This window comes from Lemur catta, chromosome 12 (genome assembly GCF_020740605.2).
Source record: "Lemur catta isolate mLemCat1 chromosome 12, mLemCat1.pri, whole genome shotgun sequence".
NCBI classification, from domain to species: Eukaryota; Metazoa; Chordata; class Mammalia; order Primates; family Lemuridae; genus Lemur; species Lemur catta.
Genome location: NC_059139.1, coordinates 44,309,280 through 44,532,312, shown reverse-complemented (window position 1 = coordinate 44,532,312; position 223,033 = coordinate 44,309,280). Strand labels below are relative to the sequence as shown.

The following is a 223,033-nucleotide window of genomic DNA, read 5'->3' as shown; positions in this document are numbered from 1 at the left end:
TAGAGACGTGACTCTCCCATACCTTAGCTCTTAAGGCACAATTCATAATTAAGGAAGTAAAAGCATTATATAAATAGGAGGTATTTTAAATGATGACAGCTTTAATAGGTAATTAATTTAATTGGTATTTTTCATGGAAGTCATTGCTACAATTACTTTAATATGACCATGTAGTTTTTGAATGATGTAGTTTAAATTGGTATTGTTAACACTGGGGAAGTCAGGTTAATCCTCTTAATGTTCGCTGTCAGATTACTGAAATCTGCAAACATTCCACTCGGTTTATAATTAAACTAGGGAACATTTCCTAATACTCTCAGATTTGTAAACACACGTCTATTATGTTATAACGTATTTGACATGTTCTGAAGAGGAGATCTTAAGAGGTTTTTTTTTCCGCTTTATAAGAGAAATAGAGTTCACATACCATAAAATTCACCCTTTTAAAGTGTACATACCATTCAGTGATTTTTAGTATATTCACAAGTTTGTACACTATCACCACCATATAATTCCAGAACAACGCCGGGCGCAGTGGCTCACGCCTGTAATCCTAGCACTCTGGGAGGCCGAGGCAGGTGGATCGCTCGAGCTCAGGAGTTCGAGACCGGCCTGAGCAAGAGCAAGACCCTGTCTCTACTAAAAATAGAAAGAAATTATCTGGACAACTGAAAATATACATAGAAAAAATTAGCCGGGCATGGTGGCACATGCCTGTAGTCCCAGCTACTCAGGAGGCTGAGGCAGTAGGATTGCTTAAGCCCAGGAGTTTGAGGTTGCTGTGAGCTAGGCTGACGCCACGGCACTCACTCTAGCCCGGGCAACAGAGCAAGACTCTGTCTCAAAAAATAATAATAATAATAATAATAATAATTCCAGAACATTTTCATCACCCCAAAAAGAAACCCCATAGCCATTAGTAATCACTCTCCATTGTCCCTCCCCCTCAGCCCCTGGCAACCACTAATGTACTATCTGCCTCTATCATTTTGCTTATTGTGGACATTTTATATGAATGGATAATACAATATGGGGCCTTTGTGCCTGTCTTGCACTTAGCATAAGGTTTTCAAAGTTCATCCATGATGTAGCACGTACCAGTACTTCATTCCTTTTTATGGCTGAATATTCCATTATATGAATATATCACACTTGGTTTATTCATCAGGTGATAGACATTTGTGGTTTTTTTCCTTTTTGGCTATTATGCATAATGGTACTGTGTACATTCATGTACAAGTCTTTGTGTGGACAAATGTTATCAATTCTCTTGGGTAAATTAGGTTTTATAATTAAACTTTTTTTACCATCTATATCATGTTATTTTTCTAATTCTTACCCTAAACCTAAACCCAAAGGCATGTTATGTTGGGTGGAAGGTTAGTTTTCATATTTTATTTGCTTTCCTAATTCATTCCTTCAACAACTTGGGTTTTTTTGGTTTTTGAGAGGGGGTCTCCCTATGTTGCCCTGCTGGTCTGGAACTCCTGGTCTCATTTGACCCTCCCACCTCAGCCTCCCAAGTAGCTGGGATTACAAGGGAAAGTCACTGTGCCCAGTGTTTCAACAACTGTTTTTCTGAGTGTCTGCTCTGTGTACAGTGGTGAACAAAACCCAAAAATCCTTGTCTTAGTGAAACTTACTTTCTAGTTACTGCAGAATTCATCCATATAGAATAATAGAATTTATTAAGTTGAACTATACAAAATTGGCAATAGTTGATCATTTTTAATTGCAAAAATTGCAACTTCATATGGTTCAACTTAATATTAAGCTAAATTACTGTTGAAATATTATATACCATTTTTATTCAGTTCAGGTTAATTTTCCAAAGAACACTCACAACTTTGGAAGAAATGTGTTAACTATTGCCTAATATTGTGCATATTAGGTAGTAGATGAAAGTGTCTAGAAAGAAAATCCAGCCTTAAAACTTAAATACATCATTCTTCAATAGCAAAACAAAATCTGTTGGTGACAAATGATGCCATGTCTAATTTTGTCATGTTACATAATCATAAATTGTAGCAAAATTTAATTACTACATTTTTACCAAATATTCCTTCTTGGCAACTCACAGTAGTATTATTATCCACTATTGAATATTATTTGATGAAAATCTTCATGACTCAGAAACAAAGTAAATATTCTTTTCAGAGGACCCTGTGATAAGAAATTTATTGATTTTACTTGCAGTCAAATGAATGATAAGATGAAAAAACAATTTTTTCTTCCTTTTTATATGTAAAGGAGAAAGTTGAGAGCTCAGATTATGGTGTGAGAAATTTGAGTTCAAATTCCAGCATTGCCCCTTGGTAGCTGGATAGGACTAAGGGAAATTAAACTACATAAGCCTCATTTTTCTCCATTGTAAATTTGGGACGATAGTAAATATTAATAGAACTCTCTTCATAAGGTTGTTGGGAGGCACAAGGAACATTAACCAAGTTAGACTGACTATATGCTGGGCTGTAAAACAAGTTTCAATAAATTTAGCAAGTCATGGCTATATCCCATATGCATGAAATAGTCCCTGTCACACGGGTATTCCCTAACTATTTGCTGAATGAGTAAATGACTCTAACCCTGATTCCCAAGTCCAACATGCATGTAGAATCTTGTCCATCTCTTAGATAGCCTCCTGCCACTGTGAAACCTCCACATTCCTTAACAGCATTTCAAGGCTTACATCTCTTGTACGAGGGTTTAGAGGAGAAAAGAAGGGAGATTAAAATGTTTCCACTCCACCTCACCTGCTTAGTGAACGAATTCAACGACTGGTATTTGTTCAAGGGCAACTCAGCTTGGAGTTGCTGAGGGCCTGAAAGGCCTCTAAGTTTCCCCACCCAATAATGAGGAAGGAGGTTCCTAGTCCACAGAGGAGTTTCCCTGGACAGATTTATGGAAGAATTTATGGGGAAGTCACCAGGAAGGCAATGTCTAAGAGGATAATTACACTGCGTGAGGAAACATCTATCTCCTGAGTTGCTATGTATTAAGCAGGATCCTCCCCTTGGGGAATCTAAGCTTAAACCAAGAGAGTTAGCACCTGAACAGGAACTTCAGCGAGTGGAATAATGATAGTAGCCATCATCTGCTCAGGGAAAAACACACGCCAGGCACTGTGCTAAGTGTTTTATGGGCTGTTTAAATTTTTTGTCTTTACAACAACCTTATCATGTACTATTATTTTCCCTCTTTTATCTTTTTGTTTTCCATACTGATTATCAATATGTATCTCCATTTTATGCTTTGGAAAACTAAAGCTCAGAAAGGTTTGATCATTTACTCAAGTTATCTAAGTTGTAGAGTCAGGATTCAAATACAGGACATCTGATTCCTGAACTAATGTTCTCAACAATTTTACTATATTTTAGGACTACTTTTTGTCTATAGGCAATAGTCTGTTTTTTCTCCTGGGTGCAGGTTACACCACTGTTACCCTTACAACAATTTATTAAACTGTACATATATGTTTTATGCACTTTTTGTAGAAATTCTATATTTTACAATAAAAATTTTTTAAAGAATAGTGTAGAGACAGTCTTAGAAGATGGTTGGACACCTATATCCATGTGTTTTCATTTGTGAATAACATTCCTCAAATACTGACAGAAAATAACTTCATAGGATCAGAGTAAGTTGAGACCATCACAATTATATGGATAATGAAGAGAAAGCGATTTGGGGCTGATTTTTTTTTTAATTACATCAGTCATCTGTGTGATCATCTGTTGTTTAGAAAATTGGCCTTTGATTTCAAATGTTAGATATTGCTACTACAATCAAATGATTTCATATTGACCTGTTTATCATGATTCCTCCCTGTCAAGCACTAAAAAGTTAAACCATTACACTTTATATCTGTAATGATATAGCTTATGAAATTTCCCCTCAAACTCATTGCAGCAGATAATGTTTTTTTGAGTCATTGACTTCATTTCATATTTTAAAATTATGAAATATCATCTGTCATATTCTAATTAAAATTGTGTGTAATGCTTTGGGAAAAAATGGGTCTTTGTAGAAAAACTGGGATAACTAATTTCTATGGCTTTCAAAGCTAAAATATATAATATAGTAACCCATTCTAATATTGCTTCTTGTGTTTTACTGTCAGATTAAATCACAGCTTTTATGGATGATTAAATTTTAGTACATTTTCAAAAAAGAAAAAAGAAAAACAGAAAATTGGCCTATGTAGGCTTTTTCAGGAACTGGCCTTTCTGAATCTTTTAAGCTCAAAAAAGGAAAGAGGAAAAAGTAAACATTAACCAAATACTGCAAATACTGTGTTCTCATATCTAATTTTAACTTTATGGGGTTCTTTACCTCCTGTGTCCCCACACTTAAAAAGGTAGTAACAATCTTGTAACTTAGCACAAGGAGTCCTAACCCTATAAAAATCACCTGAACTGGGTGGATGTGAAGCTGATACACTTTAAGCAGATCACAAATTTCTCTTGTTATTAGGTACGGTTCTTCTTTTACTCGTTACAGGTGCTTCCACGTGGCGGCTTTTCTGATTTTATATGGCGTTTCTTTAGGAGAAACTTGAGGAGCCTACACAGGGAAACTCATGACAGCTCCTGAAATGTTGACGCTGGCTGACATAGGGTGCGGGGTAAGTGGCATATATGGAAATTGTATGAAAAGGAATATTTATTCAGTCAAAAATATTTACTCAGTACCTGCTGTGTATAGAACCCTGTTCTAAACCCTGGAGATACAGTGGACTCAAGACACACAGGGTGCCTTATGGAAGTTTATACTCTAGTTAGGAAAAGCCATACAAGATGATTAAACTGAAAATGAACAAGATAATTTCAGAGAGCATTAAGTGACTTAAAAAAACAACACCAGCTAAGAAGATAAACAGGGCTAGGAGGCAGGTAGGGGAGCAGCTAGCTACTTCCCTGGGTAGGATGGTCACAGGTGGCTGCTCTGAAGAGATGACATTTGAGCTGAGACTTTTAATGATGAGGAGCCAGCCATCCAAAGATCCAGGCCAGGAACACCCACCCTAAGGCTGCATCTAGGTCGGCTTTGGAGATTCAAAGTATAGGAGGCAAGAAGGAGGGGAGAGTGTGGGGAGTGAAGTGCCAGGAGGCAGAGGTCAGATCTTGGAGCTGTGCCTTCTAACTGCAACAGGAAGGCTTTGAAGGGTTGTAAGCATTTCATAGTGATGAATTATGTTCTGAATTTTAGGAAATTTTGAGTGTCAACCTAAGTATTTTCCTGTTTTTAAAATAATTTTTTGCAACACTTGAGCATTTTGTCTTTAAAGTTTGTAGTTTTTGAATAGAAAGGATTAAACTTGAGAAAGAGAGCCTGGGTGATCTGAAACCCAATTGATAAAATCTAGAGAAATGTAAACGACTCCTATTCATCTTCCTATGTGACTCTTAATTACAAAGATTGGCCTGTGTGCCTGAGAGGTCCAGTGACATGCAGGAGGGACTAGAAAGGAAGATGGTAGGAGAAACTCTGCCATAATCATGGGACTATTTTATTTTTATGTTTTTCTACATTTTCTAAAATTTCCCAATGAATAGGTGTGTATTATTTCTGACAATTAGGAAAAATGAACTTTTAATTTTTTTACCCAATTTACTGTGTTGAAAATTTCAAACCTATACAAAAGTTAAGAAAATAGTACAACAACTTTCACTGGGTGTTGGGCAGGTGGGAGGGGGAGAAGGGGATGGGTAAATTCACACCTAACGGGTTCGCTGAGCTCTGTCCAGGGAATGGGCACACTTGTAGCTGCGACTCAGGTGGTGCAAAGACAATTTATGTAACCAAAGCGTTTGTACCCCCATAATATTCTGAAATTTTAAAAAAAGGAAATAGTACAATGAACTATATCCCTCACCTAAAGTCACCAATTGTTAATGTTGCCCACATTTCTTTCTTTCTCTCACACACACACACACACACACACACACGTATGTGAAATGTATACATAGTACACTTTTGTTGCTCAATAATTTGTACTCTGATATTTATACTTCTTTTGTTCAACCTTTTAAAAGTGTTTTTTAGATATGATGATACTTTACCCTAAATACTTCAGCATGTATTTCTTAAGAACCAAGACATTCTTCTGCATAACAACCATACCATTAAAAAAACTTCTTTAATTTCTCTTTTCTCTAAGAAGTGTCTTCTCCCAATTCTGCACATACTCCAAAAACAATTTAAGTCATTTGACTGGACCGGGCGCGGTGGCTCACACCTGTAATCCTAGCACTCTGGGAGGCCGAGGCAGGAGGATTGCTTGAGCCCAGGAGTTTGACGTTGCTGTGAGCTGGGCTGATGCCACGGCACTCTAGCCCTGGCAACAGAACAAGACTCTGTCTCAAAAAAAAAAAAAAAAAATCATCTCACTGCCTGAAGTGAAATCACTTTCTAACTTGGATTACCTGCATATGTGTGTGTCCGTCCTCCTAGAGTATATATTTTATGAGGGTGCATTCTTTGTCTGGTTCATCTGCCACTCCCTCTGGTACTTTGCACTTCTGTTACTTTAATTAAGTAAATGAACAGTATTCAATGCTTCAATACTATTTCCAAGTACCTTGGAGTTGAATTATGATGGTAATAATATTAACGAGAAACTCTGCTCTTCCCCTCTATGTTTATTTTTTCAAATGTGTTTCTTACAGTAGTAGTTTAACAAGGAAGTTTCCTTTACTCCCTTCCCCCAGACAGAGGGAAAAAAAATAACAGGAAACCAACCCACAGAAAACAATGAAGATGAATATCAAATATTTGTTCCTTTCCATACAAGATGAATTAGGCACAAAATTAGGTCATCATAGTAGCACATCAAAGTTGCTTTGAGCTTTAAGAATGCCCAGTATAGCAATCTGGCTCCTTTTATTGAAATGGAGTTAAAATATAGCCTTTTAACAGAAATAAGTAGATAGTATACCAAATACCCACAATTATCATCTAGAAGCTACTTTCAAACTTGTGATTTCCCCTCCTCCCCATCAAAAAAAACCACTTATGATCCAGGAACTTGGTCTGATGCTGCAGACAGATAAGTTGCTTCCTTATCATGCTCCCATAGGTATTGTACATTCTAAGAAAATAAATAGAAGACACTATTTATTGAGTACCTTCTGTATGTAGCAAACACAGATGTTTCATACAGTTGTTACTAGAACATCTCAAGTGAAATATTATCTCCATTTTGTAGACAAGGAAACTGAGTCTCATAGATATTCAAAACGTGCCCCATGCCCGGCACGGTGACCCAAACCTGTAATCCTAGCACTCTGGGAGACTGAGTCAGAAGGATTGCTTGAGCTCAGGGGTTCCAGACCAGCCTGAGCAAGAGCGAGACCCCCATCTCTACGAAAAATATAGAAATTAGCCAGGATTGGTGGTGTACACCTGTAGTCCCAGCTATTTGGGAGGCTGAGGCAGGAGGATCACTTGAGCCCAGGAATTTGAGCTTGCTGTGAGCTAGGCTGATGCCACGGCACTCTACTCAGGGCAACAGAGTGAGACTCTGTCTCAAAAATAAATAAATAAAGTAAAATAAAATAAAAACATGTCCCAAATTACACAGCTAGAAAGGGATAGAGTTGGGATTCAAAAACCCCTATCTGGCCAGGTGCAGCAGCTCATGCCTGTAATCCCAGCATTTTGGGAGGCCAAGGTGGGAGGATTGCTTGAGGCCAGGAGTTCAAGACCAGCCTAAGCAATTTAGCAAGAATATGTCTCTACAAAAAATAAAATAAAAAATTAGCCTGCTGTGGTGGCGTGCACCTGTAGTCCTAGCTATTCAGGAGGCTGAGGTAGGAGGATCGCTTGAGCCCAGGTGTTTAAGGTTGCAATGAGCTATGACTGGGCCACTGCACTCCAGCCTGGGTGATAGAGTGAGACCCTGTCTCTAAAAACAACAACAAGAACAACAAAAATCCATGTCTTTCTGATCCCAAACCCATGCTATCATAGGACTGTTCTTATTTAGGTACTGCTTCCTACACCAAACTGTGAGGTCCTTATGTTCACATCACCTAGGCTAATGCTTGTCGCATAAATATTGAATGCAATTGAATACCTCCCAGGTTCCATTACCCCTTTATTCTTTCTCTACCAAATCCCAATTTTATGCTTATATTCACCTTCCCCATACAACTAGACGCTTCAGGAGTGGAGTTTATTGGCTAAAGATAATCCTAGTGCCCCAGCCCTTGATTGGTTCAGGAACTCACACCCCAACCAATCACCAGGTAGCTGGACATGTTCCCACGCTGCTGGCAGCCATCTTCCAACCAGAAGGGGAACTACCCTGAGGATCAAATCCATGTGCAGAGGAGGCAGAGTCAAGAGAACTGAAGAGACCACTCTGTACTACCAGTTATGTGGGATGATACGTTGCCTTATTATTTAAGAAACTTTTTGTTTGTTTGTTTGTTTGTTTGACACAGGGTTTTGCTCTGTCGCCCATGCTAGAGTGCAGTGGCATCATCATAGCTCACAGCAGCCTCAAACTCCTGGGCTCACGTGATCCTCCTGCCTCAGCCTCCCGCGTTCCTGGGACTACAGGTGTGGGCTGCTGTGCCCTGTAGATTTCTCTGTTTTTTGTAGAGACAGGGTCTCACTCTTGCTCAGGCCGGTCTCAAACTCCTGAGCTCAAGCATTTCTTCCACCTCAGCCTTCCAGAGTGCTAGGATTACAGGTGTGAACCTTGGCACCCGGCCTTAAGATACTTTAAACTCAGTTTTTTTTGCATTGAGCTGAAATTATACTGTTATAGATAGTATAGGCATCATTTATCTCAAGAAAAGAAGAGGGGTGAGGAAGGAAGCATAGGCATTTAGTAAATGTCCATTGAATGATATGTATTTTGTGGCAGGAATAAGGCCACTCATTTTACATACAACATTTGCACTGTGGGTATTATCATCACCTCCATTTTATAGATAAGGAAATGAGGCCTCAGAAGGTTAAGTGATTTGCTTAAGGTAACAGAGTTGGTAAATACTGAATTTGGGAATCCAAGTTAGGATGTTTTGACTCCATGGCTCCTTCACCTACCATACTAATAAAGGGATGAAAGTGCTTACTCTGTGACACTCTTTTGCTTAAGGGGGAACACACACGAAGTCATAAAACCATTACATGGCAAGATTAATTTCTTTTGCCTCTTTTACCAAACAGAATTTCCATAAACCTTCACTGACATGGACCAAAACATCCATGTCCATAACGGCCAAGCCAATCATGGTGATTTGGTTAGGATAGGCTAGGTTATGCTGAAGTAACAAAAACCCTACAAAATCTTATGTCTTAGAACAACATAGTTTTATTTCTAACTCATGCCCATGTCCAAAGAGAGTTGGCTAGGATTCTGGTTCATAATTTTCTTACAGTAGGACCCAGGTTGTCAAACAAAACATTTCCAATGTTTTTCAATCTCTCTCTCTCTCTTTCTCTGCTCCCCTCCCCATATATATATATAAAGGAGGAGAAAGCTCTGGAGGGTCTCACACTGGAAATTAAACACTTTAACTTGGAAGTGGTGCAGGTCACTTCCATTCACAACATGTTGTCAGAACTAAACATGTGGTCCACCCAGCCACAGTCTTCCATGTGTCTGCAAGGGGAAGAAAACCGGATATCTCATCTGTGAACAGCAGTAATGACCACACAATTGGCCGTACAGATAATACATTATCCCTGAATTAATGTTTGTTCTTAAAATAAGTCATAGTTATGTAAAACTTGTAGTTTGAAAAGTTCATGTAGGCCTTCAAAACACTTTATAAACATTTTGTATTTTTACAAACATGAAGAAAACCAAACTATTTCACCCTAAAATATATTTCCTAGATATAGTTCAAGATGGCTATTCAAAAGGGCTAGAAATATAAGAATAGCTGAAAAACTGTCTTTTAGGGGAGAGATTTACATCTATTAAAAAAAATCTACATTAATATAATCAGGCTTTCTCTTAGGGCCTTCATTTGTCTGACCTAAAAAGAAAAAAAAAATTACCTAAGAGTCTGACACCTTTAAAGGTCTAAAGAAACCTTTCCCATCTATTCTCTCTGAAGGCTGCTACCTGTGAGGTTTATGTACATAACAAGACCACCTTTGCTAGCCAGGCCGCCTCTTTTCCCTGCTCCTATAGACTGTTTTGCCACAATCCAAGCCCCTATTCTTCTCAAGATGATATATAAACTTCTGTACCCCATTGAGATTGGTGGTAATCACTTTATAGTACTTTCCCATGTGCATATTAATAGTTTTATATGTCTTCTCTCCAATTCATCTCCTTTGTGAGTTGATTTTTCAATAAACCTTCAGAGGACAAAGGTGAAGCTTTCCCTTGGCCCATACAATTATCTCATTTTTATCTTCACCACAATCCTGTGAAGTAAGTGTAGTAGATAGAGGTTGATATCACGCTGTTTTATAGAAGGAGACCGAGGCTCATGGAGGTTACCTGACTTGTCCAAGTTTATAAGTAATGGATCTGGGAGTCAAACACAGTTTGACTATGTATCCCATAGTACTGCAGTATACCACACTGCCTTTAGGGAACTGTCTTCATGACAGTCTTAGCACATCAAAGTATTGTCAAACACATGAGCAAATATTAACCTTAGAAACAAAATGATATTTGAGGCTTCGTTTAGTAGATTCCACAACTCAAATCAATAGTCCAAACAGCCATCGATTATATATATTTATAACTAGGCTAAAAGTTAGAGGCACTCTACTAATCATCTATCATCATCATGGGCTTCTGTGGAAAACATCATATCAAACCTTCAAAGAAGCCGTGAAAGACATAATCTAAATATTTCTCCCTTCCTCCTTCCCCTTCAATAACATTTCTGGCAGCAAGAGAGAAGAAAAGAGGAAGACATCCTACAGGAAATTGGACTAGAAGCCAGGAGATGTAATTATGAACTCAGCTGTATCAAAAACCAGCTGTGTAACTTTAGGCAAATCATTCATCTGTCTTTACCATTGACAATAAAATAATGTCTATGAAATGGGAATTTTTAAATAATTTTTTAAGAGACAGAGTCTCACTGTATTGTCCAGCCTGGAGTGCAATGGCTATTCACAGGCACAATCATAGTGCACTGAGACCTTGGAATTCTTGGCCTCAAGGGATCCTCCCATCTCAGCCTCTTGAGTAACTGGGACTACAGGTGGGTACCACCACACCTGGCTCCTGAAAATGCTTTGGAAGTATAAAGTACTATTAGTAGTTGAGTCATTCAATATTTAAGACCAAGCTGCTTCTATGTGCTTGGTCTTAGAGGGGAATACAAGAATAATTAAGGCATGATCTATGCTGTGGGCATCTGTTGCTTTTACATGTCTAGCTTCTATTAAGAGCATATATACAGCTTTTCCTTTAAAAGCTTATCCCTCCCCCACTTCATAAGGTCCTGATGGGATTGTCAGTCACAATGCTCTGCCCCCACAATTGTGGGAAGGAGATCTAGGATGGCTAATCTGATGAGGTGATTGTTTCAAAGATGGGCACGTAATCAAACAAGGCCTAACAGAGGCTTCCCACAGATGTGATAGTGAGTTGATGGAAGAGAGTTTCTTTCCTGTAATCCCTAGATATAACTATGTTGTGTACTGGAGCTGGCGACAGCCTTCTTCTTCTGTACACAGAGGAAGCCTAAATATGAGAGCATGAGACTAATCTGCTGTGAGAAGCAGAGAAGACAGGAGAGATGCCTGAGAAGGAGCCTTAAAGCTAAGTCAGCTCCTGGACTTTGCAGTTCTCTAAGTCAATAGGTACTCCTTTATGCGTAAACTGGCTTGAGATGAGGTTCTGTCATTAGCAACCAAAGGAGTTCTGACTAATACAGTCTCAGTCCTCAAATAATTCATATCTTATGAATTTCAGATATGACTCCCATGCTAGAGTGCAGTGGTGCCATCATAGCTCACTGCAACCTCAAACTCCTCGCATCTCAGCCTCCCAGGTAGCTGGGACTACAAGTACACATCACCATGCCCAGCTAATTTTTTTTATTTTTTGTAGAGATGGGGATCTGTGATGTTGCTCATGCTGGTCTTGAACTCCTGCCCTCAAGTGATCCCCCTGTCTCAGCCTCCCAAAGGGCTGGGATTACAGGCATGAGTCACCATGCCCGCCCTGTGTAAAAATTTCAAGACAACAAAACTTCAAGATAAGATTTACTAAATGATTAGATAACAGAGTACACTTAATATGAAATATTTGTTTAACCTTTATTTTTAATACCATTTTGCCTATAAGTCATATAATGTTGGTATTTTATACATCTTTGTATTTCCATGGTTGGCCGGAACACCTGGTACCTAAGAGGTGCATGCATTAGAATATTTAAAGGAATCTAGCTTAGGTAGAAGGGACATTCAAAACAAGGAACAGCATATACAAAAGCACAAGACTGGAAAATCATGACTTGTTTATGCATGTCAAGCAATTGGGATGGCTCCTTTGCTTCCTGTCACTGAATTAGAACACAGCAGCACACCTAGGGTTATTTATAGCCAGAATACATCATTTTTTAACAAACTCTCTTCTATATGACAAAATTATTTTCTGTAATAATTATGTAGTAATCGATGGTGATAATTATTTCTTGATTTATTTTTTAGTTTTGAAAAAATCAAAAAGGAATAAATTTGTATTTTAAAGATTATTCAAATTCATTAAAATATCTTATGTATCAATTAAAATTTGCATTTTATATTTACAAAGCAAAATATTACATCTCACAGTTTCCACTGTTTTGGTATTTTAAAGTTTACTCACAAATAAAAAATTCCAATGGTCCCACAAAATGACCAAATTGAAGTCACTTGTGTCTCTGTCTTTATGATCACAGTACCATACTTGTTTATTTGGAATCTACTATTTAAATATTTAAATGCAGGAATATCTATGCTCCAGGAAGCTCAACTTCCTTTGCAAGATTATTCTCCAAAAGAAGGGGAATAGCTGAGGCCACATGCATCAGGCTGAGGTCAACTCTATAATTGAGTTCTCTGAATTAACTTCCATGTAACATGCAAGACTTTGTAAGGATAAGTAATTAAAATGTGTTCATTTTAAATATTTCAGATTACTAAAATTCCTCAATAACTATGCCAATTATGTAGAACTTAGACCAACAAATCCAGAGGAGGATACTGTATCACTGATCTTGTTTGGAGATGCAGGTGCATGATGATGATAAAAGGCAGGCAGGTTTGAATCAGCTTTATTTATGTACTAAGTTTTCCAGAGGAAATGCACCTCCTTATTGCCTGCCTTAGAATTGGACGGCCTCTCATGCCGCACGACACTTACCCCGCTGAGATGTATATATTGGAATTTTAGATTTCATAATGTAGGCATGGAGAGGGAGCTTTTGAAGGAAGTTACACAAACAAAGCTGTGTAAAGACAAATGACCCCTGGTGACTACAGAAAGAATAGATTGGAGGAGATGGAGTCTTGTCATTGCTGTTTTGTTGTTACGTTGCTCAGACTGGTCTCAAACTCATGGCCTCAAGCAATCCTCCTGCCTTGGTCTCCCAAATCACTGGGATAAGAAGCTTTGTAAAACCCAGCACTTTCTTGACCACCAAAACTCTCAAGGGTTATGAGTTCTGAGTAAACTAAAGCTTAGCTTGCCATGTCCTCTTTATTTTTATATTTATTTATTTATTTGGAGACGGGGTCTCACTCTGTCACTCAGGCTGGAGTACAGTGGCATCATCATAGCTCACTGCAACCTCAAACACCTGGGCTCAAGCCATCCTCCTGCCTCAGGCTTACCTCAGCACACACCTGTAGCTGGGACTACAGCTGGCTAATTAAAAAAAACATTTTGTTTTGTAGAAATGGAGTCTTTCTATGTTGCCCAGAGTGGTCTCAAACTGTTGGCCCCAGGGAATCCTCCAGTCTCAGCCTCCCAAAGTGCTAGGATTACAGGCATGAGCCACTGTGCCTGGCCTGTATGTCCTATTTAATCTGGGTTTCTGCTGTCTTGGGGATTTACCTCCAATCCAATCAATCTAATCTATTTAGAAGTGACATACTACTAAGTGTTTTGTTTTATAAACCCAGCTCAGGGCTAGACTCCTCTTACCTCTTTATTCAAAAATGTTCTGACAATTTCATCCTATGGTAGCCTCTTTAGAACTCTCCTTGCTGCCACAGGTGTGACTTGGTGTTAAAGAAACAAACAAACAAACAAACAAACAAACAAAAAATCCCCAGAACTCTCCCTGCCCAGAATTTATGGCACTATTGAGGTCTATCAATCCTGAGATAAGCTATGTAAAAATGGTTAAGAAAGCATAGAGACTGTATACATGTAAAACTGTACTATCTCTCTTTTTTTTTTTTATTTCAGGTCATCATGGGGGTACATAAGTTCAGGTCATATACATTGTCCATGTCCCGCCCATCCCCCCGAGTCAGAGTCCCAAGCGCGTCCGTTCTCGTTCTCCAGACAGTGCGCCTGGCACTCACCATGTAGTCATACCTCCTCTTGAATTGTTATTTAAACGTAAGTATTCCCCATCTCCAACTCAACAGAAAATTCCCGAAGGGCCAAAAATACTTTTCAGGCTTCTTTGAATTCTAGAGAACATTTTATAATTCTCAGACCCTGCCCTAGTCCTCACATTCTTTCAAGCTTGGCTGAAGGTAGCTCTGCTTTTACTGGGAAAATGCAGGCCACTTTCATGTTTCTTAAAGGATCTCTGGCATCAACCTTGCTCTTTCATCCTCTACTCCCTTCCCTCCCCAAACATCAGACACTCAGATCTCAAAATCTCAGAGGAAGGGCCTCCCTCATCCTTCTCTGGGTTAGCTTTATGTTCTCTAAGTGCACCTCTAAAGGGGCTGACCACTGATCCCATATTCAAAATCCTCTCCTTAGTTCCTATGGACAAATGCAGGAGTTTTCTACTTTTTATTTTTAAGGAGTAAATTTTTATATGCCAGTAAGGATTACTAATAAGTTTCTTTCTCTTTTGTTATTAAGAGAAGTTTTCTTTGCTACCTCAAAACTAGATTATTGGCACTTGACTCATGTTTACATAGTTATTGATTCAGCATTATCCTGAAAAGTGGAGTTGCTAGCAACTCTGCAAAGCTCCCACTATGCAAATACCCAGATAGTTGGGATTCCTCAATTTTCCAGCTATTAATAGAAGGCTTTGTTATTGGTGCATTATCAATGTTGACTCAGGTTGTTCTTTAGATATTAGGTTGGCTTAATCTTTCCTTTAAAATTTAAAATGTCAATTATTAGTTCAGTTTCATTATGATCAATTTTGCTTAGCCAACAATACGGTTTTTGTGATGCTTATCTGCATTGGTAGGATTTTTAGACCATAATTTTCAAGGAACTAGACCTTAAGAATAGTTTGATATTCTAATAGGACTCCTCTATATCCCTGTTGCTAAATCAGATGTCTGTATTAAAAAAATGCTTGCAGTATGACACGTCATTGGTTGTCTGCTTCTCATGAATTTGTGCTATTTATATTACTTATGATATGGAATCCAGTTAAGTGTAATGAAATGACTGTGTTGTTTTTAAATTTATAAGGCTTTTTTTACAATATAAAACCATGTGGGGGCGGGGGGTGGGGGTGGCTCACACCTGTAATCCTACCACTCTGGGAGGCCAAGTTGGAAGGATCCCTTGAGGGCAGGAGTCCAAGGCCAGCCTGAGCAAGAGGGAGACTGCATATCTACTAAAAATAGAAAACTTAGCCAGACATGGTGGCGAGCGCCTGTAGTCCCAGCTACTCAGGAGGCTGAGGCAGGAGGATAGCTTGAGCGCAGGAGTTGGAGGTTGTAGTGAACTAAGATGATGCAACTGCACTCCAGTCAGGGCAATAGAGAAAGACTCTGTCTCAAAAAAAATAAATAAATAAAATTAAAAGCATAAAACCATGTGGTCAAGCTCATAGTCTTCTCTTATCAAATAAATACCAAGTGATTGTACAATATATCCACAACATATTTACCTCAATTTGTTTATGAGGATAAGCATATTAATTATATCCCTAGTTTACATTGTGGTATTGTATTGTGGTATGATATGGACAACGTGTTTTTTATTTTGTTAAAAATATATTGATATTTTTGGCCAGGCGCGGTGGCTCACATCTGTAATCCTAGCACTCTGGGAGGCCGAGGCGGAAGGATCACTTGAGGTCAGGAGTTTGAGACCAGCCTGAGCAAGAGCAAGACGCCATCTCTACTAAAAAAATAGAAAGAAATTAGCTGGACAACTTAAAATATATAGAAAAAATTAGTCAGGCATGGTGGCGCATGCCTGTAGTCCCAGCTACTTGGGAGGCTAAGGCAGGAGGATCGTTTGATGCTCCTTTGATGTTGCTGTGAGGTAGACTGACGCCACGGCACTCTAGCCCAGGCAACAGAGTGAGACTCTGTCTCAAAAAAAAAAAAAATATATATATATATATAGATAGATAGATAAATAGATATTTTCAACAAGGGGGCCAAGACCATTCAATGGAGAAAGGACAGTCTTTTCAACAAATGATGTTGGATCTGGGTGTAGTCCCAGCTACTCAGGAGGCTGAGGCAGGAGAATTTCTTGAGCCCAGGAGTTTGAATTTGGTGTGAGCTATGATGATGCCACAGCCCTGGCAGCAGAGTGAAACTCTGTCTCAAACAAAACAAAACAAAACGATGGCATTCACACATGCTGTTCTGCCTCTTGCTTTATGTTATTTAATACTTACACATACTAGGAATAGTTCCAGATCAGTATAGAGAGAGCTGCTTTATTCCTTTTTTAGCTGCATGGTATGCCATTAAGTAATTTATTTTTTTAATTAGCCAGGCGTAGTGGCATGTGCCAGTAACCTTAGCTACTCAGGAGGCTGACGTGGGAGGATCACTTGAGCCTCAGAGTTTGAGACTGCAGTGAGCTGGGATAGTGCCACTGCACTCCAACGTGAGTGACAAAGAGAGAGCTTATCTATTAAAAAAAAAATTTGTTGTTTTAGGCCATCCAGTTTGTGGTACTTTTTAAGGGAATTACACTCAACTTCCTCTTTTCTCTGTTCTCCTGAAAACTAGTCTGGCCCTCCTAAAGGTTTTATTCACTCTAGGAAAATGGACAGAGGTATACAATATAAGGTGGATTTACAGGGGTTGCAGAGACTTAAAAAGCAGCCTTCCCTGACCACATAGTTTTTTATTTTCTATTTTTCTTTTCTTTCTAAAATTAATTTTTACTAAAATTCTTTTTTTTTTTTTTTTAATATTCACCACTGTACTAACAAGGAAAATCATCTCTTTTTTTCCCTTAGAGAATGGTTCTTGCTCTGTTGCCCAGGCTGAAGTGCAGTGGCACCATCATAGCTCACTGAGGCTCAAGCGATCCTTCCACCTCAGCCTCCAGAATAGGGACTACAGGTGCCTGCAACCACGCCTGGCTGATTTTTTTCATTTTTTTGGAGCTAGGGTCTCGCTATGTTGCCCAGGCTGGTCTTAAACTCCGGGCTTCAAGTCATCCTCCTGCCTCAGCCTTCAAGTCACTGAGATTACAGGCGTGAGCCACTATACCTGGCTGTCACCACCTAGTTTTAGGTAGACATCCAGCTACATTCTTCGCAATCATAATTACTATCTGATATTTTCTTATCTATTATTTGTCCCCTTTCCTAGACTGTGACCTGCATGACAGCAGCAACCTTCTCTTTTCTGTTCACCATGGTATCCTGAGGACATGCCTGACAGATGGTAGGCAATGAATACTTTTTGGATGATGAATGAATAAAACTCTTACAGAATTCTACCCCATCATCAATTCTGTGTTCTTGGGCATGTTATGTAATTGTTCAGGCCCTCAGTGTCTTCATCTATAAAATGGGGAGAGGTGTATATACTGAGAGTTAGCAGGGAAAGTGAGGGGTGCTGTGGGAGTCTGGCCCAGGTGGTTTGGTTTGGTTTGATTGGGGAGGGGTCAACCAGACTATAAATTCCACTGGGGTTTCCACTAGGTTTGGTTTGTTGCTGTATCCCCAGTAGCCAGCACAGTGCCTGACACATAGTAGGTAGTCAATGCATTTGTTGAAAAAATGAATGGAAGTCCTCCTGGAGGCAAGGGTTTTGAGAGCTATGTAGGAAGTAAAAAGCTGGTAATGGATTAGATGTTGGGGAAAGTAAAGTATACGCATAGGTTTCTGACTGAGAGGAAAACAGAAGACTGTGTTTCTGCATGAATGTTTTATTCACGTGGGTGGGGCTCCCCTGACCCGGCTTTCATAATTTAAAAGCTTTTACCAGGGAGGACAATTCCAAAGTGTAGAAACAAGCTTCAGAAAGAACAATAGCTCCAACTCCATCTCAGTTTTTTTAGTTTAAGGGAAAAACTAGCTCCTCTGAGACCTCTGCACCCTCCTCTTTTGGTATTTGGATGGGATTAAGATAGAGTCATTCCTGGAATGGGGAATCTCAGAGTGGGCCAGGAAGAGCGAAGGCAGTCAGCTACCATCAGTCAGCTGAAAATAAAACTAAGGGAAGGCAGAGGACCGTGGCTGGGTTGGTAGGTCGTGTCCCTAGACATGCTGTCATAAATCAGAGCCACAGACTCTTCCCCCTTCCCGGATCAAACATAATAAACTTAATCTGGCACTTCCAATTTCTGTGGTCCTGCCCCAAAGTTACTAAGAGTGGTGACACCACATCCTGCCCTTATCCTTGGGGACTGGTCTTAGCTGTCCACAGTTTTTAAAACTTGTAAAGAAAGGAAGTAACACTCCTCTGGTCTGGGTGTTTTGAACTGGTGGGTCATCCCTGAAATGTACACCACCCCAGCCCCTTAGAAAAGAAAGGACAGATTTCTTTCAAGGTTAGAAAAATAAGTTTGGTGTTCTTTTTTTTTTTTTTTTTTTTGAGACAGGTTTTTGCTCTGTTGCCTGGGCTAGAGTACAGTGGAGTCATCATAGCTCACTGCAACCTCAAACTCCTGGGCTCAAGCAATCCTCCTGCCTCAGCTTCCAGAGTAGCTGGAACTACAGGCAGCACCACACCCAGCTACAAAGTTTGCTTTTTAAAATGGAAAAAATCCCAAACATTTATAATTTTTTTCCCACTTCTCAGCCTCTCCAGGCAAAGATTTAACAAAGAAATATGTAACTTCTGTCCTCTCCCATTTTGGGATAAGGAAAAAAATCAATTTTTCTCAATTAAATTTAATTAGGTAAAAATCATATAAATACATATACACACATACATGCATATGTATGATTTTTAAAATGTTTGATATGATTTAAATCCTTTTTTTAAAAAAGCTATTTTATAGATTGATAAAATCTAAAAATTTAAAAGTTATTTATTTGTTCATATTATAGGGCTTACTCTGGAGCTGAAATGCCTAAAAAAAACAAGAAAAAAAAAATAAAGGGCTTATTAACTGATTTTGGTAGAATTTTAGGTAGCTTTCCTTCCTCTTCTATGGAATATATGTTGAATAATTACATAAGCAAATAATTAGATAAAAATAGTTTTTTTTATAAAATTAGATATAACCTATCTTTGTGTTGCTGTTTTGAAAATGTCCATTTTTGCTAGTGTGATGCTTCAGTTATTTGTAATATTTATGTAATTATCTCAGAACTCACATGCTTGTATCCTGTCTTCAGTTTAAAGGCTCAGTTAAACTAGACTACAAACAAGGCAAAGGTTACAGCATGAAGGTAAATATTTAGGTTACCTCTTAAAATAACTGCCAGATGCAACAGTCCCATAAAATAGTGTTACTGAAATCAGCTCTGGAGATGAAAAGTGTAATTGGGTTGTTAATTTTAATACCTTAGCCCCGAATATTTACTCCTGATAATTACCTTCATATTCTCTTACTTAATATTTATATCTGAATTCCCATTCTCTCAAACCTCTGAGAGTGCTCTCTCCTAATATACTCCTAATTTCGTTCCCATGTCTCCTAATATTTTCATCTAGTACGTACTCCCTTTTCTTCCTAGAGGATCTGTGAATGATTCACTGGAGCACTCTCTCCCCCGCTGCAAGCCAGAAACACCTGTGAAACTTGTCCCTTCCTTTTTCCATCCAGTTTATGGACATGCAGGCTTGGAGTAAAGAGAGAGGCTTGGGTGCCTGGTACTCAGAAAACACAGCTGCAGGTCTGAAAGGAATCTGGCCTTTCTGCTTGACATTTTTTTTTTTTTTCTGGAGACAAAGTTTCATGCTGTTGCCAATGTTAGAGTGCAGTGGCATCATCATAGCTCACTGCAATCTCACACTTCTGGGCTGAAGCAATCCTCCTGCCTCAGCCTCCCAAGTAACTGGGTGAGCCACCACACCTGGCTAATTTTTCTATTTTTGTAGAGATGGGGTCTTGCTCTTGCTCAGGCTGGTCTCAAACTCCTGGGCTCAAGTGATCCACCTAGCTCAGCCTCCCAGAGTGCTAGGATTACAGGTGTGCACTACTGCACCTGGCCAATACATTATTTTATTTTATTTATTTTATTTGTGATCTACTGTACTTAACTAATCTGGCCAACCCAATTAGCAGTCCAGTAGTTCAACAGTAACATCTGTTGACCTAGGCAAACTCCACCACCATTAAACCCTCTATCAGATTATATTATTTTTGCATCTGAAGATAATCTAGCTGAGATTTTTTTCTAGAGTTTATTTTTGCAAGTTTTCTCATGAACAGACATGGATTTAGCCAAGTTCAAAACTAAATCAAATCCAAAATATATAATGAACTCCTGGCCAGGCAAGGTGGTTCATGCCTATAATCCTAGCACTCGAGGTGGGAGGATTGCTTGAGCTCAGGAGTTCCAGACCAGCCCGAGCAAGAGTGAGACTCTGTTACTACTAACAAAAATAGAAAACTCAGCCAGCATTGTGTTGCACACCTGTAGTCCCAGCTACTCTGGAGACTGAGGCAAGAGGATCACCTGAGCCCTGGAGTTTGAGGTTGCAGTGAACTATCATGACACCACTAGCAACTCCACCCAGGGCGACAGAGTGAGACTCTGTCTCAAAAAAAACAAAAAACAAAAAACAGGAAACTGAACACCCTCCTGACTACTTCCCTTAAAAAGAAAAAACACAAAAAACAAACAAACTCCTACAACTAAACATAAAAAGACAAACAACTCAATTTTAAAGTAGGCAATGGATTTAAATAGACATTTCTTCAAAGAAGATGTACACATGGCCAATAAGCACACGAAAAGATGTTCAACATTACTAATTAGTAGGAAAATGCAAATCGAAACCACAATGAGAAACCACTTCACACCTATGAGGATGGTTATTATTAAAAGAGAGAGAGAGAGAGAGAAAGAAAATAACAAGTGTGGGCAAGGATGTGGAGAAATTGGAAACCTCCAGCATTGCTGGTGGCAATGTCACAAAGAGAAAAAGGAATTTCTACAATACATTCAGTACCAATTCTTCATCATGAGAACAGGCAGAAATCAAGGAACAACCTACAGGGAAACAGTGACACTATGAAAGTGACTCCTGAATTACAGCAGACACACGACCTGTTGACACCAAATGCCTACAATAACGTTTTTGCGGTATATAATCTCTCCATATTTCCTAATTTCAAAGCTTAGTCCTGAGGGTTTCTAAGAAAATCTGGATATTGCTTATATGAACAGCAGCAGACCGATTCCACCACATGGGTGTATCCGGGCGGCTGTATCACATGGCAGGCACCTTCCAAATACTTGGGATGCTAGTCCTGAATAGCTTTGTCCCACGGTTTAACTAGGGTTTGCCCTTGGGCAATAAAAATCCCCAGAGTACCCTTGAATATTAACGACGCTGGCAGGCTTACTGATCACAAACAAGATTTAAATAGGGAAGGACTGCCATTTTCACACTTAGTAACAAACAGCATTTCCTCACCTGTCATGAATCCCTTCAGCCTCCCACCCTGTACACAAAAAAAGGGGATTAGTAGGCAAGATTGCAATGATGTTAGAATAAAAGCATTTAAACAGGTATAAATAATCTTCAGGTCCATTCATTTGCAGACTTTCTGTTTTAGGACTGCTCATGGGGGAAAAGGGAAGAAAATGTATAAATGTATATAATCTACCATCTCAGATGTGGGGTTTGATTCAAAGTCACACAACACACACGCGCACACACACACACACACACACACATACACACACAGAATCTTGGGTTTCAATTATGATTCAGGAAACCAACAATTGTAAGATTGTTGTGTTGCCTCAGCTATAACTTTGTAAAAGTTCTCCAAAGATCATTAGGGCACTGTAGGCAGTTCCCAATTTAGGAAAGGATTATATTCCTAAATTTACTTTGATCTTTTAAAAACCAGGAATATAATTTTCTTCAAACATATGTAGAGTACAATTGTTAAAAATTGAAGAATAACATATGCACAGTTAAAAAAGGACTAATGTAAGTGTTCAGCTTGATGAATTTTTAAATATGTATATATCCTGGTAAACGACAAACCAGATCAAGGTATAGTAACAAGAAGCTCCCTCATACCCCTTCCCAGATAACTATCACTCAGAGGTCACCACACTGAATTCTATCACCATAGACTGGATTTCTTTGTTTGTTTCTTTTTTTTTTTCCGAAGACAGAGTCTTGCTCTGTCACCCCGGCTAGAGGGCAGTGTCATCATCATAGCTCACTGCAGCCTCAAACTCCTGGGCTCAAGTGATCCTCCTGCCTCAGCCTCCTGAGTAGCTGGGACTAGCCACCATGCCTGGCTAATTTTTTTGTGTGTTATTTGTAGAGACATCCCTCATTCTTGCTCAGGCTGGCCTCAAGAGATCCTCCCACCTTGGCCTCCCAAAATGCTAGGATAATAGGTGTGAACCACTGTGCCTGGCTGACTGTATTTTTTAAACACCATTTTTATTGATAAATAACATACATAACAGACATGTAAGTGCGTAAAGTACATGCATCTTAAGGGTAGAATTCAAGAAGTGTTTCTTTTTTATTTTTTTTTAAGAAACAAAGTCTTGCTATGTCACCCAAGCTAGAGCACAGTGGTGTCATCACAGCTCACTGCAACCTCACACTCCTGGGCTTACACGATCCTCTTGCCCCAGCCTCCTGAGTAACTGGGCTATAGGCATGTGCCACTACACCCAACTATTTTTTTTTTTTTTTAGAGATAGGGTCTTGCTATATTGCCCAGGCTGGTCTCAAACTTCTGGCCTCAAGAGATCCTCCTGCCTCAGCCTTCTAAAGTGCTAGGATTACAGGCGTGAGCCACCTAGCCCAGGCTATTAATAGAATTCAATAAATTTTTCAATATGTATGCACCCAGGAAACTACCATCCAGAGTAGTATACAGGACACTTTCATACCCCGGAAACTTCCCTCATGCCTCTTCCCAGTTAATGCTTGCTCTTCTATAGCTCTTCTTACTTGCTTTGACGTAAATCACTATCGCTCAATTTTGCCTGCTTTGTGGCTTTTTATGAATGGGACTGTGCAGAATGCACTCTTGTCTGACTTTTGTTCAGACAAAATATGATGCCATATTTTGCATGTAACAGCAGTCCATACTTTTTATTGCTCTGTAGTAGTCATTATATGGTTTTACCACAATTTGTTTTTCATGTCTGCTACTCTACTGTTGATGGACATTTGGGTTATTGCCAGTTTAAGGTAATCATGAGTATAGCTCCCATGAACATTCTTGTACATGTCTCTTGGCAAACGTGTGCTCATTTCAATGAAGGGTACAGGTGTATAAGTGCATATAATAGGAGGGTTTGATTTAATCTGGAGAGGCTGGGAAATTATTGTATGGAGATGCTTTTTGGGTGATAAATGTTTTCTGAATCTCAAACCTGGAAGCCAGGAACACATCTCCGGTATCTGTGACATCAGTGGGGACCCTCCCTGCCTTTCCTCTGAGCCCTGGAAACTTTGAGGTTAAGGATGTTCTGGCAATGGCTGTCATTTTTGTATCTGGTCCATTCATAAATGAATAAGATAATTCCTGACTGCACGAACAATTAGTACAACTAGTATTCTGCAGGTGACATTTGTTATTCTTTTGGCTGTCAGCATCCAGATCCCTTGGTACTTTTGGGGATTTCCTCACTGATGCATCTCCGTGGGAGGCCCAGCCCCCGACTGACGCTACAAGGGCCTTTCTTGCAAACCAGAGCGTGGCAGTGACCTCGGTCTTGTCAACCCATGGCTCACGCTAACTCACTCCGAGTCTGGGTCCTGAGGGCTTCTGGCATCCGAGGACTGGAGAGTTGGTAGAGCATTTAGCACACTGGGTCTCAGGAGAACTGTCATCACCAAATGAGCTTTTAGTTGAGATTTTGGACATTGTTCCTGCTGGGTGATCTCCAACTCAGATCTCTAGCCCTCCTAGCAATCCTGTAAACTATATATGTTAATAAATTCCTCTTCTTAAATCAGCCAGCTTTGGTTTCTGTGGCTTAGAACTAAGAAACTTGACTGATAAATCCTCCCACCAGCATTCCCCCATAACTGATGATTACAGATATTTATTGTTTTCATGGGTAGCATAAAAGAGTGCTTTGTGTAAAAACAGCAACCTCTTATACCACTTACAATTCAAACTGTCTTGGTAAATCCCATTATGGGTGTAGCTTCAGTTCCTCCAAAGCATTTAAGTGGTAGGTTATCTATTAAACAAATTACTTTACAGGGTAAATAGAATTAAGTCTTTAAATACATTCCTGGAGGTGGAGTCCTTGATAAGCTACTTACGTCTCAGGGCCTTTTTGCCTTTTTTATAAAGAAGAAAGTAAGGTGCCAAATCTTTATCCTAATAATTGGAAAATGCCTCCCCTCTCCCCCAGCCTTCTCCTCTTTTCTCCTTTCACACTGGCACATGAAGTTGTGACTTCGGTCAAGGGAATCAGTTGAAATGGGAATGTTATTGGAATGTGTGAATGCTATTATGGAGCCAGTACATGGTACCAGTATGTACAGACCTCCAAAGAAGCCTTGATGATGTGATAAATATACTCATGCTATCAGTTATTAGTAATTTTTTTTTTTTTTTTTTTGAGACAGAGTCTCACTTTGTTGCCCAGGCTAGAGTGAGTGCCATGGCATCAACCTAGCTCACAGCAACCTCAAACTGCTGGGCTTAAGCGATCCTACTGCCTCAGCCTCCCGAGTTATTAGTAATTAATCGTACTTCTGCTAATGAAAATTTATCAGCAACATTATCAGACCAAAAATGTAAAATAAATGTAAGGATTTTAATAGAGCTTTATGGTTTACAATATGATTTCAAGTACTTTTATCTCAATTGATCCCCTTGCTCAGAGGAGTTAAGTGACTTGCCTGAGGTCAAACAGCTTGACCCTAGACTTAACTCCCTTGCTATTTCCATCATATAATATGAACATCAACTAAAACAATAATACTATGGAATTGCATTAAAATAAGTAGAAAACAAAAACTCTAAATTCAGAAAACCTATGTGATCTAGTTTTAGCCAAGCAGAATGAAAGCAGAATAATACAAATTTAGTTTTATTAATCCTTAATGAAAACACAGAACACCAGGCATGGTGGCTCGTGCCTGTAAACCTAGCACTTTGGGAGGCTGAGGTGGGAGTATCACTTGAGCCCAGGAGTTCAAGACCAGCCTGGGCAACATAATGGGACCCCATCTCTACAAAAAAATTGGAAAATTAGCCGGGCATTGTGGTGCACACCTGTAATCCTAGCTACTAGGGAGGCTGAGGCAGGAGGATCACTTGAGCCCAGGAGTTTGAGGTTGCAGTGAGCTATGATGATGCCACTCTAGTGTAGCCCAGGCAACAGAGTAAGACCCTGTTTCAAAAAAAAAAAAAAAGAGAGAGAGAGAGATTTTGAAGTCCTAACCTCCGGTATCTCAGAATGTGACCTTATTTGGAAATAGGGTCCCTGCAAATATAATTAGTTAAGATGAAGAATATTGGAGGGGGTTGGCCTCAAATCCAATCTGACTGGTGTCTTTGTAAGAAGGTGACCAAGAAGACACAGGGAGAAGGCCATGTGCAGATGGAGGATTGGATAGATGGATCTACAAGCCAAGGAATGTCATCGATTGCCAGCAAACCACCAGAAGCTAGAGGAGGTAAGGAAGGATTCCCCTGCAGGCTTTAGCCGGAGCATGGTCCTGCTGATACCTTGATTTCAGACTTTTAGCCTGCAGATCTGTGAGATAACGAGTTTCTGTTGTTTTATGCCATTCACTTTGTGGTTGTTTTGTTATGGCAGTCCTAGGAAACCAAAACACTGGCCTTGACTTTGAACTCTTGCAAATAATGGGGGAAGGGGAAACAGGGAGTCACCTGAACATCATGACCTACAGGATTTCAGTGACTTTCCAGTTTATTTTCTGATAAGCGAAAATATTTTTAAGAACATGCCTAGTGAGCACAGGAATGCCAGGAAAGCAAATAGTAAAGGCCACACACAAAACAACAGGCAATTGAAATTTTAATACAACTAGGTATTGACATAAAAATTTTTAAAAATCAGTGTACAGCATTGGTTTTCATAGATTAACATATACAACTGTAGTAAAATAAAGTTTCATAAAGTTCCCTTAATACTTCAGTTCAATATTAATCTAACTCTTTATAGTCTACCAAAAATCTTAATATCTTACTTTTTTTTTTTTAAAGAATTGGTGCTCTTCTTAGGTGAAATGTTAACATGGGGCCCAGTATATACAATAGAAAGTGAAGTTGCCAGTTGAGGGAAGCTCCCATAAAGGGCCTCACACTTCTGCAGATGCTACCTTTTCAGACACAGTGCAGTCCTGAGCACAGTCTGAGAACCATGGAATTGAAATATTAATACACACTAATAAAGGTCTCACTGACAAAGAAAAACTAGGAAGTTCATTCAGTGACCAACACTTTCTAAGCTTCAGCTTTTCCATATTGCTTTTCTTTTTGGTTTCATTGCTTTAGAAAACTCTTCGAACATTGAATGGTGGCTATAACAGGCAGAAACTGTAGTTCTATGCCTGGGAAATTATCTACAAGATAGATGCTTCTGAATCAAAATCCAACAGCGATGATTTTGTAGGCCATCTATTGTACATACTAACAAAAATAAAACACTTCTTGTGAATAATGCCTTAAAACCAAGATAATTTTTGGAAAGATGAAGCATCCCAATAATTCAAAGGGAGATTCCAAGGAAATGTTACATGATGGTATCTTAGGATGGATGTCCAAAGGGGATGGAAAAGGCAGCAACTACATTCACACAATCCTGCTATTCAATGTATGCAGGACAGGCTGGGCTGATGGAGAGATGTGCACAGTGCACTAATTAAAGATATGAGGCCGGGTGCGGTGGTTCATGCCTGTAATCCTATCACTCCGGGAGGCCGAGGCGGGTGGATCACTCGAGGTCAGGAGTTCGAGACCAGCCTGAGCAAGAGCGGGACCCCATCTCTACTAAAAAATAGAAAGAAATTAGCAGGCAAACTAAAAATATATAGAAAAAATTAGCCGGGCATGGTGGCACATGCCTGTAGTCCCAGCTACTAGGGAGGCTGAGGCAGAAGGATTGCGTGAGCCCAGGAGTTTGAGGTTGCTGTGAGCGAGGCTGATGCCACGGCACTCTAGCCCGGGCAACAGAGTGAGATTCTGCCTCCAAAAAATAAATAAATAAATAAATAAAGATATGGAGGCTATGTGGACCCCAGTGGGCCACAGAACCACAGGGAAGCATCTGCCTAATGCTACGTGTAGGAAGAGTTAAAAACAAAAAAGAAAGGCACGAGCCACACGGTCTTTTGGTTAACTGAGTTGCTCATAAAGGACCTTTTCTTGAGAGTCAATCTTTGCAGTTTATTAATTTCACAAACAGTTCTACAGATTTCACAGACATTAATATAGTTCTTATAATATGCCAGGCTCTGTTCTAGGTGCTTTACAAATATTAACTCATTTAATCCTCATAACAACCCTATGAGGTAGGTACTATTATTAGCCCCATTTTACAGAAGAGGAAACAGGCACAGAGGGATTAAGCCACTTGCCCACAATCACAGAGCTTGAAAATGTTGGTCTGGGCTTTGAAACCCTTTCAAGGGAAGAAATGATACCTTTGAAAAGGTGTCACCCATTTTCCCTTAGGAAGAATCCTTTAGGAAACCCTTTAGAAATTTGCCCTAGAAAAATCCTAGGAACCTGCCTGAGTGAAAAAGGAAAAAGCAAGGCCAGATGTTGTGGCTCACACCTGTAATCCTAGCACTTTGGGAGGCCAAGGCGGAAGGATTAATTGGGGAGTTTTAGACCAACCTTAGCAAGAGTGAGACCCTATATCTACAAAAAATAGAAAAATTAGCAAGGTGGGGTGGCATGCACCTATACTCCCAGCTACTTGGGAAGCTGAGGCAGGAGGATTGCTTGAGCCCAGGAGTTGGAGGTTGCAGTGAGTTATGATGACACCACTGCACTGCATTCTAGCCAGGGTGACAAAGCAAGACTCTGTCTCCAAAAAAAAAAAAGGACAAAGCAGCACCAGAACTGATAGTCTACTTGCTCATCACACTACAAGAAGATGATCTCTAAAATGACGACACATTTTAATGAGATAGACAAATATGATATTGTACACAAATAAAGGATTTCTTCCATTCTTGGTAAATCTGAATTTGTTTTGAAATGTTTGAGTAAAATCATATTTTTTTAATAATTTTTTTTTATATAGAACACTTCACGAATTTGCATGTCATCCTTGCACAGGGGCCATGCTAATCTTCTCTGTATCGTTCCAATTTTAGTATATGTGCTGCCGAAGCGAGCACTTTTTTTTTTTTTTTTTGAAAAACCATTGAGCTAAGGAAAAAAATCATACTTTTTAACATTGCGTACTGGTTAGACCAACTAGATGCTGATTCAGGAAGTACTTGCTTTTCTACCACAGAGACTAGCATAAAAAAGGCAGTAAATAGTCAGTTTGCGATAAAAAATGGTTTCAAATAGGTTTAAGAATAACCTTGTACATCCCAATTCATTACTTTGTCATATTCTTGAATTCTTTGCTTTATGTGAGAAAGTTTATTCTTGAGATAATCACAGCGTTCTTTTTTTTCCAGAAATGTAGGATCCTATAAAAGAAACATAAGTATTATTTCAGCTTCTGGCTTCTGCAGTGAAGAACACAGAAACATATATTATCACCCAGAAAATGACCACACACAGAATTATCTACAGATTTCAAAATCTGCCTAATCAGAATAACAGTTAAGCTCCTTACATTTTTTTTTTAATGGACTTAATTTTTCAGAACAGTTTTAGGTTCATAGCAAAATTGAGTGAGAAGTACAAACAACTGAGACACTTTTAACTTTAATATCTGAACTACATAAAAAAGTAATAATGGCCAGACCTGGTGGCTTACACCTGTAATCCTAGCACTTTGCGGGGCTGAGGTGGGAGGATCACTTGAGGGCAGGAGTTTGAGACAAGCCTGGGCAATATAGCAAGACTCCATCTCTACAAAAAATTTTAAAAATAATTAACCAGGCATGGTGGCATGCACCTGTAGTCCCAGTTACTTGGGAGACTGAGCCAGGAGGATTGATTGAGCCCGGGAATTAGAGGTTATGATTGTACCACTGCACCCTAGCCTGTGTGACAGAGTAAGACCCCACCTCTTAAAAAAAGAAAAAGGAAGGCCGGGCGCGGTGGCTCACGCCTGTAATCCTAGCTCTGGGAGGCCGAGGCGGGTGGATCGCTCGAGGTCAGGAGTTTGAGACCAGCCTGAGCAAGAGTGAGACCCCGTCTCTACTAAAAATAGAAAGAAATTATCTGGCCAACTAAAAATATATATACAAAAAAATTAGCCGGGCATGGTGGCTCATGCCTGTAGTCCCAGCTACTAGGGAGGCTGAGGCAGTAGGATCGCTTAAGCCCAGGAGTCTGAGGTTGCTGTGAGCTAGGCTGATGCCACGGCACTCACTCTAGCCCGGGCAACAAAGTGACACTCTGTCTCAAAAAAAAAAAAAAAAAAAAAAAAAAAAAAAAAGAAAAAGGATACAGAAAAAGTAAATAATAAGTATAGAAAAGATTAATAAAAGGTCTCTCCAGCCTCTATTGATTTTTTTTTTTTTTTTAGAGATGGGGGTCTCACTATATTGCCCAGGCTGGTCTCAAACTCCTGGGCTCCTCCTGTCTCAGTCTCCCAAGTAGCTTGTAATACAGGGGCGCACCACCATGCCTGGCTTTATTTTGAGACTAAGAAAGGAGTTAGAAAGATGTAAAATAAGTTAATCTTTTTGAAGGAAATGTGGGGAAAGAGTTCCAGATCAATGCTTATTTCCCTAGGTTACTAAATCCAGACATAGCAGAATGTTTTAGGACAGAGATGACAAGAAATGGTATCAGAAGTCACTCATTTTCCTTTAAAAGTAGCATCTTATGAAATAAAGAAAACTCAAAAAACTTTACCTAAGAGAATCAAAAGTTTGTCAATTATCATCCATTTACCTGGATAAGAATATACTTGGAAAAAGAAAATTGTTTTACTCACATTCTTTTTTTTCTTAAACTCTTCATGGATTCTTGAAATTCTCTCATGTTCCTAAAAATAGTATATTGTATACTTAAGTTAAAACACTTGCATTTAGTCAAACCATCTCTCAAAGAACACTGGGAATTAGGATGAAAACAATTTTTATCTATGACAAAAAATTCGATTCATTAGACAAATTTTTGAGGGCTTGCTATCTAGCAGGCACTGGGACCTAGGAGTGAACAAGAGAGAAAGGTCCCTGCCCACAAAAAAAATCAGACCCAAGTCCCAATGTCATGGCTTGCCAGTTGTGTGACCCTGGGAAAGCTATTCTCTCTAAGGCTCAGTTTTCTTATTGGTAAAATGAAAATAACAACCATAACAACCTTAAAGAGTTGCTCCTTCTTGGTAAAATGGGAGTAATAACCATAATGACTTCACAGTGTTGTGAGAAGGTTCCCTTATTTGAAATGATGTTATAAAGTGCTTGGCGCATTATAACTACAACATTAGCTATCATTATTATTATTTTCATCCCCTTTGGAAAGCTCTTTTTTTTTTTTTTTCTTTTTTGAGACAGAGTCTCACTCTATTGCCCGGGCTAGAGTGCTGTGGCATCAGCCTAGCTCACAGCAACCTCAAACTCCTGGGCTCAAGCAATCCTCCTGCCACAGCACCCGAGTAGCTGAGACTACAGGCATGCGCCACCATGCCCGGCTAATTTTTTATATATATATTTTTAGTTGTCCAGCTAATTTCTTTCCAGCTTTTTTTTTTTTTTTTTTTTAGTAGAGATGGGGTCTGGCTCTTGCTCAGGCTCATCTGGAACTCCTGAGCTCCAACGATCCGCCCACCTCAGCCTCCCAGAGTGCTAGGATTACAGGCGTGAGCCACGGCGCCCAGCCAGGGAAGTTCTTTTTCTAGTTATTAGGTGTTGGGATTAAGTGGTTGAGACTATTCAACTTTTGAAATAGCTAATATAAGGTTCCTTCTAACTTTAAGTTTTATAATAAATATGAACTTTGTAAAGAGTTGAACAATCTATCCAAAGGGAGAACAGATTACTAGAGCAATGCCCTCATTTATCCATGTAAATCTATGCCTAGAGATTGCCAAACAGTGTAAACCTAATAAATAAAAAATAAAATATAATAATTTATAATTCTAAAAGCTTTTCCAAAGAACATTTTCCATCATTTACCCATATCCTTTTCCCAGTAAATTTTAATTCTTCAATATCTCTGACATACTAAGATCATAAGTATCCTCTGTGTTTTGACTGCTTACCAGCAGGGAAGACGCACCTGGTAATTCAGTAGTAATCTATAATTACAGGTCCTGGACCAGGAATAAACTAGCTTCTGGGGCTAGGGGTGCTGTGCTGGAGACACAGGCAGAGAAAAGAGCTTTAATCCCATTTTAGAGTCTGTCACAGAAACTGAATTTATGGGATGGTAAGGGCCAGAGGAATTATTTGGGCCAATATTCCTATTTTATGGGCTAGAAAAGCCCATAAAATATGATCATGAGATCATATTTTTCAAGGGTGTACAAGCAGGTTTGTTAGAGAACCTGTGCCTCCAAACAGGCCCACTGGGCTTTGCAATGCTGGACATGCTTCCCTGGGGGCATGGTGGGAAAATGAAGAGCCTACCGCAGGCTCCTGCCCAGGGCAAAGTGCAGCCTGTGGCTATGAGAAATTAATAGCTCTACTTTAGATAAGGACTGCGGGAGACACCTGACATTTTGGTTACTTACTTGTCATGTCATGTTAATAATTAGAGGTAATGACTGTTGTTGACATTGTGTGAAAACATCATGGGAAGACTCAATCTCTCAGACCGTACTGTAATCAAGACCCTCTTGATCCCCCAGTTGCAGACCCATATGCTGCAGCCCTTGCCCACTCACACAAAGCATCCGAACCAGAGACTGCTGAGTCTAGGCCAAAAGACCACACGTCATAGTCGGGATTTTCAGCATCATTGCTCTCAGTGAGTCTGTACTTCCCAACCTGTGCTGATCCAGATTTGTCGGGGTTGCTTGTTCCTCCCTGCACTCCTTTGAGGGCCTCTAACTTTGGTCACTATTCCTGGACTTGTAAACCTTGCTTGTTTTCCAAATGGTATGACCTGACACTTGACCTTCAGTATTTGCTAGATTTCTTCTGTTTCCTGGTACTGGTTTCTCTTAGCCAATACCATTTCATGGCTCCAGGATTAGGAAAATGTCACTAGATAGCTCATAATTATAAGTGATTTAAATGTACACTTAAAAGTCTGTGGTCAAGGTCAGGCAAAGTGGCTCACACCTGTAATCCTAGCACTCTGGGAGGCCGAGGTGGGAGGATTATTTGAGCTCAGGAGGTCGAGACCAGCCTGAGCAACAGCGAGACCCCGTCTCTACTAAAAATAGAAAGAAATTAGATGGACAACTAAAAATATATACAAAAAATTAGCCGGGCGTGGTGGCACATGCCTGTAGTCCCAGCTGCTTGGGAGGCTGAGGCAGGAGGATTGCTTGAGCCCAGGAGTGTGAGGTTGCTGTGAGCTAGACTGATGCCACGGCACTCTAGCCCAGGCAACAGAGTGAGACTCTGTCTCAAAAAAAAAAAAAAAAAAAAAAGAGAATTATCCTAGATTGAGTGTGCCAGCTATCTCCTTTGGGGCCCTGACTGACTCAGTATGTGTCTTAGGCAAAATTATACTTTACTTAAATAAGGAAATAAAATACGGTTTAATAATTGAAGGCAAAAGAGATTAAGTTATGTGATTTGAATTATAATTTTGCCTAGTTCCCTCAAAGATCTCAAATGCTTTCCTAGACATAGACAGATGTAGATGGTTATGAATTTCAAACAAGGTCAGAGTTATCACTCCTCTATCAGTGCTCCTCCTCGGCAGCTGCAGACACCGACCTGGCGGGTTTCCGAATGATGAGGCAACCTGCTCATCACCGCATCCAGCTCGTCAAGCTTCCTCAAGACAGCCTGAACTTCTGCAGACAGCTCCTTGTACTCCGAAAACTGGTCTTGGAACACAGCTTTATAGCGTTCTCGTTCATCATCGGTGTGAATCACAGGGTATTTTCTAAGGGAACAACATAAACCAAAGTTACAACCTTTTCACTAAAAGAAGCTGAATGGGAAATCAGCTTAGCTTATTCCTCACTGACCACATTGTACCTTCAATTCCACATCTCGGATAACAAACAACTGTTCACGTCATGATTTTAAACAGAGAGTATTCACTTGGAGACAAACAGGAAACTGAAAGGCCTAAATGGGACCTCTCAACTTCTACGCTGGAGAAGATTTCACACTGGTACTCACGCCACATAGTCAGGCATCACGATAGGTTTAGGGATGTGGCCAGGGGGGATGTGTCCACTCAGGAGTTCGGGTTTCATTTTTGTTGTTCTCAATTCTTTGAAATTAATTTCTGGGTCCCTTTGTCTGTCACCACTGGTGGCCATTTCACACTGCAGTTAGGGAGAAGAAGAGGATTTATTTAAAAATAGAGGTAGGAAAAAAAAAAACCCTGAATTTATTCTTAGAAGAAAATGGGGAGGGAGACAGGAAGAAGAAAAGTGGAAATAGTAATTAACATTTCCCTTCAGAATTATATGTTTTATGGTCACAATGTTGTTATGAATGTTTTTGTAGTAGCTAAAGGGAATCACATTTGAGACATGGGAATACATCATAGGTGAAACACACGTCAACCCAACCGTGGATGTGTCAAGGGTGGATGATGCAATGTCAGACACAGGGTCTTAAGTACTTAGTTAGAATTTATACCCTGACTAACTATAAAAGAATAAAAAATGTAATTCAAAACAAGAAATTCAGGGATAAAAATGGAACAAGTCTATTTACATAGAAAGAGAAAAAAATGATACTGGCAACTTGAGATGAATCAATTATAAGCAGCCACTGTCGTAGGTCATAAAGAAAAGGGAAGCAAGCAAATTCATTTTCAGAGAGAAAACCTTCCTGATCATCAGTATTTTTATAGTATTTTTAAATGTAAGGAGGATGTTGCTGCAACAGCAGAGGAAAGGCAGTGGATGTCTTCAGTTGGCCCAGATGTTCTTAACCTGTGATTCCCTGAAAAGGGCTATGAGAATCCTAGATGCAGACAGTGGTTTAAGTCACCCTGGTTCCTAAACTGCAGAGTTCTTAGAGGCCTTTTCAGTAAAAAATTATGTGTTCAAAAGAGGGAAGAGGCCTGCCTGCTGCAGTGGCTCACACCCGTAATCCCAGAACTTTGGGAGGCTGAGGCAGGAGGATTGCTTGAATCTGGGAGTTGGAGGTTGCAGTAGACTGTGTTGGCATCACTGCACTTCAGTCTGGGTGACAGAGCAAGACTCAAGACCTTGTCTTTAAAAAAAAAAAAGAGAGAACCAGATGAAATGAATGGTCTAGAGAGGAAGTAGCAGGTGACAGGCTTTAAGAGCTAAAATAGGGCCAGGTGAGGTGCCTCATGCCTGCAATCCTAGTATTCTGGGAGGCTGAGGCAGAAGGATTGCTTGAGGTCATGAGTTTGAGACCAGCCTAAGCAAAAGCAAGGCCCCCATCTCTACTAAAAATAGAAAAAGTTAGGCCAGCATAGTGGCGTGGGCCTGTAGTCCCAGCTACTCAGGAGGCTGAGGCAGGAGGATCGCTTGAGCCCAGGAATGGGGGTTGCAGTGAGCTGTGATGATGCCACTGCACTGTAGCCTGGGCAACAGAGCAAGGCTCTATCTCAGGAAAAAAAAAAAAAAAGAAGAAAATAGCAGACAGAAGGGAAGATCCAGTAGAATCCACTCTAGAATAGGCAGGCAAAGATGGATGTTCAGCTTTGGGGCTGGGGAAAGACTATTCAGGGACCCCATTGGACAGTGCCCAGAACTTGGTGAAGTTGGTGGATGACAGAAGATTTCCATTTTATAAAGAAATGAGGTTCGGAGAAATCAAGTAAATTCTCCAAGGTCACATAGCTATTTAGTGGAAAAACCATGATTAGAACCCAGAACTATTTGGTTCATTGATACTTAAATGAATCACATGAGGAAATCTACTTATTTAAATGTACCCTGTTCATATCCTAAAGTTCCCTGAAGTTCTAGTGGCACACTAGAAATGAGTTTGCGATGGAGAGGACAGGCGATGCCATACTGCTAGGGGAAAGTAAGATCATGCTTGGGAACACGATTCCTCTTTGGAGCAGTAACCTCCCTCCCCTCTCCTGACCCCTTACGCCTTCAAGAAGTGCTTACTGAACTAAATTGAGAGTGGCTTGGGAGGGCCCCTACTTCACTGCCAACAAAAGGCAAAACGGGATTTTAAAACCTTATTCTTTATTTTGCCAGGCAGCTTTTACAATTCTTTTGTTTCCTGATTTCCCTTCTCTGAGACTGGCTTTGAGGTTTGTTTTAACATTAGCTCATTCTAAAAACCACTAGCTCTTAACCCAACGGCACACCCCTCAGATTGGATTAGACATGGAGGCTGCTAACCCGCTCTAGGGGAAGGTTATAAAAAGGAAAAGCTCTCCAGCCATGGCTCTAGGTGGAAGAGAAACCAGATCACCAAGACGTAGAAAGCATGCCTCACCACTACTCTGGCCCCAAAGTAGAAAAAATGCAATTAGGGGACAGGATACCCTGAGGAAATGAGATTAAGCAATGATATTTTAGGGAATGCATTCATTCATTCATTCATTCATGCATTCATTCATTCATTTATTTAGAAACAGGGTCTTGCTCCGTGCATGCGCCACCACACCCGGCTAATTTTTAATTTTTTTTATAGAGACAGAGTCTTTCTATGTTGCTGAGACTGGTCTCGAACCGCCCAAGCCATCCTCCTGTCTCAGCCTCCCAAAGTGCTGGGATTACAGGCGTGAGCCACTGCAGCTGGCTAGGAACGCATTTTAAGGTTAGTATTCATCCTGCTCTGTTCTCTGTTGGTTAAGATGTCATTTTTTCATCCTGATGAATTAATTCCTATATGGTTAATCTTGAAAATGGATAATGGTATTAAACATTAGGGGAAACTTTTTTGGCTTGAATAAATGGATTTCTATTTCATGGCCTCTCTCTTTCGCTTCTAAATATTTAACAATCTGGTTCTCACGTGGCTGGCTGAGGAAGCTGCTATGCAGCTTGTTGATCCTCCAGATCTCAGTAGCAGCACCAGGCATCGCTCTCAGATTTCCTGGCCAAAGTCATGAATTCTGCCCAGGTAGTCACTTCGGGCAAGAGAGTCCACAATTAATTTTTTTCTAGGTAAAATTTTTTCAAGCAAGAACTATTCACTTTCCTTACTTGCCCATCCCTAATTCTAAAATTTACCTTTTAATATAAAAAGGGAGTTTTAAGAAATCAGAGCATTTCCATACAGACTATTTCATTTGTTTTCAATTTTTTTTTTTATTTTTATGGTCTTAATATTTTCATGCACTTTTTTTTGGATAAACTTCCCTGATTATCAGTCTGGAAAACTCTATTGGGAAGAAATCTAAAACTAGACATGAGACAAAGAATTAAAACCTCTTCAGGCTTTTGTGGGAAGGATGCATTAGGCTCCAGCCCTGGGACAGGCCACTCTTAAGCAGTGCTCTTGATTATAAACACATCAGAGGAGGGGGAGGGATAGGGCCCAAATCTGCAGATTTAATATGACCTTTCTTTGGTTCCGGCAAAAACTAGTTTTGTCAGTAAATACCAGAAATAGTTTGCTGTGACACAAAAGAAAGTAATTAAGCAATGGGATAAGTAATTTTTTTTTTTTTTTGAGACAGAGTCTCAACCTGTTGCCTGGGCTAGAAGTGCCGTGTCAGCCTAGCTCACAGCAACCTCAAACTCCTGGGCTCAAGCGATCCTTCTGCCTCAGCCTCCCAAGTAGCTGAGACTACAGGCATCCACCACCACACCCAGCTAATTTTTTCTATTTTTAGTAGAGACAGGGTCTTGCTCTTGCTCAGGCTGGTCTCAAACTCTTGACCTCAAGCAATGCCCCTGCCTTGGCTTTCCAGAGTGTGAGCCATCGTGCCTGGCCAGGATAAGTAATGTTATGGCTATAACTGTTAAACTTTGCAAATTAAAAATGGGCTAAATGAATATCCTGTCAAAGTAGAAATAGGGAGAGCTAGATTTATTTCAGCGTGCATCTGTCCAATTCTTGATCCTCTCTCCCTTTGAGTGCATAACGTAATGACGCACTCGCCCCTGACCCCAAACTCAGACCATCACCTTCGATGTTGGATGAGAGTCTGGCTTTTCTAACTTGAAAAAGAAACTGCTCAGCACTTAGGGTTTTATCAGAATTTGTTTCTGTCTCTATGTGAACTTATGTCTGTATATTCCTTATTTTTAAAATGATTTTATTTGCTTCTTAAAAATTGTATTCATTAAAATATGAAACAAGGAGAGACAGCCTAATATACAGACCAAACAAGGAATAGGAAACTGAAGTTGAGAGCAGGAAATACTTTCCCCAGCGTCACAGAGCTAGTAAGTAGCTGACTTAGTACTCAAATTCAGATGTGTGTGATTCTAAAGTCCTCCTCCCACACTGTGTTGCCTTTCCTGTGCTAGTCTGCCAGTTCTTCCCCACTATGAACTAGGAAGGAAGCAGGTACGTATCATACCCAGTGAAAAGCTGGAGATCCCAACCTTTTCTATCAGGTTTCTCATTGGTAAATCCAGTAGAGATTCCCTAATTAAATCATGGGATTCCCTTTTATAGAGAGGTCTGCCTCCAGGATATACCTAAATATGTTGATCCACAGTGATTCATGTCTGGGAAAAGAGGGCTTTAAAAGGATACTCTTTGGTTTCAGCTTCCATATCTTGAAAAACTAGACGTTAACTGGACTGACATGATATCCATAAGAGTCCTAGCAATGGGAGTTCCCACATCCGCTTAGGTTATTCCTGACTATTCCAGGAGCTCTCAGGATCTGGGACTCTGCAACACACCCTGGACATTCTAGGCACCAACCTTCTAGGGTTGTCTGAAGTTCTAGACTGGCAGATCGTCTTAATCCTGTCCCACCTGTGGAGCCTGTTTCAAGTACATTCTTACAAACAATGACAATGACCACCCTGTCATTTGGGGCAGTTTCCTCCAATTTATCCTAGCCTTTCAGGTTGATTCTACTCTGTACTTAATCTCATTGGTAAATCCCACCACCTCAGAGGGCCCAACCAGGAAGCCCATATATTCTACAGCGGCCAGAAATGACCCGCATTGTCACATCATTGACGCATTATAGCCCAGTGAGGCAGCGCTGTCCAGCCTAGTGCTGAGCAATCAACATCTGCAAAGTGTACAGCTTTAGCCCCTCAAAGCAACAGATTCTTCTCTTCTGCCCCTGAGGATATTTGAAATACACTTTCTAATGTTAGTGTTCTGCCTGACTAACCCTGATATCAGATTTTGATATCATCTGTGAACAAGAGTGTCAGCTGGCTGAGCATGGTGGCTCATGCCTATAATCCCAGCACTTTGGGAGGCTGAGGCAGAAGGATTGCTTGAGCCCAGGAGTGTGAGACCAGCCTCAGCAATGTAGTGAGACCCTGTCTCTACAAAAAATTAGCCAGGCATGGTGGCATGTGCCTGTAGTCCCAGGTACTTGGGAGGCTGAGGCAGGAGGATCATTTGAACCCAGGAGTTTGAGGCTGCAGTGAGCTATGATGATTCTACTGCACTCCAGCCCAGGTGACAATGAGACTCTGTCTCAAAAAAAAAAGGGGAAGAGAGCAAATATATATGTGTGTGTATACATGTGTTATATATATATATGTAAAATATACATTTATGAAAGAAAACAGAAGATACTGATAACATTGGTCCCTCCAGGCAGGGGAACTGGGAAGCTGGGGTATAGAAGTGAGAAGATTTTCTATTAGAGACCTTTTTGAATTTTGAGCCAAGTGAATATACTCCATATTCAAAGAAACAAACAAATCCAAAGGTTTGATTTTCAGCTTCTCACTTAGAAATAATGTCTACTACCTTAAAAAAGAAATTTTCAATGAAGGTAAAATTATGATTATTAAAATATATTAAATTATTACATATATGTAAATAATTATAACAGCATCCCACTGAATCCTCTCAGCAACTTATGAGGTAGGAATTATTATTATTGCAGTTTTACAGATGAAGAAATGAAGGTATGGAAAGATTAAATAACTTGGCTACTGCCACAAATTAGCACAAATTAGCTACTGGGACACAGCTAGCAAATTGTGGAATAGGAATTCCCTGACACTACAAAATTTGGCATCTGAAAGCATGGTGAGAAGGATAAAAAAGAATAGCAAAGAACTTTAAAGAGAAATGAAGAAAGTTTGCATAAACTTCCATCTAACAAAATTAAAAGGAGTTATAGATAGGATTAATCAGTCCTTTTAGTATTAGAAAAAAGCTGAAAACCCTCATATGAACTCAATGTAATAGCTACACTTTCACTGATGGGTATTTCTACCATGTAGATAAATAGACATAAGAGAAAAGTATTTAGCAAATCTAGAGCTAAAGTATAATGTCAAGTAAACTTTATTCTTACCATTTTCCTTTTTGATGACAAAGATGCCTCATTTATCTGGAAAAAAAAGAGTTAAAACAATTTTTCAAAGGCATATGAAGTTACTTTGCAAATATTTTCATCCATTTGCATTCACAGATCAATCTCAATTTTACAAAGGTTGATCCTCTACTTGACGGATGTTCCTACTACTTTTTGCCTAGGTTTTGATGGGCCAGTGCTGAACCAGAGGGGTAGTGATTAACTAATTCCCTACCAATCAGGAGCATAAAGAGAAGTTGGAAATACAGGGACGGTGGAGACTATTAGGTAAGGTACTTTGAATTACCTAGAAATTTTATTTATTCCTGGCTTCCATTACCTTATATATGATTGAAGAGTGAGGACAGTTACCCTATAAAATTAATGGAAAAAAGCCATAGGCCGTTACCTCTTCTAACCTTTACGAAGTTATAGCAACACACACATAGGGACAACCTCCAATATCAGAAATGACTCGGCCGGGCATGGTGGCTCACGCGTGTAATCCTAGCACTCTGGGAGGCTGAGGCGGGTGGATCGCTCGAGGTCAGGAGTTCGAGACCAGCAAGAGCGAGACCCCGTCTCTACTAAAAATAGAAAGAAATTATCTGGCCAACTAAAATATATATAGAAAAAAATTAGCTGGGTTTGGTGGCACATGCCTGTAGTCCCAGCTACTCGGGAGGCTGAGGCAGGAGGATTGCTTGAGCCCAGGAGTTTGAGGTTGCTGTGAGCTAGGCTGACGCCACGGCACTCACTCTAGCCTGGGCAACAGAGTGAGACTCTGTCTCAAAAAAAAAAAAGAAATGACTCAAGTCCAATCAAACATTATGAAAAGTCTTATAGAAACAAGTTTTTGTTGAGAAACGAAAAAGAGATAAAAGTGTTATGTTGATAATTTTAATCACATTCATGTAGAATTTTGAAATGTTAAGATTTAATAACTGTTATAAAACTAGCATAAAATTATGAGGAAGTCTTGAGTTTCACTATCTGCATTTCATATTGATTAGAATTTAAAATTCTTTACTTTATACACACATAGATGTAAATTTAAGAAATATGCTCAAAATCCTAAGAAAAATTTTAGACATAGCTTGAATGTATGTAGAGTTCTAGTAAGATAAATGTATTTTGTGACAATAGAGTATAGATTACATTGAAACATGTTGAGGTTCTTTGTATAACACATAGGTACTTATAAAATTACTTGCTGTTATTATGCATCAGATTCATGCAAAAGATTAAAAGTAAAATATATATATATATATATCAGTGTGCTATTCTAAGGATAGAATTCAATTTTTATTTATAGTTTTGCCCAATATCTACAAGATGCACTTTGTATAGCATCTAATAAGTCCTGGAAAAATGGGAAAGGAAAAATTCATAATATGGCTAATTTCAAATTAAGAAAACATTGAAGATAAATACTGACATTTTCAGTGGTATTAAGAGATTCTGTTATATACATCTTCTTAGAAGAAAAAAGTAAAACATTAATTTAGTTTAGGATATAATGAAGCTAGCAGAACATACCTTGACCTTTTGCTACTGTTTGATGAAAATAATTTTAAATAGGGCTTTTTACATAATCCTATCTTTCAAGTATTATTATTATTATCACTTTATTCTCCTTATTTATTCTTATTATAATATTTAATTAGTTAAATCCTAGAAATATAAAAAAAAGTACAGGGCTTCCATTCTAACTTTGGAACATACACCTCTCTAAAATAAGGACAAAATAACAAAACCATTGGGCAAATTTTCACAGAGTATGTTCATTACAATACATACTCAATACTTAAAAAAAAAAATCAAACAGTTCACCATATTCTTATTTGGTTTCAGGTAACTCACTGGAAAAAAGTAAATCATAACATTTAAATGAGCATTTTCCTCCTGTAACTGAAAAATTATGGATTTTTATTGTTTTACCATATTAAAGAATCAAGATTTTCAAATTTAACTTAATGACAAAACACTTATTTTACTGAGTATTTTCTTCTTTACAGAAATTCAGTAGCTATGTTTTTTTCTTAAGCATCAGACAGGCAAGAGTGCAGCCAACAAACTTTATATTACACATCTGTTGTCTACTGGCAAGGTATAATAATATAACAATGAAACACCAGAGTGGGTTATCTCAGTTCTGGTTCAGTGAGCTAGAACTTTTGAACCTCAGATCATTAAGAAACTTAAATACTTCCACGAAAGTTTTCTGTTTCGAGGACTATACATTTTCAACAACGGAGCAAACAGCAGAAAAAAAAAAAACAAATGAAGGGTTGTGAAATCACTTACCTCCTGTTGTTCCATATATTCTCTCTGTCTCCGAGCTGCCTCGTGCCTCCATAACTTTAGGCAAACCAAAGCACTAATGAGATAAACTATCATGGTGACAAACAGGAAGATCATTGCAGCTATCTGTCCTCCTTCTACCCTGCAGAACACTGCATTTATTGGCGTATTAAATAATGGATAGTAGCAGAGCCCACCTCGGTTGGTATCATTCACATAGACTATGGCTGCAGCCATATACAAAATAAACAAGGCAACATTAATTCCAAATTCAGTTAGGGGCCACCAATTAGAGTCCAAAAGAATAGTCCGGTAATACATGGACATGCCAAGAACCAGAATAATAATGGTGGTGATCCAAGCTAAACCAGCAACCACGAGTACAAATGGGGTCTTGGGGCCACTGTAGTAATAACCCCCATATGTACTGCCCAGGCTACCAACACCTCCTATGCCATAGGGCTGTGAATATCCAAACAAGTTATACCACTCGCTGTCCTTGTGAATGTAAGCCGTGACACAAGCGAAGACACCAGCCCCCAAAAGCAGCTCTACCACGCCCAGAATTCTCAGCAGGCCTGCCCAGGACTTCATGTAGGAATATCTCAGGTTATACTCCTCCACCTTCTCACTGTACGTTCGAGCTGTTTGTGTGTGTCGGCCTAGAGATCCACAGGAGTCGTGGGGAAACATTGCATCGGTCTCTTTCTGGGAATTAAATGTTCCTTCTGATCCTCCTCCGTAGGGATCTTTGCAGGAGTTGGGGGGCGAACGGTGGTTTGGTTTTGCTGGTGAGGCTGGAGGTGAACACTCCACTCCATTGGAGATGTATTTGATATCAGACACTGGCTTATCCCATTCTGGGTCCTTTTTCTTTCCCCTGAAGAAGTTCTTCCAGGAATCAGGGACAAAGCGCCTTACTGGTTTGAGATCCGGCGCTATGGCTGGTTCCTCCGTGTCACTTGAGTAGAAGTCTGGGCCGAATGGTGGCTGTAATGGGAGAGGGGGTGGTGGTAAAGGATCAGAGCTCAGGGCCAGCTCACTGTCGTGAAGAGTCTGGAGACTTCTTATGGTGCCATCTTGATAGGGCAATTCGCCTGGAACCTCATCGTAGTGCCTGTCCCGATTCCTGGATCTTCCATCATTTGAAGACATTTGTGATTTTTGAACCTGTGGCCAAGTTTAAAGTTATCACTTATGCTTTTATCTTTTCAATGATGATGATTTTATTTACTTAGTAGCAAAAAGCATTCAGACCAATATGATCACGTCTAATTATTATGATATACAAAATAACATAAATGTGTATATATGTATATTTTTTAGATATTTGAAATATTTTATTCTGATTCTAAATGAAAAGGAATGGGAAAGATAAATAAATATGTATAAACATATTGATTTTGTATATTTTAAACAATTACCCAGGGATATAGTCATCATTCTATGACATTTTATTTTTTATTTAAAAAAATTTTTAAACTAATCCCATGGGGATTGGAGTGGAGGGGTGAAAAGAAAAAAAAAAAGTAAACCAATACCATAACATTACATGTTATTTTAAGTGCAACAAAAATTTTAAATCTTAGTTATAAATTTTACATATGAAAACATTTATAAGTCTACTTTATCTGTGAGACCTCTAAACGACAAAATGTAGAAAACAAAAATGACAAAACAAAACAATGCTAACATACTTCCAAGTAGAGTCCTTTCCTCAAACATCTAAGTCAAAATATTTAAGAGTATGAGTATACCAAAATTTGATGGGTCAGCAAATACTCTTTTTATTAACTCACATCTGCTTTGGAATGGCCTAGGAGAAGCAGTCAGTTAAAATACAGGGAATAGAGGGCCCTTTCTCTTCCTAAAACAACAAAGTCAATTTAGAGGACTTGCTTCTTCCACTCTAAAATATTAACAATTGATACTGGATTTAAAAAACTAAATTCCGAGAGATAAAAATCACTGAAGGCTAAGGTTTCCCCGAGGGACAACACCGAATTGCAGCAATGACCATATCATTCCTTCCAGAGCGATTATCTAAAAGTGATTTACTGTCGCCTTGGAGAGACAAAAGTATCTTACAAGGCATTCAATCCACCTCAAAAATAAGCCAGGCATGGTGGTACACACCTGCAGTCCCAGCTACTCAGGAGGCTTAAATGGGAGCATCCCTTGAGCCCAGGAATTTGAGGTCAGCTTGAGCAACATAGCAAGACATATCTCAAAACAAACAAACAAAAAAAAGCACTTCCACTATGCCTGTTGATTCCTTTTATGAAATCAATGACCCGGACACATATTTAAGGTACACTGAATGTCTCCCTCAAATTGTTTGTAGGTGAGTGTTTACTGAAAAGTTAAACTGGGCACATGGCATTGTACTTGACACTATGAAGTTCTCAAAATTAAAATGGATACCCCATCTTTATGGTGCCGAACAATTTGGAAATTCCTAAGGCTTTGTTTTGTTTTACCTTTGGAAAATGAAGACCTATCATTCAACAAATATTTCCCAAGCATCTGCCTTGCACCAGGCATGCTGAAAGGTATACTGGTGAACAAAGCATACTGAAATCCTTGGCTTCATGGGGCTTTGATTCTAGTTGGGGTGGGGGTCACAGATGATAGATAAGCGAAATGTGTAATAAGCTAAGGAACAAAGTTAAGAAAGTGGGTAGAGTGCATTGTGGGCACCATGCTACAGTTCTAAGTAGCGTGGCCAGGGAAGTCCCCATAGAGAACGTGACATCTGAATAGAAAACTGAAGGTGAAGGAGGAAGGCAGGCAGTTATTAGGGAGAAGAGTGTTCCTGGCAGACTGAACAGCGAGTGCAAAAGCCCTGAGGTAAGAGTACCTGGCATATCCAAGAAATATTAAGGTATGGAGGCTACTGTGGCAGCAGCAAAGTGAGTGATAAGGTGAGTAGTAGAACTGAGGTCATCTGAATCATGCAGGGCCTTAAAAACCACTGGATAGGACTTTGGCTTTTACTGGGAGATGAGAAGCCATTGGAGGATTCTGAGCAGAGGAGTGACATGATTTGACTTATTTTAGCAGGATGGATGCTGTGCTGAGAGTACACTCCAGAATGGATCCAAGGAGACTGGCTAGGAGGCCACTGAAATAATCCAAAGGACCATGGAGATCTTGAGGAGAGGTCAAATTCTAGATAGAGAGTATTTAAATTTTGTGTTATAGAAATTTTCAAACATAAAAAGTGGGTAGAACAGTATTACATAACCTTGTGTACTGATCAGCCAGCTTCTACAATTATCAATTTATGGCTATTCTTGTGATAGCCCAGCACGGTGCCCAATGCAAAGCAGGAGCTGGATACATTACAGCAATCAGTTATTTTTGTACCTTTATCTTTTTCTAAAGTTTAAGTTCTAGAAATGCATAGTACTACCATGGTTTCTGAAATACATTCCTAAGAAATGTAGAAGCAAAAGCACAAAGAATAACTTCAGCAAGTTTTACATATCTTTCAATATCTATGATATATATGCATTTACAGGATACTCCACTCTTACTTTAACTCACTGGTAAAAGTGTGATTCACTGTAATAAATTTAAGTCATCCTCACCTGTGAAAAGTGGTTTATTTGAATGAGACCACTTGATCAATCTTTAAATAAAACGAAATTATAAATTTGAAGAATTGTGGAATAGCAAAATATGTAATTTTAGAAGGGAATAGTCAGCTGTATTGTATCACATCTTAAATATCTGGATACCCCTAAATGTCTTTCAAGATGTCACCGAGAGTCCACTCAGGTCCAGCACGCTGACGCAGAGCGGCTCTCGGCTTTGTTCAAGCCTTGGACCCTGGCTCCATTCTGTCGGAACACTTATCTCGCAAAGCCATAGCGGTGGCAGAAATGGTTCCTCCCAGACAAGTGTCACAGGAATCACGTCTGGTCACCTTTACACAAACAGAATCTCCGCTTTAGCTGCCTTTAAAGTTTTGCCGGCCCCAAGAAAGAGATAGATTTCAAATACTTCTGGTCTTCCGAGGGGTCGGGAAAGCCGCCGTGGGATTTCACACACGACTGCCCGGGGACACCGAGCATCTTCGCTGGGGTCTCCCCCGCGTCAGCCTCTGGACGCCCAGTGCCACGAACTCTCGGGCTGTGCCCTGCTCTGCCCACTCCGGGGAGCGTTCCGTCTTCCCGTTTCTCACCGAAACTCCACTCCGTCTTCCGGAACTAAGTTGTAGGGGCCTCCCAGGTGAGAACCTGGATGGCCGCAAGGGCGCGCCCCCGCCCCGCGCCCGGAAGGACGGCGGCTTGGCCGCAGCTGCGTCCGCTGAATGGGACCCTTCGGGGCGAGGGCCCTCCCCGCGCCCCACGCTTGGCGCGCAGCTCCCCGCAGGCCTGCGTGGCTCCGGCCCCCGCCGCGGGTCCTGGCGGGCGGCGCGGCGGGCACTGGCCGGCCGGGGAGCTCCACGGAGCCCACGGGACCCGCGAGCGGCCGAGGGAGCGCCCCCTCCCCGCCCTGGGCACCTGCGCACACCTGGGCCGGGGGCCGCCGGGCCCTCCCGCCCGCGTCTCGTCCCCTGGCCCCACCCCTGCGGCCCCACTCACCTGCGCGGCCGCCGGGAAGAGCGCGCACACCGCCCGGGGCTCTGAAGCCGGGATCGGGCTCCCGGGGCGGGGCCGGGGCGGGCCGAGCCGAGCTCTGCCCCGCCCGGCTTTGTCCGGCCCGACTCCCGCTCGGCGCCGGGGCTGCTCGGAGCCCCCCCAACAGGCACCTCGCAGCAATGCTTACACCCTGGGCTCCTTTGGTAAGGTTCTCATAGCAAGGCTGCCATCCACTTCCTTCCCTATCTTTTGAAAACTGTCACTGGATGAGGGAGATTCGTGCACTGTGCCTAACAACACATGGCAAACAGTGCATATGAGGCAATGGTAAAAGGAGAAACAGAAAGAAATTCAACATTTTAATTTTGATATAAATTATGTAAATACTTTCCAAAAAGTATCTAAGATATGCCACTGTACAACATATAAAAATGGTATCTGAGAAGCTAGAGACGATAAACTGTAAATAAGGCACCAAGTTTATTTACACTCATAATTGCATCCTAAACTGTTTGATAATTCATATTTACAACCCCCCATAAAGTTTTTGTATTTTGGATTAGTCCTTCACATTTTCTGATATTTGGTATAATGTTCAAACACACTTCATACACTGATCTCTCCTTAAACCACTCACAAGATAAATAAATACTGTAGAAAAAAATTAGATTACTTGAAGGCTTGATCTTCTATTTACTTCAAGTTAAGAGTCAGTTCCTTGTGATGATATACTACACGAGTGAAGAATTCACAAATTGTTTGTAATTCAAAAAAGTGTATTAACTCTGTTCAAGTACTACTGAATAAAACTAAAATGAATCTGTGAAGTAGCAATCTGATTAACAGGCTGGTTATGTCCCATCACTCTCATAGTCTTCTATTATTATGTCTTCTTCTTCTGTGTCTCCTTGGGATGAAAAGGGCTGAGGCTGGCTGGCAGGCAGTTCACTCCCACTATTCTGACTCAAAGAAAGAGACCAGGTTTCGGGTTCAGAGGTTTGAGTGGGTTTACCCAGAGCTTCCTCTGCAGGCAGTCCTCCATCAAGCTGGGCTTCATCTCCACTGTCAGTGCCTAACATTCCATGTTCCCTGTCAGTCAGGGCTTCCATTTTCAATCTGGCCGATTCACAGTACATTTGATTCAAGAAGGTTAGATAAAATAGAAAGAAAAATAAAAGAATTTTTAATTAAAAAAAAAGATTCACAGTACAGAGATTAGTAACAACCAAAGGAGGGGATCCCTTTAAACTACACCACGAGGCTGGGTGCGGTGGCTCACGCCTGTAATCCTAGCACTCTGGGAGGCTGAGGCGGGTGGATCGCTCAAGGTCAGGAGTTCGAGACCAGCCTGAGCAAGAGCGAGACCCCATCTCTACTAAAAATAGAAAGAAATTATCTGGCCAACTAAAACATATATAGAAAAAATTAGCTGGGCATGGTGGCGCATGCCTGTAGTCCCAGCTACTGGGGAGGCTGAGGCAATAGGATCGCTTAAGCCCAGGAGTTTGAGGTTGCTGTGAGCTAGGCTGACGCCATGGCACTCACTCTAGCCAGGGCAACGAAGTGACACTGTGTCTCAAAAAAAAAAAAAAAAACTGGGCACAAAACAAGGACTTACAAAAGAAATATGAACGGTAACTAAATAAATTCTTCAACCTCACTTGTAATTTTAAAAATGGAAATTAAAATAATAAGCTACTGCTGTCATTTTCCAAACTGGCAAAGATACTTTTAAAATGGTAAAACTCAGTGTTAGCAAGGGTTAGGAGAAAAGAATATACTGATACATTGTAAATGGATATAAAACTGGCAAAATATTCCTGCAATAAAGAGGAAAAGCCTCAAAAAGTATATGCCTATTGATCTTGCAATTTCATTTCTAGGAATTCATCCTAAGTAAATAGTATTTGATGTGCTACAAGGCTGGAATAGTAAAAGCTGAAAAGAAGCTAAATGTACAAAAATAAGGTATAGGTTGAATTACAGGTAACCATGCAGCCATTAAATATTAAGTTAAAAATAAATATTTAATAAATACTAAATATTATCAACATGATCCAAAGATCATGTTAAATATGGCCAGGCGCAGTGGCTTACGACTGTAATCCTAGCACTTGGGAGGCCAAGGTGGGAGGATCCCTTGAGGCCCCAGGTTTGACAGCAGCCTGAGTAACATATTGAGACCCCATCTCTTTAAAAATCAGCCAGGGCATGCTGCCATATGCCTGTAGTCCCCATTACTGAGGAGGCTGAGGCAAGAGGACTAATTAAGTCCAGGAGTTTGAGGTTGCAGAGAGCTATGATGATGCCACTGCACTCCAGGTTGGGCAACAGAGTGAGACCCTGTCTCAAAACAACAACAAACATGTCAAATATGCTCAACAGTCAACATTAATCAAAGATAACAGTACTAGTCATTGTAATATATAGCACTGATAAATATGCTTCCCAAGTCAGGTCAAGTAGTTGAACCAATAATAAAACAGTGAAGACTCCCATTCATTTAATTATATCTTAGGAGGAAAAAGACAAGAGAAGATAATTGTCCTTTCTTTATTTTGATGTAATAATCTTGGAAGGGAAAGGAGCTAGCAAAGATAGCTAGTCTTGCTTTGATTCAGAGAGATGTGAGCGGAAAAGTAAAGTTTATAAAAGGTCTACAGATCACAGCCCAGTGGGATGCTGCTTCACGGTCCATCCATCATAGACTTTCTGTGCTAGGAAAGACAGCTCCACATAGCTAAGCCATGACCCAGAAAGAAAACACTAACACTACAAAGGTCTTATTGAATCTATGAGGACAGAGGGGGAAAAGGCCAGAACACACGAGTTTTCCATTTGGGACTAGGAATAGGAGAAAAGGTAGGAGGGGTAATAGGTGCCATTTCTATCATTTACTTTTGTCCATGCATCCAGTAAGCAAGCCTTTTTATAACCTTTAAAAAATGCCTGAGTGCTTAACTCAATCTCACAAATGAGCTAAGTTAAACTGAAGTATAGGCTTTGTATTAATCACTGATATTGGCCCAGAAGCTATTTTCCAATAAAATGAACAGTATAGACACAGATATCTCTATTTTTTTTTGGTCTGAATTTTCTAAAATGAGAAAATATAAAGAACACTGCTACTTTTACGGCAGTTCCTGGTTACTGCAGGTCTTCAAGCATACGCTAAGAACACCTCTTGGTAGGAAAGCTGAAAAGGTGTTTATAGATATGCAAGATTTGTTGAACTAGAGGATTTTAAAGATTCCTCTACCTGTGTGATTCCATGATTCTTGAGTCTGGTATATTCCATTGGGAGTAAGTGAAAATATGCTGTTATATTTAATAAAATGAAGAGTCTATAATACAATTATATGGGTTTTAATCACTATGTATAATACATATTTCTTGGATTTTACAAATAACATTCATTAATTTATATTAAACATATTCAGTTGACATTTCAGTGACAGCTCTTTGGAAATTAAGATGATCAGCTTACCTTCCAAAGTGTCGCTTCAGTGGAAGCCTTCCAATATCTTGGATAAAAGAAATCTGAGCTGAAAACACATTTTAAAAAAATTTTAAATAATTTTCTAAAGAAAATCTCCAAATGGCCAGTAAGCACATGAAAAGATGCTTCACTAATCTTCACATCACTAATCTTTAAGGAAATGTAAAGCTAAGCTACAGTGAGATATACACTTCACACCTGTTAGGATAACTATTATCAACAAACAGAAAACAAGTGTGGCAAAGATGTGGCGAAATTGGAACCTTTTGCATTGCTGATGGGAATATAAAGCATTGTAGCCATTGTGGAAAATAGTATGGTAGGTCTTCAAGAAATTAAAAGTAGTAGTATTAGCTGGGAGTGGTGGCTCACACCTGTATTCCCAGCTACTTGGGAGGCAGAAGCGGGAGAATCGCTTGAGTCCAGGAGTCTGTGACAAGCCTGGGCAACATAGTGAGACCCCATCTGAAAAAAAAAATTATCATATGCTCCAACAATTCCTCTTCAGGGTATATACCCAAAAGAACTGAAAGCAGGGTCTCAAAGATATTACCATGTTCATCGCAGCATTATTCATAATAGTGAAAAGGTAGAAGCAATCTAAGTGTTAATCAAGAGATGAATGGATAACTAAAATGTGGTACATATATACAATGGAATATTATTTAGCTTAAAAAAGGAAGGTAATTCTGACACATGCTACAACACAGATGAACCTTGATGACATTATGCAAAATGAAATAAACCACTCACAAAAGAACAAATATTGTATCATTTCACTTAGATGAAGTACCTAGAGTAGTCAAATTTATAGAGACAGAAAGTAGAATGGTGGAGGAGGGGGATGTAGGGAGTTAATGTTTAATGGTTACAGAGTTTCAGTTTTGCAATATGAAAAAATTGTGGAAACTGGTTGCAGAACAAGGTGAATATACTTAAAAACAACTGCACTATAGACTTAAAAATCATTAAGATAACAAATTAAACTTACCACAATTCAAACTTCAAAAAGAAAAAGAATGACATAATAGACTTAAAGGATGATAGCATGAGGTCTTGGATACCCACTCCCTCGTGAGATAATCAAAACTGCTGAAAACTATAAAAAACATGAATTGTTTAAGGTCTCTGGAAATTGTCCTAAGGGCATACAGCAAATGAGGAAACATTTATTCAAGAACATCTAAGGCATTTGAGCCACTATCTCCTCCCTCCCTTCCACACCCCTAGCTCAACTTGATGGAAACTTCATTCCAGGTGGGGGCAGCCAAGAACAAAGGGCTCCCTCCCACATGAGTGTGGCAGAATGTTCCTGGGCTCCCTTTCTCCACCAAGCCCAGGCTCATAGGACAGAGGTTCTATCCCAGGGGCACTGAATTCTCTTCCAAGTACAATCTCCCTCACCCCAGTTCATCAGTGTAGCAGAGGGTCCACAATGGGAAAGCAAGCCAAAACGAACAGCAGTTACCTCCACAGCTGGGCACCCACCCAGGATGTGGCTCAAAGATTTTGCCCAGGGAGAGGAAGTCCATAGGAAAAGAGAGCTCTAAAGGTTTCCCCAAGGGAACTGACTTTATTTGAAACATGAAGTGGGGAAGTTCAAGCCAAAGGGCACCCCTGAAACAAGCTCCTCTTAATTAAGAACAATAAGGTAAAAGTAAGCCAACTAGTTCATAAGAAAGAACCAGGCAAAGAGACAAATAAGAAGAGCCCTCTTGGGTTCAGAACAAACTTCAAAGACTGGCCTCAATGCCTATATCTGCCCAAATGTAACTGGAGCAGACTGTGGAGAAATTTTTGTTCCAGGGCACTGTTGGAAATAGAGCAGTCAGCCAGCAATTAGTGGAGCCTAATTAGGTGAGTGTGGTATGAATGAAGCAGAGAGCTATAGAGAGAGATCAGAGAAAGAGACAAAGAGAGCCCTGCTAAAATCATCATCCTCCCAACATAATGGGCACACCCAAGGCTGAGTTTTTCTGAAGAGGGACAAAGGCTTCATACTGCAGGAGAAGACAGACTTCATCAAAATAGTTTAGCCAAGTCACTAAACAAATAAACAAGCAAACAGTTAAAACAAGTCCCAGAGGAGGAAAATTAATAACCAGAGTTCCTATAATACATATTCCCTAAAATGTCTAATTTTCAACAAAAAATTATGAGACATGTGAAGAAACAGAAAGTGTAACCCACACACAGGAAAAAGGTGGCTAAAAGAAACTGGTTTTGAGAGGGCCCAAACATTAAACGTAATGGAAGAAGAATTCAAAGGAGCCATTGTAAATATTTTCAAAGTACAAAAGGAAATCATGCTTAAAGCAGTAAAGAAAGCTACAATGACAATGTCTCATCAAAAAGAGAACATCTGCCAGGCCCAGTGGCTTATGCCTGTAATCCCAGCACTTTGGGAGGACGAGAAGGGATGACTGGTTGAGGCCAGGAGTTTGAGACCATCCTGGGCAACATGGTAAGACCCTGTCTCTACAAAAAAATTAAAAAAAAAATTGGCCAGACATGGTGGCACGCACTTGTACTTCCAGCTATTTGGGAGACTTAGGCAGGAGGATCACTTGAGCCCAGGAGGTTGAGGCTGCAGTGAGCTACATTAGCACCACTACACTCTAGACTGGGCAACAGAGTAAGATCCTGTCTCAATTAAAAAAAAAAAAAAAAGAATATCAACATGAGAAAGAAATTATACAGACATAATGCAATCAAAAATAAAGAGGAAACAGAATAAAGAAATATGAATAAAGTCTCAGAAAAATGTGGGACACCTTTAAACATACCAACATACCCTGATGAAGGACAGAAGGATAGAAAGAAAGGAGCAGAAAAGATAAAAAATTTTGAAAATGACATAGTAAATAAAAGTGGAAGAAATGAGATAAAAATTGATAATGAAAAAAAGCCAAAATATCCTACTTTTGACTAAATTTAATAAAACTTTTTAAGTTTGCAAATCTAATACTATGAGAGCTCTTGGATACTTGCCTTTTTTTTTTTTTTTTTGAGATAGGGTCTCACTCTGTTGCCTGGGCTAGAGTGCAGTGGCGTCACCATAGATCACTGCAACCTCAAACTCCCAGGCTCAAGTGATCCTCCTGCCTTGGCTCTCCCTAAGTGCTAGGATTACAGGAGTAAGCCAGCACATCTAGCCTTAATATTTTTAATATTACACAAATTCTCTATTCTATCTTGAAGAACAGCACTACAGATATATGACCATTAAAAGAGAAACTGAGGGTAAAATTCGTAAAGTTCATAAAAAGGCAAATCTCAGAAGACATGTAACTTGTGCAAGTGTGCACTGCTATAGGTATACTAATGTTTGTGGAATTATTTATAATTTCAAAACTTGAAAATAAAATGTAAATACATTATTAATGGACATTTTTCTACTATTTAAATCAACCAATATGTCTATTAATACGGTTAAGTGAAATTGTAAATTTTGAAAAAAAGAGAGTTAGATTTGAATATACTTTACCACTGCTTTTTTGACCTTAACTTATAAAATAGGAAAGGCTATCCATGGTAAGTGATATAAGTAAATTAAACCTTATCTCATTCTACATGTTTCTAAATGCACAGAAGAAAGTCTGGAAGAATTTACATTAATTTGTTCAAAGCAAATCGTGATTATAGGGAGGCACTTTCAATTTTTACTATATATACCTCTGTATTGTCTGATACATGTTTTCTTTTTCTTTTTTTGAGACAAGAGTCTCACTCTGTCACTTCAGTGCAGTAAAGTCATCATAGCTTACTACAATCTCACACTCTTGGGCTCAAGCAATCCTCCTGCCTTGGCCTCCCACAGTGCTGATTACAGGCATGAGCCATCTCGCCCGGCCTGTCTGATGCTTTTTTAAAACAAAAAGCGTCTATTAATTCTGGATCAAAAAATAAAAAAGGAAAACATACAGATCAATTTATACAGCAGTAAGTTAGCCCACAAAAAGATACTGATATAAAATACTACTTCTTTGCAAAAAGAAAAACTTGTTATTACCTTGGTTTCTCATTGGAATGGTTAGCATAGCAAGGTATGGCAATAGCTGAGTTTGAAGGCATAAAGCTGGCAGGCAGAAGTCAGAAAAAAGTGCTTTTGCTGTCAAGCAATTTTCCCGATACTGTATAGAAAACAAAAAGATGAAAGGAAAAACAAAATTTAAAATGTGGTTATACATTCCTAGACAAACTAAGTTTATTGTATCACAAAGTATGTGGGTTTATATACCACAAATATACTCTTAAGAGTTTATGCAATTAGTTCTTTATAATTTTTCTACTATTACCTAATAAAGCATTTTACCTACACAATTATTTCACATTTGACATAACAAAAATTTTTTAAAAAGAGACTTAATGTATAAGATAATCTCAAAACTCAAAAGAATTCAGTTTAGGAGCATACACATCACAAATACATGAAAGACTGTAAAAATATTATTCCTCAATTAAATAATTTAGTTTCTTAAGTCAACACAATGTTAGGCTGATGAGGAGAAAAGCACGATCCCTGCCTTCAAGGCAGTTACAGTCTTAGAAAGAGGACTCATATATATAGCTATAATGTAAAGTTAATACATATGCTATAAAGGGCAAAGCAAGTCAATAAAGTATATATTAAATAAATTGCTTAAAAATCATGAAATTCTCCAAGAAATCAACTGGAAAAAAATTCTTAGGTAATAAACTATAGGCTCACATTTAGCCATATGATTTTAGATCTGCAAGGCATCTGAGAGAGATGAACCAGTTCAGGGGTGACAAATTCAGATATTACAGAAATCAGGCAGGCAATATAATAAGTGAATGGACTAGCTGGGGACAGTGGTACCTACTACTCTCTTCTCAAAGGGAAAGATGCTACTTGGCTTCAGCTGATTGCTGCCATGTAGAAATATGAGGCAGTGTTATCTCACTTTCCATTTTTTTCCAGGAAATTTCAGAAATCTGAAGCTAGAAATGCAAATCTGAGTCTTAATTATTATACTAATTTTTAAAGACTGGTAATTAATTTAAAAAATCTGTTGTATATGTTGCACTCAACTTGTAGGCCTCTCATTTTTAGCCTTTAAATAATTCCTTTACATTTATAGCTGTGGACACTAAGCACATTAGGTAAAATAACTTACTCAGAAGGTTAGAGTCAAAGCTAGGATTTATTTTTTGTTTTTTTAAAAATTAATTAGTTAATTAAAATTAACAAACATCGTATATATTTGTGGTAAAGAATGTAATGCTTTGAAACACGTTTACAAGGTGGAATGGCTAAATCAAGCCAATTAACATATGTATTACCTCACATACATATCCTTTTTGTTGTGGTGAGAACACTTAAAATCTACTCCCCTAGTGATTATCAAGTATATAGTACCTTCTTATTAACTATAGTCACCATGTTGTACGTACAATAGATCTCCAGAACTTATTCCTCCCTAACTGAAATTTTACATCCTAGGGTTTTTTTAAATCAGCTTTCCCAGGTTGAACTAGGGTCATTATTGATTAGAACTAAAATATAAGTATACTTTAATTCTAATAAAAGTCAAGTAATAAAATAGGCATGTGCTTTCAAATCTTTAGGTTTTTTCATTAAAAAAAGAACACATTTTAGAGTGTCCTTTTTATGTTTTATCATAATTCTCAGAAAATTGTGGGCCTTAGCAATTATCTTATTACAAATAAAACATTTTTCTATTTTTTTTACTTTTTAACAAATAACAGCTTTGAGATATAATTGACATACCATAAAGTTCACTTATTGAAAGAGTACAATTCTTTTTTTTTTATTTTAGCATATTATGGGGGTACAAAAGTTTAGGTTACGTATATTACCCTTGCCCACTCCCCCATTCCTTTTTTACCTTTTTATTTATTAGAAACCACTGGGGTTTGTGCAAGGGTCGAAAACTTGATCCTCTTACTTGGCAATGAGCAAATCCTCGGGCTTTGTTGGAATGTATCACACCTCTTGTAGCTATAGATGTACTATATTCCCTGAGTAAAGAGCGTGTCTAGCAAATGAGAGACAAGATGTAAAATAAATAAGAGATTTATAAAATATTATTATTGGTACTGACATACAAAAGAAGACTAACCATACTCAGTTTCTATGTGCTTAGTTTTTTCAACATCACCACAGCCCTATAAGTAATAGTGGTACAAAGTTATCTAAAGCACATTCAATTGAGACATAACAATCAAATGCAATGCATAAACCCTAATTCGATTTTCAATATGCATTGAGGGGGGCATAATTTAAAATATAGTTTTGAGGCAAATGTGGAAATCTCAATGGGGATAATATGTTACCAAATTAATGTTAACTTTCTTAGATATGATAATGCTATGGTGGTTATAATATAACAATGTCCTTATGCATGCTTAAGTATTAGGTGTCATGATATTTGCAATTATTTTCCAAATTATTTTGGAATTGCAAATAATTTTTCCAATTATTTTGGCTGCAAATTCAGCCAAAAACAGGTGTGTAAATACATAGAGAGATTAAGCATATGTGGCAAAATGTGAAAAATGGGGGAACAAAAATTAAGATATACAAGTGGGCACTGTATTATTCTTTTAACTTATCTAAAGGCAGGAGAATTTCAAAACAGAAACAATCATTTCAAAAATTAAGCAAATGCAATTGCTGAGTAAAGAAACTGTATCATAAATGGTTTTCTTTATATCTTTTCTAATTTTAGTTATTACTGTTATTTTAATATAACATAGACAAATACTAACATATCAAAACAGTGTTGTCGTCGGCCGGGCGCGGTGGCTCACGCCTGTAATCCTAGCACTCTGGGAGGCCGAGGAGGGTGGATTGCTCGAGGTCAGGAGTTCGAGACCAGCCTGAGCAAGAGCGAGACCCCGTCTCTACTAAAAAAATAGAAAGAAATTATATGGCCAACTAAAAATCTATATAGAAAAAATTAGCCGGGCATGGTGGCACATGCCTGTAGTCCCAGCTACTCGGGAGGCTGAGGCAGTAGGATCGCTTAAGCCGAGGAGTCTGAGGTTGCTGTGAGCTAGGCTGACGCCACGGCACTCACTCTAGCCTGGGCAACAAAGCGAGACTCTGTCTCAAAAAAAAAACCAAAAAAAACAGTGTTGTCCAACAGAACTTCCTGCAATGATGGAAATGTTTTTTATCTGGGCTGTTAAAAAGGTAGCTATCAGCCACATGTTAAAAAGGTCCTAGAGATGTGGCTAGTGTGACTGAGGAACTGAATTTCTAATTTAATTTAAATTAATTTAGATTTAATTAGCCACAGGTGGTTAGTGGCTCCTATACTCGTCAGGGCAGAATTAAGATGTATGCAAGAAAAAATAAAAATTTTGGCCGGGCGAGGTGGCTCACGCCTGTAATTCTAGCACTCTGGGAGGCCGAGGCGGGCGGATCATTTGAGCTCAGGAGCTAGAAACCAGCCTGAGCAAGAGTGAGACCCCATCTCTACTAAAAATAGAAAGAAATTAGCTGGAAAATTAAAAATATATAGAAAAAATTAGCCGGGCATGGTGGCAAATGCCTGTAGTCCCAGCTACTAGGGAGGCTGAGGCAGAAGGATTGCTTGAGCCCAGGAGCTTGAGGTTGCTGTGAGCTAGGCTGACGAAACGGCACTCTAGCCAGGGTGACAGAGTGGGACTCTGCCTCAAGAAAAAAAAAAAAAAAAAAAGAAAAGAAAAATTTTATAGTAAATAATTTCAAATATGTAAAAAAAGAGATACATTTTAAAAACTATCAAAGTATAGCAAGATATACAGTTCATTTGCTTCTACCTAGTTTTCAATGGTTCTCAAATTTTCTGAGGATATATAAATTTTAAAATCAGAAAATAGCTTTGGAAAAAATTAGCGCTACATTATCAACACAAAAATCAGATTAGCTACTGAAGCTTTATTATAAATACTGGGTTGGACAGATTAACTTTAGGATAGTTACGAAGAATAGTCACATAAAATGATGTCAAATGATTAGGGATAAAACTTTTTTTTTTTTTTTTGAGACAGAGTCTCACTCTCTTGCCCGGGCTAGAGTGCTATGGTGTCAGCCTTGCTCACAGCAACCTCAGACTCCTGGGCTCAAGCAATCCTTCTGCCTCAGCCTCCCTTGTAGCTGGGACTACAGGCATGCGCCACCATGCCCAGCTAATATTTTTAGTTGTCCAGCTAATTTCTTTCTATTTTTAGTAGAGACGGGGTCTCGCTCAGGCTGGTCTCGAACTCCTGACCTCGAGCGATCCACCCGCCTTGGCCTCCCAGAGTGCTAGGATTATAGGCGTGAGCCACCATGCCAAAAGTAAACTTTCTTTATTTAATTCTGAAGAAATACTCATAAACAAAAGCATTTAAATGAAATGGTCTTACATTCCAGTCACCACTGAGGATATCTGCAAAACTTAGAAATTCACTGGCTCTCACAAGATCATCTATGTCCATGAAGAAATCTACGTAGTTTTGGTGAAGATATGAATTAAATAATTCTCCTGGCACGTGAGACATTTCTACTACTTCCTACAAAAAGAAGCATATGTACATAAATTTTGTAAAAATGCAGTGGTCAGATATACATGTACACAAATAATATATCCATTGTAACTAGTACTAAGTGTGGTGAAAGGCCTTACCTCAGGTTGAACAAGTAAAGTATCCCGTTCATACTCTGATAAATGAGAAGGCAACTGAGGTGAGTCTAATTCTGTTAAAGATGCTCCTATAAAAAATTTTTGGAATTATTAAAGATAATACCATCTTTATAATTATATAGCACCTCTCATTTGAAGATTTTCAACACTTTAGACACTTTATGCCAAAATACTAAACAAGCTGTTAATAATAATAACAATCATAAAAAGCCTGAGCAAGGGTGAGACCTCATATTCACAAAAAATATGACAATTAGCCCAGCGTGGTGGTGGAACCTGTAGCTCCAGCTACTCGGGAGGCTGAGGCAGGAGGACTGCTTGAGCCCAGGAGTTTGAGGGTGTGGTGAGCTATGTTGATGCCACTGTACTCTAGCCTGAGCAGCAGAGCAAAGATCCTGCCTCAAAAACAAACAAAAACAAAATAACTGGAAGCTTATGTGACTCATCTATTTTATCAATATTAGCAAGAACTAAATTTAGAATCCTGATGCCTGGATTATGGCTTTTCTAGACTTAAAAATACATTTCTCAGCTGGGCAAGGTAGCTCACGCCTTGAGAAGCCGAGGTAGGAGGATCACTTGAGGCTAGGAGTTTGAAACCAGCCCGGACAACATAACAAGATCTTGTCTCTATAAAAAGTACAAAAAATTAGCCAGGTGTGGTAGTATGTAACTGTAGTCCCAGGGACTTGGGAGGCTGAGGCCGGAGGATTGCTTGAGCCTTGGAATTTGAGGCTGCAGTGAGCTGTGATGATGTCATTGTACTCTAGCCAGGGCAACAGAGTGAGACCCTATCCCAAAACAAAAACAAACCAAAAAACCCCCCAAAACAAAAAAACCCTCTATTTTTCAAAGCACTCCCGTATCACCTTTTCCAGGTTTGGGTTGCTTTCTTCCTTTGATTCTCATCTCAATACAGAGGTCTTTAGTCTTTTATTTACTATGTAGAAAGATGCTGCTCTTTACATGAGAGCATGGGAACCCCATTCCCTAATGCAAGAAAGTATAAATGAATGTTGGAGAGGAAAAGAAAAGGTGGAAAGAAAAGAAGTAGGTGGAATAGCCACTTAGGTTCAGAGGATCCAGGGACAGAGGTGTGTCTTCCTTGCCATCTAAGTGATGCCCATTTCATTTTCCTCAGGTGGTAGGAAGGTTCCCATTCAGAGGGCCCAATTTCCTTTCTTCATCATCATAAGACTGAAAACAGGTATTTCCTATTGAAAGCAGGGACAATCTGGGAGATGGGCAATGGGGGCAGAGAAGCTAATGGGGAGCACGCATCAAAGAAGACAGCAGGGGGCAATGAACATCTCCGGCTGAGAAAGCAGCAAGCTAGTGGAGTACAGTATAATACAAGAGGATTAAAAAAGACCTTAAGGTACTTGACAATTTGTCTAGGGTCCTGTTGGCTTGAGCCCAGTGCTAAAAGGGCTTTGGGCTACCAGCTTGCCAGTAAAGTTGGACTGATGGCTTAATTTCAGCAAACTATAATTTTAAAGATTGATAGACATGGATATGGCCTATAGTTTATTTTTACTTCTTATCTTGCTCATAATCAGAAAATACTCTATCTAAATACATTTTCCTGTAACATCTTAGGCCATGGCAAACAATATCTGACCTAGCCCTAGCCTTTTCTTATAACAGAACCATATACATGACACTTAAAAAAAATGTGGTATTTTATTTCCATTGTAAGACTATGTAATATCCAACAAATTTTAAAAACGTATAGTTTCTTACTTTTAGAATACAGAATTTTTCCCAAAGCTCTGAAGAGAAACAGAGAAACATCTTTGCCACCAATAGCTTGGACTTCTTGATGTTCTAAAACCCTATCAGGTTTTTTTCTTCGTTTTGATTTTGACAGCGTAGCCTCTGATTTTAATGATACTCCTTTTTTACTTGGCCATAAATTGTTCTCTCCTAAATAATATACACCCAAGTGACAATATTTAAAATTAGAATACAAAAATTAAAAGAACAGTTCAGATATTTTTATACTGAATATTCTAATTAAATATATTGTTCTAACAAACCATTATAAAATACGTGAACAGATTCACAGTCCTCTTTGGGTTACTAATACTAGTAAAATGGAATAAAATGTTACTGAAAAGTTTCTCAGGACATAGATTTCAAACATTCACATACACAATGACACACTATTATAGGCTGACATTCCTAATCCAAGAATCCAAAATCCAAAATGCTCCAAAATCTGAAACTTTCTGATCACCAACATGGTGCTCAAAGGAAATGCTCATTGGAGCACTTCAGATTTTGGATTTTTAGACTAGGAATGTTGAACCGGTATGATGCAAATATTCTAAAATCTGGGAAAACCTGAAACACTTCTGTTCCTAAGCAATTCAGGTAAAGGACACACAATCTGTACAGTCATATCACCTTGGTTTCTCACAGTGCTATGTGAAAGGTACTATTCTTAGTGCCTAATACATATTAATTAATTTAATCCTCCTAACAACCCTGTGAGGGGAGAATAATTATTATGCAGTTAAAGAAATGAGATATAAAGAGGTTAAGTAACTGGCTCAAGGTTAGAAAGCAAGTGATTTGAATCCAGGCAGTCTGGTTCTACAATCTATGCTTAACAACTATGCTGTATTACCTCTCTATTGACTTTGACAGTCCCCAGTTTGTAAATATGCCTGTGTTCAAATTTCACTTGTAAGTCTATTTAAAACTCAGAATACGTGACTTAAAAACATTCTCAAACAGCAGAAAGAAGGCTGGGCGCAGTGGCTCATGCCTATAATCCTAGCACTTTGGGAGGCCGAGGTGGGAGGATCACTTGAGGTCAGGAGTTCGAGACCAGCCTCAGCAAGAGGAAGACCCCATTTCTACTAAAAAATAGAAAAAAAAATTAGCCAGGCAAGTAAAAATAGAAACAAAAAATTAGTCAGGCATGGTGGCGAGCGCCTGTAGTCCCAGCTGCTCGAGAGGCTGAGGCAGGAAGATCACTTGAGCCCAGGAGTTTGAGGTTGCTGTGAGCTAGGCTGATGCCATGGCACTCTAGCCCAGGCAACAGAGTGAGACCCTGTCTCAAAAAAACAAAGAAACAAAAAAACCAGCAGAAAGAACATGGGATCTGTATTTAAATCATAGTATTGTCTATCTCATTAGGCTGATCTGAGAATTAAATGAAAAAACAGGTAATGGTAATATAGTTCTTGGCCCACTCAAAAATTATTTTCTTGCCTTTACAATTTCTGAGCCCAGAGCAATAATGTCATAAATGGTAGTTAGGATTCCAAACTGGCCCACTTCAGTCTTCCTAACCCATAATTCCAGTACTGAACCTAACTAAGCATCCTTTATATATTTGTTTCCCAGGAATAAGCAGAATTCTGGTTTTAGTTGTGTTAGGCTGCCTATCCCCCCACAATCATTTTGAAAAACAAAGATGCAAACCAAAAGAACAGGTTAAACTTCTGGGCTGGAACACTAGGATTTCGGGTGGATTTTGAGAGCTCCACAGATGGCTTTCATTCCTTTACAGTAAATTCCTTGATGTTAAGGATCAAGTAAATAGTCTGCTATATGTTTTCTGATGAGGACTGTGTAGTAAACTATGATCTCTAAAGCAAAAATGTAACTCATTGCCTTTAATGGAGCTATCTTTTTACTATTTCATGGCTATTTACATGTTTAACATATTAATAATAGGAAATGAATTCATTAGATATATCATATAAATTATTATGAGGTAAGTTGAAAAGAAAACCTATCTCAGCACAATACTATTAAACCTATTCATGGCTGACCACTTTTTGAGTACTCTAAGAAGTACTCTACAAGTATTTCCTCCCTTATTCTTCATACAACCCTGTGAGATAAATTGTTATAAAAGGTGAGAAAATGGAGGCACAAAAAGATAAAGGGACTTGCACAGGCCCATACAACTGGTAAGTGGTACAGCCAGGATTTTCACCCAGAAGTCTCATTCTGAATTAACTTTGAAAGGTAAAGTAACAACCCATATAGATGAATCAAGTTTTGGCTCAAACAGATATAAGAGTATTTACTATGACATATTCACAGGGGGGTGTACATATATAATTTTAAGTCCCTTTCTCAATAAGAAAAATTAAGTATAGATAGTTATATACCACTTAAAAGTTAAAATATGTTTAGTCTGATTTCATTTCATGAAGAATTAAGAGAAAGTTAACTACTTATATAATGTCACATAAATGTATCTTCCACAGTTACCTTTTGAAGAAGAAAACTGGAGGCTATTTATTGCACTTCTTATATCACCAGAACATCCTTGACAGAGCAACTCTAGAGAAGTTTTGTCAGGTACACTGATTTTTCCTCCATTCTAAAATGATAAATGTAAATTTAAAAAAGTATTTTCTTAAAAATAATAACAACAAAAACATCCAACCAATTTTCTAAACTTAGTGGAAGTGAATTGGATTCTTTAAAACATGAATACTAAAAAGCCTCCATGTTAAAACACCAGTCTGCCTATGAAGGTTACAATTGTCAATAACTTATCATAATTTAAGGTAAAATTTCAAGAGCATTAAATACTGTATTGTTTTACTTTGACCAGGTTATATTTTGAAGTTCTTACTCTCTTTTTCATTATATATATACACATACATATAAATATATAACTATACATACACACAGACCTCAAAACATAATATAATGTGATAAAAAATTAAATACACAAAAAAATCTGACAAATCTACGAAATTTACATGAAAATCTCTATTCTAGGATTTTCTACATATTAATAGCATTATTGAGTGTAATAAAATATTTTAATTCTAAAAATCAAAATAATAGACATCACCAACTCCTGCAGTTTACACAATATTATTTAAGTTGGGCTTTCTACATTTTCAGTGTAAGATTCAATTAATCAGAGATTTACCTTGTTAGCTTCTATAGTCACTATTCGATTAAGAAATTTCATCATAATTGTTGGTGCCACAGGGTTGAAACTGTAAAAGTTTTATAAAGAAAGATGGTGGTTAAATGATTAACTTAAAAATATAGCATGTAGGTGACCTTTACAAGCAGAAATTTCATTCTTACCTAATGTTTGAGATAGAGCACTCTTCTTGAATTTCTTTGGGAAACAATAACCTTTGATTATTATCTCCGCTGAGACTGTCAGAGATTATAAATATAAGAGGACATCGGCCAATCTGCACATACTTCCTAAAATAACAAAATATGGCAATGTTGAAATTTAAGACACTTGTCATTTAATTGGAGTTCTAGAATACCTCACTGAAACTTACCTTAGAACTTCATGTAAAATATGAGGCTCTCGATAAAACTGGTTAGGTAAATCCTATTAAAAATAAAGGATAAATATTTGTAGATTTATTCCACTGCAAATTTATTTTCAGATTTATATTTATCAAGAGAGAAAAAAATTTTATCTGTTCAAAATATTTTAACCAGACCTTTCATAGAAATTAAAGAAATTAAAGAAATAGACTGGTATCCTAAATAGTAACATGCATCAATGGGAACCTCAATTTTAAGATCAAATTTCTTAGGGTTGCTTTATGAAGTAAAGTATTTTTCTTGAGAAGTAATTTCCAAATATTTCTTTTTGTTTTCTGTGTTTAAACCATTACATTCTTAAAGTTCGTTAACCTACAGTTTTAACTCTATTCAAGTTTACTGAAAAATACTTTAGGTTTCTGCTATCACAAAGCCTTTGTGTTATATTTTACCACTATTAGTACCATGGAGAGAGTTAATATTATCACATAAGATACATCTCACAATTGTTTATTCAATAGCTACAGCAGAATTTTAAAAGTTGTCCTTACTTCAACCAGAATTATCTTCTTATCAGTTCTCAGATCATCTCCAAGCATTTGTAACTTGTTATACTTTGTTGCTCTTAGTAGAAACTCTTTGAAAACTGCTATCTGAGACTGATAGGGAAATATGTGGAAGTTTGATTCTGAAAGGAAACACATTTGCCACTTTTACTTTCAAAAAATTACATGTATCAATATTATACATAACATATAATACACAAACACACAAATAAATATATCTACATATCCATGATGCAGCTCACAATATTGTAGACTGTTTTCTAATTAGGAAAAATTATTCAAATTTAAAATAGGATATTTATTTCAAAAGACAAGAGTCAATATGGACAACAGTAATTTTTTTCTTTCTTTTTTTTTTTTTTGAGACAGAGTCTCACTCTCTTGCCTGGGCCAGAGTGCTGTGGCATCAGCCTAGCTCACAGTAGCCTCAAACTCCTGAGCTCAAGCGATCCTCCTGCCTCAGCCTCCCAGGTAGCTGGGACTTTAGGCATGTGCCACCATGCCCAGCTAATTTTTTCTATTTTTAGTTGTTTGGCTAATTTCTTTCTATTTTTAGTAGAGATGGGGTCTCGCTCTTGCTCAGGCTGGTTTCTAACTCCTGAGCTCAAATGATGCGCCCGCCTCGGCCTCCCAGAGTAGTAGGATTACAGGTGTGAGCCACCGCACCTGGCCAGTAATTTTTCTGTATCAATGAATGTAACATGGAATTAACTGAATTTGGAACAGAGCTGTCAGCATAACATTCATACAACTGATAAAAATAATTATGACTTTGGCCTACACAATGAAGACTCTCCAAATAAGTATGAGACTATAAATGAATTATCTTCAGTAATAAAGATTTAGCAACAAAAAAGAATAACTGATTAGTGAACCTGAGGATGAGGGAAGTTTCTCTGAAGGCATATTTCATATAGAAGATTGTTTAAATAAAGATTGATCAGACTGTCAAAAGTAATGTTACTATCTAGAAAGCAGTAAAAATTCCAGGAGCATGGTATATTAGTAGCATAAGGCTGTGTATACCAAAGATGTGGCATATACAGAGCATATTAAAGAAGAGCCCAGAGAAGGGATTTTGAGGAATATTCTACATTACAATAAAATTGTCCTTTTTTAAACCTCTTTCCCTCCAAAGCAGTCTAGGAGATTTGGCTACCCCTAGTTTAACCGTCTATAGAATTAATAAGAAAAAATACAAAAGATAAAAATAATAAAATATATAGGCATATTTGTGAAGTTACAATGTAATATATCTTTCAACTGGTACTATTATAATATTTTGAATGGTTATCTTAAGCCCTCCTTCCAAATTTCAAAGACAGTCTTTGCCTTTTGCTTTGCTTTGGATTGATCTTATTCTAACAGGTATTTACTGATCTAAGTTATCTATCTATCGGAGGCAAGTTCCTTTAACACATCTTAAAGGTTGATTTACATTTTACAAATAAAAAGATGGCAGGGTGAGGTGGCTCATGCCTGTAATCTTAGCACTCTAGGAGGCTGTGGCCGGAGGATTGATTGAGGTCAGGAGTTCGAAACCTCCCTGAGCAAGAGTGAGACCACCCCCATCTCTACAAAAATTAGAAAAAGGGAAAAAAAAAAAAAGAAATAGAAAGATCTTATTTAACATTGTCTAACCTCCCAGCCAGAGCCTGGAAACAAGTACATAAATAATGTAAACAAAATAGCTTGTTATCTAAGAAAACAGTTAAGACTTAATCCTCAAAATTCCATTCTCCAATACTGGAGGCATGCTTCCCTTCCTTCTCCTGAAATTACTTCTCTGTGAAATTGGCAAGTAGGGTAGAAAAATGTACTCACATAGATTCATCTGAAAGCTCATTAAGCACAAGTTTTCTCTACTATTTCTACTATCTTCACAGCAAACCTTACCAGAATTAAGCATCTCCTTGAAATCATTTTTTTGGAAGTCTGGTAAAACTGGATTAATCCACTCTTGTACTTGAATACCATACTCCTTAGATAGTATTTTTATAGTAGTTGTCTTTCCACATCCAGGAGGACCTGTTATTAATAAAATAGATCCACCCTAAAACCAAATACAAATGTTAATTAAAAAACCAAATAATTAAAATTCTAAAATATTAGTTTTGTGTTTTCTTTCTAAATATTATATATGACTTCTACAAATATTTATTGAATGTCTAGTATAAACAGACTAAATTTCACAATGATGCTTGCTGGAATAAACCAGCTTTAGATAAAAATGGGAGAATTTTATTTCCTAAATTTAAACCTCTCTTCTGATAATTTCTCAATTCTTGGAGTATATTCCTCCCAAGGACTACTTAGTAGCCAAATTAAAACAACTAAACTTTGGCTAAATTGAGGAAGATATCTGAAATAAAGATTTTTAGAGGTTATCTGAATTCATAAAATTCAATCTTAATACAGACTGCTCATTGGATAATATATTATACAAGTATAATATTCTTATGGGAAGGCCTAAGTTTGGTTATTACCTTCTTTAAGAAATGCATATTAAGAAACTTATTTGTCTACCAGTGAGATGTTTAAAAAAAAAAAAGAAACTTATTTACCAGAGATAGGACTCTAATGAGAGACTAGAGACTAGAGGTTGTGGGTCCCAGTATCATTCCCTCCTACAGTAAATTTGGTAAAATTTATAGGTAAAAAAAATTATGTCAAGATTTCCTGCATAAAATGGTGGAGTGTAATCCTCCTTCGTTTACCTTTATTAACTAGTGTAAGTAAGGGTCTGTGTAAATGGACCCAGAAGAGCCAGTTCCACTTTTTAAAAGGGCAGTGAATGATTTATAGTGCTATTGGCTTGAGTTCAATGTTAATGAATCAACAATATATAGTTATGTGTCAATAACTGCTTTTTGGTCAATGACAGACTGCATATACAATGGTAGTCCCATAGATTATAATGGAGCTGAAAAATTCCTATTGCCTAGTGATGTACTAATGTTCTAGCATGATGCATTACTCACGTGTTTGTGGTGATTCTGGTAGGAACAAACAAACATACTGTGCTGCCAGTCATATAAAAGTATAGCACATATAATTATGTATAATACACTTTACTTGCTAATAATAATAAACAACTAAGTTACTGGTTTATTTACTATAATTTTATCATAATTTTAGAGTGTACTCCTACTTATAAAAAAAGTTAACTATAAAACAGCCTCAGGCAAGTTCTTTAGGAGGTATTCCAGAAGGAGGCATTGTTATTAAAGGTGATGACAGCTTCATGCTGTTACTGCCATTAAAGACTTTCCTGTGGGATCAAGATGTGGAGGTGGAAGACAGTGATGTTGATGATCCTGAGTCTGTGTAGGCATAGGCTAATGTGCTTGTGTCTTCATTTTTAAAAAAAAGGTCAAAAAGTAAAAAAATAAATTAAAAAATTTAAAAACAGAAAAAAGCTTTTAGAATAGGGCTATAAAGAAAATTTTTTACAGCTGTACATGTGTTTATGTTTTAAGCTAAATGTTACCATAAAAGAATCAAAAAGTTAAAAAAATTTTATAAAGTAAAAAAGCTATAGTAAGCTAAGCTTAATTTATTATTTAAAAAAGAAAAAGGCTGGGTGTGGTGTTTCATAGCTGTAATCCTAGCACTCTGGGAGGCCGAGGCAGGTGGATCGTTTGAGCTCAGAAGTTTGAGACCACCCTGAGCAAGAGCGAGGCCCCGTCTCTACTAAAAAAATAGAAAGAAATTAGCTGGACAACTAAAAATATATAGAAAAAATTAGCCGGGCATGATGATGCATGCCTGTAGTCCCAGCTACTCGGGAGGCTGAGGCAGAAGGATTGCTTGAGTCCAGGAGTTTGAGGCTACTGTGAGCTAGGCTGACGCCACAGCACTCTAGCCTGGGCAACAGAGTGAGACTCTGTCCCAAGGAAAAAAAATGTTTTTTCATAAATTTAGTATAGCTTAAGTGTATGATGTTTATAGAGCCTATAGTAGCATCCAGTAACATCCTAGGCCTTCACATTCACTCACCACTCAATCACTGACTAACCCAAAGCAACTTCCAGTCCTGCAAGCGCCATTCATGGTAAGTGCCCTACAAAAGTGTACTCTTTTCAAAATCTTTTGTTACTATATTTTTACTATACTTTTTCTATGTTTGGATACCCAAATAATTCCCATTGTGTTACAAATGCCAATAGTATTCGGTATAGTAACATGCTGTACATTATTTGTAGCTTAGGAGCAATAGACTATTCCATATAGGCTAGGTGTGTATAGGCCACACCATAGATTTGTGTAAGTATACTTTGTGATGTCTGCACAATGATGAAATCACCTAATGACACATTTCTCAGAATGCATCCCTGTTGTTAATCGACACATGAATACATATTAAATAAGGTATCTTTAAATACAAACACACATAAAATATAGTTATGTATTGATGGGTTGACAAAAAATGTTGTGACCAGAGGCTTTTAGAAACTTAAACTTAATCTTAATCCCATATTTTTCTTCTTTTTTTTTTTTTTTTTTTGAGACAGGGTCTTGCTTGGTCTCCTGGACTAGAGTGCAGTGGCGTGATCATACTCACTGCAACCTCAAATGATCCTCCTGCTTCAGCCTCCCAAGTATGTGGGACTACAGGTACCTGCCACTACGCCCAGCTAATTTTTCTGTTTTGTAGAGATAGGGTCTCACTCTTGCTCAGGCTGTTCTCTAACTCCTGGCCTCAAGTAATCCACCTGCCTTGGCCTTCCAGAGTGCTAGGATTACAGGCGTGAGCCACCATATGCAGACTTAATTCCGTATTTTTCCTAAGAAAAATGTTTCAGTAGTTGCTAATTCAACAACTGTACAGAACATAACTGCCTCAAATAATGAGAACTAACATACAGATCACTTTTCAGAAAAGAAATATACATAGCATGGGAGCTATGTATTTTTCGTATGTAATATACCTAAGCGTCTGTTTTCTGACACAGCGAGTAGAGTCACATAGCAAAAGTTTTGCTTCCAGTTGGAGAACTGGGAGGTAGTCTCTTACCAGAACACTACAACATGAAGATTTTCAAAAATCCCCTCATTATCATACTGTAGTAGAGTTTTACTATATTTTAAAGGAAAGAAATTGCCCTGAAAAATTAAACTCAGCAAACATTTGGGGTACTGTAGAATAAATTTTTTAGAGTAAATTTAGTTTTCCCACTGATAAATCTAGAAGCTATCATTTTTTTTGAAGAGAAATACCTTGTAATTACTGCCATCATTGAAACTTTTATATATGGTTTGTTAGAGTCCAACTCTTCAGGGGGGAAAGCTTTTTAATTTATAGAGAAAATATTTTCCCCAATACCTATGTATGTACATAGTACATACAGTCCTAAGTTTATCCAACTGGTAAAATAACAATAGTAACACCCATGAAGGTTGATAACATGATAATGTTTATACTAAGAGTACTTCTAAGTGAAAGAACATAGTAGAGACTGAAAAATATAAACTATTAGCTCGGCTAACCAAAAACAAATCAATGAGGAAAAGCCTGGATGTACAAGATGTTTCAGAGAAACTGTCCAATTAGGTCTAATCTGTACTCAGAGAAGAGAGATGAGAGAAATTTTTATGAGCCATCAGAATACCAACGCTGACAATGAAAATCCATCTTGAATACATTATCTTAACCCTAAACCAAAGGGTTAGATCCACAGGGCAGAGACTAGGCTTGATTCAAGAGAGAAGGATGTTACCATGAAAGCAACTAACATACCAATTCCTTCATTTCAAAGTTGAAAACTAAAGAAAAGCCCTAATATAAACAATGAACTTTGGGTGTTAAGTGATACGTCAATGTAAGTCCATCAATTTTAACAAACATACCACTCTGGTGGGGGAATGTTGATAATGGGGAGAACTATGCTTGTTTGGGAGGCAGAAAATAAATGGGAAATCTCTGCACCATCTGCCCAATTTTGTTGCGAACCTAAAACCGCTCTAAAAAATAAAGTTTATTTAAAAATGAAAATAAAGGAAAAGAATGGAAACTTATCCTGCCTTTCCAGTTGGAATTGCATTTCATGGTAACTAAATAGCCCCAACTAGTGATGGCAAACTTTTTTTTAATAGAAATATATCTGCTAAAAATTGTAGGAATAGAATTAGTTGAAAATCACCACTTCACAACTCTAATAAGTGATTCAGGCAAGGATTGAAAATTGATATTAAGGCACTTAGGTGAAAGACTGCTGGGGAACTGGGCACTCGCATGCCACCAAAGTGTCGCCCCATAGATTATGTGCCAGTTACAAGGGAAAGTTATTCTACAATGAAGATTTTTGACTATCACCTCATTAAATCTAGTGACCAAACTTAATATCAAAGACAGGAGGAGAACCACCCATACTTTCCAATTTAACACTTTATAAAATATATACCGTAACTTTTAAAGCATTCTTGCAAAAATGTTCAACTTGGATCTAATCAGGCCCTTGATTCAAAATTCCAGGTTACAGGAAATGCAGGATAGAAGAACAAGTTAATCATCATCAGGAAGAAACAATCTGACAAATTGAAAATGAGACTTCTGCAAGTCAACTGGCCTGGGTCTTTTTAATAAGTCAATGTCTTGGCCAGGCGAGGTAGCTCAAGCCTATAATCCTGGCACTCTGGGAGGTAGAGGCAGGAGGATTGCTTGAGCTCAGGAGTTCGAGATCAGCCTGAACAAGAGTGACACCCTCCATCTCTACTAAATACAAAAAATAAGTCAATGTCTTGGAGAAAAAGAAAGGTGGAGGGGACTATTACTAGATCAAAAAAACCCCAGCTTGGGCAACATATGGAGATCCTGTCTCTAAAAACACAAACAATAAAAAACCACAAAGACCTAAGAGATATAACAAGATCAAATGCAAAGTTTGGTCCTTGGTTACATTCTGCTTGAAACAAACAACCTGCAAAAGTGTCAAGGTGACAGCTGCTGGGGGAAAAAAATGACAAACCAGCTGCAAAAGACATTAGGACATTCTGGGGACAACTAGAGAAATGTGAATATGAACTGACCATTAGATAACATTAGGGCATTAAAGTTAATTTTCTTAGAATAATGGTATACATACTTAGGAAAATGATTTAAAAGAAATAATAGACATACTGAAATATCGAAAAGTCTGCCTGAAATGTTGTAATGCTTATAATTTATTTAAAAACACTTAAGGGGGAAATGATGAGTATATTATGGAGAGGAGTACTTTTACTATTCTATTTTCCTTTATGTTTGAAGAGTCTCAAAATATTTAAAAAAACTGAGAGAAAGAGAGACCATTCTCCATTGGAGGACTGAGGGTAGCTGTAGAATTAGGAAGTGAAACAAAAAACACCAACCTAAAATAATGACTGTTTTAGGCTATATTTAATACAGAAACATGCAATTTGCTTGCTTGCCTCAATATAAGATAATTTAATGTGCTAAATATACTACTACCCTAATTGGTTTACTATGCCTTATGTTGACGATAAGATATAAGGAAAAAGACATACAAATAAAGGGGAAAACTCAAAGTCTCCAAGTCTTTTAGTGAGGTTAGAAGTAGTAAAAGTCAGGCAGCTTTCTATTAGAGGTGATCTGCACTTCTTTGACCAAAGTCATTATAAAAGTTTACCTTCTAACAGCACGCTACAAATCAGAAAAACATTTGATGTTAAATATTTTAAAACATTTACTATTTAATTACCTGTTTTGGTTGCCTTTCTAAGACTTGAGCTTTTAACCAGGTTTCAACTTCTTCAATTTTCTTTTTATGCACAGCGAGTTCATGCTGAGATAAAAATTTCAAGTTTAAAATAAAACACTTTAACTCAAGGGTTTTTGGTACACCACCACATATTAACCTAAACATATTTAATTAAAAAAAGTAGCAAACCAGTAACATGTTATATTGTAATAAAAATGGTCCTTTTGATTACACTTGAACTTTTTTATAACTATGGAAAAATTCTATTCTTAAGCTGATACCACTGTATGATAATTTTAGCAAGTTTGCAATTAAAAAATATTTTAAAATCCAGGAACACATTTTGAGAAGGCAGTAGGGAGAGGTATTATAAGGAGATCAATTCTAGGTTGGGGTTAAATTAAATCTAAGACAAAGAACTAATGGTACAACTTCAGATTGACTGCTGAGAAAAATCTGAGCCTTGGAACATTAAAATATAAATTATTGTTTTTTTCTAACATTTAGACAGAAAGATTCTATGACTAAAAATCTGAAAATGTCTATGCTTCTCCCTCCCATTCACCCACATTCACCCTAAAATTAAATTATGTAGACACGTTTCCATGCAATTAATACCTGAGTTTCTGGTTTATATTTATCCACCCATGGTTCATTTTCAGACAGATATTGTTTTGAATTTTCTAAACTGTAAATCTGTTCTACGGAAGATAGCTTTCCTCTTTTTCCAGCTGGAAATCTGCTACTTTCTAATGTGAATGGAACATTTTTTCTTTTATGACTTGAGTTATTCACACCCAATGATGTGGCAGTAATAGTAGAGATGCCTGCAGTCTCTGAAAAATCATCAAATGATGGGTCTACCCAGTCTGTTACCTGAAAAAAATGAATCCATGTAAATATAATTACATTTTTTTTGCATGTATTCTCTATATAACTAAACTACTCTGGAAACAAAAACGTTGATAAATTTATAACATTTAAAATAAAAATCTCACAAATTAGGTTTTCTTTTTTTTTTTTGAGATAGGGTCTCACTCTGTTGCTCAGGCTAGAGTACAGTAGTGTCATCATAGCTTACCACAACCTCAAACTCCCAGGCTCAAGCGATCCTCCCGCTTCAGCCTCCTGAGTAGCTGGGACTACAGGTGCACACACCACCACACACAGCTAATTTTTTAATTTTTTGGAGAAACGGGGTCTGGCTGTTACCCAGGCTGGATAAAGCAACTAATATTTTTATTATAAGAGAGGCATGCTTTTCAGGGAGGATGAGATTGGTCACTTAGAAATGCCTAAGAAGAAGAGTACTGGGGCAACAGAAGAGAAAATCAGTGGGTTCTACCTCATGTTCTCATGGTCTATAGAAACTGTTGACCTCTCTACATTTCCCTCCATCATTTCCTTTTCTTTAAAATCCTTTGTAAATGCATATAGACGATGCTGAATTGAGCAATTTTAACCTAAAAATATTTAGGAGTATGGCCAGGCATAGTGGCTCATGCCTGTAATCCTAGCACTCTGGGAGGCCGAGGTGAGAGTATCGCTTGAGTTCAGGAGTTCAAAACCAGTCTGAGCAAGAGCCAGATCCTGTCACTACTAAAAACAGAAAAAATTAGCTGGGCATGGTGGTGCACGTGTGTAGTCCCAGCTACTTGGGAGGCTGAGGCAGGAGGATTGCTTAAGCCCAGGAATTTGAGGTTGCTATCAGCTAGGCTGACACCATGGCACTCTAGCCTGGGCAACAAAGTGAGACTCTGTCAGAAAAAAAAAAAGAAAAAATTAGGAGTATGAAAAAGGTTTTTCTCATAATTAGAAATTATGAAATGGATTTTCTTAACACTCTAATGGTATAAATCTACAGAAATCTAGCTCAGCACCTGGCTTTTGAATTTCCTCCCTGGCTAACAAAAAAAAAACAAGATTATATTAAATATTACCCTTCAAGAATACTCAGCCATAGTTGTGAGCTATTTATTGTACAATGGTCCTCTGGTGGAGAAAAAGAACCAGAAGTTAGAACTGAATCTCACTGGAGTTCATGAGACAAAGAGGAAAAAAAAAGTTGGGGGGTTATATGTACTTTATGAATGCTAAGTCACACTTCACTCTTCTTTTAGGACAAAAGTTTAGGAATACGATCAGCAATGAATAAAGAAAGGAAGACCACAACAGACTAGCTATTTCAGTCATAGCTACCCATTTCCTCCTCACCAATTAAGACTGTCACTGACACTATACCTTTGGCCCCTTTCCCCTACATTTTATTTATCTTTTTTTTTTTTGAGACAGAGTCTCACTGTGTTGCCCGGGCTACAGTGAGTGCCGTGGCGTCAGCCTAGCTCACAGCAACCTCAAACTCCTGGGCTTAAGCGATCCTACTGCCTCAGCCTCCTCAGTAGCTGGGACTACAGGCATGCGCCACCATGCCCGGCTAATTTTTTTTCTACATATATATTTAGTTGGTCAGATAATTTCCTTCTATTTTTAGTTGAGATAGGGTCTCGCTCTTGCTCAGGCTGGTCTCGAACTCCTGACCTCGAGCGATCCACCTGCCTCGGCCTCCCAGAGTGCTAGGATTTACAGGCGTGAGCCACCGCATCCGGCCTCCCCTACATTTTAGAATACATACAAGTATCTTCTGTTATAATAAGACTGTTGCTAGTAATTCTGACTTGCATATTATTTATACATTTTATAGTTTTATTTCTTACATAAATGTGGACTCCCATCCACCAAAAAAAAGAGAAAGAAAAACAGCAAAGTTAAATAATTTACTTAAGATCAAAGAAAAATTAGAGCCATGACTAGGGAAATAGCTACCTTGTACGAATATGATACTGTCTAACCCCCATCACACCCGAACCCTTATCTTGCTGAAAAGTGACACACTGAACCACAAGACTTCTAAGAGGTAGGGCGTGTGGTTAGGGTATACCAACAATCACTCATATATTTCTCTCTTCTATGTTCTTCACTTCAGGAGTTTTCAGTCTTTTCCTTTATGACTGGGATTGTAAACTCTTTTTCAAAATTATGGTTGTGCTTTTAGCGTACAGTCGTTTCACAACTTATTACCAGACTTGTTTAGATCACTAACTACAACAGATACTGGGCTCCATTACTTTGATACCAGTAGTAAGTTATTTAAAACATACATAAAAATTTATAATTCTTTTTAGGCAATTATTACATTTTAGTGTATCATACCTTTGTGGAAGATACCTTTGGTCTAAGAAAAGTTTTTGACATTATAAATTTTAATCGTTCCCATCCGTAGTATACAACCTGCAGTGTATCAAAATATGATTCACCTAGGAGAAAAAAAGAAAGAAAAAAACACTTGGAGTCAAGAAAAACTGTAAATACAGAATTACAGTAATCAATAGGTACTGACATAATCAACAACACAATGAAGTTAAGGCTGAAGAACTAGAGAAAGAGAACAGATAACATAGGTGATTAAAGAAATCAAAATGCTAAAATAAATTTTATTTTTAATGGCCATTACTGTGTCAAATAATCTACCTGTGGTATTATAAAAAGCTTTTCATATTAGCTCATTGTATTAGAGAAAAACAGAAAAACTATGCATTGTGTACTTACCTTTTGTCACTAAGAAAAATTAGACAATTTTATTTGAGCAGTTTTTATGCTGAAAATTGAAGTTCTTAGTTCAAATTACGGCTGCAGTTCATTTCCAAAATTTCAGAAAAAAAAGAAAGCAAAATACAATGAGTTCACTTGCTTTGGACAAAAAACTTAAATCTCACTGTAAATTTTTCTAAAACTGCTTTCCTTATTAGAGCATATTAGAAAATTTCTTGCTAACACTGTGTTTTTCAACTGTGTTTTCAAAGCCTTAAATGCTTATGCAAGTTAGCGGATTCAACACTTCTAAGTTAGCTAGAGTAAAATTCTAAGGCTTACAAACCTATATATTGAAGGTGTATTGGACTATTTTATAGTTTGAAGGCATACATGGCCTATAAAGTAAGACACTCCCATACACTAGAAAAAAAATAATTTACCCCTGCCCCCGAAAAAAAAAAACAGTTCACAGACAGACAGAACTTGAAGTTCCAAAAGTTACACAAGAGGAAAAAACACCTATTTGAGTAAACATAGTTGGTAGGTCGAAATACAGGCTGCAGATTGTTGTTATGGTCAGGACTCTAGTCGCTCTCTGAAAACAAGACTGACAATTACCTCTGTTGAAAAGCAGGTAACTGTCCCTGATGATGCCAGGTTCCTGAAATGAGATGTCAAAAGTAGAAGACAGCTTCCAAGCTATTCTTAGCAGACCCACCGCCACCCCACACACTGCACAGGGGATACTAGGCTCAGACATTCGTCCAACGTAATCCTGTAATCAGCGGAGAGCCGGGCTGAGCTTCTGCAGCCCAGCTCCAGGCCAGAGCTCTGCACCCTCACCCTTCTCATTCCCAGATAGGATGGGCGGGTCCGGAGGAGGAGCGACGAGAGCACAGGAAAGCATGAAGCCAGAGATCGCGTCTCTAGGACATATATACAACATAGGCGCAGCCGCGCCTACCTTACTTTCCTAAAGCTGCACCCTCTCGTGAGATGAGAGGAGCGAAGGGGCCCAGGCTCTGCTCCCGGTGGAAACGCAACGCCTGGCCCTATCCAGGATCAAAGCCGAGCCTCTTGGGGGGGAGAGGGGGGGCGAGGGGCGGGTCCCGCTACCCGGGACCTTCCAGACTGATCGGCGCTTCCGCGACGCAACCAGAAGGGCGGGGGCCGTCAAAGGAGTGAGTGGCTTAGGCATCCAGCGCACTGCCTGATCGAAAGTACGGACCCGAGTAGTACCCCTCCTTCCGACCTTTCGCTGGAAGCGCGTCATAGAAAGCCAGGGAACCTACAGACGGCGACCGGGCTGCGGAGGTGGGTCGGGAGCGCGGTGCAGGGCCCGGAAGATATCCGGGCCGCTGGCGCTTGTCGCTGCCCGCCCCTTCCGGCTCCTCCCTGAGGTGCGTAGAACGCTGGAGCCGAGGCGCTCGGAGCCCATCGCGGCGAGGACCATGTTGCTTCCGAACATCCTGCTCACGGGTCAGGGCGCGCGGGCGAGGGGGGCTGGTTGGCGGGTCAGGCAAGGGACGCCGAGTGCTCTGGGGCCTCGGGCGCCCCAGCGGGGGCCAGCTCAGGGTTCTGTTTGGAGGCTAGCGGGGGGCTGCGTGGCGGCACGATTGTCAGGGCCCCGGAAGCCGGCCCGCGGGAACGTCGCGAGAGGTGGGGGGAGGGGCGCCGAACGTTAATTCCGTTGGCCAGAAGCTCCTCGGTGAGGCGGGGAGAGGTAGACGAGTCCGGCTCCGCTTTCGGGAAGTCTGCTTAGTCTCTCAGAATCTGGCTTTTTTGGTTTATGAGGGCTGTGGGTTCTTTGGGAAGACTGGCTTTGGGTTTTTAGCGAAGTATTGTAAAGCAGCGTCTGGCCCTTAGTAGATCTAGGCCTTCTTGGGCTCTCTTTTATTTTTCCTTTGCATGTGAGAGACGCCTTCCAGATCAAACCTTGGTAAATGAGTTCAGATGTAACTAATTTATTGTGTACGTTTGTTGAGTTAGCATCAGAGTTTTTTTTGTTCCTTTTTTTAAAGAATGCGTCCAGTGTGCGGTTTTGGTGGTTTCTCGTGTAGGAATGCTGTAAAGTTCCCGGCGGAACGTGGGGGTACTTCTGGGTCTTTGGAGCCCTACTTCAGGGTGCGTGTTATCAGTGGAAGGAACTAAAGTGCTGCATAACGACTCCAAAGAATATTTTTGCTGGCCATTTAGCCTTGGAAATATTTATTAAATTGTAGCAATTAAAGCATTATCGGTCATCCGTGGAAAAATCTAATAGGTGTGGATGCTGTTGCAACATTTAGAAAAATTAAGACGCTCTTTGTGGAAACAACATAATAAAGTTCTATTATTTAACAAGACTTAAAGTTGTTGGCAGCGCGCAAATTCTGTTTCTGAGAGCAGCAGATTAACCACCTAGCAAATAAGTTATGTAGCCTTTGAGATTCCTTAAGGGGAAGGTTTTAGAACATCTTATTTGCATGGGTCAGACATAGTGTCTTGATTTTTTAATAGTAAGTCATACTATCAAAACTCTAGAGTGAACATTTTCTGGAAAACATGTTGAGTCCAGGGTTCAGACTTGGCGTGTGTTATAGAGGAATTGAGGTTGAATGTTATTCATCCGCATAGTGAGACTTGATTTATCCGTGTTATCTTTAATTATGCTCAAACTTAATAATCAGAGTGACATTAAACCTAAATAGCTGAAAATTATGCATTTCGTTATCTCTAAATATAATAGTTATAAAGAAGGGAAGGTAAAAAACAATGGCTGTTTATGTAAAAGGGAACGTATGTTGTATTTGCGTATGTACATGTACACAATGTGTTAATGTGTGTATACACACAGAATATAGACAAACACATGCAAAGAATTTCTTAGGAAAGATATACCTGTATAAGAAACTGGTTTACAGTGGTTGCCTCTAGGGAAGGGCATAAATGTCAGTAGTAGTAGAGAGATAGTCTTATTTAATTAAAACAAATAAATGATGGTAATTGATTCGAGGTGACTAATTTTATACTGGGCAGTTCCATGGTGGGGGCAGGCAATCTGAATTGGCATCAGAGTCTCCCAAGCCCCATCCCGGAGAATCAGATACACTGGATGAGATTCTGATATCCAGTTGGCTTTGGGAAATTTTTATTAGGTTGTAATAAATATTCATATGATTGTTAATTAGGAAAATTTTCATTTTAGTTGTCAAGAACTTTAAGGAGGAGAGAAGGTAACTGAAGTCTAATAAGTATTTCACAAACTGAAATTTTTCTGTGGTTTGTCTTACAGGTACACCTGGGGTTGGAAAAACCACACTAGGCAAAGAACTTGCTTCAAGATCAGGACTGAAATACATTAATGTGGGTGATTTAGCTAAAGAAGGTAAGGGACACTCTGGTGTTAGATTTCTTTTTATTTAAAAATAAAAAGTCAGTGGAGTATTAGTACTAGGTGTTGTGAGAAGATAGAGAAAGCAGAAGGAGATTGCCCTTAAAGATTTATGCTCTGTTGGGGACCTACAGAAATAGAAATTATTGTGTCCAATGTCCTGATTATTTTGACCATTTCCCCCTCCTTTTCACAAAACGGCTAGCAAATCTTGTGAATAGTAATAATTGGAAAGGCTTCCATGGAGAGATTCGGGATTTAGGATAGATAGAACTCGAATATGATGAAAAAGGAGAGTGTTTTTGAATTGGGCAAACGCAAAGGTTTGGGTAGTGCTAAGCGTATATATGAAGAAAGTGAATATATTGATCTCACTGGACAGATTGCTTTGAACTCAGGCAGTAGGACATGAGTGTCCTATGGTATCAGATTAGTTTGAAATTGCATGCCTGCATGCAACTGCATATATTCTAAAGTCATAGATGTTTTTATGTATTTTACCCTGTTTTCCCCTAATCTTTTATCACTTCCTTATCTGTGTCTTCATTTTTTTATATTCTATAATGATTTGTACAGGGTAGGAACTCAATAAATTTAAGTAAAGGGAACTTTATGCCTCATTAAAATTAAAAAGATTGAATTTATGGTTTAAATTTTAAATATATTTTTAAAAATTTAAGGTATATTTACATTTTTTAAAAGTTCCTGACAGTTGCTACTTAAGTAACTATTTCAGATTGATCTAATGTACATATTTTTTTCAAATGATCTAAAGTCTGATCACCGGATATCATGGAGTCTGGCAAGATGGCTTCTCCCAAGGGCATGCCGAAAGATGCACAGATGATGGCACAAATCCTGAAGGATATGGGGATTACAGAATATGAGCCAAGAGTTATAAATCAGATGTTGGAGTTTGCCTTCCGATATGTGACCACAATTCTAGATGATGCAAAAATTTATTCAAGCCATGCTAAGAAAGCTACTGTTGATGCAGATGATGTGCGATTGGCAATCCAGTGTCGCGCTGACCAGTCTTTTACTTCTCCTCCCCCAAGAGATTTTTTATTAGATATTGCAAGGCAAAGAAATCAGACCCCTTTGCCATTGATCAAGCCATATTCAGGCCCTAGATTGCCACCTGATAGGTACTGCTTAACAGCTCCAAACTATAGGCTTAAGTCTTTACAGAAAAAGGCATCTACTTCTGCAGGAAGAATAACAGTGCCTCGGTTAAGTGTTGGTTCAGTTACTAGCAGACCAAGTACTCCCACCCTAGGCACACCAACCCCACAAACCATGTCTGTTTCAACTAAAGTGGGGACCCCAATGTCCCTCACAGGGCAAAGGTTTACAGTACAGATGCCTGCCTCACAGTCCCCAGCTGTAAAAGCATCAATTCCTGCAACATCAGCAGTTCAGAATGTTCTGATTAATCCATCATTAATTGGGTCCAAAAACATTCTTATTACTACTAATATGGTGTCATCACAAAATGCTGCCAATGAATCATCAAATGCATTGAAAAGAAAGCGTGAAGATGATGATGATGATGATGACGATGACGATGATGACTATGATAATTTGTAATCTAGCCTTGATGCATGTAACATGTATATTTGGCCTTGAATCCATTGTACTGAAATTAAACATGCATGCTGGATGTTTTCAAGTTGTGTTTTAGAAAACTTTAATGAGTAAATATAGTTACCATACTTTCAATTGAAATGTTGGATTTTCTTTAATAAGGATTAGTTATGGTTTTTCATCAACCTTTAAGTGTAAAAAATAAAGTTGTCCATCAGTCTGTTTGTTGGTACTTGACAATTATGTTTTAAAAGCAATTTCCTTATTGTCACCAATAGGATTAATAGTTGAAACAAGTTGAAGTTGTTGCAGTCTGTTCATTACCAATAGAGTGTCACTTGTAGCATCTTCAGATGTTTAGGTCGAGTATGATCTCTGGTGTATATATCACTCTTATGGTCTGTTCTCTCAGATATCTGAAGTATCACCATGACTCTGAAGAGGTCACTTGGTCAGGATTTGTATTCATAGTGAATCTTCATCTGCTTTATTTTCCTTAATTGCTCACTTCCATTTTTCTATCCCTTTGGTTATATTTAAGGACGCTTGATGTCTCCAAGTATCTCCCCACTATTTAAAAAATTTTTTTTTCCAGTATTCCTTTTTTCAGGTTAATTTCAGCACCTTTGTCATATTCCTGATTCTATAAGCTAGTATTATGCTCAATTTTAATTCAAGCCTAGTGGTTAGGTTATAATTTCTCTAAAACTTAGATTTTTGCTATTGTACATAGCTAGTCATTCTCTATTTTATACCTATGTGAAATTGGTTTTGTTCCATACTGTTGAATTTTACCATTTTTAACAAATGACTTCAGTCACAAATAATGGTCAATTTCAGTCATGTATTTTACTTAGACTCAATTTAACATTTCTAAACTTAATGAAGTTGCCATGTAATACTATTATTAATAACATTGAGTGTAACACCAGGTCAAGGACAGTGCAGTGTGAGACACTTGTCATCTTCTTCACTGGGTCTTCTGCCTATACTCACCACTTTAGCCAGTTGTGTATAGTCTCAACTATTCTCTTTGTGGTTTATTTTTGAGATTATTTCATGAGATGGGTTCTAAACCTTAAAGGGAAAGTGTTCATTTTCCTCCTCCCTTAATGCCAGATATTTTAAGGGAAACCAGGCAATCATCTCTTAAGGCAGTGGTTCTGAACTTGGGGTGACTTGCCCTTCAGGAGACATTTGGCAAGGTGTGAAGACATTTTTGAGTGTCACATGGGTGAATGGTGGCTAGGGTTTGCTACCGACATTACTGGGTTGAGGCCAGGGATTCTGCTAAATATCCTACAAGTCACAGGACAACCCTGCTCTCCCCCCTCATAACAGAATTACAGGTTTAAAATGTCAGTAGTATTAAGGTCAAGAAAGACCATCCTTACTCCATTTGGAACCAAGGAAGGAAAAATTAGGAATTAAGTTCAATAAAACTGTTAGGCATCCTTAATGTGGTGTGACTATAAGAATGCAAGACTAGCTTGCAAAGCCTAAAGTACTTACTATCTAGCCTTTACAGAAAAAAATTTGTTGATCCCTGCTCTTAACCTCTTCTGAATCCCGTTTTCCCTCCCCTTACCAGCTACCACTGGAAGCCTTTGAAACTGCTATTGACCTCTCTGACACTGCTCTTTCCTAATCTTTGCCCCTGATCCTCTTTCTCCTGTTTCCCCCATGATTTCATGAAACAGCCAGATTTCTAGACATCTGCTAGGCAGAACCATCTGGATAGTTCCCAGACATACATCTCCAAATTAACATGTTTAAAGCATATGCTCTGAAGTTTTCGACTCTACTTGCTCACTCCTGATTCCTACCTCCCACACATACAAGTACACGTTTACTCTCTCCACACAGATCCACTTGGCCTTTAAACTTGATAGTTTCTCTGAAACATCCTTGTAATAACCCTATCCCATCCCTGAGACCATTGGTGCTGTGCCTAGAATCTCCTACTTCACCTCCAGTATCTCTTCCCTCCCTCTTCTACATTATCGTTATTTCCTTTAAAGGAAGAGGGGGAATGACATGATTTGAACTTCTTACTCACAAAGTCCATCCACCTCAGTGAAATAGAGGAGATTCTTTATAAGCTGGTCCCTCTCTCCCCATGTCCCTTCAGTGACCCACAGTACACTATTCTCAAACACACGGGGAATTTTACACATTGTCTTTATACACGCTGTACTCTTCGTCTATAAATGCCCTTATCTGCCTTATAAACAACTCCTCAAAGCTCCAACTCAGATTATCACATCTTGGGTTACATTCTCAGGGCAGAATTTATTGCTGTTTTCTCTCTACATAAAAGGCACTCCATCCTAACTCAATTAACTTCTTGTACTCATTGCTTGTCATTTATAAGCTTCTTGTTGAATTGAGGTTAATGTGGTAAAAGTTTCCAAAAGAAGAAATCTGAAAATGTTTTAAGTATTGGCAGTAACATCAATATATGATTAAAGATAGTATCCCAATATGATTAAACAACAGCTTTCACTGGAGTGTGTAAATTCTAGGATGGCAGTTAAAACATCGTGATTTTATAGTTTGACTAACAACAGCTGGTGAGGTTTTTTAAGGTAAGAATTAGCCTACCAACTCCCACAGTTGATTTTTTTTCTGTCGATAATATGTCTGTACCTGGAATTTCCTTAAACCACAAAAGTTTGTTCAGGAACTTGATTTAATTTTCTAATCTTTCTGTCATTTTATCAAATGAAGCTTTTTGATCTTCGCTGTATTAAGATCCTATATATAGCCAGGCGCTGTGGCGCACGCCTATAGTCCCAGCTACTCCGGCTTCTGAGGCGGAAGGATCGCTTGACCCCAGGACTTCCGGGCTGTAGTGCGCCATGCCGCTGGCTTGCCGCGCTGACTTTGGCATCAGTGTGGTGACCTCCAGGAAGCGGAGGACCACCAGGTTGCCTAAGGAGGGAGAAACCGGCCCAGCTCAAAATGGAACAGGTCAAAACTTCTGGGCTGATCAATAAATAGCCACTGCACCGTAGCCTGGGCAGCACAGGGAGACCCTGTCTCTTAAAAAAAATAAGATCCTGGCCGGGCGTGGTGTCTCACGCCTGTAATCCTAGCACTCTGGGAGGCCGAGGAGGGTGGATCTCTTGAGGTCAGGAGTTCGAGACCAGCCTGAGCAAGAGTGAGATTTCCCCCCCCCCATCTCTACTAAAAAATAGAAAGAAATTATCTGGACAACTAAAAATATATAGAAAAAAGTAGCCGGGCATGGTGGCGCATGCCTGTAGTCCCAGCTACTCGGGAGGCCGAGGCAGGAGGATCGCTTAAGCCCAGGAGTTTGAGGTTGCTGTGAGCTAGGCTGACACCACGGCACTCACTCTAGCCTGGGCAACAGAGCGAGACTCTGTCTCAAAAAAAAAATAAAAATAAAAATAAGATCCTGTGTATAGGCAACTATCAATTTGGTGTCCAATTGAAACTTTCTAAAGTAGCATAAGATTTTCCTCTTTTTTTAAAATTTGAAATGAAGTTTAAAATCCATTCATTGCTCTCCATCCCCATAATCACTACTCTGGTACAGGCTATAATCTATAATCATCACTCACCTAAAAATCTGCCGTTGCCTCAATGAAGTGTCCCTGCTTCTGGGTTTGGTACCTTCCAAATCATTCTGCACATATAAACCAAAATGGTTTTTTAATAATTTGACATTGATCATGCCATTTATTCTTTAAATGCTTTAATGATTTTCCTTTGCCTCAGGATGAAATCTAAACTCTTTCATGCAGCCTTCAAGGCCCTTTTTAATTTGGTCTCAGTTTACCTGACCCCTTACCACCTATTTTCTGACTGTGTGAAAGACTTTCCCTCCCCTGAAAGGGCCTGCCCCTTCCTAGTCTCTCTACGTTTACATGTCTTGTTTTCTCTGTTTAGAATAGTCTTCCCTATCTTTTTATTTCCCGTAGCTAACTGCTTCAAGTCTTTGCTTAGAAGACGCTTCCTTCTGGAAGACTCCCCTAATATCCCAAGTTTGTTAAGTGCCCATCCTGTTGCTCCCATAGCACCATGAACCATAGCATGAAATTTCCAGATGACTTTTCTATTCTCTACCATTTTATTTAAACTCATTGAGGGAAGGACTATTTGTCTTCTTGTTCACTTTGTTCATTATTATATCCTCATATATATGATATATATATATTATACCTAAATGTTTTTTGAAATGAATATTTAAAAGTATAGATTACACTATTTTATTAAAATATATTAACATGATGTAAGAAATTCTGCATTTCAGTATTATAGTATAAAGACTTTAATTCTAAAAGGTAGTATTGCTATATTGATTATTACACATTGTATGCCTACATCAATACATCACATGTACCCCATAAACATACAACTATTCTGTACCATAATAATTTTTTTAAATTGCTATAGATGTCTGTTTTAGATAGTATATGTTTTTACGGATTTCAGTAGTCTTTTAAAAGTCAAGGATTTAAAATATGAAGGAATCTCAGTGTTTATTACTCAAGATTAGCACATAGTACAAAGTCAGCTGTACGTATTCTTAGATTGTGTGGTATTGTAAAGAAATAACAATATTGTAAAAATAATACATGGAAAAATACTCCAAATCCTACTAATTTATTTTCACTTTTTATTTTTCTTATGATCTTTGTCCACAGTGCAGACAACTTTCTTTTTTTTTTTTTTGAGTCAGGGTCTTACTATGATACCCAGGCTGGAGTGCAGTGGCATTCACAGAGCACAATCATTGCACACTACAGCTTTGAATTCTGGGCTCAAGACATCCTCTTGCCTCAGCCTCCTCCCAAGTAGCTGGCACTACAGGCACATGCCACAGCACCCGGTTGTGCACACAACTTTGAATTTTGCTTTTAATGTTTCATACTTGTATGCATGAGCATTTATTATGTTGCTGTCTAGTCTATACTAGATAGTATTTTTTAAGGTATATAATATTTATTTTAATTATATAATATTTCATCAAGTTGGTAAACTAAGATATAACTATTTCCTTATTGTTGAAGTTTTTTGTCATTTATAATTATGCCCAACTGGAAATTACATGGTAGAAGAAATGTTTAAATAAATAGGTATGACATATAACAAGCATAAAAAGGCTCATTTTAATTTGTATCTCTTTAATAGCTAGGAAAGTCCAACATTTTTTTCATGTGTCTTTACTGTCTTTTCCACTTTCCCATCCTGTGTGAATTCTTGTTTATTGATTTTATTGTTACTTTGATTTTTAAGGTCTTTATATAGTCTACATTTTAGTCCTTTGTCATACTATAAATATTTCTCCCAGTCTAGTGTTTTTCTTTAAAGTCTTATTATTTTTCATTGAATAGATATTCAACATTTTAAATGATTGAGTCTTTTTATAGTATCACTCAACAAACTCAAATAAATCATTCTTTTATAGATTAGTTTTTTACTAATTTTCTTTGGAATTAGAAATTAGCTCTTTAATCCATCTTGAGTTTGTATTACAAAGAAAGGATTTAGACTGTTTTCTAAATTGTGAGCCAGTTTTCCCCACACCAAGACAGGTTAATTGTTTAGGCTGATAGAGTTTCTGGGAAGTGAGCAATAGCCCCAGGAAGCAGAGGCCACACAAGGGTGCTAGAGAGGTGGTTGTGTGCCCAGAATCAGTCCACAGACCCTCCAGGCAAGGCAAAGAGTTACAACTGGCTTTGTGCTTTCCACTTTCCCTCAGACTACCCTTTTGTCCCTTCAGAACTCATGTTCATTTTAATCTAAGTTTGGCCTGTACCAAAATATTAAGGGAAAAGAGGTGGAAAGATTACCGTATAACATGCTTTCAGAGATGTCTAAAGGATGATGTAAGCCTGCCTTAAATTATATACTTCCTAGGAATTTAAGGTGAGATGTATGTTTTACATCCTGAAATAAAACTTACTTTGAAAGCCAGCTGTGGTTGGTCTCAAACTCCTAGCCTCAAGGAGTCCTCCCTCTTCAACCTCCCAAAGTGCTGGGATTACACACGTGAGCCACCACAGCCTGCCAGCCGTGGTTTGCTGGAAAGTTCTTATGTTAAATTTAAATTTGCCTGCTTTATACCTTTGTCATGATTTTTGTTTTGTCTTCTGAAATAAGACTATTTAACTCTTGTGAGGAATGGCTTTTGGGCATGCTGGCAATCTGGAAGTAAAGATAACTGTTCAGGAGCATCAGGGTACTGACACCTCTTCCCCAATCCCCATGAAGATGTGTGCTCAGTGACAGAGGGTTAATTTCTGGAATCGACCTGTTGCTTTTGATAAATTTCATGTTGTTGGCCCAATACATCTGGATTTTTTGTTTGTTTGCTTGTTTGAGACAAGGTCTCTATTGCATGGATTAGAGTGCAGTGACATCATCATAGGTCACTGCAGCCTCAAAACCTCTAGCCTCCTGTTTTGGCCTCTCAAAGTGCTAGTATTACAGGCATGAGCCACCGAGCCTGGCCTTAATCTGTTCTTTGTGTGTGTTTTTATCTGTCTATGTGTGCCCTCTTCCCACCAATCTATAGTTCAGCAAAAATAATATAGTCATCTACAAATAGCCCCACAGATTCTGAAGTTGGCTATTTATTCTTTTTAGTTGGTTTCAACTTTGATGTTTAAAACAGTTTCAGATATATTGCTATCCAAGGTTTTCCCTCTAGACAAAATTCTAATTTACCAGTTAGTATTGCTCTTCATATTTGGCGTCCATGTGACGTTTATTGTGTTAGTGCCCTCCCTTGTATCGAGAAGAATAACTGATGATACATTTTCTTTCCTAAAGTCCAGAATTAACTGAAAATTACTGAAAGTTACTTAGAAAATACTATTTAACAAGCTAATCTAAATCTCTTTTAGGGCAGTTGTATGATGGCTATGATGAAGAGTATGATTGTCCCATGTTAGATGAAGATAGAGTAAGTATGAGTTTTCCATAAAGTATGCATTTGTTGAATTTCATAGGAAAGTTGACCTTAGTTTTCTTAATGAGCATTTTTTTTTTTTAAACATTTCTTACAGGTAGTTGATGAGTTAGATAACCAAATGACAGAAGGTGGCGTTATTGTTGACTACCATGGTTGTGATTTCTTCCCTGAACGCTGGTTTCATGCTGTTTTTGTGCTGCGAACAAATACCAATGAATTGTACAAAAGACTTGAAACAAGGTAAGAAAGGAGAAACATTGAATACTTAAAGCATAATAGAAACTTTTATTCAGATTCCTGAAATTAGCCAGTACTATCTTGATAAAAGGTTCTGTTTGAAAATGTGACCACTTTATTTGGTCTCCTGTTATAAAACAAGTCTATGTGGTTACTAACATTCTGAATCTAAGAAAAATAGGTACAGTTGTAAAATACAGGCAGGACTTTCTGAGTAAATGAATATCACAAGTGACAATTTGATTTAGTAAAATGTACTATGTAGAAACCCAATTTGGCCATGCTTTTCCTTGATGTAAACAGTCGGTAGGAAAATAGCAAATTGCCTTTTTTTTTTTTTGAGACAGAGTCTCGCTCTGTTGCCTGGGCTAGAGTGAGTGCTGTGGCGTCAGCCTAGCTCACAGCAACCTCAAACTCCTGGGCTTAAGTGATCCTACTGCCTCAGCCTCCCGAGTACCTGGGACTACAGGTATGCGCCACCATGCCCGGCTAATTTTTTCTATATATATTTTAGTTGGCCAGATAATTTCTTTCTATTTTTAGTAGAGACGGGGTCTCGCTCTTGTTGAGGCTGGTCTCAAACTCCTGACCTCGAGCGATCCACCCGCCTCGGCCTCCCAGAGTGCTAGGATTACAAGCGTGAGCCACCACGCCCAGCCTAAGAGCTAATTTCTTAATTCCAAAGAAAATTAGTGGAAAACTAATCTATAAAAGAATGATTCATTTGAGTTTGTTGAGTAATAGAAGAAATCAAAAGCTGATTCAGTCATTTAAAATGTTGAATCTCTGCTTAATGAGAAATATGTTTGCCATTTGATTGGTAATTAATTGAGTAGCTGACAATTGGGGTAGGCGGGGGGAATTCAGACAAACCTAAATGTTGGTCTCAGGATCCTTAGTTTAGCCTTCATGTCAAGAAATTCTTAGGTGCCATTCTGTTTTCTCTAGGTAAAGAGACTGTGAGAAGTATTTTTGTGTAAATTTTTATGTATTCAAAAATGTCCAATTTCTGGTATATTCCTAAAACTTCAGTTAATGCCATTCAGTTTGCTTTTGTTTGCTTAACCTCTTTTTGCCTTCTAGGGGTTACAATGAGAAGAAATTAAAAGACAATATTGAGTGTGAGATTTTTCAAGTTCTTTATGAAGAAGCCGCAGCATCCTATAAGGAAGAAATCGTGCATCAGCTGCCCAGCAATAACCCAGAAGAGCTAGAAAGTAATATAAATCAGATCTTGAAATGGATTGAGCAGTGGGTGAAAGTTCATAACGCTTGACTGACAAGACTAGCCACTTTAAAATCACTCTTACTGATATCTCTGCCAACATCATAGAAATTGTCCATATATCAGTATTGCTATTAAAATTGTGTTACAGGACTAGCAGGTGGATAGTTTAAAGCTTTATGCCTGGGTTTCTTTTTCTCTATGAGAAAGCTAAATATCTGAAATGTAATGAATATAACATTATCAGGGAGTCAGAGTAAAAATTATTATCTTTTAAAGCTTCAATTGCTAAAAAATAAATAAATATGACCAAATGGGTAGGTATCTTTTCAGTTTATTACAGAAGAAAATAGAGATGATCTCTTAAAATAAAACTAAAAACTAAAGATAAAGCATCAGAGTATTCCCTTTTTTTCTTTAAATTAAAAAAAAAAAAAAGTGGGGCCAGGCGCGGTGGCTCACGTCTGTAATCCTAGCACTCTGGGAGGCCGAGGCGGGTGGATAGCTCGAGGTCAGGAGTTCGAGACCAGCCCGAGCGAGATCCCATCTCTACTAAAAATAAATTATCTAGACAACTAAAAATATATATAGAAAAAATTAGCTGGGCATGGTGGTGCATGCCTGTAGTCCCAGCTACTCGGGAGGCTGAGGCAGTAGGATTGCTTGAGCCCAGGAGTTTGAGGTTGCTGTGAGCTAGGCTGACGCCACAACACTCACTCTAGCCCGGGCAACAGAGCGAGACTCTGTCTCAAAAAAAAAAAAAAAAAAAGTGGTAATACTTGTACTCTATACAAAATTCAAAAGGTACAAAAGAGCCACCCTGTCCCGAGGTACCCCAGGTTCCTCCCCCTTTAGTAAATAATGTTACTGGTTTGCTGTATATCTTTTCAGAGACTTTATGCCTTCAAAGCATGTGTGTATATGTGTGTACTTTTTGAAAAAAGAATATAGTAGCATACCATGCACACAGTTCTGTAACCTTCCTTTTCATTTAATATATTTGGAAATTGTATCATCTCAGAATATATAGATCTTGGCTGGATGCAGTGGCTCACACCTGTAATCCCAGTACTTTGGGAGGCCCACGCAGGAGGATCAATTCAGGCCACCAGTTCAACCAGCCTTGGCAACATAGACCCCATTTCTAAAAAACAATTTTAAATTTAGCCAGGTGTGGTGGCACAAGCCTGTATTCCTAGCTGCTTGGGAGGCTGAGGCAGGAAGATCACTTGAGCCCAGGAGTTTGAGGTTATAGTGAGATATGATCAGGCTACTGCACTCCAGCCTGGGCAACAAAATGAGATCCTGTCTCTTAAAAGAAAAAAAAAAACAACATACAGACCTCCCTATTCTTTTTTTTTAATTGAGGTATTCATACAATAAAATTCACTGTTTTAAAGTGTACTGGTTTAAATCCGCTGGTTTTTAGCATATTAACAAGGTTACGGGCTGGGCACAGTGGCTCACATCTGTAATCCTAGCACTCTGGGAGGCCGAGGCGGTAGGATCACTTGAGCTCAGGAGTTCCAGACAGTCCTGAGCAAGAGAGAGACTCTGTCTCTATTTTTTAATTAAAAAAAAAAAGAAGAAAGAAAGAAAGAAAAAGAAAACAAGGCTATGCAACCATCACCACTAATTCCAGAACATTTTCATCAGCCTTCCCAAAAGAAATCTAATACCCTTTAGCAATCAGTCCCCATTCTTCCTTCTTTCCAGTCCCTTGCAGTCATTAATCTATTGTCTGTCTCTATGGATTTGCATATTCTGGACATTTCATATAAATGGATGATATAATATGAGGCCTTTTGTGTCTAGTTTCTTTCACTTAGCATATTTTCAAGGTTCATCCAAGTTGTAGCATATACTAGTACCTCATTCCTTTTTTGTGGTTGAATAGTATTTCATTATATGGATATATCACATTTTGTTGATGCATTCCATCAGTTGCACAATTGGGCTGTATCCACTTTGGATACTATGACATAGCATACTTCATAAGAGCATACTATGAACATTCATGTACAAGTTTTTGTGTAGATGTATGTTTTCAGTCTTCTTGGGTATATACCTAGGAGGGGAATTACTAGATCATAGGGCAACTATGTTTAACTTTTTGAGGAAATGTCAAACTGTTTTCCAAAGTGGTTATAGCATTTTATGTTCCCACCATCAATGTATTAGGGATCCAGTTTCTCCACATTCTTGCCAACACTTGTTACTGTCCATCTTTTTTATTATAACCATACTAGTGAGTAAGCCATCATACCTCATTTTGGTTTTGATTTATATTTTTCTAATGACTAATGATGTTGAGCATCTTTTCATGTGCCTGTTGGTCATTTGTATATCTTTTGATCCCTGATCCTTTTAATGTGTGTATAGAATTCCATTAATGATATGCCAAGATTGAATTAATCAGTTCCCTATTAATGGACATTTAGGTTTTTTCCAGCTTTTTGCTATACAAACAATGATGTAAGTAAGAATGATAAAAGTAACCCATATATTCCTATGCCAGGAACTCGTCTGAACACATTTCAAAAGTGAACTCTGAATCCACATGACCACCCTGGTAGGTAGGTATTATTATTTCCATTACAGGTGATGGAACCAAGGGACAGAAGGGTTTAGTTACTTATTCAAGATTACATTATAGCTAAAAAGTATTAGCATCCTTTAGTAGATTCATTTTAATTAACAAAGATTGCCTATTATATATGTGTAAGACTCTATGCAAATCACTGTCATGGGAAAGGCCTCCCAAAGATAAGTTCTTGATCTCCAGATGTCTTTACCTAATATAGGAAGCAGAAATACACACAAATGGTCACTTTAGACAGATAAGGTACATGGTGGTAAGTATTCTATTGGGGAAATAAAAGAGGAAAAAATTGCTTTCTACCATAAGTATTGGAAAAGAGTGAACGAAGTAGAGTGAAGGGTTTTGAATGACGGGCATGGAGGTAGAGAAGAAAAGCTACTCAGACTGGTTTCTTTACTCCCACTGCTTCACCTGACTAGCCTTAAAAAAAAATAGCGAGAAAAGAAAAAAAGTTACTCAGACTGGGTTGATATCATAAACAAAGGTGCTACCCAGTACTACCTGGAGTTAAATCATCTGTAAAATGAAGATAATTACTTCATAGTGCTGTTGTAATGATTAAATACAGGCAGTCCCCAGATTACGGATGACCTGGTTTACCATACTTAGGAATGGGCTCCCAGGGCTCCCCATAAGGATGAATTTATAGGCCAAACACAGTGGCTCATGCCTGTAATCCCAGCTCCTTAGAGGCTGAGGCAGGAGGATCACTTGAGCCCAGGAGTTTAAGGTTGCTGTGAGTTAGGCTGACACCACAGCACTCTAGCCCAGGTGCCAGAGCGAGACTCCATCTCAAAAAATAAATAAAGAAAAATAAAAGGACAAATTTATAATTAATAATTCAGGAACTAGTTTCTTTTGCGCATGTAAACAAATCAGCATGGTGTAAGGAGTTTGTTGGCACTGCATCTTTACACTAGCAGCTAGTCTGATAGATTAAGCAGCTGCTGATGGAAACACAAGAATCAGAAGATCGAGAGCCAAGCAAGTTTACTACAAAAGAATTAGCTGAAGGCTTTTGTCTGGTTGAAGCAGGGTTTGCTAAGCTGGAGCAGCAAGATCCTAACATGGAGTGGTTTACAAAGGTTTACCATGCAGTTAGTGAGAACATCAGGCACTACAAGGCCATTTATGATAAAAAAAAAAAAAAAAAAAAAAGGCTGTCCAAAGAACCCTAGATACTTTTTTCAAGAAACCAGCTTTAGTGGTAAGTGCCCCTACTCTGGTGATAGAATCAAATCCTGATTCTCCAGCACCCACTCCATCCTCTCCAGCACCATCTCCATCATCTTCCAGTTAATGTTAGCCTACCTTCTTTGCCTCAAAAATGCCACTTCTGGTAAGCAAGATATTGATGCAACATTAGGTGAGTTTTAACCTTTAATATTCTTTTTTTATATTTCTCCTATCTTCTATCTTAACTTTTTGTATGAGTTTGTTTTTATGTTCTGTTTTTTTGAATTAAAGAACACAATAGTTTCTGTAACTCGTTATAGTACATTTTGCTTACATTTTTATGTATTATTATTTTGTTTACCGTAGGCACTTTCTTTGCTGTCCTTATATTTTTCCAAGAAAAGTCCATCCAGAGGGTTATTGTTTAAGGGGTTTATTTCCATGGAGAGGGAGTGAGAAAATAAAGACCTACAAAGCTGAAAGGAAGAAACTATTCTCAGTCAGCGTGATTGTGTATATAGAAATGTTTTTAAAAAAGAATCCACACAAAAGCCATTTGAGCTACTAAGTGACTTTAGCAAGCTCACAAGATATAAGACCAATACACAGAAAACAATTGCATTTCCATATACTAGTGAGGAACAATTGGAAATTGAAATTAACACAACAGCACTATTTGCAATAGCACCAAAAAGCATGACATATTTATATATAAATCTGACAAAGTATGTGCAAGATCTGCGTGCTAAAAATTCATGAGAGAAATTAAAGACAACTCGAATAAATAAAACCAAAATATCATGTTCCAAGACTGAGTATTAACAAATTGATCTATAAATTCCATCCCAATAAAAATCCCAGCATAATTTTTAAAAGTAAAAATTGACAGATTCTAAAATTTATATGGAAATGCATTGGAATTAGAATAACCAAACAACTTTGAAAAAGAACAGTTAAAAGACTATCTGATTTCAAGATTTGTTATAAAGACGAAAGGAAGACTATGTGGTATTGCTGAAATAAATGGAACAGAATAGAGTCCAGAAATAAACCCACACATATATGGGAGATTTTTAATAGCGGTGCAAAGACAGATCAATGGGGGGAAGACTAATCTTTCAACAAATGATGGACATCCATATCCAAAAAGTGAACCTCAAACTTTGCCTTATACCATACAAAAAAAAAAAAAAATCAATTCAAAATGTTTCACAGACCTAAGTGTAAAACTTAAAATTACAAAGCTTCTTTGTGAAAACACAGGAGAAAATTTTAGTGCCTTTGGATTAAGGAAAGGTTTCTGATAGGACACAAAAAGCAGAAACCATAAAATAATTGATAAATTGGACTTCAGCAAAATTTCTAACTCTTCTCTTCAAAAGACACTTAAAAAATGAAAGCACAAACAGCAGGGCAAGGTGGCACATTCCTGTAGTCTCAGATACTCAGGAGTCTGAGACAGGAGGATTGCTAGCACTCAAGAGTTTGAGGCTATAGTGAGCTTTTTAAAATTTTTTTTATTTTTTTATTTTTAAAAATGCTAATCTTCTCTGTATCATTCCAATTTTAGTATGTGTGCTGCTGAAGCAAACACTATAGTGACCTTTGATCATGCCTGTGAATGCCCACTTTTGGGAGTTAGCTACTCTCCCAGCAAAGAATCAGGTCCCTCGCGCAAGGGTCATTGCAAAGGATGAAAAAATAGTAGGAAATAGAAATAAAACAATACACAGAGGCAAAAATATAGTTTATAAAGAATAGATTTATGAAAATAGATAAAGCAGCGTGCTCAGAGGTCTTCATGATATTCCCCTCAATCTTGGAGGCAAGACTGAAGTTTTACATCAGTATTTATAGGTACAGTGATCGGTTGCCAGGGGTAACAAATTTACATAATAACAGGCAGTTCGTTTTAGGTTCAAAGTCTCTCAAAAGGCTTCTATAGATCCCTTAATTAACTCTATGTGAACAAATAGTTACAAAATCTTTAGGACAAACTTCTAAGTTTTAAGATAAAACTATCACTTTAGCAAAAACAGACAGAGTGGCTCTGGTTATTGTGTATTGGGACAGATTCTTCAGAAGTCAAGCAAGAGCTATCCCTTATGCTAATTAATTTAGCCATAGGTGTCTGTCTTGGGAGGCATGTCTTTGTTGATCAGCTCCCATCCTGTGGCTCCATGCAAACCTGCTTTGTCCTTCAAAGCAGGTGAGAACCACAGGCTTGAGACTGCAGGGTCACCTTGGAAAGCAGCTGCTATGGACGATTGAGACGCCCTCCTGAGGTGAGGCAGCTTTTGATATGCGCACTAAGACGTTCACATATTCCTTCTGGGCAAAGCCTTGCAAAACTCCTGAAATCATTTCTGTCTCTAATATTATAGGGGGCATTTCCATAAATCAATATTTCTTAGGCTCAACACCCACTGTGCTCTAGCCTGGGCAACATACCAAGACCCCATCTCCAAAAATTGAAAGAAAGAAAGAAAATGAAAGCACAAACCACAGATTGTGGAAAATGAAAAATGAGTATCTGGTAACAGACATGTATCCAGAATATATAACGAATTCTCAAAACAATAACAAAAACTTTATTTGAAAAATCAACAAAATTGATAAACCTAGAAATCAATTACAAAGGAACATGATAAACAACTATACGCCAACAAATTAGATAATTTAGATGAACTGGACAGATTCCTATAAATTCACAAACTCTCAAGAAGAAATACAAAATATGAATAGACCTATAACAAGAAAAGAGAAGAAACGGGTAATTTTATTTTCTTAGAGATGAGGTCTCACTATGTTGCCCAAGCTGGCCTTGAACTCCTGGGCTCAGGGGATCCTCCCACCTCAGCATCTGGCATACCTGGGACTACAGGCATGCACCACAGAACCCAGTCTCTAAATTAGTAATTTTAAAACTTCCCACACAGAAAAGTCCAGGCCCAGATGGCTTCACTGGTGAATTTTATTAAATGTTTAAAACAGAGCTAATACCAATGCTTTAAAAATTTCTTCCAACAAATAGAAGAGGAGGGGATATTTCCCAACACGTGAAAAAGATTACATGCCTTGACCAAGTGGGATTTATCCCAGGAATGCAAGATATTTTAACATGTAAAAAGCAATATAAATTGACATATCAATAGAATAAAGTACAAAAACTACATGATCCTACATAATTGTATCAACTGATATAGAAAAAGCATTTAACAAAATCCAACAGCCTTTCATAATAAAACATTTAACAAGCAAGAAATAGAAGGGAACTTCTTCAACCTGATAAAGGATATTTACAAAGAACCCACAACTAACATCATATTTAATGGTGAAAAACTGAATGCTTTTCTCATAAAATTGGGAATAAAACAAGGATGTCCACCCTTGCCACTTCTATTAAACACTGTACTGGAGTTTCTAGACAGGTAAATTAGGTAAGTAAATGAAATAAAAGACATCCAGATTGAGAAAGAAAAAGTAAAACTACATTTGCACATGACTTAATCTCTCTTGTATACAGAAAATGCCAGGGAATCTACCAACAAAACCTATTAAAACTAATTAACATCTAGGCATGGTGGGTCATGCCTATAATCCTAGCACTTTGGGAGACCAAGGTGGGAGGATCACTTGAGGCCAGGAGTTTAGAGACCAGCCTGGGAAACATAAGGAGACCCCCATCTCTACAAAAAATTTTAAAATTAGCCAGGCATGGTGGCATACTCTGTAGTCCCAGCCACTTGGCAGGCTGAGGCTGGAGGATCATTTGAACCTAGGAGTTTGAGGCTGCAGTAAGCTATAATCATGCCACTACACTCCATCCTCGGTGACAAAGCAAGACCCTGTCTCAAGACAAAAAAAACAACAAAAAAAACAACCAATTAACAAATTCAGCAAGATCCAAGATCAATATACAAAAATTAATTGTATTTCTATATAATAGAAATGAAAAATATAATAATGAAATTTGAAAAATCCAATTACAATAGCATTGAAAAGAATAAAATTCTTAGGAATTAATTTAACAAAAGAAGTAAAAAAGCGTATTCTGGAAACTACAAAACATTGTTGAAAGAAATTAAAGATGAACTAGGTAAATGGAAAGATAGCCCATGTTCATGGATCAGAAGACTTAATATTGCTAAGATAGCAATACTTGCCAATTGATCTACAGTGTTAATATAATCCATATCATAATTCCCAGCTGGCTTCTTTGCAGAAATTGACAAGCTAGTCATAAAATTCATATGGAAATTCAAGGTACTCAGAACTGCCAAAACAAAGTTACAGGATTCACATTTCTTGACTTCTAAATTTACTACAAAACTACAGTAATCAAGACAGGTGGCAGTGGCATAACAATAGACATAACAATTAATGGAATAGAATTGAGAGACCAAAAATGAACCCTTACATTTATGACCAATTTATTTTTATAAGGTTGCTAAGACAATTGGTTATTTATTTATTTATTTATTTTGGGGAGCCTGAGCAGGGGGACGGGAGCGGAGGGGAGGTATGCTAAGACAATTGAATGTAGAAACAACAATCCTTTCAACAAATGGTGCTGGAGCTATTGGATAACTACATAAAAAAGAAGGAAGATCATTCCTTACATATACACAAAAATTAAAGGATCTGTGATGTAAGAGCTAAAACTATAAAACTCCTAGAAGAAAATATAGGAGTAAATCTTCATGACCTTGGGTTAGGCAAAGCCTGTTTAGATATGACATCAAAGGCACAAGTAACTGCCCCCCAAAAAATAGATAAATTGGACTTCATCAAAATTAATAAACTTTTGTGCTTCAAAAGACACTATCAACAATACAAAAGGATAATCTACGGAAATAGTAGAAAGTATTTTCAAATCATGTATCTGATAAAGGTCTAGTATCCAGAACATACAAAGAACTCTTACAACTCAATTAAAAAAAGAGCCCCAGTTGAAAAATGGACAATGGATTTGAATACGCATTTCTTCAAAGAAGATAATACAAATTGCCAATAAGTACATGAAAAGATCCTCAACATCATTAGTCATAAAAGACCATAATATTGTATGATTTCATTTACATGGAATGTCCAAAAGAAGCAAATATACAGAGACATACAGTAGATTAATGGTTTTCTCAGGCTGAGGCAGTTGAAGGGAAATTATTGTGACTGCTAAGGGGTACAGGGTTTCTTTTTGGGAGGATGAAAATGTTCTAAATTTGGTTCTGTGATGGTTTCACAGCTCTGTGAATATATTAAAAGCCATACTTTAAATTTTATGGTATGTGGGTATCTCGTGTGTAAAGCTGTTAAAAAACACATCAGATTTGAAATGTACCCAAATTGTAGATACAAGTTTTTAAAGACACTTAGTATGTGTTATGCAATACTTTAGCAGCATTGCACATGTCTTTTTTAAAAAATAAGTTCTATTTGCATGTCATTAAGTTTTGCCTTCTGGAGGAGTTCTGACAAAGAACCCTGGGTTATCTTAAAGTTTTTTTTTTGGAGGGGAAAGCCTTGAAATATTTTTAGGGTAAATACTACCATTTTAAATAGTTAAGTCAAAGTTTTAAGTGAAGAAAAATTATTTTTGGTTTGCAAAATCTATTTAATGTGTTTTCCTTACCATAATAGGTATTGGGCAAACTGACTTTAAAATTATAAATATATTAATCTTTTATGTTACTCTTAAAGAATAAAGAGATTTGTTACTGTGAGGAAAGGGTTTATCAGTTCTCTTTTTTCTAAACCAGAGTAATTTTTAGACCCAGCCAAGTTTTCTGACCACTACAAAGTCCCTTCAGTTATCCCAAGGGTACTGGATTTTAGGAAATAATACAAAATTATTTCACCAAGGTAATGAAGTTTCATGATCCAGCACGTTTTGATGGGGTTAGAGGGGTGTAGCGCTCAGCTTGGGACATCAACAGGAATAGGTCGTCCCCAGAAACAGCTTTCCAGGCCCACAGGGCCATTCCCTCTTGTTCTTTCTCACTGCCACGCCTTTGCCCTGGCAGTTTCTTTGGCCTACAGTGCCCTTCTCGTTTCTCAGTTCTGAAAGTCCAATTTGCAAGGTCCGCCGGGACCTCTGAACCTCAGCTCACACCCCATCTTCCTCTTACTGGACTCGTGCAGACTTAATGTTTGAACCATCTAATTTTACATGAATTGACAAATACCCCGTCTTGTTCCGGTTTTCTAAATCTCACATTATTATTTGTACGTCGGTTACCCGTGAGCTCTGGAGTTTCGCAGCGGTACCATCGGGCCGCGCAGGGCACGGAGGGAGGCCGCGCCCCTGAGCGCCAGCGCGCAGCGCGCCTCTCCGGCGCCAGGCTGCCGCGCGGTCACGTGGCCCGCAGGACGCGGCGGCCACTGCGGGGCCTCGGCGCGCGCGCAGCGAAAGGAGGCTCCGTCAGGTGAGCGCGCTAACGGGGTCCCGGGGCGCGGGGATTGGGGGGCTCGAGGGGCCCGAAGGGGATGTTCCCGGAGCCAGAGTCCGGACTGCAGGCATCGCGACGGATGCTGGGAGGGTACTTGGGGCCAGACCTGGCAGGCGGGCAGCGGGAGCCGGGAGGATCCGGGCGGGGTGTGCGCAGATTCGTGGAAACTCCACAGGTTCTGGACAAGCTTGCAAACTGTCCCCCTTTCGCCTCATACCAGTTTAATGGCCTCGTCTGATAATGAAAAAATAAGAAATAGATTTCAGAGACACCCTCTGTCTCTCTCTCTCTCTTCCCTCCAACTTTACTGTTTAGTTTTGTTTTTCCTATTATTTTTGAGCCTTAAAACTACAGCTCACTAAATGCAATGTAGTATCCTGGTTTGGGTTCTGGAACAGAAAAAGAATGTTAGTAGAAAACCTGAGCAAATCCTAATAAAGTCTGTGGTTTAGTTAATAGCATGTACCAATGTTAATTTCTTGATTTTGATAAATGTACACAAATGTTAACATTAGAGGAATTTGGGAGTTCGTAGTACTATCTTTGTAACTTAATATAAATGTAAAATTATTTTAAAATGAAAAGTTAAAAAGCAAAATCCTACAGCGAAGTGAAACAGGCCATTCTTCACCAGGGAGTGCTCAAGTTAGTTCCTCTTTGCTAAGCCTGGCAGGAATTAGGTGTCTGTTTGACCAACTTGTTTGCTAAGGCAGAGTTGTCAGGCTAGTGGGTGTAGATTCTTTTAGCTCAACTTTTCCAGGCAAGAATCTGTTTTTCAATTCTATCCATCACGTATCTTTGGGACACCTGTTACACATAATTAAATGAGACACACTGCCTGCACTAGAGGATGCACAGTCTAGCCTGTGCAATAAAACCCTGGGTCAGGTAGGAAGTAAGGACTATTAAAAAGGTACAAGGACTGGCACGCTGGCTATAGTCCTAGCATTCTGGGAGGCCAAGGTGGGAGGATTGCTTGAGGCCAGGAGTTTGAGACCGGGCTGAGCAAGATCGAGACCCCGTCTCTACAAAAAATAGAAAAATTAGCTGGGCGTGGTGGCACATGCCAGTAGTCCCAACTACTCTGGAGGCTGAGGCAGGAGAATAGCTTGAGCCCAGGTATTTGAGGTTGCAGTGAGCTGTGATGACGCCACTGCACTCTGACCCAGGCGACAGAGCAAGACTCTGTCTCCAAAAAAAAAAAAGAAACAATTTTAGAGCTCTAAAGAACCAAACAAATCTAATCTCCTCATTTCATTTGACAATTGAAGAAAGTAATGCTCAATTTCAAATGCAGCAAACATTGATTTGGCTACTATAGTTGATTTCATAATATATTATTATATCAGTGGTGCCCAAAATGATGCTACAGAGTAGTTATGCTTAAACCCCTTTTGGAGATAAAACAGGCTCCGAGAAGTTAAATGCCTTGCCCAGAATCAAAGAGTGGCAAGTGGTAGAGTGAAGTTTGAACCCAGAGCTCCTGAATCAGTGCCTTCTCTGTTACATATCCTGTTGCTCCTGGGTTATCAATACTGAATACATGAAATGAGTTGAATAGAAGGTTAGTATCTTATTTTTTTTTCTTTATTTTTCAATAAAGACAGAGTCTCTCTCTTGCTCAGGCTGGTCTCGAACTCCTGAGCTCAAGTGATCCTCCTGCCTTGGCCTCCCAGAGTGCTAGGATTACAGGCGTGAACCACAGCGCCCAGCTAAAGGTTAGTAACTTTAAATATTTTCACTTTCTTACAGGTACTGCATTCTAAAAGTAAAGTTTAATCTGTACTGTATCATGTATTAATATTAATGTTAACATATAAAAAGTGGGAGAGTATACAGCCATCAGTCCCTGAAGTTACATTTTGAAAAACAGTAGAGCATTGGACCATGTGAAAATTCATTATGTTAAACCCTGAGTAGCAGGAAGATGTGCCCATGGTGCCCGAATATGTGGTGTGTTGACAAATACTCTTAGCTAACCTTGCAATTGCTTACTCTTTCCTCTTACGGCATGTTTCCGTTTTCTTCTCTGCTGCCTGCCTAATCCTGACCACACACTTTTTTTTTTTTTTTGAGACTGAGTCTAGCTCTTTTGCCCTGGCTAGAGTACAGTGGCAACATCATAGCTCACTGCAGCCTCAAACTCCTGGGCTCAATAGGTTTGCCTGCCTCAGCCTCCCAAGTAGCTGGGACTACAGGTGTGTGCTACCATGCCCTGCCAAATTTCCTATTTTTAGTAGAGATAGAGTCTCACTCTTGCTCAGACTGGCGTTGAATTCCTGAGCTCAAGCAATCCTCCTGCCTCAGCTTCCCAGAGTGCTAGGATTACAGGCATAAGTCACTGCTCCCAGCCTGGTTTTTTTTTTAATGAGCCTTCAGAAAAGGATGAACTATGAACTCCTGACCTCAAGTAATCCTCCCACCCTGGCCTCCTAGAATGGTGGGATTACAGGCGTGAGTGACCACATCCGGCCAGGATGAAATATTTCGAAACAGCTACCCAAAGCAGCTGTTTTGAAATGCCTGGTGGCAAAAGCCTCTCTTAACTGAACTCTGTACTGGAAGGATGGACTGAGCATTTCAGCTGCTCTCCAGCTGCTTCACTGTCACTAGGTAGGTGACTGTGGTGGTGTCCCTATGAGGAGGACTCAGTGATGGTGATTTCTCTGAAGGCATTTTTGCCAGGAGGCATTTTCTGCTGGAAGAAGGGCAGCCAGTAACCCCACAGTATCCAGTGTGGAGCCTTGCTGGGGAGACTATTTTGTTTTTCTGCGCTAGAAGCAAGTGGAGTAGATCCCAACGTGCTCTGGATGACTTGAGGTCGAATAAGATCCCTGTAGGTTCCATATCAGTTGATTCAACCAACCGTGATCAAAAATATTTGGAAAAAAATTCCACAATGTTCCAAAAAGCAAAACTTGAATTTGCTGATCACTGGGTACTCTACTGAATCCACACAAATAAAGTGATGTATAGGCATTATAGTAGATATTATAAATAACCTAGAGATGATTTATAATAGACAGGAAAATGTGCCTAGGTCATATGCAAACACTATGTCATTTTATAGAAGGGACTAGGGCATCTGCAGAATTGGGTATCCCAGGGGGCCTGGAATCAGCTCCCCTGGGATACTGAGGGACAATTGTATTTATTTGTTTATTCCTTCCTTTATTCATTTATTAAAGATGTCTCTATTGAGCATGGATTATGTCTCAGATACTGTTTTAGGCACTGGGAATACAGCGGTGAACCAAACAGAAAACCTGCTCCCCTCACGGAGCTCCCAATCTACCCCAGGCCGTCCAGGCCTGGGGTCTGTGGGCGGTGCTCAGGCTGCCCTCCCTGTTGGGATGCATCCCAGGCAGGCCTGAGCCACCTTCCACTTCGCTACACTCCCACTTTTGTATTACCCTCCCCGTTTTTATTGCCCGTGATTTTAGTGTTGTAATTTGAAAAATAGGTAAAATATGGAGGAGTATGTTAGAAGGTGATGAGCCCTAGAAGAATAAGACAGAGACGTGGGGTAGAGAGGAGGACTTTACAATTTTAGATGGCATAGCAGGAAAGGCCTGGCCGAGAAGGTGACACTGAAGTAAAGACCAAGAGGGTGAGGAACCAGCTGTGCAAATCCAATAGTCCACCCTAATCCACACTTTTGCTTCCTGAGGTTTTAGTTACCTGAGATTAACCTCAGTCCGAAAGTATTACATACAGCAAGAGATGTTGAGAGAGAGGGGCCACATTGACATAACTTTTATGATAGTATATTGTCATAATTGTTCTGCATTGCTGTTGTTGTTAATCTCTTACTGTGCCTAATTTATAAATTAAACCATATCATAGGCATGTATATAGGAAAAATGTAGTATATATAGGAATGAGGTCAGAGATGAGTGTAGGGCCTTTGGACAATGACAGGGCTTTGGTTTTTACTCTGATTGACTTGCAAAACAGTGGAGGGTTTTGAACACAGATGATATGATTTGAGAAACAGAGGAAAAGAAGGAGGGAGGGGCACCTTCTTCCCTCCCACCTATTTTATTCACCGTTCCAAATATAAAACCTCTGCTAATTATGTATGTACAGAAATGGAAAATGAGCCAAGTGGAGCTGTGGGAGAGACTGTAAGTGTCCTGAACTCTTAAAGTGGATAAAAGGCTGAGAAGGGACAGAGGTAGAAGGTGGGAAGCTTACTCTAACATGGGATGCTCTTGTTTTTCAGAGACTTTTCTGAATTTTGTATTGCACTTACGCACGTGTAAATGGAACCATTTCCTTTATAACCTTTTATATCAAAAAGAGTGTTCTCTTCCTTGGCAAAGGCAGAGGTGCGTTATCCTGATCAGAGGATTATTGGGTTCATTAAAAGCCTTTCCTGATTCCCTGCAATTCACAGCAATCTTTGAAATAAGGGGTTGGACTTTTTCTTATCTAAAAAGTCCTGATGCCTGAGCCCAGGGCTCATGTCTATAATCCCAGCACTTTTGGAGGCTGAGGTGAGAGGATCCCTTGAGCCCAGAAGTTTGAGGTTGCAGTGAGCTATGATTACACTGCTGCACTCTAGCCTGGGTGACAGAGCGAGACTGTGACTCTAAAAACAAACAAGTTTGTGGAAAAATTGAATTAAAAGAAAAAAATTAAAAAAAATGTATACTTTATTTCTCAACATAAGAAATATTCTCTTCATATTTCTCTTCCATCAACTTCAAGATACTTTTGTAAGTAATGATACCAGCCATATACTCCATCCCTGAAGAACTAAGGGTCCTGGGAATTTAACCATGTCAGTGCAGTCTTTTTTACATTATTAACTGAGGAATAATAGGTGCTCTTTAAAGACTTTTTTAAGCTTAGGAAACAAAAAGAAGTCAGAAAGAACCAAATCAGGACTAAACAGTGGATGCCTAATGATTTTCTCCCTCAGAGAATTCTCATGAAATTAACCAGTAGAAGCATTGTCATGGTGGAGAAGGACTCTGTTGAAGCTATTCTTGGTATTTTTCTGCTAAGGGTTTGGCTAATTTTCTCAAAACACTCTCATAATAAGCAGATGTTATCATTCTTTGGCCCTCCAGAAAGTCAACAAGCAAAATGCCCTGAGCACCCCAAGAAACTGTTGCCACGACCTTTGCTCTTGACTGATCCACTTTTGCTTTGACTGACCACTTCCACCACTTGGTGCCATTGCCTTGCTTGTCCTTTGTCTTCAGGATCTCATGGGTAAAGCCATGTTTCATCTCCTGTTACAGTTCTTCAAAGACATGCTTCAGGATCTTGATCCCACTTGTTTAAAATTTCCACTGAAAGCTCTCTTCTTGTTTGCAGCTATTTTGGTCCCAACAATTTTGGCACCCATCAAGTGGAAAGTTTGCTCAACTTTAATTTTTTTGTCAGAATTGTGTAAGCTGAACCGATTGAGATGTCTGTGGTGTTGGTTATTGTTTGTGCTGTTAATTGTCATTCCCCTTCAATTAGGGCATGAGCAAGATGAAGTTTTTCCTTGCAATTTGATGTGAATGGTCTGCCACTGCAGGCTTCATCTTCAGTATCATCTTATCCCTTCTGTTTTTGGTTTGTTTTTTGAGACAGTCTTCCTCTGTTGCCTGGGCTAGAGTGCCGTGGCATCAGCCTAGCTCACAGCAACCTCACATTCCTGGGCTCAAGCAATCCTCCTGCCTCAGCCTCCCGAGTAGCTGGGACTATAGGCATACACCACCTTGCCTGACTAATTTTTTCTATATATATATTTTTTTTTTTAGTTGTCCAGATAATTTCTTTCTATTTTTAGTAGAGACGGGGTCTTGCTCTTGCTCAGCCTGGTCTCGAACTCCTGACCTCGAGCAATTCTCCTGCCTTGGCCTCCCAGAGTGCTAGGATTACAGGCGTGAGTCACCACGCCCAGCCATCTTATCCCTTCTTAAAACGAGTTATCCATTTTTAAACTGCTGATTTTTTTTGGAGGATCATCCCCATAAACTGTTTGTAAAGCATCTATGATTTCACCGTTCTTTCACCCAAGCTTCACCATAAATTTGATGTTTGTTCTTGCTTCAGTTATAGCAAAATTCATGTTGCTTTGATAGGAGTTCTTTTCAAACTGATGTCTTATCCTTATTGCCTCCAACTAGATTCTGTTCAGACATGTTACAAGATAGTATGAGTTTTTTGGGGGGCAAAAAAATTTTTGAAATCTTTGTATAATTTTTTCATAATACAAGTTTTTTGTGAACTTTTTGAAGACTCCCCTTGTGTATTTATGGAGTACAAAATGATGTTATGATTTATGAATATAGTGTAGAATAATTAAATGGAGCTGATTAATATATTCAACACCCCAAATACTTATCATTTTTTGTGGTGAGAACATTTGTAATTTTTACTCTCTCGGTGATTTTTTTTTTTTAGAGATGGGGTCTTGCTATGTTGCCCAGGCTGGCCTCGAACTCCTGGGCTCAAGCGATCCTCTGCTTCAGCCTCCTGAGTAGCTGAAATTACAGGTGTGCACCACTGTGCCGGGCTTAGCAATTTTGAAATATACAGTACATTATTATTTTCTGTATTCACTACACTGAGCAATATTTCTCAAAGGAAAAAAAAAACCTATTCCTCCTGTCTAACTAAGGCTTTTTGCCCTTTGACCATCATCATCTTCCCAATTTTCCCACCCTCCCAGCTTCTGGTAACCACCATTTTTCTCTCTGTTCCTTTGAGTTCAAATTTTTAGATTTTACATATAAGTGAGAACATACGGTATTTGTCTTTCTGTGCCTGGCTTATTTAACTTAGCATAATGTTTTGCAATTCCATCCATGTTGTCCCAGTGACAGGATTGCCTTCTTTTTTAAGGCTGACCAGTATTCTGTTGTGTAGTTATACCACATTTTCTCTATCTGTCCATCTATTGATGGATATTTAGGTTGATTCATTAATTATTATGAATAGTGATGCAATGAACATGGGAATGCAGATGTCTTTTCAACATACTGATTTCAAATCTTTTGGGTACATACCCAGAAATAGGATCTACTGATGGTTTCTCGACTACTATTTTTCTTAACGACAACCTGTTTTCCCTTATGATAAAGACGGCATTTGGCTAATGAGCAAGGTGGTGAGGTCATCAAGTGAGTCAGAGGTGCAGCTCTGGGAAACAGAAGAGGATGACATGACAGAAGGTGATTTGGGATATGGCCTTGGAAGAAGACCTGGTGGTATTTATGAAGTGGAAGTTTCACAATTATTTACATCTAGAAAAAGATCAAATGGAAAGAACTTTAGCCCTCCCCCATTTCCAAGAATGGAGGAAGAAAGAAGTGGAGGTATTTTTCAATATTCCAAACATAAGAGCTTGCAAGATACATACCCTCCAGGGTCCAGAATTTCCAGTTACAGAAGACAAAGTAGCACTGGTAAGAATGCCAAACTTCCTCTCCTTCTTTCTTTATTCTGTGAATTTTATCAATGTTATGACCCTTCCAACACAGGAAAATAGATAACTATAGTGGATTTTAGAAATTCATTTTTATTCACCTCTTGGGATCACTGATAGTACAAAAGTAATTGATGTTTATATTTCTAAGTATTGTACAACTTTTGAAGTACAGTAGTTATTAAGCATCAATAATACATGTTTGTTAATGGTGTCAGCAAGTGGTTACAGATCTTGCTTTTTTTGTTGTTGTTGTTATGTGCTTTTTTCTTCTTAGTCAGCAAATATTTATTGGGTAACATTAAGTGCCAGGCACAGGTCTAGTTTCTGGGAATAATGTCAGTGAACAAAATAGCCAAAGGCCCTAATGTCATGGGTGTCATACTCTAGTAGAGGAGATAGAAAATATACCTGCAGATCAACAGATGTGTAACATCAGGCCGTGGTAAGTGAAAGGATAGTGAGTGACTACTGTTTCAGGCCTGCGGGAGGGAAGGTCTGTCTAAGGAGGTAACATCTGAGCACCTGAATGAAGCGGGGAGCAAGCCTTGGCGGCTTTTTAGGAAAGGAGTATTCCGGGCAGAACACAGATGCTTCCAGTTATTGTAGAGTGTCACGAAATTCTCAAGTAGTGTAAAAAAATATTAATTTAAATTTATTGTAATCAAGAAGAAATTATGCCTTACATTAGGGGAAGAATAAAATTCAGGATCACTTTGTGATAGAATATTACAACTCCAAAATAATTGGGAATTCATGGACGAGTCCATACCTGTACTATGGCACCAGCTCTTTTCTGGCTGAATCTTTTGTAATCCATGATGTAAAACTTCGCCTTCTGAAACTTCCCCCACCAAAGTTGAACACACACATATTAGGGCAACATGAGAATAATTTGAGAAACATGGTTTCAGAAAGATTTACAAAAAGCATGTTGCAGCTTGGGGTTTAATTCCCATCCTTCAAAATCTTTCTTGAAATTAGAATGGGATTATTTATAGATTTTTCTTCCAATTCCTTAGAGGATGGATTCTGTTTTGTAAGCAAGATGTTGAAAACTGAACGTAATTCTAAGATGCCTTTATAAAAACATGAGGAAAATGCTGGGACATAAATATGATTTAATGATAATGTTATAGTATGAGTTCCTGTTTTGTTGAGTTATGGACTTTTGTCTTTTTGTCAAGGTTGGCCCTATTCTAGGTAAGGGTATTGTATTAGTTTCTTATTGATAATAGATAATTTCTAAAATACCACAAATTTAGTGACTTAAAACAACACAGATTTATTATTTTACAGTTCTGTAGGTGAGAAGTCCAAAACAAATTTCACTGGACTAAAATCAAAGTACTGCAGGGCTGTGTTCGTTCTGGAAGCTCTAGGGGAGATCTGTTCCCTTGCCTCTTGCAGCTTGCAGAGGCTGCCTGCATTCCTTTGCTCACGGCCCCTTCTTCCGTCTTCAAAGCCAACAATGGCTGGTTGTGTTGTTCTCATGTCATATCATTCTGACACTGACTCTCTTGCCTGCCTCTTTTGTTTATTAGAATTCTTATGAGTACAGTGGACCCACTTGGATAATCCAGGGTAATCTCCATCTCAAAATCCTTAATTTAATCACATCGATGTCTTTGGGGCTATTGTTTTGCCTACAATAAGTATTAATAGAACAGAAATGTTGTTTGCCAACCCAGTGTTTCTATACTTCCTTGGAATCCTGTTTCATCACAGTAAAAACATGATTTAGGTTTTGCCTTGGATACTGTCATGTTGATGAAAGTTCAGAATAGCAAAGAAAAAAATTGTTTTTTCTTTTTCCAGAATAAACATTCTTCTCAAGAAATTTTTTTTTTTTTTTTTTGAGATAGGCTCTTGTTATGTTGCCCAGGCTAGACTTGAACTCCTGGGGTGAAGTGATCCTTCTACCTCAGCCTCCTGAGTAGCTGGGATTACAGGCTCATGCCACTATGCCCAGCTTCAAGAAATTTTTAATGTCTTTCAAAATAATCTTTATAAAATTATTTTTCTTCCTTTTATTTCTTATACTCTTGTAATTTTCTATCTTAATTTTTTTTTATTGCCAGTGAAATGAAGCTTTTAGAAAGCTCAGTTTAATTTCCCAGTTGATTCCATTAAGGAGAAAATAATTGAAGTTACAGAAGACTTCTAGTCATTCTCCTTGGAAAGAAATTAAATATAGTTTATTTCTTAGATAAGCATATTACTATACCAATCAAGCTTAAGCTAAACAGCAAAATTTGTTTATTTTACTCACCAACATTCATGTTTTTCTATTTTATGTTCGAATATAATAATTAACCAATTCATTAACATCAGTTTTATTTTTAGAGTCCTTTTTTTTAAAGTCTTTTTATTCAAAAGTACAGTGTGTATCTTTTCATTTGTGAAATGTTTTAAGCTACCTATTTTGATCATTATTTGGTCTATTATAATTCTTTTCTTTTTCCAGTTTAGGGAAAACCTGTATTTGATCATTTGTAACCAAATGTCCTGTTGTTTAATTAGTTAAAGAAAATATCCAAGTTTTTGTTTTTCCTTCTAATAGATTCTACTTCAGAATTGTCAAATGAAGAATTAAGGCAATATCTTCATGAAACTTTAGAGGTAAGTACTCTTGTTAATATAAAAATTCTTATGTAAATAAAGTCTGTTGATAGATACTTTCTTTAAATACTACTAAAATCGTGTGGAAGGCAAATATTGGCTTTCCAGATATTCTTGATGAACACAGTCTGAAGCTCCTAATTTTTTACCTGTGCTGCCTCTGTTTCTTACCCACCTGATCTCTTAAAAAGCCTACTTATATAAACATGCCCACTAGTTCTCCCTTCTACCCTACCTCTCTAATCTCCTCCTTGAAAATAATTATGGGTGCCTTTCATCTGCCTTCCCTATGTATGGCTTGAAATAACCTGACTTAATTTAACCTCCTTGAAGTCAGAAGACAGAGCTTCTCCCAGGTGGCCTGAGGAGCCAGTGGGAATAGCAGTTTCTGTGAGGGGTCCCTATCCTTTGGGAAACAGGAAGCCTATCTTAGTATGTGTTTATGACTCTTCTCATGAAAGCTACTGTATTAGTTTCCTAGGGGATGCTGTGACAAAGCATTACAAGCTGGTGGCTTAAAACAACAGAAATCTATTCTATCTCAGTCCTGGAGGCCAGAAGTTTGAAATCAAGGTGTTAGCAGCCTGTTCTCTCTGAAGGCTTTAGAGGAGAATCCTTCTTTGCCTTTTCCTAGCTTCTGATGGTTGTTGCAATCTTTGGCGTTCTTTGGCTGGGAGCTGCGTAAATCCATTCTGTGACTCTGCTGTCACATGGCCTTCTCCCCATGAGTCTCTGTCTAAATTTCTTTCATTTTATAAGGACACCAGTCTTTGGATTAGGCTCACCCTAATCCACTGTGATTTCATTTGAACTTGATTACATCTGTTAAACTAAATTTGGCCTGAGACTGCCTCCTTACCTTGAGTCCTGACATAAGGAACTGCAATCTAATTTAGTATGTAATAGAATTGAGGCCAGGCACATAGTGGCTCACGCCTGTAATCCCAGCACTTTGGGAGGCTAAAGTGGGATGATAGCTTGAGGCCAGGAAAAGAGTTTTAATTTTTTGTTATTAGTTCTATGACCTAAGTGAATAAGAGGAAGAGATTTGGGCTTATAGTTACAACTGGCACCTGATAATGAAGCTCTCGGTTTTAGCATGTCCAGTTCACTTACAAAGTATAGAGGAATTTCCAACCTCATTTGTAAGTGCTTTGAGCCAAGGGTAAATGGAGACTAGCCAAAGTGATAATTTTGGGGTTGCATATCTTGCAGATAGGAAGACTAATTTTATTTCTGTCCTCAGGAGGTAGAAATTTTAAAAACTGAACTTGAGGCATCTCAACGACAACTTGAAAGTAAAGAGGAAGCACTGAAAATTCTTCAAAGCATGGTAAAAAGTTATTAAACTTTTGTCACTTACACATTCCAATAATAATTAGTATGGTTTTAGCTTTTAAAACAAGAGCAGCAGTGCTTTAATATAGTTGGGGTTTTTAGTTGTGGTATAGATTTTTTTAATAGCTTTATAATTGGCTTACATAGCATGAATTTCACTTATTTTAAGTGTACACTATGATTTATATTTCCTAAACTTAGAGTTGTGCAACTGTCACTACAATCAAATTTTGGACATTTCCAACACCCACATAAAGGAACCTCGTGCCCATTTGCAGTCATTCCTCATTCTCACTCCCAGCCCTAGACAATCACTAATCTGCTTTCTGTCTTATAGATTTGCCTTTTCTATTTCATATTAAAAGAATCATACAATATGCGATTAGATTCTTTTGCATCTGGATTCTTTTTTTTTTTTTTTTTTTTTTTTTTTGAGACAGAGTCTCGCTTTGTTGCCCGGGCTAGAGTGAGTGCCGTGGCGTCAGCCTAGCTCACAGCAACCTCAAACTCCTGGGCTTAAGCAATCCTACTGCCTCAGCCTCCCGGGTAGCTGGGACTACAGGCATGTGCCACCATGCCCGGCTAATTTTTTCTATATATATTTTAGTTGGCCAGATAATTTTTTTCTACTTTTTAGTAGAGATGGGGTCTCGCTCTTGCTCAGGCTGGTCTCGAACTCCTGAGCTCAAACGATCTGCCCGCCTCGGCCTCCCAGAGTGCTAGGATTACAGGCGTGAGCCACCGTTCGCGGCCTGCATCTGGATTCTTTTAGTTATGTTTTTGAGATTCATGCATGTCATAGCATGTGTCAGTACTGTCTTTTTATTACCATATAATACTCTGCTGTATAGACATACCACATTTTGTTTATCCATTCACCAGTTGATGGACATTTGGGTTGTTTCCAATTTTTGACTGATAAATAATACTGCTATGAACATTTTCTTTGTGTGGAAAATTCATTCATTCCCGTATTCATTGGAAAAGAGCCAAACCAAGATCTGACTTTTGCATTATCAAACTTTCCACAAAAGGTAGTCACTGTGAAATTCTCAAGTTAATTTTCTGTCTTAAAATGAAAATATGAACTTCATTATGTATATAGGAATGATTAGAAATTTAATTTATGTTGATGCTATTTTTATTTTCTTAGGCAATACTTGGCAAAGCCACAAGTCATACCCAGGCAGTGCTTCAAAAAACTATGGAACAAAAGAGATTCTTGGAGAAGGTATTTGCCACTTTAGTGTAGACTTGTTTAGTCCAATACACTTTAAATAGAATTTCCTTAAACTCATTGTACTAATAAATATGTCATTTGTGCATACCTTCTGTTAGATGTGCTTCAGTTTCTCCCTTTTGGAGCTTATAATCTAAAACAAATTGTCACATGGGCAAAGAATTAAGAAATTATTTCCCTATTATAAGGTAATAGGTGGCCTGCCAAATTGATACTTCTTATTTATTTATTTTTAATTTGTATAAATTTAAGGAGTACACATGCAATTTTGTTTTTTTTTTTTTTTTTTTTTTTTTTTGAGACAGAGTGTCACTTTGTTGCCCTGGATAGAGTGAGTGCCGTGGCGTCAGCCTAGCTCACAGCAACCTCAAACTCCTGGGCTCAAGCAATCCTACTGCCTCAGCCTCCCGAGTAGCTGGGACTACAGGCATGCGCCACCATGCCCGGCTAATTTTTTTTTTCTATATATATTTTAGTTGGCCAGATAATTTCTTTCTATTTTTTTTTAGTAGAGACGGGGTCTCACTCTTGCTCAGGCTGGTCTTGAACTCCTGACCTCGAGCGATCCACCCGCCTCGGCCTCCCAGAGTGCTAGGATTACAGGCGTGAGCCACCGCGCCCGGCCCACATGCAATTTTGTTACATGGATATAGTGTGTAGTGGTGAAGTCTGGGCTTTTAGTGTAACCATCACCAGAATAATTAATGTACATTGTACCCGTTAAGTAATTTCTCATCCCTCATTCCCCTCCCTCCTTCCCACCCTTCCGGGTCTCCAATGTCTATTATGTCTGTTATTCCCCACTCTCTGTCCACATGTACGCTTTATTTAGCTCCCACTTATAAGTGGGAACTTATAAGCAGTATTTGACTTTCTGAGTTAAATTCACTTAAGATAATGGCCTCCACTATGATTTCATTATTATTTATAGGTTAATAGTATTCCTGCGTGTGTATCTATCTTGCATTTTCTTTTTTTTTTTTTGAGACAGAGTCTCACTCTGTTGCCCAGGCTAGAGTGCCGCCCTGGCATCAGCCTAGCTCACAGCAACCTCAAACTCCTGGGCTCTAGCAATCCTCCTGCCTTAGCCTCCTGAGTAGCTGGGACTACAGGCATGTGCCACCATGTCCGGCTAATTTTTTCTATATATATTTTTAGTTGTCCAGCTAATTTCTTTCTATTTTTAGTAGAGATGGGGTCTCTCTCATGCTCAGGCTGGTATCTCACATTTTCTTTATTCAATCATTCATTGATGGGCATTTAGGTTGATTTCATATCTTTGCTATTGTGAATAGTGCTAAAATAAACATGAGTGTAGGTATTGCTTTGATATAATGATTTTTTTCCCCTGGAACATATACCCAGTAATGAGATTGCTTGATCGAATGGTTGTTCAATTTTTATTTCTTTGAGAGATCTCCATAGTGTTTTCCATAAGGGTTGTACTAATTTATGTTCCCACCAACAGTGTATAAGAGTGCCCTTTTGTCCATGTCCTCACCAACATCTATTATGTTTTACTTTTTAGTAATAGCCATTCCGAACTGGTATAGGATAATATTTCATTGTGGTTTTAATTTGCATTTCTCAGGTGATTAGTGATGTTGAGCATTTTTTTCCTATGTTTGTTGGTCATTTGTATGTCTTCTTTTGAAAAATATCTATTAATGTCCTTTGCTTACTTTTTAATGGGATTATTTGGGTTTTTTTGTTGTTGAGTTGTGTGAATACTTCCTATTTTTCTTATTCCTTTTATTTTTTTATTCTTCTGCTCTCCTGGCAGGGCCTGCCTCTTTCTGTCCATCTAATCATCACTATAAAGGTACTTAGGAATCATCCTAAATAGTCACCTTTCCTGTGCTTTTTGTGCCATCCCTTGATGGCACCATTTGGGCTAAGACTTACAAGAGTGAATTTTGTCTACATGGGGTCGGGGGTGAGCATTGAGAAGTCTTGGTTCAGTCCAGAAGATTTTGAAGATAAGCAATTTAAAATTGTTTCTATATTAAGTAAGCTTTGGCAATGCTTTTTTGAGTGCTAAAGAGGCATATTTTATATGTTTACAAATGTCATAGACTCTTTTTGAGCAATAACTAATTTTTCCTCTTTAAACGATTTCTATGAAATGATTACATGATTTATTTTAGTTATTCATAATGTCCTGAAATGATTTAGTTATGGTAATTTGCCATGAAAGTGTTATTTTCTTTCCATAGGAAATAAATGCCTTACAGTGGGAAATAGAATTTGATCAGAATAGATTTAAAAATATAGAGGAATCTTGGACTCAAAAATATGACAGGTTTGTATATCGTTATTTCATAATTTTTCTTTGAAAATCCTTAAAACATGTATTTCAAATGTAGCTTAGGCTTTCTTCTTCTTTTTTTTTGAGACAGAGTCTCACTCTCTTGCCCAGCCTAGAGTGCTGTGGTGTCAGCCTAGCTCATAGCAACCTCAAACTCCTTGGCTCAAGCAATCCTCCTGCCTCAGCTTCCCCAGTAGCTAGGACTACAGGCATGTGCCACCATGCCCAGATGATTTTTTCTTTATATATTTTTAGTTGTCCAGTTAATTTCTTTCTATTTTTAGTAGAGACGGGGTCTCGCTCTTGCTCAGGCTGGTCTTGAACTCCTGAGCTCAAACGATCCACCTGCCTTGGCCTCCCAGAGTGCTAGGATTATAGGCATGAGCCACTATGCCTGGCCCCTGTGTATCTTTTTATGAATGTTTTTTAAGATGGCCTAAGCTCATAGCTGGTGTTCAAATGGTTACTAAGTTGAATTAAAATTAAAGAGAATGAGTATGCAAAATGGATGCCTAGAAATATTTCTAGTTCTGATTATTTCTCAACAAAGTTTACAAAAGGTTAAGAGTCTTGTTTAAAAATCTCACCACACTTTTTTAAATTGTATTCATTTTCATGACATATGTAAATTCTAGACTATTCTGAAGTAGGAAAAATTATATTTAGTTTTTTGTGTTCTAATTATGGAAATAAAAATATTCTCATTCAGCAAGAAAGTGTTAATGTTCTACTTATTTGAAGGGTACTTTTTTCCCAGACTAAGCTGTGAAAATGCCATCCTCAAAGAAAATTTGAAACTGAAAACAGAAGAAATTAAAATGCTAAAGTCTGAAAATGCAGGTAAGTAAAGAGTGGTATTTTGATGGTTCTTTAAAAATATTGTGTAAAACTGGTTGCAGTGGCATGTATCTGCAGTCCCAGCTACTAGGGAGGCTGAGGCAGGAGTATCACTTGGGCCCAGGAGTTTGTGACCAGCCTGGGCAACATAGCAAGACCCTGTCTCAGAAAAAATAAATAAATAAAATTAAAATATTATGTTAAAAGATCAGTTTTATGTAAGAGTGTCCTGTATTAAAGACACATGTACCAGCCAAGTGTGGTGGCTCATGCCTGTAATCGTAGCACTTTGTGAGGCCAAGGCAGGAGGACAGCTTAAAGCCAGGAGTTCAAGACCAACCAGAGCAATATAGTGAGACCCCATCTCTACAAAAAACAATTTAAAAAATTAGCCGGGCCTGGTGGCATGTGCCTGTAGTCCCAGCTACTCGGGAGGCTGAGGCAGGAGAATTGCTTGAGCCCAAGAGTTGTAGGCTGCAGTGAGCTATGATGATGTCACTGTACTCCAGCCTGGTGACAGGGTGAGACCCTGTCTTAAAAAAAAAAAGTATCAATAAAGACGAAGTGCTAGTATTTTGAATTAATGTATTTTAAGGATAATAGAAGGAAGAAATGCATGATTTAGGGGTTTTTAAAATTAAAAACAACTTATCAAGGTGAAATTCCAAAATAGTTTCAGCACTCCAGAGTAAAAGCTTATACCCATTAAGCAATTTCTATCCCTATTCCCCTCTTTTCATTTAGTTTTCAGTGTAAAGCAAAATGGTAGAGAACCTGATGTTTGGGGGACTAAAGTAGATATTATGTGTTATAATTTAGCGTTGTATATCCCTTATATAATGAACCACCTTATGATGAAAGTTGATGAAAGGCTATAAAGGTATTTGGTATTAGCTTTTTAAAAATTTTTAAGAGATGTTAATTCTTTCTTCTTAGAAGAAACTGTTTTAAAGTAGTGGTTTGAAGGGGATAAAACAAGTTCTAAATCAGGTCCTGAGGCTGAGAGTGGCCCTTTCTTTCTTTTCTTTTCTTTTTTTTTTTTTTTTGAGACAGAGTCTCACTCTGTTGCCCAGGCTAGAGTACCGTGGCATCAGCCTAGCTCACAGCAACCTCAAGCTCCTGGTCTCAACCTCAAGCCTCCCGAGTAGCTGGGACTACACGCATGCACCACCATGCCCGGCTAATTTTTTTCTATATATTTTTAGTTGTCCGGTTACTTTCTTTCTATTTTTTAGTAGAGACGGGGTCTCGCTCTTGCTCAGGCTGTTCTCGAACTCTTGACCTCGGGCGATCCTCCTGCCTCAGCCTCCCAGAGTGCTAGGATTACAGGTGTGAGCCACCGTGACTGGCCTGAGAGTGGCACTTTCTATTGTGTCATAACTGAGCTGTGTAAATGCCTCTGGTTGAGATCTGCACACACAGGTGGTGCTTCTCGGCACTAGGGACTGGCTTGATGAAGATGCCTCCTGTGTTGGATTTGTGCAGGGCAGAAGCTGCTTGTGATCACAAGCTCTCGTCTTCCTCCCTACCACTTCACCTTGCAGTGGGAGGGGAAAAGTCACGGTTTTCTGTTCTACAGTAGATAGAAGGACCCCTCTTGTACTAAATGTTTGGTTTGGGAGCCTCTTGTGAAAACTCTTAAGTAATAGAAAAATCTGTTAGTGTTTGGATAGCTCATACATTTGGCATTAATACAGTATATGAGATCTCGCCATCCATTTGTCTTACTATCCATAAAGTCTTTGAATAAATTGCCTCTACATATTCCCTTTTTGAAAATCCTGCAATTTTTCCAAGAGCAAACAAGTAGTACACTTCTATTGCAAAGTTAACATTCTTCCACATTAAAAATGACAATATCTCACCTAGTATTATGTTATCTCACATGCTTCCTACTTTTGTATCAGGTAGGTTTTCTTGATGGAGCCAGATCTTGTGGGTAATGTCTATTGTTTATCTATTGCTTATAAGAAATGACTATTCGATGTTGGTATAACCAGATTAAATGAGGTTGGAGTTAGACTTCAAAACTAACACTTTCTCATATGGCCCTTTCTAGTTTTGAATCAACAGTATTTGGAGGTCCTCGCCATGCTTGATATCAAACAGCAGAAGATGGCTCAGGAAAACATGTGCCATGATAAAAGTGGCTGTGCAGAGGTTTCAAGTCTTGAGGTGGGTAAGCAAATATGGAAGTTGAACAGGAGGGAAGTTTTCTCCTTTCCTTTTCTTTTCTTCCTTGCCCTTTGGTACGTGTTCTAGGATAGCACATACTTCAGCAATTTGGGAATGAGAGTTAGAGGCCTTGTGGGCTTGCCTAGGTCGGTTCTTCTAGCCTTGCTGATACCATGCCCTTCATGCAGGACATTCTTGAACACCAGGGAATGTCCTGGCCGCTTCCTACCCTGTTTATTTCTTATTTTTTATAGTTCTAGCAGAAGCTATGTTAGTAGTATCTCACATCTGGTTTGGGGCTTACGGTTTCAGAGTACTTTTTACACACATTATTCTACCCTATCTTCATAGTAGTCTTACGAGGGCTGCAAAGCAGGTATTATCCCCATTTTAGAGAGGTGGAAACTAAGGCTCAGGTAAGTTCAATTATTTTTCTGAGGTGACAAGGTCAGTCAATGGTAGAGCCAGGTTAAGAATGAAGATCTAGGCCGGGCGCGGTGGCTCACGCCTGTAATCCTAGCTCTGGGAGGCCGAGGCGGGTGGATCGCTCAAGGTCAGGAGTTCGAGACCAGCCTGAGCAAGAGTGAGACCCCGTCTCTACTAAAAATAGAAAGAAATTATCTGGCCAACTAAAAATATATATACAAAAAAATTAGCCGGGCATGGTGGCTCATGCCTGTAGTCCCAGCTACTCGGGAGGCTGAGGCAGTAGGATCGCTTAAGCCCAGGAGTCTGAGGTTGCTGTGAGCTAGGCTGACGCCACGGCACTCACTCTAGCCCGGGCAACAAAGTGAGACTCTGTCTCAAAAAAAAAAAAAAAAAAAAAAAAAAAAAAAAAAGAATGAAGATCTAATGATGCATTGCTAATGGCTTGCAATGTGGGAGTTTGGCTACTAAGGTCAGAAGGGTCCTGGGGCTGGGCGTGTTGGCTCACGTCTGTAATCTTAACACTTTGGGAGGCCAAGGTGGGAGGATCGCTTGAGGCCAGGAGTTCAAGACCAGCCTGGGTAACATAGCAAGACCCCATCTCTACAAAAAATAAAAAATGTAGCTGGGTGTGATGGTGTATACCTCTAGTCTCAGCTACTCAGGAGGCTGAGGATTGCTTGAGCCTAGGAGTTTGAGGTTTCAGTGAGCTATGATTCTCCCTCTGCACTCTGGCCTGGGCAACAGAGCAAGACCCTGTCTCAAAAAAGAAAAAAAAAAAGAGTCCTGGGACTTATAAGAAATAAGCATAACAGTGGAGTGAGAGGGGCTGCCACTCACTCACTGTGGGATTTCAAAAAAGGAAAATTGTTAATAATAATGGCAAACACCTTCCTAGTCCTTAGCAAGTGCCAGATGTTGTTCTAAGTGCTTTACATAAATTGACACATTTAATCCTCACAATACCCAATAAAGTGGATATATTATAATCCCTGATTATAATCCCCATGTTACAAATGGCACCGAGAGGTTAAGTAATTTGTCCGAAGTCACACAGCTAGTAGGTGGTAGATCTGGAATTTGCTCTACTGCCAATAGCAAAAAGGAAAAATAAAAGAAACTGAACTGAGAAGAAAGTTCTAGAAAAGGATGCTTTGTTATAGTCTTGAGTAGGCTATGGGGCCAACCTTACCCAGGTTAGGTAGGAACAAGGGCCCTGACCTTGTTCCAGATGAAGGAGCACCGAGGGAAGGAAGGTAGCATTAGGAGTCTGAGGTCCTTGCTGAAGCCTGGCATGTTTTATGTTGGTCCTGCCTGTGTCTTAGTTACTTTTGGCAATTTTGGCAGGAGTGATTATTAGGAGCAGGAAAAAGAAAAGGGAAAATACCTATTTGCCACATATCTACCATTGTACATTTGTCTCAACTGAAAGCTAACTCTGTGCTTTACAGTTTTCTTTGATGTGAGAAAGAATTTTCTGAAATGGCCTTTACACTAAGGGGGGATATGGAATTTTCCTCCCTAAAAGTCTCTAAAACAGGATTATGTATTAAGCCAGCCTATCTATGTGAAATTTACAGGAACAGGAAGAAGCTTAGATAATAATTTTATAGTAAGTTCCACATGAAACTTTAAAAGACATGACATACTATGTTGCATATATTGCCCCTGTTAAATTGGTACTTATTGGAATATGTTGGGAAAGTAATTCGTCGTTAGCTTCAAAAATGGGTTAAAAAAATAAAATTCTTACCTTTCTTGCCACTACAGTGGTCAACCAGGTGTCAACCTAAAATAATCAAAAGGATCAGAATTTAGTTTAAAGAAAGATGATTCAAGCACAAAGTTTGAGGACAGGCTGCCCAGGAAGAACAGATTCCAAAGAATGGAAGTCAGGGTTCCAAAGTGTCGATGTTTGGGATCACCTATACAGACAAAGTTTAGAGAAGTTTAACAGAATTTCAGCATCTTTTTATGTAAGGCTTAATGCATAGTTACAACAATCTGATTAGTTAAGGTAGTCTTTTTCTTTTGGGAAAGGTATATTTAACGTACCACACTGAAGATGTAATATTCCCGGGGTCTTGGGCACCATCTGGTCTCTGTTAGGCCCAAGACGACAATAAAGGAAGCAGTTAATCTATAACAAAGATCACTGATTGGAAAGCAGGGAAGGTCTGGTCTCTGGTCTCTCCTCGTCATTTACAGAACAAGAACAATGAAGAAGAGAGTTGATCTATAATCTGAGAAGCAGAATTTCAAACATGCTAAGTGACTCAGTCTCCAGGGTTTAACTTCTTCCTTGACATAAGAAATTTAGAGGGCTTTGAAATTTTATTTTCTTTTACACACGAGTGACCCATATGGACTATTCATTTTTTTTAGGAGTGGAGGGATGATTGTTTTCCTCATTGACATATTAAAATGCACTCATATTCTGAGCATACAGCTCTCCTCAGGGGGAACTGACACTAGTGAATTTCAGGCTTCAGGGCCAAACAGTCGCAGGAAACCCATGCTGTGGATGTTAGTGTTAACTACTTTGTTAGGCTAAACTCCTGACAAGGACTCAGATTTATAGGGACTGATGCCAGGATTATAGGTTTTAAGAGTAAAATGAAAGAAGGTAAAATTCCTTTATGTTTTTGTTCCGAGTAATGCCAATCTTTCCTCATTTGTATAGTTAATTTCCCCTTGGATCCTAAAATCCTGATCTCAGCTTTCTTCTATTTTTTTTTCCTTTCTGGTTTCTTTGGATCAGATGCTTGAATAGTAATGTGCATGGGTATGTTTGTGGGTACCCCTGTGTTTGTGTGCAGCTGAAATAGTATGACCCTTAGTAATGGGGGTAATGCTTTTGGATTTAAAGCTTGCAGTCCTTGGAGCCTGCCTCTGTCATGGTCCTGGAGGGAGCCCCTGTTCTTGTGCCAAAATGGCAGCATCCACTCGGAAACTGCTTCTTCAGCTCAAACAAGAGGTATCGCATTATCTCAACAGCAGTAGCTCTGGTTTTGTTTCTCTACTAATAGTAGCATAAATGGAAATATCCATAATAATTAACTTCATTATAATAGTTATTGGCTATGGAACTTATGCTTAGTTTTATATGATAGCATTAACTTATCAACTGGATTTTGTTTACCTGGTTCCAAAATAGATAGTACTTGGCATGATATTTGAAGCCACCTAAAGTAGTTTGCCTGGTGGCTCATGCTTGTAATCCTAGCACTCTGGGAGGCTGAGGTGGGTGGATCGTTTGAGCTCAGGAGTTTGAGTCCAGCCTGAGCAAGAGTGAGACCCCATGTCTACTAAAAATAGAAAAAATGAGCTGGGCAACTAAAAATAGAAAAAATTAGCTGAGTGGGGTGCTGCATGCCTGTAGTCCTAGCTACTTGGGAGGCTGAAGCAGGAGAAGTGCTTGAGCCCAGGAGTTTGAGGTTGCTGTGAGCTAGGCTGATACCCCAGCACACTAGCCTGAGCAACAGAGTGAGACTCTGTCTCAAAAAAAAATAAAAAAACAAAAAAAATTAAAGTAATTTGCCTAAGTTTTTAGTTGGTATTTTTTTTTTTTTTTTTTTAAGACAGAGCCTTGCTCTGTTGCCCAGGCTACTAGAGTGCCATGACATCAGCCTAGCTCACAGCAACCTTAAACTCCTGAGCTCAGGCAATCCTTCTGCCTCAGCCTCCCAAGTAGCTGGGATTACAGGCATGCACCACCACACACCCAGCTCATTTTTTCTATTTTTTAATTGCCCAGCTCATTTCTTCTATTTTTAGTAGAGACAGGATCTAGCTCTTGCTCAGGTTGGTCTCAAACTCCTGACCTTAAGCAATCTTCTCACCTCGGCCTCTCAGAGTGCCAGGATTACAGGCCTAAGCCACCTCACCCAGCCTTCAGTTAATACTTCTAAATTCATATTTTTCTCATCTGTACATGACCCTAAAATTACTATATAATGCAGGGAAAAGTATATTTATGCTTAAAATCACTATGATCAGCAACACTGATTAATGGGGAGATACACATGGAGCATATTTTGTGTGTGTGTGTGTGTGTGAGACAAAGTCTCACTCTCTCACCCTGGGTAGAGTGCAATGGCGTGATCATGGCTCATGGCAACCTCAAACTCATAGGCTCAAGTGATCCTCCTGCCTCAGCCTCCTAAGTAGCTGGGACTGCAGGTGTGTGCCCCTATGCCCGGCTAATTTTTTCTGTTTTTGGTAGAGACAGGGTTTCATTCTTGTTCAGGCTGGTCTCAAACTGCTGACCTCAGGTGATCCTCTTGCCTCAGCCTGCCAGAGTGCTAGGATTACAGGCATGGACCACGACGTCCAGCCATGGAACATATTTGAAGAGCAGCAGGGTACAGTGGAAGGAACCTTTGTACCAGCCAGACTTGTTTGCATCTTTGCTCTACCATTTACTAGCTGTGTGGCTTTGGACCGAATAAGCCTCAGTTTTCTTTTCTTTTTTTTTTTTTTTTAAACTTGCAGTGTTGACAAAGCCTCAGTTTTCTTATTATGTTAAGTGCAGGATAATAACTACCTTAGAACGTTGTTGTGAGAATAGAGGAAATAGACATTTAATATTTAGCACTGTGCCATGAACATGCCAGACATTTAAATGATAGCTGTCATTATAATTGGGCTTTAGGCCAGGTATGGTGGCTCATGCCTATAATCCCAGCACTTTGGGAGGATGAGGTGGGAGGATCATTTGAGCCCATGAGTTCGAGACCAGCCTCGGCAACATAGCGAGACCCCATCTCTACAAAAAATGTAAAAATTAGCTGGTACACCTATAGTCCCAACTACTTGGGAGGCTGAGGCATGAGGATTACTTGAGCCCAGGAATTCAAGGGTGCAATGAGCTATGATCACAGCACTATATTCCAGCCTGGGTGACAGAGTGAGACCTTGTCTCCAAAAAAAAAAGCAAAACAATACAGTATATGGACCATAATTCTAAAAATGTTTTACTTTCATTGAAGGTATGGAATTTAAAGTTTTAGAGTATATAGGAAAGCAAACAGCTAAACGGTAGCAATAAGAAAAGCATAAGACTACATTGATCAGAGTCAAGGTCAGCTATAGGAGGAATTGGAAAGATATTAATCATCATTACTTTCAATGGTATTTTCTGGAATGGTGCAAGTCTGAAGTGAAATGCAGCCTTTGGTGTCCTTTCTTCTTTCTTGCTGGGCCCTTCCCTGGATTTGGACAAGACACACGCAGGGCCTATATAGGGTAGTGTATAGGGTTGGATTAGCAGGGAGCTGACAGGTACCATAAGGGAAACTAGGAAACTGCTGGTAATCTAGGTCAAGAGTGGGCTGCCTGCTGCAGAAGAGAATTGACAAGTACCAATTACTTTAAGCAGATAAACTAGATCAAACACAGGCAATAGACCAGTGCTAGGGAGGGAGGTTGCATATTTAATTTAATTCCACATTCAGGCAAGAATTGTTCTGGTTTTGCTTCTGACATCTTCCAAACTTTCTTTCAAAACCAGTTGGAACTTTTGCAGAAGAGTAAAGAAGAAGCTTATATAATGGCGGATGCATTCAGAATTGCATTTGAGCAACAATTAATGAGGAAAAATGAACAGGCACTAAGATTGACACAAATGGATAAAATGTGTAAAAAAGCAACAAAACGGATAAATTGGAAACACCTTAAAGAGGATGGTAACTATGAATTATAATAGCAATAATCAGGTGCAATTTTAGTTTTTTCAGTTATAATCAAAGTTGATGAAACATGTTTAATCCAATGTGGGTGAATATAATTAAAATATCATATATAGTTGTGATTTATTTAAAAATTTAGCAACTATGGAAAAAAAGAGTCATTGGATATTACATGTGCCGATGATCTATTTGAATCAACAAAACCATAAAATAACAGGAGCATCTCTTTTTCTTTTATCTTTTTTAAATTTTTAAATTTTTTTTTTTTTTTTGAGACAGTCTCACTCTGTTGCCCAGGCTAGAGTGAGTGCTGTGGCGTCAGCCTAGCTCACAGCAACCTCAAACTCCTGGGCTCTAGCAATCCTCCTGCCTGAGCCTCCTGAGTAGCTGGGACTACAGGCATGTGCCACCATGCCCGGCTAATTTTTCTATATATGTATTTTTAGCTGTCCATATAATTTCTTTATATTTTTAGTAGAGGTGGGGTCTTGCTCTTGCTCAGGCTGGTCTCAAACTCCTGAGCTCAAACAATCCGCCCGCCTCGGCCTCCCAGAGTGCTAGGGTTACAGGCATGAGCCTCCGTGCCCGGCCTAAAATTTTTTAATTAAATTAAATTTTTTCTTTTTTGTTTTTTTTTTTGAGGCAGAGTCTCACTCTGTTGTCCAAGCTGTAGTGCACTGGTGTCATCATAACTCATTGCAAGTTCAAACTCCTGTGCTCAAGCAATCCTCCTGCCTCAGCCTCCCAGGTATCTGGGACTACAGGTGTGCACCACCATGCCTGGCTAATTTTTCTGTTTTTTGTAGAGATGGAGGTCTCACCCTTGCTCAGGCTGGTCTTGAACTCCTGGCCTCAAGTAATCCTGCTGCCTTGGCTTCCCAAAGTGCTTAGGATTACAGACATGAGCCACCACACCCAGCCAGCATCTCTTTTCTAGTACTCTTCTATTTTGTTTAAATAAGACCATGTTTAGTGGAGAAAAAATTATAACAAAAGTGCTAGGTGATTAAAGGGAAACTGCCAAGAAGGAAGTAATATTGAAAATGACATTTAAACTCTACATTAAATGTCTTTATCTAATTAAACTTTATTGACATATGTACTTCTAGAAGAGAAATTGAGGAGTAGAGGGAAAAAATCTTAAAATTGGACAAATTAATAAGATATATTTATAAACAATGAAATAGAAGTTTAGGTTTAGGTTTTGGCTCATAAACCCATCAAAAATTCATGGCCAATTTTAAATATTATTGTATTAGTGCATACAAAAATATATAGAAGTATCATGAGAGAATTGAAATAGATCTTGTAATATAAACAAAGCAGCTGTTATTTTTTAGAAATTTTAGTTTCTCTAAATAGTGAATATATCAATGTTATTCAGAATTCATATTGCTTCAATTTAAAATGTCAAATTATAATTTGAAACCATTTGTCAGTCAAGAAAGATTAAAGCTGAAGCTTATAAAATGTTTAAATGTTTTAGTATAGAAATTCTGAGATGACTGTATTTCGAAATATTTTCTAATCTGTCAAATCCATAATCCTAATTTCAAGTTTATATTCAGATGAACTTGAAAGGGCTAATAAACATCTTATTGAAAATGAAACCTTTAATAGTAGATACCTATTTTGTTTGAAATGTTTCTTTTCAAACATTATGTATTAGTAATAATATACAAGTCAACTATTGTGAATTTTAGTTCCATTAACTAAACTTTACGCCTTTGCTGAAAAGGTAAGAAGTGGCTTACAGGGATAATAAAAACAGAAGTAGTAAGTCAAAATTATGAAAGTAGGTAAAAGCAGACCATAAATGCCATATATTTAGAGTGTTCATTAGGTAGAAGTCAGGGCAAAAAAGGAAAATATAATGTTTCATAACTCATTCTCAAAAAGACATTCACGTGGTCCTGAAATTAATTTCTAAAAGTGTTTTCTGACATGAGACTTTTAGAGTCCATTGAGGAAGTATGATGGCTAAGTCCTCAACAATATTTTATAATGAATACAAAGTCAATATTTATGGGACCGTTTTCTATAATAATCCCTTGATAAAAGTTGAAGGTATAATCTTAATGTCCAACTCAGTGTAGGTGATTTTGCCAGGAAAAAAGCTAACATGGTCCATGTATTTGGACCATGGTCCGGGGACCGTGTAAGAATACCTAGTTATGCCGTGGACAACAGATATGTAAATGATCGTCCTCAGACACCTCCTCTCTCAGTTTAGGTCTTTCATAGGAGCTGGATTGCAAAATTTTCAAAGGTATACTGTTGGAGGACAGCCCTGGTGTTTCATGTTGATCCCTTTGGAAATCAGATTTTAATTATTTGTTTTGATGAGAGTAGAAAGAAGAGTGATGGGAGAAAGAAGAAAAGAAGAGGAAAGGCAGGGTCAAAGTAATCTTATGAAAGCCTGTCACATTCTGTCACCTGCATGGAAGGTCCCCAACTCTGCATGGAGCTTGGCTATTAGGATAGTGCTGTGTAGACAAAGCTGTATTTGTCTTAAGAGGTAGACTCATATTCATTTCAGCATTTGAGTATGTGTTCACTTTATGTTCAAGAATTCTTGCCTTTCTCAGTGTTAGAGATAGCACCAAAGTGTTCTTTCTACTCTTACCACTCACCATTCAGCACAACACTTCTGACATAGATATTGAGGGGGGATTCCCCACACCCCAAGCAGTCAGTTCTCCAGCAGACACCAGCAGGGTGTCCAATAATTTAACTCAATTCTGACACTATCTACGTGGAGTTGGAGTCAGCTCCCACAGGTTAAAGGCTCAGTTCCACAAGATAGCCCCCACTTTAGATGCCAGTTGAAAGGTAGATTGTCATTTATACCACCTCCTCAGAGTTAATTAATTTGCTACAATGACTCACAGAATTCAGGGAAACACTTAATATTTACCAGTTTATCGTAAAGGATATTACAAAAGATATAGATGAAGAGGTGGCTGGGGCAAGGTATATGGGAAGGGTGCTCTCTTTGGTGCACCACCCCTCAGGAACCTCCATATGTTCAGCTTCCTGGCAGCTCCCTGAACCCAGTCCTTTTGGCTGTTTATGAAAGCTTCGTTATGTAAGCATGACTGATTTTTTTTTTTTTTTTTTTTTTTTTTTTAGGTTTTAAAAAATTTTTTCTTTTTTTGAGATAGGGTCTTTTTCTGTTTTCCAGGCTTGAGTGCAGTGGTGTAATCATAGCTCATTGTAATGAACTCCAGGGCTCAAGTGATCCTCCTGTCTCAGCCTCCTGAGTAGTTTGGACTACAGATGCATGTGCTACCATGTCTGGCTAATTTATTTTTGTAGGGATGGGATCTCACTATGTTGCCCAGGCTGGTTTCAAATTCCTGGGCTCAAATGATTCTCCCACCTTGGCCTCCTAAAGTGCTGAGATTATAAGGATGAGCCACTGTACCTGCCCCTGGCATGACTGATTAAGTCACTGGCCACATGAACAACTTAACCTTCAACCTCTCTTCCCTCCCCAGAGGTTGGAGTTGGGGCTGAAAGTTCCAACCCTCTAATCACAATGTTGGCTCCTCTAGCAACCAGGTCCCATCCTGAGGCTAGTCAGCAGCAGTCCACCAAGAGTCTCATTAGAACGAAAGATGCTCCTATCACCCAGGAAATTCCAAGGGATTTAGGAGCGCCTTGCCTATTTTTACAGTTTTTTAAGTGGCATTCAAATATATTCACATTGTTGTGTAACCATCACCACCATCCAGCTCCAGAACTTCATCATCTTGCCAGAGACTGTGCACCGTTCAACAAAACTCCCCATTCCTCCTTCCCTCCCAACCCCGTGGTATGTTGTTTAATGGCACAGTTCCCTGAGAAGTAGATAATATTATTCTCATTTAAGAGGTGAGGAAAATGAAGCTCAGAACATTCATCCGAGGTTGTAAAGTTAGTATACGGATAAATGAGGATTCCAGTCTGAGTATTTCTGGCTCTAAAGCAGAGTTTGCATGGTTCACAGGCTGCCTTTTGGGTGCAGACATGTTTTGCTGGGTCAGACATGTTTTGCTGCATTTCCATGTCAGTGGCGCAGAGGGGCAGCTGTGCCTGTGGCAGGTGGTGCTCTCGGTTCTCTCACCTGAACTGCTGTCCTGGCTCGGAAGGCCGTGTGCTTCCCACTATGCTATGCTGCCTGCCTCACTTGTGCTAAGGGTCTCCCAAAGGGGACAACCTTCAGACTGGTTTAGGAATGAGCCTTGGTTCACAGTTACCTCTTTTACTGGAAGTATATTAATGAAGGTATTTTTGACTCAGCTGGATTCCATGTTCAATTTTAGGATATCCATCACAGAGGAGTAAGAAGACCTTAGGGCAGAAACTCTTGGGTATGCTCCCTTCAGAAAACAGTCCGAAGCAGACAGAAGACCAGGATAACCCTCAAGAAGTCTTTAAGATGTTAATAGATTTGGTTAGTATCTTTGCTTTCTTTTTGTTGCAGGTTGTGGTTAAGCTAATCTGTTTGCTTCTTATTAATTCAACTCTTTATCTCTCTATACTTGTAGTTGCCTTTTATGCCCTTTTTCCAGTTGGGGTACACTACTCCAAATTCTTGATCTTTACTTCCTTAAACTCCCCGAATGCTCTTTTCTTCTATTCATGTTCTGTGCAGGGTTAAAGCTTCACCTCTGAAAAGAGAGAGCTCCTGGAACTAACTCCAGCCAGCTCTGTCGTCTGCATTTATATATACAGTTTGTGACAAGACTGTTTATTCAGCATTATAAAATGTTCAAGGCACTTCCTCACATGTTATGTCCTCACACATTATGTCCTTTAATCATTACCACAGCCCTGAAATCAGTCCTGTTGTTTGCTCTCCACAGATGACTAAGACGCTGAGAGACTCAGATTATATGAATATATCTCTAAAAAGTGTTAGTTATTTGCATATAAATGTGTAAAAACAATTTATAACTCAAACATTCCTTTAGAAATAAGTACCTGTTGATATTATATATATAGACACATATACACCCCCATATATAATTTTTTTCTTCCTTTCTAGATAACTTATAAAACTTTCAGTAGAAGGAATGCTGTCCTTTGGTCTTTTTAAAAAGAATCCTCAATAACATGTAGCATAATGCTTGGGGATCAGGTGATACCTAATTAATTTATCATATTGATTGACTTGATAGATTTATGGTTGAACATTTGATAAAATACTGCAGTACTTCTTTCTCTGAATATATTGTGTGATTTCTTGACTAACTGGCACATTTTTAATTTCTGTGCATGCAGTTGAATGATAAAGAAGAAGCTTTGGCACATCAGAGAAAAGTTAGTTACATGCTTGCTCAGGCATTGGAAGACAAAAACACTGTCTCAAAAGAGAGTGAAGAAAAAAATCCTATGAAAGAGAACTTTCCATTCAAAAACCCCCGGCATAAAACTTCAGAATCCTCTGTTTTGCATGATCCTGTACGTTCAAGTGTCCAAACTTTTAATTCTGTGGGCTGCATTTGTTCAATCCAGCACCCTCAAACAGATCCAAACTACACAAGAACTCTTAAAAGATCTCGTTCTTTGCCATCAAGTATCATATTTTGAAGACAAACCAGTTGAAATTAGAACTGAGAGCTGTTTATATCAAGAGATTTTGAAAAAGGGTTGTGTAAATGTTGCTACATTTTGAGAAGTTGTATGTTTTCCAGGCATTTCTAAATTTTAGGAGGCAGCTTAAATCAAACATTTTCTATATTTTCTACAAGAAATTATTTAGTATTCTGTGTTGACACATTTATAAATAATATTACTACAGATTATGAAGTTTTTGTGTTTGCCAACATCTTAAAAACCAACAAAATGATTTTGGAGGAAAGCAAAAAAATTGTTTAACTATTTAGGTTGACTACAGGGATCTTAGATTGGCTGCATCAGCAACATAACAATGTATCTTAATGCTCTAAGAAGTAACAACGCCTAGGAGTGACTGAATGTTAATTTTTTAAAAAATATACGAGATCTGGAAAGTATCCAGCCATGTAATATTAAAAATAGAGACATTTACTGAAGAACATACAAGAAACTGTGCATAGGACAATGACGCCTCAGTCCCTTTCAAAGTAGGCACCTTGGGACCTCACACAGTTCTCCCAGCATCTTTTAACCGAACCCATACAGATTCAACATTCTCAGGTGTTCTGCTTGTTGCAGGCCTTCATGGATTTGTTGACATCATCATCTTATTTGCAGTGATTGGTTACTTATATTAGGCCAAAGAGAAATTGAATAATCATGTGAATGTATTTATGTAACTGACCTTTGAGGCAGTAGCATATGGTCATGGCTAACAATATAATTTGGAGGAATCAAGAAATTGAGGTGTCTTTATATAGTTCCCCTGAATTCAGAACAAGTATTTGATATTTCAATAAATTTCTTATTTTACATTATATAATCACTCTTGCTTAATAACTATTGAGCATCCATTTCACAAGAATTAGGAAAAGAGTTATTGTTTGGAAAATTATATGTTTCCCAAATTTTGGATTATGGTATTTCCTCCCCACCCCAGGAACATCTGTCACTGTCTTGCTGAACTAATAGTAGAAAATATTGCTCTGAAGCCATACCCATTTCCATTTTAGTTATTAGTCTCATCCTTTAAAAACCATGTAAGTGTCACAAACCACCGTATGAGGCTTTTCATTGTAGTATTGTTTGTACAAGTAAAAAGGGGAAGAACCTAAATGTCTGCCCATAGGGAAATATTTTATTTCAGCATGTTATGGGGGTACAAATGTTTAGGTTACATATATTGCCTTTGCCCCACCTGAGTCAGAGCTTCAAGTGTGTTCATCCCCCAGAAGGTGCACAGCGCACCCATTAGGTGTGAATATACCCACCCCCTCCTCCCGCCTCCCACCTGCCCGACACCTGATGAATGTTACTACTATATGTGCATGTAAGTGTTGATCAATTAATACCAATTTGATGGTGAGTACCTGTGGTGCTTGTTTTTCCATTCTTGGGATACTTCAATTGGTAGAATGGGCTCAGGCTCTATCCAGGATAATACAATAGGTGCTAGATCACCATTGTTTTTTGTGGCTGAATAGTACTCCATGGTATACATATACCACATTTTGTTAATCCACTCATGTATTGATGGGCACTTGGGTTATTTTCACATCTTTGCAATTGTGAATTGTGCAGCTGTAAACATTCTAGTGCAGATGTCTTTTTTTCCTTTGGGTAGATGCCTAGTAATGGGATTGCCGGACCAAATGGTAGTTCTACTTGTATCTCGTTGAGGTATCTTCATATTACTTTCCACAGAGGTACTAGTTTGCAGTCCATAGGAAAGTAATTAGGTCAGTAATGTGCAGCATCCATCCTATCCAATCTGTGCAGCTATTGGAAACAGTGAAGTATATCTATACATATCTCTATGGAAGAGCTCCACAAATGAAAAATGAGTAGTATGCATCTGCACTGTTATTTAGAGAAGAAACTCATGTGTTGATACATAACATCATGTGACTTGTACAGAAGAAAGTCAGTAAGATTATCCACCAAACTTATAAAGGTGGTTGTTTCTGATGGGAAGGGTAATAGGAGGGTAGAGGGGCATGAAAGAGAACACATGAACTCTATTTTTTTTTCTTTTGGAAATAGAGTCTCCTTTTGTTGCCCAGGCAGGAGTGCAGTGGTGCAATCATAGCTGTCTGCAGCCTTGACCTCCTGGGCTCAAGAGATCCTCCTGCCTCAGCCTCGGAGTAGCTGGGACAACAGGCATGTGCCACCATGCCTGGCTAATTTTTCTATTTTTTTGTGGAGATGGGGTCTTGCTCTTGCTTAGGCTGGTCTCGGACTATCAACCTCTGAAAGTGCTAGGATTACAGGCGTGAACCACCAACACCCAGCCTGAAAGCTCAAATTTTATCAGTAAAAAACACTGTCAGTTTTCAAGTAGAACGCTCATTTTGTACTTTCAAGAGAAATTCTGCCGATTACCCACATCTGAATAACCATGCCTTCTGTCAGATGTTCTTTCAAGTAAAAATGGCATTACATGAAAAAGTGGGTAGGCCAGCTCTGAACTCTATTACACCAGGGTTTTTCTTTGAGACAAACTACTGTACTTCAGTATTCAGAACCTCTGTGCTACTTCCTTGTTTTCAGAGACAGTATTAAAAAGATGTTTCCTAAAGAAGTTGAAATTTAATAAAATCAATAATTGGAACTTATTAAGGATTTTTTTAAGAGACGAGGTCTAGCTCCATTGCCCCGGCTGGAGTGCTGTCGCATGATCATGGCTCACTACAGCCTCGAACTCCTGGCCTCAAGCCATCCTCCAACTTGGCCTCCCAAACTGTTGGGACTGCAGGCATGATCCATGACGTGTGTCCTGAACTGCTTAAGGACATTCTTAAATAAAACTGGTGTTTCACAAACCTTGAGGGCATGACAGTGTTGAATACAGACTACTAGTACTGTGTAGTGCTGAGGTCCTAGCAGTTTTACTTAAAATTACTTTTGCACCTTCAATGCATATATTAACACAGCTACAAAGGCAATTAGTATCTTATTACTCTTAGGGAAATATTTTTCACCTTGTGGACCCCCTCAAAGAGTCTTAGGGCTCTGGAGATCCATGGACCACACTTTGAGAACTGCTGCTATAAGGGAATAGGTTCAAAAAGCTGAATGGACAAGTCATTCTCATAGACACAGTAGCTGCTGCTTGTTTTAAATAGTTGTGGTAAAAAAGTGTAACATAAAATTACAATAACCATTTTAAGTACACAGCTCAGTAACATTATGTATGTTCACATTATCATGCAAGCAATCTGTAGTACTTTTTCATCTTGCAAAACTGAAACTCTATCCATTAAACAACTCACCCTATTTCTACCTCCCTAGCATTCCCTAGTAACCACCATTCTACTTTCTATGAGTTGACTAATCTAGATAGCTCACAAGTGGAATCATAATTTGTCATTTTGTGTCTGGCTTATTTCACTTACCATAATGTCCTCAGGGTTCATCCATATTGTAGTATAATGTCAGAATTCCCACATTTTTATCCATTCATCCCTCATTGATGGACTCTTGGGTTTCTTTCACCTCTTGGCTATTGTGCATAACGGTGCTATAAACGTGTGTACAAATATCTCCTTGAGATCCTGCTTGAGTACATTTAGGTATATATCCAGAAGTGGAATTGCTGGATCATATAGCAATTCCATTTTTAATTTTTTGAGGCCACTGTTTGCCACAGTGGTTGCACCATTTTAATATTCCCACCAACAGTACACAGGGTTCCAATTTCTCTACATCTTCCAACACTGTTTTTTTGTTGTGGATAGTAGGCACCCTAATGAATACAAGGTGTTCTCTCATTGTGGTTTTGACTTGCATTTCTCTACTAATGATTAGTGATGTTGAGCACTTTTTCATATGCTTGTTGGCCATTTTTGGTGAAATCTCTATTCAAGCCCTTTGCTCATTTTTTTTTTTTTTTTTGGAGATAGGGTCTTGTTGCCTGGGCTAGAGTACAGTGGCGTCATCTTAGCTCACTACAACCCCAAACTCCTGGGCTCCAGCAATCCTGCCTCAGCCTCCCAAGTATCTGGTATTACAGACATGCAACACCATGCCTGGCTAATTGTTTATTTATTTTTTGTAGAGACAGGGTCTCACTATGTTGCCCTGGCTGACTACTAATATTTTTCTATTCTCAAATACTACCAAGGCCGGGTGCTTTAGCTCACACCTGTAATCCCAGCATTTTGGGAGGCCAAGGCAGAAGGATTGTTTGAGCCCAGGAATTTGAGACCAGCCTAGGTAACATAGTGAGATGTCCTGTCTCTGCAAAAAATTAAGAAATTAGCCAGACATGGTGGCATGTACATCTGTAGTCCAAGCTTTTCAGAAAGATTGCTTGGGCCTGGGAGTTGGAGGTTGTAGTGAGCTATGATCACGCCACTATACTCCAGCCTGGATGACAGAGTGAGACACTATCTCTTTAAAAAATACAAAACAAATAACCATCCATGCTACTACAGATTTGTGATGTTGTATTCACCAGATCTTCAAAATAACTAATAATTATTTTTATTAGGGTTTCACTAATGCATTTGCAATTATACATTTCAAAAGAATTGAACTTATCTCCTTTTTGTACTCTAATCAGAAAAATCAGAATTAAATTTTATTTTAAAATACATTTAATAAAAATAACCCACAGTTTTACATATTTTACATGTGTAGAATATTTACAAATTCCTTCTACAGCATTTACTTAATGTTTATTATTTTTCCATTATTTGCCTTTTGTACTATTTCCTTCAGTAGTAAAATATTTTCCAGTGTTCTTTTTTACTAAAAAATTAGCTTTTTGGGCAATCCTCCTAGGAAGCAAAAAAAATAAAAAGGTTGTTCACATTTAACAACGTGCACATTCTTACAGCAATTTTTAACCAGTCACTGCATCCCAACTACATTACTTCACTGACTAAGATTTTTCCAATAGTACTTAAACACTAAGCATACAAGGTACAGAAGAAATTTATGAAGGGAAGAATGTACACATCAATGGTTCTCATAACTCTGATGTATACTTAAATGTGCCTGAAGTAATCTCAATGAAAGCAAATATAGCTAAAACAGCATATTCTATTTTATACAATTTAAATTTGTAAAAATAGCTTACAAGCTACATTTCTTAGCTGCCCTTCAGTCACTAACTATACATGAGCTATCTGCAGTTTTCTGAATTTGTTTCATTTCTTATAAAAATGGGAATTTTACCTTGTTCCAAGGCCTCTGTTCTTTTCCGTTTTGTTGCCATAGCTGGATGTGACTGCTCCTTTAGGGTTTCCACGGGACAATTTGGTCTTGGCAGTTGACATCCAGGTGTTGGCCCTGGCCGATTACTGAAATACTTAGTTTTCAATGCCTTTAAAAGATACCAAAGAAAGGTTTTTAAGTGAGTATCTGAAATGTGTGAAGGATAACCTAACTTCCAAAGTTGCTGGGAGCATTAAAAATACTATGTGGTGGCCAGGCGCGGTGGCTCACGCCTGCAATCCTAGCACTTGGGAGGCCGAGGTAGGAGGATTGTTTGAGCTCAGGAGTTCGAGACCAGCCTGAGCGAGAGCAAGAGCCCATCTCTACTAAAAAAATAGAAAGAAATTATCTGGACAACTAAAAATATATAGAAAAAATTAGCCGGGCATGGTGGCACATGCCTGTAGTCCCAGCTACTCAGGAGGCTGAGGCAAGAGGATCGCTTGAGCCCAGGAGTCTGAGGTTCCTGTGAGCTAGGCTGACGCCACGGCACTCTAGCCAGGGTAACAGAGTGGGACTCTGCCTCAAAAAAAAAAAAACAAAAAAAACAACTATGTGAACAGCTCCAATCCCAAAACAAAACAAAATTAACATCAAGTATTTGGACATGCAAATTAGTATAAATAAACACACAGGATCCTATTATCACAGGCTGATAATTCCATTACTGTAAGAAAAAGAGACCCCCTTCTAATTTTTCCACAATTAAATAGCCTATATAGATTGAGTATCTCTTATCCAAAATGCTTGGGACCCGAAGTATTTTAGATTTTGAAACATTTGCATATATATAATGACATATCTTGGGGACGGGACCCAAATCAAAACAGGAAATTCATTTATGTTTTATATATACCTTACACACATAGGCTGAAGGTAATTTTATACAATATTTTTAACAATTTTCTGCATGAAACAAAGTTTGTGTTAAGTCCTTATCTGTGGAATTTTCCACTTGGGGTGTCACATTGGCACTCAAAAGGTTTCAGACTTTGAGGCATTTTGGATTTCAGATTTTTGGATTATGGATGCTCAACTAGTACTAATTATGAACTATCCTTTGTAAGATATTGTACATTTCAGTTCTCTACACATTGAGCTTTTTTTTTTTTTTTTTTGAGACAGAGTCTTACTCTGTGGCCCAGGCTAGAGTGCCGTGGTGTCAGCCTCACTCACAGCAACCTCAAACTCCTGGGCTCAAGCGATCCTCCTGTGTCAGCCTCCCAAGTAGCTGGGACTACAGGCATGCACCACCATGCCTGGATAATTTTTTCTATATATTTTTAGTTGTCCGGTTTCTTTCTATTTTTAGTAGAGACGGGGTCTCACTCTTGCTCAGGCTGGTCTCGAACTCCTGAGCTCAAACGATCCACCTGCCTCAGCCTCCCGGAGTGCTAGGATTACAGGCGTGAGCCACCGCGCCTGGCCTACACATTGAGCTTTGTAGTTCAAAATGCAATGAGAGAAACTTGCTCACAATATCTGTATATATTCAAATTCCAAGTCATGTAAATATTCTTAAAAATAAGGCTTTTAAAAAGATACCACAGGTTGGAACGAATAGAATACAATTCAATAATCCACTGCAAATGAATAGAAATTTTACTTGGAAGGACTTACCCAAGGTTATTTCTATTAACTACCAGTCCAATGTTCTATATTTTCTTGACTCGGGTTCACAATTCCAATAAAAATAATTTCATCTAAATGACAAGTTTCTCAAGCTATACTTATCTATTTATGTTAGTAGCATAGTAATGTCCAAAAGCCACGATTTGAGATACTTCCTTTAGGATAATCCTTTTAGGAAGAAAAATAAGTCCATGCAAATTTTTCAAGCATTTCCCCTCCAATATTATTAGTATTTGCAGTAATGATTTAGAGATTCCTTCAACAGTTGCATATTTAAAGTATTACTTCCAAATCACAGCAGTTCCACAAGTAAATTAAGCTAATTCTGGGTTACGCAGAGATCCGAGAAAATATCCCATTCCATCTTTTATACAGATGTCTGCGAAGTGTTGTCTTTTTAAATCGTATCTATAGGTCTTAAGATTTTTGTGTTGGATTACGTTTCTCCCTTCTTTTATTAGAGCAGATATTTTTGGTCTTCCAAATCTTTCTTGAGTTTAATTATTATTTCCTTAAACAACTGTCAGTTTCAGTTTTTGTTTTACTTAGAATATCTCAATTTCTTATAAATGTATAATTGTACCCAACTATATCATTTTCTCCCCATTACCACTTTTCTGAATGTGACAATGACCAGCATGGATTATCTGGATTACAATTAATGGGAGGAAAAGAAATAATAAACCAAGCAAATCACTTTCAGCATTAGGCTTGCCACAAAGATTTAAATTAATATGTAAGAGTTCAACTGAGTCCGGGTGTGGTGGCTCATGCCTGTAATCCTAGCACTTTGGGAGGCCGAGGCAGGAGGATCACTTGAGGCCAGGAATTTGAGACCAGCCTGGGCAAGACCCCATCTCTATGAAAATTTTAAAAAACTAGTCAGGCATGGTGGCATACATCTGTAGTTCCAGCTACTTGGGAGAATGAGGTGGGAGGATTGCTTGAGCCCAGGAATTCAAGGCTGTATTGAGCTATGATCATGCCACTGTGCTCCAGCCTGGGCAACAGAGAGAGACTCTGTGTCAAACAAACAAAAAAAGAGTTCAACTGAAATATGCCAGATTTTTAATAAATAAAAAGCCTTGTTTTCTTTTCCTCTTTAGGGAAACTGCATAAAAGAGAATTATATGAAATAGGTATGTATTTATATGTTCCTAGGCAAGTGTAACTCTCCTATAGTTGTGTGTGCATATAATTTAACAGCGTTGGTAACTTGGGGAAGAGATACAAAGTGTGTTATTCCTCAAAGCAAACAAAACCACATCTTTCCAGCATCTAAAGAATATTGTTAGTTTTATAAAATTCTATTTTTATTTTATCAATGCTACAGCCAAAATTATCCTTATATTTCCTAAGATTAAGAAGATATGTTAAAATACCTGTGTGGCTGTAATTCGAGTACATGGATTGAATAAGAATAAGCCTTGTATGAGATCTAGCAAGTCGTCTCCTGCTGCAATGAAGATGTGTTGCAATGGGATTCCAGGGAAACTCTTAAATGTCACATAATCTGGAAGACTGCACATGTCCTGTCAAAATATTTTTATAATTCAAATTTAAGGACTGAAAGGCACATAGCTCTCAAATGAAAGAAACTATTATTTGCAGGTAACATGATAAGTCTACACAGAAAACCCCAAGAAAGCTATTTAAAAAACTCCCAGAAGTAGTAAGGCAAGGCTGACAGATTTAAGATAAATATTAAAAAAATCAATTATAATTCTATCTAACAGCAATGAATATTTTGACATCCAAATTAAAAACATAGGTCGGGCATGGTGGCTCATGCCTATAATTCCAGTGCTTTGGTAGGCTGAGGTGGGAGGATTCCTTGAGGCCAGGAGTTCGAGACCAGCCTGAATAACATAGTGAGACCCCATCTCTATAAAAAAATAAAAATTAAAAAATTAGCTGAATATAATGGCATGTGACTGTAGTCTCAGCTACTGGGGAGAGTGAGGCTGAGACAGCAGGAACACTTGAGCTCAGGAGTTCGGGGCTGCAGTGAGTTATGATTGTGCCACTGCACCTCATCCTGGGTGAGAGTAAGACCCTGTCTCTAAAAGAAACAAAAACAAAGAAACAGCCTGAGCAACCTGAGACGGGGGAGACCCTGTCTCTACAAAGTAGCCAGGCGTGGTGGTGTGTGCCTGTAGTCCCAGCTACTCAGGAGGCTGAGCCAGGAGGATCATTTGAGCCTGGAGTTTGAACTATGACGACCCCCATGCACTTTAGCCTGGGCAACAGAGTGAGACCTTAGCTCCAAATAAAAAAAAGAAAAAAACCCCACTCAATTCCATTGAATATATATATGTTCAGTGGAATATATACATTCCATTATATAATATTTACAGAGATGGAGAACAGATCAGGGATTAAGATGAGGGTAGGAGGGAGGGGTGAGGTAAAGGTGGTCTAAAAATAAATAAATACTACCTACCTACCTACATACATACATACATAAAAAAGTAGAGGGTAGGAGGAAAGTAGGTGGGCATAAAAGAACACCATGAGGGATTCTTTGGTGATATTCTGTATCTTGACTGTAACATCCTAGTGTGATGATGTACTAGTTTTGCAAGATGTTACCACTGGGGGAATATCTCTGTTTTATTTCTTACAACTGCATGTGAATCTACAGTAATCTCAAAACAAGAATTTTAATTTTTAAAAAATCTAAGGGAAGCACCAGTAAGCAATTACAATTTAGAAAATCATGTTAAAGGGAAAAGTGCATTATAAACATGAGCTCTGGAGTCAGACAGACCCAAACTGTAGTCCTAGATCTGTTACCTATTGTGTGGCCCTAGGTAAATTAATCTCACTAAGCCTCAGTTCTCTATTAAATATAACTTATGAAAAGCCCATCATGAATAGCACATAGTTAAGTGCTTAATAAATGATAGCTATTAGGGCATGTTTTAAAATTAGAACATAAAGCAAACTTCCAATTAGGAAGTTGAAGTAATAATAGCAGAAAAGAAATTCCTTGGATATTAATTTTAGCTCCAGATAATTTCATTACAGTTTTAATCAGAAGGTAAAGAACCTGATTAAAATTTCCCTTTTCTAATATTTATTTATGCTTTAGAGGATGGGGCAATTATATGAAGTAAAATCAAAGGATCTACAATTTTATTGTAAGCATGAATAAGTAAGAATACATACTGAACTGTAATATGTAAAATTTAGCAATTAAGTCGCAAAACTTTACCACAGATTTAAAATTTCTTTTTTGGAGACAATGTAATGGAGTAAAATAATCATAATTCTGAAACATCTTGTTAGTGAAAATACCATAAATATACCTAAATCCATCAAAAAGACATTGATAAACTAATATGAAATATCTATAAAACGGAGTATTATGCAGGTGTTAAAAAGGAAAAAAAGTCAGTGATATATATTAAGTAAAAGGAGTAAGTCGGTTACAAAAAAAAAAAAATAAATGGTGTGATCCCATTTTTGTTAAAGAATGGAAGAAAGAAAATGGGTTGGGTGCGGTGGCTTGCACCTGTAATCCTAGCAATCTGGGAGGCCAAGGGGGAAGGACTGCTTAAGGACAGGAGTTTGAGACCAGCCTGAGCAAGAGCAAGACCTGGTCTCTACTAAAAATAGAAAAAACGAGCTGGGTGTGGTAGCATGCACCTATAGTCCCAGCTACTTGGGAGGCTGAGGTAGGAAGATCACTTAGGCCCAGGAGTTTGAGGTTGCAGTGAGCTATGATGATGCTGCTGCACTCTACCCAGGGTGACAGAGACTGTGTCACAGAGTGAGACTCTGTCTCAAAAAAAAAGAAAAGAAAAGAAAATGCATTGTGTGTGTACACTTATAACACAGCTTTACATGAAACTATAAATAGTGGTTACTTCTGGGATGGAGATTATTGGGGTGGGGGAAGAGCTACATGTGTATAAGAGGTTGGATGGTATGTCACAATTTTAATGTTTTACTTTATGTATTTTATCATTTAGAATTTTGTTTAAAGTCAGCACAAAAGACTGAAAATAAATTTTTTTTTTTTTTTTTTTTTTTGAGACAAGAGTCTCACTCTGTTGCCTGGGCGAGTGCTGTGGTGTCAGCCTCACTCACAGCAACCTCAAACTCCTGGGCTCAAGCAATCCTCCTGCCTCAGCCTCCTGAGTAGTTGGGACTAAAGGCATACACCACCATGCCGAGCTAATTTTTTCTATATATATTTTTAGTTGTCCAGCTAATTTCTTTCTATTTTTAGTAGAGACGGGATCTCACTCTTGCTCAGGCTGGTCTCGAACTCCTGAGCTCAAATGATCCACCCACCTCGGCCTCCCAGAGTGCTAGGATTACAGGCGTGAGCCAGTGTGCCCGGCCAATAAAATAAAATTTTGTAATGAGTATATATTACTATTATGATAATAAAATTTCTTGAAGATTCATGTGACAGCACTATGTAAAGAATATGACAATTAAATAACTTCATAGAATCCTAACTAAATTCCAAAGAAAATGCACGAAGGCTTACAGGCCACTGTTCCTCAGTTGGTGTGCCCAAAGTTTCAAATATTCTTGTTAGCTGATCGAGATCTGAATCTCCTGGCAAAAAAGGAACCTGAAAGAAATTGAGAGGTACCCTTTTAAAGGTGGTTTTTGATACTTGTTATACAAGTACTATACATTTAATTAAAATAACTAAAAGCTCTAATATTAAAAATTTAGTATAAGATATAGTTGATGTGGCATTAGAGCATGCCATTGCTAACCAAGTACACAGCATCTTCACTACCCATTTTATTTACTCCAAATTTTAGTAAACACTTACCATATAACAGGCACTGTGCTAGGCCGTAGGCATTAGAACAAGGGAATAAGGCATTCCTTGCCTCCCCAGGGTGGAGGTGGTGAACATTGTTGATATATGTAAATAGGCATTTACAATACAGTGTGTTAAGTAAGAGCACAGGATCCTAGTTCACACGGGAACAGCACCTAACCCACTCTAGACAGGTCAGGAAAAGCTTCCTAGAGGAAGTGGTGTGAAAGGTAAAGGACAACTAGGAGTTAGCCTGAGTAAGAGTCTAAGATAGAAGAAGAAAACTTTTAGCAAAAGGACAAGTGCAAAGGCTGGGAGGAAGACAACAGTCTTTTTTTTTTTTTTTTTAAGGCTAGTCAAGGGAAGCAGTGGGAGTGGAGAAAGAACAAAGGAACCTGTAACTGGTTGTGATCAATTCGTTGTAAACACCACTGCACTTCATCCAGCCAACACACCAATCCTATTTAAGCAACTTCTTAGCAAATTTGTTCTTTGAAGAGGTGTACCAGCAAACTTTAAAAGAGGATAAATAATTACGAGTTTAAAATTTTTGAGCTGCTAAGTAATGATCAAAATCCCTGCTATGCAGATATTATTTTCCAATTCATTCTCAGACATCTGTGTAAATATATGGAAGACATACTCAGTGAATAACTGTGGCCTCCAGCACTGTTAAAGGGCCTTGAAAAGTTTACATATTCACTGAGAAAACATGAGATTAAGTACTAAGTTTCCAACATTTTTATTATTGTGCACTACCAAGAAAGAAAGAAAAGAAAACAACCCCAGTGCCAGTTATCAATTTACTTCTCTTCAGTTCCAAATTCAGCCTTTTTGCTTTCTTTGTGAAAATGGATCTGGGCCCTTTAAATATTTTTCCTTTGCCAACAGGCACTGAAATTTTGTCAACAGAAGATGCTGGAGAGACATTACAAGGAAAAGGTTTTGCTTCCTGGTCCCAGTTATCTTGCTTAGCTGACTCCTGCAGAACCCACACGTTCTCTAGTTACCAGGCTTCTGTAGCACCTGCAGAAGAGGCAGTTCCCACAGTGCTGCTCCAGGCTCCCTACTTGCCCCTAGGCAGTTTTCTAGCAGAGGACTTCCAGAGAGACATCTGTTCTGCAACAGCTTTCCTTAGCACCTTAGAGCACAAACTGCCATATTCCAGAAAGTAGGTTTCTAGCAAGTTCCACCACCAAAGTTCCACAGTGACTTCTCTGCCATCCAGTGAGCCACAACTGCCCTCTTCAACAAGGTCTAGATCTCATCCCTGGGGGGGCCTTCTTCTCCAGGTGATCAGTCTTGGCCTTAGCAGTAGTGGTGGCTGATCCTTATATCTGCTATTTTTATATTTGTTATCTCCTGGTATAGTTACTAATTCTTTATACTGTATTAAACTTTCCTGATCAAATTAATGTTTTTATTTTCTGAATGGACTTAGTATAATCCCTATTTATTAGGGATTATATAACAACTATACTATTATACATATTAAATGTACTCAAAAAAATAGAAACTAAAAAGGGTATTAAATAACATTACAGCTATTTTTGGACATGTTCACATTTTCTTCTTATACCCCAAAGGATTATCTTACTTTTGTAGGATACCAGTATCCTCACTTTGTAGACCACCAATGCAAATTATGGACGAGCTCGCAATTTAATCAGATTTTAAGGATAGACATGTAAAAACTTTAAATTAAAATGAGCTATCTAGCATGTGGATTTTAGATCCCAAATTGAACAACCTAAGTAACTATAAAGGACATTTATGAGAAAAACTGGGGAAATGTGAATATAGTCTTGATGTTATTAAGAAATTATTTTTTTCAGGTGACAGTGGTATTATGACTATGATAAAGAATTGTTATCCTTTAGAGAAAAACACTGAAGTAACATATTGACACAATTATATGATGTTTGGGATCTGTGGCAAAAAATTTAGTGTGGGACGGTACTGGTAAAATTGGCCATGTGTTAAAAACTATTGAAGCTGGTTTTTGGGTAAATAAAGGCACATTTTACTACTCTCTCTGCTTTGTCATTGTTTGAAAATATCCCTATGAATAAACTTTTTTCCCCCAAAGCAAGAGCTGCTTTAGAACTTGAACTTAAGCCTTGTGTTTTTAATGTTTTGTTTGTATTAGATTAATATACGAACCTTATTAAGACACTGAATAGTACCATAGACTTATGATAAAAATTGGTCCTTTGACCCATCACTTCCCCCCATTTATAACTGTGTAATTTTTGCTCAGTGTAGAGCCATGTTCACATTAGTTTCCCTTCTTGTATTAAGGTTATACAATTTGGCTTTCCTAGAGGTAATGATTTCCTAGCCCTCCTCTTCTAATTCTCCCCCTCTACCCCCCTACCCCCGCCCCTGCCCCCCACCCCCCCGCAACTTTGTACAAAGGCTGAGATTCCAGTTATCAATATCAATTTCCATATGATCAAATGTATCATAATCTATCAGTTCCTTTTTGTTTTTTTCTGGAAGCCACCTATAGGGGCTGAAGCCTTCATCCCACTTGCTCCAGCCTGCACTGGGCACTCTTTAGGCCTGATGCATACCTGTTTTCTCAGAACTTTCCTTCACTATTAAACAGGGAATTCTAGTCATCTCTTTCCTCTATTGACTCTCATGTTCCCTGGATCCTATGTCTTTTTCTTGGTTTACTCTCATGCCTTAAAAGAGCACATCTTCCAGTTACTTCCTAGGAAAGGAATTGGATATAAACTTTTTGTATAATTGTATTTATTCTCACAGCTAATTGAAAATATGAATAAACATAGAATTCTAGGTTGAAGAAACATTTTCCCTCACAATGTGAAGTCTCCCAGATTCCAATGCTGCTGTTGAGAAGGATGATGTCATTCTTTTCCCTAATCCTTTATTTTCTTTCCTATGTAAGCTGTTTTTCCTCTCTGTGGAAATAAAATCTTTTCCTTACCCCTTGGTACTCTGAAATTTCACAATGGTGCACCTTGGCATGAGTCTTTTTTCATTTATGTAGGGTTCTTATGGTACTTTTGAAAAAAAGTTTTTTAATTTTTAAAGATACATAATAGTTGTACTCTTTATGTCACTTTCAATCTAAACAGTAACATCTATCAATGCTGGGCTATTTTCTCAACATTTCCCACTCTCCATTTTCTTTATTCTCTCTTGATGCACTCTAGGATCAATCCTGAATCAGTATGCTAATTTTCTTATCTTTCCTCTACTATAGTCCATGGTTTTTTTTTTTTTTTTTTGAGACAAGGTCTTACCATGTTGCCCAGGCTGGTCTCAAACTCATGGGGCTCAAGTTATCCTTCCACCTCAAGCCTCCCAAGTAGCTGGGACTATAAGGATGCACCACCATGCCCACCCACCTCTGTATCTTTTGATTTTACTTAATGAAAGAGTTCTCCAGTTTACTTTTCAAATCCTTTCACTGTCTTTGTTTGCCTTTACCAATCTCTTATTTTTAAAATTTCAAGTATCTCTCATTCTTTGTTCCTTCAAAAAACAAAACAAAACAAAACAAAACAAAACACAACACAACATTGTGTGCTTGTTTTACACATGTAATATAATCTCTTAAGTCTCTGACAATTTGGACAGGGGTGGTGGAGAATTTTCTTCTGTTCTGGTTCTTTCTATTTTTTCCAAGTTCCTTTTTAGTTTGTTTCAGTTTATATTTCATGTTGGAAGCTTTCATCAAATATCTGAAGATCCTTAGTAACTATCCGGTGATCCCTAGCTAACCATTCATATGGACAACATTTCCATAAACCACCTTTTTAATTGGGTGCAGAGACAGTTTGAAATAGAAAACCTTTCCTTAAAAAATTTTGTAGGACAAAAAAATATGACACAACAGCATGATTCTTTAGCTAATTAGGGTCTGCCTGTCATTTTCCTCATAACCTTACTGATGATTCCAGAAACAATACCAGTGGCTGATAAGATTCCAACTATGATTTTGACCAGGTCCACAGTCTCTAACCTGTCTACCCTCTTCACTTACTTTCTCAATGAAGTGATCAGTCATGATATTAGGGGTTATGGAATTCTGGTTTTTTTCTTGGCCATGAATGAATTTTGGAGGTTGACAGATTCTCAGTGTGAATTACTGGTACACTCTGTTCTTGTGAGTAGCAGAGCTATCATATCAGATGATTCACAGGACCCATTTTTAGCACTGGGATTACCATATCATCTTTACGTTTGAATGTGTGGGTTTCTTCTACAGGTACTCATAGGGTATTATGTATCTCAAAATGATAAACAGAATTTACATTCTTTTTTAAAAAAGAGACAGGGTTGTGGCCGGGCACAGTGGCTTACACCTGTAGTCTTAGTAGTTTGGGAGGCTGAGGTGGGAGGATTGCTTAAGGTCAGGAGTTCAAGACCAGCCTGATAAAAAGCAAGACTCTGTCTCTACAAAAAATAGGAAAATTAGCCTGGCTTGGTGGCATGTGCCTGTGGTCCCAGCTACTCTGGAAGCTAAGGCAGGAGGATCACTTGAGCCTAGGAGTTTGAGGTTGCAGTGAGCTATGATGATGCCACTGCACTTTAGCCAGGGCAACAGAGCAAGACTCAATCGAGAGAGAGAGAGAGAAAGAGAGAGAGAAAGAGAGAGAGAGAGAGAGAGAGAGAGAGAGACAGAGAGAGAGAGACAGAGAGAGTGTGAGTCTTGCTATGTTGCCCACATGGCTTCAAGTAATCCTCCTGACTCAGCCTCCTTCGTAGCTGGGACTACAGGTGTGTGCCACTGTTGTTGGCAGAAATTACATTCTTAAACATCTTTAGTTGAGTGTAAGTTTTCTCTTTGGTATGCAGAAGTTATTTTCTGTGTTCAAGGAAATAAAAAAGCTATTCAATCTTGGGTTTGTATTCTTTAAACACATAAGGCTTGAGGAGAGGGAGAACAGGAACTGGGAGGTGGGGAGAAAAAACTCCTAGCATTGGAAGGATTCCTCAATATTCCTTTACCTTCATCATTCACAAGAGAGGGCTAGTCTTTCTGGAGATCTAAACTGGATAGCTAAAAAGAAGTTTCCAAGTCAGCACCTTTCTCTCCCGTGAGGGTAGGGAGGGGATGTTTTATTATCAGATAATCTTGGTCAGAGAAATGCTATAGTAACACTATGTCTGCTCTGTTTGAGGGTCTCACACAAGGTTTAAAGTTATATAGAGTAGCAGCTGAGGTGGTTGGTATTATGTATCCCCCTAAAGTAAAAACATCCCCAAACAAAAAAACCTACCAGGATAACAAAATTTCATCCTAATACATTTAGTTACTATAGAGATACTGCCATATTACAAGTTAATTTCTATGTTCTGAAGTATAACTATCTACAGTTAAATCCATATTGTCCTAAACGGAAGGTTTTCTCATTTTACATTCACATTAATTAAAAGTGTTGCATTTGGGGGCAGCTTTCATTTTTTATTTTAAAGATTATATTTTGGGGACAGGGCCTCACTTTGTTGCCTGGGTATGAGGGCAATGGCATGATCATAGCTCACTGCAACCTCAAACTCCTGGGCTCAAGTGATTCTCCTGCCTCTGCCTCCCAAGCAGCTCAGACTACAGGTGCATGCCACCATGCCTGGCTAATTTTTCTATTTTTTGTAGAGGCAAGGTCTGGCTATGTTGCTCAGGCTAGTCTTGAACTCCTGACCTCAAACAATCCTCCCACCTTGATTTTCCAAAGTGTTAGGATTACAGACACCAGCCATTGTGCCTGTCTGGAAGCTTTTTTAAAAATTGATCTATTTGTAGGTTATTTTTGTTATAAGGACAGTGACAGAAAGATAATTCTTACACAAATTATGAGAATAACTGGCTGGGCATGGTGGCTCATGACTGTAATCCTAGCACTCTGGGAGGCCAAGGCAGGAGGACAGCTTGAGCCCAGGTATTCGAGGCTAGCTTGAGCAAAAGTGAGACCCCCATTTCTACTAACAATAGAAAAATTAACTGGGTGTGCTGGCACATCCCTGTAGTCCCAGCTACTCGGAAGCCTGATGCAGGAGGATCACTTAAGCCCAGGAGTCTGAGGTTGCTGTAAGCTAGGCAGACGCCATGGCACTCTAGCCTGGGTGCAGAGCAAGACTCTGTCTCAAAAAATAAATAAATAAAATTAAAAAAGGAAAAAAAAGAGAATAACTGTATTGAAGTGTGGACATTAGTTTAGACTTACCCTTAGAAGCAACTCCGCTAATATACAGCCAACAGCCCACATGTCTACACCCACACCATACATTCTAGCTCCAAATAGTAACTCAGGGGCCCGATACCACCTGAAGAACAAAAAGAAGCAGTGTCATTTTAGAATGGAATCATTAAAGCTTTTCTTAGAAATGAACTATCGTATCTGTTTTTAAAGCTAATCCCTCACCTTAAGCACTAGATACCATATACTTTTGCCTAGTTTTAAGGATAATGCTCCTGCAATTCTTTCCTCTTTCTCCTACATCATCAGTCTTTTGTTTTCTACTAGACCTTTTCCATCAATGTACAAACATACTATTATTTCTCCAGCCTTAAAGTTCCCTAGACCCCACCTCCCTCAATAGCTACTTCCTCATTCTCTGGTTAGTTCAAAGAATTATCTATTCTCACTGTGTCCAATTCCTCTTTTTTCATTTTCTTAAACCCTTTTCAAGCAGGCCTACCACGCCACCAAACTACTCTTGTCAAGCTTATCAGTGAGGTCCACGCTGCTAATCACATTGTCAATTCTGAGTCCTCATCCTAATTTGACTTATTAGTAGCATTTGATTTGTAGAGAAAAAAAAATATTATGTCATTAAATATGAAATGTCCAATTTCATATCAAAAGTTTATTATATCTCAAACAAGAAGCAGTACAATTAATCAAAGTATGTGCCTAAACTGTTGACACAGTTTTGCCATCTTTTGCTTATGCCAGAGATTATGAAGCCTGAAAAGCAAGTGGCGATGAAATTGTGAATGGCATTTTCCACAGCTTGTTGGGAATTGAATATTTCTCCTCGCAAGAAGTGGTCCAAAGCCTGGAAGAAGTGGTAGTCAGTTGGTGCAAGGTCTGGCGAATACGGTGGATGACAAAGAGTGTCCAAGTCCAGCTTCTGTAGTTTGAGCAGCGTTGTTTTTGTTACATGTGGTCTTGCAAGAGAATTGGCCTATGTCTATTGACCAGTTTCGGCTGCTTAATAGCAAGCATCCTCATCATTTTGTCCAACTAGTCTCAGTAGACATCTGCTATAATTGACCAGGCTTCATGAAGCTGTAGTGGCTAATACCAGCACTGGACCACCAAACAGACAGCATTAGCTTTTTCTGATTAATATTCGGTTTTGGATTGTGTTTTGGCACTTCATCTTTATCCAGCCACTGTGCCCAATGCTTGTGATTGTCAAAAAGACTCCATTTTTCAAACAATACAGTGTAGAAACGGTTCGCCTTTATGTCGTGACAGCAAAGAAAGGCAACTTCAAGATAATTTCTCTTCTGACACTCATTTAATTCATGCAGTACCCATCTTTCCAGCTTCTTTACCTTGCCCATTTGTTTCACAAGGTACAATATTGCTGGAATAGTAATGTCAAGCCTTGCTGCTGATTCACCCATAGGTTGAGATGGATTTGCTTCCACTACAGCTTGCAACTCATCATTATCCATCTTGGTCTCAGGTTGCCCACATGGCTCATTTTCAAGATTAAAATCACCAGAATGGAACTTCTCAAACTATTGACGTACTGTGGATTCATTAGCCACATCCTTCCCAAACACTTCATTGATATTTCAAGCTGTCTGTGCTACACTGGTACCATGATGGAACTCATTAAAAAATAACACAAATTTTTGACTTATCCATGGTTTCACAAAAATTGCTCTAAAAAAAATTTGAAAGATAATCACATGCCAGAATGTGAGTTTGAAAGACTGAGGACGTATCTTCACGATTAAAACAACAACAACAACAAAAACCAACCAAGAAGTGTCAAAGTGAAATGTCAGAGATAACAACTGTCAAACTTTGCACTTAAGGATATCAGACATTCTATACTTAATAACCTAATATGAGAAACTGGTACATAAGAAAGCACCACTTAACAATGCTCTTGTATATAAGTCCCTGTTTCTAAGAGTTCCTGAATGATGGGCTTAATTATTCCAGCAATCACATGAATAATTACTTAAATCCCCTACTTCTACTTACAGCTAGATAACTGACACTTAATGAGATCTATTTGGAAGAAGGTAATAAAATAATTTAAAATAGAGAATCTGGAAAAATGTTCACAGAACCTTAAAAGAGTTTTGGAAATTAATAAATGCCATTTTGACAAGAAATATAATATCTATTGTCCTTATCTATTTAATGTGATTTTCTGTTTTTATACGCCAAAAGTATAAACAGAAAATATAATTACTACTAATAATATGAAAAACTCAAATACCAAGACACTGCTTTGTTTAGAGAATTTTCACTCACAAAGAAGGACACAGAATCAGAATGATCAATATAATAAACATGAGTCCAATAAGTCAGGCATTAGGTAAAAGAATAGCCACTGATGTTCCAGCTTATTGAAGTAAAAGGTGAAAGTTTACATTACTCCTCAAAGTTACTAGGTAAACGTCTGAAAACTGAGTTACTTCAACTCTGGAAAAGTGCTGTTTTTTTCATTGTGGTAAAATATACCTAAAATAAAAAGGGCTGTATTTTTTTTTTTTTGAGACAGTCTCACTCTGTTGCCCAGGCTAGAGTGCCATGGTGTCAGCCTAGCTCACAGCAACCTCAAACTCCTGGGCTCAAGCAATCCTCCTGCCTCAGCATCCCGAGTAGCTATGACTATAGGCATGCGCCACCATGCCCAGCTAATTTTTTCTGTATACATTTTTAGTTGTCCAGTTAATTTCTTTCTATTTTTAGTAGAGACGGCATCTTGATCTTGCTCAGGCTGGTCTCGAGCTCCTGAGCTCAAAAGATCCATTCGATCCATTTGCCTCAGCTTCCCAGATTGCCAGGATTACAGGCGTGAGCCACCATGCCCGGCCAAAAGTGCTGTATTTTTTAAGAAGATACCAACAATGATTCCTGAACTCTGCCAAGAAGCCAGTTGATGCTCATTTGTGATCAATAGCCTACACAACATAAGCTTTCAGTTACTTAAGGAATTCTTACCTGGTTACAACCTGATGTGTATAAGCTCTATTGGGGCTCCCAAATGATTTGGCCAAGCCAAAATCTGCCAGTTTTAGAACTCCATTTTCATCTAGCAACAAGTTGTTTGGTTTCAGATCCTATATGAGGAAAGTTTTAAACAAACAAATAAACAAGGTGGGGAACACCATAGTGCTACAGTTAGTTGGCTTAACTTTAAACTTAGCAAAAACAGAGTAACACCAACACCCAAAATTTAAACATCAGTTTTTTCCCACTGATATAAAATCCCATAAAAGCAAAATAAGATTCGTTATATTATATAGTGAGAATCTGGGTAAGGTATTTAATTTCATTGAGCCTCCATTTACCTTACTTCGTAAGGTTGCTATGAAGATTCAATCTAGTATTTTCTGTAGAGTCCAGTATAATGACTGGCTCATAGTAAGCACCCAATAAATGGTTGCCAAAATTATTTAATGACAATAATATATATAAATATTAGTAAATAAAAATATTATGCATTTAAAAAGGATGAGGAAGATATCCTTCAAAATCTATGCTAAAAAGACATCAGCAATAAGCTAGAAGGGATTCCAAATTTAAGACATGATAATTACTAGTTACAAATAATATATATTTAGCTATTTATCTAAATACAGCACCTAAGAACATCTACCTAGCTAAATTATCAGCCTTCTTCCAACAGCTGAATATTCCTAAAAATGATCTATTTCATAAATTTTATTTCATGACTTCATAGAATTTTAGAGCTACTAGAAACATTATTTTTCTAAAGGTATTTTGGCATTGTATATGTTAATCCAAGACTCTCACTATTTTTTTCCTATAACAACAGTATAGCACAAAGAATATTGAACATAAAGCTAAAAGAACTAGATTATAAAACTCTGTTGGTTATCAGCTGCTGACCTTGAAAAAAATATAACCTTGGTCAGTTTACTTAGCAACTTAGCTCTTCATCTATGAAAAAAAATGAAGGATTGGATCTCCTCCAGTTCTACAGTTCACATGATAATTTGGAGTTCTCACAGCATCACCCGCTGGAACAACTGAAGGGAACACATATAGGAAGGTGGGATAAAATGCTCTAGCTGTATCTTTATTTTGTTCAACAATTTACATATCCAGACCATTATACTAAACTGGCTACATGAAGTTTGGCTAACATAAAGAAGCAATATTAAAAACCTTACCCTATGGAGGATCCAATGTTGATGTAAATATTCTAACCCTTGAAGGGTCATCAACATGTAGGCTTTGATGTGTGATGGTGTCAACACAAGACTATTATCCTTTATTATAACCTGTAAAGCAGGTATACAATACACAAATATACTTTATTATTCCAATGAACTCTACCATATAAAACAATTTGTAGACCTAAAATTAGCATAAAATTAGCCTCTCAAGAGAGGTTACCTAACTCTCCTTAGGAAGTACTGTCAGAATTTCTAGAGTTAGGTAGTTAGGGAGAGCACCTCTGGTTTGAAAAGGAAGTAGTGCTTTGTCTCCTACTGCTTTGACATGAAATTAAACACTTATTTTTGCTTGCCTCTTCTGACGATAGAATTCAGTATTCCTTTAGGAAACCACTTCTTCCCAGCTCAGTCCACATGGTTAAAATAGGACTGACCCTACCTGAGGCCTCCAGAGGTAGGCACATGACCCAGGTATGGCCATTACCACACTGCAGACTCCTGGCCAGGTGACTGGTTCAGGGATGGAGACATGATACAAGACAAGTCAATCAACCAAGCCAAATACTCGTGCTAAAATCAAAGGGAACAAAGCACTTTTTTTTTTACCTCAGAGATTATTAAACTGAAAACACATAAGCCTAGATGTGCCTGGACTACCATATTGAGAAATTGCACCCATAAATGAAGGCAACAAAGAAAATAGAGCTGAGTTAAAGTATAAGATTGAGTTCTGATGGCAGCACTTGTGAGCTGTGCCTAAAGTAAGTTTATTTCTAGACTTATCAGTTATATGAACTAAAAATTCCCATTTTCTTTTTTTAAAAATCAGATTTAAGGGAAAATGTACCCTTTTTAGTGTACAGTTCCATGAGTTTTGACAAACACATTCAGTCATGTAACCACCACCATAATCATGACAGAGTTCTATAACCTCCCAAAATTCTGAAGCCCCTCTAGGCTCAATTCTTCCCTTTACCCCTGGCAACCACTGATCTCTGTTCTTTAGTTCTGCCTATTCCAGAATATTGTATGCACTGGCAGAATGATTAGAGGTCTTGGGGCCGAAATGATCTCAACCTATTCTCAAACTTTAAATGGGTAAGAAGCCCAGCTTCCTGGCAGAATGATCGGAATATCTTATGAATGGAACCATACAATACATAGTCTTTTGAGCCTGGCTTTTTTCACTTAGTATAATGCATGTGAGAGTCATTAATATTGTTGCATTTATCAGTAGTTTGTTCCTTTTTATTTCTGAGTAGTAGTCCATTGTATGGATGTATCACAGTTTGTTTATACATTTACTACATGAAGGATATTTGGGTGTTTCCTACTGACGATTATGAATCAACATAAACACCTATGTACCAATTGGTTGGTATGCTGGCATATGTTTTTGTTTCTTTTGGATTAATACCTAGCAGTGAGTATTGCCAGATCACAACATTACTCATTAGTGGTACTGATGCTGGAAGGACTTATCACAATAAGCTAAGGACTGAATCACACCACCAGTTTGTGCATGTAGTGTGTTCCTTTCACTTTTGATAACGTTCTGTATGAAATTTTTTTTTCTTTTGATTTGGTTGGTGTGTATTTAATTGTATAAGAAATCGCCAATCTGTTTCCAAGGTGACTGTACCATTGAGAATTCTAATTGTTCCACACCTTGAACTGTCAATTTTTTGAGAGTCAATTAATATTAATGGAAAGCATGAGATCTTTTATTTTTAAAAAAGAAATGTGGCTTTCAAAGGGATGCTATTACTCTGTGATAATATAGAAATAAGACCTAAATTCTGCGAGGCTTAATGCTCATTTCTCTAAAAATGGTGTCAATAAGCCATAGGAACCGGGTAGACAGAAAAGCTAATGAAATCCAAATCTTTGTATTAATGTTTGACACTGGGAATATAGCTAAATAATTAAAAGTAAAAAACTCAGAGATCCTTTTGACTTCAGAGTACATCTAGATATCAACAAAATTAAGAATTTTTTGGAGTATCAGTATCTTACGTAGAAAACATTTAGATTCTCCTTTGATAAACTGGGAGAAAAAAATTCTCTAGGAATCTTAATCTTACCTCTAGATCAGTTTCCATAAAATCAAAGACAAGGCTAATATTAGATTTATGTCCAAAAGCATCAAGGAGCTGCAAAGTAAATTTTTTTTAAAGTTAAAATGTCATTCTCTATTTAACACTTGACAATATCATACCAACTGAGTTAACTCTAGTAAATTTAAACAAGCATTTAAACTATTGGTAATTCCCTGTAAAGGTTAAATAATTTTATTAAATTTGACATTTGGGTTTTTTTGGACAGTACTAAAGGAATTAGTATTTTGAAGCACAAAAAACATTAAACTTAAAAAAAAATCACTACTTAACCTCCCCCCCTAAATTTTTGGCATTATAATTAAGAAATAAATTAATGAGGGGAAAGGGGGAAATGAAATAAATTAATGAAAACTTCACTCCAGTCTCCAATTAAAAAAAAAAACCCAAGTACAATGCTTAAGAAAATCCTCTAAGTAGCAGCAGCTATTATTCAATGAGTGAGTAGATTTTCTGTGGCAGGCACTATTCCAGATACTTCACATGTATTCAATTAGCTAGTCTCACAACAATTCTATGAGGTAGGGACTACGGGAGAGTTGTGAGGAAACATGCTCAAGGTCTCACACAGGAAGGTTTTTGAATGTAGGCTGTCACTCTTAGCCATTGTATGCTAGGGCCCTCCAGGTTTCAAAATAATTCCTGACACAATGAGCCCATATATCCATATTTGATTTATTCCATCAGCTGTATAGTTTTAAAGACATTATCTATAGGAACAATAAAGACAGAAAACACATTTTGGGGCCAGGTGCGGAAGCTCACTCCTATAATCCCAGTCCTTTGGGAGGCCAAGACAGGAGGATTAATGAATCCAGGAGTTTGACACCAGCCTGAGCAACATAGTGAGACCCTGTCTCTACAAAAAAATTAAAACATTAGCCAGGAGTGGTGGAATGCCTATAGTTCCAGCTACTTGGGAGGCAGAGGCAGAAGGATCACTTGAGCTCAGAAGTTTGAGGCTACAGTGAGCTATGATTGCTCTACTACACTCCAGCCCGGGTAACAGAGCAATACTCTCTCTAAAAAAAAAATTAAAATAAAAACAGAAAAAGGAAAGTACATTTCAGGCTGATAAACTTTTAAACTTCTTTTGCAAGCATCATCTAGAACAACTCATCTTGCTGAGCCTTCACAATCAACATCTACATTCAGAAAAGATAGGGTCCCAAATCCCAGAAAACAATTTAGATCATACTCACACCAATTATATTTGGATGACTTAGCTCCTGTAATAATTTTATCTCTCTTAAGGCTGTTCTATTTATACCTATATAAAAAGACAAGCAAAACGTGAATAATTCTGAAATCTCAAATCTTCTTATAATTTTTTTTTTTTAGGAAAGGTTAGTTATTCCACAGACATATAAGGGCTATTTTGGCAATTTTGGGGGGAAAAATCTGTTGTTCTTTTATACTGCTTTATTTTTTAAATAGCTTAACACAGACTATGAAAAATGGTGAAGAAAGTATTCACTTTATCTGTAGCACATCAGATCCGAATACCACAGGACTAAAAACATACATAAGTATCTAGCTTATAAGTGATAAGTAATTATCTTCCTTTCTCTTCCCCTATAAATATTAGGAGCAGATTCTTTGTGCTAAAAGTAAACTAGTGATAAGACAGTATCTTTTCCAATACAAAGGACAGAACTCTAAAATAAGATATGGTACTGGCACTTACACAGATGAAGGGTTTTTTACTAAGAGTGATTTTGTGGTTTGGCGCGGTGGCTCACGCCTGCAATCCTAGCACTCCGGGAGGCCAAGGCAGGTGTATCATTTGAGCTCAGGAGTTTAAGACCAGCCTGAGCAAGAGCCAGACCCCCATCTTTACTAAAAATAGAAAAATTAGCTGCACATGGTGGTGTGTGCCTGTAGTCCCAGCTACTTGGGAGGCTGAGGCAGGAGGATCACTTGAGCCCAGGAGTTTGAGGTTGCATTCAGCTACGATGACACCACGGCACTCTAGCCAGGGCAACAGAGTGAAACTCTGGCTCAAAGAAAAAAAAAAAAAAAGAGTGACTTTGTGATGACTAAATAGTAAGGCTATTAACAAATAAGTATTTGGAGAAAGGCATAAAAAAACTTCTTCCCACCTATCTATTCCATAGTGAGCTTTGTATACTTCCATGAAAATGTATCCCGAATTTTCAAAGTAATTAGAAGTTCAGAAATAGAAAAAGCAATGGCCTGTAACACCTAAAACAGCAATGAAGACAGTAAGATAAGCCACTAATAACCTTGTTGCCTTCCATTTACTTAGCTGACTGGGAACGTTCCTCTAAACACCCAACTGGTGGAAATCACCAAATATCCTTTCTCTATCCTGCGGTAACTCTATCCAGAACCATTGCTAACTCTTATTAATACTTTGCTCTTTTTCTCAGTGAGAATAAAAACCCTTCCTGACCTGTCAGATTACATGAAATACGTACCATCTTTAGCTTCTGATCTATGTCCAAGTTTGATCTGGTAGAGGAAAAAAAACCAAACATATTAAAAATGTGTTAAATTATTTAAACTCAGTGTATAATATATAAACAAAGATTTAGCTGCATCAAAAAAACAAACATGTAGCAACTCATGTGTACCTACTATTAGGTGAAAATGGAGCAGGAATCATGAGCCAGAAAGGCAAATTAACAATAGAAGAGAGAATCAAGTACCTACTCTTGTCCCTTACATTTTTGAACTACATATTCAAATAACAGAATTAAAAAAAAATTCTCTTCTATCTTTTCAAGGTTAATTAAATGTGCACCAAAATACTGAGGGTACACTGCATAATTAAAAAAAGAAAAACACTTCAATTTCGTTTACTTGGAAGGAAAGATATGGCATATCAGCAGAAAATAACATGTTGGATAGTTGGTAGTATCTCCGGTAATATGCTCTTAGGTACACTTTTCCAAAGAACAAAATTACAAATTATGATACATGTGGAAAATGGTTAAACCTTTGTTACTGTGAAGAAACATAAAAAATTACATTAATGGGTTTACTCTTACATGAAATGAATTACCTGGTTAAAGAACATTCTCTTACTACTTTATGTAGGAACTGTCAGTAATCAAGAAAAGATTACTTCTGGAAAAGCACAGCTATTTTACATTAAAAAAAATCTCCCACCTATACATGAAAACAAAATTTTTTATTTAAAAGTAGGCCACTTAATACAGCACCAAAAAATAAGACACTTAGGAATAAAGCTCTCCAAGATAACTATAAAACTTATTAAAACATGCTTAATAGCAAGAAACCAAAATAAACACAAGTATCATCTTCACAGACAGGAAGACTCAGTATCATACTTATCAATTCTCTTTAAATTCAATGCAACTAAATCTAAAGCTCAACAGCCTTTTTTTCATGGACATTGACAAATTGATTCTAAAATTTATATGGAAAAGGAAGGAGCTAAGAATAGAGAATGTTTAAACTCTTACATTTTCCAAACATAATAAAAAGTAATCTCATGAAGCCCTCTACTTTATCACCCAGATTCAATGATGACCAATATTTTGCCATGCTTATTTCATTCATTCATCCTGTCTCTTTAGTTGGCTAAAATATTTTAAACAAATCTCAGACTTCATGTCATTTCATCTCTATATACTTAAGTAAGCATCAACATGGACATTTTTACCTAACCATAATGCTATTTTCACACCTAACAAAATTAACAATAATGCCACAGTAGTACCTAATGCCTATTCAAATGTTCCTGTTTCAAATTGCCCAACTGGCTTAGAGTAGCCAAGACAATTCTGAAGAATAAAAACAAGACATGTGGGACTTAACAGATTAAGACTTATTAGAAAGCAATAGTAAGTAAAGACGCTATAGTATTTCAGCAAGGATGGAAAAAAAAAAACCCAACCACTGGAATAGATCACGTGCTCAGAAATGGACCCAAATATAGGAACTTGGCATTACAAGTACATGGGGAATTTGGCATTACAACTCATTAAGGACAGACTACCAATGGTAGTCTACAGTAGTCTATTGGGACAGCTAGGGAAAAAATATTGGATCCTCATACCTTACAACACAGAAAAAAATTAATTACAGATGGAATAAAGACCTACATGTTAAAATCAATACTATCAAACTTTTAGAAGAAAGTATAGGATATATCTTTATTATCTGGAAATAGGAAAGCACAGAAAAAGGAAACCTATAAAGGGAAAAAATTAACAAATTCAACCATATTAAAATTTAACTTTCAGTGCCTCAAAAGATACCATAAATAAACAAAAAGCCTAGACAAACACTGGGAGATGATATCTGCAATGTATATTTTTGACAAAGGATCAATATCCAGAATATATAAAGAACTTCAACAAATCAACAGGAAGAAAAAAATGTAAGCCACCCAGCAGAAAAACAGATAGGAGAAAAATCTAAGCAGCCAGTAAGTCTACAAAAAGATGATCAACCTCACTAGTAATTAAAGTTAATTGAAACCACCACATACCATTTTCAATCTATCTAATTGACAAATGTTTCAAAGTCTAACAATACAATTGCTATTGAGAATGTGGTGGGCCAGTAAACTCATCCAACCATTTTGGAAAGCAATTTGACCATGTCTGGTAAAGTTGATGGTTGTCATACTCTGAGGCAAAAATACATAATTGGTCTCAATTATAGATACATTCTCTAGAGAAACTCAAACATGCATACAAAACAACTTACAGAAGACTATCCATAGGATTGTATTAGAGGAAAATATTTTTAAAAAGCCTAAATGTCTATCAACAAGAATTTGGATAGAAAATTTCAGGATAGTCATATAATAGAATCTAATCATCAATGAGCATGAATAAATGAGAACTACATGTATCATTATGGAGGATTTCAGAAATAATGTTGATTCAGAGAAACAACTTGCAGAAGTATATACATTCTATACATACATAAATATACTGTATACATACGTAGCTTAAAAGATTGCAGCACTATATATTGTTCTGAGATACATACATGTGAGACAAATACTGAAAAATGAGAAATGATCCAAAAGACCATCAATAGGAGATTATTTAAATTGGGACACAAATTGAATACAATCTTTTAATAAGGATGAGGCAGATAAATGATATTTACAAAGTCCAAGATACAATAGATGAAAGTGTACATACAGAGTAGCTTATTTAATGATTCCCTTTTTGTAAAATTAAACACACATTAGCAAATGAATGGAAGTAGAAATTATGAGTGTTGGAAGGGGAAGGTCCACAGCATCAAATCCTCAATGTTCACAGTAGGAAGTATAGGTTATGTCTAAAACTAGGGGGACAGGGACGGGGGCGGGGGGGGGGGGCACGATCACCTCAAGAAATAGTGACATATGCACATTACTTAAAGAAATGGAGGTAAATAGCAGCGAAAACAGTGAAAGGAGTTGACATTGGTTGTTTTGAGGAGTGAAAACCAGTGGTAGAGAGGAGTTAAGCATGTTAAAAACCTGGGCCTATTAACTGCCTTTTAAAACTATAAAAATGTACTATTTGAATAAAATAAAAATTAAATGTAAAAGATTCCATTGTAAGTCACCTTTAAGGGGGAAAAGTCTATCACAGAGAAATAGGATGGATTCTAAATCCTAATTTTATGTTAAAAACAAATGACAGGGCCAGGCGCGGTGGCTCATGCCTGTAATCCTAGCACTCTGGGAGGCCGAGGCGGGCGGATTGTTTGAGCTCAGGAGTTCGAGACCAGCCTGAGCAAGAGCGAGACCCCGTCTCTACTAAAAATACAAAGAAATTATATGGACAACTAAAATATATATAGAAAAATTAGCCGGGCATGGTGGCGCATGCCTGTAGTCCCAGCTACCTGGGAGGCTGAGGCAGAAGGATCACTTGAGCCCAAGAGTTTGAGGTTGCTGTGAGCTAAGCTGATGCCACGGCACTCTAGCCTGGGCAACAGAATGAGACTCTGTCTCAAAAAACAAACAAACAAAAAAACCAAAAAAACAAATCACAGGCCTGGCGAAGTGGCTCACACCTGTGATCCCAGCACTTTGAAAGACAGAGGCAGGAGGATTGCTTCAGGCCAGGGGTTCGAGATCAGCCTGGGAAACACAGCAAGACCCATGTTTCTACTAAAAATTTTAGAATTATCTAGGCCTGTTGTTGCATGTACCCACAGTCCGAGGTACTTGGGAGGCTGAAGCAGAAGGATTGCTTGAGCCCAAGAATTCAAGGTTACAATGAGTGATGACTGAGTCACTGTACTCCAGTTTGGGTTACAGAGTGAGATCTTGTCTCTTTAAAACAACCAACCAAACAAAAAACCCACTAGGACTTTCATCATTATTCCAATATGAAGAGATTATACCAGTCAGTCAAGTCAATACATTTAAAAAACACTTTTTAAATTTCTCTTATCAAGTTGTGATGTGAAGCTCAATACATCTTTAATGAGTCCGTACACGTCTGCTAGCCATAGTCCACAGTGCTAGGTATGTGAATGGAATTAAACAGACGACAAACTCACATATAACAGGATTTTGGACCTTTATTAATGCTATATAGAGAAATATGACAAAATAGGGAAGGAGGGAAGCACATCTGTTTTGGCTAGAATGAACAGAGAAGGCCTCTATGAGGAGACATTTGAGTGAAACCTGAATAAACAATCAGCCATACCAAGTTCTAGAGGGAAAATATATCAATCAGAAGGCAGAGGAAACGCAATGATCCTGGGACTATAATGAATTTAATGTGTCCAAGAGACAAAAAGGTCAGTGTGGGTATGATATGGTGAACCAGAGGAGAACAAAAGCGTAATAAAAGGGTCAGGAGAGTTAAGGGTTTTATAAGGGAGTAGCTATAGTGGCAGATCATATAATGTAAGCTGGAATACAAGGACTTGAGGGAAGTGAAAAAAAAAAAAAAGATAATGGTGGCATGAATAATTGAGGAGAGGAAGAGAGAGAGCCAGGTATTAAGTGAATGAGAGGGAGTACCTGGGGGGCTGGAAGATGACAAAAATGGGGAAGAGGAATGAATGTAAGTTGGATGACTCCTTCAAAGGAGTTAGGGTTTTTGAAGGAGAAGAAACACATTCAAAGTAGCAAAAAGACCAAAAGAAAGATCAGGACACCTCGATGTAAATCCTAGCTTTTGAGCTGGGTGCGATGGTCTGTGCCTATTGTCCCACCTTCTCAGGAGGATCACTGGAGCCAGGCGTTGGAGAACAGCATGGGCTACGTGGAAAAACGTCTTAGATTCAGTAATTATTAGCTGTGTGATTTTGCCAAATCACCTAATCTCTCATATCCTCAGGTACCTGAAGTGTAAAACAGGGTTAGCTTTACCTACTTCACAGGCTGTTTGGATGGTTAAATCAAAAACTGTAGATGGAAAGTGAAAGTTAGCTAATTAGGCAAGTCTTCAAATGTCTGAATTATATGCATTCTAAAGTCTTCCGAATGCATATAACAAGCTACTTAAAATGCACGTCAGTGTTGTTAATGCTAGTGAAAGCCTTTCATGGTACACCTGTATATAGAAAATACAGATAGCACACAGAGTGGATGCGGGTGAGGCAGAAAACAGCGATCTGGAAAGATCATGATACCAAATAGTTCTGAGGACTAAACACATGGGCAGTACTTGCTCCCTTAGCCAACATCGGAATGTTTGCAGTCAAAATAACATAGTTTCCTCTTCATTTCGATTTAAATTAATGGAACAAAAAACTGGTTCAAATGGAACTTAATCCTTTTGTCTTTGAAAATGACACGAGTAACTTCTCATTATCTGAGCCTGGTCAAGAGCAGTAAAATGGCTATCAATTCATAATACAGATATCTTCAAGAAAAGTTGAAGAAAACATAAACGGTAACTCACTTTCTTAATGGCGACGATTTGGTTGGTGTTCTTATCTCTGGCCTTGTAAACCGTGGCAAACTAGAAAGAAAAATAGGAATAACATAAATTTGTAGGAGTTTTTTGATGTTTGCCTTTTTGCGTTTTTACATTTTGGGAACCAAAGAACCCAGGGTTCTTGAGCGGACTCGCAGAGGCTTAAAACTTCGTGGGCCAGTCCACGTCCTACTTCATAGGCCTGTTCTTCATAAAGGAGAGCGCCGCTCAGGAGTTCACGTCCAGGATGTAAAGGGGCCGCAGGTGCGTCTGGGCAGTCTGTCCCAGGCAGAACGAGCGGCCAGGCGAGTCCTCTGGCCTCCTCCAGAAAACCTGCAAAGGCTGAGGCGGCGCGGTGCCCTCCGCTCCGGGGCCTCCCAATCCCGCCAGACCTCACCTGTCCCTCCCCGAGGAAGTCCAGTTTCTCATAACGCTTTGCCCGAGACTTCACGTCCAAAGCCATCCAGCGCCGCTAAGCCCGACTCCAGTCAAAAAGGGTGCGCTCCCCGGCCAGCAGAAATTTAAAGCCACCTGAAAGTCTCCAACAGCCACTTCCGTTCACTGGGTTCCGACGCTTCAGTAGCCCCGCCTCATTTCCGGAATGGGCGTGGGGGCTGGTCAGTGGGGCCCGGGCGGAGCCAGCCAAACGGAAGCTGCTGGAGTATCCAACCTATCATGTGCTGCCTGTTGGTGCCGGAAGTGGAGTCTTTTCGGTGGCTGCTGTGTCACCCTGTTATCGTTTTATTTTGGATATTTTCTACACTAGCTGGGAGGGGTCAGCGTTCGGATATGGTGTTTTTGAATTCGGAATGTGATAGGTGTGTTTGAGTGTGAAAGGCTTGGCCTTGTACCTGATCTCGCTTTCTGGTTCTTGCACAAGAGCGCCCTGTCGCTACGGTTGCTATGGACACAAACCCCGCGGTCTCGGGTACCAAGTCCTTAAGAACTGGTCAAGAGCATTCTTAGTCCAATCCTTTTATGAAGAATCGGAACCAGGGAAACAAAATACAACTCAACTGAAACATGTGCTATGGAAGAGACTTCTGGCCCTCAGTTTTCTACTCTGTAAGATGGAAATAATAGACTACATCATAGGTGGGTGTGAGGATTAAATGAGTCACGCAGAAAGCTTAGACATAGTAAGTATTCAAATATTAGCTGTGATCTGTACCCAAACTCTTGATTATCATAAATTTTCATAACAAACAATTCCTTTATTCAACCAATATATAGTGAGTGTTTTCCATGTGCAAAGCACTGTTATATACTCTGAGAAGTCAGCAGGGAAGAAAACAAAAATCCCTGTTTTCCAATGAAAGGAGATAAAACAAGTCAAATATATTATGATACATAGTGATAAATGCCATACAGATAGTAAAACAGGTAAGGGGGACAGGACGTGGGAGAGGGATGAGGGCCACTGTAGTTTTAAATAGGGTGGCAGAAGAAACATCACTGAAATGCCACTAGAGGGATTGGAACAGACAAGCGATATGCTCTGACTTGATGTTTTAAAAGGTTCACCCTGGTTGTTGAGAGAAACTAGACTTAGAGGGGCGAGGAAAATCAAGGCCTGTTAGAGAATTATTACAATAATCTAAATGGGTCTACTAGAGTGGTACCAGTTAAATTTCTAGCCAATAAGATTTGCTGACAGACTGGATATGAGTTGTGGGGGAAAAAGGATGATTCCAAGGTTCTGAGCTGGAGCAGCTGTCAACATGGAAATGTTTCCCCCTTTCTTTGCATTTGATGTTTGTATGAGTTGCACATCCTAATTTTCAGAGATATGTTGAAGAAGGCAGCAGAATACCAATGCCAATAATTTAGTCAGGTGTTTGTTTTTTTTTTGACTCTGGAACCAGACTGTCTATGTCTGAATATTGACCCCATCACTATTCAATCACTAGATATGACTTGGGTAAATTACTTTCTGTTCCTAGTTTCTTCCTCTGTAATCAGACCTACTCAAAGGATTGCTGTAAGGTTTAAACGACTTCATACTTGAAAAACCCTTAGAATTATGTGTAACAGCCAAGTTACTCTTATTGTTTATAATCTTTCAACCCCTTTTCACTACTTGGGTCTAGGCAAAACTCTCAGACATTGCAGGAAACATACCATCTTTACCACTTACCTTTCTTGATTGTGGCAAATCATACCTAGTGATGCATGGTGTCACATGACTTAAGTCAAAGTATCTTCTGACATACCACAGTAACAGTAATTTAATCTCACTTGTCATAGAAATAAGCTAGTGAGGTAAATTTGATGGTATACCTGTGAGACTTGAGATTCCCAAGTGTGTTGTGGAATATAAGTTGTTAATAGTGTACTACACTGTGCTGCTGACAAGTAAATTCTTATTTGAGGACATTTAAAATAGGCTAATGAAGGCAGTGTTTAGATGATATTCTGGGGCAGTGAGGTCATTGCATATTTAAAACACCATTAAGCATTTGCATGGCGTTTTAAAAGTTTAGAAAGCACTTCCACACATCTTGTATTAGTCAGCTTCCACGATGACCATAATGATCCTTGCTTTCTGGTATTAATGCACATGTGTAGTCTTCTCCCACAATCAAACAGGCTCTTCTGTGTGACCAATAGAATAGTGTGATTTCTAAGGGTAGATCATAAAAGGATACTGATCTGACTTGCACACTTGAATCATTTGCTCAGGGGGAAGCCAGCCATGTCATGAATTCACTGACAGCCCTGTGGATAGACTTACATGGAGAGAAACCGAGGCCTCCTGCCAGCAGTCAGCATCAACTTGCCAGCCATGTGAGTAAGCAACCTTGGAAGTGGATCAACCAGCCCCAGCCAAGCCCTCAGGTGACTGCAGCCTCAGACAGGTATCTAATTGCAATCTCTTGAGACACTCTGAGACAAAACTGCCCAGTGAAGCTGCTTCTGAATTCCTGACCCAGAGAAACCATAAGCTAGTGATTATTTGTGTTTTTAGTCACTTAATTTTGGGGTGATTTGTTACAAAGTAATAGATAATACACTAATTTGATCTTGCCTATCACACTGTATAGTACGGGAGAGGAAAACTGATATTTGGACAAATTCAGCAATTTGCTGACGATTACATATATTTAAGTGCTTAACCACTAAACCTCTAAATAAAAATACAGGCTGTTCAACTCAGCCTAGCCAGAATTCTTTCTACAACACTGTCCTCCTTGGGAGTTCATTCTGTGACAGTAGTTCCCATTGACATGCCTTTTTGTCATACCTATAACTCACAAATTCTGTAACAGTGATATATTTTTTCATTTTGACTCTCATGGCAACAGTAATGTTATAAAGACTGCCCTCAGATACACATCCACAGTTCCAATGTTAGGGTTTCTAACTGTTGTCCCACAGTATTACTCAAACCACTCTTCATTACCTGAACCCCCCCCAAAATAGCCATGGGTTTCCTTTTGCTGAAATTAGGGGGAAAAAAGAGAATAGTGCTAGTTTTAAAGTAATTTTCCCAAATAAATTTTTTAAATAAAAAAATATCATTTATTCTTCATAAGTCACCACAAGAGCTTATTGCTAGCATCAAACCCAAACTCATCTCATATTTATGCTGGGCCACAGCACAGAATTTACAAGACAAGTAGATCAACTTTGAAGTAGTAGAAAAAAGTAAAGATTAACCCATAGGTACCTGGGCAAATAGAGAAACACAGTCAAAAAATAATTCTACTGTCTCTTGCTCATGAGCTACCCTTTCTATTACAGATGACTTCTTTAAAGCATATTCTAGAAATCATTAAAGGTATGAAAGAGAATTTATTTAGCTTTGTGAGGCTTTACTTTCACAATATACATATGCTTGGCACAGGAAAGCCCTATTAAAGTTTCAGAAGTTGCTTGATAAGGTAAATATTTAGTTTGATTTTATGAGGCTTTTAGACATTAAGTTTGAGAAAGTTAATGGTTATCAGAATTTCCATACATGATCACAATCAAAACAGTAAAATAAACCAAAGAACAAACCTTAACACCCCCAAAACATAATAAATTGCAATTTCTAGTGAAACATTTATGCCCATGCTATATTCACTTTTTCCTGACAAATGCCCTTCAGAAATCCTATGCTATGTTCATTTTGATTGCTTATTTCCCACTTTATACTCTTTGACTGTTTTGAATATAGGTTACAAATAATCTTTTGTGTCATTTCCTCAGTCTTTTTCTTTTTTTTTTTTGAGACAGGGAGTTGCTCTTTTGCCTATAATAGAATGCAGTGACTCAATCATAGCTCACTGCAACCTCAAACTCCTGGGCTCAAGTGATCCTCCTGCCTCAGCCTCCTAGATAGCTGGGACTATAGGCACACTACCATGGCCATCTAATGTTTTAAATTTTTTGTAGAGATGGGTCTCACTATGTTGCTCAGGCTGGTGTCAAACTTCTGGCCAAGTGATCCACATGCCTCAGCCTCCCAAAGTGCTAGGATTATAGGTGTTAACCACCGTGCCTGGCCTCCTCAGTCTTAATAACTTAGTCACCTGTTTTACCTTGGCTATATTTTTATCACTTAGAGTAGGATATACTTATTAAGCCAGTTATATTCCAGTAAACTTGTGAATGAAAAAATGTTAGAGAATTAAGAACAAGTAATGGAGTCATTATTTCACTGATCCTTATCCAATGTCAGGAAAATCATGTCCCTAAAACAGCAATTCTGTCTGATAAATTCTTTCTATGTCTAAACAGAAACAGCAAGAAAAGTGAATTTATGGGAAGCCCATGATACTTTACTAGACATTGTGTGCTTTTAATAGTTCAACACTGGTAATATTTGATAATCAAGAGTAAATAGGGCTGGACGCGGTAGCTCACGCCTGTAATCCTAGCACTCTGGGAGGCCGAGGCGGGTGGATCGCTCGAGGTCAGGAGTTCGAGACCAGCCTGAGCAAGAGCGAGACCCCGTCTCTACTAAAAAAAATAGAAATAAATTATCTGGCCAACTAAAAAATATATATAGAAAAAATTAGCCGGGCATGGTGGCGCATGCCTGTAGTCCCAGTTACTTGGGAGGCTGAGGCAGTAGGATCGCTTAAACCCAGGAGTTTGAGGTTGCTGTGAGCTAGGCTGACACCACGGCACTCACTCTGGCCGGGCAACAGAGCGAGACTCTGTCTCAAAAAAAACAAAAACAAAAACAAACAAACAAAAAAGAGTAAATAGGCTAACATTTAAAAATGTATACTTTAATAAGTATAAAGTATATATACAATTAATTAGGTAAGCTTGTGGAGAAGCTGACCAAGATACATAAATTAGGAGACACAAGTGTCCATCTAAATTTTCTATATCTCATTTTTTTTTACAGAATATTTATTAAAGTTGCTTAATACACAATTTCTCATTTTTCACTTTAGAAGTCATTTATTGTAAAGATAGTTCTTTTGTCTGATGACAAACACCAGCCACAGTGATTACTCTGGACCTCCACGCTGAAAAGGAAAAAATAAAGCAGTATGATTAGATACTAAGTTGACATAGTAAATGTTCTCATGGCCACTTTACACAATTTTGAGCAAATAATCTTTAGTTTTTTAAAAATAATTTTGGGTTTTCCCTACCTTTTGGGTACTCATATTGATTGTTATAAACATAGTTCAGACTGGAAGGGACTCAAGGTTGACCTAAATCGGAGGTCCTCAAATTTCTTGGTCTCTGAAGCTCTTTACACTCTGAAAAATTATTGAGGACCCAAGAGCTGTTTTTCATTTATATCTACTGTTATTGATATATCATACACATTTACTGAGGGCTCTGACTATGGTTTGTTTCTCAAAGCCCTGGCTTACCTGATGATCTGTCTTAGCTATGACCACAACTTGACAAGACAATGGGAAAAACATGTAAATCAGCAAATGAAATTGCAAAGCCAAAATGTTATAGTGTTTTGCACAGTTTTATGATAAAGCACAACAACATACTTGGATAAATTCAATTTCTTCTTGAGACACAAGTTTCCTTCTATATTTCTGAGGCAATGTTTTTATTATCTCTGCAGTGTCTGGTGGACCCTGATACATCAGCAAATCTGGTGATTTACTTCCCTTAGAATGCTGGGAAATTGCAGAAGAGTGAGATGGTAGCCCTGCTGATCTCAAAGCTTCTGATACTGAAATTAAAAAGAAAAAAATCTAATTCGAGAAATTGTTCAGGTGTCTTAAAATACTATTTTGAGTTATCTACTATTGAATAAGCAAGTCATTCTTGAAATCAAGTAATTCTTCAAATAATTCTTGAAGTATTATAATTCTAAGAGGTAAATACTGTAGAGTAACTCAGCTGGCTATATATAATTTCATAAAGTTTTTTTTTTTTTCCTGGAGATAGGGTCTTACTCTGTTGCCCAGGCTGGAGTACAGTGGTGTTATCATAGCTCACAGTAGCCTCAAACTCCTGGGCTCAAGCAATCCTCCCACCTCAGCCTCCCCAGTAGCTGGGGCACACCACCACGCCTAGCTAATTTTTGTATTTTTTGTAGAGACAGGGTCTCACTATATTGCTCAGGCTGGTTTTGAACTCCTAGGCTCATGTGATCCTCCCACCTGGGCTTCCCAAAGTGCTAGGATTACAGGTGTGAGTCGCCACACCTGGCCCATAAAGTTGTTTTTAAAATAAATAAGGAAGTAGGGTTTTGTGTTTTTTTTAAGTTTATTGATTTATTTTATTTTTAGAGACAGGGTCTTGCTTTGTTGCCCAGGCTGTTCTCAAACTCCTAGAGTCAAGTGATCATCTCATCTCAGCCTCCTGAGTAGCTAAGACTATAGGCACCTGACTAGGAGGTAGTTTTAAATAAGTGAATTACTAAAATGAATAAGTTTGTGAAGTAATGAAATTTCTAGTTAGTGGAGTTCAACCCATATGGGTAACCTACACTACATAAGTTTTTGTCATATAAACCCACATAGGTCAACACACGGTCAAGTTTATAGGTAGTATCTTACAATGGGGAATAAGAAAGTTGGTAAATGTACCTTTATACTTGTTAATCTTAATTCTTCAATAGTTAAAAAAAGTTTAAAATATCCCTATAAAATATGTTAAATTTCTCCCTTAACTAAAGATCAAGTATCCAGAGAGGCACAGATGATCTGGTTAAAAAAAAAAAAAAAAAGAAAAGAAAGGATCAGAGAAAAACAGAACCCTTTCAGAATCTTCTATTAATTTACAGGTATTTTACAGTGAATAATTGCTAAGGACTGAGGCAATCCAAATATTATTTACTGACTGAATGAATAGCTAAATGAGTGAATGAAAGAAAAGAAGGTTGGCTGGGAGGAAAATACAGGAATGACTGAGTTACATTTTATGAAACAAGCTAAATAAATATAGGAATGGTTATTATTCCTCACAATCTCTACAAATGTAAGCATGGGGGAATCTTCTAAAGGACAGGAGAGGAGAAAGGGCAGGATAAAAATTCTCCCATATTGACTCAATGTCACTAAAAATTCAGAGACATCTACTGTTGAATCACTACCTTTAAAATTAGGGGTAATAGGCCGGGTGCGGTGGCTCACACCTGTAATCCTAGCCCTCTGGGAGGCTGAGGCGGGTGGATCGCTCCAGGTCAGGAGTTCGAGACCAGCCTGAGTGAGACCCTGTCTCTACTAAAAATAGAAAGAAATTATCTGGACAACTAAAAATATATATAGAAAAAATTAGCTGGGCATGGTGGCACATGCCTGTAGTCCCAGCTACTCGGGAGGTTCAGGCAGTAGGATCGCTTAAGCCCAGGAGTTTGAGGTTGCTGTGAGCTAGGCTGACGCCACAGCACTCACTCTAGCCCGGGCAACAAAGTGAGACTCTGTCTCAAAAAAAAAAAAAAAAAAAAATTAGGGGTAATAAAAAGTTAATTTCTACTTGCATGTGATGTAGGGTACCATTTTGATCTAAGCTACAATAGTCTGTCTGACTGTAAAATGAGAAATATTGCCTATAATAAGATATAATATTCATTTATAAATATACATGTACATAATTTTTGAAAAAAAAAATCTCAGTAAAATACAATTTACCATTGGGTTTAGGATTGTCTCTTCTGTCAGGAAATCTTATTAATGGAGTGTGTGGCTTGACTACCTAGAGGAAAAATAAAATGCATGAAAAAAATAACTTCATTAACTGTAAAAGAAATGATCTACTAAACTTCATAAATAGATACTTTTGTTAAAATAAGTTAACCATTTGACAGCAACTTTAAATTGTACTTTTCCCAACCCAAAAAGCTGGTCTGTGAATTATTAACTTGTCTATTCATATCTTTGTACTTGATATATCACAAGACCGTTTACTGTACTATCAACTAACCTCGAAACAACTCAGTGAAGACAATGACATGGATTTTATGTTGCATAACTTGTAACAGATTGTTAAGAAGACAATTGGAAGTTTCCTGACTTGTATCAAGTGTTGTTTCCCTACTATGTTAGTACCTAACAATTTATAATAGGATAAAAAGCAATCATACTGAAGATTTAAAAATGTGTTTTCTGACTACAAAAGTAACATGTTCTGTGTAAAAAGTTTGGAAAAATGCAGAAAAGCACACAGAAAATATAATTAAAAAACCCACATAAAACAGATTAAAACTTGTGGTAGCTCTTTTAGTCTTTTTCCTATACTCATAGAAATATGTTTTTAGAATAATGTTTTCATAATATAACATATTTGAAAAGTATTAACATTTTTATCCATAAAATTCAAGACAGTGGTATAGAGGACCTTAAATGGACCTATTAGTACAAGAACTTCTGAATATACAATGCTAAGAATCTAATGAACAAAGTATTATTTTCAACTAAAGTAATCTATAAATTGCTATGTAACTAATGAGACTGAGGTGTATTTATCTGTAATATATTTGTATGTATGTACTACAAATAATGCATTTTATATGGGCACATTAGTAAATAGGCTTGTTAGGACTGGCCTGAAAATTCACCCCTGTAATTCTGCTGCCATGAGAAAATGCTGGAATATTTTCTCTCACTCATCATAAAAACATGTTTAAAAGACCTCTGTATGTGTGTGTGTGTGTGTGTCTCTCTCGTAACTGTTTCTTCCCTTTCATAGCCAATCTTCCTAAAAGAATGTTCTATCTATCCTACTGTCACATCACTATTTAAAAGTTTGAAAAATGTTCCACAGCTTTCAGGATAAATTCCAAACTCTCACTTGGCACTTATAAGGCCCATCATCATCTGGCCTCTCCTTCCCTCTCCAGCCTCATTCCCACCACTGTCTTATATACCTGTTACTCCAGGTATTCTGAAGTACTTTTCATGTCCCTACTTTACCATGCTTTTTCTGTCCTCATTCCATCTAGAGCTCATGTCCTCTGCCAAGAACTCTCTCTTCTATCTCACTCCATTTCCATGCCTATCCTTCAAAACAAAGCAAATGTCATTCTTCTCTAAGAACCTTGCCCGGATTCCAAAATCTGATTTAAAAACTCCTCCTCTGTGTTCCCACGGCATCCTGAATAGATCTCTCGTAAGAATCTTTTCAGAGGACAAATGAGCCAATGATTACAGGAGAGAGCTAAACTCCTGGAAAGGCAGAGTAAGAAAATTAAGCACTTCTGCAGCAGTATAATAAATCCTGATATGCTCATCAGACAACTTCAACAGTAATATAGCAACCTTGTTTCATCATCCCCTTTCCCCATTAAACAAACCCCATATATCGCCCATATATCTTATCCCCTCTCATCTGTTAATACCTTCCATATGTATCATTGACAAGGATTCTTGTTAAATCATTTTTTTTTCCAATTTGAAGACAATCACTCTTTATTAACTCACCAGAATACAAAAATAATTAGGGTGGACATCCTTCTAATAAGCCTGTTGATCTGGTCTTTGTTCAGGTGAACCCCAATACTTTTACCACACCAATAAAGTTAACGATAATTCCTTACTATCATCTAATATTTAACTTACGCTCAAACTTCCCTGTCTCAAACTTGTCTTTTTAAAGAGAAACAAATGAAAAACTTAATGATTCAGAAATAAACCAGCAAAACTTCATGATTTAGAAATTTTCAATGTCCTTTTCAATGTCAGTAGGTTACATATTAATCAAGGAAGCCAGGTAAGATTTGAGGGACTTATAACAAGATGTTTTACTTAGGCATAGGATGTAAGCCACGAATCATAAAACCTTCCCTGGTGGTTAATTTGGAAGCCTGCTAAATGTGACCTATAGGTTATAATTATTTAAAAAAAAAAAGTAAGATAACTTCCAAATCTGTAGATACTCTTGGGTTTTTCTTTTTAGTTTTCAAAGCATTTTTAAAAGTCAGGAATAGACTATTTATAACTGTGATTTGTTGAACAGCAGCATGCATAGATGTTTGTGATTGTAGAGAACTCCAAACTTTTTCTCTGAGGGTTCAATAATTGAGACTGTTGAAATAAACTGACAATAAAAAAATAAAGAGAAACAACTCCAACCATATATTAGTTGGATAATGTAACTAAGAGAAAAAAAAGGAGCTGATTCAAGTAAGTTTTGTACATAGTGCTTGGACTATATACCAACATGCTAAAGGCAAAATTACAAAGAAATTTTGAACTTTTTTTACTTGGCAGGTTGGCTGCTGATAGTTGCAATAGCTATTCTGAAACCATTTTGTATATATTGTAGGGTTGAGCAAATGAGTACATATATATATACATATATATATATATATGTATATATATATATGTATATGTATTGATGTTTTTCCCTGAGAAAGAAAGAAAATACAGATACGGGATAGAGAAGTAAGGATGATGTGGTGTTAAGATTGGAATTAGACCCATTCTACTAAGTGAAGTATCCCCAAAATGGAAAAATAAGCACCACATTTACCCACCAGCAAATTGGTTTCCCTGATCATCACCTAAGTGCACATTTGGGAATAACACCAATTGGGTGTCGGGCAGATGTGGGTGAGGGGGAAGGGGATGGGTGTATACCTACATAATGAGTGTGATGCGCACCATCTAGGGAATGGACATGCTTGAAGCTCTGACTTGGGAGGGGGGCCGGGCATGAGCAATATACATAACCTAAACTTTTGTACCCCCATAATATGCTGAAATTAAAAAAAAAAATAAAAAAATAAAAAAGATTGGAATTAGAGAGGTCAGTATGAATTCATGATAAACACCATGAGTTTATTCAACCAGTCCCCTAGTAATGGATGTTTGGATTGTTTCTAGTCTTTCTTTTATTACAAATAATACCATAAAATGAATACCCTAGTACTCTTCTTCGTCAGTGTGTTTGTGGAATAAATTCCTAGGGATTGCTAGGTCAAAGGGTGAAAACAATTTTTTGAGATATTGCCAGATTTGCTTCACAGCCTTGTCAACAGACCAGGTTATCCAACTTGTGTGGTATTTTTAGAAATCTAATGGGTGAAAAATGTTAGCTCCATTTGGGATTTAAAAATTTTTATGTATTTCTATTTTTTTTTAAGAGATGGGGTCTTGCTATGTTGCCCAGGCTAGACTTGAACTCCTGGACTAAAGCAATCCTCCAGCCTCAGCCTCCCAAGTAGCTGCAACTAGAGGTGTGTGTCACCATGCCCAGCTAGTGCATGTACTTTTAATTTTCATTTCTGTTGTTATGAATGAGGCTGACCATCTATTCAGATGGTTAAGAGCCATTTTTATGTCTTTATCTGTGAGCTGTATGTTCAAAGCTCTGTGTATTTTTCTACGCTTACAGGTTCTTTATGAAGTATAGCTATTAACCTTTTATTGCAAAAAATTTTTTTTTTTTGCAACAGGATCTTGCTGTCACCCTGGGTAGAATGCAGTGGCATCATCATAGCTCACTGCAACCTCAAACTTCTGGGCGCAAGCAATCCTCCTGCCTCAGCCTCCTAAGTAGCTGAGACTATCGGTGGGTGCCACGATGCCTGGCCAACTTTCCTATTTTTAGTAGAGACAGGGTCTCACTCTTGCTCAAGCTGGTCTCAAACTTCTGACCTGAAACAATCCTCCTGCCTCGGCCTCCCAAAGTACTAGGATTTCTTTCTTTAAGATATGGATCAACAACGAAATTCTAAGCTCTATGTCTGTCTTGTTGGCACTGTAGTCCCAGAGCACTGACCATAGGCCTGACACAGTTATTCAATAAATTTTGCGAATGTTATATGTAATTATTACATAATATTAGCACACACTGATTTGTATTCTGAATATGTAAGTACTGGTCTTTGTTCCCCTGTTAGAAGGGCACAGACAATTCCTCACTGTATATCTCACAGTTTCTTTGTTTGCATATATCAGTAGATCAGTACCGAGTTCTTTATTATTACTGTGTATTATTCTCTTTTAAAAGCACTACAATTTGCTTGTCTAATAATGAGCATATAGATTGTTTCTGGTTTAGGGGCTATTATAAATAAAGCTATTAACTTTTTTTTTTCTATGAACTTTTTTTTTTTTTTTTTATTTACATAAAGACAGGGTTTCTCTCTGTTACCCAGGCTGGAACTCCTGGCCTCAAGTGATCCTCCTGCCTCTGTATCCCAAAGTGCCGGGATTACAGGTATGAGCCATCACACCTGGCAGTATCAAATCTTTTACCCATTTTTAAATTGGACAATTATTGATATAAATGGTTATATATTATGGATACCAGACCTTTGTGAGATAGTCTCTCTGTCCCTACGGAATCTTTAATTAGTTAATGCTCAGTCAGGATCATTTATTGCAATGAGACCAAAGACCGGGATCTAGGATTAAATTCAGACAATTTAAGAAATTCAGGTCTTTTAAAAGATGTACTTGTGCAAAGGGAAATGCACTTCTCATATCAAGGCTAAAAGTGAATCATATAATACCCTTTCAGGGTTGAAAGACTATATAAACCAACCACAAAAGTGGAAGTTGTGTCCATTTATATAGCAATTTTACCTCTCCTATTTATTAGTAAGTTAGAGAAAGCTGTCGTAGTAGCTGATACCCAGTTAACAATATTATTCTAGCTGTCTAAACCCAGGATAAAAAGGCTTGGGAAACAAACCCTAAAACATATACTAGAGTTAACCTTAAATGTATTTTTCTATTCCCCCCATCCGCGAATAACGCTTGGAGCCAGTTATCTGGCCATTCTCAAGACCTTGAAGGGACACTGGGTCATATCCAGGGTTCGCTTCCTTCCACGCCCCGCTACCGCCTCCCTTCGGATTGGCTGATCCGGGACATCTCAAACAGTACTAGACGGCGATTGGCCATTGCCAGGCCAGGCCAGGCCAGCCCTGAGACTCAGAAGAACGAGGACGGGGAGAAGGAGTCCAAGGCAGTGCATGTACAGTACCTACCTGCCGAGGTGTTTCACTGCCGCCGCCAGGCTCGAACCCACAGCTCCAGACCCGATCGCACTGCCCGACCCAAAGGGCTCAAGGTCCCATTCTCACACACACCCCTGCGCGCCGCCGCTAGCCCTGCTCAGCGCCGCGGTCACCGCCACCGCCTTTCCTCCCCAACGCCGTCGCTAGACACAGCACCATCCCTACCGCCCAAGGTGCAGAAAGCCGACCAAATCTCTTTACCTGGACGACCCTGCTGGCAGACGCCATCTTGCTGCCCATCATGACCCCCGAGAAGGGGCAGCTTCCGGGGCGCAGGCGAGCCGCGGTGATAGCGGGAGCCGTGGGCAGCTGGGGGCGGGACCTCCCTGGGACGTCACGGGGGACGGGCCAGCGGGGCTCGCGCCGGATCCGCCCCCGTCCGGGACTGGCCCCACCCCTGCGTCGGCCTCGCCCAACCCCCTTCCTGCCGGGGAACTGACGCACGTGCTTCCTATTGTTCGGTTTTGCTTGCGAAGGTTTACGATGTTGGATTTGTTTTGCTCATCAGACTGTGTTATCTAGGGGCATTTCTTTTCCAGACAGCCAGTTTCGGCATAGTTCAAAATTTTATCTGAAACCAAGTAAGTAATACATGCCCTGTAGCTTCTTAAAATGAACACTCCTGTTAAAACTTGGGAGCTAGCAGCAACCTCAGAAACAACAGTTAATTCTTGTTTAATAAGGGTCACGCCAGATTCCCTTGCTGATTGGCATTGCGTGATTTCAGTTTCTGTTTTCTCCACCATTCATAACTCCTGATATTGAACTGCTTCTGCTTCAAGTTTGAGAGAAATAAAAAATTCAAACGTAAGCCTACCGTATCATTGCTCCAAAGTTACATTAAATCCTGTGGTAAGTGTTAATGCTTACGTTGTTATAATTTTTTCTTTTCTTTTTGTTACCTTGAGACTCCTCAGTGCTTTAACGTTGTTATAATTTTCGAACTCCTGACCTCAAGCAATCCACCCGCCTCGGCCTCCCAGAGTGCTAGGATTACAGGCGTGAGCCACCTCGTCTGGCCTATGTTGTTATAATTTTCAATACACAACGTGTGACCATTTAACATAACTTTAGATAATACAGCCTTAAGCTATGGTAAATATTTAGAGTGACCATTGTTTTGATGATATAGGTCAGTGGTTTCTAAATCAGGGGAGCTTTTATGAAGTATTTACTGAGCCCAAATATGGGCTGTTCTGATTCTGTATGTTTGTATGTAGACAAGCCCATAAACGTGTTTTTAAAAAGCTTTCAAAACTTGTTTTAGTAGCACATATTCTAAAATTAGACCAATAAAGTGATTAGTCAAAGGACATTAACATGCAGTTCACAGAAAAAGAAATGTCCCTTAAAAATATTTAAAAACATTCAACTTTACTCTTTTTTTTTTTAATTTGAAACAGGGTCTTTGTCACCCAGGCTAGAGTGCAGTGGCGTCATCATAGCTCCATAGCTCACTGCAACCTCAAACTCCTGGGGGCAAGGGATCCTCCTACCTCAGGCTCCCAAGGAGCTGGTACTACAGGCAGCTCCACCAAGCCTGGCTAATTTTTCCATTTTTTGTAGAGATGGGTCTTGCTCTTGTTCAGGCTGGTCTCGAACTCTTGTCAACCTTACTCATTCTAAGAAAAATTTAAACTACACTGAAACACTATTTTCATCCATCAAATTGGTAAACATGTGACTTGGACAACACACTCTGGGGAGACTGGGAATGGAGGCACTCACCTCATTGTTAGTGGGAGGAAAAGATGGTATAACCTCTATGGAGGGCAATTTGGTAATTTTAAAATGCAAAATTACTGATCTATCTTTTCACCTAGCATTTATACTTCTGGGAATTTATCTTACAGGTATACCTGCACACATTGGAAATTGCGAAGATAAAAGATTATCTATCGAAACATTCTTTTTGTTAGCAGAGATTTTAAGTGTTCATAAAGAGAATTGGCTAAAAAACTATAGTATATCCCCACAATGTGATATTATGTAACTGTTAACAAGAAAGGAAGAATGAGGAAGCTCTCTCTATATAATGGAAAACTCTCCTGGATATAGGTTAAGTGAAAAAAGCAAGGTGCAGGAGTATGTATAGTGTATATAGTATGCTACCTTTTGTATAAGAAAGTGGTAAAAACAAGGCAGCTTATTTGTATTTGATTGTATTTGCATAAGGAACCAGGATACTCAAGTGTGATAGAGTACTAACCAGATATTGCCAACCTCAACTGAAGTTAGGTTGTGAGATCACTCGACTAGTTCTTACCAATGGATCCTGAGCAAAAGTGACACATGTAACTTTCAGACTAAGGTAAGTTAAGAGCCATGGCCTTCTCTGTCCCATTGCCGTGATCTGGGGGCTATGGGATCCAGATGGTGAAGCTTCAAGATGGAATGGACTTGCAGATCCACATATGATTTTGCATAAATAAGAAACATACCTTTATTATGCTAAACTGAGGTTTCTGGGGTTGTGTGTTGCAGCAGCTAGGGTTAATTATCTTAATATAGAAATTAGTATGCAGGCGGGAAGCTGCCACAACAAAAACCTAGAATATATCACATTGGTTTTGTGGTGAGGCAGTGGGCGAAAGGAAACTATTAATATTATCAGAGGCTTGAAAAATGGTGATCATTTCATTTGGTAAAACCATCTGTTTTGGTAATTTGGGAGAAAAATCATGTGTATACTAGTTCAACAGGTGTAGGGTAAGAGGATGAAAAGGGGAGTATTATTCTATCAGTAGAGTGTGTTGTACTTAGGAGTGCTGGCTGTGTTTGCCAACTCATTACTAAAGAGATAAATTTAGTAAAGAATTGGCCATTTTGCAGGCAGACATAAAAGGGAATAGATTGCATTCAGAAATTCAGGGACTTGCACATTTGATCAGCTGACTGCTTCTAAACCCCAAAATGTAAGAGATGAGTTTTTTTCAATTAAAATTTTTGTTTTGAGATAATTGTAGATTCACATGCAATTGTAAAAATAGAAATTGCTGGGCATGGTGGCACACACCTGTAGTCCAGCTACTTGGGAGGCTGAGGTGGGAGGATCACTTGAGCCCAGGAGTTCTGGGCTGTAGCACACTATGCCAATTGGGTGTCCACACTAAGTTCAGCATCAATATGGTGACCTCTTGGAAACAGCAGGTCAAAATTCCTGTGCTGATCAGTAGCGGATTGCACCTGTGATTCCACTGGAGCTAAAGCACTCCAGCCTGAGCAACATATGGAGACCCTATTTCTTTAAAAAAGAAAGAAAGAAAAGAATAGAAATTTCCTGGGTCTTTCCCCCCAGTTTTGTTACAGGAAAGTGGTTCCCAATGCTGGGATCCACTCGGAGTCCAATTAGGTCCTTGGCTTCGTGTGAGAAAGAATTCAAGAGTAAGCTGACAACGTAAAGCAAAAGCAAGTTTTATTCAGAGAATGTAGGAGATCTACCCACAGGCAGTAGAGCTAGCTCTCCCTGCTAAGAACAGCCCCTTTGCTGCTTTTGACTTTCTTTTTTTTTTTTTTTTTTGAGACAGTCTTGCTCTGTTGCCTGAGCTAGAGTGCCATGGCATCAGCTTAGCTCACAACCACCTCAAACTCCTGAGCTCAAGCAATCCTCTTGCCTCAGCCTCCGGAATAGCTGGGGCACACACCTGGTTAATTTTTTCTATTTTTAATAGAGATGGGGTCTCTATCTTACTCAGGCTGGTCTCGAACTCCTGACCTCAAGTGATCCTCCCACCTCAGCCTCCCAGAGTGCTAGGACTATCGGCATGACCCACCGCACCGGACCCTTCTTGTGGCTTTTTAAATTTAAACAATAGTTTAATTATAGGCTAAGTAGGGGAGGAATATTCATGGTATTTCCTGGAAAGGGGAAGTGATTTCCTAGAACTGGGAACTCTCCCTTTTATTTATAAGGTCCCTCCTGGAACTGTCATGGTGTTGGTGGGAGTTTCTTTTAGCATGCTATAATAGTATAACTAGGGTATAATGAGCTGCAAGCAAGGTCAAGCAGCAGCCAATTTCCTTGCCATCTTGGTTTCCACTGGCCTTGTTCTGTCATCACATCCTGTTTTTGATCAGGGTGGTTAGGGGCTTTTGACTCTGTGTTAAGCAGTGCCTGCCAGTTCCCTGTCTTATAATAGTTTCTCTCAGTAGTAACACCTTGCAAAACTATAGTACAATGTCACAACCAGGATATTGGCTTTGATGCAGTCAAGATACAGAACATTTCCAACACAAGGATCCCTTCTGTTGCATTTATAGCTACACCCACTTCCCTCCCACCCCCACAACCCTCTTAGCTCTGGCAATCACTAATCTGTTCTCCATTTCAATAATTTTGTCATTTCAAAGATAAGTGGCCCATACAATGATGTAACTTTTGGGATTGGCTTTTTTCAACTCAGCATAATTCCCTGGAGATTTATCCAGTCTGTAGCATGTATCAATACTTTGTTCCTTTTTATTGCTGAGCAGTATGATACAGATGCATAGTTTTAAACATTTACCACTGAAGGACATCTCTGTTGTTTCAAGTATGGGCTGTTACAAATAAAGCTGCCATAAACATTCATGTAGAGGTGTAAACAGTAGTATTTATTTCTCTAGGGTAAATGCCCAGGAGTACAATTCTGGGGGCATATGGTAGTTACATGTTTTGTTTTTAAAGAAACTACTAAATTCTTTTTTTCAGAGTGGTTGTACCATTTTACATTCCCACTAGCAATGTATGAGTGGTCTAATTTCTCCACAGTCTCACCAGCATTTTGTGTTGTCATTTTATTTTAGCCATTCTAATAGGTGTGTGGTGATAGCTCATTGTAATTTGAATTTGCATTTCCCTAATGGCTAATGGAGTTGAATATCTTTGTGTTTATTTTATGGTGTTCCATTATTTCTGTCTCTGTGTTTGTGTTCTGTCTCTCTGTGTGTGTTCCATTATTTCATGTGCCTATTTGCTTATCAGTCAGTTCCATTAGCCTTGTATGAATTGGCCACCCAACCCCCTTTTTCATATGCCCGAATCACTCTGACCAAGACATCACTCTCCACCACAATATTCTCTTAAGCTATCACCAGTGAAAGTTTCAGCAACTGGCATGCCACCTTGTGCTAGCAACTATTTGTGCCCATATATTACCTGGGATGGGGTCAGAAACCTGATAGACTAATGTGTTTCTAAAGCTCAAACACTGCAGCAGCTTAGTACAGTCTTTCATTTACATACAGAAAAATGGCAAGTTTCCTATGTGAAAATCTATTAATATATCAATCTATAAGATTAGATTTTTTCTTTTTTTCTTTATAAGATTAGATTTTTATTGTAAAGTCATTTAAAAGACACAATTAGACTTTCCTGGCTAATTTTCTATACATTTTTCACTTTTCTTTATGACTTTATTACATAGGTGAAGAAAGTGGGGCAAAGAAGTCCTATGACTTAGAATTTAAGATAAACTTTCCAAGTCCTGTAACACCAAGAAGTCTCCTGGGATTACCTAATGATAAAGTTAGAGAGTATCAAATGCAGTGCAAATTTCTGGTTACATTGGTATGGATTTTTTGGGGGGGAGTCTGCCAAGAAAATGCTCTCTGGCTCTTCTCTGCTTGTGGGTTTATGTCTACGTATCAGCATTCTACTTCCACCGAATTCTCATCCAGGCCCATCTGAATCTCTCCAGGATGACTATGATAAAAGTTGCTGAACCTAAGAAAGCAAACTGCCTCAATCCCAAAACTATCTTCATTTCCTGCTCCTCAACTACAGTCAGCCTCCTGGCTGTCATCAAACAAATCATTTGATTACTCACCCCTCTCAGATCTCTTGACTTCTGTCCACATCCTCAATGCCATTATTTGGCTGTTATCATGGACATGGAGCACGCCAGTGATTCTACCTCTTATATTGTGTCCTTTTAATGTCCCTATCTTACCTGGTTTTTCACCCCTTTCCATACTTCTTGTTCCATGCACCCTGTTCCTGACATTGGCTGTATATCTATTAGGCAGAACTCAGCACGATGGTCTCCTGATATGCAATATAAAGCACCCAGTCCGGCTTGTGAATTTTCTTGATAAAAAATTTAGAACTACCTTTAATAAAGCATTTAGATCTAACTTCTAGTTTACAGGAATATACAGAGATGAAACAAACTACATACACTACTAGGAAGCAATCAAACATCAGATAGAGAACAGGGTAACTAGATTCTTCAAGTCAATGACTAGTAAGAGAAATGAGGGAGACCATATGGTCTCTCTTGCAACTACTCAGTTCAATTCAGTTACGTAAACCGACAATATGTAAACATAAGGACATGGCTTTGTTCCAATAGAATTTAAAAGAGCCAGTGAGCCAGTTTGCCTACCCCATACAGATGAAACAACCAAAACCACTCTGACCACAAAAAACATTTTTGAGAAAAATACGTTAACAAAACCACCACTAGCCTAGATCTTAAAAGACTGTAACTATTCAAGATGTAAAAAGATCTTTGGGTCCCCAGTTTGAGAAATCTGCTCAGAAGGGCATACTCTCTAATGCCCTCTTCAGAGATACGGCCAAGGTGGATAACGAAAAAAGGAGAACCTCCCAAAGGGCAGAGTGAAGAACCGTGGATGAAGAAGTGCTTCCAGAAAGCAGCACAAAAGCCTAATCAGGAGGCATTCCCTAGCCCTAGGAAGGGAAACCTCCTACCATTTGCCAAGTCATATTTAAGAGTTGCGACAGATCTGTTCCACTGCAGTATGCTGGATGTGTGAGGTATTGTAACTTGTCTTTTCAGACCATAGGTCTCCAGATCAAGAAGAGCCACATCTGGACCCGATATGAAAGACTATCATGAGATCCTGAATTTTGAAATAATGTCATAACTGGGTGACACTGTTATCTTCCTTGGGAAGGGGTGAGTGTCCTTCACATGCAGAAGGGAAGTTAATATTGATGCCCAAGATAGCTGACTGTGGTAAACTGTATTCTTTCCCTGAAAACCAGCACTCTTCTGCTATGGGACAAATATACTTTCCTGCCTCAATGATGTTGGGCTTGGTCAATGTCTACCTTTTTCAAGCAGAAACTCTGTGCTTGTATAATTTGACATGGCTTTGTAAGCACCTGCCCTCTGCCATGAGAATGTATTTCAGGTAGTGGCTGTTCTCTCAGCCTAAGTCCTAGAATAATCAATGGAACTGCAGACCCAAGACAGAAATACATGTTTGTTATACGCCACTGATACTTGGGGTTATTATTCAGCATAAAATCCCAGGAAAATACAAAGTTTTTCAGATGATGCTGATAATCCATTGGGTTGGGATTAACTCTATGACTTAATTTAATGCTATGGGGTCAGATTTTCTAAAATGATGTTTTTCCATAAGAAAAATATAACTTGTTTTAACAACTATTTATGTAGAAAATTTCCAAGAATACACTGTGGCAAAAAGAATAAAACTATACATAAATTATGATTTTTCAACACAAATGAAGTAAAACTATAAATATTCCAAAGAAAGAGTGTTCAAAATTCAGGTTTAGGAAAATCTCTATATTTTTGTTATAAATCTAAAGAACAGATTTCAAATGCTGTTATCCACTGCAGTGCATCTTCTCAAGTTTAACGTCCCTCTAAAAAGAATGTTGAAAACACTACATTATCTGATCGTTATTAAATGATCAATAGCTCCAAATTAGTAAAGTGCTCAAATTAAGAGTTTTCCAAAACCAGAATGGCATTCTACAAAAGGTGGCAAGTTCTATTTTATAATTAATAAGAGTAACACTTATTCCTTTTATTTCTTAACTTATAAAACTAATGCAAAAAAATAGTAATCCACACTAAATATAGAAAAAGAAAAAGGTCATTCCCAATCCCACTACAAATAACCCTTTGGATATGCTTTTGTAAAATTATGGTTGACAAACAAATGCACAGAAGTATTCCAGTTAAAAGCTGAGACTGCCAGAAATGTAGAAGAAATGTCTGTATTCAATGGAAAGCTAGATCAGATGTCTTTCTGGACCATTTCAAGGCTAAGATTTTCAGATACTTTTAGAGTATGCCAGTCACTTTAATTATCATATTTAAAACCATATATTCCATAGTAGAATGATAACTAAAGCTAAAAAAATTTGCAGTTTTAGAATAGTTCCAAAGACACTGAAAATACATTTCACTTAGAATTTGCTATTAAATTACATATTGAAGACAAAAATGAAATATGTCAAAATAGAATTCTTATTAGAGCGTTGTGAGATTCTTCTCAAGCTGCAGAACAGTTTCCTTAAATGCTGAATCCTCTGCCCAATTGACTTTACTTCCCAAAATGAGGTTCTGTAATTAAAAATTTTTTTTATTAAATTTATATGTACATTTTAAAAAATCCTTTTTCACTGATCTTATCAAATATTTAGCATTTACTAGGCATATAGCTCTGTGATCATGAGGAAAAAAAATAATACATTTTGGCCAGGCGTGGTGGCTCACACCTGTAATCCCAGCACTTTGGGAGGCCGAGGCAGGATGATCGCTTGAACTCAGGAGTTTGAGTTTGCAGTGAGCTATGATGACGCCACTGCACTCTACCCAGGGCGACTGAGTGAGACTCTGTCTCAAAAAAAAGTAATACATAATTCTATCTTCATTTCCACTTTTAATGAGGCTTCAGTCTTGATCGCCATAATGCCAGGGAATATTTACAATGTTTACAAAAATTTTTATGTGCTTCATCAGTTCCCATGGATAGGTTTTGCTTGTGAAGGATACTTGGAATGCTATCCTAGATTAGAGAAAAAAGACTGCAGCTGTGATTCAGTTCATTTTGCACTTGTATGGTAAAAAACAATAATTTAAGTGTTACATGCCCTATTTTCAAGAGGTAAAAGAATAGCTCAGTTCTCAGCCCTTGCAAAGTCTTAAGACCCTGAAAAAGGTGAAGATTATTTTTGTGGTAGATAATGGAGGAATGATTAGAGTCATAATTAATAAAAATTCTGGTTATATCCTTCGAAAAACTATGGTTCAATGATACTAAATTACTGACTGAAATAATGTTAAACAGATTTTAGAATGTGTTGTATTGTTACGTATAAAAACATTAAGAACTTTGACCTATATAAGGCACATTCGTGCCATAAGTGAATGGAAGGGCTAGTGTATATAAATCCAGTCAAATTTGCAAAGCCAGGTGGAAGTAAGCATTCAAACATGACTGAACCCCTAAGGGCCAATCTTAGGAAGAAAGAGCACCCATAAAGTTGGCCAAAGCTATGTTCCATTTAGCAAAGCAATGAATTCATTAAATCAAAATTAATGCTAATTTATAAGCTATGAAAGAAAAAATCAAGAAAGGAAGAATAATAGAAGCCTCAAAGCAGCATGAACACGTGCCAAGGAAGTAAAATTATTCTGTACTCATGATTCAATTTTCCACTTAGCCTCTGGATGTGGTCATTCCTAATCCAATCACCCACTGCTATTAAAAAGCAGGTAAAAGACCAGCAGGTAAAAGAATGTCTTATGGTTGCATGCAAGATCTCATGTTTTATAAATCAGCATTTGCTTAATATGTAATAGACAGTATTTAACTGTATATCTTACATAACTGAAAGCTGGTAATTTTAATATTTCATCTCAACAGTCCCAGAGAATCTTACAATTTAAAAGTAATAAAATGCCTCTAGAATAAAGGAATATGTAATTTTTTTTTTTTTTTTTTGAGACAGAGTCTCACTCTGTCACCCTCGCTGGAGTGCAGGGGCGTTATCATAGCTCACGGCAACCTCAAACTCCTGGGCTCGAGTAATCCTCCTGCCTCAGCCTCCCGGGCAACTGGAACTACAGGTTCATGCCAAAACGCCTAAGTTTTCTGTTGCTCTTGGTCAGGCTGGTCTCAAACTCCTAACCCCAAGTGATCCTCCCACCTTGGACTCCCAGAGTGCTGGGATTACAGGTGTAAGCCACCATGCCCAGCAGAATATGTAATTAGAAAATTGACATGATAGTCACTACCAAGAATTATTAAGAAGTTACTTGGACCAGATACTATGCTGAACAGATTAACATGAATTATCTTTTTTAGTTCCAACAATTACTTTTTTTTTTTTTTTTTGAGACAGAGTCTCACTGTGTTGCCCGGGCTAGAGTGAGTGCCGTGGCGTCAGCCTAGCTCACAGCAACCTCAAACTCTTGGGCTTAAGTGATCCTACTGCCTCAGCCTCCCCAGTAGCTGGGACTACAGGCATGCGCCACCATGCCCGGCTAATTTTTTCTATATTTTTTTTTAGTTGGCCAGATAATTTCTTTCTGTTTTTAGTAGAGATGGGGTCTTGCTCTTGCTCAGGCTGGTCTCGAACTCCTGATCTCAAGCGATCCACCCGCCTCGGCCTCCCAGAGTGCTAGGATTACAGGCGTGAGCCACCGCGCCCGGCCCTTTTTTTAAACAAGGAAACTGATGCTTAGAACAGTTAAATGATTTGCTCAAGGTCAACTTGCAACTATTAAGTAGCAGTCAGGTTCTTAACCCTACATTCTCATCACTCCCATCCACATCTCCCTTGACCTCCCAACTTACACCATTTTGCTTCCACAGAGATGCAAAAAAATATCATTCCATTTATAAATGCCTAAGGTCTAACCATAAAGAAAGTTAAGGCCTTAAACATTAAATATACATGGATTCCAGATACATATAACTAGATCAATATTCAGCATTAAATTATTTTATCAGGATCAAAGACTAGCTGAAAGTAAGCCAATACCGTAACAGAATCAATCATTTAAAAAGAAGTTCTTTACCTTACTTCCTAATTTAAATATGTGTTACCTGGAACACATGTTGAATAACTGTAGTAATGTGTATCTCCTTCTGTAGGTTTTGTTGTATGGTCTTTATCTTGTCTGAATTTTCCATATTGTCCAAATCATTTTTCTGTTTGTTCTTTTCAGTCTGTATTTCTGAAAGCTTACTTTCTGAAGCTTGTTTTAATTCTATTAGGTTAAAATAAACAGTACATCATATATGATAACTCTGTAAACAAGAATCTTGAAAAATTACAAAGCAGAACATTTCCTGGTTATTTTAGTCAAGAGCAATTTTTTAGTAAGCAGAACTTTAGTCTGCAGTTTTATTTTGATCTGAAAATGACTTCCCTGGTACAAAATAGCAATACTATTAGCAATGCTCTTAGTGAAACATTCAAGGTATTTATGTATGACAATGCTAGCTGTGTACAAAATGTTTGAAGTGGCATCACGTAAAAGAGGGCTTTTTTGAGTTGTCAAAAGCATAAGCAAAAGATACATGTAAATATAAAGAAATACCTTTCCCCTTTAATTACAAAATGACATATAAACAAGATAGATTTTAAATGGAAAGAAAGATTCCCTTCTCTAGGGATAAACATAAACTGTTTTTTATATTTCCTGAAATGGTCTAAGAATTGAACTATTTGAAACTATAAATGAGTACATTTCAGGGGCTTGTTCCCTGACATTAATGTATCAAAAGTAGGTTGGAATGCAATGGACAAAGTGAAACATCGAAAGGGTGATTAAATGAGATGACCAAAACGACTTCTGACCCTGAGATTACTTGTAACAGGCAAATTTGTGTAATGTTTAATAATAAAAACCATGCCTGTACTGTATTACTTTTGAAATAAACATTTCTATAGTTTCAATGCAAAAAGCCATCTCGTATCATCATAAATTAAGTGAAAAGGCTGGAGAACCATATGTATCAATTGATCATTTTCAAATTATGTACATATAAATGTTTATATGGTCATGGAAAAAGGTCTGGAATGATATATATACCAAACTGGTGTATACCAAACAGGAAAAAGGCATGCCTTTTGCATTATAATCTTCTGTATCGTTTTATTTTCTCCCACTAAGAATATATTAATTTTGTGATTTAATGCTTTAAAACAATGAGAAAAAATAGGGCAAAATGGATTTTATATCCTACCTTTTAAATTACAATTTCCAAAAGTTTAAGAAATATTGAAAATTAGGAAATTTCTCAGTGGCTAAGAAATCTGGCCTTATCAAGTCTCCAAAGTAGGTGAAAATGTGTTCTACCAAAAAAAAAAAAAAAAAAAGGTGTTCTACATACGCAATCTCTTCTTTCTAACATCAAGCAGTTTTTTCTCTAAATCCCAAGATTCCTGTGATTAAAAAAAAAAAAATTAAAGCACATACTGTACTTAACAAGTCTACAGTACTGAAATCACATCTATTAGTTCATGTTTTCTAAAGCTCCAGTTTTCAATTCCTCTATTTCCATACAAAAGGGAAAAGACAGTAGCTTAAATTATAAGTAGATAATTTGCAAAATCAGTCAGAAATAATGTAGTTATGAAAAAAAGAGAAAACTTTAAGACAGTGAATTCTAATCATACCAGTCCCTTTGGACAATCCTATTTAATCATATACAATACAGTTTCCAACAAGAAGTTGTTACTGAAATCATGGGAATACATATGCAGCCTAATATGCAAGTTTACCTGCTGTGATTTCATTATTAACTTATTCAGATTTAATATTTGTTTCATGTTATCCATGAGCACACTGCAAAGGAAACAAAAATATGATTAAGGTTATTTAGTAACCTCAGTTAAAAATAATAACTCATCAATGAAATGATCAATTAATATAAATTTACTTTCATTAAATCCACTGTATACTTCAATATGAAGTCATAGTTTAACAAACTATATCTGGAAAAGTTTGATGTAAACTAAATTTTTGTTAGAATTAGAGATATATTTCCTTAAAAAATTTTTTGGTCAAAATGAAAAATATCAAATTAAAGAATGTGAAAAAAAAAAAGAATGTAAGAACATTTTTTAAAAATTTCATATTTTAGCCAGGCACAGTGGCTCACACTTATAATCCTAGCACTTTGGGAGGCCAGGGCGGGAGGATCACTTGAAGTCAGGAGTTCAAGACCAGCCTAAGCAAGAGTGAGACCCCATCTCTACTAAAAATGGAAAAAATAGCCGGGCATTGTGGCGTGCACCTGTAGTTCCAGCTACTCAGGAGGCTGAGGAAAAAGGATCACTGGAGCCCAGGAGTTTGATGTTGCCGTGAGCAAGGCTGATGCCATTGGCACTTTAGCAGGGGCAACAGAGTGAGACTCTGTCTCAAAAAATTAAAAAAAAAAATTTCATATTTAGGGAAGAAAAACCTAACTTGATAGCTGCTTGCTTTTTTAAAAATTAGTTTTATTTTTTAGAACAATTTTACATTCATAGCAAAATTGAACAGAAGACACAGAGATTTCCCATATTACATGTCCCTGCATAGCCTCCACCATTATCAACATCCTCCAGTAGAGTGGGGGATTTTTTATTTAAACATCCATGAACCTATACTGACACCCCATTACCACGCAAAGTCCATAGTTTACATTAGAGTTCATTCTTGGTTGTGTATATTTTATGGGTTTGGACAAATGTATAATGACATTATAGTAGCATATAGAATGGAACAGAATAGAATCTTTCTTCAGCATGTATTTCTGAGTACTCTGCGCCAAGAACTATGTCAGCCACCAGGAATGTAAAATAGAATAAAACACAGTACATACTTATTTTCAAAGAGGAAAGAATCTGGGGGAGGACAAAAGTAAATCCACAACCATAGAGTCTGTTTTTTTTTTTTTTTTAGAGACAGGGTCTCACTCTGCTGCCCAGGCTGGAGTGCAGTGCCTAATCATAGCTTACTGCCAGCCTTGAATTCCTGAGCTCAGATCATCCTGCTTCCACCTCCTGAGCAGCTGGGACTATAGGTGCATGCCACTACACCTGGCTAATTTTTTTTGTAGAAACAGGGTCTCACCATGTTTCTCAGGCTTATCTAGAACTCCTGGCCTCAAGCAGTCCTCCCTCCTCGGCCTCCCAAAGTGCTAAGATTACAGGCATGAACCACTGTGCCTGGCCAAAAACCCTTGAGTCTTAAAGGATGTGAAGTAATTACCTAGATCAGCAGTCTACAACTTTTTGGTACCAGGGACCAGATTCATGAAAGACAATTTTTCCACAGGACTGGGGGTGAGGGGGTGACACTTCAGGCAGTGATGTGAGCGACGAGGAGCAGCCATAAACACAGATGAACGTTCACTGACTTGCCCACCACTTACCTGCTGTGTGGCCTGGTTCCTAAGTTTCACAGAAGGCAATTTTTCCATAGACAGGGTGGTGGGGGGTGAAGGGAGGGGGGAGGCGGAGCTCAGGCAGTGATGCAGGGCCTGTTTCCTAACAGGCCACAGACCAGTACCAGGCCACAGCCCCAGGGTTGGGGACCACAGACCTAGATGAAATAGTCTGGTATGGCTGGAGCAAAAGGGTGTGGAATACGACTGGACGAAGCAGTGGTTCTGATACTTCAGAGTGCCACAGTCACCTGGGAGGCTTGTGAACACATTAAGTGCCATGTGAGTTGTATTTAACTCACGTTAGGTTTGAGCCCAGGGCCTCATGAAGCACATGTAACTCACATGTCTCCTTACCTTGGCAGCCATGGTACGCAGGCAACTCACACTGCCCTGCTGTAGCATACATGTTACGTGATGGGTGCCCCCCTAGGCAAAACCCTGCAGTTGGTTTGGGAAAATCTTACTTGTTGATGTTCTTATTGTTACAATTAATATTAACAATTTAACTGCATATAACTCACATGCAGAAAACAATAAAAAATAACAAATTTTTCATTAAATTAGAAAGGATTATTTTGTTTTTGAAGTTTTTATTCTATTTTCGTAATCAAACACCGTGGCCCCAAGGAAAAAATTTTTTTTTCTAGTGTGGCAGTCAATGTGTTATATGGATTCCTAGCCCCTCACCTTCAAAGATTCTAATTCGGAAGACTGGAATAGGACCAGCAATGTGATCATTGTGATAATACCAATTATTCTGATGATCAACCAGGTGTGAAAAACATCATCGAAAGAACTTATTGGGAAGACCCAAAAGGGGAATCTTTGCATAAACTTGGGAGAGCTGAATTCATTTTTCTACTAGTTACAGCTATATTTGGTTGAGTTAGAAGATAAATTTAGACACTAAAATTTAACAAGGTTATTTGCACAGACAGCGATTCCACGTGTCAGGCAAAAACAGACTGTAAGCAGTTCAGTGCTTCACAGCAAGAGGCAAGAGAGGAAACTTTTTTAAATAAGGTGTTCACAGAAGCAGGAAAAGAAAACATATTTGGTTGGTTAAAGTGGAAAAGCCCCCAGGGAGAGGTTAGTTGGTAGTTTCTGATTGGTTAAGCTTAAATTTCATTGTACTGTTTATATCAGGCTTACACAGGAATCCAAGGCACTGGAGCCACCTCAGCCTAATAGCGTCCCAATTAAATTTTTAAAAAACACTTCTAAATTTTAAAACATGCTTAATGGCACTACTTCGGCCTATTTGACCTTTCTGCTATCCTTGGGTATCAATGTGATGAATCTGTCCTACACCCCATCCCTTTAACTCAGGAATGTTTTAAGTTCTCCTTTTATGAGGGAACAGTAGTTATAAGTACTTATATTTGGATTTTAGCATTTATGTAATCCTGGAGTTAGCTGGAATGTGAGAAGAATGCATATCAGTCTGGGCTAAGATACCCAGATAGAAGTACCCAGATACATCTTGGAACTTTTCTGGTGCTCATGGGAAGGGCCTATTTTATTATAGGATTTCTAGAGCTCTGGGAGATAAGATCACTGGTAAGGACCCTGAGGCCAGATACTTAGGACCAGGTTATAGAGGACCTGACTGCCAGAGTCTTTCTTTTATATTCCCTGGCAAATTGTTTAATCTGAACAAGCTCGTTTCTACCACTGAAATATGAAGACTATATCTCTTATCTCACTGGGTTGTTTTTGGATTAAATGAGATAAGATTGTTCCTGGTTTATAATAAACACCTAATAATAGTTAACTTTCAGAATCTTCCTTTAAACTTTTCTCATCTTCTGTACAAAACCTCCTGCTTCTTACAGTTATAATCCATATGGAACAAGCTGTCAACAGGACTTTAAAGCCTGTTATAACTCTGGGGACAGCCTACAAAAATTTCATCCCGTTTTTTATTCCCCAGATAAAGGTGGTTGGCATTAACAGTTAACTTAAAAAAATTTTACAAAACTAAAGTCATTATACAGATCTCCTTTCTTATTCCCATCCTTACAAAATCCTGGGGAAAAATATCATACCTAGTCTTGAAGTTAATTTTCTCCAGGTCTTTTTTAAGTACAGTTGAAAGCCGCATCCTGTGAGAGGGAAAAGTTTGCATTATAAAACATGGGTAACAGTGAAGGTACATTAAAAAGAATTTTAAACATGACAAGTTAAAGATTGATTTTTCTTTAAGTATAACATAAGTAGGTTTTTAAGCTATACTGTACGGGAAATACTTTGAGAAGTAAATCATAGAAATAAGAAGCAACACCAAGATGGATATGACTGTTGCACATGGTTGTACACTGCCAGGATGAGAGGCCAAGTGGACCTGAAACCTAGCCTGAGCTGGGCGAGCTTTCTAAGCCATCCACCTTGGTGTAGGGCTGGGGGAAGCATTAAGACACTAAAGAGATCAGGATGGCCTGAAATGGAAAGACTTAGGGAATCCAAAGCCATACTTGACTGTAAACTTTAAAATATCCTAATATAAATTACTTTAAATTCAAATGGCTAATAAGTAATAATAAAAGATAATTAACTCAGCAATAATAGTTATTTCTTCCTTTCTGCCATGTGTAAAAAATTTGATTCATTAAAAGGAAATATCTTAATAGCTCTGAAGTCAGCGTAATTAAAAAATATGATCAAAATAATGAGTCAGCATATGAGGTAAAGGGAAAAAGCTTACCACTAGAAGCAAATGAAACAGTTTTAACTATTCAAATCACATGTCCTTAACAGACAATGGTTGTCTTTTTTTTTTTTTTGAGACAGAATCTCACTCTGTTGCCCGGGCTAGAGTGAGTGCCGTGGCATCAGCCTCGCTCACAGCAACCTCAAACTCCTGGGCTCAAGCGATCCTACTGCCTCAGCCTCCCGAGCAGCTGGGACTACAAGCATGCGCCACCATGCCCAGCTAATTTTTCTATGTATATTTTTAGGTATCCATATAATTTCTTTCTATTTTTTAGTAGAGACGGGGTCTCGCTCTTGCTCAGGCTGGTCTCAAACTCCTGAGCTCAAACAATCCGCCCTCCTCGGCCTCCCAGAGTGCTAGGATTACAGGCATGAGCCACTGCGCCCGGCCTGTTTGTCTTATTAATAGCTGTAAACTAGCCCTTAGCACAAGGATTGGAATGCAGTAAGTACTCAAATATTTGTTGAATGCATTATAAAATACAAATGTGAAACCTATAATTAAAAATATATTTAAACCCAATGACAATTCTTTTACCAGATTAATGGTTACTGGCATAAATGAGTCCATGTAATTCTCTCAAACACCAAATGGGATTTAACCTCATACTTCTACTGTGTTGATTAAAGTTTCCTTATTAACTCTGTCCTATGTTTCTTCTCTAAAAGAATATATTAGTGATTATAGTCTCCGACTTACGATGTTTTGACTTTACTATTGTGCAAAAGTGATACACATTCAGTAGAAACTATACTTTGCGTAGCCATACAATCAGTTTGTTTTTCATTTTCAGTACAGTATTCAATAAATTACATGAGATACTCAACGCTTCATTATAAAATAGCCTTTCTGTGAGATAATTTTGCCCAACTGTAGGCTAATGATAATTAACTCAGCAATAATAGTTATTTCTTCTTTTCTGCCATGTGTAAAAAATTGATTCATTAAAAGGAGATATCTTAATAGCTCTGAAGTCAGCATAATTAAAAAATATGATCAAAATAATAAGTCAGCATATGAAGTAAAGGAAAAAAGCTTACCACTAGAAGGAAATAAAACAGTTTTAACTATTCAAATCACATGTCCTTAAGAGACAATGTTTGTCTTTTTTTTTTTTTTGAGACAGAGTCTCACTCTGTTCCCGGGGCTAGAATGCCGTGGCGTCTAGCCACGTCTATTCTGAGCCCCCTTAAGTCAGGCTAGGCTAAGCTATGATGTTTGGTAGGTTAGGTGTATTTTTTTGATTTGTTTTTTTCTATTTATTTTTTTTTCATTTTTTCAATTTTTTTCTTGTTTATGTTGTTTCTGGTTAGGTGTATTAAATGTGTTTTTGACTTATGATATTTTCAATTTATGATGGGTTTATAGGGACATATTCCCATCATAAGTTGAGGAACATCTATAATATAACTATTCTCTCAGGGCTCCAAATTTGTGTGACCTTTAATCATCATTTCATTTGACTAATTCAGTTAGCCTACCTAAAAAAATTCTCTCCACCTTGTCCAGACCCATTTTGCATTTAGTTCATAATTCTTATATTTAAAATGTAATAATTACCTGTCTAACGCAAGATTTTTCATTTCTAAAGCAATTTTTACCTCTTCAATTTCATTTTCCAGGTCTTCAATTTTACTGTCAAAGAAGCATGAACAAAAGAATTTCAGCAATATCAGAAAAACTCATTATTAAAATAAATGTATAAAGTAAGCCTTTGAAAATAATTTAGATGTGTGAAAACACATCTAAGTAAAAGTATTCTACAAGTGTCTGCATTTCTTCTCAGCCCATTCTGCAACCATACTGACATATATTTACACACTTGGTAAACATGCCTCCTGAGCTACTTTGCTCAGTATCTTGTAAGGGGGGATGCCAGAAAGTCCTAGCGGGATCACTCATGTACCTGTAAGTCTCCATCCCAAATCAACGACTTCCCCAATACATGCATGACAAATGACTGGGAAAAATAATAGAAAGGAAAAAGACAATGTTACATAGAAAATGATTAAATATTAGTAAAGACCACAAATAAAATTTAAAAATATGACATACGCTTCGATTTGCTTGTCTTGCATGATTTGTTCTGGAGTTTTTTCTTCATCTACAAATAAATAATTTTTTTAAGTTAGTAACTTTTTTTTGAGACAAGGTCTTGCTGTCACCCAGGCTGGAGTGCAGTGGCCCAATCATAGCTAACTATAACCTCCAACTGCTGGGCTCAAATGATCCTCCTGTCTCAGCCTCCCGAGTAGCTGGAACTACGGGCCAATATGCCAGTCTAATTTTTTTAAAAAAACTTTGGTAGAGACAGAGTCTCACTCGAGCAATTCACCCACCTTAGCCTCCCAAAGTGCTGGGATTACAGGTGTGAGCCACCATGCCCAGCCTGAAGTTAGTAACATTTTAGAACAGCACCATCCAAAAGAAATATATACAAGCCATGAATATAAAATATATACTTCAAAATATTGTTTCTCGGCTCATATCTGAGTCATGGCACCAAAAAAAAAAGTTGTTTCCACATTATAGAACAGAAATAAGTGAAATTAATTTTAATATAGTTATTTAACTAAATAGATCCAACATATTATTTCAACATATAATCAATTTCAAACTACTAATAAAGTATTTCACATTGTTTTCTTCTGTGAGTATTTTACATTTACAGCCCATTTCAATAAGGATTAACCACATTTCAAGTGTTCAATAGCCAAGTGGAACTAGTGGTTACTATATAGATTAGCACAGTCTTAAAATGATAAAAATAAAATGGAGTCAAAAATGAACAAAATAATGTCAAAAAGTCAATTGTAGGTCCACATATTAGCAACAAGCAATTGGATATTAAAATTTTAAAAATTATTATGAACAATGACATTCAAAAGCATGAAATACTTAAGGATAAATTTAACAAAATATGTATATGACCTCTTCATTAAATACCATTTAATACTGAAATCAGTATATATACCATGTACATGTATTAGGAGAATCAGTACTGCTAATATAACTGTTTTGATTGATCTGTGAATCCAAATCAAATCCTAGTCATAATTCTATCAAGCTTTTTTCCTGTAGAAATCGATAAGTCAATTTTCAAGTGTATGTAGAAATGCAAAGGACCTAAAATAGCCAAAAGAATTTTGACAAAGGAGAACATAGTTGGGGCACTCACTAGCAGCTGATATCAGGACTTACTACAAAACTACAGTTATCAAGACTGTGTGGTACTGGAGTAAGGATAGACAAATACATTAATGGAATACAAAAGAGACCAGAACTTTCTGTGATGATGGAAATGTTTCATATTTATGCTTGCCAATAGGGTGGCCACTAACCCCATGTGGCTGTTAAGCATTTGATATGTGACTAATGTAACTAAAGAACTTAATTTTAAGTTTTACTTAATTTTAGTTAGCTTTAAAAAGCCACATGTGGCTAGTGGCTATATGCTACTGGACAACACAACTCTAGAAGACAAAGCTCTAGTAACAGAAAACAAATCGGTGGTTGCTGGGGTAACTGTGGGGACTGATGGTGAAGGGGCACAAAGAAACATTTTGGTATGATGGAAATCATACCATCATACTTTGTGGTAGTGGTTACACTCATGTATACATTTGTCAAAACTCATTAAATTGTTTTTTTACTTTTTTAGAGATAGGGTCTTGCTATGTTGTTGTCAAGGCTGGTCTCCAACTCCTAAGCTCAAGGCAATCCTCCTGCTTCAGCCTCCCAAGCAACTGAGACTAGAGGCTTGCACCACCATGCCCAGATAAAACTCATCAAATTGTACTCTGAAAATAGATACCTTTATTGTTTTTTTTTTTTTGAGACAGAGTCTCACTTTGTTGCCTGGGCTAGAGTGAGTGCTGTGGCGTCAGCCTAGCTCACAGCAACCTCAAACTCCTGGGCTTAAGCGATCCTACTGCCTCAGCCTCCCGAGTAGCTGGGACTACAGGCATGAGCCACCATGCCCGGCTAATTTTTTCTATATATATTTTTAGTTGTCCAGATAATTTTTATTTCTATTTTTAGTAGAGACGGGGTCTCGCTCAGGCTGGTCTTGAACTCCTGACCTGGAGCGATCCACCCGCCTTGGCCTCCCAGAGGGCTAGGATTACAGGCGTGAGCCACCGAGCCCAGCCTAGATACCTTTATTGTTAAAAAAAATCCTCTGACCAATGAAGTCTCAGTAATATTTTTTAAAAAAATGGTAGAGGAATCAATTTTAGCTAAATACCTTCTTCCAAAAAGTACAACTAAACTCCCTGTGGCCTGCTTTAAATCTGTCCTCTCCTTTGGGTATAGAGATTTTACAGTGTGAACTATTATAAAAGTATTCTACCCAAGTTTTCAGATGTCAGAATTCCTTAAAAATGGAATTATCTATACAGGGTAAACAAAGTCTGTACGAGAAGGCAAATTCTTTCTTTTCACTTGGATCTCAACTCTAAGATATCTTCTCAGAGAAGCTGTCCCCATCTAAAGGAGCCCCTCCCTCTTATCACACCATTATTTCCTTCATCACACTTACCATACTTCATAATTATCTGCATGTTTCTTTCTTTACCTATTTTGCTACACTAGAATGTATATAAACATTTTTTGGTAAAATTGATTTTCTTTTCCCTAAAGCACTATTCATCACTCACAAAACTTTATCTGAAAATGAAAATACTCACTTGTATCAACCATCGATTTATATTCTAAGAGTTGTTGTTTTGTCTGTGCTCTCAACCTGAAAACAGATAAAGACAATAGAAACTCATATATTTATCCATTGAGGTTTTACTCATTACCATATTTATGGACAAACCGACTCATTTTTTTCAGAAGCTGATACAACAAAATGAGTATTAATAAACTCAGCATGAAAGTCTTCAAGTTGCACCTAACTTTATTTAAAATGGGCATAAAGAACTTTGAGGCCTCAGAGGGGACACAAGATGAAATACACTGGGAAAACTGCATCTATGAGGAAAAGTTAAAAATTGGTTTTTAAATTTGTTCTTAATAGGCCAGACTGAAATGGGGCTGCTATACAAAGAAGAAATAGACCAAAACAATTCAACCCAAAAACCCTATAATTAGTTACAAACACAGACTGTGGTTGGGTATGGTAGTACCTGCCTGCAGTTCCAGCTACTTGGCAGGCTAAGGCAGGAGGACTGTTTGGGCCCAGGAGTTCATGGTTGCAGTGAGCTATGATGACCCCACTGTACTCTAGCCCCAGTAATACAGTGAGACTGTGTCTCAAACAAAACAAAACAAAACAAAACAAAACAAAACACAACACAGATTGTATCAGGAGATACAGAAAAATAACAAAGATACTAATCCTTGGATAGATCAGGAATTCATATAGTTTCTTAGTTGTTCATTAAGTTGTATTTACAAAATATTTCACATTTGCACGATAGTTTTATAATTCTGAAACTGTTTGCCTTGTGACTCTGAGGATCTATTTAAGTAGCTAAGAAACATTAGGCAAATTTCTAAAACTTCATGGCAAGTTCCTTATGTTTCAAAATTCCAAATGAAAACAGTAATTTCTTAGAGATTAAGTAGGCTAGCATTCTATAAAACACGCTGAAAGAATAGTTCCTTTTTAGCTGCAATGGAAAAGATCTTATACCTCTACTATTTAAATATTTTATATTGTAGGCAGAAAGGAATTTTTAAAGTGAGGTTGTGAGGTTTATTATTAGCCAAGGCCAACAGTACCAAGTCTTAAAAAAAAAAAAAAAAAATCCTCTTGTGATGATTTCTTTTTTCCTTTTTTTTTTTTTCTGAAGAACCACAGAAAGAATCTTGTGATGATTTCTCACAGACGTTCGCAAACTTTTTTCTGCAAAGGACCAGAGAGGAAACTTTTTAGGCTTTGTGAGTCATATGGTCTCTGTTTTAACATATTGACTGCCACATCAGAAAAAAAATTTTTCCTGGGGGCCACGGTGTTTTATTATGAAAATAGAATAAAAATTTCAAAAACAAAACAATTCTTTCTAATTTAACGAAAAATTTATTTTTTATTGTTTTCTGTGCATGAGTTGTATGCAATTAAATTTTCAGTATTAATTGTAACTATAACAACAAGAAGAAAGATTTTCACGAACCAACTGCACGATTTTGCCCAGGGGGCCACCCATCACGTAACATGTATGCTACCAGCAGGGGCAGCGAGAGTTGCCTGTGCACCACACGGCTCCCAGCGTAAAGAGACCTGTGAGTTACATATGCTTCTAGAGGCCCCGGGCTCAAAACGAGCGTTGAGTTAAATACAACTCACATGGCAGTTAATGTAACTACTCAACTTCGCCCTGTAGCAGGAAAGTTGTGTCCCAATAAAACTTTGCAGACAATGAGATTTGAATTTCATATAGTTTTCATGTGTTATGGAATATTCTTATGCTCTTCCGCCCCACACCCCGCCCCATTTAAACAAACAAATCTATTCTTAGCGTTCATGGACACACAAAAATAAGCAGTAGGGCAGATTTGGTTCAGAGCCTTAGTTTGCTCACTGGTTTATAAGACTGATTTCTCTTCTCATCAAATCTTCCCTAGCAAGTGATTAGTAGAAAAGCATCAACAATGTCCCCTTAGTGGAATGTATAACAACCCAAGCTTCTGGATTACAATGGGTGCTAGCGGTAACAGAAATGGGCGGGGCACCCTCCCTGCAGGAGCTCCGACTTGGAGGCCCTGCTCTTCCCGCCTGAAAACCAGAACCCCAGGGCGTGAGGGGGAAAGAACGGGAGGGAAAATTACCGCTCCCAAGGACTTCCTAAGGGCCCCTGGCACTGTGCTAAACATTTTCCTAGAGTGCCTCATTTAACTCGCACAGCGTCTCTGCCAGGAGGGTGTCATTTTTCTCTCCTTTTTCGCAGATGAAAAAAAGGGCTTAGGGAGTTTAAGTCAATGATGCAGTCAGGGAGCCAGTAAGCGATCGAGTCCTATCTCCAACCCTAGCCCGTCCGAGCAGAGAGCAGAACTCAGGGCTGCCATGCCCACTCGCTCGGGCCGGGGCGGCCAGAGGGAACTACCTGAGCAGCAGGCTCATGCGATCCTCGCTGCGCGCCTCCTGGGCGCCGGCGACCTGGGGCGGCCCGCCTGCCTCGCCTGCCCCTGCGAAGTCCGAGGGCTCGGGGGCGCCTTCTTCCTCGGGCTGCTTCTCCATCGCTGGCTAGGGCGAAGGGCTACACCACGCAGGGAAAGCAGAGGCAGTTCAGAAGCGGCCTGCTTTCCCGCCGCTAAACTGAAGCCCGGGAGATGCCAACGCGCCCACCCCTTCCGCCCAGGGCCCCACCCCTTCCGCCTCGTCTTTCGGTTGTCATGGTTACCGCCCTACTCTTTCGTCCTGGCTCTACGGGTTAAAATCGTTACGGACGACTAGTGAAAAGTTTGAAGAACTTTCATTGAACGTCAGTTACCGAATGCTTAGTTAGGGGCTGGGCTGTGGACGTTTGGGACAATCCCCGGCTCCCAGGAACAGCGTCCTGGGCCGGAAAATTCCAGATCTAAATGGTCATTCAGCCTAGGCGCGGGGACAGGGGACCGCTGGGACAGCTGTTTGTTGATCCACCTTGGCACCCGCTTCCCGTCCGTGGCCTTGGAAAATGAGTGTGCCTAGCGGGCTGGTAAAGATAAATATTGGAGAGTTACTTGACTTTCGATATGAGCCAATGCAGTCCATACTACTCGCTTAGCGGAGAAAGCATAGCCAAGTTCAGGGCTACCCAGAGCCCCCAAAAGTACTGACATAAATGAGTGTCTTTCTGGGAAGTAAGAATCCTACCACATATAGAAAGCTTAATCAAAGATTATAGATCTAAATAGGAAAATTTAAGATAGAATTTTAGAAAACATTCATGGTTTTGGGATTGAGTTGATCTTAAGACTGAAAATCCAAAAGCAGCTACAGAAAAAATAGATCTGATAGTATGAAAACTTAATATTTCTGCAAAAGACAAAGGGCAAATGAAAAATTGGGAAAGCCTTCCACATTAATAAGTAGATAATTTGCAAATCATCCATATACAAACTACTTGTATACCCTATTTAAATTTAAAAAACCCAACCAAAATATTTATTCAACTTGCCAGAAGTTAAAACAGCAAACGAGAAAATATTTTCTGCCAGCTGGATTCATTGAGATTGATGACTGATTACCTTCAGTTTTAATAATGCAGAGAAAACTGTCACTTTTGTACATTGTTATCTGGCTCTGTCAGAATTTAAAATGCACATATTCTTTGGGGAAATGAGTACACATAAAGAAAAGCATGGTATAAAATGATAATTAAATTGCATTGTCTGTAGGGGGGGGAAGCAGCCTGAATATCAAGAGGGGAATGGTTGAACACATTACAGTACAGTTACGTGTCAGTTAACGATGGGGATACATTATGAGAAATGTATCAATAGAGAATATCATTGTGCCAACAGAGTGTACATACACAAACCTACATAGTATAGCCTACTACACACTTAGGCTAATATGGTATAGCCTATTGCTCCCAGGCTACAAATGCGTATAGTATGTTGTTCTACTGAACACTGTAGGCAATTGTAACAAAATGGCATTTTTGTATCTAAATATAGAAAAGATACAGTAAAACTTCAGTATCTTAATCTTTTGGGACCACTAGGTTGTTGTATATGTAGTCCACCTTTCACCAGAAAGTCTTTACTTTCAGAAAAGTCACACAAAGATGACTATGTGTGTCTGTACTATGTAATGTGATGCACAAATACAGGTAGTAGGCCTATACAGGTTGAAAGGAATAGCTGTGTATACAGAATGAACCCTTTTTTAAAAATCCCCAGAACAATTTATATGCTTGCCCCTATTTATATAAAACATGGAAAGGTAACATCCCAAACCATCAGTGTTCCTGAGGTAGATGGGATTTAAAAGTAGTAAGAGAGAGGGTAAATTAATTTTTAAAAGATACCTTTGCATTTGTTTTGAGCATCCTGTTTTATTTTCTTAACCAATACACAAAAATGTAAAACAAAAACTGGGCATAGAATATACATTAAAGTTCTCATTTTCCAAGTGAAAAATTTGAAAAGATACCAGGGTAAGGCTGTTAACTCAAGAAATAGTGGTAAAAGTAAATCTCTTAGAATTATGGCAGCAACCACCAGAAGAAACAAAACGGGGACTTGGAATGAGGTGGTAGACTTTTACTTTAAAAGAGAACTAGGCAGCATATTCTCCAAGATGAGTTGGCCCTATGAAAGTAAAAGGTTTTAAATACCTTCACCACACCTTAGTACCTCCTATTAATAAAGTACAAGCCAGGCACATAAAACAAGAACCAAGGGTGTAAACATAAGAAACAATTATATACATAAATTGGGTTCTCAGGTAAACTGAAAGCAGTTTTTAAAAATATTCCTCATTATACCTTTTAAGACAATTTTAGGTTACCCCGGAGTAGGAAGTAACCACATTCAAATGAGTTAAGCTATAAAAAGTAAAAAGGGCCACAAGCTTTATTAAAAGTAAATGCAACATTATTATGTACAGATGGCACATGGTGCCAATTTTATTTGCAGATAAAGTACTCCAAGTTTACAAGTTACACCTTTGCTACTGCCTTGGCTAAGTCTTGTACTAGTGCAGAATTCAGCTGTGCTAGAGTGCTGATCTTAGCATGCTTAGATGTGGCATACTTATTCTTGATAGTCTGGAAGAGAAGAGCATAACAATTAAAAAGGAAAGCAACAACAAAAATCACAAGACCCAATGGTACAAATATTCAATTAAAACATCCAACTCCTTCAAAATAAACTATGCATTTGCATGCATGAAGTCTGAATTATTTTCACCTGTCAACATCTTATAATGCAACCAAATTGACTCACCATGTGCTTTGTAAGCCCTCGATTTACCATGACTATATTCTTAGCCAGGTGCTGCATAACAGGAAGAAGGGATTCTTCAGTGTATGATAGGTAATGCTGTAGAGTTGGTGTCTAAGACAACAAAAATTAATGTTAAAAATGCTCATTGTCCCCTTAATATTTTGAAATTAAAAAAAATAAAAATGCTCATCAACAAGAATTTTTGGCCAGGTATGGTGGCTTACGCTTGTAATCCTAATACTCTGGGAGGCTAAGGCAGGAGGATTGCTTGAGCCCAGATGTTTGAGGTTGCAGTGAGCTATGATGTCTCAAAAAATAAAATAAAAACTAAAAATGGTTTTCATAAAATGTCTAGGTGTTTTTTAAGAGTTGGGTAGAAAGATAAGTAATGTACGACTTAATTAAAATTTAAGTCAAGCTTAAGACTTCCTCCTTCCCCTGGTACTTTCATGCTTCTGAAGGAACATGTGCTCAAACCTAATTATAGCATTTTAATTGCTGACTTGTCCACCCTAAAGCTAGACTCCAGAGTTCCTTGAGGTCAATTTTCTCAGTCATAGTTCTCTTCCTAGGGCCTAGGGTAGTTCCTAGAACATAGGAGAAATATTTGTTGAATAAATGAATAAGAATGAACTTCCAGTATATCGTATGACCTGCTTAAGAGTTTCTCCATCCATAAGGAGTAATAGCTTCCCTACTTCTCTCAAAGGGAGTAAAAATGAAATTAGGGTAAATAAATGAAAGCATTCTATCCAGACATCACAAAAAAGGTGTCATTTTTGACCATTCCTTCAGTAGATTCCATATTTAGAAACCATTTGAATTGTCCTTTAATGACAAAATTCCTGTATTCAGTCAAACACCATTTGCAATTTAAAAACTTGGTAGGCCAAGCACAATGGCTCATGACTATAATTCCAGGCTGAGGCAGGAGGATTGATCACTTGAAACCAGGAGTTTGATGTTACAGTGAGCCATCCCACCACTGCACTCCAGTCTGGGTGACAGAATAAGACCCTGTCTATCTTAAATAAAAAAATAAAAGCTTGGTAGTTTTGTGGGACAGAGCTTACCCATTCACCATTATCCAGAATCTTCAATGCTAAGCAAAAAGCTCCTGCAGCAATTTGAGAAGGAGGAAAGTGCACCATATCATAGTCCAACATAGTTAGTTCCATCAAGTATTTGGCCAAAGTATGTTGTTCAACATCAACCTGGAACAAAACCCACAGAACACTGAGCTTCCTTCAGAGCATTTTACATTGGCACTAGCCTGCATACCACATCTGTAACTACAAATGTTTGTCTACAACACTTCAAATGCAATTGCCTGTGGAAGGCCCTAATAATATTAATATGCAGCCTGACTGGATATAATAAAGAATATCTTTATCACTTCCTCATGTAGTTAGGTATTTAACATAGGCTAGTTGAATTAGACCTGCTTGGTCAGCAGCAGTGTTCCCTAACATACCATACCAAAAGTTTCTTAAGAAACCTATACCTCTCCAATCTTAGATGCTCTTCGAAGAAAGTGCAGGGGTAGAGGCCGACCCAGACCGAAGTTTAAAGCTCTTAGAATCTTCATTTCCATCTGTCTGATTTGGTGCTTAGTGTAAGTGTTGTCAGTCACAAAAGCAAAGTCACCAATTTCTGGAGGGTACATTTCTTCATATTTGCTTGCAATAAACATGGCAGTGACACCAACCAGCTGCAGCATCTTCTTGGGCACACAATTATTCTACAATGGGAATTTCAACTGAATAAGTAATATGTATTTGAAAAGGAGACACAGAGCTATTGAGGAGAGGTAGGAAAGACACACTCCCATAGTAAAATCTCAACTAATGGCACCCTATCCCCTGAGACAGACTTTAGTGGAAAAAAAAAAAAATCATTTTCTTATGACTCAGGTAGGACTCTGAAAGAGAGCACCCTCAATTACTGAATTATGCGCACCTGCATGAACCGATCAATAATGGAAACAGTCATGTACATGGTCTCCTGCAGCAACCTGAATTTCATTTGAACCTGTACTAGCCAGTCAATCAGGATGGCTCTCATATTTCCAGTGACTTCCTGACCCAGTAGGTATTTTGGTCTAACTGCTTGCTCTTCCTGCAAAATAGAATGCCAATTATCTTTAGAAGCAAGACTCCATGTGACATTATGTTCAGAAAGATCACTTAGTTATTATAAAATAGCCCTGGGGCATTTAGAATCTTTAACAGTTCTTAATTCAATTATTCAAATGGTCACTATAAACATCACCATTACTAGGAAAGAAAGCGAACATTACAGTGTGACAGGTTTTCCACATTGTCAAATCTTATGATGTTCAATTGACCATAATTGCTGCTGGCCCACACCCTGTATCCAATTCCTCTCAAATAAAGATATCATACTAACAACTCAGATCTTTTCACTTAAGATTCTACATCCAGAACCTGAGCTTTGTAAAGTAGAGAAAGTATCAGTAACTCCCAGATCAGCTGGAACCCATATGCTACCACACTCCTGCCTGTTCCAGGGTATAAACCCCAACATAACTAAGAAAAACGAGCCATCAAGAAACAGCACATACATTTACCAAACTGAATCCTCCCAAGTTAGAATACAAACTTGAAAAAGCACGTGCACACACACACACACAAACTAACCAAACAAACAAAAAAAAAAAAAAGAGAAAAGCTGGTCCTGGCAAAGTCTTCTTGAGGATCCTGTAGAAAATGGAGAGGCCCAAAAGGACTAAGCGAGAGAGATTGATGTCAATGGTGACTTAACACAATGCATTAGAAACAACTGGATAAATCTGGAAACTGTATAATTTATGTTACTAAATAGAATGCTTCCTTGTTTGGGGGTAGGGGTGATGTCAAACGCCATTAATAGGAAGTTTCAGAAGTGGAATGAAATTGAAGAAAATAAAAAACTTTACTTTTTGAGTGTACTCCTTTTTTGGACACAATTCCCCTGACAACTGCATGCACATCAGCCACACTGACAAAAAATGCCTTGTCAGGGGTGGCTAGAGTCTTTTAGCATCTTTTATATACCCATCTACTTCCTGCCTTGTTATCCCCCTTAAACCCAAAGTTTGGACTTACCCACTCCACACTGACAAAAATGCCTTGTCAGGGGTGGCTAGAGTATTTTAGCATCTTTTATATACCCATCTACTTCCTGCCTTGTTATCCCCCTTAAACCCAAAGTTTGGACTTACCCACTCCACACTGTGATGGGGATACATACATTTATATACATACATACACACACACCACCCAATCATGCAATCTATGGACTTTCCTTTACCAAGAGGCATAGCAATATCCATCCTAACTTTTTTTTTGACACAGGTTCTCACTCTCACCCAAGCTGGAGCGCAGTGGCCTCATCACAGTTCACTGCAACCTCAAAAGCAAGCCTCCTGCCTTAGCCTCCCAAGTAGCTGGGACTACAGGCACATGCCACCACAACCAGCTAATTTTTCTTTTTATTCGTGGAGACAAGGTCTTGCTGTATGTTGCCAGGGCTGGTTTTGAACTCTTGATTCTCAAGTGATCCTCATGTCTCAGCCTTCTAGAGGGCTGAGATTATAGGTGTGAGCCACCATGCCCAGCAATAACCATCCTACCTTTGAATTTTCCTGTTCACAGTGGAAAACAGACTTCATTGGTTTGCTTAGTAACTTTTCATTTTTGGTATTCTATGAAGAATCTGAAAGTGCAATCTATTAAACGCTGCCCACATCCTGCTTGAATTATTGTAAGCTGTTGATAGAAAACCTTTAATAAAGTTAGATATAGTTTACAAAAAAAACCAGACTTTAATGATAATACTGACCTCAAGTTGTCTCAAATAAGCATAAATATCCTTCACATATTCACTACATAGGTTTGGATCACCTCCATCTTCTGCATCCACATCACTCACTGCAAGAATTACATCAGAGAAAGCCTGACACAGATATTCTTCTGCAGGGGCACATCCAGATGTTTCCATTGGACTTGAAGAGGGAGTATCAACCTTGAAACAGAGAGACTTCTTGAAACCATAGCAAAGAGGAGTACACACTATAGTTTGGAAACGAAGGTGAGATTAGTACCAACTCAAGAAACCATTCTGAATAAACATATAATTCATTTCCTTAAAGGAAAAGTGACTATTACAAAAAGTGAAATGCCAACTTATATGGAGCCAGTTTAAAGTGGCAAAACCTAAATGGTAACACGTAAAACAGAAAACAGAAGCAACCAAATTCACATTCTAGACTTTCCTCCAAAGGAAATAAGTAATATCTGTTTATCAGCAACATGTGAATTAATCCAAATGAATGACAATTCAGTCTTTAGTGTTTATTTCAAAACATAGACTGCTTCTCACTACTCAGAATATAAAAATTCTGTTGGAACTGCCAAGGATTAACTGACTTCATTATCATTAACCATTTCCTTCAAGCTCTTTTTACCCTACTGTTCAAACATTTATCGAGCACCTTCTTCAGATCAAACTATATGCTAGGCACCAACTTCATAGGATCCACAAGGGGCTGTGATTGTAGTAGTCAAAGTAAATAAAGTAATGAGATTGATTCCAGGAACAGGAGTAGGAATGAGGAAAAGTTAAGGAAAGTTTCAGGAGTTGATCCTTGAGCTATTTTGGAGGATGAAAAGGGTATTAGCTAGATGAAAGGGTGGGGAAGGCATTCTTAATGGGAAAGCAAAGGCAAAAATCAGTATAGGACGTTTCAAGAAAGCCTCGTGTAGTTTGATATGCCCAATTAAAGATTATGCAGGCAGTGGCTCATGCCTGTAATCCCAGCACTCTGGGAGGCTGAGGCGGGTGGATCGTTTGGGCTCAGGAGTTCGAGACCAGCCTGAGCAAGAGCGAGACCCCGTCTCTACTAAAAATAGAAAGAAATTATCTGGACAACTAAAAATATATATAGAAAAAATTAGCCGGGCATGGTGGCACATGCCTGTAGTCCCAGCTATTTGGGAGGCTGAGGCAGAAGGATTGCTTGAGCCCAGGAGTTTGAGGTTGTTGTGAGCTAGGCTAATGCCACGGCACTCTAGCCCGGGCAACAGAGCGAGACTCTGTCTCAAAAAAAAAAAAAAATTTAATAAAAATAAATAAATAAAAATTAGAGCTTCAGAATGCGTTATTGCAACTTCATCAAAGCAGCCTCTTGTACATGGCCTGCCTGTCTTTCATTCACAAGATGGGATACATTTACATACCTGATGTTTAATAAAATAGCTCTATCTGAAAAGCTACATCCTTTATATATTTCAATGTTACACTTATTTAGTGGCCACATTAGGGAGTTAAAGGTTCCAGAGAACATTCTGTGCCTCAGTCAATAAATTCTGGGCAGAGATGGCTTGTACTTGGACAACAAAACCTTTGGTTCAGGAAGCTAATACTTAATACCATTAACAAAGGAGGTAATATAAGAATGCAATTAAAAGCATAGATTCTGAAACCAGACAGACTGGGCTTGAATCCCATATGTGCCACTTAGTTGTGTAACTCTATTTTTTTTTTTTTTTTTTTTTTGAGACAGAGTGTCACTTTGTTGCCCGGGCTAGAGTGAGTGCCGTGGCATCAGCCTAGCTCACAGCAACCTCAAACTCCTGGGCTTAAGCGATCCTACTGCCTCAGCCTCCCTAGTAGCTGGGACTACAGGCATGAGCCACCATGCCCGGCTAATTTTTTTGTATGTATATATTTTAGTTGGCCAGATAATTTCTTTCTATTTTTAGTAGAGACGGGGTCTCACTCTTGCTCAGGCTGGTCTCGAACTCCTGACCTCGAGCGATCCACCCGCCTCGGCCTCCCAGAGCTAGGATTACAGGCGTGAGCCACCGCGCCCGGCCTTAGTTGTGTAACTCTAACTTAAAACTTCTCTAAAGCCATTATCTAAAAAGTAGAGGTACATACATTATTAACTTACATAATCTACTCTCTAACTCAAGTTAGTGCATATAAAGTGCTAAGTGGAGCCTGACTCATGCTAAGCACTCAAACAAATTATAAGTATTTATTCAAATGCTGTTGCATGTATCAGTAAAATGAGGGAAAACAACAGACTCTAAAATGCTAAAAATAAGGTTACCAAAATAGGCTCAGGCGAAAGTTTTTCTTCTTTAGCAGGCTCAGGTTCTGGCTCTCGCTCCGGCTCTGGCTCTGGCTGAGGCTCAGGCACCTTTTCCAGAGGTTTTGGTAGTTTTTTAGCAATAACTTTTCCAGTAGTTAAAGTTTTTGCTTCCTGTAGACGAAACAGAGAGAATGGAATGTTTCTGCATCAAGGGTCACAGTTTGAAGGTGGGCTCTTACAAAGAATTTGTATAAGATCATAGCTACTAGTTACCTTTTTCAGAGGCATTTTGGCCTGCAGCTGTTCACTGACTTTGTTACCAATGTCTCCAAGAGCTGTCCTTGGCCTCAGGCCGGGCTTGGAGGCTGCAGCAGTGGCCACAGGCACACGCTTTGCGCCTGCCATACCGATCTTCGCCTTATTTTCAGCATTAGTTTTCATGTTCTGAAAGAAGCAAGACCACGTTGAGAGCTGGTCCAGGGAGACTCGAGTAAGTCAAGGGTTTATTAGGGTGGGGCACAAGAGAGACTCCCGGAGAGAAAGACAACTAAAAATGGGTCCCATGGGAAAACGTGGGTTCCAGAGCCTACGCTAAGGCCATGACAAGTCAGTTACCTCTTAGAACCTCTCGGACCACCTATTCAGGGATATCCTGTGAAATTAGGGCCATTTCTAAAATACCGAGAATTTACATCTTAAAGAAAACCGAAAATGCCTCCGATTGCAGACGCGTCCTTTCTGAGGCTAGAGGGCTCACTCCGGGGCCCTCCACTACTTTTAAAAAAGGTTTCCAGTCAACTTCCCCCCGCCCCGCCAAACATTTAGCCGAGATACGTCCAGCTCCCTTTCTCCCCCTCCTCCCTCAGTCCGTCATCCCCCAAACTCCCCACCATGCCAGGCGCCCACCCCGGCGCTCTCTCGGTGACCCTCCCTCACATCCTCCCGAAATCGCGGCGGCGGCCCTCTCCCTCGCTGGGGGTTCGGGCAGGTGAGAAGGCTTGCAGCGAGGAAGGCCGCGTTTGTTCGCGGCCCGCAACGGCTTACCCTGGTGACTCGGAGCGCCATGGCTTCCTCTTCACCAGACAGTAACTCAGCGGGGAGAAGCACAACACGAGAGGACCAGACCAGCGGAGGCCTTGAACCACCGCAAACCAACAGCCGTTCCTCCGCAGCACGCCAGGAGGAGCCGGCCGTGCCTCGGGTTTAAAACCCGCACCGCTCCCTCCTTATTGGCCTGTTCGAGGCACTCGCTCCCTTCCCATTGGCGGCTGCCAGTTCCCGGAGAATGCGTTTCCAGGGCAATCCCGCGAAGGCATTCGAGAGGGGGCGGGGCCAGAGTGAGGCTGCGCTCTCACGGCGCCCGGCCATGCCCTCACGTGGTCTGGCTCCGCGCCTGCGCTCTCAAGCAGGTGCCGCGGCCACCTGAGAGGCGTGAGACGTGAGGAGGCGGGAGGTGAGTGCGAGAAACGCTAGCGTGTGCGCTGCCGGAGCCAGTCGAGGAGACTGCCTGTGGCCTCTGACAAGTGACCGTTAGGCGGCGGCAGTTTTAGAAATAAATGTGAGAAGCAATTTGGGCTCTAGTTTAATTTACTGTTCACTTTCCTCTTCTGCAGTAGCAGCAATGTCTTACAGTTTTTGAAAGGCCTTGATATACATTGTTTCATTTGGTCATTCGAGCAGCTTTCTGTGGCTTGGACGAGTTTGCCAGGATCACAAATTAGCAACGCGGGGACTGAATTTAGGGGTTTTGCGGGGAGGTGGGGTGGGGACCTGTGATTTTTCCACAACACTGATTGTCCCTTAAGAATGTCACCCGCCGGTTTACTTCTGATTACTTGATTACTTCAAGATTAAGCAGTTTCCCAAGGCCAATTGTTTGTTTTAGCTTTTTATTTGGAAATAATGTTATACTTAAACCAGTTGCAAACAAAAATACTACAGGGAACATCTGTAGACTCTTTACCCAGATTCGACTATCCTTAACATTTTTACCCCATTGGCTTTGTCATTTGCTCAGTCTTTCTCTGGATGCAAAGAAAAACGAGAGGGCCCTTTCTGCTTTCTACCCCTCAAAACACACAAGAAACTCAGTAATTGGAGGGAAGGCAGAAGGATAAAAACATTGATATTCCATGGGACAACTATATAAGAGCCAATGGAGACCTCTGGTGCTGGAAGTGAAGGGCATAGAAGGCAGCGTCCAATCATTTAGTTTAGATGGATTATTATTCAATGTTATATCATCATAGTTTTTCCCTCCTACCTGGGTGCCTGCCATGGGGCCTTTGCCTTTGCTCTCCTCTGCTTGGAATGTCCCCCCTGTTATTGCCCTCTCATCCCCAGGTTCTGTCCAGCTAACTCAAATTCACCCTTTAATTCTGTTTAATGTCCATCCTCAGTAAATATTCTAAGTTTGATGAATCCCTGCCCCATCTCTCCATGGCTGAGTGAGCATGGGCAATTTACTTATCTCTCTTGTGTTCTGATTTTTAAAATTCATTATTTTATGTTTATACACTTTATTTATTTATTTTGAGGAAAAGGAAAGAGAAGTTTATTAGTCTGCCTTCAAATGAGGAAGGCCATGGACCAGCGTCTCAAAGACTATCATCTTCACACTTTATTTTTTAGAGCAGTTTTAGATTCACAGCAGAATTGAACAGAAAGTATAGAGAATTTCACCTCACATAGGCACATCCTTCCCCACTATCAACGTCTGACACGGGAGTGGTACCTTACACTACCACCAGTGGTAGGTTACAATCTGTGAACCTACATTAGCACATCATTTTTTCCCCAAATCCATACCTTATGTAGATTCAAGCTTGCTTTTTTTTAGGGGGGGGGCGAGGAACAGAGTCTTGCTCTGTTGCCCCAGTTAGAGTGCCTTGGCATCTGATCTGCCTAGCTCGCAGCAACCTCAAACCCCTGGGCTCAAGCAATCCTCGTGCCTCAGCCTCCCAGGTCTCACTCTTGCTCAGGCTGGTCTTGAACTCCTGACCTCAAGTGATTCTCCTGCCTCAGCCTCCCAGCATGCCAGGATTACAGGCGTAAACCACAGCGCTCGGCCAAGGACTAATATTCTTAATGATCATGGTAAGTTTTGTGATGTTTATTTTTAATTTTTATGTTTACATAATAGTTGTACATATTTGTGGGGGACATTTGATATTTTGTGTTGTTTTTTTGTTTTTTGAGACAGAGTCTCCCTCTGACACCTGGGCTAGAGTGCAGTGGCGTCGTCATAGCATACTGCAACCTCAAATTCCTGGGCTCAAGCCTACCTCAGCCTCCTGAATAATTGGGACTACAAGCACATGCCACCATGCCCAGCTAATTTTTCTATTTTTTTTACAGGCAGGGTCTCACTATGTTGCTCAGGCTGGTCTGAAACTCCTGGCCTCAAGCAATCCTCCTGCCTCAGTCTCCTAAAGTGCTAGGATTATAGGCATGAGCCACCATGCCTGGCTTGTAAATTGATTTTAAGAAAAATTTTGTTTCTATGGTAAAATACCCTTATAAATTAATGATATAATATACTTTATGGTTTAAATTAAAGGAACTGGAGGTTTGTCAATAGCCTCACCATTAGTCCATATTATGTTCTTACTCAAGGTAATTATTGACTAATCCTTAGTCAGTTGATATGTATTATACTTTTACAGAGGATTCTACCTTGCTTCATTCTGGTATTATCGTTACAGTGCATAAACTAACTTCAGCCATTCAGTTTTATCAACCACAAGAGGTCTCTGACTTTTTTCTCCTTATAATATTTGCCTAGAGGCTCCAGTTACAAGCCACAGATCCAAACTTGTCATCTGGAGGAAACATCAAAAAGCTTCAAAGGACCATATTAGGTAATCTTGATTGTTGATATTACAGAGAATATAATTAGGCATTCAAGCTTTGCAGTATAAGCTAACCTTGTTACCACAAATACACACTTGTCAGAGTTCAGGTAATTGAGTTAGGATTCCCAGGAACTGTTTGGTTCTTGAAGCAGATGACTTCATGGAAGCAGTCTGCTTGATTCAAGATATTCCGGTCCAGATTGGTTCTTATAAAATGGGGCTATAGGTTTACATTCAACTTAGTTGGATTAACTACAGTTTTTCTATTGTAATTTAGTACATACTTGGTTTCAATGACTCATACACACTTGAAAGAATATCTATACAATTTACCAAAATTAAAGATTGTGCTCCTGGTGACTTACATTTATGCCAAGATAATATTACTATTAATGTAGGTCTTGAGAGAAGGTGATATCAGCCCTCTAGAAAGGATTTATATGCCATTTTGGGGTTTTAATAATATTGGTAGTCTCTCGCATGACCTAATGTTCTCTTAACCATGTGCCTGTTGAAATAAATCTTCAATTAGCAGTCAGAGATGCTAGTTTCTATTCCTTTATGCACAAGTTTCAACCTTGGATTGGCAGTCCCTAGTTTATAATACTGCATTATAAACTGCCCTTTGTAATGATAATCATAGCAAATAAAATTGTGTAAAATAGTCTGTTGTACTTGCTCAACAATAACAAAAATCTTTAACTTGTTTGTTGCAATGGTGCTGGACAATAGAGTCACTTCATATTATTTACTGACTAAACAGGGTGGTGCTTATTACCCACTACTACCAGCTGTTGGATTTGGATAAATGCTTCCAGATAAATCAAGATATCTCGGTGTAAAATCTGAGAACAAGCCAAACCAAGTCAAGGTGTGGAAAAACCAATCCGTGGAATCTTTTTGCAGGACTTGGGCTTATCCAAATAGGATGCTGATTAAGGGCATGCTGCAAACAGTTATGTTGTTGCTAACAGTTGCTGTTGTCAAGTTATTGTTAGCACGTTTTTAAATGCCAGTTGTGCAGCCACCATCCTGTTTTATGCATGGGGTGATTCTACATCAAAAGGAGATTGAAGTGACTATGATGAACGAAATGGAATCCTGTGAGAATGGGATCTGAAAAAAACCAAGATAGTGACAAGAATCTCAAAACCTGGTAATTTTGTGAGGTCATCCTATTGTGTCAGGAAGAAGGAGTACAAGAAAGAGGGACTATGAAGAATTGATTTTCCACTTACAGTAGCACTTGCTTAGGAACTATTGAAACTGTTGTTTCATTGCCATGGCTCTAACTAGCTGAAGCTGATAAAAGACCATGAATTTTGAATGGGCCTAGAATGCCAGGCTTTTACCAAACCTAACTGAAGACTCCTTCCTGACTATTGCACAATGGAACTTCTTTTAATCAAGTAGTTTTAAACTGGGGAACATTTTGTTCCACAGGGGACATTTGGCAAGGTCTGGACGATACTCCTGGCATCTAGTGGGTAGAGACGACATGGTGCTAAACATCTTAAAATGCACAAGACACCCCCCTCAACTCCATTCCACCCCACCATACACACAAAGAATTATCCAACCCAAAATATTAGTAGTACTGATAGTACCAAACTTGAGAAATCCTATTATGTACATACTGATACATAAACTCATTTTTATTCAGAATGCTAGTTTTCAGTGCTTTATGGATCACCTCTTCTTTTTATAACACTTAAAAACTTCTGACTTTTCTCTTAGTGAACTGCTTAATGTTCCCTCTCCTGACTAAGTTAATAGTGCCAATTACATGCCAAGCTAAGGATACAGCTCTGAACAATACAAATGAGATCCCTGCTCTCATAGAGCTTACACTACAGTAGAAAAGAAGTTAAACAAGTACATAAGTAATATGAACAAATCAGATAGTACTAAGTGGTAGGCAGAGAATTAAAAGAAATTGATACAAATAGAGTGACTTGGTACCTACTTTAGACTTGGTGGTCAGGAATTGTCTCTTTAAGGAGGTGGTGTTTAAGCTGAGGCTTAAAAATAAGAAGGAGAACATTCCTGGTAAAGGAAATAGTCTGTGTAAAACCCAAAGATAGGAATGAGTTTGTCATATTCAGAAAACTTAGAGTGGCTAGAGTGATAGACAGGGAGTAGTAGATTGAAGAAGTTGGGAAGGGTAAGATTATACAAATCCTTGTAAACCAAGGTAAGGAGTCTGGGCCATAGTAAGTGCCAAGGAGGGTTGGAGGGTTTAAGCCAGGGTCGTGACATGATCTGATTAATCTTTCAATAACATTACCTTAGTCACTATGGAAAGAATGTATGGGGTGGGGAGGATGAAGAGGAAGTGGGAGAAGAGAAGCAAGGGGGCAGGCATGGGACTATTGTAGGAGGCCAGGCAAAAGATGCTGGCTTGGATGGTACTAGTAGAGATGGACAGAAAGTGGTGGGCTCAGCATATATTTTGGAAGTAAAGTTGCTAGGTCTAGTGGCTTGCATGCTTGGAGTGAGAGAAATAAGGATCAAGGATGACTCCTGGGTTTTGGTTTGAGTAACTGAAATAGAGAAGACCAGCTTTTAGGGTGTAGCACTTTTTGGATGGGCTATTAAGAATTCTGCTACATTTGGAATGCTTAGAGGTATACAAGAGGAAAGGTCTAGGAGGCAGAGGTCAGGGTGGGAGTTGTAGTCTCCTTTTGCTGTAGATGGTATTTAAAGCCTGACACAGATAAGATCATCTAGGGAAGAAACATACAGAAGAGTAGATGTCCAGAAGCAAGGCTTGGGGCCGTCCATGTTTAAAGATAGAGCAGAAGAGGAAAAAACAGCTAAGGATATTGGGCAAGAACACCAGAGAGGTAAGAGACCAGATCATGGTGTCTCAGAAAACAGAAAGCAGTGTTTCTGCCGGGTGTGGTGGCTCACACCTGTAATCCTAGCACTCTGGGAGGCCGAGGTGGGAGGATCGCTTGAGGTCAGGAGTTCGAGACCAGCCTGAGCAAGAGTGAGACCCCCGTCTCTACTAAAAATAGAAATAAATTATCTGGACAACTAAAAATATATATAGAAAAAAAAATTAGCTGGGCCTGGTGGCACATGCCTGTAGTCCTAGCTACTTGGGAGGCTGAGGCAGGAGGATTGCTTGAGCCCAGGAGTTTGAGGTTGCTGTCAGCTAGGCTGATGCCACAGCACTCTAGCCTAGGCAACAGAGTGAGACTCTGTCTCAAAAAAAAGAAAGCAATGTTTCACAGAAGAACAGTGGTTTAACAAGCAGATTGAATACCCATGTGTATCTCTGTTACTTCCGCAAGCCCTGCCAAAATAACAGTAAAGGGATTTTTGAATAAAATGCATAAGCTCTCAAGGATGGGTGAGGAGACAATAATGACAACATTTTAGAAACAGAAAAGCACTTTAAAGGGTGGTAATCAAAACAGCAAAGAAAGTTGAAATCTAAACTGGAAGTGGAAAGCTAAGAAGCAAGTTGATTCATGCTATAGCACTCAAGCAAGTCTCAGGAGTTGGAGGCTCCAGGAACCCATGCAATTGGTGGTAAAAGTGGAGCTGAAATCAGGATTGGTTGATTCCGTCTAGCACAACTGAGTGCAGTGAGAGTGCAGCCTCTCCCTGCTCCTGGCAGATGACTGGAGGTTTATGTTCTGGAGTGGCTGAACTAAAGAGATTTTGAATTTTAGGAGACCAGGCAAGCTGGGGGAGATGAAGTGAAATTCTGTGTACCAAACGGTGAGATCTCCAGTCTCTTTCTCCGACCTAGTCTCCCAAATGGTAGCAACTGGACTTGTACCTTTCTAAATGAGATAAGAATATGCCTCTCTGGAGAATGGATCAATCCAAGAAAAAAGTTCTGAAAATATTGATGATTAGGAAGGATCCCCAGTGGAATGACTAGGTTACCACTTGGTGACCCTTATAGTGAAGCTCACTGCTTGACATGCTTGCACACCGACACAGAGCTGCTGCTGCTTTTTTTTTTTGGAGACAGGGTCTCTCTCTGTTGACCAGGCTGGAATTCAGTGGTGCAATCATAGCTTATTGTAATCTCAAACTCTTGGTCTCAAGTGATGCTCTGGCCTCAGCCTCCCGAGCATCTAGTACTATCAGCATGTGCCACCATGCCAGGCTGATTTTTTTTTTTTTTTTTTTGAGACAGAGTCTCACTCTGTTGGCTAGGCTAAAGTGCCATGTCTTACTGTTAACTAGTAATAGCCAGCTAAGGAGCACCAGACATTTGAGGAAATCCTCCAAGTCGAAAGACACTAAAACAAACAAACCAACATAAAAAGAAATGCCAAGTTAACAGCCAATTCAAGGAGAAGAAAAATTTAAAAAATAAAAATAAAGGTTATCATTTACATCAGAGAAATAAAAATTAATAATGCACCCCTAAATAAGTTTTTAAAAGAGCTCTGGGATAGGAGAAATGAAAACTACAATAGCATATTTGGAAGATTAAGTTGAGGAAACCTCCCAGAATGAAAGAAAAAAAGACAGAGCTAGATTACAGGAAAGATAAGAAAATTTGGTGATCATTCCCCAAGGTCTGATATACAACTACTAGGAGTTCCAGAAGAAAAGATCAGAGAAAATGCAGGGAGGAAATTATTAAAGATATAACTTCCCAGACCTGAAGGAAAACTTCCCAGACCTGAGTTTCATAAGTCCATGTTTTGAGTGCCCTGTACAATAAATGAACAAAAGACTCATCCCATGGCACACCATGTTGACATATAACATTAAGAATAAAGGGAAGATCCTAAAAGGAAACAAAATCAGATAGCATATAAAGGATCAAGAATCAGAATGAGGCTGGGCTAGGTGGCTCTCACCTGTAATCCTAGCACTCTGGGAGGCCAAGGAAGGAGGATCGCTTGAACTCAGGAGTTCAGAGACCAGCCTGAGTAAGAACGAGACCCCGTGCCCACTAAAAAATAGAAAAAAAAATTAGCCAGGCAACTAAAAATAGAAAATATTAGCTTGTCGTTGTGGTGCATGCCTGTAGTCCAGCTCCTTGGGGGCTGAGGCAGGAGGATTGCTTGAGCCCAGGAGTTTGAGGTTGCCGTGAGCTAGGCTGATGCCACGGCATTCTAGCCCGGGCAACAGAGTGAGACTCTTGTTAGGTAGATAGCGAGGGATTCCGGGTCTCCTAAGGACGAAAGTGGGTGCTGTTACTCTCATCTTTGTCCCACCCAACCCTAATCTTGCCCTGAGCTACTGCCATACCTGGAGGAGGAGGGAATACCCTACAAATCTGCCAATCAGAACTTAGTGCACCAGCTGCAAAAGAATGCAGAGGACTCTCTAGCCCATAGGCCAAGCAGCATAGGTACCAGAGAATCTGGAAATTGACCTAGAACAACCCACATGTGTGGTAATGCAACTTCTAACTGTCCAATCAAAGTGGTTCCATGGTGACATGTGAGCCCCTAGGGAGGTCCCAATCAGGCACTCTTAAAATAAGATGCAGACCACAACCAAGCCTTTCTGTGCCCTTCCTTTTGCTCTCTCTTTGCTGTGACAATGAGTCTGGTCATCATCTGTGGTGTATGTATCATGCTCTGTAAGCCTATGTCTTGCTCTTGCCCTATAATTCTATCTTTCTCTCTTCAATAAGCCTCATTTTCCTGCTTGCTTTACTTTGGTATGTCTGGTCATTCTTCGGCCACGAGCGCACTAAGAACCGACAATTCAGGCTAAATCCTGACACTCTGTCTCAAAAAATAAAAAAAGAATCAGAATGAAATTGGGTTTTCACAGCAATGTTGAAAACTGGAAGATCCTGAAGGAAACTGACTTTTAATCTAATTCTATACTGAGCCAAACCATCCACAACTATGAGGTATAATAAAGGCATGTTCAGATTTGCAAAGTTTAAAAACATTATCTCCCACATACCCTTTCTTAGGAAGTTATTGTAATGTGCCATCTACCAAAATAAGGATGAAAAAAACCCAGGAAGATAAGGGATCTACAAAACAGTAATTGGAACATAGGAGAAAGGCAAACTCTCAAGACTTAAAGATCACTACTCCCTATCCTGTGAGTTAAATGATGGCATGAAGTGGAGGCAGATAAAAGGAAATGAAGAAGAGAGAGGGTAAGTAAGAAGAGGAGGCCCAGAAGAAAAGTGATGGAGAATAACAGGGCCCTTCACTAGTCCTGGAAATACAAGTAAGAGTTCTCTTCCACAGCCCACTCCCAGTGTATCTGAGGTTATGTAACAGAAGAAATGGCTTGGAAAAAAGGCAAAAATATTTTATGTTTCTTTAAAACATCCCCCAGTCCTTTTGGAGAACTAGGACCTGCATCCCTGCCTCCAGCCAGTGGTCCAAAAGGGCAAGAGAGTGTCCTTTATTCTTTGGGCCACAGAAGATGGGATTAATTCAGGTGGAGGTCATGAGATTATTTTAGCTGAAGATGGGATTGATCAGAACCTTTAAAAGCTCTGTACTTCTGCTCAGAAGCAGAATGTTGGTACTTTGAGACAAGAATCTGCCAACCTCCTCATTTGCTGGCAAATTAATAAACTATTTCCTTCTCCCCAAACTATTAATACTTGTCCCTGTTCTTCTGATGTGGCCTCGAGGACAAGTGCAGAACTTTTGGTAACAATTACTCTGTTTGCATAGTGAATAGTCTTTCTAGAAGCCTGAGTAGCATGAGGTTCTAAGACTGGGGCTGAGTACAAGGGGTATAGTATCAGAGCAGAGACTTGCAATACAATTTAACAGTGTTACATTGGTGCCCAGCTGCGCTTCAGTGTACTGTGTGGTGGGGCCAGGAGTGGAAATAGATGAATGATGCCATTGACCACTTAAAAACTGTGGTGCCCATAGCTATGGAACCTGAAGCTCAGAGTTTAAACAGTCTAGCCAGGATATGGATGAGCCGAGTTTCATAATCATAGCTAAATCCACTGATTTTTCTAATTATTATGAATATATGTTCTCTCCATAAAGGTTTTTCTAATCTTCCAGAAGGGGTTCTTGCCCTCTTCTAAATATAGAGCAATATTACTTTTGCCTTTCTCTCAGCATGCATCTCTCATGCTCTATATTTTACATATTTTTTTCAAACAAAAGATCTCATATATTACTGAACCAGCTTACTAGTGCAGAGCACATAAACAAAGAGAAAACCAATGAAATGTGTCCCACTGTCCAGATAGTGGTGACATTTTCAGCTTAATACAGTAAGATGATAGTGACCTTGCTACAGGATAAATATATATGCCATCTCATGTGCAATTCCTTACAGACCCAGCTTGGTTCTTCTCCAATGTCTCCTCTTGGAATTTTACCTGGTCTTATTACTAGTTTTCATCTGAATCCACTAGGGAATGAAATGATTTTACTTTTGTTTCTTGGCCAGGAATTGCTTGTTCCTGAAAGTCTTGTGAGAAGACATGGCAGGAAACAGTCAACCACACATGCCAAGATGGCAGAGAAAGGGAGAGTCTATATTTTACATACTGTTGTACGCTCACTAAACAAGTGCTTTCTTTTGAGGTCAGAAACCATATCATACATACCTCTTTTGTATCATACACTGCTTTAAACATATTTGGCCTGACTCCTATAGCAAATGAGGAGAAAAAAACATATTAGGCTTTAATGTTGACTAAATAGGTACTTTTAACAAAATAGTCCCCATAGGTTAATTTAGGACTATTTCCTTGATTTCATAGGACTGCAAGGGATCTACCTCATATTCACTGAATCCAAGCCCTATCATTTAAAATCAGAGCATAAGCAACTGGCCTTTTTTTTTTTCTTCAACTTGGAAGAAAAGCAACTGGCCTTTAGATCACAACCATGGTGGAGAATCTGATTCCTAGGCTAGCCCATCCCACTATACCAGTTTGCAATCTTTCATATTAGGCATTCGTATCCTGCTGCTACGGAAAATTGAGGCAACCAACAATGGGAAAGCGTGCTTGAAGTAAGGCATTTGTAAGGTATAAATCAGTATAACTTACTGGAAGCTTTTTACAGGGCTAGACAATTAATCTGAATGATTACCTACCAGACCTATAGTTAAGTTGTACCTATCTGTTAAAGAGAGGGAGAGTAACAGATATTTAGCCCGGTATTTGAATACCTTCAAAGCCCTGATCCTAGTCTTCCTCAATCATAGGCATACTATACAGCTACTATAATCCCATACCTGCAAGCCAGGATTATGCAAAACTGAAGCACCAATGAATTTACACAGTTCGCTCCAGGTGGAATGAATGCCCTTGCCATCATACTTCCAAAGCTCACTGTCCCTTAGGTCTGTCCAATGCCACTTCCTTTGTGAAGCCTTGCCCTCTTCCCTTCAGCTAAAAGTAACCTACACATTCTGAACTTTGCTAACCACTTAGGGCACCAAATCTCTCTAAATCTTTAATTATAGCTATTTACATGTCTTCTCTTCCCTACTAAAATAGGCATATTGAAGACAAGGTTTGTGTCAGATTCATCATTCTTTTTTTTTTGAGACAGAGTCTTGATCTGTTGCCAGGGCTAGAGTGCCATGGCATCAGCCTAGCTCACAGCAACCTCCAACTCCTGGGCTCAAGGTATCCTCCTGCCTCAGCCTCCCAAGTAGCTGGGACTATAGGCATGCACCAGTATGCCCAGCTAATTTTTCCCATTTTTTTTTCAGTTGCCTGGATAATTTCTTTATATGTTTTAGTAGAGACAGACTCTTGTTTTGCTGAGGCTGGTCTCGAACTCCTGACCTCAAGCGATCCTCCCACCTCTGCCTCCCAGAGTGCTAGGATTACAGGCCTGAGCCACCACATCCTTTTTACCTTAAACAGCAAACTTAACAAATAAGAGCCAGTGAATATGTTACCTAGTTCAAATCACCATTCTCTCTCACCTGGGCTTTAGCAAAAGCCTTCCAACTGATCTCTATATTCCACCCTCAATTTCCTCTCCTGATCCTTTTGAAACATATTGGCCCCATTAGGAGCAGGACTTTCTAGTAACAAACTATAGAAATGATCCCTGAAAGTACAGTCTTTTTTAAAATTTTATTTTAGAGACAGCATACCCTGAAAGTATAGTCTTAAATGAATTTTTTTTCATGTTTTCCAAGCCATAAATAAACTATTGCATTATTTTCTTAAGCAGGCTTTCCATAACTGTATGAATATTAATATTGACAAATCTATGTACTATACTTTGTTGCAGGGAGAAACCTCTTTGGACTTTAAATTCAAATGAAAAATTGCCATAAATTGGAACAATATGTATCTGAAAGAATTTAGTTGACTATACTATAGATGCTCCAGGAAGAAATGCAACTCTGCTGATACTGAGTTTAGCCTACTGAGACCCATACTGGACTTGTGACCTACAGAACCGTAAGATAATAAAGTTGTGTTGTTTAAGCCGCTACGTTTGTGGTAATTTGTTACAACAGCAATAGAAAATACAAACCACTTTCTGTGCTCTATCACTATAGTCTTATCTGTTCTTAGATTTCATGTAAATGAAATCATACCATATGAACTCTTTTGTGTCTGTCTTCTTTCATTTAATATAATGTTTTGAGGTTCATCTGTATTGTATGTAGCAGTAATTTTATTTTTTATTGTTATTTCATTATGAATACACTACAATTTATTTAAGCATTCTCTTATTGATGGACATTTGGGTTGTTTCCAGTTTTTTTGCTATTATGAATAAGTACATTCTTTTACAAGTCTTTTTGTAAATACATGCTTCTGTTTATCTTGGGTAAACACTCAGGAGTGAAAATGCTGGGTCATAGGGTGGATGTATGTTTAACGTTAGCAGCGTGTGAGTTCCAGTTGCTTCATATCCTCACTTCATAAGCACTTAAGATTTGTATATTTTCCAGCCAGGGCAACATAGTAAGACCCCACCTCTACAAAAAAAAAAAAAAAAAAGCTGGGTGTGGTGGTTGGTGCTTGTAATCCTAGCTACTTAATTGGGAGGCTGGAACAGGAGCATCACTTGAGCCTAGGAGTTTGAGGCGGTAGTGAGTCATGATTGTGCCACTGTATTGCAGCCTGGGCAGAGTGAGACCCTGTCTCTAAAAAAGGAAAAAAAAAAAAATCTGTGTGTTGTATTTTGAATATATCTCAACCTCAATAAAAATATCAGAAAACATGTAACAGTACAGTATGTTTCTATATGTCGAGAATATAGTAACCATCTTTGGGCATCTGTATCAGAAATTGTGTTGTGGACACAAGAACAAGAAAGAAAAGTTTTGGCCAGGCGCGGTGGCTCACGCCTGTAATCCTAGCTCTGGGAGGCCAAGGCGGGTGGATCGCTCGAGGTCAGGAGTTCGAGACCAGCCTGAGCAAGAGTGAGACCCCGTCTCTACTAAAAATAGAAAGAAATTATCTGGCCAACTAAAAATATATATACAAAAAAATTAGCCGGGCATGGTGGCTCATGCCTGTAGTCCCAGCTACTCGGGAGGCTGAGGCAGTAGGATCGCTTAAGCCCAGGAGTCTGAGGTTGCTGTGAGCTAGGCTGATGCCACGGCACTCACTCTAGCCTGGGCAACAAAGTGAGACTCTGTCTCAAAAAAAAAAAAAAAAAAGAAAGAAAGAAAAGTTTGATAATTTAAAATTTTAATTTAATTCAATTATATAATTTACTAGAAGATTTTCTGGAAAATCACTCTAAAATGAAATGAACATTAGTGACTTTATAAGGGAGCTCAGTTCAGCATCTATGTATAATCTCCCTGCATATTTAATTTGCTATAAATTAAGGCCATAAGAAATGTTTGCCTATTTCCATTTTAAAATATCTAACATTGCTGGTGGGAGGGTAAACTGTTAAAATCTCTACTGAGTACAATTTAGCAATATTTTTCAACTTATAAATGTTCTAAACCCTTTGACTCTGAAATTCCACTTTTAGGAATTTATCCTATTTATTTGAAGATATGCAATGTCTGTACAAGGCTACTCATGTTAGCATTGTCTACACTAGCAAAAGATTAGAATCAACTTAAAGAAATTCATCAATAGGGTTACTGTATGCTGAAAGCAATGGGCCTTGCTAAAAAAAAGAAAAAAATAGGGTTACTAGGTAGCTAAAAAAGAATGAGGATGCTTTTTTTCAGTTATGGAATAATTTCTATGTGAAAAATAATACATATATTTGCTTATATAGGCATAAAATACCTGAGAAAACATACTAAAAACTGACAAGAATGATAGTTTCTAGAGAGGAGAGCTGTGTATCTGCGTTAGAGTGTCATTGACTTTTTTGAACTTTGGACCGTGTGACCATTAACTAGTAAAAATATGCATCTCTGCATTAATAAGTAGACATTTTAGGGGAGAATCATAATCTAAATTTAAAGTAAAACCAGAATCCTTTGATTAGAGA

The 223,033-nt window shown here is 38.5% G+C and overlaps 9 protein-coding genes, 3 long non-coding RNA genes, 1 other non-coding gene and 2 pseudogenes across 27 annotated transcripts; 6 read left to right on the top strand and 9 right to left on the bottom strand.

Annotated features, from left to right (window-relative positions):
- The first annotated feature begins 14,473 nt into the window (after positions 1-14,473).
- LOC123648333 lies at positions 14,474-26,032 on the top strand. Its single transcript, XR_006738568.1, has 3 exons — positions 14,474-14,542; positions 17,692-17,766; positions 26,016-26,032. It is a non-coding gene; the product is annotated as an uncharacterized LOC123648333 (long non-coding RNA).
- A 2,688-nt stretch (positions 26,033-28,720) lies between these two features.
- On the bottom strand, positions 28,721-28,827 carry LOC123648687. The gene has a single exon (XR_006738713.1). It is a non-coding gene; the product is annotated as a U6 spliceosomal RNA (small nuclear RNA).
- Positions 28,817-47,075, bottom strand: MARVELD2 (MARVEL domain containing 2). 2 transcript variants are annotated; one of them, XM_045566062.1, is made up of 7 exons: positions 46,993-47,075; positions 42,404-43,570; positions 40,097-40,132; positions 33,868-34,016; positions 33,454-33,625; positions 30,555-30,605; positions 28,817-29,130 (listed from the first exon to the last, which is right to left on the bottom strand). In XM_045566062.1, the coding sequence occupies exons 2-7, from the start codon at positions 43,553-43,555 to the stop codon at positions 29,008-29,010; spliced, it is 1,683 nt and encodes a 560-aa protein (XP_045422018.1). In that variant the 5' UTR covers positions 43,556-43,570; positions 46,993-47,075; the 3' UTR covers positions 28,817-29,007. The 2 variants fall into 2 exon arrangements, with proteins under 2 accessions (XP_045422018.1, XP_045422017.1); XM_045566061.1 differs by lacking the exon at positions 46,993-47,075 and adding an exon at positions 45,994-46,599.
- Positions 47,076-47,335: 260 nt separating this feature from the next.
- On the bottom strand, positions 47,336-77,640 carry RAD17 (RAD17 checkpoint clamp loader component). Of its 4 annotated transcripts, none has more exons than XM_045566056.1 (18): positions 77,535-77,640; positions 76,901-76,943; positions 75,902-76,005; positions 73,310-73,567; positions 72,692-72,775; positions 66,888-67,044; positions 64,977-65,113; positions 64,434-64,486; positions 64,225-64,350; positions 64,061-64,130; positions 63,385-63,496; positions 60,892-61,074; positions 59,131-59,216; positions 58,871-59,017; positions 56,362-56,511; positions 54,501-54,621; positions 50,477-50,534; positions 47,336-48,105 (listed from the first exon to the last, which is right to left on the bottom strand). In XM_045566056.1, exons 1-18 carry the CDS (start codon positions 77,553-77,555, stop codon positions 47,841-47,843), a joined length of 2,175 nt encoding a protein of 724 aa, XP_045422012.1. In that variant the 5' UTR covers positions 77,556-77,640; the 3' UTR covers positions 47,336-47,840. The 4 variants fall into 4 exon arrangements, with proteins under 4 accessions (XP_045422012.1, XP_045422014.1, XP_045422015.1 ...); XM_045566058.1 differs by lacking the exon at positions 77,535-77,640 and adding an exon at positions 77,247-77,371; XM_045566059.1 differs by lacking the exon at positions 77,535-77,640 and adding an exon at positions 77,252-77,371.
- Positions 77,547-90,045, top strand: AK6 (adenylate kinase 6). Its single transcript, XM_045566064.1, has 5 exons — positions 77,547-77,761; positions 79,557-79,649; positions 88,121-88,179; positions 88,283-88,428; positions 89,509-90,045. Exons 1-5 carry the CDS (start codon positions 77,734-77,736, stop codon positions 89,699-89,701), a joined length of 519 nt encoding a protein of 172 aa, XP_045422020.1. The 5' UTR covers positions 77,547-77,733; the 3' UTR covers positions 89,702-90,045.
- Positions 80,431-81,462, top strand: TAF9 (TATA-box binding protein associated factor 9). The gene has a single exon (XM_045566063.1). The coding sequence runs from the start codon at positions 80,448-80,450 to the stop codon at positions 81,243-81,245; it is 798 nt and encodes a 265-aa protein (XP_045422019.1). The 5' UTR covers positions 80,431-80,447; the 3' UTR covers positions 81,246-81,462.
- A 9,721-nt stretch (positions 90,046-99,766) lies between the features above and the next one.
- Positions 99,767-130,367, top strand: CCDC125 (coiled-coil domain containing 125). 6 transcript variants are annotated; one of them, XM_045566051.1, is made up of 13 exons: positions 99,820-99,853; positions 104,956-105,100; positions 106,966-107,289; positions 109,873-109,931; positions 111,178-111,264; positions 112,423-112,500; positions 114,726-114,811; positions 115,575-115,657; positions 117,714-117,829; positions 121,125-121,232; positions 123,768-123,942; positions 128,253-128,383; positions 129,214-130,367. In XM_045566051.1, exons 2-13 carry the CDS (start codon positions 105,097-105,099, stop codon positions 129,520-129,522), a joined length of 1,560 nt encoding a protein of 519 aa, XP_045422007.1. In that variant the 5' UTR covers positions 99,820-99,853; positions 104,956-105,096; the 3' UTR covers positions 129,523-130,367. The 6 variants fall into 6 exon arrangements, with proteins under 6 accessions (XP_045422009.1, XP_045422007.1, XP_045422006.1 ...); XM_045566050.1 differs by lacking the exon at positions 99,820-99,853 and adding an exon at positions 101,556-101,595; XM_045566053.1 differs by lacking the exon at positions 104,956-105,100 and having other exon boundaries at positions 99,767-99,853.
- Positions 130,368-134,129: 3,762 nt separating this feature from the next.
- On the bottom strand, positions 134,130-163,812 carry CDK7 (cyclin dependent kinase 7). Of its 3 annotated transcripts, XM_045566044.1 has the most exons (12): positions 161,966-163,809; positions 161,554-161,613; positions 156,127-156,160; positions 154,888-154,955; positions 153,653-153,721; positions 151,563-151,673; positions 150,367-150,485; positions 147,394-147,493; positions 140,906-140,992; positions 137,784-137,933; positions 134,731-134,878; positions 134,130-134,330 (listed from the first exon to the last, which is right to left on the bottom strand). In XM_045566044.1, exons 1-12 carry the CDS (start codon positions 162,029-162,031, stop codon positions 134,302-134,304), a joined length of 1,041 nt encoding a protein of 346 aa, XP_045422000.1. In that variant the 5' UTR covers positions 162,032-163,809; the 3' UTR covers positions 134,130-134,301. The 3 variants fall into 3 exon arrangements, with proteins under 3 accessions (XP_045422000.1, XP_045422001.1, XP_045422002.1); XM_045566045.1 differs by lacking the exon at positions 137,784-137,933 and having other exon boundaries at positions 161,966-163,812; XM_045566046.1 differs by lacking the exons at positions 153,653-153,721; positions 154,888-154,955 and having other exon boundaries at positions 161,966-161,997.
- Positions 162,216-193,842, top strand: LOC123648326. Of its 2 annotated transcripts, none has more exons than XR_006738566.1 (4): positions 162,216-162,707; positions 164,251-164,426; positions 181,738-181,857; positions 193,445-193,842. It is a non-coding gene; the product is annotated as an uncharacterized LOC123648326 (long non-coding RNA). The 2 variants fall into 2 exon arrangements; XR_006738567.1 differs by lacking the exon at positions 193,445-193,842 and adding an exon at positions 191,900-191,925.
- On the bottom strand, positions 166,770-175,286 carry MRPS36 (mitochondrial ribosomal protein S36). The gene is made up of 4 exons (XM_045566049.1): positions 175,157-175,286; positions 169,620-169,683; positions 167,526-167,713; positions 166,770-167,036 (listed from the first exon to the last, which is right to left on the bottom strand). Exons 1-4 carry the CDS (start codon positions 175,196-175,198, stop codon positions 167,019-167,021), a joined length of 312 nt encoding a protein of 103 aa, XP_045422005.1. The 5' UTR covers positions 175,199-175,286; the 3' UTR covers positions 166,770-167,018.
- On the bottom strand, positions 183,116-199,102 carry CENPH (centromere protein H). 2 transcript variants are annotated; one of them, XM_045566048.1, is made up of 9 exons: positions 198,875-199,102; positions 196,511-196,566; positions 193,878-193,926; positions 193,383-193,457; positions 191,158-191,214; positions 187,458-187,521; positions 187,067-187,118; positions 185,746-185,937; positions 183,116-183,282 (listed from the first exon to the last, which is right to left on the bottom strand). In XM_045566048.1, exons 1-8 carry the CDS (start codon positions 199,006-199,008, stop codon positions 185,759-185,761), a joined length of 666 nt encoding a protein of 221 aa, XP_045422004.1. In that variant the 5' UTR covers positions 199,009-199,102; the 3' UTR covers positions 183,116-183,282; positions 185,746-185,758. The 2 variants fall into 2 exon arrangements, with proteins under 2 accessions (XP_045422004.1, XP_045422003.1); XM_045566047.1 differs by having other exon boundaries at positions 185,774-185,937.
- Positions 199,103-201,299: 2,197 nt separating this feature from the next.
- Positions 201,300-209,086, bottom strand: CCNB1 (cyclin B1). The gene is made up of 9 exons (XM_045566043.1): positions 208,849-209,086; positions 208,078-208,248; positions 207,823-207,975; positions 205,548-205,730; positions 203,664-203,822; positions 203,209-203,445; positions 202,778-202,918; positions 201,705-201,815; positions 201,300-201,526 (listed from the first exon to the last, which is right to left on the bottom strand). The coding sequence occupies exons 1-9, from the start codon at positions 208,867-208,869 to the stop codon at positions 201,419-201,421; spliced, it is 1,284 nt and encodes a 427-aa protein (XP_045421999.1). The 5' UTR covers positions 208,870-209,086; the 3' UTR covers positions 201,300-201,418.
- A 150-nt stretch (positions 209,087-209,236) lies between these two features.
- On the top strand, positions 209,237-221,041 carry LOC123648321. Of its 2 annotated transcripts, XR_006738564.1 has the most exons (4): positions 209,237-209,257; positions 210,829-210,900; positions 211,589-211,664; positions 220,847-221,041. It is a non-coding gene; the product is annotated as an uncharacterized LOC123648321 (long non-coding RNA). The 2 variants fall into 2 exon arrangements; XR_006738563.1 differs by lacking the exon at positions 209,237-209,257 and having other exon boundaries at positions 210,783-210,900.
- On the bottom strand, positions 218,916-219,071 carry LOC123648320 (annotated as a pseudogene).
- LOC123648784 lies at positions 220,577-220,676 on the bottom strand (annotated as a pseudogene).
- Positions 221,042-223,033: the final 1,992 nt, after the last annotated feature.

Coding starts and splice junctions, on each gene's coding strand:
- MARVELD2 (XM_045566062.1), bottom strand. CDS start 43,555: ATGTCTTCAAATGATGGAAGATCCAGGAATCGGGACAGGCACTACGAT. Junction 40,133..42,403: donor AATATATGGAACAACAGGAG/GTAAGTGATTTC, acceptor TTTTTTTTCCAG/ATAAATGAGGCATCTTTGTC. Junction 29,131..30,554: donor AGTTTAAGAAAAAAAAGAAT/GTGAGTAAAACA, acceptor TTTCTTTTATAG/GATCCTACATTTCTGGAAAA.
- RAD17 (XM_045566056.1), bottom strand. CDS start 77,555: ATGACGCGCTTCCAGCGAAAG. Junction 76,944..77,534: donor TGACGCGCTTCCAGCGAAAG/GTCGGAAGGAGG, acceptor ATCTCATTTCAG/GAACCTGGCATCATCAGGGA. Junction 59,217..60,891: donor AAAAATTCTGTATTCTAAAA/GTAAGAAACTAT, acceptor AATTTTTTATAG/GAGCATCTTTAACAGAATTA.
- AK6 (XM_045566064.1), top strand. CDS start 77,734: ATGTTGCTTCCGAACATCCTGCTCACGG. Junction 77,762..79,556: donor TCCGAACATCCTGCTCACGG/GTCAGGGCGCGC, acceptor TTTGTCTTACAG/GTACACCTGGGGTTGGAAAA. Junction 88,429..89,508: donor TACAAAAGACTTGAAACAAG/GTAAGAAAGGAG, acceptor TTTGCCTTCTAG/GGGTTACAATGAGAAGAAAT.
- TAF9 (XM_045566063.1), top strand. CDS start 80,448: ATGGAGTCTGGCAAGATGGCTTCTCCCAAGGGCATGCCGAAAGATGCA.
- CCDC125 (XM_045566051.1), top strand. Junction 115,658..117,713: donor GCTAAAGTCTGAAAATGCAG/GTAAGTAAAGAG, acceptor GGCCCTTTCTAG/TTTTGAATCAACAGTATTTG. Junction 121,233..123,767: donor TTCTTCAGCTCAAACAAGAG/GTATCGCATTAT, acceptor TTTCAAAACCAG/TTGGAACTTTTGCAGAAGAG.
- CDK7 (XM_045566044.1), bottom strand. CDS start 162,031: ATGGCTTTGGACGTGAAGTCTCGGGCAAAGCGTTATGAGAAACTGGAC. Junction 154,956..156,126: donor TAGATCAGAAGCTAAAGATG/GTACGTATTTCA, acceptor CTTTTTATATAG/GTATAAATAGAACAGCCTTA. Junction 140,993..147,393: donor TAGCGGAGTTGCTTCTAAGG/GTAAGTCTAAAC, acceptor AATTTCTTTCAG/GTTCCTTTTTTGCCAGGAGA.
- MRPS36 (XM_045566049.1), bottom strand. CDS start 175,198: ATGATGGGCAGCAAGATGGCGTCTGCCAGCAGGGTCGTCCAG. Junction 169,684..175,156: donor CTGCCAGCAGGGTCGTCCAG/GTAAAGAGATTT, acceptor TTTTTCCTCTAG/GTAGTCAAGCCACACACTCC. Junction 167,714..169,619: donor AGACAATCCTAAACCCAATG/GTAAATTGTATT, acceptor TTTTAATTTCAG/TATCAGAAGCTTTGAGATCA.
- CENPH (XM_045566047.1), bottom strand. CDS start 199,008: ATGGAGAAGCAGCCCGAGGAAGAAGGCGCCCCCGAGCCCTCGGACTTC. Junction 193,927..196,510: donor TAAATCGATGGTTGATACAA/GTGAGTATTTTC, acceptor ATTTATTTGTAG/ATGAAGAAAAAACTCCAGAA. Junction 187,119..187,457: donor TAATAATGAAATCACAGCAG/GTAAACTTGCAT, acceptor TTTTAATCACAG/GAATCTTGGGATTTAGAGAA.
- CCNB1 (XM_045566043.1), bottom strand. CDS start 208,869: ATGGCGCTCCGAGTCACCAGG. Junction 208,249..208,848: donor TGGCGCTCCGAGTCACCAGG/GTAAGCCGTTGC, acceptor TGCTTCTTTCAG/AACATGAAAACTAATGCTGA. Junction 205,731..207,822: donor TTTCGCCTGAGCCTATTTTG/GTAACCTTATTT, acceptor CTCTGTTTCAAG/GTTGATACTCCCTCTTCAAG.